Below are 271,911 nucleotides of genomic sequence, written 5' to 3' on the forward strand. Positions count from 1 at the left end.
AGTTTTCTTGGCTTCAGGGTCAGTCTCCAGGGGCGGATCCAGCACTGCGGCGGGGCAGCAGCACAGCAGTGTTTTCGGGTGGACGATCATTATCGCGTTTGTACGATCATCTCAACCTTTGCACGATGTAGGATCGATAATAGTAAAAAGGTTTAAAATGTACAACAATTGTTGAGGCAGTACATGGATGCAGCGCAAGCAAAACCCAAGTCACTCAGCCTCTTAACCGGCCTTTGGGTTCATGGTTAGCACTTCCGTCTGACCGTTTGTCTGGAAATAAAGAAATGCTCCAACTTGGATGACCAAGTGCTCACTCGCTCACTGGCGCTTTAGTGAGCAATATAAAGTAAAGACAACAACTTATTTGCATACTCATTTGTATATTTTTAGCATGCAATAGTTTTTCAGAAAATACAATAATTTTGAACTTCCCATATGATAATTTCATAATTAAGACTAGCAAATTGCCCATCAAGAATGACCCGGGGGGCAGACAGAGCACCACATCCAGCCCCACCTCCTGCTGCTCCGGGTCTCCCCCCCCCACAGCCACTTTCAGTCCAGCCTGGTCCACCCCTCTCAGTGATGCATGCACAGTTGCCCAAGAGCGTTATGGACAGACAGAGATACAGACAGACCAAGCCTTTTATTACATTACAATCTTGGCAATACTGAGCACGAGGGGCTGCACCACAGCACACACCAGCTAGCAAGGGAAGGCATCAAGTTTAAAGCACTTTCAGGGGGAGATAGGGCAAACAAGGAAAAGAGCTAGAGAAAAAAGGCGGTGGCTGTGTTAGCATCCATTATAAAAAAATAAATCTGTAATCTAAATCTGGGCACAACCCAGTCCAAAGGCAACATGAATACAAACAGGTGAAAACAACATTTCATTTCTGCTTCCAGAGCCAAGGCTTTGATCTGAGGAAATAAATTTTGCACCAAGTCAGCATGGCCAAAACATAGGAAATGCCCTGCCATTTCTACAGTGGTGAGGACCTTCTCTGTGGACCTGGAGCACTGTGCAGCTCATAAGTGATGAGAACAAGCAGTTCTTCCATTTTGTCACCCTCTCTGAAGGCCACATGACAGTGGGCTGATGAAAACTGGCTTAATTTTAATAGAGCTGATGGCAGAGGAAGATGGCTATGCTGGTGGGGGAGAAAATCTCAGCCTGGAGACCCAGCTGTCCCAGGGCAGGTGCAAGGGACCCGCAACTACCAATGGGAACTGCAAAGCACAGTCAGGGCAAGCAAGGAAGCCAACCCTGCCTACCTGTGCCAGGGCTTGTCTGACAGCGAGGGGGTCCTTGCCCTGGGTGCACTGATCCGAGCCGCCATGCATTGCAGCCCGACAGCGGCTGTGGAGAGGCTGGGGAGTGCAGTCCAGCCAGGCCCCAGGGACAGGCCCAGGGCTGGATTAACCCTTTAGTGGGCCCTAGGCAAACAAATCCATGGGGCCCCAGCTGAAGATGAAATTTTTATATTATCTTTTTTTCACTCAATAATTATAATATATAAAATAAGCACAACTGGGCCCCTTCTTTACTTAAGGCTCTAAGGCTTTTTAGATGATGCTTTACACCAGGGATGACCTATGGACTTAACCCAGAATGAAAAGGAGCCAAGGTGCATGGCAGTAATAGGGTATTCCACCCTTCCCATGTCCCCCCTGCAGCACGCAGCCCATGGATGTAATCACCATCCATTGCTTCTTCCTCCTGGCGGTGGATGCCCCCGGGAAAGAAAGGGGTGATACTCACCCACCATTCTAGTTTACCTGGAAGATGGGTTGTACAGACTACCCAAATCTACGGTAAAAGGACATGGTTAAGGCAGCAACGCCAAGCATTACAGTGTCAGAAACCTCCATGGGGCAAACTTGAATTCAGCCCAACCTCCCCCCCTCCCTTCTCTCATCTATCATACTGTAGCCTTTAGCACATTGTAGTACATCAAAGGAGTATCTGACTTCCAATACTTCATAGTTTCATAGTTTCTAGGGTCAGAAGGGACCTAAGCTAAGGTACCTAAGATCGAGTCCAACCCCCTGCCATGGCAGGAAAGAGTACTGAGGTCAAACGACCCCAGCAAGGTGTACATCTCACCTCCTCTTAAAGACCCCCAGGGTAGGAGCCAGCACCACTTCTCTTGGAAGTTGGTTCCAGATCCTAACCACCCTTACAGGGAAGTAGCACCTCCTGATATCTAGTCTAAATCTACCCTCTGCCAGGTTGTGACCATTATTCCTGGTCACTCCTGGTAGTGCTCAGTGCACATGTACTTCCCCAATGCCTGCTGGTCCCCCCAACCAGTTTGTAAACAGCCACTAGATTCCCCCCCTCAGCCTTCTCTTGCAGAGGCTGAACAGGTTCAGGTCCCGTAGCCTCTTCTCATAGGGCCTGCCCTGCTGCCCCCGATCATGCGGGTGGCCCTCCTCTGGACCCTCTCCATGTTGTCCACATCCCTCTTGAAATGCAGCACCCAGAACTGGGCGCAGTACTCCAGCTGCAGCCTGACCAGTGCTGCATAGAGGGGGAGGATCACCGGATCACCTCCTTGGACCTGCCTGAGATGAATCTGTGGATGCATGACAAGGTACGGTTGGCCTTCCTGACCGCATGCCCGCACTGCCGGCTCATGTTCATCTTGGCAATGATCCTTTTCTGCCTCTACACTGCCGAGAAGGGAGTTCCCCAGCCTGTAGGTATGGTACCAGTTGTTCCTCCCCAGGTGCATCACCTTGCACTTGTCAGTATTGAATCCCATCCTATTCTCATCTGCCCACCCCTGTAACCTGTCTAGATCTCATGTTATTTCCCTCCACAGGATGGACAGGGCTAGCCTCCCAAGCCCACCATTCCAGTTTCTCCTCATGGTTCAGGGGCTGCCTTGGGCCCATTTAGTGCACCATATTCAAAACGTGCTTCAAAGACAAAGCTATCAGCTGTCCCCAGCAACTCCCGAGTCTCACAGCTCAGAGCTGCTGTCAAGTCCTGCAGCCTGAAGGAGGCAGGGCGCTGGGGAAAAGGTGGGGATGCGATCCTGTCATCCGAGGTGCAAAAGCCTAGGCAGAACATTTGCTTTTGGAAATACTGACATCCTTTTAACGTATCCTTTTAAATTTCTACAGTCCATATCTAGGCAAATGCAAAAGGCTTGACTGATACCAGACAACAGGATAATCAAGATCAGTTAGCTCCAGCTGCCTAGTTTGATTTTTTCCTATTCAAAAAAGACACAGACAGGCCCAGCTTTAAAACTTGCCTAGGTTCCTTTTCCATCATTGAGCCCCTCTCTCAGAGGAATGAGTTTGCTCCTTTGCCACTTCTGGCCAGGGTTCAAACACCAGCAAAAGTAGACCAGGGGGCTGGAAGAGCTCATTGTATGGACAGCACACCTGTAGTAGAGCTAGGAAAGAACACAAGAATTGCCATTTACTTGATCAGACCATAGGTCTCTCTTGCCCAGTCTTCTGTATGACACAGTTGCAGATAGCAGATACTGGCAGGGAGAATAAACTGGGTCTGACCAGAACTTTTTCCACTGTTCCTCTCCTACTCACAGCGTCCAGCATTTAAGGTTGAGGAAGTTCCAATTCAAAAGCTGTGCTCCCCTCCTCCAAGAATGTGTCCAACCCCTTTTTGGATCCGTCTAAACTGTCAGCTTGCAGCACACCAGGTGACAACGAGTTCCACAGTTTAATGGCACACTTTGGGGAACAAAAACCCCACTTCCTTGTTTTTAACTTACTGTCTACTATCTTTACTTTGTGACCTCAAATTCTTGCATGGCAAGATCATGTAGGCAGCACCCATTTAAAGGCCATCCTGGCACCACATGAACATTGACTCAGTCTGAGATCCAAGGGCCAGGGTTATTGCACACAGCCACACCAGGTTAGGAGCTTAGTGCAGTCCTAAGTAGCAGAGCGGCACATCTGCTTACACAGTAGCCCAAAACCCTAAGGCACGCACTTGCTTGCATGCCCAGTGTTCCAGCATAGCTCAAGAACATCTCAGTATGGCATCCCAGTTGTGCATCGCAACAACAGTTGCATAAACATATCAAGAAGCACTATGCATTACAGCTGGCTGATGCGTTTCAGCAACGATAATAATGGATGCGAGCTGTGCAGTTTTCTGCTCTTAGACGCATCTTGGAGCAGAAAAAAGTGTCAGCAACTACTTCGCTCCAACCCTGTGCACCACAGACAAGTTCAGACGTAACTACTACTCCACCAAAAGCACAGCAGTGGTTGTGAGGGGGGTTAAACCTCCACAGGTGGAGCTGCAGCTGCAGCCAGAAGAGATGCTGAGGAGTGGACTTTCCCCATCTGCATGGAGCCCAGCACAGCCCCTCACTGCCATTCCAGCATCCCCACACTTCCATTCTGGCACAGAAACCTGTTCCCTTGCATATGACAGACAAGTTTGGATGGCTAAGTTTCAGGGGGATGGGGAAGGGGTGGGATGCAAGTAACACAGTAATTTCTAGTCATTATTTGGACCTCCGGTTCCCAACTTCTTTTTGCCATGACTCACTGCTTGGGAGCAGAGCATGGCAGCAGAGCCTGGGGGTGGGGGAGCTGCCAGCATGCAGCGCAGTTCATCCTTTGTGCACCGCACCGCTGGCATTGCTCCTGCAACCCTCATTTGGGTTGTGACCTGAGGTTGGGAACCGCCCATTTAGACACTGATCCAGGTTGTTCAGTTTCCACAGGGTATGCCTGCAGAGCACTGCAAGGCACAACAACACTCACCTGGGTATCTGCAGTAGCACAGAGCTCTGTGATGGCCATGTTCACCCTGCTGAACAAAGTCAGCCAACACTCTTATTTCAGTTCACTCCAGTATCTCCATAGAGTATTTTCTGTGGTCAGGGTTCAAATCTTAACAATACATACATTTCAATCATAAAAAGGCTACCTACTAACAAACAAATCATTTTGTCGCACATCTTACTGGAGGATTTCCTTCTATTTGGATCTTACAAGTATAGAAAAACAAACAGGCAGATTTAAGTAAGTTGGAAACTGCTCTGCTGTGCAAAAAAAAAATATATATTTTTTTTTAATGGGACCTTCAGATATACCCCAATTCTCTTCCTAAAGATCTGTGTTCAGGAAAGAATCCTCACATAAAGTTAAACATATTTTAATAATGAAAAGAAATAAATAATCATGTCACATACAACAGATTCTTGAAACAATATATTAAACCCCAGCCATCCAGGCTTCCTCATGGATTTGTTACAAATCAAAAGAGATTAAATGCCTTCTGCCTGGGACCATTACAAATCCAGTTTCAGGAATCAAGTGGATCTTCTATATTCCAAACAGAGAAAACTGCTCCTCAAAAGAGCAGCTAAACACGGAGTTCACACAGAATGTGAAGGTATTTTGTGGAGCTTGATAGTTACCTGTGTAACTAAGACAGTTCTCAAACCATACAAGGGGCATCCCTGCACCAGCCAGTTCTTCCTTCAATTGTGCTACAGGAATACACTACAAGTTGCCAGTCTTCATCAAAATGGACCGATGGCAACAGTTTGTGCAGTAGCTTCTCTCAGCTGCCTCTTCAGCTCTAACAGCAAGGGTCACAGCTCAGCAGCTAGCAATCTTTTGGCTTTCCCATTAGGTGCATTCATGCATTCCAAACAGGCATGTTCTCCCAAGTGGACAGAGAAAAAACAAACAAGCCACTGATTCACAGCCCATGGAGAGGGGAAGCAATTCGTCCAGGTGCCCTTTGCAAGAAGCTGCTGAAACAGAGTTGAACCTGAAGCTGGTCGCTATAAGGCAATCACAGTGTTACTGTGGGAGGTGTACATCTCAGCTCCAGGATCACAGCAACTGTTGGTGAAGGATTTCCCACACCATCTGTCTGCGGAAGTGAGGCATGTGGTGCTAAAAGAGTTCAAATAAAATCATGATTTCTATTAAACATGCAGTCGTACCAGACAGAATCAAACAAATGTGTTTAAGCACTGGAGGCAAGTCTGCAGAGGAGAGAGAATTTTTACAAACAGCCAACATTTGCCACCACAGGGTCTTCTCCACTACTAAAATGCAGAAAAAAGAAACACACACAGGCAAATGCCAACTTTAAAAATGGCAGCACCTGGGTCAATGACTGACAACTAACAAGCCGAAGCCACTTGAAAACTAACCACCATTCACCCAGGAAAGATCCTAACTAAAGCCTCAAACACACCCTTATAAAAAAAAAAAAAAGTTGCATTTGCTCCGAGTCCCTCAGCTCCAACGCCCTGTCTCCGAGGAGCTGCGCAGGTTGTCTTCAGCAAACGGGTATAAGAGGCCAGAAAACTACAGTTCACACCACTGCAGAGGCTTACCTATGAGGCCCATGGCAAGAAAAATCCCCAGAAGGAAGTGGATCCGCATGCAGTCCTGGGGGCTCAGCAGGAGTGAAGGCTCAGGCATATGACAACAAAGCCCACAATCCCAGCACCCACCAAACACGCTGTAATCCAACAAGCAGAAGGAAGAGCCATTTATGAGCTTTGCTCACCTGCGTAAAAGTGATTGGCTTGTCCCTGGAGATATAGTCCGCATATTTACATGTAAACATCCCACAGTCGCTGCCATTCAACTGTTGTGGAATCTCCTGAGATTAAGGGATAGGAAAAAAAGAAGGTTACACACAAGTTCTTCCATCCCACTTCAAACCTGCTTTCTGCCTGGCACAGGCGCAGCACTGCACATCCTAACTACATTCCCAGCATGTTCGTGGGCATATCCCAGCACACTAAATATAAAAACTCACTCCCAAAACACCTATGTTACTACACCAAGCTGATACATCATGTTTCTGTGGCTTGTGCATAATAAACTAGCCTCGCCGAGTGACAAAGGCAAAGAGTGCTAAGGTAAGGAACGGGGGTCCAGACAGTCTCCCTAAACAGGGGGTGGCACACACAGTCTTGCAAGGCCTTAAATGCCTATATACCAATGCTCGCAGTATGGGGAATAAACAGGAGGAACTCGCCCTCAGAATAGCTAGTTCAAACCCAGATGTCAAAGGGCTAACAGAAACGTGATGGGATTCGTCCCATGACTGGGCAGTTAGCATTAGGGGTGATAGGCTTTACAGGCAGGATAGAGAAGAAAGTAAAGGCAGGGGTGTGGCACTCTATGTCAGGGGGCACTACACATCCTCTGCCAGCAGAATGGGGTCAGAGGAAGGCCAGGCTGAAGTGCTCTGGGTCAAGGTTCAAGGGGGCCGTGGGGACAGCGATTTAACGGTGGGGGTCTACCATAGACCCCCCAGCCAAGGGGAGCAGCTGGACCGGGAATTTTCGGGCCAGCTTGCAGAGGCACTTAAGGCAAGGGATGTAGTTGTCATGGGTGATTTTAGTTACCTGGACATCTGCTGGGAGGAACAGTCAGCCAGGATGGACCATTCCAGGAGGTTCCTGGCTGAGATACAGGACCTCCACTTAATTCAGGAGGTGCACAGTCCCACCAGAGGAAAAGCCCTGTTGGATCTGGTTCTGGCCACAGGCGATGACCTGGTAAGGGGCCTCCAGGTTCTTGATCACCTGTGCGATAGCAATCATCGCTTGCTGGAATTCACCATCCAGCGCAGGGTGTCAAGGGCCTGCAGCAAGATGGTAGCCCTAGACTTTAGGAGGGCCAACTTCAACAAGTTGACGAGACTAGTGGGGAAGGCGCTGGGGTCCTTGAGGGCAGGGGAACTCCTCACTGTCCAGGACGAGTGGTTATTCCTTAAGGAAACAATACTCAGGGCCCAAGGGGTGACCATCCCAACAAGAAGCAAGGGGGGCAAGAGTGCCTGAAAGCCCCCCTGGCTCACCAAGAGCGTCCGGGAATGCCTGCTTACCAAAAAGGCAGCGTACACCCAGTGGAAGTGGGGGTGCTATCTCCAAAGAGGAGTATACCTCCTCTGCTCAGGCCGGGGGGGGGGGGGGGGGGGGGGGGTCAGGAAAGCTAAGGCGGACATAGAGCTAGGACTAGCGTCCAAGATCAAGGATAATAAAAAGTCCTTTTTCAAATTTATAGGGAGGATGAAGAAGGTAATGTGGGGCCCCTGCAAAGTATATTGGGCAATCTTGTGGTTGCGCCAGAGGAGAAAGCAGAACTCTTTAACCAATTCTTCCCGGTCCCTGCCCAAGAAAACGGAGGTGGACTGCCCCGCTGTGATGCCAGACGGACTCAAGGGGAATGCCTCCAGACCTCAGGTTGGAGAGGACCAGGTTAGAGAGCTTCTGGAGGGGCTTGGACGTGTTCAAGTCAGCTGGTCCAGATGCTCTCCACCTCAGGGTGTTGAGGGAGCTAGCTGGGGTTATTGCAGGACCCTTGGCATGGCTTTACGAGCGCTCATGGTGCTCAGGCCAGGTGCCAGATGACTGGAAGATAGCTAACATGGTCCCCATCTTCAAAAAAGGGAAGAGAGAGGACCCGGGCAACTATAGGCCCGTCAGTCTTACCTCAACCCTAGGGAAACTCTTTGAGAAGATCCTCAAAGAGCACATCTGTGATGGGGCGGCTTCAAGCTTCAGGGATGATGCTCAAGGGCAACCAGCACGTTTTCATTAGGGGCAGGTCATGTCAGACCAACCTGACTGCCTTTTATGATCAGGTCAAAGGCAATGGATGCAGGTGTTGCCATGGACGCAGTCTTTCTAGACTTCAGCAAGGCCTCTGACACCGTCTCCCACCCCATCCTCATTAAAAAACTAGGCGACTGTAGCATTGATGCCTACACAGTCAGATGGATTGCAGATTGGCTCAAGGGGCATACTCAGAGAGTGGTGGTGGACGGGTCATATTCAGCCTGGGGGGAAGTGGGCAGCGGAGTCCCCCAGGGCTCGGTCCTTGGGCCTGCGCTGTTCAAGTTCTTCATCGGTGATTTGGACAATGGGGTGAAAAGTACCCTGTTTAAATTCACTGATGATACCAAAATTTGGGGTGAGGTGAGCACACTAGTAGGGGGGGAAGATTGCAGCAAAATCTGGATAGGTTAGAGGAGTGGGCTAACAAACAGGATGCGCTTCAACACCGACAAGTGCAGGGTGCTGCACTTAGGCAGTAGAGACCAGCAGCACACTTATAGAATGGGAAACTCCCTCATTATTGACTCCAAGATGAACGTGGGCCGACAATGCGAGGTTACGGTTGACAGGGCTAACCGCACCTTGTCGTGCATCCACAGGTGCATCTCAAGTAGAGCCAAGGAGGTGATCCTCCCCCTCTATGCGACGCTGGTCAGGCTACAGCTAGAGTACTGTGTCCAGTCCTGTGTGCCCCATTTCAGGAGGGATGTGGACAACACTGAGAGGGGTCCAGAGGAGGGCCACCCGCATGATCCGGGGACAACAGGGCAGACCCTACAATGAGAGACTGCGGGACCTAAACCTGTTCAGCCTTCACAAGAGGAGGCTGAGGGGGGACCTGGTGACTGTCTATAAACTCACAAGGAGGGGACCAGAAGGGTTTGAGGGAGACACTGTTTCACCTAGCACCCCCTGGCATGACAAGGAATAATGGACACAAATTATTGGAGTGTAGGTTTAGATTAGACATCCACAAGAACTACTTCACAGTTAGGGTGGCTAGGAGCTGGAACAAACTTCCAAGGGAAGTGGTGCTGGCTCCTACCCTGGAGGTCTTTAAGAAGAGGCTTGATGCCTACCTGGCTGGACTCATTTGAGACCAGTTTTTCTCCCACCCAGGCTGGGGGGGTCAGACTTGAAGATCTACAAGGTCCCTTCCAACCCTACTTCTATGATTCTATGATCTGAAGGAAAGTCCATTCCTGCCCTGGACACTGAGCAGTACAATGGGGCCCTGGTCCCCGGGACCTTTAGACTCCACTAGATGGAACTTAAAATCGATCCCTCCACTTGCCCCTCCCCCATCACTTGCTGGAATCAGCCTCTGTAGAGGTCAAGCTACTAAAAGATCAGCTTTGGCACTGCATTTCAGGGGACTTGCTCATGCAACCCTAAACTTTCAGAATTTCCTCCCCACAAGTTCTCAGCAGTGGCTCAGTACAAGAAAGCCAGATCTGCCAAATCTCTACTTGTTCTCCAACTAATTAGAGAAAGAAAAAACTACATGTGTGGGGGAAAGAAGGGATGGACTAATGAATGGGATCTGTTATTCTGCCCAAATAAGGACAGACAAGCTGTGGACCTAGAACTGGAATTCAGAGCTGCTTCTGTAATGCACACAAGCTGCTGGGAAGCTGTGGGTACTGGGCAGAGAACTCTTGCTTAAAAGTAGGCAATGTTCAGTGTGAGGCTAAAAGTATCTGCAAACTGCACATACCTGGGGTCTTTTCCATCTCTGAAATCAGCAGATTGGGGTAAGATGGGGAGGGAGGATCTATACTGACAAACTACTTGGAGAACTAGGCATTTGAAAGAGAGATTTTTAAAAGCCCCAATCCAAACCACCACACCTGTACATACACAGCAGGAAGTGCAATTCTGGGATCAGGCTCTAATCACACCTTTACTACTTAACAATGCAGAGAAGAGCCTTGAACCATAACTCCAGGCGCCAACTTGCTAGTGCAGGTGGTCTGAAGCTGACAAATCAGCCGATTGTGGACCCCAGCCCTTGACCATAGCAGGGCTTGTTCAAGTCCCCAGCAATCTCATTGTCAGCCCCAGCTGCACAACTCCACATCGATAGTCAGAAGACTGTCAAAACCTTGTTTCAGCAACGATGGCCAAAATGCCACACAAAGGATCCATTCCAGATCCCTATACCGTCTCGGCACCAGCTAACTGTCGGTCCCGGCCACACGTTATGTTTTAAGCCACCATGAAAACCTGATGTCAAAATGTTCTGCATTATGTACAACAGTTCTGACTTGTCTCCCATTTTATGGCACCTTCAACTGAGTGCACGTGTAACACCTAGCCCACGTATGCAGCAATTAATACATTAGAATCATGGTATAGATGCAGTGTATAGAGGGGGACATTGAAAACCACATCCTGTACAGAAACTGACTGTATCAGCAAGTGGCACTCTCTCTGCACACAGCCCATAAAATGTGGCTCTGACCCTTCAAACCAAGACATGTGTGCGCAAACACTGCTGACGTACATGCGATTTCATGCTGTAGAGAGTCCACTCCGAAGAACACATATCTACATTCCTTTTGGTCTTACTTTCTTCCAGCAGATATTGACTATGTAAAAAAAGAGTAAAAGTGTCAGGCATCTTCATGTTTTAAGCCAGTCTGTACAGTTATTGGATTCTCTCTCAAAATTATATGCCAACAGTTACACATACAAGGATGACTGTGGTACTGTGTCAAAGGTAACTCCTTCTGTGCCTAAAACTATATAATATTACATGTGATTTTAGATCCCAAGTTAGTATGACCTTATCTACAAGGCTTGTGCATTGAACTCTCTCTGATCAAAGCCATCAAGAAAGTGAAGCATACAAGAGGAAGTCATCATTCTGAAGCCCTTGTAGATCCTTTCCTCAGAAATCATTTTCTAGTTTAGAAGTGAAGAAGGAATTACAGGTGGCTTTTTTTGTTTTAAAACACAGTTCAAAAGACAATAATTATTACAGGTTCAGTAGAAGAATGAATGGCAGAACAGTTTGCTTTGGAAGCAGTTTGCTGGGAACAAGAGAATGAAGGGGAAGAGGAAACAGGCACCAAATCCTGCTCTGGGAAGGTAGGTGAGCCAGAGTTGCCTGTGTACTTGGTTTGCTGAGGGCTGTTTGGTGGGTTTGTGCGCTTGAGTATGTGCTCTGAGCAGCTGACTGGACTGACTGCTGATCGACTGCCACCTAGGTGTGACAGAGGGCCCTAACAAAGGGGCCTAGCTAGTCCAGGCCCAGGGCGGGTATATAAGGAGGCAATCCAAGCAACCAGGAAGAAGCAGCAGCAAACAAGACAGTTTGCAAGCAGTTTGCCAATCAGTTTACAGCCCCTCTTTTTCAAAGAGCCTGAAAGGGAGGATTTTTTTTTAAATACATAATTAGGACTGACTACTACATAGTTTTATTTTAGCAGCTAAAACTCAGCTGTTAGACCAAGACTTAAGCCCCTTGCTTAGCTAGAGCGAGGAGTTTGCTTTGAAACTCTTTCATTCCTTCACTGGAAGCTTGCTGATAGGAAAGAGGTTGCAGGCAAAACAGAACCCTTCAGATCAAGGAGCAACAAACAGGCCAGCTATAAAGGAATTTGCTAGAGAAGTTCTGTTGGAAAGAGGCATGAAGTTGGAAGCAGCAGATTACAAGATACAGTGAGATGGCTGGAGGAAATCGCAATCCCAGAGCTACTGCCACTTCCAACTCTTCCTCTGCTTCCATCTGAGGCGTCTGTCCAGGCAGGAGCACACACCACTGAGGCTTCCACTCAGGTCCTGGTCTGGACTGTGGAGGAAGGATTGCCAGAGGCGGTACTAGAGAAGGAAGAGGGCACAGAATCCCAGGAAGATGGGAGCTGGTATCTTTTGGCAACAAGAAGTCATCATCCCCATGTGCAGTGGTTTGCCTAGAGAACAGATATGGAGCACTAGCAACAAAGGCAGGGGTGCACATTCCATTGGTGAAAGAGTCCACGTCAGGAATCCCCAAAGTGGGGAGGGCCAAGGCAGCTGCCATGAAGAGGAAGTGATGCGTGTAGGTGGTTGGAGATTCCCTTCTGTGGGGGACAGAAGGATCCGTCTGCCAGCCTGACCTGTTGTCCTGGGAGGTCTGCTGCTTGCCTGGAGCCTGGATCCGAGATGTCACGGAAGAATTACTGAGACTCAGCCACGGGCAGCTCCCAGACTACTACTACCACATGCTGCTCATCCATGTGGTGTTGCCCACATGGATGAGCAGCATGGGGTAGTGATACAGCTAAGGGTGACCCAGAACAAATCAAGAAGCACTGGGCAGCACAGTTTGGGGAGAAGGTGAGCAGCCCTCAGTGTGAAAGACTAGGTTATGGACTATTTAGAAAGACTGGACGTCCACAAGTCTGTGAGGCCAAATAACAGTCTGCACGGATTCACCAGGGCCAAGTCATGCCTGATCAACCCAATTGCCTTCTATGAGGAAATTATTGGCTCTGCAGATGCAAGAAAAGCAATGGGCATGATATACCTTGACTTTAGCAAGGCTTCTGATAAAGTCTTCCACAACATTCTTGCAAACAAGCTGAGGAGTTATGGGTTGGATAAATGGACTGTAAGGTGGATAGAAAGCTGGCTAGATTGTCAGGCTCAAATAGGTAGTAATCAATGGCTTAATGTCCAGCTGGCAGCCAGTATCAAGTGGAGTGCCCCAGCAGTTGGTCCTGGGGCTGGTTTTGTTCAATACCTTCATTAGAATCTGGAAGATGGCATAAAGTGCACCTTCAGCAAGTCTGCAGATGACACCCAGCTGGGGGAGTAGTAGATTTGCTGGGGGGTATGGCTAGGATTCAGAGAGACCTAGACAAATTGGAGGATCGGGCCAAAAGAAATCTCATGAGGTTCAACAAGGACAAGTGCAAAGTCTTGCACTTAGGATGGAACAATCCCATACACTGGTACAGGCCTGGGACCAACTAGCTAAGCAGCAACTCAGAAGAAAAGGATACCTCAGGGTTACAGTGGACAATAAGCTGAATACAAATCAACAGTGTGCCTTTGCTGCCAAGGCAGCTAAGGGCATACTGGGCTCCATTAGTAGGAGCATTGCCAGCAGACCTAGGGAAGTTATTATTCCACTCTATTCTGCACTGGGGAGGCCACACTAGAGTTCTGTGTTCAGTTTTAGGCCCCTGACTATAGACGGGATATGGACTTGTTGGAGAGAGTCCAGGAGAGGGCAACAAAAACAGTTCAAGAGTTGGAGCACATGACTTCTGAGGAGAGGCTGAGGGAGCTGGGCTTATTTAGTCTGTAGAGGAGAAGAGAAGAGAGAAGAGAAGAGAAGAGAAGACTGAGGTGGCATTTGATAGCAGCCTTCAAGCTACCGTAAGGGGGATTCCAAAGAGGATGGAGCTGGACTGTTCTCAGTGGTGGCAATGACAGAAAAAGGAACAACAGTCTCAAGTTGTAGCAAGGGAAGTTTAAGTTGGATATTAGGAAACTCCCTCTCTAGGAGTATAATAAAAAAATTGGAACAAGTTACCTAGAGAGGTGGTGGAATCTCCATCCTTGGAGGTTTTTAAGGCCCAGCTTGACAAAGTCCTAGCTGGAATGATCTAGTTGGGGCTGGTCCTGCTTTGAGCAGGGGGTTGGACTAGACATTACCTCCTGAGGTCTGTTCCAACCCTCATTTTCTAACTACAATGTTCATTCAGCAAACTAAAAAGTGCATAGTAACTTGTCAGTGCATCACATAATCGGGAGTTTGTGTACCATGCTGTTAATTTTTGTTTAATGAGTTTGGCAGGTTACTTTTAAAGAGTGCTAAGAACAAGAGTGGGCGAAGGTAATTGTATAGCTGGTGCAAAAGGGTGCAAGTGAAGTACATTAACTCAAATACTTCTACAGAATTAAAGTTCTTTTAAATGATTTAAACCTTCTCATGGGACCTCACCCGTAACATCAATTTTATCATATGCTGGCAATGAACACACTGGGAATGGAATTTTCTGTTATGCAAGCACAAGTCTTGTGCTAACAAAAAAAAATCCCATTGTAGCTAACAATTCCAGAAAAATCCTTCTCCTAGGAGGGAAGTGTATAAACATGCATTCAAGGAAGCATTTACTCACCGCAAAGTTTCACATATCTTGTAGCCATTTTGACCCATTGAGTCAAAATATTTAATGTTCTTTCTTCTGACATTTATCACCTGTTATGGAAAGACAGGAATTGGGGGAAGGAGGGGAAAACCCAACAGTGAGCCATATCAGACCAAAAACTAAAGCTGGTTTTAGCTTTTCTCTTCCAGTTCAAAGGAAGGGCCAGTTTGACTCACCACTAATCCCCAGTGCACCTGGAGGTGAATTGGCACCAAGATAAGGTCCTTACTGAAGATGTCCACACCTTTCGTCCATCTTCTTACTGCTTGGTAACCTCCAGAAGTTAATTTGGGATAGAAAAAAGTGCTGAAAGCATGAAGCATTGGCAACCCCTGCTTGTTATTTCTCTCCACCAGAAGATTCATGTAGAAATTGATCACCTGTATACGAGGGAAATTTTAGAAGGGAGGGGAAGAAAAAAAAAAAAGTGTCATGTTGGATTTCCCATCTACTCAAATTCACACCTTCCTGCTGGATTAAGGCAAGAATCAGAAAACAGCTCTGTAAACAAGTTAGAATGGAGTTTGTGGCATACTGATTAATTTCTATACAAACAAAACCAGTTCCCATTACATCAGTTTTACCTCGTCGTTGAGCCACTGATGGTTTCTTAGTGTTTGAATGTCCCCACGAGTGACCTTTAATTTAAAGGCACTGCTCAGGATCTCATTCTGCTGGCCACGGCCAAGTGCATTCATGATCTCTCTCTCCATGTCCTGAAACAAGCAATTCCACAAAGTGACTAGTGACACCAAATTGAGCAGACCAGTTAGCATAGCACAGTAAACCAGGAAACACCTGATCATGAGGCAATGCTGCAGACGGGATACTGGCTAGTGCTGTTTTTCAGGGCGGATGGTCACTAGCAGTGGCAATTTTCTGCCAACATGTATTCATCCGGTCCTTAGCCACTAAACAATATTCCGTATTTCACAGTTACTGGGCAGGCCTACATGTGTATTAAAGCAGTTTTCCTAATGCACATTAGCAAAACCACACTTTTTTAGCCTACTGTACTGTGCATTAGCATATTTGCATGATTTTTAATGCAACACTTCAATGCGCAGTAAAACAGGCTACTGCACATTTAAGTGCATGGGTAGATGCCACATTTGGACTATTTTAAAATTGCTTCAGTCCCTTGGATCAGCCAATACTCTCTCTAAGGTAGGAGCCCAGATACGGTCACATGGACTTTTTAGTTTGGAAGTTGGTTCTCAAAGACTGAGGATTATAAGAGTGCAAGAGGTTTCACAGAAACAGTTCCATAAAGTTTAAACCCAGCACTACCTACATTTTGGACTATCCTATTTCCACTCATACACAAGTACCCTGAATGAACAGGAAGAAAAAAGTTATGCAGCACCATACACATCAGCAAATGCACCAGAGCACACTGATACAGAGAACCATTCACCCTGACAGTACTATAGCTGCTATGATCCAAGATCCAGAGCCAACCACAAAAAGTACTCGGTGCCAGCTAGTGGGAAAGTGAATTTGAAAGAAAAAAAAATCTAACTTAGCGATTTCAAAAACTTCCAACTTCTTTCAGGCATTTTCAAGCACAGGAGACAAATAAGGTAAGGATGACAGAAAGAGACAGACAGATATGGTGGTCACAGTAGTGTGGTCTGGAAGAAATCTGGTTTCATTTTATGACCAGGTCACGAAATGCTTAGAAGTGTACTCTGTCCAAGTTTGTGGACGATACTAAATTGTGGGATGAAGTGCACACTCCAAAGGGTAGGGAACAATTACAGATGGACCTGGACAGGTTGGAAAAGTGGGCAGAACACAATAGGATACAGTACAACAAGGACAGATGCAGAGTGCTGCATCGAGGACATAAAAATATCCAGCACACCTACTGGCTGGGGAATGACCCTTTCAGCAGCACAGAAGCAGAAAGGGATCTCGAAGTCACAGTGGACTCTAAGATGAACATGAGTCGTCAGTGTAACAAAATCATCAGCAAAGCTAATCACACTTTATAATGCAGCAGCAGATGCATGACAAATAGATCCAAAGAGGTGATACTTCCCCTCTATGCAACACTGGTTAGACCACAATTGGAGTACTGCGCCATACTTTAAGTAGGATGTGGATAACCTCAGCAAGGTCCAGAGGAGGGCCACTCATATGGTTAAGGGTTTACAGGCCAAGCCCTATGAGGAGAGACTAAGGGACCTGGACCTCTTCAGCCTTCACAAGAGAAGGCTCAGAGGTGATCTTGTAGCCACCTACAAATTCATTAGGGGGACACAGCAAGGAATCAGAGATGCTCTGTTCACCAGGGCGCCTCTTGGGATTGCACAGAACAATGGTCACAAACTGACAGAGAGCAGATTTAGGCTAGACGTCAGGAGAAACTTCTTCACAGTAAGGGTGGCCAAAATTTGGAATGGGCTTCCAAAGGGAGGTGGTGCTCTCCCCCACTTTGGAGGTCTTTAAGAGAAGGCTGGATAGGCACCTGACCCCAGCACTCTTTCCTGCCCAGGAAGGGGGTTGTACTCTCTGATCTGCTGAGGTCCCTTGTGACCCTAGCATCTATGAACCTATAAACTACCACATCCTATGCACCTGAAAGTTTACTCATCCTTGGTAGATGGACAAATACGAGCTCTTAACTGGACAGACTTCAAAAGAAACACAAGACTAACCATAGAAAAGGCTGAATGATTCCATTGCTTTCAGGATTTTCTGGTTCAGAAAGGAAAAGTAAAAGGATCCAGTACCTCTGTGAGCTGTGGAAGGCATTCTACAATCTTTTCCGAGCTTAGACGTTTCTGTTCTTTTACTCCAAGTGTAGAGGGCCTACTGGATGAGGCAGAACCCAGGCATAACCGAACTGACACCTCCTCTGAAAGGTCAGTCTCAGCACGTCTCTGTTGGAAGGAAGGAACCTTAGTAACATGTATTTTGTTAGTGTCATTGCCAAGCCTGTTCATATACAGAACAAAGTTTTCTGCAGTTACTCCCATGAGCAAATTCTACCCTCCTGCAGAGTTGAACATGTCATTGACCTCCCCTGTGGAGCAAAATAAAATATTCTTAGGATTGCATGCACTTCTAATAGATTGAAATTTTTAGCATTGATAATTGGTATTAATATATAGAATATACCTTTGTATCAAAACTTTATTGTGCTTGGGTTTTAGTTAGCATGTTTGCCAAAAGCTACTTGGATCATCTGAAAATTTCTTTCAGATTTTACACACAGGTAGCAATTACAATTTTTTTTTTTTTTTTTTTTACACCAACAACTGTAAATATCATCATCCAGGCTCCTCAAATAGAATGATTTACAAAATTAAAGCAAGTTAGAAATGCTGCAATTTGGAAAGAATCCTAGTAATTAGAAAACAGCTCCTCCAATTTCTGAACTGGATGCTTCACTCAGGACTCAAGCTTGACCAGAGAAAAGTAAGAGTGAGGACTGCCCCCTCCCAGGTGTTTGAAAAATGGCCTGTTGTACCACTGGCCTATTACAGGGTTGTGATGCAAGTTCCACAGAACTGCACATTTTAAAAGTTATAACCAATTAGCTTCTGAGAAGAACAGAACAGAAAGTAGGTCATATGACCCTACTAGGAAGCTTAGATTTGTAAGGGTGTTCCTCTTTCTATAAATGCTATTCAAGCAACCACACTCCTACAAAGGCCACATACCACAGGTACAAGCATGGCTGTTCCAGTCAGGAAGAGCAAGATATAAACTGTTTTCAATCCTAATTACAAGATACAAATTCACCAAAGGGTGGGGGTGGAAATCCAAACTTACCCCTCTGTTTGTTTGTCCAATTGTTGTTCCAGGTTCTTGAGGGTTTCTGGGGGGGGTCCGATATCTGGGACAGAAATGGGTCATGTTTCAAACTCGATAGTTTGCAGCCAGAGGTTTGAGAGGGAGCTGCTATGGTGGGGACCAACACGGCTAGTACCTCAGTAAAACTGCAGGAAATGCAAAAGTTAAGAGTTGTCCATCTTAAAGCCCCGATACTCTGCTGATGTCAATAGGGAAGATGGAAAGAAAAGATAAGTGGTTTCAACTTTCCTTCCATTTACAAAAATGAGGTACTACTGCTGTGTCTACAACACTAGGCATAAGAACATACAGCTTGACCTTATGACTAATCTTAAAAAGTTGAAGGTCACATGATCTGGTAGACTGTACAACTCCCTGTCTCAAGGAGGGATAACAAAACCACCCTCCTTTACCCAGCACTTTGAGATCTACTGAGTTAAGTATTGCAAGAGGCAGTATTAGAACATAACACAGGACTAGTTTTGATTGTCCTATATAAATAAAAAAATTCCCCTATGCAAACCACAAATGTACCTAAAGGTTCCAAATCCCAACAGCTTCACTATGTCAACCCAAGACTGAAAACACAAAAGGGGGGAAATAGTGGGTTGCTAGAAGATTTTTACTTGCCTTCTTTTGGGTAGTTAGGAAAGACTTGCCCTTGATATTCTTAACAGGGCAAGGAGTTACCCACTTGCAGAAGCTGAAGTTGTCAGCATATACAAGCCAAAGAGAAACATATTCAAAAACACACACCTTGTAATCAAAATCAACCTTTCTCCAGTCTGACATGGGATCCCAAACTCATTACAAATAATGCAGATTCAATCTAGCATGGGTATGCATAGATGTCTCAGAAGATTTACCAACTAGCTGCACTTCTAGATGACCCAATTGATTACTTTTTCTTCAAGGAAGGGAAAAATGCATTTCAACTTTCTAAATCGAATTAGGAACAGCTGCACAACTGAAGACTTAACCTAACATTAAAATATTCTGATAACTATAGGGACTTAGTTGTACAAACAGTCCAAAAACTAGTTTGTGTCCCACAGGCTAGCTACTTCACAGTCTGCTGTAGCAAAGGACCAACCAATGGACTGTCAGTGTCATAGTAAATGCTGCAGAGAACATAAATAGCAAGGTTAAACCTTCCTTCCATTCACTAACCCCTGTGCACATAGAAATGTCTCATTCTTCCCTTTCCCAAAGCTAAAAGCCGTGATTTGCCATGTGGTCTAGAAAGCCAGGCTGCCTTCTACAACATCTATAACTACAACTAGCCTGAGATCAGAACATCCAGCTTGGAGAAGCTTTTGAAGGGAGGGGACAAAATACTATTCTACCTTGTAGAATTGTAGAAGCTTAATTCAAGTGTAATACTAGGGTAAGAGCACACAAAGGCAACAACTGTAACTCTTGCTTCATCCAGAATTAAACTTGGGACAGTTTTGCTACATCCGTATCCTCCTTCACACACAAGAAGGCAGCAACTCCTGCCCTTCTGAAACCACTCCAAGAGGTCACATCCACACCCTCAGGTGCATTCTCCACTGCAGGGGTGGCTATCCTCTGGCAAGGATGCCACAAGCATGGTAAGGCCATTTGTGTACGATAAGCATAAGGTCAGAGGGAACGGACAAAAGGCAGGAATCAGAAAGCAAAGCAGTGAACTGTGCAGGGACTACAAAGAATCAAAAGGCAGAACAGCAGATCAGGCAGGGGAAAAGGATCTGAGTGGTACTCTGGAAGGGTGCAGACCTAATTCAAGGCACTTCTGCCAAGAACGTTGGCCCTCAACTGCTCTAACCATTAAAGATTTCTTCTTTCTGGAAGGATTTTAGGAACCATTCACCTACAGTCAACATGCACAAGGTTTTGTACCTGATCACATCATTTCTTCGAGACCAGAGCGGGCTCCAAGTTTCAGTATCTCTGCTACCTGGATGGAAGGACAAGAAAGTGCAAACAGAAAAACAAAAATCAATTTCCAAGTTAGTACCAGTTAGTTCACAAGTTCAATCTGAGCCAAATGCTTACACAGGAATTAGATGCCACTCTGACCAAATGTTGCTGCCAGGGTAACTTTGACAGCTCTTGCTCCAGGGCATGTTTAGATAGTCTCACTGTAAGGTCAAGATATTGAATGATCCTATGCATCCTTGTGTTGCGAGGGTCTTCCATCACATGTTCTTAACCATTTTCAAAAATAAGACATTTTCATGACAGTCTCCACCAGGAGTGAAAGGAAGGGCACCCATCACAACTGACTTTACCACCACCACTAGAAAGCATGACTGGGAAAATCTTGGATTACATGCAGTTGGAGAGCTACAAATGAAAGACTATCCTCATATCAAAATAAGTTTTCATTGGCTCAACCTCCCACAATAAGTGTCTTAAGTTCGACACCAGGGGCATTTAAAAAAAACAAAAAAAACACCACATGCTCGGGGGGGGAGGGGGCACTTTAATTAGCGAGCCATGCTAATTAAAAGCACCCGAGCATCACGCAAATCAGCATCCCCTGCGCTGAAAAATGCCAGTGGGGGCACTCTGAACTAAAGTTCATTGAACAAGTTTTAGTTCAAAGTGCCCTGCCACCATTTTTCAGTGCAGGGGATGCTGATACACATGATGTTAGTGTCTGCTGGAGTGCATTAAATTTCCATGCTCCAGCAGATTTGATCAATACAGTCTGCTCTGACATGCTAGATTTCCAGTGCATCAGAGCTAGCTCCCTGCACATCTACTGGAGCCCCAGGTTTTCAACCTGCCACGGGCAAATAAGTAGGAAAATAGCTTAACAGAAACAAAGGTCAATTTCCCATTATCCAAAAACAGTGCAATTAATTGTTTTGTTAGTGGAATCTTAGTGCTATAATGGTCCAGGAAATGAGGCGAGGACTTTTGCATTTAATTTGAAAATTTGCCAAAGACTATGCCAGCCATATAGCTGGTCCAATTTAAAAAAGATATTGCCCACAAAAATTTGTTTTTGACAATTCTCACATCATGAAGCATCCATAAATAGGATATATAGCAAGACTTTTAAAGTCTACAATATATAAGGCCCATGTTTGGGCATTACTTTGACTTGGTGTATCCAAAGGGTTTAAAGCTGGTATCAAACAGGTTCAGTGGTAGAAATAAACTCCATTACACAAGTATTATTTTCTTGACTTCAGTGTAGAAACTATTTATTTCCTCCACCCCTACTCAAAAGTTAAATTCTCTTTTCTCGGTTCTCACCATCTGATCTTGTGCATATTGTAGCAAGCCACTTCCAGGGTATACCTTCCCAATACAAAATAAATGTTTTCTGCCCTCATCCTCCATTACATTTCCTAATCTGAACATAGTAACAGAACCGTATGGGAAAACTATGTAAGAACACTTTTTTTCATTTTTCCCCCTGTTTGTTTGGGAAATGCGTAATCCAAAATAGTTTGTATGAACAGCAACATATCCTTATTTTCTTATGAGTTCATTCTTTAAAAGAAAACTTTAGTATGTTATAAATGCTCTCATTAGTATGTCATTAATTTTCTAAATGCATTTTAACAGTCAGAGCTCTTCATACTCAGTTGATACAGATCAGAACTTCGAAAATTCCTCCTATGTTTGCATGCCATGTTCTAAAAGCAAGTTGTTTTTTTTTGTTTTTTTTCCGGGGGGGGGGCGGGGAATTTAACAGCTGTGTTTAAAAGTCACCTTCAGGGAAGTATCAGTGTAACTTCCACAGAGGCAAGTATGAGTTTAGTTAATACATGACAGATGCATATAAACTGTTCTTAGAGGTGGGGAAAAAAAGTAAATCTCAAATGTAGTAAAGCTTTACAGGCATAATGCACATCTTAACAAGTTAACAAACTTAAAATCATCATGAAAAAATGCTTATATTTAGTACTTGAGCAGGAGGTTAGACTAGACTGCCTAAGATCCCTGCCAACCCTACTATTCTATGATACAAGCTGAACCTTTGCTTTGTCTGGACCCTCACAAACTTGGCATTCCACTGACTTCAGCCAGATCTAGATTTTACTGTTGCTGGCATGTAAATGTTCATTACGGATAGGATTTAAATGCTTTTACTCCAGCATAAACCCATAGGTAGATAGCTGCTGTAGAAGACTATTTATTTTATTCAGGCACTGACTTACACCACTGTATGCTCTGTAGCTGGTGTAGTTTAAGGTACACGTACAAAAACTGGAAGATTTACCAGTATGGTAAAACCAGCAAACCTCTTCTAGCACAGACTAGGGGTTTGGACAAACGAAGCTGCAGAGAGGCAACAGCATGCAGAAACCTACCACAGAGCAATTGACAGGAAGAAACAGTCCAGCTGCCTCTTACAGTGAAAGCTAAAACAAGGCAGTTTGCCCCAAATGAAACAGCGCTAAGCTGCCTTAGTTTAACTTGTTACTTGCCCACGAGGTGAGAATAGGCAGACAGATGGTTACTGCACATCAAGCTGTTCTGTGGTATGTCACTCACTCACCAATTCCAATGCCTGTCAATATCCTATAAATATCCCATGGCTTTAGGATTAAGTTCAGAGAAAAAAAGCACCCCTTGATTGTCTGTGTATAATAATACAGAACTACTTCCAGAATACATATAGACTTACCAGTCCTTAGCGTCACAAATGGAGGCACTCTTACTCCACGATAGTGTTCTTCCACACGGCCACCAGCCCTTAGTGGTTCCCTGCAGTAGGTTTGAATACTTTTGAACAGCAAGAATCAGAAAAAGGAGAAAAGGCTGTCAAGAACTTCCTCTGAAGGAACCCCTACACATGCTAGGACACGCACATTGTTTAAGCAAGCTGGAATCCCTTCCCACAAAGCCCTGGGGTCCAGAACATTAAGCGTGACCACAGCACCAGCAACAGAAGTTGGTCCACCAGGATTAGGCTACTGATCCATTACTGGGGACTCCCCAGCACCAACAACCGTTTAACCCAGAAAAGAAAAAAGATCATGGAAGCAACAGCTGCAGTTGGAAACGCTCCAAAACACTGCTCATTTCCACCCCAAGCTGGGCTGCAAATCTGGTCAACTGCCTAGTCTGGATGAAACCCACACCTTGGTTTTGATTTTAGATTTTACTGTTTCTGTAGGAGGTTTAGAGGATTGAATCAAAGGGTAATCGTTACCCTAACAGATGCAACAGAGGAGCAGAAAAGAAACTGAGAATAGAAAAACTCCCAAAACTCATACTTTGTACACCTCTGCCAAGTGTCCCTTGCTCAGTTATTTAAGCCTCTGTAATGCCACAGAGCAGTTCCACTAGGATAACTGCATACACTGCAGCAGATTCAGAAGCAGGCTCAGTGTTGAAGTCCTCTGACAATGTCCAGTTAACAGGACTCTGAACAACATTGATACGTTGTTTCACCGAAGCAGCTACAAGGTTCCCTGTAAAGAGATTGCTTTCCCTTTGCCTCTCCCAACAGACGAATCTAATATTTTCCCAGCTATTTTACTGGTAATAATAGTGATCAGTAATTACTTGTAGTAATTTCCAGCTGCAGGAGTAGACTTGTTTCTAGGATATTTTTCCCTCACAGATTCCAACAGGAGCTTGTATTTTTCTTTCTCCTGTCTTTGGACTCCCTAAGGAAATGAAAACAAAGCTAGGTTAAAAACTACAGCCAAGAACAAGTAGCAAATATGTTAAAAGCAAATCAAACATATGAAACATACACATTGCTAAAAATGCAGGTAATGTTAGGTACAGGTCTCCTTAAGCCAGAACAGTGCTCTGGCCGACTCATGTTGACTTGTTGGTCCTGCTGGCCGACAACCTCTAGAACCTTTTCAGAATTGTTCCTTTCCAGGTTAACTATTCCCATTCAGCTGCCAACACCTACAGTCTTCATTCCTAGTTGTAAATCTTTGTACTTGGCAAGGGCTTGTAAGTGCCCGGGTTACCACGCAATCCAAATACCCTGCACAACTGATCTGTCCTCATCATTTACTAGTCCACCATTCTGAGCATCATTAATGATGATTTTATAATTACTTTAGATGTTTTTCATCAGAACAATGGTCTGGGTTGGTACAAACCCAGAAACTCCTCTCTTCAAAGATGCCATTCACTACTGGGGACCTCCTGTTACAGCAGCTGTCTCCACACATACAATTAATGTGAAATAATGAACTACAGAGCAGTTTGAACCAGAGTAAACTACTCCTGGGCACAGCGTCCATACATGTGCCTAGGACAGCAATTTGAGCCCAGGCAGACTAGGCCTGGGCTGGCAGCTGCTAGGTGGCAGACAAGAGTCTGACTCATGGCTGCATGGGCTGACTGGGCACAATTTATACCAACGGTCAGGGTCTGCATGTGTTTAATCACATTAAGTTACCCTGGTATAAGATGGTAGTGTCCCGGACAATACTATCTTATGCCAGCACAAATTAGTTTACTGCAGCCTAATACGGTCTCGCATGTAAATAGTGACATTTACTCTACAACCCATTAGAAAACTCCACAGTAAAAAGTGTGTGTAGATGAGGCCACAGACTCAACCTATATCTAACACTAGATGGTATTAAATGGTAGATTGTTTTCTTGAGGAGTACCAGAACTTCCCTGGAGCATTGCACTGTTCCTACTCTGTTTGCCCTGTGAAGGAAGGGGATGATGGCACTTTGGGGAATTTGACTGGGGAACTCCAACAACATCAAACTGTTACAGGGACTGCAGAGGATTGCAAACACTTAAGTGGGTTAGCCTGCACCTTCACTTCATAAATGGGTGAATTATCAGATGAGGTTAGAGCAGCACCTATGCTTTAACTCAGGGGTATCAAAGATACAGCCTAGGGGCCACGTCTGGCCCTCGGAGCCCCATTATTCAGCCCCTGGAGTTGCCCTCGGGTCCAAGTTGACCCACATACTGCACCTGAACCAGGCAAATGAGAAAGGGCCCAGGAGGTATGCGGCACATGGCACCCATTCCAGCCACTATGGGACCTGTGCAGCAAGCCCCAGTTGATCCAGGACCTACACTGCCCACAGCTGGTCTGGGAAGCAGTATGGACTCTGCAAGAATGAGCACCATGTGCAGTGGATCCAGAACGGGTTGGAAGGAAGGACAAAGAGGTAGGGGGAAAGAGGGAGAGTCCATGGCCCACGCCCCTCCACCTCCAGTAACATACAGGCCAAAATGATTTTGATGCCTCTACTTTTAAAAAAAATAATTATTCTCAAGGACTAGCCCCAGGACAGGCTTGTGCATGGGAATAGCAGGCAGGTTAGGGACACTAAACAAGCAGCTGTGCAGATTAGCTCCAAAGCAACAAGCAAATATAAAACCACAACAGCTCCAGTTGCATTTGCTGGCTGGGATAAACTGTAGGGGAGGGGCCATATGAAGTGGCAGGGGTCCATCCATGAGCAGAGGAAGGGGAAGACTATCACTTTAAAATGAGGCAGTTGTCACATGCTTTACTCCAACTTGTGAGAAGAATCTTCACCCTGGTCAAGGGTCTAACACCACACTCATTTTCAGGATTCTGACTCCACTTCACTAACCCTTTCCATTGTACTCAGTACCACATATTACACCCCCAATATGTAGAGTCTTGCCAGACACACTCAGGGAGATACAATAGAGACGAAGCAATCAGATTTCCAAAGTTGTCTTTTGAGTGCTTGCCTCTTCAACAGCAAAGCAAGGCTGTCTCATCCTGCTCGCTTCTGAAGCGGTGGCTTCCGACATGCTGTACTCCCGGCTTGGCCACTCCTTTCTAACTAGTCCACTACTCCTTGTTGTGTTGCAGATGTCTCTGGCAAGAGGAAAGAGTAAGAACTTAACAACAGAACCTGCATCATCTTGATTCAAGTTGCATCTCAGACTCTTTTAGAAGGCACACATCATTTAGGACAGAGATCTGCACTACAGAATTACGCAAATAATTTTCAGTTAGATGAAAGCCTCTCACACGTACACCAAATCATTTTTGTTCCAAAAACCCTCCAGGCAAGCATGCCAACACTACAGACAGCTCTCTATACTTGTTCCTCCAAAGCCTCTCTGGCCCACAGCCAGGAACTTCTACCTACGATAGCCCCCAAAGTCTTCAAACCTCACTCCTCAAGATCCCTGACATTCCCTCTCAGGACCTCTCAAGGTGCCCCATTCTTCCTCTTTGCTCTGCTTGTTCCTGCTCTTCCTCAGGTTCTGCCCCACCCTCCCTAGGACCTTTCGGCACAAGGAGCATCCCCCTCACTGCAGAAGGGTTAAGGTTTGTTTTTTTTCCATGCCACCAGAATGCAAACTGATTTTACGTTGTTGTCACCCAAGCTTGCTCAGAAAGGCAAGCAATGTAATCCTACTAGGACTGCCTGCAAAAACTGCAGTTTAAAAGACTGAAAGCATCAGGTACTGGCAGGAGAAAAGGAAAAAAGAGAGGAGGCATATCTGTAGCAATTAAGTTCAGTGAAGAGCTCATTGCTAAAAGGTCTCCAAGCACTTCTAGAAAGGACATGAACACAACTTAGAAAATGTGGAAAAAAAAAATACTACACCAAGATGAAGAGAATCCTTGCAAAAGAAAAAGGGATTATATAAGGAAAGATGAAGGATTTTACCTCAAGCAATGCACAGCATGACAAGTAGCAGCTACTCTCTCCTTTCCGTGAGGTATTTTCTTTTCTAGGAAAGAAGGGTGCAGCTATTAGTAATTGTGAAAGGGGGACAGCAGCACTTTAAGAGTTTGCATGAAGCAGAGCTTCCTGAAGAATCCATTTTCAATTTTCTTGGTTAATTAAACCAATATGTAAACCCATTTTACACTGCATCATAGCATAATATCTACAGCATTAATCTTCCCATTTCAAAAGGAAAGATGAGAAAGTCACTGGGCTATGAAGAAACTTCTTTGTTAGATTATTCCTTTCTGTTTCAAAAGTTCACTACCCAAAAGTGAGTGTTTAAGACTACTTACCTGGATTATCTTAAACTAGAGCTGTCAAAATGGCAGCATGCAGCCGAAAATAGTTAAGTCACAGGAGTGGTGGCATTAAACCCTTCACCACATACACCAACACAGCAGCTCATGAGAAGCCGTGGTCTGGATCCATCCCCAGACCCCAGGGCTTCTTGCCATGGCTGTTGGGGTCACCGCTGGCACTAGCAGCAAAGGAGTTAATGCTGCTGCCACCATGATTTAACCATTTGAGGCCTACCAACTTCAATGAGTTGAACACTCCTGTTTTTTGACTAAGTGCAGAGAATCAGAAATAATGCACAGGCTCCATCTCATACTTAATACTGGGACAGCTATGGAGGCAAGCAGGAGGGGAAGCCAAGGGCCAGTTGCTACATACAGCACCCAATATGGATTTCAACACCAAATGCTGTCCTATTTCTCTGCTCAAGCCCTGGGAATCTGCCAATCTCCCTACACATGTAGTGCATCATCATCTTAAGATTAAATTGTAACATGACAGTGAGGAGGGGGACCTCTCCCATGTCTAGCACTGACTGGTTTCAAAGACTGCAGCTAGGCAGAATAGTATCTGGACTGTCCTTCCTGGGTTGTACAGTCACATAGGCTATGTCCATTTGGAAGTTAAAAAGGTCTCAAAGCCTCATAAATAAGCATTACACCGCACCACTGTGGATGAGTTCTGGCAAAGAGGAGTCAAACAGGAAGAGAATAATGGCTTTATGTCAGTCTTACCTAGTTGTAGCATTTCTATTCCAGACGTAGACCTTGTCAGTCTATCTTTTGGAGGATCAGAAGTTTCTGAAAGAGTCTTAACAATAAGAAGGAAAAAACTTGAAAATAAACCTGGATGTGATCAAAGCAAATATGTTTCAGCCTGCCTCACCAAAGGTTGCTGGATGACTATCATAGGTTAACTCTAAATTGACTGGTTAGGATTACAAGCAGGTCTTCCCAGGTGTGCTTTGCAAGCTTGTTTTTGCACAATCCACATACAGTCAATGGCATCCACCAGTGTCGAGACTTCATATGCAGAATACAGGGCTGGTTCTTCACAGGCACCAAAGGGAAAAGCACAAGTCCCACTGACTCCCTCCCCATCTCCAGCTGCTCCTAGTTGTCTTGAATAAGGGTTTCTGGTCCAAGGAAGAGGTTCAAAATTAGTCAGCAAGAAAGGAAAGGCATGGATTCCTTAAGCATAATCTATAGGACAAAAATATTGTCTGGGGGGAGTCTGAAATACTCTACCTCACCAAGGAGCAGCAGAACAAGTATTCAACGTCAATTACAAATACTCCAATGGAGGAACCACACTGGGGCCAGGTTCAGGCCCACAGAACAGGAAAGGAAACACTTGGGATTAGGCTGAACTCCAAGTAGCTGCTGGTCCCCTTATCTGTCTTTACATGTTCTACAAATGACAAAACAAGCAAAAAATGTTGTGCCAAGAATCCCCACTCACCTCATCAATAGACACCACATGGGGAGATCCATTAACAACTGAAGTCTTCCGATACCTACTGGTCAGCTGACACGGAAGCTTGATTAGACCAGCAACTCCTTCAACAGTCTGTGCCAGTTTACAGACAAAGTAATCTAGAAAAGCAGAACAAGCCATCAGAAATAAAAAGGCGTTTTGCAGCTTATGTGTACATGGAAGTCACTGCTAAGTCCCACATAATATCAGAATAGGTAAGAGTTTTCTGTATGTTACACACATTGCTGCCACCACAATTGCTAATAATGATTTTTCAAGTGGAATGCTTCTCTGACACCAGGGCAATCAATTGGAGCTCAGCTCCAGGCCCTTCCTCCCTCCCTCCCAAGGATCAGGGAACATACTTCATTGGGAACCCTGTGAGCATACTTGCTCTGTAAGAAACCAGTGATGCAGTCACACAAAAACATGAACTCTCTTGTAGAACTGAAATGGTTTCCCAACCAGCTCTAGCTGTCAAGAGATTTGGGGGATTTATTATAGATTTTCTTAAAAACAAGCTACCCCCTTAACTGTCCAAAGAATGCAAAATTCATCTTCAAATTAAAGCCAAAAAGCAAAGAGGCATACCCTGCCAGAAAGCATCCCTCACTACCACTAGAAGGCCTTTTGGCCCATAGTTTCAAGCAAAACACCAAGTTCTATAGATATCAGCATTTGGGTACAACACTGAAATAAATGAGTTGATACATACTAAAGAGTGTTGCTAGAAGCCAATTTGCTCTATTTACTGAGACTTGTATACTCTTCCCAATGAGGGGTGGTGGTGCTAGAATGAGGGAAACATACCAAGTTGAGTATTTTCAGTTGCCACATGCCATCAAAGTGCACAAATGATTCTGCTACCACTATTCTCCAGCAGAAAAGTCATGTTCCTTGTAACAGCTTCCTAAGACCAGTTTTATGCTTCCCCTTCATACTCAGGCTGTAGAGTTGCCCTTTATCTAAAAGAACACCAGATTTACCTCTGCCCTTTTTCAGTTAAGAAATGGCTGACCAACTCAGACCCTCACAACTCATGCCAAACATTCCAAGTTAAAACCATCTCTCCGGCTGATGCTTAAAGGTAAAGGATACTGCAGCTACAGCTGTTAGTCTGAGTCCAAGTCTCTGAAAGAGTAATAAATGTGGGAATGCAGTTGGAAGGCACGGGATAAAGAGGTTTGACCATTTCACTATTTCCTCCCAGTCTCAGCTGCTGCCCACTCCTACCTAGTTCTATTCTACCACCTCTTCTCCCTTCCCCCCAGAATATGACATTCTCTCAGAACTCAGACTAGTCTTTCCCACTTCCAGCTCAGAACTTTTCCCATATACACCACTGGTCTGCATTCCCTGCACCTACCCATTCTTTTACCTTTAACAATTCAGAAACATCTTACCATATACTCCAGACTCAGAAAAAGCACCCTAGACTCTATATTCTTTCCCCATGCTGCAATCTACAGGGTGCATTTTGAACAGCAGGAGAGAATATGAACACAGGCAGCATGATGCATGTGATTCAGGGTGAAACACACTCCAGAATAACTTTGGTTCCCTGCTCTGCACCTCACCCCTCTTCCAGCATTTTACATATGGAAGGACACAAGTCCACCAGGAGCAGCCCACATTGTAGGAACAGGTCAGACATCCCTCCCACTGCCAGTAAATGTATTGCAGGACACCACACATCACCCATTTCACAGATGGCTCTGCTCCATCAGCCTCTAACACCACCCACTTTCAGCCATGCAACCAGGTAGTTAGAGGGTTAAAGAGGAGGCAGAGGAACAGAAATGTTTGGAAAATAAATAAATAAATGGAAATTCAATTGCTTTTGAACACCTGACCATCCTCTCACACATACACAAGCAACAAGCATATTGTTTAAGGGCACACTGCACAATGTAACAAAATAATATGCAATACCTAATCTTTGCCTTTTTGATTGTATCTGGTCAGGGTCTTCCACAGCTGAATGAATGCTGAGAGAAAGAGAGAAGAAACAGTTATTTACAGCAACTGATGTTCTTTTTTAAGAGCGAGTCCTTTTCACTTAAAAGCCCAAAACATACTATATAATCCCATACATACAAACCTGTTTATTTTACCTGCCCACAAAGTATTTCCTTATAGGCACCATTAAAAACCAAGTGATTATAGAGGAATATTAGAAGCCTGATAAGGCTGAAGCCATTGTCACCTTGAGCACTGTGTGAACACAGACAATATGGGACCTTAACTTGTGCAGCCCAAAAAATGCACTCTTCACCAACTATCCTCAATGCATTCCAGGGTCTCATGCCACCCATCCCACATGCATTCAGTGACTGACCAAAATAAGCAGAGATTTACATTTAGCCAACATGACTGCACAGAATGCTTACTTGGTACTAGCCATGCAGCTAAGCAAAGTTAACCCCCATCAGAATCAGAAGGGGGTTTAGTCAGCCTTGCTGTACTTATGACTAAACTCAGATGTTTGTCCACAGGGAGCAAGAAGAAATAAGAATATTATTGAGGACATAAGATGAAAGTGTGCACATCTGAGTGCAGTGGCTTTAAGTTAAGCTCATGAACCCATTTGGTTTTTGAAGCTCCTCAACTGGTGGTGCAACAAGCAAAAATCAGATGCATTATTTCCTCACCAAGCAAAGTAAAACCATTTTCTCCTGTACCACTGGAGTAATTTTAAAAGTAGCAATGAAGTGTGGCGAATGGTTACATTGCAAGATGATTCCAATACCTTCCTTCTGGGTTCTAGAGAACCACTGAAGTATTACCAGGATGGGAATAATACAGAAAAGATCATTGGAAGCTTTTGGCAACTAGAACATAGGTTTTTTATTTCCTCTTGTCTAGGATGTGAGCAGATTTTCTTTTAAAATAGATTTAAGCACAACTCAGGTCAGGTCCACACTGCAAGCCCTTGCTAGATTATAACAGTATCAATTGGAGTTGTGAGGGTAAGTGTGGCTGGCACAGCTGTGCAGCAAGAGCTCCTGGTGTGGGCACAGTTCATGGCAAGAGAGTCAAGCATTTTGCCAGTCCACCTTATTTCATGCTGTTGGGGCAGGGGATAGGGGAATGAGAGCACAGGCCTGGAACAAGCCATGACCTCAGACCCATTCTGTGCAAAACACTGCAAGTGCCTTCTGTTCTCGTCTCGTGCAGTACCAGCTGCTTGGCATGCTGGAAGTCAGCCCCTGGCACACAGTAAAATTACAGTCAAACATGCTGTCAAGGGAGAGGCTTCTCCAAGAAGCAGCATCCTCAACAATAGGTACTTGGGTCTCTGGGAACTCCAAGACCTTTTTAAGTTACCAGGAACTCTGGAGCTCCCAGACATCAGCTGGGAAGCGCAAAGTCTTCTGATCTTCATGTAAAGACAAACTGATCTCCTGTTTTTATAAGTTGGACAGGGGCTGCCCTTGGCCTGTTTGACAAGTGAACTTCTGAAGAAGAGGGTCAGAAGAGGTACAGCCAGACATTAAAACTCTTCTTTTGTACGGTAGCATCCTCCTCCTTTCCCCTCTGTGAAGCTCATGACGAGTTAAGTACCCCATTGTACTGCAGGAGCTCTGATGGGCAGTGTGATGTGTCAGAGACTAGTTATGGCATGAACAATCCACAGTGTTTATCACAATCTGGCCTTGGGGTTCAAAAGAGCTGTAAGTCCCATTTTATACTTGGAATCATAGAAAAGCAGGGCTGGAATTGACTTCAAGAGGTCATCTAGGCCAACTCCCTACACAAGGGGAGATGGAGAACTGAGGCACAAAGAAGCTAAGCAACTTGATCAAAGTCATAGGGAACATGAGATGGGGCAAGGACTGCTTCTAGTTCCAGGCTGGTTCCCTAATCACTAAGCCATCCTTGACATGGAAGCCATCAGGAAGTTACCAGCATAGATGCAACACCTATGACTTCATTTTTTATGAGCCACCTGTGTATATTTTTGTCCCATAATTCCTGTTTGTGAGTATATGAGAATGTAGGTTTGGGGGAAGTGGTATGTTGTGCCATAATACAGGTGGGGAGGGAGGGATGGAGGGATGGATGAAGACAAGAAGTCCCCTGAATGTACCCTTCCTTCCTGCACCCTCTATATGGCCTGGAAGCTTAAACAGAACTGCACCTGGACACGGGTCCCAATGCCCTTGAGTCTGAACAGTCCAATTCTGGCAAGCAAACAAGTCAGTCTAGAGTCAGCTCACCTCCCCCAAGAGCTTTCCAGGAACAGTTTCCCACCACAGGTAACTGGCAACAAAGTAACAGATAAGAGCATCCAACAGAAAAGATTAATCATTTACTACTTTCAAATAGCTGACTAATAAGAGCATTGAGATAAGCTCTTCTGTGGAGTCTTGCCTCTCTTGCATTTAGGGTTTCTGCAGTCAATATAAACAACCTGTCTATTCATGAGACTTTAAAAATAATCTTTGATCACCAAGCAAAACTAGCTGCTCCACCCCTTCGGCAGCTTAGGCATGATGGCTAAAGAAAGAAGTCAGAAACTCCCAAGCCCATGTGAAGCAAGACCAAAAACCTGAAAGTAGAAAAGATGAGCAGACACACATACATACACACTTTCATTAGGACAATATAATGCTCAACACCAAGTTGGAAAAGAAAAGAAAAGCAAGACCAGGGAGATGTATCATTTATTAAAATGACTGAAAAGGAGATGTGCACTCCTAACTCAATCATTTGAAAAACACACTTCAGGTGAAGGGAAACATCCCCCTCCATCCCCTCTTCCCAGTTCCAGAGGACAGTGCCCATCTCAGGTCATTTTTTTCACATATTTTAGGCAGAATTAAAATTTCTCTAATTACTGCAAAAGTAGATGCAACATAGCAGCAGAACCACCCTGACATATACGTACGCAAGATCAGGCCCTGTTCTTTTCATACCCTTTTTCCAACCAGTGTAGAGGACAGTTGATTGGGGCATAATTTAAAGCTGTAAAGAAAAAAAAAAGTCAAATTTTCATTTGTTAACTGAGTAGGTGGAATTCTTGACTCCAAGGGGTCTAGTGTAATTACTGGCTAAATGTTTTCATTCCTGCCCCTGCTGGAATGTCTTGCTCTACACCAGGTCTTAATAATTGACCTGGTTTTGGATCCATGGGCAACTGGTGAAGCCTTAATCAGGGAGAGCAAATGTCCCCCCTGCAACCAGTCTCAGCAACCAGAAAGGGGGTGGGGGTCCCCCCCCCACAGGTGATCCTGCACTCCCAGGAGGCTGTGGCTGATTGCTGCATTGGCTGTAGCCACTTCTGGGAGTGGCTGCAACTGCTTCTGGGAGCAAGCGCCAGCTGATCACTCCAGGCACTCCCAGAAGCAGCTGCAGTGAGCGCAGCAATCGGCCAACACTTGCGGGGGGGGGGCGGCATCGACATTCCCGCCTGCCCCCACTGCCCATCGCCTAAGCAGTGAGCACGGCCATCAGGGGGTGCACCAACTGTTTGGATCCCAGTCACTCAGTGTCCAACATTCAAAGCATGCCCCAAATTCTTTTCAGTCTTTCCCTTAGAGTAACTGTGCAGCTGGACTGAAGAAGGCACACACCATGCTAGTACATCTGTCTTTGACCAGAGGCAACCTTGCCAGAGGCAACTAGTGAATGTTTGAAGACTTCTTTGGATAAGAATTTCAGAAAATGAAATGTTTTTCAAGTTCGCCAGCAGAAGAAAAAAAAGGATTACAGACGTACATGCCAGCTGTCAGCATGCCTATCTCCTTGTTATTTTTTCTGTATCACTGCAAGATAGAAGTTATTTTCCCTTGTAAGGGGAATTTGAAGCTCACCCTTGAGGCACTGAGCTAGTCATACAAGAAATTAACCTCAGTTTCATTTAGGCATGGGTCTAAAACTTATTTGGACAGACCAGGGCAAATGTCTGTAGGCAAGCACAGTCTGGACTGAGAAGAATTTACTTCAGTTTCACCCAAAATTAATCCATAATCAATTTTAGAAGAACCAAAAGAAGACTGGGTTTATATGGGAGCATCAATTCAGCCTTCTGCACTGATCTAAAGTTCGCAGATTAAAGCAACTCAGTGCTCAACAAGACAGGGCCTCACTACATGGCCAAATACCTTCCCATTCAAGTTCCACTCATCCCAGTGCAGTCAGGCCATGTCACTACCTGGGAATTTCCTTTGCTGTGCAACAACCTTTCCAGAAACACGATTCCCTGACCAGGTTAGAAGCAGCATAACTTTTACAAGGGATAGAGCCAATCTCTGACCACCTGCTTAGCTGATCTGCTACTACAGTTTGCAACAGTAAGTGAATGCTCAGAGGAAGCTATGAAGCCCTACTAGATGCATGTAATTCAGTGCTAGAGAGCTGAAAAAACAACTGTTCCAACCATTCCCCTTGTACAGGACTAGTGATAGAGAACAGTGTCCATATACCACAAGCCAAGGTCTTTTCGTGTTGGAAGCTTTCTTACACAGAATCTATAATGGTGAGCTCTTACACTGGTTTTGTCTCTCAGTTGGAGCAGGAGATCTCAACTACCAATACTGAAAGATACTTTTCCACTAGGACCAGTCAGAAGTGGAACTCAGGAAAACGTGTAAAGCAGCTTTCTTCCACAGCATCCCTCTGACTGGACACCATCAGCCCTGCTCACCAACTCAATACAAATGGTGTCATCTAGGACAGGGGTTTTCAGCCTTTTTAAATAAGTGTATCCCCGGTAGCCAGATGTGAAGCGGCAGCAGCATGGGGTGGTGGGTGGCAGCAGTGGACCCCTCCGGTTGACAACTCCTGATCTAGGACAAAGACAAAATCTTCAGGCTTTAACTCTTTCCAAAAAAATTTCTTCTGATTACAGCAAGCAGCTCTCTCAAATGTGTTTAGTCAAGAAAGGCAGAAGCATTCAAGTTGAGAAGAAAGTTCCACTTCCTCATAAGTCCAGGTGCAGAATCAGTACTGTCTGACAGCAGAGAATGGTGACTTCTGTTATGCAAGAAGAGGTTCTCTAGCAAAGGCTGTTTTTTTTTACCAAAAGAAGTGGTACAGAACAAGAGTCTCACAAGGACACTTCAGTAGGAGCTGAAGCATAAAAGCCTAGACAAACAGAAGATGCAACCCCTCCCCTTCAGCCCAGACTTCCTCATCAGCTGGAGCTCAGAAGTTGAAATCTGATTGAGCGGCACCCCAGTTACTTTCCCCTACTCTGTGAACCAAGAGCAGCACCGCCCTAAAGCAAGACTGATGCCAGGATCTTTACACTAAAAACAAGGCTCCACTTGGAGAAGAGCAAGCTAACAAGTCTTTGGGAACTAACTACATTAATACAGATGCAGGTAGCATCCAGTGCTAAGCGGCAGTGACACTGACACAAAACTGCATCCACACTGGCAAAGTGATACAAAAGACTTCAGACTTCATACAAAAAGGAATCCTGTCAGACAATCCCCATCTGGTCTCTGGTTGAGGAAAGATTAAAACATATCTAGTGAAAAAATTGACTAGGACCCCGCAGAGGATAGATGTGACCACATCTTTTAGATAACTGAAAAGATTGCACAAACGAAAAAGTGAGCAGTCCAATACACTAAATCAAATTAAATCATGAAATAAAAATGTTTAGGCTGAATGTTTTCTTCTCCTGATAATCAATAATGTTTCAGAAACCTCAGCAATTAGATATTCAGAGCTAAAAAGAATCAGGTCTTGAAAAAGTCTAGAGGAAATGATGTGTTAACATGGGGGTGTAGAGGCCAACTTGGAGCCAACAGAGCAAACTTTACTAAGCCCCCTCGAATCAAGTCCTCAAGGTAACCCTTGGTGCAATTCTCCTTTAGCAGAGGTTACATTTTTCTACTAACAATCATTGGTATTTCATGCTTCCTTCATCCAAAATACAGAAGTGACATGTTAACCTGTGCACAAAAGTGGTTTTCTGGACATAATGGTAAAAGGATTTCCTCCACAGCCCTCGAGAGCAGGAGTGCAGGGAATAGGACAACAGATCTTTTAAGGAAGAAGGTTACTGTATCTAACTCCCAGTCATACTGAGATTAGGGGGAGGCAGAAAGTGTGCAGCTGACATTCAAAGCCCACAGTTAAAAAAGGGGAAACTTAAAAACAAAAACAAAACGTACAAAAAAAAGACAAAAGAAACAAAACCAAACCGACTTAAAACACAGGCAACAAAGAAAGACTAGCAAGGCCCTGCTCGCATCTGCAACCAAACTGCTTCCCTGCATCCAAGCACTGTCGTAGCCGGAGAAGCGAGTGGGGGAAAGAAGCAGGTATCCTGAGCGCAGCAGGGGAACAGCCAGGGAAACGCCGCTGGGTTTGAAACGTTCTTCTGGAAAACATAGCAAGCGACGTACATCGCTCCCCGCACCTGCACCGGCTCCCAAGCGCCCGCCCGGCCGCCATTCCCCCGGCCCGCGCCTCGCACCCACCTGGGGTGCCTCCGCTTCCTGGGGCTGGGCGGCGCGGCGGGACGGCGGGCGAAGAACAAGGCGCGCAGCGCTCGCAGCAGCCATTTGTACATAGGCCTCCTTCGGCCGCCGGAGGCGGAACTGCGTCACTAAACCGCGACCCGCGCGTGACGTCACGAGTACGCTAGGCCCTGGCCCGCTGCTTAGCAACGCTTCGCCCCCACCGTCCCCCGCCCCCTGCGCGAAGCGTAGGGCTGCGATTGGCCGAGAGGCAGAGCGGGGCGGGGCCGAGAGAGGCAGGCTAGATCGGGGGGTGGTGACAGGGAGCGCGGGGCGAGCCAACTCACGGCAGCCCCCCGGGCCCAGGGGCCGTGCCTCTGAGCATCCAGGGGGGCACTTACCTACTTCGGGGGTTTAAGAAGTGTCTGGCTGGGGCTCCTTCCCCCCCGGTCCCACCTCTGCGCACCGCTGTGGACTCCCCTGTCTCTGCCGCGCTGGGTACCTGCGCACGCCTGCGCGAGCCGTGTTACCCGCAGACAGATCCGTGGCTCAAGGATTCAGTGTTACCAACGGCGCCCTGTCAAAAGTCATGAGACAAACTCTTAAAAATCAAGAGATTAGGAGTGTAAATCATGGGATGCTATTTTTGAAGTGTGTGGGTGGGGGGTTGTTATTCATGAAGCGGGGGGAGGGAGGGACTGAGGGGGTTGGAGCTTGGGGAGGGGGGCGGTCCTTACATGCCCTGGTCAGGAGTGAGGGGCAGCAGCAGGGCTGGGGTGGGCTGTGGCTTGGGAGTGAGGGACGCACACAGACAGCCCCCCACACCTCTGTTGTATGACTTGGCATGGCCGCAGTCACATTCACCCCAGCCCCTGTTCCACTCCCCACCTCAGTGTTGCGGCCTCCATCTTTCCGCCCTCCCCCACCCCTTCCCCTTCACAGATTTACCAGCTTGGCAGTCTCTAGCTGAGCCAAAAGAAAAATATCCCAAGCTTTGATCTGTCTATCAGGAGATCACAAGTCAGAGTTAATTTGACTTGGAAATCAGGAGTTTCATGATTTTTTTCATGAGAGTTGACATTATTGAGGATTGGACTCTTTAAGTCACCTCAAGGCCCATCAATGAGTCTTGGCGGAGATTGTCTTTGAATAGAGGGGTTGCTGACAACCAGGATTACCTTTGATAGTACTTGCTAAGTTTTGAGGGCTCCTATACACATGCAGGGAGGCTGCTCTGACGTGCTGTAACTTCATTTCTAATTACAGCACATTGGGGCAGATGCAAATAATCGAGTCTGCTGGACCATGGTAATTACTGCACTTTAGCAGACTCTACTGCCACGTGTATCTGTGACCCTGCACTGAAAAATGGCAATGGGGCGCTTTAAACTTGTTCTACGAGCTTTAGTTCAAAGCACCCCGCTGCCATTTTTCAGCACAGGGATGCTGATACACGTGACACTTTGGGCACTTTTAATTAGCACACCTCTTAGTTGCGCTAATTAAAGAGCCCATCTCCCCCCACCCACTGCACATCTATAAAATTACCTGAGTGCTCAATGCCAGCCACTCAATCAACTTTCTTTTAATGATGGAGGCAGGGAGAGCTGTTTGTTTTCTTCTTCTTTTGTTTTTACATGGAGTGCCCCACATCAATGACTCACCTCAGAATTCAGAGAAGGGCTGTGGAATAACTGCTGAACATCTGTGTTTCAAATAGTATTGCGCCACTTTGCTACTCCATTTTTTTTTTTTTTTTGCTCAAGATTGGTTAGGGCATCTAAGAAGGGATCCAGATAGATACTGGGTAACCATCTGGAAGACTGACTGTGCATTCAGGGAGTGAAATTAAAAAAAGAGCAGATCTCCATTAGTTCAACTCATCTGTCTGAAACAGGAGCTGCACTCCTGGACAAGTAATATTAGCATTGACTAGGGACGTCTGAGAGGTTGCTAATGAGTTCGGAAGCTTCTCACATGTAGGTCACAATGCTGACAGTGAATACAGTAACAGCTTGGCCAGGCCTACACGTAGAATCTTTATGACCAAATTAAAATAACAGTGCATCTTGCACAAAAATGCAAGTGGCAGCTGGGACCGTACTAAGTAGAGCAACCCCAATTGGTTTTATTCTCTTTGCTAGATTATGTCAAATCAAGAAAAGTGTTAACCAACCTGACATGCTTATCCTGTGTGTATCTAAGAAAGCCAAAGAAAAGGCTAAGCCAGTAAAGGCAAGGAAACTACATATCCATTTCAATTGGCCTAGCAGCTAAGGAAAATAAAAAAGTACAGGAAAGATGCCTTGTACATGACAAATGCACCTTGCTCACATTTCTCAAAACAGGCATCCAGTGTCTAAGGTGTTACAAATGTCTCAACTATTCAGTGTATGTCTGGAGTTTTGAAAATACATCATCACCGGTACAAGCTATTGCAAATTTGTGGCATTGATAAATACCCGAAGACAGGTCCTGTAATGCCTCTAAGCATCCTGTTTGACCACTCAAGACCCATCACCTGCAACTGACTTATAATTGCAGGGGCTGCAGAGAAACATAAGTCTTCACACCTAGACAGATCCAAAAACAGGAGCCAGACAATTTAACAATTGTAATATGATGGTCACCCTTCTCCTCCCTGTTTTGTTTGGACTTAAATCAGCCAACTATCAAGGAAAAGTGCTTTGAAGTTATACAATTAAACAGTATAAGAACTAAGCACATTTTCCAGCAAGGTGTACACTCCAGGAGAAACAGAGGAAGATCACTGCAATTTCACCCAGCTTAACCAGCAATGGATCCTGCTTGGTGAAAGCTGCATGACTGAACCAGCTTCCCCTGCCTGCATTGGTGAGAAAACACTGCTCAGCTAAATATGTACTAGGACATTGTGAAGTAGCTCATTTTATTTTGGGAAGGAGTCTTTTCTGTCATTTAGTTGTATAGATTGCTTGTAGTATTGTTATTAAAGCCTGTCTGCTATTGATGAACAGGGTGTTGTGTCAATTCTTGGGGAACTAGGTTTAAAAACCCACTTCCTAAATGCAACAATGGGCGTGAATATACCCCAGCTCAGTAAAGGTAAAAAAAAGAGTAAAAATAGTTCTCATCGGCCTTGGAGATCTCAGACCCGCAAAGACTCCCTATACCTGAAGAAGGGTGCTTGTGCCTGAAAGCTTACAAAGAACTTTTTTCCTACTACTCAGTTAGTCCAATAAAAGATACTGCATCTATTCAAAGAAGCATGCCTGTTTTCATCAACTAGAAGCTTTGAGGGCCCTGGATAGAATAAGCTGAGCTCAATGGCAGCTGCTTCCTCAAAACTCATTCTCCTACCAGGCTGAAACAGGAGGGAGACCAAGAACTTTTTGGGCTTTGGGGACTAAGCGCTACCCTCTTGCTGTAGAGAGGTGGGAGGCTTCTGGTGTCAGAGACTTGTCTTACAGGAAAACACAGGACTTGACTTACAGGGACCATTGGGGCAATATTCTCATCAGTGCTAGCTCAACAGGCTTTGAAAGTGAGAGCACTATAGCTACATCCAAATCAGTAAATTAAATCCTTTGCCTAAAATATCACATAAGGAGCTGCTGAAAGTACAGCTACTGTGCATCACCACAATTGCGTTCTGCTCTGTGCACCCAAAGCACATCCCTCTTCCAGCTACTCAGTGCAGGCTTCCCCCTTCTCCAGAAAGCCTCAGATGAGCCTACTATTACACAGATTTCCACTTCCTCCCCCTAAGGGCAGCTTCCTCTTTTTAACCAGGGGATTCAGTAGCCTGCTAGCATTGATTTGGTTCTTAACTAGCTTCAAAGCCCCTGGTGATGGATAAAAGGGAGGTTAGAGGTGATTCAGCCTAACTGCAAGAGGCCTTTTATCTCTGTTGTTCAAGGAATGTCATGAATTTTTAATCTTGTTGGTCAAGTTTAACCTTGAGTAAATTTGCACTGACATTTGAACCTGAGGCCTGAAAACCCAACAAATAAAACAGGCAACCTCTAAGTCACCCATAAAATAAAACCGTAAAGTCAAAACTCCACAGTGAAGAGGAGTGTGTGTGTGTGTGTGTGTGTGTGTGTGTGTGAGAGAGAGAGAGGGAGAGCGAGAGCAGAACTCAATCATTCTAAACATCATGTATGGCACTACAACCAATGAGCATCCTCCATCCCAGGCTCTCACCCTGGGACTTCAGATACTCCCAAATCCATTCACAGGCATCCTATATCTAGGCCCAAACCTAGAAATCCTGGGATTCAGATAACCCCTCTTGATCTTGGCTCACAAGAGGCCAAGACACTTGATCTGAGCCAAAAGGCCAAGAACTCCACAATGGCTGTGTCTCAAGTGACTCTTCCTCGCTCTTCTTTGTGTTCAGAAGGACACGTTCTGAGTTTTCCCAGTTTGGCTCAGATCCCCAAGAATACCAGCTCAGCAGGCATGAGATATTTATAAAACAAGTTGTATTGTGGCTTTTATTTTTCAGTGTTTTTTGTTTTAAAATTCCTTCCATCCTGCCTGCTCAGCTTCCCTCCAGCATGTGAGAGAAATGCTATCATCAGCTCTCCCCAGGGCGTACTCTGAGCTGGTTCTGGCCACACTGCAGGAGTCTGGGAGCTGCTGAGGGTATGGTACCTCCCAGCTTTTCCCTGCACCTGCCAATCCGATTAATTAATGCTGCACTCCTATCCCCATATCTGACCCTCCTGTAGCACAGCAATGAATATGCACCTTGGCCCTGCTTCCCATAGACTGTGTTAAATAAACCCTCCACTAGGGGGCCTGGAAGAGTTTCCCTCATTCTTCCTTCTCTCCATCAGCCTTCCTATTCTTTCTCAGGCTTGTTCCCCATTTGGTCCTTTTTCAGGCCCTGCTCTAGTCTCATCTTCTCCATTCTGGGCCCTTACTCTTATTCCTGCCTCTCCCTGCCCCTTCAGTGGCAGCCTCCCTTCTCAATCCTTATGTGCTGCTGTCATAACCATTGCCAATGTCTCCCCTTTGCCCTGCCTTGAAGGAGTCATGGTCACTTTTGCTGGATACAGAAACATCCAGCTCAGTTGCAGGAGTACAGTATCTAACAGGCCCATCCCCTTGGAATTGCTGGACACTTGGCGGTAGGAATGGCATAGGTGCCCTCCTGTGTTCATCTCCTGGCTACAGGGTTTTGTGTAGTCCGGGAAGTCAGGTCACTTCTATAACAGAGCTTCTCTCTTGAACAGAGGGGCTGGCCATATTTATCAGAATATGGAGATGCAGGGCTCTATTCACCTTGTGAAACCTATAGTGGGCCCAGCCCCAGTATGAATCAGACTACCAGAGAGAGTCATATTCTTCAGCTTTCTTCACAAAAAGCCAAAAACCAGACTTGCAATACTCTTCCTCATTTCAACCCATTGAGGCAATCTGCTATTTCATCTTGAATTACCAAACCAACTCATGTGTTGGATTAGTCTTTCCCCAAACAGAATAAATTAACCTGTAAGAGCAGCTGCTGCCTCACCTTTCACAGAGTAGCAGCTCTTGCGATGAGAAGTTAAACAACTGGTTGCAATAGTAACTTCCTGCTTGTCACCACGCCTACTGATACTGACAGGGCCCGCAGTTGAAATGCAGCTTGGAAGTGAGAGCGAACTCATGTGAAAGAAATTTTGGGAACAGTAAAATTACAGAAAGGTTCTCTCAGTTTGAATGTAGCCATTCCATATGCTGAGGCTACACATCATCTTCATCTTCATCTTCACGTGCAGGGTGGGAGCAGGTAAGAAATTAAACAGTCTGATTTTTGCAGCAAATTAAGCAGGCTTTTCAGATTTTAATGGAGCATGAATATATGTATCTTTTGTATTTCGTATTATACAGATACTGTAGTATAGTCTAGTATATCATTTATATATACCAATGGTGAATTTTAATTTTTGGCAGTAAATGTGTTGGACGCTTGATGAATGTGAGGAGTTCATAGTGAGTACAAAACCCACAATGTAAAAACACAGTAAATGATTGTGTCTTATCTCTTTCATGCCCAAACTGCATCTGTATGAGTGCTGCACATAAGCAATTACAGTTTAAAGTACAGTGTCCAGAGAGCTATTATACTTTGAGCAAAAATGCTGATAAACAAAAAGGATTTGAAATTTTAGGAATTTTAAAAATGGATGAAATGGTATTTCCTAGTTGAAAATATAATTTTGAAGTCCTCTAATTCTTCTCAACAACACTTTTTATTATAAAAAACCTACTCTACATCAGAGTTACTCTACACCCAGAGTGTTACACTTCTCCACTCGGTGAGGAAAAAATCCTGGATTCTGTGTTTTCAAAAATCAAAACATTTGTATTACTAACAGTAGATATTTCATTGAACTCAAGGCTTTTCAGGAGGAATCAATGCATTTCGTTTGTTGGTTTTGATTTACATATAACAGTAGTAATCATAATAATAATTGTCATAACTACAACAAGGAGGCCTGTACAATCCTAAACAGGTTTACAAGGTCAGGCGGAAGGCTTGAGGGAACATATTTTAGGCAAAGACTCAGTCTTGCCATAGGCAGTTGTTAGGGATGGTCAGGATTTCACACCTTTGCACTAGGAAAACGACTGTCAGAGGTGGAGTGGAAGAGATCTGCTCAAGAAGAAATGGGTATGGCACTATGTGGCTCAACGTGGCAGGTTTGCTTCCATGCTCTTTATGGACCAAGCCAGTTATCAGAATTTGACTAGTTGATTGAGGTGGTTGAGGTTCAGTGAAATGCACAGCTTTGTGTGCAGCAGCTGTCATGATGAATAGTTACAAAAAATCTATCCTGCAAAAAGCCTTGCCTGATGTATGCACCAATGAATGATCCAGTATATCACAGGCATGTGTGAGGTCCTCTCTAATCAAGGAACGTCAAATGGCACAACCCTGTAGCTTAGGTGGTGCTATGCAAATTGGCTTAACAAAGAAGTATTCTATACAAACAGCCTACATATAAATATAGGCTACCACCTATGCCATAAGATGACAAAAAACAACGTTTGTTGGGTTATGACAACTACTCTAGACCAGATTGTGCCACGCAACTCAACAACCATCAGAGGTGTGGGTGAAAAGGTCAGGGCAGTACTACTCATTGCTGCTGTTGTACTAGACAACAGTGGGCACCAGAGTAAAGAAGCAAAAAGAGTACCATAATCTGGTCACAGCAGTAAAGGAGATCTGGTACCACAAGAAGGTGAGTGTGGTCCCAGTAGAGCTGTTCAGGAATTAAGGTACATCAAAATCATCTGTGAAGGCCTTATTAAGAACATTGGAAATGAAGCAAACCACCCCAGGTATCACAGCTGATGGGAGAGCTTACATAAAAGGTTTTTTTCCAGTGAACAAGCAGGAACAAGTTTACCATTTACAGCCTCCCGTGTTCTGGAGATGAACCTGCCCATACCACACACCTGAGACAGAAAGAGGAGGAGACAACCCTTTTATGTAGCATTTTACCCCTTTGGATTTGCAAAGCACGTTAGAAAGAAGATCATTGTCTATATCCCTGTTTTAGAAGATAAGGAAACTTCTGTATGTAGCAACAAGTGACTTGACCTAAACCACCCAGAAGGCTAAGAGTCAGAAATAATCCCAATTTTCCTAGGTCTTAACCCAATTCCTGGTCTACTAGCTTATACTTCCTCCCACCAACAAGAGAAAAGAAGAGAAGAAAACAACAACACCCATGGTGTACTATTTTCTCCGTGAGAGGAAAGGTGATCTCAGTGCCCTGTGGGAAATGCAGAGAGTTCTTTTTACATCAACTATATTCAAGAGTAAATTGGATGCTTATCTTGCTGGGATCCTATGACCCCAGCTGACTTCCTGCCCTTTGGGCAGGGGGCTGGACTCGATGATCTCCCAAGGTCCCTTCCAGCCCTGATGTCTATGAAATCTATGAAATCTATGAAAACAATGTGTTTGTATGAGTATGGGCATGTACAGGGTGTGGATGAAGAGAGTGCCTCATTAGGGGATTTTCTTGTTCTATTGCAAGTTAATCCTGACAAACGACAAACTATACTTGAGAAATGGTGTTGGGGTTTTGGAACCAATTCCAAAGAAACTGTTCACTATGATTCATGCTTACTCTCGGGTTTATATCAACCTCCCCAAAAAAATACTGAGAATTTCACCACATTTTGCATTCATCTCTTTATTAATCAAGTTTGCACAATTGCAGCAGTCCCAGCACAGAGATTATAGGACTTCTCACATGCTTTCTGTGCTGTGTATGAATAAATACCAATCAGATCCTAAAAGGACTTCCCCTACCAGAAACTGAAGGTTTTGGTCAGCTTAACAGGGTGCAGAGCAAAATGGTGACATGGACAGGCCTCAGAACAGGTTACATGTGGGAGGAAACAGAGCTTAGCAGTGGAAACAGTGCTTTCTGCTGAATGGTAATATCTCTCCAGCCCCATTTGCACCTTCTCCTTTACAGCTGCAATGATGACAATCGTTAATAATAAATTTCTAATAAAAATGTGTATTAAAAAGGGTTTTAATTAGGCCTGTGTGAGTCAGCAGCGATCTGATCCAGCTTCCGATCCAGCCACTTCGGATGGCCGCGATCCAATCCAGAGTTCCAGACCGGGTTTCCACCTCGATCCAGCTGAAGTGGCCCCAAAGATTCAGAGCCACCTCACAGATCTGGCCATAGGGTGTAGTGGGAAAATCAATGAAATATTTATAACTTTGTTGTTTTTTTGTCCAATCTGGATGAAACTTGCAGGAACAGTAGACTCTGCTGAGAGCATGAAACTTAACAAGTTTCAAGAAGATCGGTGCAGAGGTTTGGGGGGAACTGTATCCCAAATTCATGAAAGCAAAACTCATGTCATGGTTGTGTGTCACACCACAGGGGGTGAAAACTGCAGGAGAGGTGGCCCCTGGTGAGGCCAAAGAGCCTGCCAAGTTTCAAGAAGATCGGTGTAGGGGTTTGGGGGGAACTGTACCCCAAATTCTTGAAAGCAAAACTCCTGTCACGTCTATGTGTTACACCACAGAGGGGTCAAAACTGCAGGGCTGGTAGCTCTTGCTGAGGCCACAAAGCCTGCCATGTTTCAAGAAGATCGGTGCAGGGGTTTGGGGGGAACTGCCCCTCAAGGTGTGGACAAACAAAACTCGTGACATAGGTGACACTGTAGGTGTTAAGGCACAGCGGGGTGACAGCTGCAGGGATGGTAGCCCCTGCTGAGGTCATGACACCTGCCATCTGTAGAGGAGATTGGTGCAGGGGGAGTCTGGGGCCCTGCACCTCCTCGCTGCTGACAGGCAAAACTTGAGACATGGGTGCTTGTGGGACTGACTGTGTCTGTCTTGGGGCAGTTGATTGTCTGTATTGATTCTTTCCTCTCCTTAGCCTGGTTTTGTAGGTGTTAACTGATGGCAATTAACTGGCTACATTAGCTAGGTCCTGTGTATTGAGCTGGTCCCTGAGTGAATCCTGATTGATTGGTAACTGGTAAAACAGTAGCTTGGCAGCCAGGCCTGCAGTAGTGTCTCCCAGCCCCACAACAGAGACAGTCAGTCCCAAAAGCACCCACGGCATGAGTTTTGTCTGTCAGCAGCTAGGGGTGCAGGGCCCCAGAACCCCCCTGCACCGATCTCCTTCACAGCTAGCAGGCGTCATGGCCTCAGCAGGGGCCACCACCCCTGCAGCTGTCACCCCGCTGCACCTTAACACACAGTGTCACCCATGGCACAAGTTTTGCTTGTCCACAGCTTGAGGGGCAGTTCCCCCCAAGCCCCTGCACCGATCTGCTTAATTGTGGCCTCAGTAAGATCTATCAGCTCTGCAGTTTTGATGCCCCTGTGTTGTAACACATAGACATGACAGGAGTTTTGCTTACAAGAATTTGGGGTGCAGTTCCCCCCAAACCCCTACACCGATCAACTTGAAAATTGTCAGGCTTCATGCTCTCTACAGAGTCTACCACTCCTGAAAATATCATCCAAATTGAACAAAAAACAACAAAGTTATAGATATGTTATTGTTTCCCCATTATATCCTATGGCTGGATCTCCGAGGGGGCTTCAACGCTCTTTGGGAAGCCAAATGAGGCGGCACTTCGACCCAGACATGCTGCTTTGGACCCAAGTGTCCGAAGCTTCTCTAGATCTGAAGCTCTGTCCAAAGCCTCACACAGCCCTAGTTTTAATATTCCCACCCTGGACTGGCAGGTGCTCAGGCACAAGAGTGATGATGAGGACAACAGAAAAGCACAGATGTATAGATACTGTGAAGCGAGATCAGAAATCTGACAGAGGAGTAACACTGACTTAGGGGCAAGGCTTTTGCCATAACACCAGGGCAGAAGGTGAGGTCCCAGGATGCCAGCAGCAGTGCATGTGAGGAGGAGGCAAGAAGGGAAATGTGACCCTTGGAGGTGGATCATCTGTCAGTCTGGCTTTGGCCAATAGGGGTAAAAGCGCAGAAGTTGATCAGATTGATAATGACCTCCTGTAATATGTCTTGTTTTCAGATACAGAGGAAGCATGTCCAGCATTCACAGGTCTCAGTATAAGCAGTGCTTTGACAGGAACAGACCTGAAGGTGAAACTACTGCTGTACACAAGGCAGAACCAGCACTGTGCTGAAACCCTCAGTACAGTGGCCTCCAACTATCTAAATGTGACCAAGAAATCCATCTTCATTATCCATGGATACAGACCCACAGGCTCTCCTCCAGTATGGATCCAGGATACAATAAAGCTTTTACTTTCTATTGAAGATGTCAACATAATTATTGTAGACTGGAATCGGGGAGCCACAACTCTCATATACCATAATGCTTTTAGAAAAACCAGGAAGGTCGCTGAATTCTTGAAGAAGCATATTGACCGAATGTTGGTAAGAGAGATGTTTACAGTAACTGCGTACTAAATAAAACGTATTATGAGAAGGAAAGGTATAAATACATCAGATTCTTTGGGACAGCAAATTCTTTTTAAAGGGGATAGAGTAACTATTGTAAGAGAAAAATGGGATGTACCAAATTCTTTACTTTGGTTACACATAATAATGAATTAGTGCCCAGGGAAATTGGCCAAAGAGTTCCCCTATCAGGTCCATGCTCGAGATGGGGATTAAGTTTGAAGCACCTCTTCAGTGGGATAAATGGAGTGGGTAAAAGGGCAGCTCTTGCAGTGAGCATTGTGTATCCAAGAGTTCTGGCATTTGCTTTGATAAAAAGTAGATGACTGTGGGAGGTGGGGGTAAAAATAGGGAGGTGTGTTAACATTCATTAAACTTAAACCTGGGCAGCAGCTGGTTCCTGCCTCTGATATTTCTTATGTTCTTAGTATTTCTGTAACCAATGATCACAGCATTTTTAAATTGCAGGCAGAAGGAGCATCACTTGACTCTATCTATATGATAGGAATTAGCCTCGGTGCACATATCTCTGGGTTTGTGGGACAGATGTATAATGGTAGACTTGGGAGAATCACAGGTAAGCCCTTTTCCCAGTCATTGTTCTTGTCTTTGGTAAGTCACTTCATCTCTCTGCCTCAGCTGGTGCTCATGTTGAATACAGAGAACATTGTAAATGGTATGATATTACAGGGGTGCCATAAGAACTATTTTGCATTTCAGCACTTGACCCAGCAGGACCCCTGTTCCGTGGGAAACCCCATAGCGAGAGGTTAGATCCTTCAGACGCCCAGTTTGTGGATGTCATCCATTCCGACATTGATGGTAATGATGTTTTCTTTCTTCCTTGTCTGCTTCTCACTAGATGGGAACTTAGAAATGAACCAGGAGTGTAGGAATAAGCAGGTGTGGCAATCCAGAGGCTCTTCTCCCAGCCTCACACCAGTTGGAGCACATCCCATACCTACCTGTGTTCACATCTTCAGCCTAGCCATTGGCCCCCCCGACCTTGCTACCACATTTCTTTCCGTCCATGAGCTCTCGAAGGCTCAGCTTCCCCGACTCCAGCAGCTTCATCTTTTTGAGAGCACTAGGACCTCATCATCTGTGCACACTCCCACTATGCACACTTCCTCACTTCAGCATCCCATTCAGAGTCCACTTCTTTGCAGGGGATTGTGCCCTTCTCCCTCAGCCTCCCTGGTGTGTGCATGGAAGGGACCATCCACTCATGGATCTTTTGTGGCCTAGCGGGGTGGGACCAGTTTTGTTTGTGGCACCTCACCAGATGACACAGGGGATGCTCTGGGAGTCCAGGCTCTGCGTTTGAGTAAGGCATGGGGAGAGGCAAGGCCAAGGACCCAACAGGTAGCTTGTCCATTTGGTGCCTTCAACAGTTATTTGCCCCAGTGATGTATAAACAGAACAAAGAAGCTAAATCTCTCAGACAACCAAGCACCCTAAAGCTAAAGGAAGCTGTGTTAGTTGTTCCAGATTCTTCATTTTAAATTTCCCTTTTTCTGTGATTCATGATTTGGTGGGGGAGAGGAGAAAAAAAAAGTATTTTCTTTTATTAGGACTAGGTTACAGAGAAGCCTTAGGACACATAGACTTCTATCCCAATGGAGGAACTGACCAACCCGGCTGTCCGCAAACAATATTTTCAGGTAATTAAATCTACTTTGCACTGTGGAAGCTATAAAAAAATACATTGAATAATCATCCCAATAAGCCTGGGCCGCTTAGTGTTGTTGTCATAGTTGTTGTATAAACTTATTTTTAAATGATCATTTTAAGTCCCCAGAACACTCTGAGGTCTCTAGTAACCCCTATATTTTGTGGTAAGTAGTAAAGTGTTTGCAGTGTAGATTGTCAGTTGGCCTGGTTACCCATTGAAATCAGAACCATATGTGCTCCATAAAGCATGGAAACATGTAAGGAGTGTTTTCCAAGCTATTGCATTACAGGATGAAGTTTATCAAGTTTCCACTACAACCAAGGGCAGATCTTTGGCCACAGCAAGTTCACGCTCTCTTCCAACCTGGGGTGGGGTATTTTTTCAAAGGAAGTCCACACTATATTTGACTTTGCTCTGATTTCCCCCATCTTCCCTCTTCCCCTGGGCTGCTCTGAGCCTGGTGTCAGTGAAGTCTCCTGTGGTTTGCTTACTTTGATGCACTGATTAGACTGTGGCCCAATCCCTGTACTTTAGCAGGAACACCCATCCCCCAAGCAACAGACCTGACGTTATGTGGTCCACATGCATTGCTTGCCAGCATCTGCTACAAATCACTGGTCAATGTTTGACATGACCCCATTTAAATGCCTTGCATTAAGACTGGGCAGCAATTCTATCCTGGCTGCAATCATACAGCTTTGCTGTAGCACTAACACTGCTGGCAGGCAGCACTGGGATTTCTAACAGAAGTGTAAGTAGGAATCGTGGTGCTTGGGGAGAAGGGTATTTTGTCAGAGAGCTGGGGGCAGTAATGGGATGTGCTATCATACTGCAGCAGCGTGGGCTCCCCTGGCACTCCCCCTCTAAACTGATGCCTAGGGCTAGTGCCCCACATGCCCAGCCTTAGTTACGCAACTCATTTCTAATGATTTTTTCTCCTTGTGCAATCGAGGATCACAATATTTCAAATGTGACCATCAGAGATCTGTTTTCCTGTTCCTGTCATCCTTGAAAAAGAGCTGCAACATCACTGCCTACCCATGCAAGTCGTACAGAGATTACAAGAACGGCAAATGTACCAGTTGCAACATTTTCCAGCCTCTGCCATGCCCAGTACTGGGTAAGAAAGATGCAGCACCCATTGTGGATAGAAGTGTTTTTAGGTGATGATTTTTTTGAGAATCACACCTCTCTCAGTCACCTGTCCTGCTTTCACCTATGTTTTTTTCCTGTGGAAACTCTTACAAACAGAATGGAGACTACTGCTTAAGGACCCAAAGCTTTGCAAACTCACCTACAGAAAACTGTCTTTGCTTCTTTCTTGCTTTTTATAAACACTTGGTGGTGAGATGACACCTTTCCCCTTTCAGCCAGAGCAGTTAAGTTCCTAGCTTACATTGCAAATGAAAATGGATGTGGTGATTTCACTCAGTCTCTGCACACCTGCATCAAGACTTTCATAGGAAGTCTGCATTCATGGTGAGCCTAGGACTGGAAAGGCCAAATCAAAGACTTGCTTGAGGACTTTAAACTCAAATAGGGGAGGAAGCAGCAGTGTAGAAATGGAGTGTATCAGCAGAACAATATGGGGAATTAAGGGCATGACACAGTTTCAGGCTGAGCCTTCAAAACCTGCTCAGCAGCCTGTACTTCCATCTATCTGGTGAGATGCTCTGCATTTCAGAAATTACTTATCAAGGTGTCCAAATACAGATTTAAGAGCATAACTGTAGACTTCCTCAAATGAAATCTAAGCCATTAAAATATTCTCTTGAGCTCTCAGAAGTCAACTTTCAATGTGTGTGCAGGGGGCAGTATATTATTCCAAAGAAAAAAGAAGGGTCTTAAAAATATGGGATAGACCAGAACAGGCACCATTAAATTGCCTTCCTCTGGACACTGCCACCTGTGCCTTGGTTCACTCACGTGAATAAGACTAAAAGTGTGTGGTAACTGTGCAGATTGTTGGGATCAGCTTGATCTGCAGTATATTTGATCAGTAACTAATTTCAATATTCTCCTTGTGTCTGAAAAGTAATATAGTATAAATCAAATGCAACCTGTCTTTTCCATAGCCGCTCTAGTAACCTTTTATTATATTTTTACCCTCTGTTCTCTAGGATACTATGCTTATGAATGGAAAAGCCATTTAACGCAAAAGGATCCTCCAGTGACTAAAGCCTTTTTTGATACAGCTGACAAAGAACCGTTTTGCAGTGAGTGATTCACATTTCTGGACAGACACACTGAGGACTGTCCCTTTCTGCAACAGCACAAACACAAACCGTTCAGGACAGGTGGTTAGCCAGCAGGGACATCCCACAACAAGTTACACACACACAGGCCATCTGGCCACAGAAAATGCATTTGTATTGCTCCAAAATGGCACAATTGAAAGAACAGGAACCTTTTACAGACCAGTTAAGCAGGGGTGTGCTGGAACAGACTTGTCCTTTTAGAAGATTTGGTGGTGATAAATTAAAAAAAGCTTAGGAAAAAGAGCAGTAACTATCCCAGAGTCCAGTTTTGTTCCCATTGTAGCAGTGGCATGACTTCCTTGGGTTAGTTGAGACTTTGACTCTTAAAAGTGACCTGAAAGAAAAAATAGGCTTCTGTCCTGTTTTGGTGCTTAACGAAGGAGAACAGAACTAAGGGAAGTGAGAGATACATGAATGTGCCGAAGGATCACATGAGAATCTAAAGTTACTTTTTTGTTGAATCTGTTGATGGGAATTCATGTATAGCTTTGCTTTATGTTCACTATATATTCTGGGCTTGCCAGCCTGCTAGCATTCTTTCCCTCACTTGTGCCTGGAGTCATGTACTTCTGAATGCCCTTGGACAAGCATAACAGGTGGCGTTCAGGACTTTTTCCCAAAACCTTTGTTTGTTATCGCTCTGCTTTATTTTATTTTTTAATTTTTCCCACTGGGCAGCAGTATACACAGAAAGGAAAGGAAAGCAAAGAGCAGAACAGGCTCCAATCACACTGTTTCAAGCTCTTGGTCTGGTTGAATCCCATCACTAATTAGTGCGCTACCTCTGGAAGGATTTGTCACACCCTGCTCTTTGGTCAGAGTTTATAGCAAGCATCACAAATGCAGGCACCAGCCTGATTTTTCACCTCTCTGTGCAGGTTGCCAGTAAAGTCCCTCTGCACAGCACAGTTCAGGAAAGTAGCATGTGCAGAGGGATTTTACAGTAGCATGTGCAGATGGATCATCTAACCCTCATCTAACCATACTCTTTCTTTGTTTACCTCACAGTTTATCATTACTTTGTGGATGTCACTACCTGGAACCAAAATATGAGGAGAGGTTCCCTCACAATTAAATTGACTGACCAAGCTGGAAACACAACAAAATCCAGAATCAACCAGTAAGTCATATTGGCGTCACAAACAAGTCATTTAGACCAACCAGAACATGATTTTGGGAAGAAGATAGTACAGGGAGTTCTGTGTCAAGGGTCACTATGCTTACACCTTGCAAGACCAAACCCAACTTGTCATAAATTAGCATAACACTATGTGATTTCCATAGACTGCACCAAGTTAACACCAGTCTTCGCTCTAGCCCTTAGGACGTAGCATCAGAAAAACATGCCACTTATTTTCAAGAGTGAAATGGTCATTTGTGCATATGTGGTCATGCAAATCGGTATAATTCATCAAATCAGGCTGCAGCCAAATGTTTTCTGCCAGACAAGTTTTTCAGGTACTCTTCAGTGACAATGGAGTGGTATTTCTAGCTGCATGTTCTTAGTCACTTGCTCTTAGTCACACACTGTCTATGCCAGTTACTTGCTTATCTGCAACCCTTTGATGTTACACAATACATACAGAACAGGCTCCCAAGCCCATAATAACCACCCCCAGTCAACAGGCACACAGACAAATATGCAATCCAGGGCCAGCCAAAGAGTGTGTGTAGGCAAGCCTGATGGCTTACGGGAGCCACTCAAGGGAGCAGGTCAGGATGAGTGTGGCCCCATGTGGGGCAGCAAGTAAGGGGCCCAGTGGGTGGGTTGAGTGCTAGAGGCCCGGTGAGAGTGGGTGATGTGAATGAGGCCTGTTGTGGGGAATAAAAGGATGAATGTGTGCGGCCTGTCAAGGGGCTGAGTATGGCCCAGTCTTGAGCTACAGCGATGTAAGGATGCCATCTATGAGGCATGGGACATGATAAGGGAAGGTCGGAGTCATGTGAAAACCCCTGGGCATTGGGATGGGCAGCCTCCTGCACAGATTATAACCATTCTCTTAACAACAAGGCATGGCAGGAGAGACTGGGCAGACTGCCCTAGACAGGCAGGCAGGCCAGTACCGTAACTGGGCCTGGGAGATTGCCCCCCATCACACGGACTTAAAAACTTCCAAGGATGGAGAGTCCACATCCTCTCTGGGTAACCTGTTCCCATGTTTTATTACACCCCTAGTGAGAAAATTTTCCTAATATCTTACCTAAACTTCTCTTGATGCAACTTGAGACCATTGCTCCTTGTTCTGTCTTTGCTCACCTGTGCAGTATCATAGCATAAGTTTTTTTTGTGTATGTTGATTGTGCACATACCAGGGGAGCTTCCTGCAACATCTCAGTATAAAATGAGCTATGCTGGCAAAAATCACTGGGACAAATCCATCCCTTATGAAATCCCATTGGCTTTAATGTTATGCTGTAATATAACTTTGTCAAATCTGCTGTTCCATAGAGGCCTGTATTGTGGCTAGCTAAAACCACTATGAGAAACTGGTTTAAGACACCTCAGCATCTTAACTCCTAATCTTCCATTTTATAGCTCTAAATCAGAAATCTACTGTATTTTAATATAGGATTTTGTATGTCATCATTTAGTATGAATGGATGATTAAATGTATAGGTCCATGTGGGAAGCAGGGATTAGTCTAGCAGTTTGAGTTTAGGATCAAGACAGAATTGGAGCTAGGAATATCATTTGAGGTCAATGGTGCTAGTATTTTCTGAGCTGCACTAACAAGTTTTCAGTCCACAGCAGTAGAATGGAAGTGATCTCCCAAGATTTGTACCATCTTGAATGACAACAGTCTCACAGACAACCATTCTCATATGATTTTACTCACACCTGAAAGAAATGAGAAATTAATTCCTTATGGCTTCTGGAAGTGCCTAGGTACCCAAATAATCAGGGTGTATTTAGTTCTAGATATCTGAATTCAAACCCAACCCGCTGAAAAACAGAAGCAAATCAAAGGTTTTGGTTCTTTCCCACAATCACTGCTTTTAATGTTACACTGAATCTACTCAGCATGCCATTTTCTTTTTAGTTAGTGTATCGTACATTGTTTGTTTTCTTTTTAGTGAAGCTGCAGTTTTTCAACAACACAGACAAACTATTTTGCTAACTGGATTTGACCGGGATTTGGATGAAGTACAAAGAATGTCCTTGACATTTTCCACAGGGAGTGTAGTAGGCCCAAAGTACAAACTCAGGATTCTCCAAATGAGGTTATGGTCAATTTCAAATCCGGAAAGGTAAGTAGAGAATTATTAACAATCTCCACTTACAAATCAGACACTTGTAAATGTTTAATGTGCATTACTGACCTGCCTGAGGACATTTGTGTGTAATTTCTATATGTATATGTGTATTAGGTCATTCTACCAAGTACAAAAGGCCTTGTATTTGTGTTCGATCAACCCTGGGCTCTCCCAGTGATTCTTATAAAACCAGTCTTGATGTTTCCTGGTAGAGAATCCACCCATTTCTTCATAGGCAACGCGTAGGGGAGGCATGGGGGGGATGTGGCCCCCCCCCTAAAATTGGCCACTGCTGATGTCTGCATTGCCGCCTGTAGGCAGTCAGCACTCGCCACCCCCACCCCGTCGCTGCCGATACCACTGTGGCCACCTGTGGATGGTACCCACTCAGCCTGCCCTCGCCACCAACATCACTGCAGCCGCTTGCAGGAGGTCCCTGCTTGGCCCGCCTTCACGACCAGCACTGCCACAGCCACCTGAGGGCAGTCCCACCCACTGCCAACACACCTCTGCTGCTGACACCGCTGCCTGCAGGCAGTTTCCATGCCCCACCCAGCCTCAGGAGGCATGCATCATTCATGCATCCCTTTGCAGGCGCTGGTGACAGTGGACTTGAGGACCTACAAGCACTGCCAACATTCTCCTATTGTTGTTGATTGGAAATCCCCATTTTTTCATTGAGGAACTGGTGGAAGAGGTCTCACTTGATTGGGTCCTTGAGTACTTTGACATAGATCTTCCATCACCATTGCTTCTGCTGCAACCATTATTTGGGAGCCAATTTGAATGACATAAATGAGCAGATGAGTCAGTGATCGATCCAGCAATCATCAGCTCCTAGTATAGCTCAGGTGATGTGGACATCTTTGCAATCCCACTGACACTGACATACTCAATCAAGTGCCAATGATTGGATTGCGTGTGTTGCCATGATGTCTTGGGCCTGTTTTTCAGGCAGAACAGGGTGTCAGTGATGGCATGAAGGACACATGCTCCCAGTGACTGGGGAGGCACAGCTGCATTGGCAGCAGCAGGACTCTTGTGGTGGTAAGTGTGGAGCTCCCGCAGATGCTGCCAGACTGCCTGCAGACACTGCTGGACTGCCCGCAGATGCTGCCAGCCACCAAGTGTCTGCGGTGTCTTTTTGTAGGGGTGCACTGCGATGCTCAGGGAATCCACATGCACCCCCTAGGCATTGGCCCTGATTGATGGTGAGTCTGTGTTCTGTGCATTTGGTCAAAAGGAGGATACTGCTGGAGTTGGCATTTCCCACTCCTTCCTTGCCAATGGTTCCATTCCAGAGGTTTGAGTCTCTTCTGGCTCTGGTGTTGAAATTGCTAAGAAGTATAAGTCTGTCTTTCTCTGGAATACCAGAAAGGATTTGGTCAAGGTTGGCATAGAATTCCTCCTTGGTTTTGGCAGCGGCGTCAAGAGTTGGGGCAGATGTGCTGATGATAGTGGTGTTTTGGCTCCTTGACTGTTTAAGATGGAGAATCATGAAGTGCCCATTAATTCTGATAGGGAACTCATTGGGTTGGTTTATGAGTTCATTCTTGATGGCAAAAACCAACTCTGTGAAGCCACCATTCTCCTTCCTGTTTAACCTTTCACAAGAAGGTATAGCCACCTCCTTGTTCTTTGAGCTACCCATCTCTCGGTTCCCAAGTCTCGCTCAATGTTGTGTCATCTGAGTTCTCAAGCCACAATTGTAGTACAGTGCTCTGGGTGTTCACTATTAATAGGGACCTACCAAATTCATGGTGGAAGTGAACTGCACGGCAGCTCCTTTAATCTTGCAGGTTCTCCTATACACTTCCTCCTATGGATTGGCAGAGGGGCTGTGCCACTTGCTTCTGATCAGCAGAGAAGCGAAAACTGTGGTTTTAAATATAGTCTCGTTTTTGCCTCCTAGCCAGTCAGCAGCAAACAACAGGGCCACTGGGGCCGCTCAGCTAATCAGCAACATGGTGGGGTGTGCAGGGCAACCTGCATGATTAAAGCAGTTGCTGCACAGCCCACTTCCACCATGAATTCAGTAGGTCCCTAACTGTTAGGATTGTCCATGAGTCTCCTAATGTTCTAGGTCCCAAAACTGATTGTGTGTCTTTGTTGATTTTGACTACAGTAAAGGTAATCTCACTAGATGCAGTTACTCAGTCAAGAAAAAGGTAGGCAGACTAAGTTTAGGGCACCTTTTCTAGCCCCCTCCTCATGTGGGGTGAGCAAAGTGGATCCGGAAGAAGGGTGCTTTGGCCGAATCACACTCTTGGCTCCAAGTACTAGACAACTTTCTTGTAACTGCCGCCTTCATACCAGTTCATGAATAGGAGCTTCCAGACTTCACAATTCTGCTTCTGTCATCATCAGCTGGTCACCAAAGGACTTGAAAAATGTGCTGGAAAAGCCGTTTCCATGGAGAATTTCTTTTACTGTGGAGAACCTGCTCCCACAAGGTTCTTGACAGAACAGGACCTTCGTCCAATGGCAAGGAGACCAAGACAACTGGCGATCTCGTTCTGCTGCAGCCGCCTTCCACCTTCACAACTGCTGAGATTCTGACATCTGCTGCTCTGCTGTTGAGGACTTGTAGACCCATGGCTGCAGGGCTGGGCAGGCTTATTATAATGGTGATCTGAACTTGCTATGTCATGGCACCATCAAAGGACATATGTGGCTTTTCAGGAGGGAAAGAATTGCCATCTACTGTCTCCACCTCATCCTGGTGGTGTTATCAACTCCATCAACTCCAAGCAAAAGAAACTGAATCTCCAACAAGCCAAGGCAGAAGTCTAAAGGAGGACCCATGATATGAAGAACAGATCATGGGAAGACAAGGCAAAGGAGATTCAACATCTTGCTGACATCCACAATATGTGATTTTTTTTTTTCAGTGCCATCAAAGTCCGACTCCAGACTAGTGTGCTACCATAGAGGACAGTTTGATTGTCCTCTATCCTCTTTTGATACAAAACCGGACACCTTTTTGTCCTCTACTTTTTCCAATGAGAAAAAAAGGTGTCCAGTTTCATATCAATAGAGGACAGAGTAGCAGAAAACTGGAATGTCCTCTGTTATGGCGACTCTACTCCAGACTCCCGAAGCAAGTTTTATTCACTCAGCTCAGTCAAGGCATGTGCTCAAGAGGAGGGCAGAGAAAGTGCTTCAAGGATGTCCTCCAGACAAACTTGAAAAAATTTAACATCAGTATCATCTCATGGGAGACTATCACCTGGGATCGCCCCAAGAGGAGGAAGAGTCTGCTGCAAGGATCTCAGTACTTTGGAACCTTTTGATGACAACAGGAGATGGAAAAATGGGAGTGGCAGAAACAGTAAGTCATGGACCGAACTAAAAACCCAGAGCCACCCACCCCAAATGGAAACATGCTCAAGCTGCAACAGAGTCTGACCCTGGATTGGCCTCATAAGCCATTTTTGGAACCACATATAAGATAATCATCCTCATTTGAGGGATTGCCAATGATGATGATGATTTATATAAGGCCAAATTCTGCTTTTAAAGACATTTACTCCCCACTGTTCACTTTGAATTTTTCATCCACATCTGGAGAGAGAATTTGGTTTAATGTCTTTAAGTAATTTGGGGTTTCAGCTTACAATCTTTACTCAGGCAGAACCCTCCAATCATCGGGTCCAGCCCTCCCTGTTCTAAGCAGGAAAGACTGCTGGGGTCAAATAACCCCAGCAAGGTATGCATCCAGTATTCTTTTGAAGATCTCCAGGGTAAGTGCCTGCACCACCCCTGCTGGGAGTCTATTCACTGTGAAGAAGTTTTTCCTTACATCTAGTCTGAAACCTTCTTCTAGGACTTTATGACCATTGCCCCTGGTTTTCCCCTGGGGCGCTTTGGTAAATGGTCGTTTGCCTAGCTCCTGATGCTCTTCCCTGATATATTTGTAAGCTGTCACCAAATCCCACTGAAGTCTTCTCTTTTCTAAGCTGAACAGTCCCATATCTGTCAGCCTTTCCTCATATGGCTTGCTCTTCAAGCCTCTAATCATATGAGTGGCTCTTCTCATTTATTACCAAAGAATCCCGAAGCAAACCAAAAAAGCCCTCTTATTATTTTGCCTCCAGAGGAAGTTCTGCTTTTTATACCAGAGTTGCAAAAACAAATCCAACTCACATAAATACAAGAGTCCAACATATGTACATGAGCAGCCATTAAAAAGCCAAACTTCCCAACAGTGGCCACCTACTTTCTGCAGACATCTTGTCTTCCAAATAAAGGGGTGTGGAGATAGGGAAGGGGCTCCCTCAGACACCAGTGAGTGGTAGGCAGCTGGTAGCTATTGCTGACCGTGGAACAGTAACCCCAGTCCACACAGCATGAATGAATATATCTGCTGCTCCATTCTGTCCCGCTGACTTATGTCTCCTCCTTGGCCAGTCCCTTGTGCCACACGTTCTGGGGTAGTGTTTCTCAACCCATGGGTCGTGACCCAACAGTGTGTCGCAAGAATATATGAAAAGGTCATGATTCATAGACCGATAGATTGTGAGGCCAGAAGGGACCTCAGAAGATCATCAGGTCCAGCACCCTGCACCGAGCAGGAAAGATAACTGGGGGTCAGGTGTCCCCAGCAAGATGACTGTCTAGTCTCCTCTTCAAGATTTCCGGGGTAGGTGATTGCACCACCTCTGGAGGGACAAACATAAAAAATGGATCAAACTTGAAAAATGGATTCTCCTTTAAAAGAGAGAAATGTGGGAAACTCTGGCTTTTCCCTAGCAGGCTGCCAGAGCTCCAGCCTGCAAGGGGCTGCTTGGGGCCACCCATGCCCTACACATACCCCCCAACCCCACACACTGTGTGGGGGGTGGCCTGGGGAAAGGGGCAGTGGGTCAGGAGTGAGGGGCACCAGGTTGGGACTAGCCATCGGTGTTTACAAATGGGTCTTGGTGCAAAATATTTTGAGAACCACTGTTGGGGGACAACACTGCTTGAGTCAATCTTGACTTCTGAGCTGAATGTTCCACATGTTCTTTGACCTCCTCTCTTTAGCGTCTGAAAGGATTTCTTCTCTGTGCAAAATTACTGAGGGAAAAGGCCTTGACTCATCCAGTCTTATTGAAAATAAGGTGAATGTGCAACAGAGAGAAAACAGTAGTAAAATAAAAGGAATAATTCACACCATCCATTTTCCTTGTAATTTCAGTCAAATCTGACACTCTTTTATGAATTACAGAACCATGGAAGGAATCTGAATTTCCAGCAAGCCAGCTCCCTTCTGTCCACCTTTGTTACTTATGACTCCCTAGCCTGTTTGTCTCAGATCTCCACTATCTCTTGATCCATTTTTCCAGCTTCTGGTCAGCCCTTTGATATACCTTGTTTACCATTAGTCCGGAGACCCTTCATCATTATCTCCTGCTACCTGTGAGATAACTCTTTAGAGCTTTCCTTCCCTGAGACTTAACTCAACAAAAGTGTTAGTATGCTGCTATCACTTCCTTGTAAAATCAGGGCAGAGGGGTTTCATTCTCGCAGAACCGCACCCAAAACATCTGGTTTAAATCTTCCCGTTTCCCACAACACTGGAACCCAACCCAGGGCTGTTTTCCTTTTCTTCTAAACTTGCTATAGCAAACTCATGCTACACAAATTCCTAATATGATGTATGATCTTACCACATAGTTGAGGCCTTATATAGAATGCTCATAGGATCTTGTGTTCTCTTTATGTAGACCCCAGCTGTGCAGATACGACCTGGTCTTGATGGAAAATGTTGAAATCATCTTCAAACCTATTCCGTGTGAAAGCAGGCCAACATGAAGTAAAGCAGCTTTGGGGGAAAAGTAATCTTATATTGAAAACTGTGTGCACATCCCAGATGGCAGGAAAATGGCAGGAAAAGATTAGTTGTTTTTTTGGAAGGTGTCTTGGACTCTAACTGTCTCCTATACATGTCTAGCTACAGCACACAGTTCACTTTCTCTCCTGTCCATGTAGCAGTATGCAGATGCATTTCTAGTGGTATCATAGAATTAATAACACCTTATGCCCAAACATCTTCCAGACATAAGTCACGGAAGGAGAAGCCACAGATGTTGCAGGAGACCACTGTATTCAGTTTCCAAACCAGCTATCTTCATTTTGACTGACAATCAATTACTTCTAAAACACTGCTTTTTTAATTATTTATTCTGTGGTTTGATTCTTAATAATGCTTTGCCTCAGGGGCATGCATGGGATGTGTGATTCTTGGAGGCTGATTACAAAAGGTACAGGTTATTTCAGAAGGAAACGACTGATTTTTGTGAGTGTCAGAATAGGATTCTCCTTTCACAAATTTGCCAAGCAGGCCTAGGAAAGCTAAAAAACAAAGCTAAGAATGCCACACCTGGCACAGGTTGTTACTTCATTTATGTCGCATCCCTTTCATCAGAGCTACTGAAGAAGGATTCAGCATTACATGTACCAATCATTGCTTCTGTTCTGCTGGGAACAACTTAAGAAATTAAATGCTCCATTGTGCACAATGCAAGTTTTGAAGTGTGCCGTTTGGGTTGCTGTGTCAGTCATTTACAGGAAAACACAATCTTCAACACAGGGAAATCAAACTAGAGACCACCAGCATCACAAACTGGAAGCCTCATGCATCCAGGAGACCTTCCCACCCACACAAGGCTGAGGAATTATATTCTGTGGCTCACAGCAGGGCTCAGGGGCTGTGGATTGGGAGTGAGGGGCAATGGCATGGGCAGGGCATCAGCATATCAGGGCTGTTCATTGCCACAGAGCAGTAGGAGGCTGGGACAGCTGCAGCTGGACCCACGTCTTGGTTAGTGAAGGGGGCAGGAGGATCTCTGATTTTCCATGATAAAAAAACCCAAAATCAAATGCCAAAATTTGTAAGTATTTAGAATGTATTTTATTATAGCGATTGAGGCCCTGGCAGGCTTCCAAATTGCTTTAAAATTATAAATATTTCAATAAAACATTGTGTTCAACTGATATCTATATCTATAGTGACATTTCATTTTCATTGTGGAAAAACACAGATTTTAAGTTTTTAATCAGAGAATTTGCATTTTATCAGAGAATTTGCAATTTTTAAACAGAGAAAATCAGGATCCCTGCTCATAACTTTTGCCACCATGCTAGGTTTTCAAAGGAAACCAAAAAAAGCACTTTTTTGGATGCAGAATCCTAACAAAACTTAAACCCTCTCTCTCAACCCGTGCAGCTCTTTCAGAAAAAAAAACAGGAACATGGACACAAGGCAGTCTATTTTGAACAGCTGCACCACTTCTGTAGACATTTCCCATAGAAATTCAGCTTCAGGCCAGCCCCAGTATACAACACTTCAGAGTGCCTTTTGTGAGCGAGTGATAGGAGATTCCAAGGAGAGGCTCGCACTAGGCAGCGTTAGACAACATGGATACAGAGGTCATTACCGACGGTCCTTCCAGTACATCTACACACTCGCACACACCTTTGCCTATGAACACGATTGGTGTTTGGGAATGCTACGTGTCTCATGCCAGGTGAACCTTTACACAGTGCCACATCATTCTGTACTTTGTATGTGCCACATCCTACACAACACAGCACCTTTAGAAAAGGTTTAAGATACAAGGAGGAAAAAAACTATGACTTGACAAAATCTGGGGCATTTTCAATAACGTACAAGAGGATTTTTCCACACATGGAAATGGAGGTCTTGATATTCACAGTCCCACATGCTTTCAGGGCTAGCTCCAACTGGTACACCCTGCCCCATGAGCTGAACCAACTGGGGGGCACCTGCGAGCCCAGGCACGCAGACTGCCTGAATCCTAGGGAAGTCAGGCTGGAGGGGCCCTGCAGAGGTCACATCTAGTCTGCCCCGTCCAGGCCAGGCTCAGGCTCTGGCTGGAGGCCGCGGGCTCGGAGAGCGCCTCTGAGGTGCCGCAGAGCAGCAGGAGCAGCCACGGAAAGCCAAAAAGGAGTCGCAGCGCAGGGCCACGAGCGCTCCAGGCCCCAAGAGATGCTGCGGGGGTGGCCGAAACCTCAGCTCCCACGAGCAGCTGCAAATGCATGTGGCAGAGAGCGTGTGTGCAAGCAGCCAGGTGAGAGTATGTGCGTGCAAGCACCTGGGTGAGGGCATGCATGTGCAAGCAGCTGGGTGAGAGTATGTGTGCAAGCAGACAGATGCATAGACACGTGTGCAGCAAGCGTCTGAGAGCATACATGCGCAAGAAGCTGCGTCAAAGCATGTGGGAGCACCCCTCTGTAAGCTGACAGCTTTGTAAGAGCGGACGTGTGCCACCAGCCGCGTACAAGCAGGCAGCCCCACACTGTGGCGGCTACGGGCGGGCGCAGGGACCCGGCGGCGCGCGGGGCGGGGCGGGGCGGGGCCGCGCGGGCTCAGGAGGTTGGGAGGGGCGGGGCTCCTTGACAGTGCCTTGCGCTCCCTCTTCCGCTCCATCTCGTGGAGTGGGCGGGGCGCGGGGGCGACGTCACAACCGCGCGGTCACGTGCACTCTTCTCCCCCAGGCCCAGTGATGCGGTGGCGGCGGCTCGGAGGGTTCGCGCTGGTGCTGGGGGCCGCCAGCGCCGGCCTCTACCTGCTGTCGGCGCCGCTGCGCCCGCCCGGCCCGCCCCGAGGCGCCGCCAGGTGCGTGACGTCACCGCCCCGCCCCCGCGGCGGTTGGGGGCGCCTGCCACGGGGGGGCGGGTTACACCTGGGGGGGCCGTACCGGGGGGGCTCACACCTGGTAGGGTGGTCACCCCCACGGCGGGTCCCCCCTCTCCTTGCAGCTCGTTGAAGTTCCCGGCCGACCTGGAGGAGCTGCGGGAGCTGGCCGCGCACCTGCACTACTACCAGCGGGAGCACCGCGGCTATGTGCTGCTGCTGTTCAGTGCCGCCTACCTCTACAAGCAGAGCTTCGCTATCCCCGGCTCCAGCCTCCTGGTACGTGTGTCCGTGCGGGGTGTGTCTCGTCCAGCACTTGCTTGGAGCAGGGCCAGCCCCAGCCGGGGCTGTGTCCAGCTGGGCTTCAACACCTCCAGGGGTGGAGATCCCACTACCTCTCTGGGTATCCTGTTCCAGTGCTTCACCACCCTGCTGGTGAGAGTGTTTCCTAATATCCAACCTCAACTTCCCTTGCTGCAACTTGAGCCCATTACTCCTTGTTCTGTCATCTGCCACCGCCGAGACAGCCCAACTCCATCCTTTTTTGGAATCACCCTGCAGGGAGTTGAAGGCTGCTATTAACACCCCCCCTCCCCCAGTCCTCTCTTCTCCAGGATAAACCAGCCCAGTTCCCTCAGCCTCTCTTCATAAGTCATGTCCCCCAGCCCCCCAGCCACATTCATTGCTCTTCCCTGGTCTCCAACTTGTCCACATCCTTTCCGTAGAAGGAGTCCCAAAACAACACAGGACTCAGATGTGGCCTCCCCAGTGCCCAGTAGAGGGGGAGAACATGTCCTACTAATGCAGTACTGCTTGACCCATGGTTGTTGAAATGTGGTTGCTGTTTCAAGGAATTACCCCCAGCAAGGAATTAGAACCTGGCTCCAGCTACAAGTGCTGCATGCAGCACAGCCTGAAATGAATTAAGAGCAGGTCTCAGAAGAAGTAGCTTTCTCATGAAGTCATGGGGCCTCTGCACAACCAACCAGTGTGTTTGTCAAGAGAAGCAAACCACGGATCATCTCCTGAGATGCCCTATAGCACCACAACGCACCCACAGGATCTGGCAACGCCAACACCAGGAGCTAGTGGCCTGAGCAGATTGTATAGAAAGGTTGGACTTGGGACACCAAGAAGAAGACAAAGACTCGGCCCATTCTACTAATGCGTCCTGCAGAAGGCTCAACTCCTGCCTCCCCGCCAGATGTCTGGAAGCAGGGGCTTGCTGGAGGCCCTGGCCCTGCAGTTGGGTTTAGCCTTTTTGTTCAGGATCACTGCTCAGCTCCTGCAACCATATGCTGTTCTCAGACCTGCAGTGGAACAGGGCTCGCTCCTGTAGGCTTTGTGCCTTAGCTGTTCAAGTCACCAGGCATAGAGAGACACTCTGGGCACCTGTGAGACACGGGACTGGACCTGCCTTATAGCCAAGGATTAATACAGAAGAGCAGCAGCCAGGTCCAGGTTGCTTCATGCTCTGTGATGAGCAGCTGCTATCATGTGCTTTCCCCGCTGGCTGTTTGTTCACATGTGGCCCTGAGAGAAGGGATTGAACCACAGAGCTCTCTCCTCCCTGCTGATTGGTAGGGTCGCTAGACTGCAGGCACACAGGTTCTCTCTTGGATCAATGGACCTTGAATTCTTTCCTGGAGAGGGGGACGGTGCCATCCTCCCCTTCCCCCTGGAATAGCCTGTTCCTTGGAGGTTGGGGCACTCCCCTGGGAGTACATAGAGGATTCAGATTCCCTCAGATATTTCCACAGGTGCCTGTGGCACCAGCTCCTTTGGATCCCTCTGCCAAAATGTATTTAAATAAGCTAGAAATACTGTCTTACTGTCATTACTGCTCCCCTTAAGCAGGTTCTGTAGTTGCTCCCTGTTTTGCAGTCACAAGAGGGAGGAAAGGGGGTTGGAGCGTGGACTGTTCTGCACTGTTTGTTCCCGTTGGTCATGAAGCTTCCTTGTTTTGTGCTCCCAGAATGTCCTCGGTGGGGCACTGTTTGGCCCATGGATGGGGCTTGTGTTGTGCTCTTTCCTGACGTCTGTGGGAGCCACCTGCTGTTACCTACTCTCCAGCGCCTTTGGGAAGCAGTTTGTGGTCTACTATTTCCCTGACAAAGTGGCTGTGCTGCAAAGAAAGGTAAAGAGACCACGACAACTTCCACATGTGCTCATGGCCCTCGGGATGGGTCTAAACCGTCCATGGTGGGCTGATGGGCACAGCTTGGACTTGGCTTTCCACACATGTTCAGCATGTGTGAGGTTGCACTGCTGAGGTAGAGCAGGGTGGATGGGGCAAGGTTGCTTCTCTCTACTGCCTGCTTTCCAAGGCAAGTGTTGGAGGAGAAGGATTGAAGCCTGGGGGCAGCCCTCCCCCGCTCTTGGGAAGGCGGCGGCCTGTCAGGCACTGAATTAGTGGTACACTGAGCTGGGCAGGGCCGCTCTGAGTCTCTGATCGCCTCTGAGAAGCCTTCTCTTTGAATAAGCAGTGTGCTCAGTCTTGTAGGCAAAGGAGCAGGGATGCTGAGGCTAAGTGGGTTGTCTGAGGTCGGGCAGCAGGTTGACACTGGAGCCAGGATTAACACTTGTCTCTGACCAGTCTGCCACTGCTGATGCCTAATGTCTTGGTTTCATAACTGGAGGTAGAAGGGCCCTGTTTTGTGCCTGAGGGAGCAGCTGGTGCTTGTTGATATGAAAGGGCTACAGCTGGTGACATGCATCTCACTCCAAATTGTGTGGCTCAGCAAAGAGCTGAAAATAGCAACAGGTGAAATATGTGCCACAGATACAGAGGGAACCACCAAGCCCTGCTAGTGCTGCCCTGTGTTCCTCACCCTGTCTCCCCCCTCCAGTGCAGAGGCCTCTCTAGTTTTTGGTCTCTACAATGATTGCAAAGTGGGGGTGTTATGGCTGAAACCCAGGATGAGCATGGGCTTTGCCCAGGGGAGTAAATCCCTGCATTAGCCCTTGCACAACAGAAAGCGCTCTGAGAGCAGGAGTCGGGCAGCACCCTCTGGTGTCACTGCAGCCTGCTCCAGAAAAGCATTGCAGAAAGAGCCCTGGGGACTCCCTTCCCATGTCTGTCATACATTGACTTACCCTGGGCTTTTCCTTCCTGCCTATCAGTACCAGCACCAAAAGTTTTGCTGGACACGGGTGTTGTGCGGCGTGGGGGATAAGGCATTTGAGCCCTGCTAGTTCTGTTGACCTGACCCAGCCTATAGGAGGGGAGTGCAGCAGCAGCTTAGTCTACCTTCCCCCTCCATTGCCATGGGCTGAATTCTTCATGTGGAGACCTGGTGTTGAGATGGCTCCTAGGCTCACGTTTAAAACTCACCAGGTTCTGGGAGGCCTGAAACTCAGGCCATGTGAAGGCTCAAGTCGCCATGCTTCCTCCCAGCCTCTGCCTGAGGGTTCTGAAGGGTGTGAAGGCTGGTTCTACATTTGCAGCTGAAATTAATGCTAATGCCTTTAACTTATCCCCCACACAAGCTTGGCTTGAAGCTGCTTCAGCTGCTTCTGCTGGGCCTTGCATCCATGGAAACAGAGCCTTCCACATCCTGAAGCTTAGGAACCGTAAATTGTTCCCCTCAGTTTTCTGCAGGTAACGCTGCATTTTGGGGGCCAGAGCGTTGAGAGTGAGGAATGCCAGCCTGTGCACCCCAGGGGGCATGGAAACTCGCAGACCAGCCACACTCAGAGGCACAAGCACTTGGAGGCCTGGGCCTGCACAGACTTGGGCAGCAGTGCACTGCCACAAAGGGAGGGGGTTTGCTCTGTTCTTGTAAAACACGAGCCTGAAAAATCTCTGGCCGCCAGGACCCATAGCCATGGACGTCCTTGTGTTGAAGAATCCAGAGTTGGATCCTCTGAGCCCTGCTCTGTTGCTGTCAAACCCTGAAGGCACCAAAAGTACCCAGGTGCCAAAGCTTCCAGCATTCAGGTTCCCCACATGTCTGAAGTTGGGCATCTGGGCTTGCTCAGAAGGGCTTGCTCTGTGCAGGGCTGAGCAGCCTGGTGCTAACTCCCTCCTAAGTCCAGTCAGGGTCCATGTTGTCAGCAGGCCTCCACCATGCTCTCTGGAGGGACCCAGTTTAGTTAGGCATTCCCACAATATTCCTACCTGACCATGCTCTGCAGACTGTAGCAACAGCCACTTTCTTTTCCAGAGGAGGCAGTGGCAGCAGCTCTGCTGCTGCCCATTTTATGTAGTAACTTGGTGGTGAATTTTCTTACTCAGGAAGTGGGAGATCCAGATAAACACCCCCCCACCTCCAACTGCCTGAGGAGTTCAAACCCATATCTCCCCGCTCCCTACCCACCAGGCTCAAGACTGCTCTGGATAAGGGCTCCTGCTCAGGCTCTTCCTCCTTCCATGGAATGCTTCAACATCTGCTGGGCCAGAGGGAAAGCAAGTGTGAGCCTGGCTGTCTTGCTTCATGGCTAGGACTCTTGCATCTCCCAGGTGGGAGCCCTGGGGTCCAGCCCCTGCTGCAAAGACCATTCAATGGAAAATGCTGAGGCCCTTCCCTTTCCCATGTGCTGTACAGGGAGACTTAGTGTTCAGCCTGGGGCTGAGGATTCATCTGTGGGCAGGCACCTGGTTCCACTGTGGATCGTGGTGTAAATCCACTGTCTTTCTTTGGTCTGGAGCACCCCGTTATATCTAACTGCTGCTGTGGCCAGGGCAGGACCAGTTCCCTCTGGCTGTCTGAAGGCCCAAACCTGTGGATGCTTGCTCCCAGGCCAAGTGTTTCTTATTCAACAATTGCTTTAAAGCTGGTGGTTATGTGGATGAGCAAGCCCATGCCACATACTGCCTTCATGTGCTGGAGCCTGGTCATGCTGAGGGGAAGGCTCCTGTGCACTAGGAGGTATGTGCAAGGGGCTGAATTGCTTTAATGCTGCCTGTGGTGGGTGTGTATGACTAGAACAGTATGCTCCATGTGGCCTGGACTCAGTGCCTCGGGCTTGGATGTGATTGTGAGCCAATGTGATGTTACATCTTCCTGAGACCAAGCCCACCCCTAGTCAAGTGTCTCACCTGTGTCAACAGCTGGTCTCTCAGCTGTCTCCATAGACTGGATAGAGTTGTCTGTGGGAACACGCTTAATGGTGATATGGTTTTTCTTCTCTGCTACAGGTGGAAGAGAACAGGAGCTGCCTATTCTTCTTCCTGCTGTTTCTAAGGCTGTTCCCCATGACCCCCAACTGGTTCCTGAACCTCACATCGCCAATCCTCAACATCCCCCTATCTCAGTTCTTCTTGTCTGTTCTCATTGGTAAGCACTGTGGAGGGAGGGGGGAGCAGGCCCAGCCTCCTTATCTTGCTACAGCAGTTTGAATAAACATGTAGTAGCCTCCCCTCCTCTGTTGCCCAGCTGAATGTGGCATGTGGCAGCATTCAGGTTCTCATAGCAAGTGACTCAGTTATGGCCAACCCCAGCCTGCTGCTGTCCAGGCCCTGGCAGGTACTCCCCAGTGGTGAAATGGCTGCCCTGGGGGCTCAATGTTCACGCTGGTCTTTGTTGGCTTTGTTTTAGTTTCTTGGGGGCAGGTAGCCTAGGAGAGCCCACATGTCCACTCTGTTGCCCAGCCTACTTGCTGCTTTAAGCCTAACTCCATGCAATGATGTCTGCAATCCTTAGTGCAGAGGGGCCCTGCTTCAGAGATCTGCCCTTTATAGTGGAATTTGCAGCCTGAGGGAGGCACGGTGCACATGGGAGAGTTGGGTGGCACAGCCATCCCAGAGGCGGGCACACCTCTCAGCTGTCCAGTAAGGTGTGGGAGCAGGGCTGTATCTGAGATCCAGCCCTCTGAGAGGGAGATGTCTGCCTTGGCTTGGAAGAGGGTTTGGTGCAACAGTTCTGATGGGGAAATAACTTTTGCTCTTCCGTGTGAGAACCAAGGTGAGTTGATGATAGCTCTTTCAGCAGAGCTGAAGGAGGAGGAAGAGGGTTGCTGGTTAGAGCATGTGGGGAATCTGGTTCAGCTCCATCTGCCTGATGACACTTGCCTCTTCCCTGCTCCAAGCAGCAGCGCTTGCTCTCTGGTTAACGCCTGGCTGGGGAACAGGTGGTGATAGCTCTTGGTTTCAACCTGTGGAAGCCATTTAGCATTGCATGGGATAAATGGCTCTTGTAGCAGGGGGAGAGATTCAGCATGGCTTCAGCCTAGCAGCTAGAGCACCCAGGTTTTGTGCAGAGCCCAGTATGCCTGCTGGGCTTCCAGGTGCCAGAGATAGGAACCCCTGTGGGAGGTGGGTCCTGAGAGGGCTGAGGCACCATGAGTTCAGCCATGTCAGAACTGAGCTGTTTTTTAGCATGCCTGGACTCAGTTGGGAAACTTCATGGGAACAAGGGGGGTGCTTATGGATTTGGGGCTCTCTGAGGATCCAGTAGGGGTTTGGAGCCTGCATGTCAGGGCTCAGGCCTCATGTGGGGCTTTGGTAAGACTTGGTACTTAAGATATGGATCTGCTGAGGACTTCCCTGGCCCACAATAGGCAATGCCTTCCTCCTGCCTGCAAGTGTTTGCTGGGCCCCACCCCCTTCTGCTTGCACATTAGACCTGCTGCCTGGAGGGGGAGGTGTATCACCCATGGAGTGGGGCCTCCTGGCTGTGCCGGGTGCAGGGAGCAGAGCATTCTCAAGGATACCCAGCCTGGGACAGACATTGGACTGGGCCCTGCCTTAATACAAAGACTTGCCCTTAGGGATGCCTCCTCCCTTGAGGAACAGGGATGAGGAGATGGGAATTACCCCCAGGCAAGAATTTGCTTGGGTAGCTAGCTCAATGCTAGCTCTGAGTCACGAGGGGCCCGGAGCAACATAGGGGTTCTTCTGTGGGGCAGCTCTCGGCTCAGGCAGGGCCTTGGGGTCACTGCGCCCTTGGCCAGTGCATGTGGTGTAAGACACTGGCAGGCGCAGGTCCAGGAGCATTTGAGCTGCCACAGCGTAGGGAGGCATGAAGGGGCTGGGACCAGCTGGCTAATCTCAAGGTTTTTCTCCCCCACAAAATCTCCCAGGTCTCATGCCCTATAACTTCATCTGCGTGCAGACTGGCTCCATCCTCTCCCAGGTCACCTCCCTGGATGCCATCTTCTCGTGGGACATACTGCTGAAGCTGCTGGCTACTGCCATGGTGGCACTGATCCCTGGTACTCTCATTAAGAAGTACAGCCAGGGACACCTCATGTTGGACAGCAAGGGACAGAGCATCCACCTGCTTAATGGCAGAAAGAGCATGTGATGGGCTGCAGCTGGCAGCTCTGGGAGCATCTCATGGCATATCTGCGGGGCAGATGCAATCCTCGGCCCCAGCTGTGGGCATTTTAACCTGCTGTTGGCACAACCTCTCCAGCTGGCAGCACAGGTGGAGGACAATCAGCAGCTTTTAAAGATCTCCTTTTAAATCTCAAAGGAGACAAAATGGTCTTGTTTTTAAATGGTGCTTGTATGTAGGTGAATGTACAGGGAGTGGGGAGCTGCCACGGGGGTTGAGAAGGCTGTGCTGTGCTGCTGAGTGCTGCACTGGCCCCCAAAAGGCTAACTAGCATGCCTGATTCGAGTGCTAGTGGTCACTGCTGGCTGCCTGGCATTCATGTGCAGGTGCCTTTCTGTTGCTAGTGGCTCTGCTGTGCTGGCTGGGGAGCTCAGCATGTGCAGGGCACAGTGGCAGGCACCCTAGTCAGCTCTCCCACTAGGGCTCTTCACAAAGCTGCCTGGTGTTGTGTGCCCTTTCCTTGGTCTCTTTCCAGCACTGAGCTGATGCTATTGGTTTAAGTGCTGAAGGGGCAGTAGCTCTGCTGGTAATGAGGCTTGCAAGAAGGGCTTTGCTTTCCCTTGCAAGGTGTGGGCAGTTAGTCAAGATCTTGGCTTCTGCAGCATTGACCTCAGGAGGGGAACAGTGCCCTCCACAGCTTGCCCAGCCATGTTTCTTCTCTGATTCATGCTGCCCCTGGCCCTACCTCAGCCAGGCACTCTCAAGATTGCTAAGGCCCATGTGGCTCTGCAGCTCTCCGGCTGCATTTCCCACCTCAGAGTGGTGCAGGCAGTTTCAGCACTTCCCAACCAATGGGGACATTGCCCACTCTGGGGTGGCTTCTGGTCCCATCATCACTTAGGATCTGCCTCTAGTGATGGCCAACAACTGGTGTCTCCACGCAAGGTGAAGATGCTGTTATCCCAGGATGATACCGCCTGTATTAGAGAAAGGACATGGAGCTCTAGGACAACTGTACTTTCCTCATTGATAGTTGGGGCTTTGTGTCCTGTTGCCAGGATGCCTGGCCCGCCTCAGTTATAATTCCTGAGAAGAGGCAGGCCCTGGCCACATCACAGCCACAGGTAGCATGTGTTGTGCCTGCTTGTTTGTAAACCCCTTGCATGCAGCAGGAGCAGTGTCTCCAGGGCAGTGTTGTCAGCCTTGTTTGTGCTAAGTCATGTTGCTGTGGAAATGGTAACTCTGTAGCCACGGTGTGTTGTGCCAGGGCAAGGTGTCCACTTCCTTGCCTCCTTGTCTGTGTCCTGGGCCTTGAGCTTGTACAAGATCCGGAGAGAGGAACTTTCTGAAACGGCTGCTACCCCTAAGAGATGAGGCTCAAGGGAACGCAGTGCATGCCTGACTTGACCCAGCAGGGATTGCCTGTCCTCAATGGTCTTGAACCAAGTGCCTTGCCAACCAGTCCTGTGTGTTTACATGGCAGTGGATGGTTTTCCTAATAAATGGTTGTGGAATTTTCTTTAAGTGAACTTGGTGCTTGTGCAACTGGCCTTAAGGCAGATCACATTGCTCCACAACAGGCCTCAGCCACACAGGCCCTATCCACCCCTCTGCCTCGTGAAGGCATGTGTGCTTTGAGAGAGGCCAGGAGCCAGGGTGGTAGGGGTCAGCCTGACTGTAAAGCCCTGGCCTGAGACCAAAGACATGCTGTTTGTTGATGAGGAAGCAGCTGCCAGCCATGTAAGTTTGGTGCCCGTGGGGCAGAGTGCAGAGGTGAGGCACCCAGTGCCCTAAAATGCCTAGTGTCCTTGGGGGAGAAACAGCACAGAGGGAGTGAGCCAGAGCAGGAAGTCCAGGTGATCATGGATGTGCCTAGTGTCCCTGGCGCACTTCAGCCTACCCTGCAAGGAGAGCACAGAGGTGCAGTTTCAGACTGGGCCACAGGCTCCTTTTCCCCAGGTGCTGCTGACCTGCCCAACAAACTGGTGCAAAACGGGTGCCTGCTTGGGTAGCAACAGGATATGCATCTGAGCACAGCACCCCTGCTACGCTGAGGAGCCAAGACTTCATACCCACCAAGCCATGGTGTGCTTGGCTGTCTGCTCTATGGCAGCCCTCTGGCCTGTGTCATAGAAACAGATCAAGCCAGCCTTGCCCTGTCTGCCACATCCTGGCTGTATCCTCCAGTGAGAGGCTGGAGTCTCCTGTCTTTGCCAGCACTTGCGTCCCATGCCTCTGGCTGTTATGTGGCACTTGCAGACTAAGGACTAAGGGGGGAAAGAGTTTTGAAGGACAAAAGAAGATAGTTGGTGAGGGGAAGGGGGGCAGAAAAGAACTTGAGGGAAGGGATGCAGCAAAGTGCATGTGTACCCAGTGACCACTGCTCAGCTGCCCTGCTGCTTTGAAGACTCAGCCCAAGCCCAACACTCAGGGCCTGCATCTACACCAGAAGAATGCCGGTGCAGCCAAGTCACTTTCCATTTTCATCCTGGAGGCTCCAGGGAGTAAATGAACAGCTGGAAGCAGACAGGTAATGTAAAATAGGGTTCAGCATTAGCTGTTTGCTACTCTTTAAAAAGTGATTTCCAGCGTGAACCATCCCACCCCAACACCCTCAGCACCCAGATGACAAGCCAAGGCTGGGACAGTGGAAGTACACTGGCTTTTTATTCCATGCATTGTTTGCTCTGATAGTCAGTCATTCTTGTTCCCATCACTGTACACGGTTCAATACAAAAAAATCAAGTTTGTTTCAGGAAGCCACAGAGCAGGGAGGAGAGAGAGAAATGAGAGCTACTGAGATGAAATGGTCACTTTTAACACTGACGGTGAGGAGAACAACATTCATCCTCTGAGAGTGAAGCCAGGCTGGTGTTGAGGAGCTGTCAGCAGCCATGCGAGTCAGGTCGGATCAGGGCAGCTCGGGACGCAGGCAGGGATTTCTGCCACTTGCCTTTTCCCCAGGGAATGAGGTTTTATGTAGTAGGAGGAGAAAAAAATCGGGTGTGGGACAGTGACTAGCCTGCTGCTGCCTTCCTGAATGCTCTTCAGGGGTCTGTGCCTACCAGATCAGCCCCATTCAGCTCAGAGACTCTGCCAGGTTTTGGCAGTGCCCTCACCCAAACACTGCTCTTGTGACAGGCCATGCTGATATCAGCTTTCAGACACCCCTGCATACCTCAGGGCATGCCCATGAGTTTGCAAACACTTCCCTGCCCCTGGCAGCAGAACTCAGCCCCTATTTGTCATCTATGAAATGGCAAGGATTTCCTCTGGGAGAGCTGCAGCCTCTCAGTTAAGTCTGCTCTTTGCAAGAGGACACTCTTCCCTTGCACTCTGCACAGACCTATTGCCATGAGGTCAACACAGACAAGAGCTTGGTCTGTCCCTCCCTAGCATGGCTTCTGCACCGTTATAGGTGCTGGATTCATTTTGCTTCTGAGGCCAGAGTGCCCAACCACAGGATCTGGCTTTCCCAAGCAACAGGAGTGGCTGCAGCACTATGACCTGTACATACAGCTGCATGCCCTTGTGCTGCTCACCAGGAAAGAATCCCAACAGCATGGAAGCAGCACCATGGCGCTGGACACCAACAGAGGCACCATGCAATCAACAGTGATGAGGGGATATGATCTGTCACGCCAGCATAGCTACACCTGCATGGCAGAGCCAAAGGCAGCCTGGCTCCACTAGTGAGCACACCTCGCCTGCTGCACCCAACCAGCTGTTTCTCAGTCTTCTCTTCCTCTAATGGGCCGGGGCTGTTGTTCAGGCTGACTTACCTACTAGTAAGACCAAGTGCACAGGGCCTGGAGCAAGAGAAAGCTATCAATCATGCAGGATGTAAACCTTTAAAACTAGCTAACAGCTTGCTTGTGCTCACCCGATGTGCTGGGGTACAAGCAAGCACTGTTGGAGAGCCAAGGCAATCCCCATTGCAAGAGGATGGAGCTCCTGAAATCCACCCAGCAATATCGTGAATCTCAGGCCCTTGCTCCATGTTACACGTTACACAATTAACTAGTGAATCACACAATAAATTTAGATCATCCACATATGCCAAGTCATTATCATGCCATAAAAATGGCTGTCCAGCTACAAAGTTAGTACCTGAAAACATGTAACAACTCTATAGCTGGTTTCTATCTAGCCTGAATTTGAATGTATGGCAGGGCCCTTAAACTCATTCCCATCCACAACTGCTCATGGCTTGGCATAAGCCCTGGTGAGAGGAAGACCATTTCTTGGGCTGGGTTTCTGGAGCAGCCTGGAATGTTTGGAAGAGCCCCTGCCAAAAGAGACGGCACGTGGGATGGGGCCAGGGACTCCAGTGCAGTGAAGCCTGCCTCTTGTAGCTCATCATGTGTAGAGAATACTAGATCAGCCTGGCTGGGAGAAAGTGCATGTGCCATAGGTTGAAGGTCTGGTTCCAGCCTTGCTCACACAGAGCCTGTTAGGATGGTAACAGTCCTAGGTGCACAGCAGGGCTGCCCACATCAGCCCTCACCTCACCTGAGCTGCTGCAGTCCTACACATGCTCTGAGCAGGTCAGAGGAGTCTCCTGGGCTGTCACGAGCAGTGCTCTGTACATCCTGCACACAGGAGTCCTGAAGGGATACTAGGCAGGTACTGGGGTAATGCCTCTGGCTATGAAGAGGGAGCAGACTGCTGCAAGAAGGGAGAGGGGAAGACTCGTAAGAATTTGGCTCCAACTCCAGGCCACTGAAGTGAACCATGGGAGCTGAAGGGAAAGACAAGAAGTCTGGCGTGGTGTCCGGGGAAAGCAGGGAGGGCTAGCTCAACTCACATGCTTCTCTGCATATCTTAGTGGGCACTACTGTTGAGTCCAAGAACTCCTATCGTGCCTTGTCATAGACAAATGCTCTCTCTCCCTGGCCCACCAGACTTGCTACCTCTTTTCTTGGGGGTGGGGAGAGGTCACTCCAACTTACTGTCTTCAGACTTCAAGGGATGACTTGTGGCTCTTGCTTCTCTTTTCCCTGGCTGCTTGGCCCTGGGGACCTCAACTGCAAAGCCATGCCTGGCTCTGTCTGCTCTTGGCACTGAGTACCCTGCTCGCTCCTGGCCCTGGGAAGCCACTCCCTTTAGGACTCTGGGCTCCTCCGCCTGTTAACTGGCTTCTTGTTAACTCCCTCCTCCCTGCCCCTTCCACTGGTCACTCATGAGCAAGGAAATTTAGTGTTGACAACAGGAAATGTCTTTTAAGGCCCATGAAGTTGGGCGCTTCCTGACTGGTGCTCAGCCCCCAGAATGACTGTGCTCTGGGAGCCGCTGTTGGAGGTCACGGCATAAGGTGACTACTGACAGCCCCCAGAACCAGCTCTGCTCTCACTCGTGTGGCTCTGTCACACGGAGAGAAAACAGCTGTGCTAGTAGTAAAGCCAATCTTCTGATCTACAGAAACAATAATAAATAACAAAATAAAGTCATAACTTAAGATCTGCGTGTAGTCCAGCTACAAAAATTTAAAAAATAAGGGATCATTTTCACGCATAGAATACTGCTCTCTGTCAACAGACAAACGGTGCCTTCATTTTGCCACTAGGCTATAAATTAATCAAAGCAGAGCTCAAATCAACAGCTCAACAGAAAATGTAAACAGCAACAGAAGAACCTGCCTACAGTCAGCTCTGGCTGGTCACCTCAGGCTCGCGCACTGCACAAGGGGAAACCGTGGGGGTAGGATGATGGCCGCTCTCGCCATCCTAGCCTGGAAGGGGAGGTCCCTTGCCCGGGGGTTCTGAAGGTGAAGTGGAGGTTTTCTAGGAGAGATGTTACTAAGGGCGGGAGAAACAGGCCTTGCATCTTCGTTCTGTTGCAACATTGGTTAAAAAGTGGTCTGTTTGCAAAGGGAAGGCACAAGGAGTTCCTTAGGAACGTATGGGGTTCTGGTCTGCCAATGCCTCAGCCTTCCAGCCACTATGGGACAGTTCCTCCTCCAGACTGGAAGCTGGACAGGTGATTGAGATGCTTTTCCTGCCCCACGCCATAGCACTCCCTCAACACCAGGACAAACCCCCCCATCCTCTGACAATGAACTGATTCCAGGTCTTGCTTTCTGTTTTACACCGCTCCCTCCCTGGCTCAGCCATGCATACACAGCTCCCTCCCTTGGTGTTGGCTGGGCACATGGTGTTGCAGTCAGTAGGAGGTTGCCTTGGAGGGTTCCCTGGTTTCCTCCCTGGACTAACGCAGAATGCGGCTTCCTTGGTTTGCAAGTTCTTGTTTTTTTCAACACTGATCTGATGAATTTCTTAAATTGAAAAAAGTGAGCCAGGAAGCCTGGAGGCAAAGAGAAGTAAACTGAAACATGGGCACTCGGGGTCTGAGAGAGCTTTCTCTAATCCCCTGGAAATCAGTGCTGCCAGAGGAAAGAGGACAACAGGGTTAAGAAGTGCTGTTACACCCAAGTCTCAAGGGAGGCTGAGGTTGGAGTAGGTCTGCAGGATCTCACAACAAAACACTGATTAAAAAACAAACAACAACAAAAAACCCCATAAATTAACCCCCACACTTGCATCCCAGGGGGAATGTACTGACTCAGAAGACCCTGGATGAACATAAGCACCGTGGTACCAAATTTCTCCAGGAACACGTCCACCTTCTGATTAAAAGTGACCCAGCTGGTTATACTGAATGCTGTTTGTTCATAGGTTACCTTGCAGCAAGGTCTCTCTTTGCGTCTCCAGTTGATTAGATTGATTGATTCATTTCTCTTTATCTATCAAATCTGTAGGGCCCTAAGGCCTGGTCCCCTGTGAAAGCAGCAATAGAGTTCTATTGTGCCAAAGCGTGCTGTCTAGGTAAGACTTTCAAGGAGGTTTCTCTCTGATGTGCTTGCTTTCTGAACTTTTTTTTGCAACAACTGTTCTGTCTTTATATAGATACAGTCCACTCTTTACAGTAAAAAGTGTTAAAATGTCAAAAAAATAAATATCAATGTTACAGTAGCTAGATTATTCAATAAAATACATCCCTGCCATTCTTGATTGAAATGCTTGGTGAGAACTAATTTCATTTGGACATTTTCCAGAGATTCAAGTTATTGCAGATCATTTCTGGGGTGGAAAGGAGAAGCATCTTCTCTTCCTGTAAAAGTATGATTAAGGGGGGATGACGTGAAGTCCTGCCAATACCAGGAGGGGCTGGGGAACAATTCATCATTACCAAGTAGCAGAGCTGCAGGGCTTATTGGTCCTGACAGTTGCATCAGAACACTCCCCATCAGAAGAGTCACAATCCGATTCTCCAAACTGTGCTGGGTTCTGCAAAGGAAAAGGAAAGGGGAAACTCTTTTAGTGATTTCCATGCACTTCAAAGTGGCCACATGGGTAAAAGGGGTAGGTAAGAGTGAGAAACAGGGAAATATTAGTGAGCCTATCACGTCTCATCTTCTGTTTGGTTTGTGGATAGGCAGCAGTGGGCACCACGGGACCTCAGGGAGACCAGTTGTTATGACTGAAGAATGTAACTAGTGGAAAGACCCTTCTACCTACACACACACACACACACACACGCACGCACGCACGCACACATGTGGAAAAGGAAGACCGGAGAGCTCATGCATCCCACAAAACAGAAGAACCAAAACAAATTCACTTGCTCTTCCAAGCCCCGACAGTCTTCTGCCATACTATTCCCCCTGGCAAGAGAGTGACAAAGCTGCCAACACCTGGCAGATGTTAGTTGCACTGGTTAAGGCACTAGCGGATGGATGGCTTTCAGCTACAGCAGTGGTAACATGGTACCTCAGAATAGATCAGACCTGGGGCTCACTGGTGGCCAGACTAGCTGCTTCATAAAAAAAAGAGCCAGAATCCCTTCCAGTGGCTACTGATACAGTAACTTGTTGCATGAGGAGGTGTCCTCTCACCCATTTAGAGGTTGCCAGATGACCTTAAGCAGGAGGGTGTACAGCACTTTGATTTCATTCTCTATCTGAACCTTTCTTTTTATCCTGCCTGAAGCAGTTGTGGATGATCTCATACAAATGGCTGATGGGGCTTCACGTCTATGGCCTCAACAGTATCTCATGGCCATAAACTCCTCAGGGCAGCTGTGCCACACGTGGTCATAAGCAGTGCCAGATGTCCATCTCTTGGACAGGCACTCAGGATGGTTATGAGGAGGGTGCAGACAAATCCAACTTGCCTTCTCTGTGGGCCCTACCACATGTTCAAATGAAAGCTGGACAGAAACCAGCTACAAAGTCGTTAAACATTCTCAGGCACTACCTTTGTAGCTGGTTGGCTCTTTTTATAGGTGGATGGACATTTTTATGGCGTAAAAATTACTTTGTATGTGTGGCTGGTCTAAATTTATTGTGCAATGAACCAGTTAATTGCATAATATAACGTAACATGGCAGGGACCTGCGTGGTACCTCCATCATGGATCTGTTCAAACTCCCGTCTTGTCACTCTCTAGTCCTATGGCTTTCTTTCTTGTCTTCCCTGCATCTTCATCACCCAATAAAAGAAGGGGGTCACTGAAAGTACCACATACCTCATAGCCATGTTCCCCTGAACAGAGCTTGCCCAGCGACATCTGTGTCTTCACCCTCTGCACAGCACATTCCTTGTCTGAGAGCCCGTCAGACTGGGTGGAGATGTCAATGGGGATCTCTGGGGTCTGGGATAACATATCCTCCAGCTTCTCAGCTAGTTGATCCTCCAGCCTGGTGGCCAGCTCATCTGGGCTGTTCGAGTGGTCGCTTGTGTTTCCCTCCTCTCCATCAGACACAGAGAAGTTCTCAGAGCTGAAGGTGGAGTAGGACTGGCAGCTACTAATGCAGCGGTGAGGCCTGCAAGCCCAGGAGAGCAGGTTAGCTTTGTTCTTCTCAGTCTCTACCCTGCACATTTCATTGTTATACTTGCCCCACTCCAAACCATCAGTGGGGAAACTCAACTTCATACTCACAGGAGGCTGACCCCAATACAGCCAACCCCTGCAGTCCATTGAATACTCTGAATGAACCCATGTTAAAAAAGTCTCTGACTGCCCCTCAAAGTTTCTAAATTTTCAGAGTAGCTGTACCCCCTTCTACCACCATAATATGCAAGTGGTAAGTTGCTGGCCTGAAGCATCACCAGCACAGAGGACACTGGTAAGCATGCAGGTACGCAGCTATGGTTTGAACATAGCTACTTGCCATGCATGTTGCGGTGTTAAAAGGCCTCACAACATACGGAATGTAATGAATAGTTCTTTGGCCAGTCTCCCAGCTTCTCCCCTTCAGCTGTATACCACTTATAAATGTGCCCTGGTTTTATCATTTTTGCCACCTACACGCCTGTTCTAACAAGCCCATAAACATATCCCCTTCCTGCTTTCCATGATGTGGATTTCATTGTGTAATATAATGAGTCACTAGGCAATACCTCTTTGCAAGTTCCCTCTTAACATTCCCAAAGGGCTAAAGGCAAATGGACCTTTAACAAAAGGAAATGTGGCTAGAACATTTAGGAGAAGCACTCAGCCTTGATGATGTAAACAGTCAACTGCTAATACATTTCACTCCATCTCCTCTCCCAGGTCCTGGGGTCCTCTTGAAGATCCCAAGCCCAACTCTGAGGTAGGATCATGATTCCTGCAACCCAGAGGACGATGTGTCCCTGCCTCATAACACCAGGCTTTGGAAGAAGTGATGTGCCAGACCCTGTCAAGTTCAATGCTGGTGCCACAGATGCACTGAAAATAGGGTGAAGGGCATTATTGTGAAACTCCACTAATTAAGCTTTCCATCCAAATCAAACCACGCCAGAGAGGAGGTGGACTGAAGAAGCCATTATCCTGAAAGAGGCTGGGTACAGCGCATCAGCATGAGGCATCCCAGAGCAGTCTAATTTGATTTAGTAGCCTTTTCCTTCCATAGTTTATGGTGCCAATTCATTTCCTAACCAAGTCACTATGAGTCTAGGTAGGGTTACCATACATCTGGGTTCTCCTGGACAGGTCCTCTTTTTTGGCCCCCTGTCCTCATGTCCAGGCAGGTTTTTAAAATGCAAGCAAACGCCCAGGTTTTTGCTCTGCCTCTGCTTTCCCAGATGAAGGCAGCAGGGCTGGGGAGGAGGGGCAGGGGGCTGCAGGCTGGGAGTGAGGGGCACTGGCAGGGCTGGGGGCACAGAGGCAGGGCACCGACATATCACTGCCCCCCCCCCAACCAACCCCCTCAGAGGTGTCCTTTTTTTTTTTTTTTTTTTATACGGGAAATATGGTAACCCTAACTACTAGGGTAGAGTACGTTCCTGCCAGAGTATATCCCTTAGGGGACTGGGCAGGCCTAAGCTAAAGCTCATCTCTGCAAGGCAGTACATAGTCAGTGATTTCGTAGGGATCCATCATGCTCCTGCCGACAGGTCCAAATTCTCAGCACGCTGCCATGCTGTTCAATGACAAAAGCTGAAATCCTCCAGACACCTAGATTCTGCCCTGCAAACAAAGGATTTACCTCTGCCTTCGAGGGAACTCCACTTCACTGTCCACTTCTCCTTCTTCCTCTTCTGAAGACTCCTCGCCACTCTGGTACAGGGCAAGAAAGAGAACAATGATGTTGGACTTGTGCAAGAGCAAACAGGCAGGTCCATAACTACCACCTGGTTCCTGGTACAGTGTCACCACATCAAGGGACTGCAGCACTCCAAACACAGGCAAGCCAAGTTCTGCAAACCAAGACCTATGAAAATGATCTGGCCAGGACATTCTGAGGTGTGACAAATGTTTCATACTAGACTGATGTGTATCTGCTGCTGAATTTTATTAGTAAAGTCTACCAAACAACTTAGCAGAGTCCAACAAACATGGTACTAAAGTAATTTTATTGGAGTATTATAAAGGTCTTGGTTACATTATTTAGGGTAAACTTTTGAACTACTGGAATCTTCTGAAGGTATTTCTAAGGTAGCATGCTAAGAGTCAGGATTGAGTTCTTGTCTAAGTGGAAATTGACTGACAGTGAAAACGACTTCAGATTGGCATACCTAATCTGTTCTGTGTTTTGAATTTGAGCAATTATCTTCCATTAGTTGCTTTAATCATTTTGGAAGGTCGTGCCCAGCTCAGGGAGTCGCACTAGAATAGCTAAAGCTATATTACACTACTACAGCTCTATCAGGCAGTTTCCCCATGTAAATAAGTTTTAAGGTGAATTTGCAACAAAAGATCACAGAAGAGACTGGTACAGTTTTGCAGTCCTTCACGTGACTGTGCATGTCCTTTCACAGCATCTGATGACATGTACTTATGTTCACAAAAGCTTATGCTATAAATCTCTGATTTAGTCTCTAAGGTATGTATCTACCCTGTCTTCTTGAGGACAGAATCACAGATCATCTAGTCCAATGGCCTGTTCAAAGTAGGACCATGCCCAACTACTTCATCCCAGTAAAGGCTTTATCTAGCCAGGTCTTAAAAACCTCCAAGGATGGAGGTTAACCAGAGACACCACATTCAGCAGGGACCGTTAATACTTAGTTCTGAAATATTGTGTCATGTATAAGTTCATACCTGAAAAAAATATTATTCCAATTCTTTATCTCTAAAATAATATCACAAGGAAGAGATGGCCAGTATATTGAGGTGATATAATGTACAATCTGGTCACTGAGAGATTAGATAGATAAGGCGGCGGAGTACGGTGACCACGCAAAGGCTTGCCATGATAACCAACAAAGTGAAGTGACCACAGCTGGAGTAATAAGGATGTTGCCATATTATTCCCTAACCCTCCAGACAAGCCAGTCCACTCTAGTCAAGTTTAAAAATGCAGAGGAGGCCTGGGAGAAAATTTTAAAAAGTGAGAGGAAGCCAGAGTCTGAAGTAAGCCAGAAGTGATGGAGCTGGGGATGCCTGTCATGTCCACATGAGATGCTTACTGTGCATTAGCCTAATACTGCTGTGCAGTAATGTGGAAACTAAAAACCATGCTAATAGCCTACTGTGCAGTGTTATAGAGCTAATGCACAGTAAGTGTCACCAAATAACTGTGCACCAGTGTAACTGCGTAGTAACTCTAGTTCCTTCTTTAGTTTCTACTTCCTTAAACAAGTACTAAACTAAATACACAGTAATTAAGGCGCATTAACAAAGATGTGTAGACATGTCCACTCTGTAGTAAAATATGAACACTGTATTTGCAAACATCCAGGGATGATTGCCATACAAAAGTTTGACTTCAGTTTAATACTTTGCTACTGGAAAAAACAAAGAGCAAGTGAAAGAACAGCTCAAGACAGACATATTCCCTGCAAATGTGAAAGGTGATCATCAGGCCATGTTATGTCTGGAAACTAAAAAAACCACAGCCATTTGAAAAAGGAATGCTTTTGGAGGGGAGCTGTTCAGAGGAACCCAGTTAAGAACTAAGTGCCTGGTGAAGCATCTGGAGAAGGTAGGTCTGCCAAGGTTATGAGAGAGTAAGACAGACAGGAGTATAGACTGCTGATTTCAACTCCTTTTTCTCTAACTGCCATGTGTTCCAGCTCCTAAGATTAAACCACGTGCTGGTTCAAGAAGGCTGTCTGGTCTCCACATGTGCCACTGGTCACAGTCTCCTAGAGGGAGTCACTGTAGGTACTGCATCCTGTTTGTTGCACCAAGATAAGCACACAAGATGTTGTAGTCCAGCCTCTGGTCTAAGAGCAAGCCAGCTATGATCCTGGGGAAATGAACCCCATACTCACAACAGCAGCAAGAGACTGTCTGCACAAACCAGCTTCAAGAGTATGTTGAGCTGCAGCAAGCAGCTGAGAGACACTTAGCCTTGGCTTCTGCACTCAGGTATGATTACAGCCAAGAGGTGAGCACCTTCCCTAGTACTTCTCTCAGAAGCCAATGTCCTCCTAAAATTCACACAAAATACCATCACTCTTACATAATATGGGGAGGACTACAGCCAATCCTCTCTGCCAGGTGGTTACCTGAGATAGCCTGTGCAACCATAATTTGCCGTCTAGTACATATGTATTATGATATAGGATTTCACTGCATGAGGTCAAACTCCTTTTTCCACAGGGTGCTGACTTTTCATTATTTGGTTTTCTACTTCCCAACCAAAGTGCGAGTGCCTGTGTTCTTTTTTTATGCTTTGGATACAGAATTAATTCTTTTCTGTGCTTTTCTCCAGCAGTTATTGCAGAGTTATCTGAGTGCTTCACAACCACAAATAGACTCTCCATCACTGGAGATATTCAAGAGGAGACTGGACAGGCATCAGTCAGGGATGATCTAGGCTTAGCAATGCCTATGTTCTACTATGGGGATCTGCCAGATTTCTGAGCTTTGTTGGTTGCCAGAAAGGAAAATTTTCCCCTCCTGCAGCTACATGTGTCAGGGTGTTTTTAAGCCTTCCTCATAGGTATTGGGTGTTAGCTGTAGCCAAGGCTGACGATTTGACTGGGCTGTGCCAATACTGCTGCTGGGATCAAAGCTGGAGGTTCCTGGCTACAGGATCTTGCCCCTCCAGTTAGGGTCAGATTGATTGCCACGTTTGGGGTCAAGAAGAAATTTTCTCTTGTGGTCAGACTGGTGCAGTCTGGGTGCATCTACATGAGATGCTTACTGCACATTGGTCTAATAACACTGTGCAATAGCGTGTCATGGCAAAAACCATGCTAATAGCCTGCTGCACAGTGTTATTAGGCTAATGTGCAGAAAGCTTCCCTACCTATGCACCAGCATTACAGCACAGTAACTTTAGGTACTGCACATTTAGTTAGTGGTTTATTAAGGAAGTAAACTAAATGCATAGTATCTAAAGGGCATTAATGAACATGTAGACACATCCACTGTTGGGGTTTTGCCTTCGTTTGTAACAGGAGACATGGATCTCCTTGGATCTCTCAAGTGGTTTTTAACAACTTCTAAAGCATCAGGACATTAGCTACCACAGTCCCCTTGCTGTACCTGTGGCCTGTTAGGGTGTTATGTCTTGTGTTGTCACGGCTGACTGTGTAGTTTTGCTAACAGGTTAGACAATGGATTTGTCTGAGGTGGTTTGGACAGGGCTGATCCTGCCTCAGGTGGGGGGTTGGACTAGATGTGACCTCTGGGTGGTCACACCTAGTCCAACTTCTCTATGACTGAAATCTATGATTGAAATTAATTTTCTTTCACAACACACACAAAGTAAAGTGGTATTATCCCATTTCAGAGACGTTAACACCAAAAGCACATGTTAATTCTGGGTAACCCATATGAGATGCTTGAAGTCTGTCTTGTCGGAGAACTTTGCCTTACAGAACACTTCCATGTTCAATGTGGCTTTCACTGGTGACCGTGACAGCTGCAAGTGCTCAGCACATCTGCAAATCAGACCCCAGAATCTTGTGCTGGCACTTGGAACGCACACTTTGTGACTGCTTGTGAAGTGTATGATTTCATCGACTTGCCCAGTGCCGCGCGAGAGCTCTGTGCCACGGGCAGTGATAGAATCCCATTTTCCAAGGCAGCATTCGACTATCTTAACGGTAGAAATCAACCTTTCTCTTCCTACAGTTTCCTCATTTGTCCAGTTTGGGCAATAAATGAGGCAGGAGGCCTGCAGACCAAACCTCTGTTATTACACAATCCCCAGAGGATCAACCACCCTGCAAACTGAATGAAAAGAGGGAGAGCCTCTGTGGATAAAAACAGTATGCAATGTCAAGCAGGTATCACAGTCCAGCCAGACATGGGGACCACATTAAAATCACACGGGAAACCTTCATTCTGCCACTTCCTAACTGCTGAGTACTTGTCTCAGTCACCAGAACCATTCTTTTAGAGTAGATTTTTCAGTGCCATTTTAAAAGTTTTTTGAAAGCAAACTGCATAAACAGAAATGCAATTAGGTGGATCCACACTGACATCCATATGGCTCAAGAGCAGAATTGGCAATTTTAGTTCTGCCCTTTGAGCTGATGGAGCAGGTGACAATGGTAGTAGGTTGTCATCTTTGTGAACCAGCCAATACAATGGGATGAGACTGACTTTACCAATGGGTTTCACAGGAATGATGAGACTCAGGAAACCTGGCTTCTGTTGCTGGTTCCTCTAGCAGACACATATATTTCTACTCCTACTCCTGCCCTCAAGTCTGAACACTCAGTCTCTGGCCCCTCCAACCTGTACTTGCTCCTCACACCTAACCATTGTAGGTCCATGTCCCAGATTCAGTTTCTACTATTATGTCCCTTCAGTCACATGTCAGCCCCACTTCTCCCTCCATCTTGGACCTTACCCTTGCCTCCAGCTAGACCAGTCCCTGCTCACCATCCTCCGTTGCCAGCAGGACTGCCTCCATCTCCTGAGCCAGGCACACAGAAGAAACCTTTGAAAAATGTAGCTGCCAAACTAGCAGATCCCTCTTGAGAATGTGTGAGGTCTGCCTTTCATTCTTGCAACTTAGCTGAATCTGGGCAGCTTCTCAAAGAGACAGCAAAAGGCCCATCCCTGACCCTGGCAAATCCCAGATCCCTTCTACAAAGCATGAAAGTGCAAGAGTTTCCAAACAAATGCATATTCCCCGTTGTCTAAAAAAAAAAAAACAGCTTAACTTTTGCTGAGTTTTCCCAAGCAACTTCAGTCTGAGACAGACACATGATTAGAAAACTGAAGGAAAACCACAGTGTGACTAAGTTATGCACACCTGAAAACAGGGTCTCCAAATAAGAAGTCTGGACCTTAGTGACAGAGAATGACACCAGCTACTTCAAAAGAATATTGAAGTTGCAAAGTCAAGTACACGAACAGAAAATTATTTTTAAACTAATACCCATGGACAGCCTTAATCCCCATCTTCCACATATGCTATCACATGTGTGGGAGATTTTCAACAGTGGGTCACTATTGTTTACAAGAGTGCAATGTGGTCCTTACCTTTTGAAGGGGTCTTGTTTTGCAAGGCAGCCCAGATGGGGTCACCTGTTGGGGGGTGCCTAGAGAGGATGCAGACTTGCATTTGCTGAATCCTTCCACCTCCGTCTTCTCAAGGAATTGGGCATTTCCGTAAAAGGACCCACAAGTGGTGGATTCAGGCCGGCTCGTCCCTTGCCCCATGGATGGCACCTGTTCCTGACCGCTGTTCCCTTGCCGGCACTGTGGACAGGCGCTGTATGGATCCGTTGTACAGCACTCCCAGTGACCAGCCTTGTTCTCCTCACTCTCCAAGTGCCTCCGGCAGTCTGCTTCCATAGCGGTCGAGATGAGATCGGGGCTGGAGCCTGACATCCGTCTTTGGGCATGGTTGCTGAGGGGGCTCCGCAGGGCTGCTGCTGGGCCAAAGTACCTCAGGTTGTTTGCACAGTTTGCGATGTCTTGTCCATGAGTGTTGAGCCGTGCATGGTGGCCCTGGGGATGGGGGTGGCCATGGTGCTGTTGCTGGTGCTGTAGGCTGTGATGAGGAGGAGGATGGCTTTGATGAGAAGGTGGGTGGGGTACGTCGTCTGGCCCTGGCTGGTTTTTCAAGATCCCTGCAAAATCGTTATAGCTGCCTTTGCTGTTCCCCCGGCGGTGACGTGGCTTGCTGCGATACCGGCCTTTGCCACCGAGGGTTGCCATTTTGGGACTTCCTGAGACAGGCGAGCTGTTGGGTGCTGCCTCCACACTGGGGATGCCCTCTGACTTCAGCAGGTCTGGCCTGGGAGACAGTCAAATGGGATTTAGAGCAAAGACCAACAAACACAGTCAGCCTGGGGCTGGCACAAGATCAAAGACACAGCTGCATATGCCAACATTGTTCTTGGACTCTGCTTTGCACAGCCTACGGACGTAATTTCCCTTCCGCTGACTGGCTACTGACTCCAACACTCTCTGGTCCCCCCCTGCTCAGTCATGAACCCTTACATTCAGTGTCACTCCTTTCTTCCTCCACCCCCCTCTATTCCATCTCCTTCCCTTCCCCAAACTTCCTTCTAGCTAACCTCCCCCAAGACAGCCTCATTTCTTTTTCCAATCCTAAAGCTCACCGACTTCCCATAAGAAGAAATCTTGGCAACCCCATGCCCTTTGTGGCTCACCATTCCTCAGTTGTTACACCTCTGCCTCATCTGCTTAGACTAGAAGCTCTACAGAGGCAGAGACTGTCTCTTACCACATATTTATACAGCACCCTGCACAAGGAGTTCCCACACACCACCACCAAAACCACCCACAAATGGCAGCCTAGCTTATTTCAACTGGAAAGCAAAAGTATCAGCCAGCTGTAGTGACTGTCAATCAGTGAATCCAACCATGCAGATGCCCAGAAATACACAAAACTAGCAAACGCCTTTGAAAGTCTAGCTGCATATAACACACCAAAGGTTACACAGGGAGCATGTGGCTGACACAGGAACAGAAGCTAGCCCTCTCACATCCCAGCCTACTGCCCCAGCAGCATGGCTACCCTTCCTGATAACTTGCATGTGAGGGCTAGGGTTGATCTGTCACCAAATCTGCTCTGAATGGGAATTATGTGGTTCTCTCTGACAGCCCCAAAAACTCCTTGGGGATCTCAGAGTCAGGTTTGTACTGGCTCAAGTAGCATCCCCTCTGCAGTGTCTGTGGACCAAATATTTCAAATAGGTATAAGTGAGGGTAGAATTTTTCCCTACAACTTGAAAGCACTTAACGGTCCACGTTCTGATGAAGCCGTCCCACTCGCTGGGCTTGTTCTGCATTATGAAGAGGCTCAAAGAAAAAGCATCCATTACACACTGAAGGGCATAGGGGCCTATTTCAGGGTACAGCCGCACTGTCATGCTTGTGTGCAGAACACATTTGCTCAGCTAGGGTTCTGCTTTGTGCAGAAGTTTCTTACCTCTTGGTCTGACCCCCTGGCTTATGGGAGACCCCTTTTCTCTTCATCAGCTTTTCCACTGTATTGGGGTGGATTATTGGTCTGACTGGGTGGCGCTTGTAAGTGCCAGGATATTTCTTTTCCACAGCTTGTTCCCGCCTGGAAGACAGAACAAAAAACAGATCCCTACAGTTCTTCTCTAAAAGATGGGAGGGAGTACTGGACATAAGAGCAGCCATTGAGCGAGTCATATCAGAACGCTCTTTCAGAGACTGCTGGCACATGTAACGTGTTCTACATGCAGAACGGGTCATTGTCTAAACTCTCTTTGCAGACATCAGGCATCTTTATGGGCCCTGGCACATGGTTCAAGGCAAACCGTCTCCTTCCCCTTTATAGAGGGGCTGGCAGCAAGGCCATTTTGGCACTGGTAGTATCTAACCACAAAAGCACTTCTTTTGTTCAAACTGCAAAGGCAGAAGGTTATTAACAGAGAGAGAGAAGCTGTTGGTCACCGTCCTTAAGGCAATTCCCCTCAACTCTAGGCAATGATCTTGAGGGATCAGGGAGAGGCCTGACCTGGACTCCAGGTCTGGATGCACCCTGCTGCAAACCCGACCTAGAGTGCTATCAAGCAGAAAAGAGACAGTTTATTTATTCCCTGTTCAGAAACACTCCCCAGCTGTGAGGGGGGGTGTGCACCCCCCCCAACATACGTACTTGATGAGCTCCTTCTCACGGACCTCCAGTTGTAGCATGATGGCACTGAGTTCCATGTACAAATTATTGGCTCGCTCTAGCTTTCTTTCATAGTGTTCACGGATATCTAATGCATGTCTGTTAAAGAGAAAAAAAACCAACCTCAGCTTCACAACCTGAGGACCTGGTGCCTTGGACAGATGAACAAACACTTCTCATCTGGGGAGGAGGAAGTGCAGAGTTGGAGAGAGATGGTCACCTTTCCCTTCATTAGGTTTTACCACAACCTGCTAACGCATATGAAAACTGAACCATTTTATCCACAGTAGAATTCCCCAAAAGTCAGTCACATTACCTACCATCTGATAAAGAGACTTACTTATTATGGATGCACCTAAATATGCATACTAAGGAGCCTACAAATGAAGTATGGTATTTGTAGCTCATGAAACAACTGTGTTTTTTTTAATTAGGATCATAAGTACACCACATGGGAAAATCTCTCTTGGATAATTATGTCCAGTCTCCTGCTATCACACCTATCCCTGTTGTGTAATTCTGTTCCTAAACCGATCAAACTCCATCTCAAGACTTAAGTATATTGCCCCTACAACTCTCAGTGCTCCAAAACTTCACTGCTGTGTCATCACCAGAAATCATCCAGTTTGCAGCCTAAATTTATCCAAGGTTAGGTTTTACCCATTTGTTCTTTTGCTAACGTTGCACTTTACCTTAAGTAGCCTTTCTCCCACCTGATGTTTATTCCCATGACATGATAAACAGCAATTGTAGTTCCCCTGTCAATTTTCATTTGGTTCAACTGAACACGACACTCTTCTACTCTCATCACAAAATATGCTGTCCCTTCTCCTGATCATCCAGTACCACTTTTTCTCCACCTCTTTTTCAATTCATCTTCAGTGCTAGAGAAAAGAGCTGGATTGGAACTCAAGCAGCCAACTCAAGTTAAGACCCAGCTCATTTTCACTGCAAGTTTAACCTGTGGTAGCCAACCCAAGTTGAGAATTTGCTGACTACATACCAGTGCTGGCCTCCCTTTAGGGTGACAAGGTTCAGAACAAAGGGAAATGGTTAGCTGAGAGCAAGGCAATGATTTCTGTATGTATCATTCTGATCAACAGCCAGACTGGGCTGGGAAAAGAGGTGGAGTGGCAGATGAGAGACTGTAAACAGACCTAAGCTCTTCTCTTCGGCGCCGAATCAACTCTTCATCTAGCCGGTGAATGCAAGTTCCTTCACTTTTAATTTTCTCAAAGTGTTTCTTTACTTCTTCTCTCCATTCAGCCTAGGAGAAGGCAATTTACACTCATGATTACATGACAGCATGATTCAGTGCTACTGCTAAGCAAAATGTCTTGGATAGAACCATTTTCACTGAAAAAATGAAGATTTGTGTTAAGAATGTGCATTGCATTCACTGTTTTGGCCAGAAGAAAACAAAAAACATATTGAAACGCCTAAACAAAAATTTTCAACAGTTTTAAAAGAAACATTTTCAACTTTTTGTTTGGAATAGTTTATTTAAAAATGTGCTCAATTTTTATATGAACAAGAAACCTCTGTCAAGCTCAAGGACAAATCATTGCATTCAGTATGAAACCATTTTCATGACTTTTCAGTATCACAAGTGAACTGAACAAGCAGGTATATGAGCAGCTATAGTCACAGCATGGCCACAGATGGAAGAGCAGTTCATTCTCCTCTCACTGGGGCCTTTCCCCACAGTACCAGATTCAGGCAAACACTTGGAAGTTTCTCATCACTTTTCTACCACAGAGCTTCTCCCCTGATCTGTCACATCACTGCTTGGCAAGGTCACCCTACAGGTCGTCCAACCCACCTGTTACCTGCTCTTTTGTAATTTGGACTGCCTTCAACAATGATTAGCAGCACTGGCTGGACAGACACAGTGCAAGTAGGAATCATATAGCTCTGCAAAGCACCACATACCTGACTTGGAAAAAAACCCATGTGATCCCTGTTTGATCTATCAAGGCTCTTAAACTTCACCCATTACTGTAGTAGCAGAGTACCTCTCACATTCCTGTTCCTCCGCGGAGGCTCCAAAAAATGCCAGCAGCTGGAACCAGATGGGACTAGGCTTCTCAAATTTATTTCATGTATACCCCATGTACATGAACTGTACTGTGGTGCCACTAGGAATCTCAACATTCACTTGGAAGCGAACACCAGACATCCAGGAGGCAAAATAAGACAGCATCATGTGCCCATGGATGGGGTGGCCAGGAATGCATGTACAAGATGCCTGGGTATAAAAGCTCTAACTGGGTTTTGTAGCCTATTGTAGCTCCATGTCAGTAAGTGTTTGCTCACCATCCATGTTTATGAGACCTTCAAAGACCATTTGCACTTGTAGCTTTGTTAGGGTAGTGTTGACCCTGGCCCTCATGTAGTCTTGGCTCTTGTGGCTTCACTTCAGGGGTGTAAATCTTTAGAAACACCCCTAGTGTGCTCACTCACCATATAGGACCTGGGCTTCATCTTACCCTGACATGATGGAAGCAACCAACAATGTCAGGGACCTGGAGATACTGTCTTTTCTTGGTTCTGCCCAGCATCCTTTTGATGTCCTGTGGCAGCTCTTCCCTTCATTCAGACCTGTCCCTAATACTAAACTCCCACCCTGTTCTTTAACACGCTATGCACACACCTGGCTAGTGTCTAAAAGAACGACCCCTTGGATGGGGGTGTTCCTACATGTGCACGCTCTGTGTCCAAAACACAACACAGCAGCAGCAAGCAAACCTCAGCATGATTTTCCAAACCCACTATTCCGTTTCCCCTTGCTAGGCCTTCCTCCTGTCTTTGCCCCTCATTCCCTCCTACCCCAGAGGACCATGCAATCCCTTTCCATGCTGGGATGGAGCCCTGCAGGATCTGGCACCCAATGGGCCATTCTCTTGCTACCTGGGATTTGAAGTAGGTCTCCTGAGGGGTGCCCAGCACATCGGCAGAGGCAATGTCCAGGTGCATCAGTGTCTGTCGGAAGGAAGGGCGGTTCCGGGGCTTGCTTTGCCTGAAAAGAACAACAAAGCCGCATGACAGAACATGCCACTGAATTAAACACACTGTTCCTGCCTTTCTGTACATCATAATTCTGTTACTATACAGACACAGTGCCTGAAAGGGATCAAAAGCAAAAGAATTCTCCCCTGCCTGCCCCACGGCTTTTCAAAGTGGCAACAGAATGACAACCCTTGGTGGACAAGCCTGGCACCTCCCTGGCTGGCAGTGTCCCTGTCACTGCTCTCATATCACAGCCTCTCCTTCTTTCATATTCCTAGAACCAACTCCCCAAAGAAGAGGAACTGAGTTTTATCTTGGCCTGACCCTGCTGCTACCACCCACTTCTGAACAGCATTTCCCCTGACTCCAGAAGCCTCCTGGCTTCCTGTCACTTTCTCACTGCAACCTCCCCACACACATCCTTGGCAAACATGACATTGTAAAATGCCTACTTCACTCTCCCCATCCCATTAGATCGCTGGACTTAGAATCATAGAAAATGGGGGTCAGAAGGGACCTCAGGAGGTCACATCTAGCCCAACCCCCTACTCAAAGTAGGACCATCCCCAACTAGATCATCCCACCCAAGGTTTTGTCTTGCTGGATCTTAAAAGCCTTTAAAGATGAAAATTCCATAATCTCTCTGGATAACCTGTGCCAGTGTTTTACTATTCACCTGCTGAGAGTTTATCCTAATAACCAACGTAAACTTCCCTTGCTGCAACTTGAGCCCATTGCTCCTTGTTCTGTCATCTGCCACCACTGAGAACAGTCCAGCTCCATCCACTTTGGAACAGCCCTTCAGGGAGTTGAAGCTGCTATCAAATCCCCACCTTCAGTCTTCTCTTCTCCAGACTAAATAAGCCCAGTTCCTTCAGCCTCTCCTCACAAGTCATGTCCCCCTGCCCCTGAACCATTTTTGTTGCCCTCTGCTGGATTCTCTCCAACTTGTCCACATCCTTTCTGTAGTGGGGGGGACCAAAACTGGACACAGTAACACAATAACACAGCTCTTGGGCAATTCAATCCTGATGTCTCCTGGTCTTGCTCAAGCCCTGCTGCCTCTGCTCCTTCCCTTGCAGAGTTTCCTCTCTCTCAACACTCAGCCCACAAACATCAATGGCAACTGCATGCTTCCTGCAAACATCTGACATGCCTAGTTGGAGACCAACCAATCTGCTTAAAGAAAATGTGACAGAGCTGCATGACTGAGTGGGATGAGGCTCTTACCATGTCTGCTTCATGAGGATTTTGAACCCATCTGGACAGGTGGAAGGGACAGGAAGGTGCAGGCTGTTACTGCCCACACCCCAGATGATGGCTGAGGAGTCCACATCCTTGTAGGGAATCTCTCCTGTAAGCAGTTCCCACAAAACCACGCCAAACGACCTGTCGCAGAAACAAACGGACAAACCAGAAGAGACAAAACACTTGAACCATATGTTTCATAAAAAATGTTCCAACAGATTCAGCTATTTTCTGCTCATTTAACACACTGGTAACAGGTGCCTGACTGTAAAAGGCAAATGGATTCAAAACTAGCAACATTAAAAGCTTGTAACCAGGTAGAAGGATAGTCTCAAAAGGGTATTTCATACCTTGTGCAATCTCTCTTCCTACCCTGTGCCCCGGCATTTTATGCATAGCCACATCAGTTTTAACTCTCACCCCCTGTTGAAAACCTAAATCCAAACCCTCTTCCTTTCAGGGCTTTTATCTCAAAATGAAATAGGAGCTAGAGGCTCTTTGGTGTGAATCAAGTGCAAGGGAAGTCCATTGTTTTTCCAGCTCCAGTAAACTAAAAGATAAAGTTTGTTTTCCTAGGGAAAATTTGGATTACTCCTAGTGTAGCTGCTCTGCTCAAAGTCTGAATTCACAGGTATGCCTGCCAAGGTGCCTGGACCAAGCAGGGTTTGACTTTAGTATTTGTTTTGAATTTTTAATAGCCGACACTCCCTCTTCTGGCAATGTGCTGAACAACCGTTCTATCCACAGCCATTCCGAAGCTAAGGAGACACAAAACTACTACAACACAACATAAAGAAATGAAGGAACAAAATGCATCAATTGCGAGAGTGTCAATATCTGAACATTTCAGACGCCATCTGACATTCACCCTTGGCGTAACTTGAAAGAAAGATGATGACCGATAATCCTACACACAGCATAAAGACAGTCTATGCAGGGCAGAGAATCTACAACAGAGGAAATGAAAATTACAGGAAAGAAAATTTTGTCTCTCTCCTGAAGTGAATCCACTCGTCTAGACACAGGTCATGACTCAGGAGAAGCAACAAGCAATTACTGCTGTCTACCTACCAAGTGCAGAGGCTCATGGAAAGGCAAACTGATGCCAAAATAGTCAGTACAAACAAAAACCAAAGGAAGATATTTGACTGCTGAAGAAAAGCAATCACCATGTGAACCTTCCAGAAGTCGGAATGAACCTAACATGAAGAAATGTTACACAGACCAGACAAGTAGTTTAAAACCCACAAATTATCCTCTCCCACAAGCTATAGCACCCACAAATTATCCCCTCTTCCCCCCTTCTCCATACATTTTTGCACACCTGTGATGGACATCATCTCTATGGGGTCATCTGGAGCCGTGGGACAAAAGACACCATTATGAGTTCCCATAAGAGTGTTTTACTTCCCTGGCCCAAACTCACCTGCAGGCATTGTGACATGATGCAGTTTCTGCATGGGAAGGAGACTACTCTGAGGTCCTAGAAGTAGTTCCCACCCTGCTGCCAGCACAGTAGATGCCTAGTTTGCACAACTGGCACACAGGAGACCCTGACAAAGGGAACAGCAGTGGGCAGGCATTACTCACTGGAATGTCTCAAGTCCACTAGGGAGCAAGAAGGAAGCAGCTAGACCTCAGGGGCAAGTCAGGAGCCACTGAAGGCAAGTAACACAAGGAGACTGGTGATTTCATAGATTTCACAGACATTAGGGCTGGAAGGGACCTCGGGAGATCATCAAGTCCAGCCCCCTGCCCAAAGGGCAGGAAGTCAGCTGGGGTCATAGGATCCCAGCAAGATAAGCATCCAATTTACTCTTGAAGGTGTTCAATGTAGGTGCTTGAACCACCTCCGCTGGCAGACTGTTCCAGACCTTGGGGGCTCGCACAGTAAAGAAATTCTTCCTTATGTCCAGCCTGAAACGGTCTTGCAGGAGTTTGTGACCGTTCGACCTCGTCATCCCATGGGGCGCTCTGGTGAACAGACGTTCCCCCAGATCCTGGTGGTCACCCCTGATAAACTTGTAGGTGGCCATCAGATCACCCCTGAGCCTGCGCTTTTCCAGGCTAAAGAGTCCCATGGCTCTCAGCCCGTCATCGTAAGATCTGTTTTCCTGACCTCTGATCATGTGCATGGCTCTCCTCTGGACTCTCTCAAGCTTCTCCACATCCTTTTTGAATTGTGGAGCCCAAAACTGGACGCAGTACTCCAGCTGCGGCCTCACCAAGGCCGAGTACAAGGGGAGAATGACGTCCCGGGATTTGCTCAAGAAGCATCTATGGATGCACGCCAGCATTTTGGTCGCTTTACTAGCCGCAGCATCGCATTGCAGGCTCATGTTCATCTTGTGGTCAATGATGACCCCCAAGTCTTTTTCTTCTGTAGTGCTAACCAACGTAGCACTGCCGAGCCTATAAGGGTGCTGCAGGTTTTTCCTCCCAAGGTGGAGAACCTTGCATTTTTCAGTGTTAAACACCATGAGGTTCTCGTCTGCCCATTTGCTGAGCTTGTCCAGGTCAGCCTGGATCACCCGCCTATTTTCTGGCGTGGATGCTTTGCCCCAAAGTTTGGTGTCATCGGCGAACTTGGCCAGTCCACTCCTGACTCCAATGTCCACATCGTTAATGAATATGTTGAACAGTATGGGTCCCAGGACAGAGCCTTGAGGGACCCCGCTGGTCACAGGGCACCACGATGAGTGACTGCCATCAATCACAACCCTCTGGGTCCGACCACGAAGCCAATTTCCCAGCCAGCGGATCGTGGTGGAGCCAAAGCCACAACTGGGCAGTTTGGCCAAGAGGTGATCATGGGATACCAGATCAAAAGCTTTTTTGAAGTCAAGATATATGACATCAATCTCTTCTCCCTTGTCCAGGTGATAGGTCACCTGGTCATAGAAGGAAATGAGATTGGTCAAACAAGACCTACCTGCAACAAACCCGTGCTGGCTGTCCCTTAGAATGTTAGCCTGGGCCAGTCCCTCAAGGATGGCCTCCTTAATAAACTTTTCTAAGATCTTCCCCAGGATAGAAGTCAGGCTAATGGGCCTGTAGTTAGCCGGATCCACTCCTCCCTTTCTTGAAGATCGGCACCACATTGGCCTTCTTCCAGTCTTCGGGCACTACACCAGAGCGCCAGGAGTTTTCAATGACCCGTGCCAGGGGCTGGGCTATGATGCTCACCAGCTCCTTGAGTACCCTGGGGTGCAGGTTGTCAGGGCCAGCTGACTTGAAGGTATCCAGCTTCTCAAGGTGTTCCTTCACGAGGTCAGCATTGATGGAGGGTAGGGGATCCCCCTCACCCAGATTTCCCTGTCCCATAGCAGGCATGGGCATCCCGTGTGACTGATGAAAGACTGACGCAAAGTACCTATTTAATAGGTTGGCTTTTTCCTGGGCGTCAGTTGTCAGTTGCCCCATCTGGTTTAGCAGGGGTCCAACATTGCCCTTGCTTTTCCTCCGGCTCCCCACATATCTGAAAAAGGACTTTTTGTTGTCCTTGATGCCTGAAGCTAGTTGGAGTTCAGTTGCAGCCTTGGCTTTCCTGGTTTGCTCCCTGCAGGACCGGACCAGCACGGAGTAATCCTCCTTGGAGGTGAATCCCGTCCTCCATCCTTTGTAGGCTTTCCTTTTTAGCCACAGCAGGTCCACTAGGTCTCTGGAGAGCCAGGGGGGCTGCTGTGCCTTCTTGTTGCCTTTCCTCCGTGTTGGAATAGATTTAGCTTGTGCACTGAGGATCGCTTCCTTGAGAAGCAACCACTCTTCTTGAACTCCCATCTCCCTGGGGTCATGGTCCCTGAGGGCCTGACTGACTAGCCTCTTGAGCTTGTCAAAGTCGGCTTTTCTGAAGTCAAGGACTTCTGTGTTGCTGACTGACTTGCCAGCTTTACGGCGGATGGGTCGCTGTCACCCAACTTACCATCAATCACTACTATGGTAATCCTTCTCAAACACTGCAATAAAAAGTCCTGTTGAGGAAAGGGTGAGGGTACCAGCCCCAACCCCCTGCTATTAAAGGACCAAGCAGCTGTTTCTTTGCTCTGTTTCCATATCAGTGGAAAGAAGAAACAGAAACTACTGTTGAGAGTAGTGGCGCTCAATCTTTTGGCTCCATGGGCCAAATGAATGGCACAGGGCCAGTCCATGGGCCAGATCCACGGGCTCACCACCTGTGACCAGCCTCACAGTGCCCAAATTAGGCCCCACACTGCCCATATCCACCTTGTGCCACTCAGACCACACTTTATTGTGTCCAGGCAAGTGGGCAGGGCACATTATCCAGCTGCAGGTCCAGAAAACTGGGAGCAGGGGAGCATCAATTAACACTGACACCGCTACCCCACCGCCAAGTTTTCAGACCCATGAGGAGTCTGGCAGGCTGGATGGCATGACACTGTGGGGTGAATCTGGCCCATGGGCTGGGGGTTGAGCACCCATTGTCTAGAACAGCCCCAGATAGAGCAAACACTCTTCCAGAGTGCCTACTCTATTCCTCCAGAGGGACACTGAGTAGGATGGGAGACGCCATCATGCACAGGATGGGAAATACATGGGTTTCTGCCCAAGTCACTGGAAGCCATACAAGATCATAAAGACACAGGCTCTAGCTGCGGTTTGGAGTCCATCCTTGATGTTGAGGTTCTAAACATATGAATAAATATATTTCATTTTTGCTGCTTTCGTAACTCCACTCTTCACTGCCAGCACTTCTACCGCTGAGCAGGTCTCAGGAGAAAGAAACAGTTCCATACAGAGCAATGAGACAACCTAATGGTGAGGAAGAATTTTGGATACAGGAACATGAGGAAGACTGCACCAGCTGAAAGAAAGGTGAAGATCAGCAATTAAAGTAACAGGGCAACTCACCAGATATCCACTTTTTCAGAGACAGGCTCATTGCGTATCACTTCTGGGGCCATCCAAGCCACGGTTCCCGCAAAGGACATTTTTGTACTTTTATCACAGAGTTCTTTAGATGTGCCAAAATCTGAAATTTTTACTGCATCTGTGTGAGTGACTAATACACTAGAGAGAGAGAAAACCACACAGAGTCAGCAAAGAGAAAAATGCTTTGCCTTTCTACAGCAGCTTTCAGTAGAGGAGCTCAAATCTCTCTACATATATTGCTTAAGCCACCTAACCCCACTGCCAGATACTAGCTATATATATATATATTTAACAGATGTGCAAACTGAGGCACCCATGAAGTTAGTGCCTGACCTGGCCCTCAATCGCTGAACCTAAAGCATGCAGATTTTAAAAATCTAATCAGCAAATAGCGTCAACTGGCCAGTTCTTGCCTATTCTCCTCTGCTTAGAGCAACCTTTTCCTAACCACTGCTACAGTTCCAGTCTTTATGGCAACATGGGAAGGAGTGACATTGGAATAAACCTGTTCAGCAATCGGACCTGATATCTTCACTAGGGATAGATTTGTCTCCCAACCTACCAATCCTAGTTTCTTTCATCATTTATACATGGCTCTCAGAGGCACTCTAATTAAAGTGCCTGGATAGTCTCATGTATCACTGTCCCTGTGCTGAAAAATGGTGGCAGGGGCGCTTTAACTAAAGCTCATCAAACAAGCTTTAAAGTACCCTTGCCATCATTTTTCACCGCGGGGATGCTGATACAGGAGATGCTGGCATTTGCTGGAACATAGTAATTACCATGCTGCAGCAACTACAATGTGCTGTAATTACAGCGCATCAGAGCATGTATAGGCGCCCCTTCTTTCTACGGTACCAGAACCCAACTCCTCACAAACCACACAGCTGCACGGCACATAACTCTTTCCTCTGAGATCACATCTCTAACATTTCCTAATTTAAGCTTCCATTTTAATCAAAGTCCCTGCAGGGTAGAGTGCTACAGCCATTCTTAGCAAATGTCCCGTTTTAAATCAGGGAGAAGAGCTGATAAGGCTGCTTTGCCGTGGGCCAGAGTACAGGGTGAATAATGCTGCAGTTCCACTGATGAGCTCTGACACTCTCTCTTTATGGTACTTTTTTCTGAACTCTTGATTCTGACTTCCAGGGGCCAAAATCAATTCTGCTGTAAACATACTGCAATGGAGTCACAGGCGGGTACCTCACGGTGGGCTATATTTGGAGGAGATTCCAAACTGTTCTTCCTGTAAACCTGTGCTTTTAACAGAAATGGCTACAGCAACAAAGGATGTAATAACCATCCACAGAAATTCACTGTACACAGTATAATTAGAGGACTAACAAAGGAAAACTGAGACCTATTTGTAGGAATTTTTTTATATTCAAGTTTTCTATAACAAAGCAATCACGTGTCTAAAGGCATTCTCATGCCAGGACTCTTGGATTGCTGCCCCAACTACTTAAGAAACACCCTCTAAAAGATTTACAATCAAAATACTACCAGATACAATAATAGCACTACTGTCCCCTAGCATGAGGCTGGACAGGCAGAAAGAGAAGCATCCAGGGAAGAAGAAAATGAGATAGCTGGGCAGTATCAACAGGAGTGTGGATTCAGGGAAGGAAAAGGATACACAATTAAGAAAGCAGGAGGATGACAGAGAAAAACAAGGAGAGATACAGTGAAGAGCTCTCTGTCAAACTGGGTAAAAATACCATCTTGTTACAGAAAAATTTCCTTTACTTTTCACATAAGCAACTGGTATAGATGCCACAGGGATGTCATGCTAACATGACTTGGAGTGAGCAGGATCTGTGCAGTGATGGACCAGAACAGAGAGGAGATACAAGACAAGTCTGTCAAGTTCTGAGCCACACCGTGAGAAACTTTAAGGGCCTTTAATCTAACTCAGCATCCACTGCCAGGAGAATTCTCTCTCAAGTCTCTTCCTGAAAGCACGTTTGAGTTTTAAGCTCTAAGCACCCAAGGACTCACTTTGGTGACTTGAGGTCTCGGTGGATGATTTTATGAAGGTGTAAATAATTCATTCCACTGGCAATCCCTGTGGACCAGTCCACCAGCAACCGAGGTGTGACTTTCCGACCCGCTCGCAGCACTTCGTATAGTTGCCCATGTGCGCAGTACTCCATGATGATGCAGTAACATGGGGCTTGAGTGCAAACTCCCCTAGCAGAGGAAACACACACATACATTGTATAAGTTAATAAAAAGGAAGTCCGATGCTGAGGATCAAAGGGAGCTGCGGAACTCAAAAAATACACCATTATGACCTCGTTGTCAGAGATGTCAAGTGCTCACCTCTTGCTTACGGTCATGGAAGCCAGCAACACTCAGCAGCTTTTGAAGTGAGACACTGAAGCCTAAATGGAGCACTGAGTTCCTCTGAGGCCAGAGGCCCTCTCCCAAGATGAGCTCCACCTCAGTCTCATGGCTTTTGTTTGAGACGTGCTACATCTGTTAACAATTTGCTTTAGATGCAAAGTCTGTAAGCCCTGGAGAATCCATCACAGTCCTAGGTTAAGTGGTTCCTGTGGTTAATTACCTTCAGAATAACAATTTGCACCTTCATCTCTAGTCTTAACTCCACTTCATCTTCCAACCCTTGAAACTTACTCACATTCTTCTGCTAGATTGGGGGTCTCAAACTGTGGTATGCATACCCCTGGGGGTATGCAAGACATCTCTGTGGGAGTATGCGGGAAAAACTGTAATGGCCGATTTAATTTGCATTATAATAGCAATTGGCATTTAAGGGGTTAAAACATATGCTACTAGGGGTATGCAGGCAGCTGGTAAATTTGGAAGAGGGTACACAATAGGAAAAATTTGGGAATGTCTATGCTAGGTTAAAGACAGAAAGCCTCTTCCCCTATGTAGATACTGGGAGACAATGATTAAGCTGTGAAGGAATCGTTTCTGCCCATCTCATGGTTTAACATTAACACTGTGTAAAGATCTTTCTCAAATAAAGTTCCATTAGCTTGGAAGATCCTCAAGCACCACTTAGATTATTGAGGGAGTGAATTCAAACTTATAATGATTTTATATTATTCAGATCTTTGACTGCAGTGCGTGGTTTCCTTAGGGCAGTGGCTCTCAACCTTTCCAAGTCAGGGAACCCCTCCATTATTTTTCTGAATTGACCCTCGTTAAGAACCACTGCTGGCGCTGCCTCAGGTTACCTCAATGATTCTCAACCAGGTGCAGCTGCCTCCAGATAAAACTACCCTGCTCCTGCTGCACAGCCAGACCAGGGAAGGGTGGTGGTACACGCCCTTCTGCACTGGGGCTCTGATCATCCCAAAGAAGGCAGGAGCTAGCTCAGCTGTAGCCCTTCCTGGTCTTCCCCATGGTATCCTCCTTCTGGAACAAGAGGCACATGGGTGGAACTGTCCTGTTCTGGGATGGAGAGGGTGACAGATTGGGAAAAGCTACAGCCAAGCCAGCTTTGACTGCTTTAGGCTGGTCAGAGCCCTAATGCAGAAGGACTGCAAACGGTGCAATTTTATCTGGCTGCCGCCATCGTGGCAGTACTCACGTTGCAGCAGACCCTTGACACCTTAGGACACAGATTAAGTGCATGTTCTGTACAGCACTCCAGATTGCAGCAATCTTCACCAGGAAATTACTGGCCTGCATCACAGAACGGTAAAGCCAGTTATACACAGCTTAGTGCTGTGTCTGCTCTGAGGAGCAAGCTTATGCCAATTCTGTTCAGCCCTTTAAAGAGAAAGGGGCTTGGCAAAGGCTGACATCACTGGTCCTCTTGCCTTTACATTTTACAATAAATGGATTTAGATCCTGCCAACAGCAACATGTTAACTTTGGATAGGAGCAATGTGCAGACTGCCTCACCTCTGTCCCCTAAAGCAGAATTTCCTACTCCCAACATGTGCTTTGGACAGCAGCAGCCATGTAGGTGGATTGGCTACATGCCCAAACCAACTCAGCACACCACCTGCTCCATTGCTGCATTAGCCAGGCCCCTCCTAGCTTTCATGATAACTTCACACAGAAAGCCTGCACTTCTGGGTAGCAGCAGTGATGGAGAAAAGAAGAGGCCCCCTTTGGAGTGTTTCCCATTAAATCATACCTGTGCAACAAAGGGACAGTTGCTTAGATTCAGGCATGGGCTTAAGTACCTTGATGAAACAGGTTCTAAGTGATGGTGGACTTGAAAAAACAATTGTCCTTTCTAAGAGAGTCCTTAGAAAGAGATTCCTTCCATTTCAGAAGGTCCTTGAACTGCTGAGGACAAAGTATCCTGGAGCCAGCTAACAAATTTTCCAGACCTGTCTTAGCCAGGATGAGACCCAGAACCTATCCTAAGACAGAAAAGCTACAGTCCAGGAAGATTCCTGAGGTGCCCCTGGGAACTTTAAAACCCAAATAAGGGTTCAAGGTAATTCTTTTTGAATTCTTTTTTACCCCAATTGGAAGACTGGATCCTTCCAAGTCAGTAAAGCAATGCTAGTGCATTGCTTGCATGCACTAGCAATGTGGTTAAAAAGCACATGGCTTGTATCTAGTGGGGACTCTCCGCAATGTTAAGAAAAGAATAAATCCTCAGTTAGAACTATTGGAGAAGACAGGATCAGGCAGATTCCTGAACTTGGGAACTCAAAACCTGGCCTGCTCTTGACACAGAGAGAAGTTATTTTGTGTCTAGAAAACACCTAGGTCACAAAAGTCAAGACTTACTTGAAGGCGATGATGTTAGGGTGCTTCAGCTTCCGCAAGTGCTTGATGTCAGTCTCATTCTGGTCTCTAACCTTCTTGATAGCCACCTCCTCTGCCCGGAATTTGCCCAAAAAGACAGCTCCCTGTGCTCCGCTGCCCAACCACTGCAACTCCGAGATCTCCTCAAACGGGACTTCCCACGTATCTGGCAATGCACAGGAATGGGACATAGCTAAAGAGATCTCCCAGGTCATGAAGGACTCTGCTGCAAGGTCACATTAGAGCCAGCAACTGCCTGCTCCCTTGTTCTCTCTTGTGAGACCAGCATCTTTTTGACAAGGCGCTGAACATCCTTGTGGACTGATGCTGCCTGATTTAAGGTCCCCTCTACCACATAATTCAGCAAGTGTCTCTACAACATTAGTAATCATACAATTATATCTAATTCAAACCCACATAGAAAGAAACATGCTTAATTTCAACAATGGGAAACATACATAAGAGTTTTGCTCCCAAAAAATGGGGATAAAGAAGGGGACTGAAAGGAAAATAATAAATATGGGGCCAGCAATAGGCAGCTTATAAAATCACCAGCCAAACAAATGTTCTGATCACAGCTGGAGCTGGTAAGTGACACAACCAAGCTAATCCAACCCATCATTTGATATCACCAACAAAGTGTTTTGAAGTACTTGGATCATTCATATTTAGATGGCTCATGACCCGCTTAGGTTGCATCAGGCTGCTGAGTCCAAAAGGAGGCACACAGCTGTTGAAATGCTGCTTCTGCTTCAAAGAGTGCCAAAGGGTGCCATTTTCCTACCTCGTGGAGGCACCTCAGCTGTCTCGCACAGTTGTCTGCTAAATCTTTGTCTCTACCGGGAAAGAGAATCTAACCATGTGAATTATCTGGGTTCCACTGTACCATCAGTGTAACACTGCCTGCATAATAAAACACCCGCATCTTCTCCTTCCCAAACATAAAGAAATGTGTATTTTACCATGACATAGCTGTCCAAAGACCCTAACGCATAAACTGTGCTTTGTTATGTCCTAATCTTATCAGCCTGATTTCAGTATGTAATTTTTCTACGGGCGTATCATTAAATGGGAAATATCACTTAATATAGCACTCAACCAACAGTGAAAAGGACCATTATTAATTTACAGAAACATTATTCATATATTTGAAAGTGATCAATATACACCATTCATTTGTGTGTAAATCTATCCTAAAAAGGAATTATAGGTTGTGTGGACATTAAGTTTACTGATGAAAGTATAGTGTTTACTTTCATTCAACTCTAATGCTATTATGCCATAATACATTACGCATTTCTTTACACTTGAGAAGAAAGTGTTTGCTATATAAAGAACAAAAGAGTTATTCTGTCCTTGCCTTTTTTATTTCCTTGTACGGAAGGACCTGATTTTGTAACCAATATAGTAGGTAACTAGGCTATGATCATTTAATAACCATTGCTGTTTTTCAAAACTTCCTTTTATATCTTCTTTTGTTCCTTCTGTGATGGTAGAAAAACTTAAATAAACAGGATGTATAGGTAACAATTGAGAGTCATTCAATACTTACTTGATGAGACAGACCCAGTCACGATGAGAACATCCTGCTTTCGCTCTAAAGGTACACGGAGGCCAAAGGCTTGGGTTGCTGTACATTTCCTGGCCCTGCAGCTGTCAAATTCAGTGTTTGGGGTCCTTGGCTACCATGTAAAACTGCAGGGCCTGGGAAGGAATAACCAGGCTCCTGGTGGTGATGCTTCTTTTGCAGCAGCATCCTACCCTCACTCTGCTCCATGCAGCTGGAAGTCTGAGCCCGTCCCCCTGCCTCCATTCCAGCAGCCCAGGACATGAACTCTTATCAGCTGCACCTTGAGGGTAGGCATGAGTGGCACCTGAGAAGATGCTTGGGCTTAACTTGTGGCATGCCTGCCAAAAAGGTTTACCATCCAGAGCACAGGTGGCCAAAAGAGTTCTGTCCTGTCCCAACTTCGATACCTAGAGACTGGGATCAGAGAGATTCTCCCAGAAAACTATGCCCAGCTAAAAACAGGAGGCCAGCTGGAAAATGACATTTCCAACCATGGCATCTGTTACCTGCACATACTAGACACTCGCACAGAATAGCTTTAGCTAGCAGCCATGATAGAATCCACTGTGTGGAGATTAAAGCGACTCCTTTGGTGTCCAGGAAAAACTACTAAAGGAACAAAGCAGCAAACAAACCTTAGATCAACATGGAGTCCGATCCAGACTGAGTGACGCTACAGCGATAAAATAAAGAACGCAATAATAAGGAAGGAAAGTCACTGCAGGGCTCAGGGGTGGGATAAGACTTCTAAAGATGGTTTGCATCTGGTATGATTTTGGCCTACAAGATCTAAGAACTATCAGGAATAGTCTGATTGAGTAAGCTTCAGTCTAACCATTAACCTTCATGCTTACCATGGAGCAACATGGAAAAACACACTCATGTAAGTTTCACTGATGCAGCGAGACTTCCTCTGAAACCAAGGGGTTCTCAATGCCCCTCAGTGCTGCCATCATGCAGTGCTACCAGACAGCACCAGGCTCAGCATGTAGAAGATGCTTCAAGCTTCACTTTTGACTGCACTGAATTTTCCTGATGTTGGCCCAAAATATCCCAGAGCAAAGAATGTGAGATAAAGACTCTGATGTAGACTGTGTCCTCCAAAGCACTTCTGGCAGGTACAGGCGAGGGTGATTTGAGCACTCCAGCATCTCAGTACCCTGCAATCCCTGCCAGGATTGCATTCCCCATTCTCAAACAACCCCATATCCACCAAGAAGCATGAGCAGATCCAGCATTAGCCCACATTCACCTCCCTGCACAGGCAGTGCATGGCCAAAGTGCACTGTGACTGCTGGATCCACCCCTGCACAGAAGACTGACAAGAACCACCACATGCAGACAGGTCACCATACTGACCGCATGCTGTGAAATCTAAAGTCAATATTTTGGGAGGGTGATGCCAGCACCTAGGATGTATGCCTGCACACAAGAGTGAAAGGCAAAGCCTTGTTCCAAGATACAACACCAAGATGTGACAGGATGAGCACTGCTTCAGCCCCTACATCAGGGCTGGGCAAAGGATCTGGCCGACAGTGGACTCCGTTTCCCAGCAGCCCCTGCCTGCATAGCTGGGCCCAGTCTCCATGGAGACCCCAGCCACAACTGCACCATGGCAGCACAAGGCTGGGGTTGCCATGGAAACCAACCCCAGACATGCTGGCAGGGTGCACAGCAGGGCAGGGGGTGCTCCAGACCTGCTGGGATCTTGCAGCAGGTACAGCTTGGTTTGGGAGCCACAATCTGTATCCGGCACGCTCTGGGCAGGTATGCATGGGCAGCAGATTGTGGCTCTGCCCCAGCTCAGAAGCAGGCTGTCACCACTGCAAGGGGCAAGGGCAGAGCCATGGTCTGCTTCCTGTGCACCCCTGCCCAGAGCATCCAGGCTGAAGATCGCAGCTTTGCCCTGGCCCCAGACCAAGCTGCCCCCACTGCAAGATCCCAGCCGCTCCAGAGCAGGCCCCCACCCTGCCCTGCCACACACCCTGCCAGCATGGCTAGGGGCGGTCTCCATGGCAACCCCACTCTTGCGCTATCAGATCAGCTGCAGCTAGGGTCTTCATGGAGCCTGGCCCCAGCCATGCAGGCAGGGGCTGCTGGGAAACGGCATCCGACTGCTGGCCAGATCCACCATTTTGCCCACCCCTGTCCTACATCCAGAGGTTGCTATTATTCTCCTGGCACTTAACAAGCAGGATTTAATTTAAACTCCTTCACCCAGGAGCACAGGTAGGGTTGGTGGCACTCTCTGCCAGGATGTAGCAGACTTCCTGATACTTCTGGGTGTAAGCACACACAGGGAAGAAATTTTCTCCATACAACTGGAGGATTGTGGAAGTAGGGTTGAAATATATTGAGAACTTGTGTGTGTGAGTGATTAAGGACCATCTGGGCAGAAAGACAGTAATCTCTCCCCCACAGAAAGGTAATACTGGAGCAGACAACTAGATTGGTTCAGTGGCTTAGCTTTCCAGAAACAAATTGTTGCTGTGAGATGATGTTGGCCTTAAGACCAAGATTACCTATCGTTCACAGAAAAACAAAACGGAATTATCAAATGCAGCGCTCTCAGGGGTCAGGCAGAAGAGAAAGCACAGCAGTGGTAGTGCATGATTTATAAATAGGAAGTTAAAAAGAACTTTTGGAAAAAGGATTTGAAGTCCAACGTGAACTGCTCCTTGATCCAACTAGCCTACAGTGACCCTAAAAATGTCACGCAAGCCTTGCCTCATCCACTAAGGTTTCAATTGAGCTCTAAGCTCTGGCAGACAAAAAATATATAACAATAACAACAATAATAATAGCAAGGAGGAAATTCTGGAAGACAATTTTTGGGTAAATGTGATATCTTTTATTAGACCAATTAAATAGCTGGAAAAATTGTTATTTAGTTGGTCTAATAAAAGATATCACATTTACCCAAAGAACATTGTTTGCCTATGTCCTTAGACCAACACGGCTACAACCAGCACCCCAGGAAGAAATTCTAGAGCTGACGACACCTACCTGGAAATACCCTGCATTCACAGCCTATTTTTCTTTAATCCTCTCCTTCTTAGGTAGCTCAAGCCTTTAAACTGCAGCTGGCAGTCTCATGCACAAGCAGATGCAGTGCTGAGGATCCAACCTACTTAGGGCTTTGTGGGTCAAAACCGGCATTTTAAACTTGGTCAAGAAAAATCAACTGACAGCAAATGCAGAGCAGGAAGCACATGTCATGTTCCTTGCAGGAAGCAGGATGTAATAAAAGCGTAAGCCATGTTGTGCATCAACTTAGTTTTCCAAATAGGCTGTAGCTCCATGTAGAGCACCCTGCAGTAATCCAACCTCCCGCTGATCACGACATGGGCCACTGAAGAGAGAAAAGGATGCAACTTCCTTGCCCAGAGAGGTGCTAACAGCAATCCTGGCAGCTGCTGTTATTTAATAAATATGGAGGGACCACCTAGGACATTTGAGTGTCTGCTTATTAATTTATGCAATTTATATGCTGCCCTTTCCAATACAGGCTTTGGCGGCTTACAGCAAGAAAAACAGAACAACTTAAGAGGACAGCTAGAATAAATAAAATAAAGCAGAACCCCACTAAACAGTATTTTGGCCTAGTTCTGCTTGCTAAATGCCTGCCCGAGCAGAAAGGGCTTGCAGTGCTTCTGAAAGATGTCAAGACTCGAGCTCTGTGGACGTGGCGTACCGATGATACTCGCAGGAGGTTGCTTCCAGCTGGCCTGAGGGATTGTGATGGGGCACAAGAGAGAAGGCAGGAGAAGATGGGGAGAGAAGGGAGAAGTTATGCTACTTAGCAATACATGGTGAGCCTAAGGGGGATAGCATCCTAATACAGGTGCTGTAAAGGAAGCTCTGAACTCCAGCCAATTTGGGTCAACCAGTCTGAAAATGAAGTCTTTGCCTTTTCTGGATGCAAACACAAAGGAGGAGGTTCTTGGGCATGAGTACAGAAATGCTGTTTCCATATTGGGTAGATGAGCCTCCGTTTGCCCCCCAGGAGAAACTGTTACAGTACTAAAGCATGTCAAGCATTGTATAAAATGCAAAGGATGCAGCTGCGTGAGCCAATAGCAATTCCAGCGTGAAGCAGCATTCTGACTTGTTGTCACCCTAATTCCCGCAGGGTCTAATGCAGGGGTGTCAAACTCATCCTGGCACCTCCCCACCCCCCCAGAAGCTGGATCTGAACCATGGGGTCCCTCATGGGCTGGATCCAGACATGAGTGGGGTAAGTGGATGGGGTTCATGGAGTCATCCCTCACCCCCTGGCACCGATACGCATGCCCCATGAGGCTCTGCGCCCCGGATTTAGGCAGCAAGCTCTACCTCCTAATTCCTGGCCCCTTTGCCAGCCCTGCAGGCCACATGATATGACTCCATAGGCTGGATCCAGCCCATGGCCTGCAATTTTGATACTCTTGGTCTGATGTCCAAACAGCCACAAACTCAAAAAGCTCTTAAATAATGTACTGCTGCTGGGGCAGAAAAGCCACTGAACTAGATTCCCAGTTCCTTTCACATTTCAAAGCATACCATGCCCATAAAGATGCAGCAAATAGGAGAGTGGATAGGCCAACATGGTAGATGGTCTAAGCTTTCAGGTAGTCCTACTGAAATGGCAAGACTCAAGCTCCATAGCTTCCAAAACCAGACATTGTAAATCAAGCTGCAGCACTTCAAACATCAGAGATTCATGGAAAGGATGGAAGAGAACAGCTCTTGGTGACAGCTGCTAGTGCCTAATCTTTCCCCAGGCTGTTTTCTGGAAGGTAAGTGGCTTGGGGAGATCCCAAAAGATCAATTCTGTCTAGCAGCAGGCAGTAAAAAAGCTGCTGACACGACAAAAGGCCCAAATACTAGCTGCATGCAGATGACACACAACCCATCTCCCACGCACTACTTATGGCCATGCCACTACTACTAAGATACCTCAGATGAGACAAGCTTGTGAATGAAAAACAGCTGGCAAGCAATTCAATCTCGAATTAAATGGGGCCTGGGGCCACTGACAGGTATTCACTTAAAGGGGCAATGGGATCTGACCCTGGCCCCAACAACCACACCTCCTGCCAGGTCACATATGTATGGCAGGACATGTGATTCTGGGATCAGGGATCGGATCCCAGTCGCATCACACTTGGCAGTGCAGGGGAAGCCTGGGATTGTGATCCTGGACTCCCCCTGCACCAGCAAGTTGAAAGCCAGGTGTCCAACAATCAAGTGATGAGAACCTCAGCTGGGGAACTGCACTGGGGTGTCAAACCAGCCTCAGTGCGGGCCCCAGACCTAGCCAGGCACAGTTGCCTAGCACAGGGTTAAGAGTCCCCCATGAAGAGAAGGCTCTACTCCCCCTCCACGCTGGGCTGCTCAGCCAGAGTGTCCCAGCACAGGGTTTAAAGTCCCTGGAGGAAAGAAACCTCTTCTCCCCCCACCATCAGGAGCTTTTGCTCTCCTACGCCAGGCTGCCCAGCTAATGGTGCCCAGAGCAGGGTTTAAAGTCCCCAGCAGGGGAAGCCTTTGGCTTCCCCCCCTCTGCCAGCTTGCAGTGGGGCCAACAATCAGCAGAAAGCTGTAGCCTAAAGCAGGCACATCAAACCAGACTTTCACCCGACTCTGCCTTACAGGGTCGCTTACACTTTCTGCAGGCTTGGCCCCTGTCTTACATCCTTTCTGTTACTCTGGTTTCTCACAGGGCACTGTATCGAGCTCCTGGTCTCCAGTCCTTATCTCCAAGGCACCCTATGGTCTTGAGTATCTAAAAGAATAAAGACCAGGATCAACAGCTTCACTCCTCTAGCAGAATAGAGCTCTCTGCAATGAGGGCAAAGCTTGTTGATGCCTGAGACCAATCTTCTTGGGGCTGTGGTGAAACCATGAAACAAACTCACCAGGATCTAAAAAAATCCCTTCCCAGCTTTTACATTTCTTTTAACTTCCCTTCTCTAACAAATACAGAGCCCCATGTCTACTTAAACAAACAATAACACCTAACAACCCCACAAGATCCCAAAACCAAACAAAAACCCTACTAAAACACCCCACTGAGCAACCCCACCCTAGTCCAATCCAGGAAAGGATGAGAGAGAGACGAACACATTAGGTGTCAGTCACCACTATCATGAGCATGGTATAAAAACCTATTTTAAAAAAATCAGGATAGAATGGGGATGTTCCTACATATCCTTCAAACTCCAGTACAGAATCAGGTTGACCAGTTTTACCACCAGATAGAGAGAGAGAGGAATCTGCATCTCTTGGAAGTCCATATCTGAGACCTCAAAGACCTGGGATAATTCCAGCAAAATAGCTAGAAAGCTTGGGCTCTCTGTGGATAAGGTAAGCTTTCTCCTTGTAAAAGGATTAGACACTGGATGCAAGCACACCTGATAAAAAGCATAGTTTGAATACAAACAGCACATGGCCAGGAAAGTGCCCACCAATAAACAGGTATAAACACCAAGAAAGCAGAGAATTGTATACTATGAGGGTTGGGAAGATTTAAGGAATGGCATAAAATTTGAAAAGGCAAGTGTTCCCAACTGCACAAGGTGTATGATAAGGCTGTTCAAGAGTCTCATGGAGAAGTGATGGAAACCCTGAGGCTTCACATGTTTAGCACTGGACTAGATATAACACTGGCATACACACTCAGCAGGGGAAAATCATGCATTCGGATTGCCTGGTATATGGTGTACTAGTAATTCAAAACTACTCTGAACCTTAAAGGAGTTCCCAAAAGGTTTCTCTAGGCTTTAGTAATTTAAATAACTGTCTCGGCCTCAGATTTTGCCCCAAGGATTCAATAGAGGCCAAGGGATATAAGTGGTCTTCTCTGTCTCTAGCTCATAGGATTCTATGCTGGCCATTCACTACACGGTGACTACCTGCTTCCTATGTAAAGCCTGCATGTTAGGTAACGTCAAAAGGAAAGCCTGGAATAGGCTTTTAGTTGCTCTTAGTTTCCTCACTGGTGCAAACATCACTTAAAAAAATAACACGGAAGAAAGGATGCAAAATGCATTTTTAAGCCAGGCTCACCTTGCTGCTGTAGTTTGTAGTCGGTGGAGTACGCTTTCCCTATGATGTTCCACACAGGTCTCAAACACCCAAAAAGTCCCTCAAGAAACCCACCACTCCCACTGCCTGATCTGTTGAACTGGACTTTGATGTCATCCATCCCACCGTTGCTTTCTCCATCCATATTATTACTGTTGCCCTGAGGAACAGTGGTTTCAGATTCATCCTGTTCTCTCAGCTGTAGCACGCTGTTCTCAAATTGGTCCCTGGAGTCTTCACTGATGCTGGTCAACACTGCTGCTGTGACAGGACTGCTCATATTTTCTATTATATCCGCTGGAAGCAAGCCCTTCTCTCGCACATCATCTATGATCTCAGGTGAAGAATGGTTTCCAGCAGGCACATGTTCACCATGTGTCCCACCAAAGTCTTTGTCTTCACTGAAAGGTTTGTTGATCATGCTTGGAGAGGAAGACCAGCTCAGGTGCTCCTGAGGATTGGCCATGGTGCCATGAGTGTGCATGAAGCAGATAGTCCAAGTAGGTGCTTAGAGAAATAACAGCATGCAATTCAGATGCAACAAGTGGCCCCAACACCTGAAATGAGAGAAGAAGGGACAAGACATGACATTTTACCTTTGCTTTCTATTTTGATTTTCTATTTTATTTTTATTATATAGAATACCTTTTGTGTGCTCTTTTGTAATGATGACCTGATAAACAGATAACACTGGAGGCCCAATGACTGTTAGAAAATTACTGCAACTAATTAAAAAAAAAAAATCAACATTTACACCCACTGAAGCTCAGCTCAGCACAGTGTCTATATAGTTGGTAGGGTTGGAAGGGACCTGAGCGATCATCAAGTCCAACCCCTTGCCATGGCAGGAAGGAGTACTGGAGTCAAACGACCCCGACAAGGTGTTCATCCAGCCTCCTTTTAAAGACCCCCAAGGTAGGAGCCAGCACCACTTCTCTTGGATCATCGGCATAGTCTCCTCTGAGTCACCTACCATGAGACTTCCCCAGGTAACTGAGCGAAAGCTGAACTCTGATGCCTAGCTCTGTGACTACATGATTACAACCCTGGCTTAACACCCCCTCTGTACAGACACGTCCATGATAAAAGAATTTGACTGTTGGAGTCCCATACATGTCCATGCCTGCTGGCCCTGGGCAGAGTCTAGTCACTGGTCTGGTTTTCATAGATGTCATAGATTTCATAGACATTAGAGCTGGAAGGGACCCCGGATGATCATCGAGTCCAACTCCCCACCAAAAGGGCAGGAAGTCAGCTGAGGTCATAGGATCGCAGCAAGATAGGCCCCAATTTGTTCTTGAAGGTGTTCAATGTAGGTGCCTGAACCACCTCCGATGGCAGGCTGTTCCAGACCTTGGGGGCTCAGACAGTAAAGAAATTCTTCCTTATGTCCAGCCTGAAACGGTCTCGCAGTAGTTTATGACTGTTCAACCTCGTCATCCCTTGGGGCGCTCTGGTGAACAAACGTTCCCCCAGATACTGGTGGTCACCCCTGATAAACTTATACATGGCCAACAGATCACCCCTGAGCCTGCGCTTTTCCAGGCTAAAGAGCCCCATGGCTCTCAGCCTGTCACTGTAAGGTCTGTTTTCCTGACCTCTGATCATGCGCGTGGCTCTTCTCTAGACTCTCTCAAGCTTCTCCACATCATTTTTGAATTGTGGAGCCCAAAACTGGACGCAGTACTCCAGCTGCAGCCTCACCAAGGCCGAGTACAAGGCGAGAATGATGTCCTGGGATTTGCTTGAGAAGCATCTATGGATGCAAGCCAGCATTTTGGTCGCTTTAGTAGCCGCAGCATCGCATTGCAGGCTCATGTTCATCTTGTGGTCAATGACGATCCCCAAGTCTCTTTCTTCCATAGTGCTAGCCAGCATAGCACTGCTGAGCCTATAAGGATGCTGCAGGTTTTTCTTCCCAAGGTGGAGAAACTTGCATTTGTCAGTGTTAAACACCATCAGGTTCTCATCCGCCCATTTGCTGAGCCTGTCCAAGTCAGCCTGGATCACCCGCCTGTCTTCTGGTGTGAATGCTTTGCCCCAAAGTTTGGTGTCATCGGTGAACTTGGCCAGTCCGCTCCTGACTCCAATGTCCACATCATTAATGAAGATGTTGAACAGTATGGGTCCCAGGACAGAGCCTTGGGGGACCCCACTGGTCACAGGACACCATGATGAGTGACTGCCATCAATTACTACCCTCTGGGTCCGACCACGGAGCCAATGTCCCAGCCAGCGGATCGTGGTGGACCCAAGGCCACAATTGGCCAGTTTCACCAAAAGGTGATCATGGGATACCAGATCGAAGGCTTTTTTGAAGTCAAGATATATGACATCAATCTCTTCTCCCTTGTTCAGGTGATAGGTCACCTGGTCGTAGAACGAAATGAGATTGGTCAAGAAGACCTACCCACAACAAACCCGTGCTGGCTATCCATTAGGATGTCGGCGTCAGCCAGTCCATTAAGGATGGCCTCTTTAATAAACTTTTCTAAGACCTTCCACGGGATAGAAGTTAGGCTGATGGGCCTGTAGTTAGCCGGATCCACTTTCCTCCCTTTCTTGAAGATAGGCACCACATTGGCCTTCTTCCTGTCTTCGGGCACTACACCAGACCGCCAGGAGTTTTCAAAGATCCCTGCCAGAGGCTGGACTATGATGCTAGCCAGCTCCTTGAGTACCCTGGGTTGTAGATTATCAGGGCCGGCTGACTTGAAGGTATTCAGCTTCTCAAGATGTTCCTTCACGAGGTCAAGATTTTGCCTATAATTCCATCATTTTTTTGAAGGAAAAAGGTAAAAACAAACTGCATTTATTCTGACTGTTATCATGCAGCATTAACTGGGTTTGAACCCTGAATCTGCAGAATTGCAGTACAGCCTGAGCTACAAAACCAACTGCATAGACTGGGAGCAGGACAATGCTGTCCTTTCAGCAGAAGGAATACTTCTATCTAGGGACCTAGTCAGGGAGAGCCTGGTTTCTCTTTCTCTCTCTCCCCTAGGGAAACTGTTCACTTCTGAGGTTCCCAGTGCAATTAGCTGTGTGGTAACAGCAGTAGCATTATTATGGCCTGAATTCAATACGTTCATATTGGTTTGTAGTTTACAGGCTACGAAAACCAATGTCAGCAAGAAAAAGGAAATAAAACACTGCAAAATTTGAATTCAAATTCACGAGAAAAACAAAGAAAAGGAACTTCTGAGGCTCTAGAACATTGTTCCTTCCGGTCTTCAAAGGACCGCTGCAAACAATGGACATGTTTGAGCTTCTCAAAAAAGAAGTCACAAGATTTTTGGGTTTTTTGCAATGGAAGCTGTGTTAAGGAACCTAAACACAGGGAGCATGCCCAGCTCTACCTACAACAAAGCCTGTACCAGAGACCAAGGGATTGAGGAAAAGCAGTCTCCTAAAAATAGTGGCTCAGAAATCAGGAGAATCTGCAGCTAAAGGAAACTGCAGACTTAGAGGATGCCAAAATTAGCTTAGTGCTACATAATTTTCAAAACGCACTGCTTCATGGAAACTGTGCATTAAGAATGAGTTGTGTTACCCAGATTCCAGGCTTTAAATCAGACAAATGGAGGAGGATAAAAGGCTGAGGAATAAGTGGCTTATGAGACTTGCAGGTTTGGTAGGGGGAAGGGGTCCTGTAGCTCTAGGCTGTTTTCCTCAACCATATGCAACATGCATGGAATTGGCAGCTGTCCACCTTGTCGCTTGTGGGATCATACATAGTGGGTAGAGAGTCCTGCCGCCACCAGTACTATGGTTAGTTAGCCTGTGGGTAGTTGACTTAGTGAGGTAGCCTGACAAAGGCTAGCCTGCGGTGAAAAACAATGAGCATCACTTTTGGGTGGTTAATCTAGTATTTCTCTCCTACTGCAGTCATCCCTTTGCCCTTAACTGGAGTTGAATCTGGCCTCAAATGAGAATCTGAGTTCACTTATGTCACTATAATTGGCCACATCTGTCTGCTAGTTTCAGGAAGTGTTTCATGGTGCTGCATGTGGGAGAGTTTAAAGTAACCACCACCAAATGCGTGCACAGAACAAAACTATCACTCTAAGAACAATAAAATGACCCTATTATCATTTCACACAATGCTGGAGTGTGTCTGTAAGACAAATAACCACCATGTTCTGCATGTCGACAGAAAGTGCATAAGCAGTATCAACTCCGTGATTTTAAAGTAAACAGTATATCTGCATGGATACAATCCTAAAAAAACTAGTGTGTGCCATACAGGCTTGAAAATGTGCATGAATTTATCTGATACCTCTTAATCTATTTATTAGGAAAACAGGGCCCAGCTAGTGCAGGTGCAGGGAGCCAGAAGGACATGAGACATGGAAAGTTTGCAAGACACAACATTTCTTCTCTCCAACACAGGCTGCTTCCTACATATTTCAAATGCAGCCCTTTATTTGTACAGCAGCCTCCTTTCCCTGTGGTTTCTTGGTTTGAGCTGCTATCAGGCACAAAATGAGCCACTGCTCTGTTCTGAGATGGCAGTTACTACCTTCTGCTGAAGTACATTCAAACCATTAGTGTTAAGGTTTTCATACAAAGAGACTGGCACACACCAAGTACCATGCAGTATTAAAAAAGATGTGCATAATCACAGCTCTGTCTGGACAGTCTACCACTTTACTTGCATAGCAGTACTGGTATGTACAAAGAGTGTAACACAGCACACAGCCCAGAAGGATATGAAGTACAAGTTGCACACTTTGGGAAAACCATGGGTGTACTAAGGTTCACAGTAAAACTCTCCTTAACTGCAACTGAGCCATCAGGGCCAACCATGAACTAATAGCTTTCCATATCAAGATGTGGATATCATATTTTCATCACTTTCTAAGCTCTGATTGCCTGAAACAGCATCACATGTACCCCAAATGAATGTCCACTCACTGCTTGTAAAATGAAGCCATTATTGTTTTCTGTCCTTAGGCCTAGCAGCAGTATGATGTGGTATACCACTGGATGATGGATAGCCTCAACATTAGATACTGCCTCAGCACTGGAAGGTCAACTTGGTACTTTACAATTGTTTGATGTTAAAGCCAAATCTTTTGGTTCACAAGTCAGTAGTAAAGCTACTCGCCCGCACTGCCTCCTAAGCAGTTCATTTAACCACTGATGTTATTTATATTAGGTTAGCATGCAGCATCTCCAACCAAGATCAGCGCCTCATTGTGTAGCTCCTGCCTTACAGTGCTTACAATCTAAACAGAAGTATACATAGAGCGGGGAAGTGATTTCCCCAAGTCACACAGCATAACAGAAGCAGAGAGCCAAGAACAAAACCCAGGTCTCCTGACTTCCAATCCATTTGTCTCTTCTGTCTTGGCTGTTCTGAGGGAAAAAAAGTTGCCTAATAATGTTTGTACGTACAGGGCACAGACATCTTAAAAGTCGAGCACTATGCTATATAACTGTCAGCCTCATACTGAGGGACTGCTGCTGCTGCTGACACTATGTAAAGGAGGGGAGGTGTATAAGTAGACCCATTTTACAGATGTAATAAAGTGGGCAGAAAAATGGCTACAGATATTTTCAAAAGTAGATGACACAAACCAGGCATCAAAATCCATATTTGGGTACTAATAGAATTGGCCTGATTTTCAGAGGTCGATTGCACCCATTGTTCTAATACATTAAAAAAAAAGGAAGAAATATAGGCACTGCCTATTCTAAAATTGGACGGATTTCTCAAATTCATACTTCTACCAGAAAGGTATGAAGAAGCCAGTCATGTCTTGCCAGGAAACTGAAATTTTTTAAATCTGTTTTATGTTAACAGTAAAACCTACTGTTGACATGGACGGCAATCAATATAACTTCTTTTTTAATTATGCAAACCTGACTATTCTCTCTAGACTTACTAAACAACCTCATAAGTTTCTGTTAATAAAGCTGCTGACAGACATGAACCCCGCACCCCCCCAAAAACAAAAACAAACAAACAAAAACCAACGCTTAACTGGAAGAAGACCATTATTTTTGCCCAACAATCATATAGATCACGTGCTTCAGTAGGGCCTTTGTGGCAGTTTTATCCAACAGATGATTCAATCAGCTACTAGATAAAAGTGCCAAAAAGCTCCACAGAAGCAAGCAATCTATACTGATGTCGGGCTAGCCAGGTAAACTGATGCGATACCTCTTTTGGGGCTGCTTAGTGCGGGGGTGTACCAAGCCAAAAGTAAAGCGCTGTTTGTTTTAGGGGTTTTTTCACATCTGTAAGTGGCCAATAGCACTTATGGAGGAACATGTAGTCCACGTTATCTATAACAGTTGGGGCATTTTTTTCCCTAATTCATCAGCACTGGCACAGCGATGGCAGCTACCCTAAGATTTTAACTTTTTGAATAATAGGTCAACCAAACTGATCAAGAGAATGCCTCTCCTGTTGCCCAGTGCACCAGGCTCAGTTTTCTGGGGAAAAGAGTTATAGTTTTGTCCTTTCCTTTGTAAAGTCTCTCTCTACAGGAATATATGATTTTCTTCTAGCTTGTCATTCGCTTTAAATTGGGAGGAAGAGAAATTTACAGGCTCTTTCTTGGCCTTCTTTGCAACAAGGTCACACCGCTGGCTCAGATTCAGGTTATTGTCCACTGTAACTCTGAGGTCCTTTTCTGCAGTATGTATGTTTTGTGGAGAAACAGAGGATTTGCCCAAATTAACTGAGAGAAAGCATTCTGCACAGGGACTTCTTTAGCAAGGAGCCCTATTAACATCTTTACAGTCACTGATATTAAGCAAGTGGTCCTGGTTCTTAACTGGGGTGCTGTGCCACCCCAAGATGCCACAAGTTCCTTTCAGAAGCACCACTACACAAGGGACCATCACCACCCTTGGTAGAACTGAGCTGTGTACATCCTGCAGAATCAAATTGGGAAAAACTGTGGCAGGAGAGTATGCTCTTGCCACAGAGCTAGCTTCCCAGTCTGACTCCAAATAATGGGGTGCATAGACACATGTACTTTAATGAGCATTAACTTATTTTAATGTGCATTAAAGCATCACAAAAAAAACCCATGCACTTTCGCTAATGTGCATTAAAATAGGCTAATGTGCCTTTTTCTAATACCTCACAATGGAGGTTCTCAATTTAATGCGCATTAGCAAAAGAGCATTAATGAATGTGTAGACGCGCCCAGTGTCTCCCAGAAACAGGTGCTCAGAACAGGTAAAACTGTCCCATGCACCTCTGTTTCCAGGAGGAATATGTGGTGGGGCAGAATGTGGGGAAACAGGTTTTCCTGTCATAACCTGTCTGCAATAGCCGCAGCACCCCACTAGAGAAAGGTGCCCTAAAAACAGAAGTATGCACTGATCTGCTGATAGAGCACCTGGTATTTGTATCCTTATGTGATAGATCGATCGATCAATCAATTGATCAAGAGCTCTCATTAATGTTTAGTATAGCAAAACTTGTTCCCACACAAACACAGTCAACCTTTCTAAAGAGGTCACACAAACTCTTTCTTTCTGTAAATCCAAGAGCTGAAACATGTATTCCACAATCTAGGACAAATCAGGGCATTTTAAATTAATTTAATTCAGTATTTTACCCTTATTTCACTCACAACAATCCCCTCATAGGTGACTTGTAGGGGGTGCACGTACCAGCCCTGATGGCCAACACTGATGCTGCGGGTAGGGCTGGTCCCCCCCATGACAGGTCCGCCGCCGTTGGTGGCTTCTGTGGGTGCCCCCACCAAGATTCGGGAGGCACCAGTCACTCATGAATCCCATTCATATCCACGGAAATCTCTCACAAAGAGAAAAAGTAGAATAGCTTCATTTTATTTTGCTGTCTAGGATTCATTCTTGTCTCAGCTAGTGCAGTATACATCAGGAGTAATTTCACTGCAACTAACTAAGAATTTCTTGTGTAGATGATAGAAAAATCAAACCTGTCAAGGGAGGGGCGCTGTTTTGGGGGTTTTTTTTAAATGAATGGGGACAGGAGTCAACAACTGCACTGCTGCTGTGGGAAAAGGAAAATGCTGACAGTCTGGTAAACTTCTTGTTGAATATGGAGGTACCTGGTAAGCAGAGGCAGGGCAACAGTGGTTCTCAACCAGTGTGCTACCCAATTCAGAAGAATTAGGAAGGGGTGCCCTGATTCTAAAAAAGTTGACAACCACTATGTTGATCTATCGAGGTTATCACTAGTTTGCCTCGGCCTAGCCTCAGTCTGAAGACTTGTTCATCTGCATAGGTGAGAAAGGCAAAAGAAATGCATATCTTTGCTAGCCCATGCTGCTAAGTGGTCTGCAAATAATGTGAACCTGATTTTTGTGCCAATCATACTGCAGCAGGGTAGGGTACTCTGAACCATTACACAAGGCAGCCTAATCAGGGGGTGTTCTGGTGTTTAGCTCTGAACAATGCTTCTGCAGTAACAGTCTTCAAGACAGCCGCTCTGAGCTGTGGGCAAGTGTGAGGGAGGACTCTGCGTCTGTTCAGGCTCTTCTGATTTCACCGCCTGCTACAGCAGCAGCAGATTGCAAGACAGAACCTCTGATCTCAACTAGGCTATTTTAATCCAACTGTACTTATTCTCTGCAGCTAAGCAGGAAGGTATTTTAAGTCTACAAGGCAGTTTCTGAAACACTGCATGATCCTGTAGGAGCACAAGCTACTGGAAATTCTCCCCATTCCCCCAAACACACCTTCCTCCATCCCAACCACAGGAACTCAGCATGAACACAACAGGCACCTCTGTTTATGGAAAAGTCGGACTGGATCTCTCTGAGCACATTAGGTGGCCTTATCTGCAGTTAAAAGCATTAGACAAGGCAGCTCAGCTACAAAGAAATCAAAGAGTTAATCTTCCAATTCATATTTGGGAAAAACCCAAGAGCCAGATCCCACCCCTGCTCTGGGAAGCTTCCATCTCATAAATGTGCTTCTCACACACATGCACAGGGGTGCACATTTTACAGTAGCCACATACCCCAACTGCCTTCAGAAGCCAAACATACCAGGCTTTGGGATGACAAGAGCAGTAATCTGGTACGAGTGCACAGCACAACCAGGCAAATGCCATCCACAGACCATAAGGAATCCTCTCCCTTTTAGAAGCTGTGCTAAAAAAAGACAGCAATAAAACACAAACCCCATCGTGTCCTACAAACATAATATGGGTATATTGTAGAGGCTCCTTTGAGTGCAAACCCACCCATTCAACTTCTTGAAACCAAGAAAATATTCTGTGTATCTTGAAGTAATGTCCTTTAAAAACCACACCTGACATTAGACGATCACAAGTACCCTTATCCTGGCACTTCTAAACGTATAAAGGAACTGAGGGCACTCCTCAAAATTCCTCCAGCTCACATTAATGACACTGGAGAACACAAGTGGCTGGTAGACAGACACTAGGGGCATTTTTACACATAAAAGCACCCAGTGCTGTTATGCTTACAGTTGTGTGAGTGGCGAAATGCATATCAGCACTGAGAAAATGGCGGCGGAGTGCTTTTGAACTAAAACACATTGGAGGTTGCCACTGCCATTTTCTGCACACTGACACGCATTTCGCCACTTATACAATTGCACGTGGCAACGCACAGTTCGCCTCAGCTTGCATGCAGAGCAGACTTGATTAACAGATTTCATAGACACGAGGCCTGGAAGGGACCTCGCAAGATCATCGGGTCCAGCCTCGGGCAGGAAGTCAGCTAGGGTCAAAGGATCCCAGGAAGATAAGTGTCCAAATATTTCTTTAAAATGTCCAGAGTAGGTGCTTGCACCACATCTGTGGGGAGTCTGTTCCAGGCATGGGCATCTGGTGCCTCCTAAGTCAGGCAGGGCACTTTCACCCCCCAGCGGACAGTTAGTGACTGGGGAAGGGAGGTCTCCCTGCAGCTGATCCCGCAGGCACTTCTGGGTCAGCGGGATCAGCCGCGAAGGGGCCGCTACTCCTGCTGCACTCCCTGGCCGGCACTCTCGGGGAGGCACCAGCTCTCTCACCTGCCCCATTTGCCTGGGAACACTGTAGTCAGGGGGTGCACATGCACCTCTGTGCACCCCCTACACATTGCCACTGGTTCCAGGCCTTGGGGGCTCAGACAGTAAAGACGTTTTTCCTTATGTTCCAGCCTAAAACGGTCTTGCAGGAGTTTGTGATCATTGGACCTTGTCATCCCACATTAATTGAGTCTGCTCCGAAGCGGAGGATCACTGGTGTGTTGCAGGACAGAAAAGTATGTGTATAAATGCTGTAGTAGTCAGAGTTGTAGCAAATACTACATCTGCTCCATCTGAGTGAGGACATGTGCCCAGTACAATCATCACTTGTGCCTGAACCTGTTATTTCCTGACCTCCCCCATTAGCCCAAATGTGCTCCGTTACACCCCAGCTGTGTTACGTTTAGTCAGGCAGCTGTATCTTTCTGCCATGTAACTTGCTACTGCGATTCATGTGCGTATTCCCTCAAGATGAGTTGCCCGCCATGCTGTTGACTTAGGGTTGTACTTCCAGTCCATCCGGAAGCTGAAGCTAAATGCAGTGACCTCCTGGTCGAGTGTAGTAACCTCCCCCTTCAGTATATCGTCCTAGAGTTCAATCACCTGCTCCAGCTGCCTGTTGACTCCAGGCAGTTTCAGATATTGGCCTGTAAAAAGCTCAATGTGGCAGGAGACGAGGCCTTCTATACCTGTCTCATACTGCTAAAATTCAGATTGGGAGCTCCTTCGGTGTCCAAGAGAGAGGCCTGCTGCCAGGGCACCCCCTCTGAATGCCTCAGAGCATTGGCACTCACTCCCACCCTTTGGTTTGAAATAGCATGGCTGTGCTGACCTCTGGGAATGCTGCAAGGCCCCTCCTTCACAGGGGTTTTTGGATTTGGAGATGCTGCCTGAAGAGTACAGTGTAGGGAAGGGCTGGGTGCTCCTCCTGCTCTCTGTGGTTTCAGCCAGGGCTTGGGAGTTTATTTCGGTTTGTTTGTAGATTAAATGTCTATTTTGAGCACACATGATGGGACAGGTGCCTTGCTGTGCTCCTTATCCATCCAAATAAGCAACAACGAATTGAGAAGGGGGAAAAAATACATAGCATAGCAGGGAACGAATAAACAGCAGTAGGTCTGTACCTGGTAAAGCATATGCCCAACTACGGGCTGGTAGTGGTGAAAAAAAGGTGCATCTTCTCCCCTAGCAGAACATGGGGAGCAGGGATATAAGTGCTCACTGGAAGTAGTGGTGGTGCTTTGTTCCCTCTAAAGCAGCAAGCCACTGTTCGTGACTCATCTGCCACCATGGGCCACTAATGCCTCCTGTTGCCACAGGCCACATCCCCAACAAGTGCAGGGAGGGGCAAATTTGGTAGAGATGGTAAGCAGCACGTGCCGCAGGGAATGAGCAAGAACAAGAATGGGGACAGCACAGGGGAAGGAGCCATGGAGGGGATCAATGGCTTGGTGCAGAGCAGAGAAGGACATACCAAGACAAGCTGTGTATTGATCTCCTGTGCTGCCACAAGGCAGATCCAGGCTGCAGGTTGCTGACCCCTGTCTTACTCTACTTCCTGGTACAAGTGTTCAGGAAGAGAGCCGATCAGGCTCTATATTCATTTACCACTTACACAATACCAAAACACTGGTACAGACCCATAAAACATAAAACCTTTTGAATCTCACAGAACCATAGAAAATGAGGGTTGGAAGGGACCTTAGGAGGTTGCATCTAGTCCGACCCCCTGCTCAAAGCAGGACCATCCCCAACAAGATCATCCCAGCCAAAGCTGTCTAGCCGCATTTTAAAAATCTCCAAGGAACTAAGGAAACTTTGTCTGAAGGTCCCAAGGGAGATTTCACCTCAGGCTTTTCTCTTTAGTATACCAAAAGTCTGATATGAATATGGTTGAACTCTTTACACACACACTCTTCCCGCTTCATCTTGCATAAAACCAATAGATTTATTTTGGAAAAAAATGATCTAATGTAATATTGACTGTTGGTACCCATCAAACCTGGTCTCCACGCTTGCTAAACTACAACAAGATTATTTCTATTGAGCCACAATAGTGTATGACTTGACTATATTTTATTTAATGCTTTGTAAAATGAATACAAGAATAATATTTACAAGCTGATGAATTGCTGCTGGCAGCACAACCATTTTTGAGCTATAGGACAGTGGTTGTTCTGGCTCTACGCATTCAAAGGGTAGTGCAGGGACTTAAACAGCCTCAATCATTAAACACGCAAGAGCCTGCATGCAGTTACATGCTGGAAATGTTTGTTCATCTATTTATACAATCATTATTGTCCCAGCTAACAGGGATGCCCAGGTTTCACCCTGGGCCCCGGGGAGGATCTGAACTGCATGGGTTCCTCCCAGGTAGTAGTGGGGTTTGGGAATGGGCAGTGGCACAGGGCTAGATTTGGGTGGCAGCATGGGTCCAAGGCGAGGCTACATTTGGGTGGAGGCACGAGTCTGGGAGGCTGCTGTTGATGGCCATACCCATCGGGGTCCAGGGACCCCAAATTCTGTGGTATGCCATGCCCCCCAAACTTCCAGCAGCCCATCAGACTACTAGCAGGCCAGACAAAATGATTCTTTGGGCCATGGATTGTATGTTTGACACCCCTGACCTACATCATTCATTTGGAACCTCCGCATTGGAGATACTGTGCTACAGAATTTATTGGCAACAGCCAAAGATGCATTGCAATGGTGCTGGTGGCCAAAACACTGCTCACTTTGTGCTTCTTGGCTGAACTTGTTCTATGAATATTAATACAAATTAGACAAGCAAATGAGAAACTGGCTGAAATCCATGCCTGTGCAGAGGGCCACCGCAAGGTTTATTATGCACCCCTTGTAATCCAAACAAGGTCCAACATGGGAAATGAAAATGGTTCAGGGGCTGGGGCACATGACTTCTGAAGAAAGGCTGAGGGAACTAGGCTTACTGAGTCTGCAAAAGAGAAGACTGAGGGGGGATTTGATAGTAGCCTTCAACTCCTTGAAGGTGGGTTGCAAAGAAGATGGAGCTGGACTGTTTTCAATGATGGCAGATGAGAGAACAAGGAACAATGGAATCAAGTTGCGGCAAGGGAGGTTTAGGTTGAATATTAGGAAAAACTCTCTCACTAGAAGGGTGAAGTACTGAAACAGGTTACCCAGAGAGGTGGTGGAAACTCCATCCTTGGAGATTTTTAAAATGCAGCTAGACAGCTTTGGCTGGGATGATCTTGTTGGGGATGGTCCTGCTTTGAGCAGGGGGTTGGACTAGATGCAACCTCCTAAGGTCCCTTCCAACCCTCATTTTCTATGATTCTATGAGATTCAGAAGGTGCCTAGGCTGTATGTTTGCTCTCTCCAGAGAGCTGAATTTCATCACATCCATAATGATAAAGCCAATGCTCTAAAGTAAACCCCATGCTGCTGGCCTCAGATTACAGGAGAATGTGAATAGCTAAGCTGGATAGAAAAGCAAGTATCAGCCTTCTCTCTGATACTGAGGAGAATACAAACCAAAATCATCCTTATGAATAACTTGGATCAAGGCTGATCCGGCTCCCATTGTAGCCAATGGGAACTAGATTGAGCTGTCTGACACCTGCTAGTCTGATCATCCTTACACGCAGCAGTTTGGGGAACAAGAAGTAGAAAACAAGCTATTATGTAAGCACTATGCATATAAATGTTTCTGCTGCCAGTGTATAAGGTATTTTTGGATCTGCTGAAACGCTGCTCTTTTCTTCCAGGGTTTTGCATTCCTGTTCCCCTACAATTGCATAACCCATTGCCACAGAAAACAAATGATGCTGCATAATATCTACTAAAACACCTCCTGAGGGGAAAAGATGGGACCACCTTCTTGGGGATATAAATCTTTGTTCATTTTTCACATGGCTTATTCTTTGCTTGAAGCTGGGCTGAACTCGGGTTTGCCCTTTGTGTCTCTCCTCGCCTTTTCCCCAGCTGCCTCCATTATATGAAAAATCCTCTAACACTCAATTCTGCATTTCAGAGCTGTCTAACCAGTGGCCTGTGGATTGCACTCAGTGTCCACACTCCCATCCAGTCACTGTTGCTCTGTTGCTCCAGGTGCAACAGCAGCAGTAGCCAGGGTCTCAGGGCTCCCCCTTCCTGCCCAGCTTCTGCCGCATGTCTTCATCTCATGGGAAAACCTGTAGAGAGCAGAAGGGGAGGCAGGGTATATCGGAGAGCACTCAGGATGCAGCATAGTGAGGAAGTGCCCACCCAGCCACTTGGAAGTTGGACCGCCCTGTTGTACTTCACAATGTTATCATGCTGGTCTATGGCAACTCCCTTCCCAAGCCTCAAAATGTCACCCTTTCCTTTCCACAGTTAAGACCAAGAGTGTTTCATGTGAAACAGGTTACTGCACAGAAAAAATTCTTCAAGAAGATGTACATCAACCCTGGTGCCCCCTTGATGCAATGACATTAAAACATGAGAACAAGGAATGAGACTAACTCTACCCCATACAATATATTTTGTCATTTTCTCTACCCAGTAATATATGAGATAAACATTACACCTTCCTCCTGGGTTATTTTAAGAATGAATGAACATCTGCAAGATATTACCGCTTCCACGAGTTTTGATTCCTTGAACATCTGCAAAGCATTTTAAGATGGCAATCACTACAAAAGTCCAGAAATTCAATGAAAAAAAAATATCAAAGAATCTGAGTTCAGCATGACCTCTTTTAACCCATTCAATAAGAAGAATCATAGAGAAGCAGGAATGAAAGGGACCTCCGGAGGTCATCTACTCCAACCCCCTGCCCAAGGCAAGATCATCCCTATCCAAACCATCCCATAGAAATCCATCATCTAACCCAGTGGTTTTCAACGTTTTTTCATTTGAGGACCCTCAAAAATTTTCAGATGGAGGTGCAGACCCTAAGTGTGGGTATTCACATACATTTGATTGCTCATAGTCATCTTTCACAGACCCCTTAGACATAGTCTGTGGACCCACAGGGGTCTGAAGGCAACAGGTTGGAAAACCCTGGTCTAACCAATTAGGAAAATCTCACACTGAACCCTGACACAACACAAGACATAACATCTTAACCTGCCACAGGTAAAGCAGGAGGACCACAATACACAATCTCCTTCTTCTGTAAAGTCTATTAATATATGCTCAAGAGACACCAGGAAGAGGGCCACCACCACTCCCACCCCTGGCTAGAGAAGACAACACAGAGAAATCTGTGCATTCACAAATCTGCTAAAAAAGCCTGTATATACCCAAAGATATCTTCTACATGCTTTCAAAAGACAGAATTAGGTTTCCTTTCCCTACAGTGTGCATATGCTTCCATTCCTTTCACGCTTTTATTCATAAAAGAGCTACCTTGGAGATAATGTTTTCTTTCCAGTTCCAGCAGAACAAGTTGGAAGAGATATGTAACAGATGTGTGTGTTATATTTGACCTGATTTATCAAAGAAGTCTCCAAATATTAATATTGGAGAAGAATTCCCAATGTATAGGGACCTAGCTTTCCATGTGTGAATTACCAGGAAGATCAGTTCTGATATACATGGCAGTACATGGACACCTCCTATTTACATGCATATAAACATGGATTTCTGTAGATACAAAAACACACTCTGAACTATATGGCCCAATTTACCCTCCAAATTATCTATGGGTCTTACCGAGCTTGCCAAAAACACACTGATTCATTAAGCTGCATACATTAATGATAGCAGAGACTGAAAGCAAAGCATATTTTCATGCTCTTGTCAGGTTTCTGGCATTGGATGTCAGGAGGTCTGGGCTCTCCTTCTCTTTCTGCCATTGAACTTCGGTATGACTTTGAGCTCAAGTCACTTCACCTCTATTTCCGAATCTTTAAAGTGAAGACCAAGATGTCTGCATTCTCTGTAACACTCTTTGAGATCCTACATGCTGAGCATTGTAACAGGTACACTGTCTTATATCTAGACTGTCCAACCGGAGGCCCATAGGCTATATGAGGCCTGTGAGTGGTTACACTGAGACCCTCGAGGCTCGCCCCAACAAATTTGCAGTTTTTAGTCGGATTTGGCCACTAAAATTGGTCACAGAGAAAAAAGGGCGGAGAGTTCAGTAGGCGCAGGGCTCCCCCCTGGGTTCTGGAATTGTGCTCGTATGCCATCACCATCAGAGGACAGTCATCTGGCCTACAAGAAGCCCTGTCATCCAGAGCAGGCCTATGGGACCAAACAAGCTGAACACCCTTGCATTATATAATAAATATCCCAAGAAGCAATGAGGAACAAAGACAACTATATTTTCTGGTCATTTAGTCACCAAGTATGGTTCCTCCCAAAGAGATTTCAGTCAGTTTTTACAGATTTAATTCATGCAATTTCCTTCCTTCTATCCCTCTTGATATGAACTCAGGTAGTTCCAGTGGGGGGAATTTTTTTCTTTTTTTTTTGATGTGCAACCACTGTAAAATTATAAACAGGGAAAAGAACAAGGCCTCCTGAAGCAAAAGCGATACATTTGATACTTACTAAATGTCTTTCCCTCTTACAACCAGCTTCAAAAAACCATCTACTGGTCTGCCACAGAACCTGGAGGTGACCAACAGAGATGACCAACAGTATTATCTCATTGCCATGTATAAGAGAATACTGGCACTAATGCAGAAGGAAAGCGATATGTGGAGCAATCGCTCAGTACCAGAGGTGTAACGTGACTCCTGGACACCCTGGGCAGTGGCAAGGCACAGGACAGTGTCACTGGCGGCGCCCCCGGTCTAACATTACAGTCACTGACCCCTGGGGTCGTTGCTCCCCTTCATCTCCCTTCATTACACTACTGCTCAGTATCAATTCTAAACTTTATGCTGAACCTAATTAATCTGCTATCCAGCAGACCTCACTGGTATCATGTGCTGCACAACTGGCATTAGCATTGTGCAGGTGACATAATGAAGGGCTTCATCAGAAGGTGGAACAAGTGGAAAGGCAGCCTTCACAATGGGTTTGGTTAGGCATTCAACTGTTCCTTGTTGCAGATGAATCCACTTGTGTCCACCCTCATTTCTAAAAGAGACTCCACTAAGGTCATATTTGCAGAGTGCACTAAACTCAAAGTCATAAGTTTTAAGTGTTATACAAGGGTAGACTTTCGTTGCTGGAGGGCGTTCCAGTCCCACTGGGGGCTGCTTACATTAACAGTAGGTTTATAGGGACACAGAGAAGACAGCAGCGCTGAACAAAAGGAGTGTGGGAACACTCGAGAACTCCATCTGGATGTTCTTTGCTGTAATTCTACTCAGCATTTATTAGCATTTTTCATTTTAATCACCACAACACTTCTACGAGGAAGGAAAGAATTATTCCCTGACGTGAAAAAGACACAGTGACACACTTAGCAGCCTATCTACTAAGCAGCAGATGGTATCAGTGGTGGAATTAAAATCTGTGAGGCCTAAACACTTTGCTTAGCCCACTAGGCCATGCTACCACTGTTTAGGATTCAGATGAATCCCACACGTACAGAAAAACTCCTCTGCCCAGACTACTACCAGTTCTTACTCTCTCTTCTCTAAGAGCCAGATCATTTGGCCCACAGACTTTTGCCCCGACTCTGGCAGGGATGGGGGCCAGATGAATGTGGCACCCCTGGTTTAGATAATGCAAATACAACTTTATTGAAGGTGGTGATCAAAAAAATGGTTTTTTAAAATCAGATGACCTGAGGAAGGGCACTTGATGCCCAAAAGCTTGCCCAATCACTCTCCCACCTATACAGTTGGGCCAATAAAATATAATAGAAACAAGGCTTGCCTTGTGATAAAAATCCACTCCTTCTAACAGAAAATCCATTTCTCACCTGCCTACCCCACCTTCTTCCCAACTGCTGCAGGGACTGCTAATGCAACTCATGAAGCCACTCCTAACTCTGCCCTTTTGGTGGATGTTATAAATAAAGATAGAAGTAGGTGACAAAGGAGCACCCTGACCAGAGTCAGTTGTAGAACTGAAAGCTCCTATGATATTTTGACTTAGTACTAAAATATAGAAACACTGCTGTTAATCAATTTTTACTGAGCTAGATACGACTCTCCCTCAAGTATCTGTTATCACACTTTGCTATCCACACAGGCTGGTTAAAGATTAATGATAAAAAAGTGAAAAACAAAGAATGTACCTAAACCTGCTTACAGGGGTGTAGGTTGAAGCCATGTTGGCCTAAGGACATAGGCAGACAAGGTTCTTTGGGTGAATCTGATATCTTTTATTAGACCAACTTAAATGAATAAAAATATTTTGTGACAGAAGATGAGATCTACTGGTTCTAAAATCCAGGGTAACATTGCTGCCCATTGAGTTCACTTTCTTCAGATTTTACTATCAAAATATAGTATAGAAATATCTTGAAATTTAGAACTGAAAAACTCAACATTTTCAAGCCACTGTACCTTTACAAACAGTGACTCCCAAATTCAATATTTTGGTTTAAAATACAGTTCTATTTCAAGGAGTATGTGAAAGCAGCATCTTTTTATTCAAAAGACCTAGTCCCTGAATCATATCTGTCTATTTTAAAAAACCCCAAAAAATTCCTGCTACCCTTCTGCTCTGGCTTTACTTTTCAGACCCATTCCAGAGACTTCACGACAAAGTGCCAATGAGTTACTACCCTGCTAAAGCACTGACAGCAATGGAGACTTACAAGCATCGTTAAGAGTCTTGTGTGTCCTATAAGACCTTTATTAGTGGAGAGGATACACCAATTTGGAAAAAAAACAGTTTAAGACCGCAGGCCATGTTAGAATAGTTGCCATTAAATACCATTCAGTGCAACCACTATGCCAGAAAGCAAAATTTCATCCATATTGAAGGATTCCACCATTTGAAAGCCATTCCATACACCTAAAACAACATGCCTGGAACTTGTAGTCTCTTGACAACATGAGCAATCCTCTTAGGTCCAATTACAGCAAACTTCACACATTTCCGATAGAAATCATTGAGATAAATACCAGGAATGTCATAATACCATTTTTACACTGGCAGTATCTACAACAGAAGGAATCAGAACTCATGGTAGAGGTGATATCTTTTATTTAGTTGGTCTAATAAAAGATATCACCAGTACCACGAGTTCTGATTCCTTTTGCCTTTAGACCAATACGGCTACAACCTGGATACCTACAACAGAAGTACATTTTAACAAATATAGTTTATTTTTAACAATGAAATATACCATGACTATTATAACATTTTAAAAATAAGGCACTCCAAATGTTCGACTACACTGGAAACAAACACAGGACTATCATTTGTTAACATATTTCAATAGAGAGAAATTTAGGCATGAAATTTGAGGCCAAAAAAAATTATTCTGAAAACTTTTTGAAATGTAAGCAAGGTTACCTAAGCACTAAGAGTGCCTAATACAGGTTTCCCTTGCTTTATGTGTGTGTAAATTCATTTTTATGCAATGACACTTTTTATACCAAAAATTCGTTATATGCGAGGTAAATTCGCTCTTATGCGATCAGTGTGGTCGAAGCCCACAGTCAGCTGCTTTGTGCAGTGCACTGTGGGAGTGATTCACACCAAAATATAGTCTCCTGTATGGATTTGTGCTCCTTGCTCGTTGTCTGCAACACGTGTTTCTGTAGTTGCCATCCCCATTATGATAGTGCCCTGTCCTCGTGTGTACTTTTGCTGTTGGTGAGTACCAGAATTGTCTTGTAGAAGTGGTAGAAATGGGTCTGGGGGTCAGTACAGTCGAGCTCTTGGAATGTATCCCTATTTGTTACATTGCAAAGTGGGTTCCCTTTATGCAAATTTGAGTTATACACCGTTTTCCAGGAACGCATGTACAGCATAAAGCAAGGGGAACTTGTATACAATTTAAGGCTAAAAATAATTTAATCATTCTGGTCACAAAGTTGAAAATGAATCAAGATAATAAAGAGTGGAATATGCTAGACCAGGATGGAACAGAAGGAAATCTGAAACAAAGGAGCATCCCAGATCATAAAAATAATCAGACAAGAGGCCTGAAGTTGAACATGGACTATAAAATGAGTCCAAGCCACCAAATTAAATCCAAAGAGACAAGAACTAGAAGTCCCCTTTTGACTTTCAAAACTGAGATCTATTGTCTGCTGATGTTTTGAAAAGCCAACAATATAGATTCAAACAGATCACTCTTTCTTGGAACAAAATTTCACAACCGAGAAATAAAAAAAAAATGTTTTATCCATAAAAGCACTACAAAAACAGAGGCAGGGTATTGAAGCTAACTTTCAAAACAACTGAAACTTGACCGTCAATGCTAGATGACATCCAGGATAGCTCAGGCTCTGCAGGAGACAGGAGGAGTATCTGTGGTTGCCAGGCATAGCAGAGAAAGTCATTTCCTATATTACTTGCATTTTTGAGTTTTTACCACACATGCCAAATATTCTCATTTTGATCAGTCATTTCAGGAAAATAATGAACACTCGTCCATCTAGCTTTCCCCAGGGATATTAAGGACTGATTACAGCAAAACTTGGTATCTCTAAAGGTTAGGCTCTTGCAACCTTCCTTCAGATTTAAACTTCAGGTATTCCATTTTCCAGCAACTTGAAAAGGAAGAGCCATCTGTGATTTTCTTATTCAGCATCACCAGATCCCCCAAAGCATCACCTTTGATTTCAGTGAAACAATTCATTCTGTGAAGCACCATTCAGTGTGAACAAGAGTATCACAACCTGGCATGAACAAAGGTGTTACTCGATGGCTGTCAGAAGGATGGAGTGCAGTCAGTATGAGAAACCAAAACAACCCAGAATTGCAATTTTCAGTAATAAAAATAAAAATCAGGGCCAGAGTACTAAAACATGTTATTGCAAATTACTTCAGTCTGTCAAAAAATAAATCTGAAATTGTCCATTACTTGAATAACATTACAGCAAAAATGCTTGTATATCCAATAGAGAAGAAAGCAACTACAATTGCTCAGAGGTAAAAAGCCAGGTCTGCTTCTCCTGTTCTGTTCCTGGCTGTAAAGAAAGCGGTTTTCCCCCCACTTCTATTCTGCCTCCAGTGATCTTTGTGTTGTTCCCTGTATACCCTACTATCTGCCTTTTCCTACAGCTGCTCCTTGCTGAAATTAATTCCCTCCCTCTTTAAAAGAAAGGCATTAAGGGATATAACGTGCAAGACTGTAAATGAAAAATGTCCACGCAGGCAAGTAATATGAAAAAGAGCTGTCAGCTCAAGACATACTCTTGGATTAAACATGGTTTCATGTTTCTCTTTCCTCCTCTCCTTCAGCATCATTTTTGGTCCCTTCCTACCACAAATGCACCATCCATCTGCCCTTCTGAAATCAATGGCGAGAAGGTAACATTAAGCCATTCTACACACAAACAGATACACACACACACACACCCCCACGCACACCAAGCAGAGATAAAAACATGCAGCAAAATACTCACAAGGATGGAGAATGCCTACACATGATGCTCCATTTTCTGGGTTTAAAAAGATGGAAGGCAAAAAATAAAAATAAAGGTTTGGAAGATGAAAAGGAAATTCCACCCACGCCACCCCGCAGCCCCGCTGCAAAGGAGCACAGCAGCTTGCTGACGTCACGGATTCATGAATGGATGTAAATTGGGCTGGTTTAGGATTCAGCATGGAGCCTGCTGTGGTGTGTGCTCTGAAAGGGAGCCGGGGGAGTCGAGGGGGATGGCCAATCGGCATCAGGCAGCTATGGCCTGCCTTCTTTTAGAAAAATCTGGTCACAGAATTAACAGAGCCCACCAATCATCGACCTGTAATGGAACCTCTCAGGGTTATGACACAGACCCTACCAGCTGGGAGGGGTGTGTGTGTGTCTGTGTGTGTGTGGGTGCTTACTGGGGGGAGGTATTCAGGGAAGGGGGAGAGGAAAGAACTGATAATGAAAACAATGTATTAATAACTCGACCATAGATTACAGCAATGCGAGCAAAAGGCATCATCGCTGCCTTTCTGCTGAAAGGGACAGAAGCTTAATTCTCTAATTCCATTTAGTCACTTCTCTTCCAAGTGTCTGTCTAGCTGCATGCCCTGTGTGACAAAAGCATATCAAATCACAACCATCTGTTATATGAATCAAATGTACTTAGTAACCAGGAAAAAGGGGTTTATATCTAGCCATTTTCTTTCAGTATTAAAAATCCTGGCTGTTGTAATTTAACTGTGCATGTATGCATGTGTCCAGGGCTCTCTGTGCAAGTATGCAAGTATGGAGAGTTTAGATTATAGATTGTATAGGATGGTTTGGATAGGGATGATCCTGCCTCAGGCAGGGGGTTGGACTAGGTGACCTCTGGAGGTCCCTTCCAGACCCACTTCCCTATGATTCTATGGATAACAATCACAAAGTAAGTATATACTGCAAGGAGAATGAGCAGGGATTTATGTTTGATTAATGCTACAAAGGGACTCTCAAACAAAAAAGAAAAATCAAGCCACTCTGACCTAGGGGAAATTTCATAGTTTCATAGCAGTTTAATAGTTTCATAGTTGGTACGGTCAAAAAGGACCTGAGCAGATCATCAAGTCCAACCCCCTGCCATGGACAGGAAAGAGTACTGGGCTCAAACGACCCCAGCTAGGTGATTATCTAGCCTCCTTCTGAAGACCCTCAGGGTAGGAGCGACCACCACTTCCCTTGGAAGTTGGTTCCAGCTCCTAGCCACCCTGACTGTGAAGTAGTGCTTCCTGATGTCTAGCCTGAACCTACTCTCAGTCAACTTGTGGCCGTTATTCCTAGTTACTCCTGGTAGTGCTCAGGGGAACAGGGACTCTCCTGTTCCCCGCTGGTCCCCCCCATAAGTTTATAGACGGCCATCAAATCTCCTCTCAGCCTTGGCTTGTGTAGGCTGAACAGGTTCAGGTCCCATAGCTTCTCTTTGTAGGGCCTGCCCTGCTGCCCCCAATCATGTGACTGGCCCTCCTTTAGACTCTCTCAATGCTGTCCACATCCCTCCTGAAGCACGGTACCCAGAACTGGACACAGTACTCCAACTGCGGCCTAACCAGTGTCGCATACAGGGAGAGGATCACATCCTTGGACCTTCTTGTGCTGTATCTGTGGATGCATGACAAGGTGCGATTAGCCTTACTGACTGTGTCCTCAGACTGGCAGCCCACGTTCATCCTGGAATCAACAGTGACTTCAAGATCCTTTTCTGCTTCTGCACTGATGAGAAGGGAGTTCCCCAGCTTGTAGGTATGCTGCTGGTTCTTTCTCCCTAGGTGTAGTACCCTGCACTTGTCAGTATTGTATCCCATCCTATTACCATCAGCCCACCCCTGTAACCTGTCCAGATCTAGTTCTTTCCCAACCTCAAATCTATTTGATCCACAGCATGTAAGCAAGATGCACTAGACAGATTTCTGCTTGGTGACTATGTACCATCTCAGAGCACCTTCCCAGATTCCTCCTGCCTTGGAATATATAAATATTCAACTCCTCCCATATCTGTATTTCCATAACACAAAAGGATTGACTGGAGCCCACAACACTAAAATAACCATGACAACACCACTACCAATCACAACAATGACAACAGAGACTGAAAATTTCTGTGCAAACAATTCTGAACATCCTGAAGTCTGGGTGTAATGGAGTCTCCACTGCCACATCACAGTACACCAGTCACTCTCATGGGAACATTACCCCATGCCAAAAAGGGACACCCATTTCTATACAACAGGGTAAAAAGTACTCATCTCTGAAATCCCTTTTAGATAGGGATTTCCTGCTGAATAAACATCACGGACATATCAATTCAGTATACAAGCAATCATTTCACCTTGCATTTACCCTGTGGGGGAGAACATGATCCAGAGCATAGATGCAAAGAGACAAGACACCCAATGTAGCACAGAGTTTGTACCATATCTAGGTTCTGCTGCAACACACATGACTTTGGATGCACCAGATCTACCATTCTCTTCTCTAGAACTGCTCCTGAATTTATAGCTCTCAGAAAGTTTTTTTTTTTTTTTTAAAGTGTGTAGGGTCATAACTCCACTTCCTAGGTAATAGAATTTCCTGTAGCCAAATCTGGCTACTGATAGTGACCAGATACACAGCCAAAGTCAATAACTAGACCAGGACCTGTGGAACACACCTTCAGAGGCCACAGTCTCATCTTCCCATACCTCTCCTACTTGCAATCACATAACATCCTTGTGCCAAATATAGCAAGTGCTCATAGGAAAAAGTAATATTAGAACAGACCATAATGTGATGTAGATCTAGAACCCTAGATCTGAGGGAACACTCAGTCTGGCATGGCCAAACAACTCTCCAGTGTCTGAAGGCCCACAACTTGGGAACTAGTGGGCTAACTGGTCTCTTTACAGAGCAGTTCAACTGTTTTCCCCCTACCATTACCTGTACCATAGCCAATGATACATGGTCATTCTCAAATTACAACAGTCACAGCACATGAATGCATTTAGCCAAGCATTGAACTCCCCAAGATCTGAAACAGTATGACTTCCAGGTGTGCATTCGAGCAGCTTGTGCCCAGAACAGGAAAACTGCAAATACAACATAAGGAGCCAACCACCAACACGAAGAGTCACCGCATTTGTACTTTGTTATTCAGCAGCCAAATGTATGTACCCAGTGCGGGAAGAACTAGCTCATGCAAAAAAGCTGGAACAGGGGGTGAATGACAGCTGCGATGGCACTGCAGGAAGTCAAAAGCCAACAAACATGAACAGCCTGCGTGTACTTGTTGGAGTCGTTCCACAGGAGAGCAGTCATGAGCATTCATGATCATGACAGGTCAAAGACACCAGACATCTGATCTAGGGCCATACTGCAGCTGTTGGCTGCCTGAAATCACAGAAAAGCTTCCTAGCAGCAAATGTACCACTTACAAAAAAATATCACTGGTAGCTACCCAATTGGAAAGGTGTGCACTCACAGCTCAACACACTCACTGAAGATGCCAACCACACACTGACATCAAACACTTCTCCACAGGTGTAGAGGATTGATTGATCTAGATAAGTTTAAATTGCCTTCAAACAAGATTCTGACTTGCAGTGAAATACAAGAACTTCTGTTGGTCTGCTGGGTCCTGGAGTAACTGCACCATGAAGGATCTGGCAAGGATTACAGATCAGGTGATATTGCATATCAGACACTGGAAAAAATCTACACTTGTGGTAGTGGAACGTAAGAAGTAGTCACGCTCTGTGCCAGTCAGATTAGTCCCTTGTTCCAATTTAAACAGAATCCAGAAACGCTGAGTAATCAACTCCAGTAGCACTGCTGGGAATTCCTGCTTTCCCCACCTCCCCATCTGCAAACGCACCAAATTTTCAACTGATATACAGGTGTCAAAGCTGTTCAGTGATGAAAACAACAGTGGCTTCCAGCTCCCAGTGGATCTACATGCTATCATGGAAAGGAAGATTTTAGAACCTTTCTTGACTTCAAAAGAAACTTAACAGGACTAATAACTGGGGGAGGAAGGCATGATAAAGGGAGGAGGGTAGACAACAGCACATGAACTACCAGGAGGGGCAAGGGGAGCTAGTAAAAGGCAAGAACGTAGGAAGAGAAGAAAGGAAAAGAGTAGATGAAGAACTGCAAGAAACCCAGGGAACATGAAAAAGAAAGGAACATTTCAAAAGAGATTAAGGTATAATGACAGGCTGCAACTGAAGGAAGGAGAAAGGCAGATGAGGGAGTGAGAAAAAGAAATGAGAATAAAACCCAGGAAAATCTCCAAAAGAGGGACAGCCTGTTCACTGTGGAAATTATTCTCATCAGATTATTTCTCTCCCCTACTAAACCAGCTACCATGCCAACAGTAGACTTTCCTCTGGTCTCAGCTGCTCAATCCAGAGATGACAATTTTCTAACAAAAAGATACTACACCTAATACAAGGACACTATTTTGGAGCTTCTTGTGATGGATGAAGATGAATTAATCACTGGATTGGAGATTCATGGTTGCCTAGGGACCAGTGATGATGACTGGATCACTTTTAATGTGGGCAAACAAAACAGCCTGAACTGTAATTTATAGACATACTTGGTGCTTCAAAAGGGCTGACTTCTCCAAGCTGAGGAATATGAAAATAGAAATTGATTGGGATAAAATATTTAGACAAAAAACTGTGAACCATTTAAAAAAAAAAAGAATAATGACTTACAAAGCCAAAAAACCTTGACTCCACAACTCAGAAAGAAGATAACCCTGGATTAAGACCCACACTGTTTCAGTGACAAAGTGAATGTATCAGTCTGAAAAAGGGGAAAGGAGATTGCAATCAGCATAAAATGTAAGGTGTATAAATATAGAAAGTTAATAAGGGAAAAAAATCCATAGTTGGCACAGGCAAGTTCAATTAGGAGCGGAGTTAAACCATATTAGGAAAAAAAGAAATCCTAACAAGACTAGAGACCTCCTTTACTAGACAGATGGCAAAAATGATAAATACTACTATTCTGTATTTGGGAAGAACAGGATAAGGAAGTATGTTTGAGTTCATTACTAACTAATAGGCAGACAAGGTACAACCAGCACCGTAGTAACTAATGTGGATGCTAAACAATGTTTGCTAGGTATAACAGTTTTTAAATCAGCAGAGGCAAATAACTGGCATCCAAATGTCCTAAAACAACTTGCTAAGCTCTCTAGGCCTGTGATGTTCATTCTTCATAAACCTTGGAATACCAGGAAAATTTCAAAAGACTAGGAGTGCCAATATTCTGCCAGTGTTACACAAGGGATGGCCTGCACGATGACAGACCATTAGCTTGAAATCCATTTTAGCCAAAATAATGGAAAAGTTGGCACAAGTTTTAACTAATAAAGAATTAAAGGATAAAATATAATTAATACTAATCAACATAATGTTATGGATGACAGATTATGTCAAACAAATTTGATTTCATGTTTTGATGAGAGTACCAGTTTGCTTGATAAAGGTAACTGTGTAAAAGGACTACAGTCTTGCAAGCCATATGGCTTAGCACCACACACTGCTCTGAATGAAAAAATTACCACATTATAATATCCATATAGCTCACATTAAATGGATTAAGCACTAGCTAGCTAACAGACCTCAAAAAACAATCAGGTTGTTGCTAATGGAGTTTCACAGAGATACGTTCTAGGCTTGACGCTATTCAAATTTCCTCAATGATCTGCATATAAATATAAAAGATGTAATAAAAGTAAAGGACACGTAAATAGTGAGAACCAGGCACTCTCTAATACAGAATGATTTGGTTTGTTTGGTAGGCTAACCCCGCTCAAACAAAATGAGCTTTAATACAGGAAAATGAGAAGTTTTACACCTGTGAGTAGAGTCCAGACTGCATCTACAGAATGGAGTATCTTGAAAAGCAGTGACTGAAAAAGGTTTAGGGATCATAATGGTAAAAGGTGAGCGTCTTACAGATCCTTGGATGAATCAACAGGCAAAAAGTGAGTAGAAATACAGCGGTAAAGCCCACACTTGAATACTGTATCCAATTCTCTCATCCACAAAGAGAATCATAGACAATGAGGGTTGGAAGGGACCTTAGGAGGTCACATCTAGTCCAACCCCCTGCTCTGAAGTCCAAAGCAGAACCAGCCCCAACTGGATCATCTCACCCAAGCCTCTGTCAAGCTAGGTCTTAAAACCCCCCGAGGATGGAGATTCCACAAGCGCTCTGCGTAACCTGTCCCAGTGTTTCATCACGCTCCTAGTGATAAAGTGATTTCCTTGTATCTAACCTAAACTTCCCTTGCTGCATGTTAAACAGGATTTTGAAAAATAGGAAAAGAAGCAGAAGAGAGCCACAGAAATGGTCCAAGAGCTAGAAAAATGTCTTCTATTAAGAGATTTAAATAGCTCATTATATGTTTAATTTATCAACGAGAACAATGAGGTGACATGACTGTAATCTGTAAGTACCTTTATGGGGAGAACATACAGAGTACTAAAAACCTATTTAGTGATAACAGGCATAGCAAGAGCCAAAATCTGGAAACTAAAAACTAATTAAAATAAGAATGAAGACACACTTAAAAAAACCCAGTGAGGGTGATTAACTACTGCAAAAAATCTACTAACAAGCTGTAGATTCTCCTGGTGTCTTCAAATCAAGACTACCTTTCTGGAAGATATTATTTAAACACAGATTACTGGGCTCAATCCAGGGGTAACTGGTTGAAATGCAATGGCCTGCGTCATACAGGAGGTCAGACTACGTGATGCAATGATCCTTTCTGCCCTATATCATATGAATCAATGACAGACCTGTCAATTATGGAAAACAACGGGAAGTCCTTTATGCAGTGGTTTTCAAATTATTTTGATATTGCAACTTCCCTTCCATCTACCCAGGATCCAGTTGAAAAATCCTAAAGGTATCCTGACAACTAAAAACCAATGCTGGTATAATAACTCTGAAGAACTACCCGCAAAACTTTTACAGATCAGGAGGAAAATCTGCAGGGCACGGGGGATTAAACTCCTGCTTCCCCACTTACCCTCAAGCCTAGGTTAGGGCGAAATGGAAAACCTGATTTATGAAAAGAAAAAAAATCAGTTGAAGGCAAATTTCATTCTCATCTCCATAGCTTAGTTAACTATTACAAAGGTGGGACTTTCAACAGTGCTAAAACCCAAGAGAGGGCATCAGAGTAATCACTCACAACGTCATGCAATAAAGACTTTTGTAGGAAACTACTGTCAGAAACACTTCTGTCAAACACTGTCTTTCTCCATTGAGTGTATAAAGCCAGCAAAAAGTATTGCCTTTGATTTTTAACTCATTCTGACATTATTGCACAGCTTTGACGTGTTTGTATATTAAAGCAGGCACAAATTCTTCTTTTAAAAATCTTGGTTTCTGGATAAAAAAAGGAAGTAATTTTTGGAAGAGTGATAACCAATTTAATTTCTCTTTTGCAATAAAGGCTAGGTCTAGCTGTCCTACACCTTTAATTATGGGAAAGTTTCAGTCTCCAAAATATCATGTGCAGATGTGGCAACTACCCAGAAGATTTTTTTTTAACATAAAAAAGATAAGACATGGAAGTAATTTGAAGGGCAGTTTCATAAGAGCATCTGTAACAGGATTATTTCCCTGAGGTTGCTCTATATATTTTTCAGGATTTAAAATGCTCCAAGAGCCCTCTTAATATGAGGATGAGTAGTTAGCCTATGGCAAAAGAAATCCTAGATCAATGTTTGCATAGGTAGGATGTTCACTGTGATGCATATAAAGAAGCCATTCCGGTGAAGTTCCAGAATCTGAAATTCTGAATTCACTCTCAGACTTGCAGTGGCTATAAAAACACATCGCAAATCCCCAAAATATATTTTTCTTCCATGGTGAATTGTTTCCTTTAAACAAGAAGATGTGTACCTAAACAGTTTACCAGAAGGCTCTTTAAATTCTCCAGATTATTAAAGGGTGTTAATGACTTGAGGGTGCCAATGGCCCCTGCTTGCAAGGGTAGCTAAATAAAAAGTGAATGTGACACATCCACAAGTTAGGACCACTAGAAATCAGAGGCACAGTCTTTCGATTACTGCTCTAGTTATACATAGCACTATCAGGTCTTTTGGTCATAGCTGAGAGAAAGCTTCTAGAATTTTTATTCTTTGATTCTTGTTTCTCTGAAAAAAAACTTGCTGCCCCTGCTGTTTCTATAAGAGGTAAAGGTACCATCAAAGAAGGTCTGAACTTTCACAGAACTAAAGTAATGAGTGACTGATACAGACTCGTCAGTAAAATCCAGTATCTTCCCTCTCAGCCATCTAGTTTGAAGCCTGGGGTACCCTGAGTGAACAGAGGTCCTTCACAGCCCACCTGAAAGGTGCTGACACTCCCTAGCGTGGGACTGAAAATTTTCTACCCTCCATGTTCACACAGGACATCACTACTACCCGTCTGTAAGCCTCTCTCACTTCCCTTTGTGGGATGCCAGCAGGCTCAAACAAACAGCTCACACTTCTAGACACTGTACTCTTTTCAAAATCCAGTTGGGACAAACATCCATAGATAGACCATTAAGTTACCCAACAGGCTTCCCAAAGTGTCTGGTATCAATGGCGATCAATGCTGTCCCTGCTCTACAATGAGTTGGCTCTACAGGGAAGATGCAATGCTTTCCAACAACAACAACAAAAAAAAACCTTTTTGCCCAAAGAGCAGGCTCCCAGAGAGCCTACTTTGGAGTATGGCCAAGAGAGTTACGGGAGACCAGAAACTTCTAAAATGCGACTGGAGAGATAAAGAGAGGAAGAGACCTATAAAAGGAAGCAGTCCAAAGAAACTAATAGCTGGCTTGAGTTCCAGATGCCAGGGAGGGAAGAATTCAGAATAACCTTGATAAACTGGAGAAATGGTTCAAAATTAATCAATAGCCTAAAATTCATTAAAGACATGTGCAAACCCCTGCTCTTTGGATGGAACAATCACATGATAAAATACAGATTGGAAACGACTGGCTAGGCAGAAAAGGCCGAGCCGGGCCGGGCCGGGGAGGGGAGGGAGGGAGGGAGGGGGTTATAATGGATGATAAACTGAATAAACCAAAAGTGTGTTCTGTTGAGAGAGAGAGAGAGAGCGAGCAAGCGAGAGAAAGCAAGCAAGTAACATCACATTAGCAGGAGTATAATTTGCGAGTCAAGGAAAATGACCTTCCTACTCTATTCAGCACTGGTGATGCCTTACCTGGAGTCTGTTGCCAGTTTTGGACACCACACTTCAAAGAAGAGATGGACAACACAGAGTCCAGCACAGAGCAGCAAGAAGATCAGAAGTTTGGGAAACATGATTTAAAATGGAGATCTGGAAGAACTGGGATTATTTAATCTGGAAGAAAAGACTTGGAGCATTTGATAAAAGCCTTCAAATACCCAAAGGGTGGTTATACTGAGGATAGTGACAGATTATCACTGTGGCCTCAAAGAATAGGACAAGGAACAATACAGTCTTAAGTCTGAGCAAGGAAAATTTAGGTTGGACACAGGGAAGAACTTACTCCCTGCGAGAGCTGTTTAAGCAGTGAACAGGCCACCCAGAGAGGTGAAATCTTTACTCCTGGAAGTTTTTTAAGAGCAGTGGTGCTCAACTTCCAGCCCACAAGCCACATGCAGCCTGTGAAGCTGGTGTGAATGGCCCATCACTAGCATGTCAGTGCACTTGAATATTCTTGCCACTTGTCCCTTCCATTCCCCTCCCACCAAATTCAGTGACAGGGGAAAGGAGGGTATGAATAGCACTGGCATTCACATGTGCTGACATGCCAGTAAGCTCAATCCACTGCTGCTTGTCCTGTCTATTCCCTGCTACTGAATTCAGTGGGGGAGGCAAATGGCAGTGATGCTCAGTCCTGGGCTCTGGAGCACCGCAACAACTTTGGCAGCTGCAGAGAACCCAAGAAAAAAAAAGTTAGTTCAAAGAAAGCCCCACTGCTCTGGGGCAGATCACAGCCCCATTTCTGCTGTGCTGCCAAAACATATCACTCTCCCTTCAGGAGGCAATGGCACTGGGAAGTACAGGGAGCCAAGGTAAGGTACAGAGCTGCCAGCTGGGCAATCTCCATCTGTCACCTGAAAGAATTCTTTAATTATTTGGTGTGATATTAAGGCTGGTCTTATCATCTCTGTAACGATTCTAAAGTTTAACCAGCTTTATAAAATTTTAAATAATGCTAAAGAATATTGAACATTATTAATAATCCTAAAATTACTGAAAGTGTGCATTTTTCTTTCTAATATTACTTAAAATACTTGAGATTGTACTGTACCGAAGTACAGAAATATAATGCCTTTCTATGTGGCCCTCAGCCTATTTCCAATTTAAATGTTTGGTCTACTTGTAAAAAAAGATTGAACACCACTGGGTTAGACAAACACTTGTCTAGGATGGTTTAGGCAGGGATGATTCTGCCTTAAATAAGGGGCTGGACTAGATGATCTCATGAAGTTCCCTCCATCCCTACTTTTCTATGAGTTGATGGAGAATAGCTGGAGGCCATACTCCATGGACATAGGTAAGAAATGAATGGAAAGGTGAGAGACTTTACATCTCCCTTTGGAAATAAAGATTCTGTGATGTCTGGCATGGATTTTAGAAATTTCAGAACTTCAACAGAATATGACTACTTAATGCTGAAGGATGGGGAAAATGTTACAGGTATAAAAAAGCACTGTATTGATGGAACTGAGGAAAACATTCAACCCTGGAGGAAGAATGAAGGGTTACCTAACTATTTTGTATGACCTTAAAAGAAAAGGCCGGACTCTCTGACCATAAGGAACAGTACCAAAACTATACAAAGGCAAACTCTACCTCCAAAAGAGAAACTGGGAAGTGATAATAAAGAGGTCAGAGAACACACTACACTACTGATCTAAAAGACTTGCTGTTCTGAAAAGGTCTGCTTGCATGTGGCCTGAACCTGGCTGGCGGACCAGTCTTTGCTGTCCCTGATGAAGACTAGAATACAGTTTTTTTCCAAGGGGAAACCCTAAAGTTCATGCTGAGAGAAGCAGTTCTTTGCAAGCTTGTGATTTTGTCCTCCCACAGCTGAAGACGGTGCCAACTACAATGTAAGTGGGAATAAGGGTATGTTACTACACCACTTGCAGTTCCTATTCTTGGTTAAACTGTGGCCTAGGAAGAAAGGGAGGTTCTTCCTGTTGACAGGAAATGCAGAGGTGCCCTTCCAAATCAGTTTCTGCAAGCGCTAAACGGAAGTGCTTCCTGAATTTCATAGCCTTCCTAGCCAGCTCAGATGCCAGAGTGATGAAAACTTTTGAGAAGACATGAAGTGGAGAGCAGCTGTAGAGAACATACCTTTCAGGATGTTTGGAAAGAAAGACAAAAGGTCAAGATCAAGGAAAATGGTTCCTCTCTAGATATACAGGCTGTTCCTGTATTCTGTACAGTAGGTAAAAAAAAGGCATTTGAAAGCTTGCTTGAGAAGCTAAGTGAATAGGAAGTTTTCTTCAAATGGCTAGAACCAACTGAGAGATCTCTCCTGCCTCTTTCATGATTGAAGTAGAGGAGCAGCCCCACTGCTGGAATAGAGTCACTTTATATGTGAAAAAGGATAAAAAAATGCATGAAATCAGAGTAATAACTGAAATAAGTTTGGGAAATAAAGGCCTAAGAGGCAATATAGTGATACAGTGAAAAAAAACCCACTACGGCTATAAAATAGACTGCATTTGTTCCAAGAGAAAACATTTTGTCCTACAACCCTATAGACATACAAAATCATTGTCACACTTCAAGATCTGGCCTGACCCCATAGGATAAAATGTGCTATCATTTTTTCCCAGGATATTGCAGTGTGTCCCAGTAAGATTATCACAGGTCATTCCCTAACAAGCTGGCCAGGGTGGTGGGCCAAAGCACACATCTACTGGCAGGGGAACAGCAATGCAACTTAGAAGGGCCATGTGTGTAAAGGACTGTAGCTTACCTGTTTTGATCTGGGTTAAAACTTAGGAAAATCAGGACCATGTCAAATGTGACATCTATTTACAGCATAGGAGGATGGGTAGCGCAGAGGAGAGTGCCCACCTTTGTTCTGAAGACAAAGAAGAGGAGGAAGAACCTAACAGCATGATGACAAACACTGAGGAGCAACATAAGAGGGAAAGAAGAGAAATCCCTCCGGCCAAAGCAAAAAAGAAAAAATCTGTAACTAATTTGGGGAGTGGAAAGGAAAAGAAAAGAAGAGACATTTCTCATTCTTGTATCTCTTCACAAAACCCCCCAGCAGCAATCTTCCACAGAGGGTTTGCTCTGCCCATAGCAGTGGAGGCAGGAGCAGAGCTATTTGTCAGGAGAAACACTCAGCCATAAATCTGGGCCCGCAGGGAGCACTCCAGAAAAGTCTTTCCCAGCTGTAATTAACATTAGTAGTAACAGTTAATGGAGGAAGGGTGGAACAAGGAGAAAAGGCTTTAATATTAAAGAACCAGCAGACACAGAAGAGAAACAGTCCTCTGATATTTTTTACACCTAAGGGGATGTTTGAATTGCTGGGTGAGCTTCCCAGAGGGTAAAATTTACAGATCCTTCCTTTCTCAAGTGAAAAGCCTGCTTATCATCTATTGCTAGAAGGGAACAAGGAATCCCAATAAGCAATATCAAGGGAGGCCAAAAGTTAAAATACAAAGTCCAAAGCAATTATTGGAATAAGTTATTGATTCCATGGGACCTTCCTCTCCACCAGCATACATGGGACTTGCCTGTTCATGCTGTGTCAAAAGAAAGAATTATCCCAGTTTCATAATACCCGGTAAAGTGTGACTTTTCAACCATGTAGTAATGCCACCTCTCTTTTGTGGTCAGCTGCGCCCTTTCAGTGTAAAATGCAGTGACATATCCTGCATGTTTAATGCCCTTGGGAAGGGAAAGGCCTTTGGCTTTGTGTGTTGCACAGAGACAGGCCGTGATGTGCTAATGCATAAATGTGATGTCTTTGAAACTGTAGAATTTACATTTACATTAAGGCTGGAAAGCAACTACCCTGAGGTCCTGCTAGATTCAATCTATTTGTAGCTCAGGTCTAGCTTCCTCATCACAATCTCTTCTGTGTGGTTGCATTCAGCCAAAAATCATTCCAAGAAGTGTTAAAGGAACATTTAGGTTGCAACACCAAACACTAAAAAAAAAGCCAGGAAATATTAGAATTCATGTTTTCTGCGCACCATTAATTCAGCCCCATTCTGTGCCTGCATGATGGAATTACGTAATTAAAAATGATTGTGCCATTGCTTTCACAGAATGTGCATCTCACCCATTATTCAGGATGATTTTCTTTGGGGGAACATGCAAATGTTTTTTTTTCCATGTATACTGGGTTATCTGGTTCATTTTAACATAAATATATATAAACAAAACTAAACCTTTCTCTGTCTTATCTGGGACGCTTTGAAGTCTAGGGTTTCTAACAGAAGCTTTCCAAAATACAGCTAATTTTGTAGTCTAGGCAATTAGGCCACATTCCAATCATTTTTAGGGTAGCATGATTTGTAACACTGGTATCTTTCTTTTTTTCTTTTTTTTTTAAACCTTTACAGCTCAGTTCTTACACTAGCTTTTTCCCTGTTCAGGAAGTTCATGTTAAATTACTTAAATTAATCATGCTGCTGGGTTTTTGGCTGTAGCCATGTTGGCCTAAGGACATAGGCAGGCAAGGTTTTTTAAGTAGATGTGATATATTTTATTAGACCAACTGAGTAGTTGGAAAAAAGTTCTTAGCAAGCATCCTGCCACACTTTTAGCTTCTCTCATTCCTTGGAGTCTCAGAACAGCAGAGACTTCCTATACCTGAGGAAGGGTGATTGCACCCAGAAACTTGCTAAGAACTTTTTTCCAACTACTCAGTTCATCTAATAAAAGATATCACATCTACCCAAAGAACCTTGCCTTAATTAAATCATTTTATTCAAGCTTTCAGATAGATTTCAAAGCACTTCGCAAATGAGGGCAAATTAAATTATCCTCCTTTTATCAACAGGGAAAAAGAGCCAAAGATGTAAGAAAACCTAAGATGCAACCCAGGTCATAGCAGAGCTGGCAACAGGGTACACCACTTCTGTCTCTAAATCTAATACCCTAGCTCATCATCAAGCACACCATTTAAACACTATACAGAGATACTGGCTGCATTGAGTGCTGTCCAAATTAACATTTACTGTTTACAGTATGATGACTTGTGTTAAAGGTTTTGGGGATTTTTTTTGGTGGGGGGCAGGGGATAGAGAGGGTTGTCTCAGCATATCTAAATTAAAAGCAAACTCGGCTCCACTGGTGATCTTACTCTTCCCTGAAGAGCTGCATCAGACCACCACAACCCAGTGGAGTTCTCTGTGGCATTCGGTAAAAGGCATATCCAGGGCACATGCCTCCAATAACCTGCAGCATGGACCCCCAAACTCCTGCTTTTTCAAAGAAACCATACAGGCTCTCCCTCAAGCCCATTGCCAGGCTCTCACAGGCCTTCCATGCTGTGACAGAGAACAGCTGGCCTCTCTCAGGGCAGAACAGGCATGCATCCATCCATGGCAGTGGCACACAAACTTTTTACACTCAAGGTACCCTTTAATAGACTCAAGATTTCCCTTGGAAAATGCCAGTTCTTGGTTTTCACTTCCTTTTCTGACTACAGAAAAAAACAGAGCCAATTTTTCTGTTGCAAAGAACTCAGAAAGACTGACCACACCAGGTCAGAATGGTTTTAAAGCTATGGATTCCTATTTAAAATCCCTTGTTTTTAATCTTGTAAATCATGTTTGAACACTTCACAGTGATAATGCTTCATGGCACCCTTCAGCACCCTTGAAAGCATCTCAAGGCACCCCAGGGTGCCACAACACCCTGGTTGAGAATCACTGTACTATGAAATGCTAGTTTTGTATTGCACCAGCAGTTTCATCTGTCCTGTGACAATAAGTAAAACGCTATTAAACTCAACTTGGCACCTGACAGACAGAATGGCTGGTGTGTTTAAAACATGTGAGCTGACTCTATTCATCCTAAAGCTTTCTGAAACAACTCTTTTTCACAGGGTAGATTAAGTTTAGAGTCCTATATAAGGTGACAGAGAAGGCAAAGCAGCTCCAAAGGGCAGAGCACCCACACACATGCCACATACCCTCTACCAATCTCAAATTTAATTCATAGTATGCAAGAGAGAGTCACTGAGGATTTATGAAACAAGAAATTCTAGTCCCCTAAGTTAAAAACTCCAGCCCTAACCACAACCCTGATTAACCACAGTGCTGGGGCTGGGGCAAGAATAGTATTCTTTGCGTGAAGGGTCTTTCCCTTGAGAATTTCAGACTGAAATATAGATTGGAACAGAGGTGTAACAAGCAATTTTTGCATTCTGGGTAGCAGCAATGGCCAGGCAATTAGCAACCAACACCACCAATCTTGTACTGCCTCTAAATCCATGTGGGCTGGTGCCCTGGTTGCCTATCCCTAGTTACACTACTGGACTGGAATATTTCTTAGTATAGTCACTCCAAAGGCTCCTCACAAAAACAACTGACATTTTCTACATTATGCACATGCCCATGTACTAATTTCACACAGTGTTTGCGTCGCAATGAAAAAGCAAAGGAACAAGATTTTTCAGCAAACATATGCACAGATAATAAGGATACTTGGGTCTTATGGAAATATTCCATTGTTCTTATATCCCTATAGATTACACAGCTATTAACCAATTTATCTCCTTTTCATAATGCCTAAAATTAATCTGTTCCTGCAATTCAGATGGGGAGCTGCTATTTAACAAAAACAAGAGATTAATCATGGAACTTCTCATGGAGAAACTGCATAATTAATCACACAGTACTCTCAAAATTTTTTTAAAGTTCTAGGAACTTTAAAGCCTTAATTTATTTTAAGTCAACCTGTTCTCCAAGCCTAACTGGATGAACAGCCACCTCAAGAGGATATTATAAATCAGTGGAGAGTCCACAAGAAATGGGAAGAAGGACAGATCAGGAAAGCAACTTGTGTGCTGGAGGTTCAGAACAAAAGAAGAAAGTGAGAATTGCCAGAAGTCAAGCTGATTCAGACCTAACAAAAGGTGTTTAAAAAAAACACAGAAAAAGGTTCTTCAGGCACATAAAGAAAACAAGGAAAGACGAAGTGATACCACTATGCAGTGAGGATGGGATAGAGATTAAAAATAATCCAAGCATGGCCAAAAAACTAAATGAATACTTCACCTCAGTTTTCAGTGAGAAGGATAATGTTGAATATGGGGCAAAGGCAAGATAAGAATTGTGAATGATAGTAAAGAAATGGAAACAACCACAAGCAAAGCTCCAGAAAAGGTCAAAAAGCTTAATGTGCTTCAGTCTGCACTGATAATCTCCATCCTAGATTAAATGAAAGAACTGGCACAGGAAATGGTAGGTTTAGCTACAAGTATTCTAAATAAATCTACCAAGATGGGAATGGTACCATAGTATTAGGAAATAAACATGTAAGACTTTGATTTAAGAAGAGGAGGAATGAAGGTGATCCTGACAGTTACTGTTCTGTTAGTGACCTCGGTAACATGCAAGGCTTTAAAACAAATTTTGAAGGAAAGTAACTAGACTCACAGTAATGAAAAAGTGGGATAAAACACAATGTGGATTTTGAATTCATCAGAACTCAGCTATTGTTACGTTCACTGCAAACTACATTGTTAAGCTACTACAAAAGGGCACAAAATCCATTTTAAACATTACTAACATACAAGAAGACTGGGAAGTGACCCACTGCTTTCCCATCTTTTCATATACCTGGAAAGACTATTTTGCAGAAAACTGACCTACTTGACCTTGGGCCTGTTAAATGTTATTTGCATTGTTGCCATAGTCAAAATACAAACCACTTCTCGTACCTGGTCATTTTTCCAGGTGCACTGAAAGCCCATATCCTCTTGGTTTGTTGCACATATGCTTCCTCTTCAGGTCAGATAAACCAAACTGCTCTTTGAAGCTGCACTGAGTATGATCTCCAAGGCAGTCCAAACTTGAAGTCTTCTCTCTAGAAACAACACCGGAAAGAAAACTCAGTATCTGGTTTAACAAAAATGGACCTGAATGGACTTTTTCTCAAAGGCAAAAACACTTAGTTTTTGAGAGTACACAGCAGCCAAGCCAGTGTGCAATTGTTTCATCTCTCTGCTCCATGCATGCGGTAAGTAAATGAAAAAGAGGGAAAATTACTGTGGTGTAGCTTCACTTACTATGGGTTAGGAATGAATAGGTGAAACAATTACACCAGCTTCAGCTGCTTTGTATTAAATCCTTTCACACATTTTAGATCAATACAAGTACCATATTTATCTGAATCCAAGATGAGGTTTTACCCTGCATTTAACTTAGGGGAAGCACCCTTTGTCTTGGACTTGAGTACAAGGTAGTAGTGGGGCACGTGGCTGATGAAGCTCCATCCCCAACCCCAGCCCAAACCCCAGGTTGGGGTCTGACCCACAGCTGCTTTCTGCCCCCTCTGCTTCCCTGTCTACCTTCCCCGCTATCTCTCCCCCCTCCTGCAGTCTCTACCCTCCAACCTGCCTGCTAGCCACTACTGCCACTGTTACCAAGCCAGTCTGGGGCTAGAGCAACAACACGCTCCTTTCCCCAGGCTGGAGCAGGGCTGCAGCCATGCTGGATCTAGAGCCAGAGGGTAAGTAGCGTCAGGTGTCGGGTGGCAGGGGAAGAACTGGCAGGCAGGCAGAGCGGAAGGCAGGGAAGGGAGCAGGGTCCTCTCCCCATTGCTTTCCCCACTACTGCAGTAGGGCGGACAACTTTTAAGATAAATAAATTAGATTCTACACATGAAAAATTATTATCATTTATACATTTTCCACATATAAAATCTAATTATTGGAGATAAATTCCGAGTTGTCTTGGTTTGGGAAAACACGATATTTTGTCTGACTATGCCCCAAGATCCATACAGAAGATAGCAGTGCATACATAATGCCAAGAGTATGACCATCAGAGCAGTCTGTTGGCAAGGCCTCTGCAATTATGAAACAAGCCTATGCAGAGGAGAATATTCAATGTAGCTATTTTGCTTACACTTTTAAACCAAAGCACAGAAATTGAGGTAGAAAAGACCTACCGTATTAGATCATCTAGTGTAGAATCGTCCAAACTTTTTTTTATTGCATACCCCCTTCCAGATTTACCAGCTGCCTGCATACCCCTACCAGCATATTTTAAATATTAACCCCTTAAATGCCAATGATTATTATAATGAAAATTAAATCTGCTATTACACAATTTCTTCTGTGTACCCCCTCCCCCCAAGATGTCTTGCATACCCCCAGGATCTAGTGCAGACCTCCTGATCTGGTGTAAATGTGAATAGTGCAGGGGTATGCTATACAATACATGTCCTTGGACTTTTTCAATTCCAATTTAAATAAGTGTCTCAGCTAATGGAGCTAATAGCACTTTTCTTGGAAGCCTATACCACAGTGGAATGGATGTAGAAATCATCTCTCTTCAGATATTCTTTACCAAATTCTCCATTTCTTAATTTTATGTCATTGCTCCTGGTTATATGCCACTGCTGAATCCAAAGCAACGGGAAAAGCCATATTCCCCAAAATATTGTACAGTACTAGTCACTCCACTAGAGGATGCAATCACCTTAAAATGAATTATTTTCCCCACTACCACAAATATACCCTTTAGACAGCAGGTGGAGTAGTCATCATTAAGACCCTCCACTTCCTAGCTCACCTCCCTCTTTCCCCTAGCCAAAAAACCCACTTATTAGAAAATATTCCTTTCAGAACATCTTTGATTAACAAAATGTCTAACATAAAAATGGCAGATAGGACTCAATAACATTGAAACACTTTTCTTGCCATTGTCAGAGATTTTCTTTTAAAAAAGTAAGTAGTTTATGGCCTGGATCCTAATTAAACTGTATACACTGTACATAGTCCTAGTAAAGTCAATGAGGCTAATTACAAAGCCTGTAACCTCAAAACTGGTTTTCCAAATCAGGCCATATGTACATATTTATAAATATTTCAGAAAAGAAAAAATTATGTTCTATTTAATCTACTTCAGGATTTACACCAAGATTAACTTTACTGGATTTAAAATCCTTAATCTGTTTATGTAAAGCAAATATATGTTCAGGTATGCGATGTACAGGTATATAACATATAGTATGTAGGGGGGGCATGTATTTTACACACACACAGAGCAAATAATATGGCATTAACATGCTTGTAACAAAATCATTCTTTAAAAAGAAACAAATTAAACTGAGAACAGCCACGTTTCTTTCTGATTTGGGAGAGGCTGAGTCTATTCAGTCAGACTCAAATTTTTGTTTGCAGAGCAATTTCTGCCACTACCTACACATACAACACACCCTTTTATGTTCATTTTCCTTTAATGTTTTAGCAAATATATTTCCTCATAGGAATAGTTCCTAAGGCAAGACAGTTTAGTAATAATATTGCAAAATAGTCTCAGAAACAGAATTGTAAATTTGTAGCCTTGAGCCTTCATACTGGAACCTGAGTTTTAAGCTACACTTGACAAGAAGCAAACATACCATTACGACCTGCATATTTGAAAACAAAACGGTTCAAATTACGAAAACCTCTAATTAAATGCTCCCAAAGAAGTTGAGGATCAAAAACTGTTTGCAGAAGTTATATAGTATATCATTTTCAATTCTTAATGCATCTCAGAAAAATGACCATCCAGTTGTGAAAAATTTACAGACAATGATAAAAGTTAACATTCACTACAATTTTCATTTCATTATTCATTGCAATTACTTGTCTCTTGCTAACTAGGAGAATGGCACACTAGAAACCAATTCAACAGGAAAAATAATCCTTAATTCTGAAATAATAAATTTGTCAAGTTCATGCATCCCCTTTGGATATAAGATACAGAAAATAATATAGAAGCAAACAATTCATATGTTGTGGCAATATTCCTACACAATACGGCACTTGTCAGCAAGCATTACAACACTGTGCCAGCAAGGGAGTACTAGATATTAATACTTTAACAAAACTGTTATTTTCAGTTCAACAAGATTATTCACACTCCTTTCCAAGAAGTGAAAGTCAGCATATCAAAATGCCATGCTACATCTATGTGTTCCTATTCCAGTATCACTTTTCTTAGGTGAATAGCAGGATTGCTTACAGAGGACTAGCCCACTACGCTAGCCACAGTACAAAAACATACGAGGCAGAATTTATGATTTAAGAACTAGTCCACACACCAGCTCTCACCAAAAGAACCAAAGGCATGAATTAAAGTGGATGCTACATTGTTAGAAGGTCTATTTTGGCACCTATTTTGGAATAAAAATAGTTGAAATTAAGTTAGCTAAAGTCAGCAACAAGCCAACCAAGGTCGGATTAACCCTGATTTATTTATTTCAGAGCAAGTTTGTATGTGGCCATTCTACCCAAGTATGAGAGAGGCACAGTAAATACAAAAAGAGATGGGAAAACAAGGTAATAGTGATTGATACACTAGAATACGAGCTCCTTTAAAGTGTGGACAATTTACCACTCAAAGGAGATTATCAACCACAAATTGCATTTTGGCTTTTTCCCACCATACCAAAAGATGAAAATGACCACCAAAAATCAGCATGAACAGTACCAGAATAAAACCAATTTAATTTCCTGGATGATATAGTACCTATTCTTGTTGGAGTGAACAGTACTTATTAAAAGTCATGAGACAGTAAAGTATGGCCACTGCAGTCTTTGCAATGAGGAGTTTGCAAATGGAGCTTCTGGAAAATGAAAATTAGAAAGTCAGAGAAAAATATGCAAATTACTGCTTTGATAGGTCAAACTGTAGGGAGATTTACAACAAGAGTAGTTTAAATTTAAATGTAGATATAGATGTTTACCTACATTTACAAAATATGCACTGCCCCAAAAAGGCAGTTGAAAAGGAAAAACAACCCACAAGGAAGGTAATAATACTGTTACACTTTCAAATGCCTTATGAAGGAAAATGGAGAACACAGCTCCAACTTTTAATTTTCCTGCCCTCCAAAAACTGGAAAATGTAATATTTTATGGGAACACATACAGATTAAACAAAAATAGGAAAAAAATAGAATAGATAGAAGCTTTTCTAAAAAAAACCGTACCAAGGAATGGATGATTATGATACTGCTCTAAATACAGACAGCCCAGGTATACATAATATAGAAAAGCTGTAGATGGGAAAGTGATTCTTGAAAGCTATGTATAGAAACCTGAAAATGGAAATATGCTGGTGAAAGAAACTGTTCCTTTTTTGTCTCCATTTCAATCTTGTTCAAGGAAAGACTTTAAATAATCATTTGATAACTGGCAAAAATCAGGGTAAAGAACCAGAGGGACCCCACAGGAAAGATGACTTCATGGTCTTCAACAGTTTTATTGCTATGCCACTTCAGTCTCCTCCTGTACTTCTTTTTTATAGTTTCTCATGGCCTCCAGCGTGGCTCTTTACAGCTTCAATCCTGCAAGAAGCTAAGTATCCCCAGGACTTTTAAACCGAAGCATGGAAATTGAGGTAGAAAAAGTCCTACCGGTATTAGATCATTTAGTGCAGAGGCTCCCAAACTTTTTCTTATTGTATACCCCCTTCCAGATTTACCAGCTGCCCACACACCCTACCAGCATACATTTTATATTTTAACCCATTAAATGCTAATTATTATGAAAATGAAAACTACAGCTGCTATTACACAATTTCTCCCATGTATCCCCCAGAGATGTCTCAAACCATTAGGAGTTGAGAGAACTCAGTACCTCACAGCATTGAGCTCCTAATCACAAATACAAGCATTTTAACCACTTAAAGCTGACAATGTGCAATCTTAAGGACATAATGTCAAGACGCAGCAACACAGGGCTTAATTCAAAGTTGTGCAGGACCACTTCATAAAGAGCCAGACCATACATCTGATAACCGGAACCATTTTTTGACTCCACCATGCACTAAGATGAATTCCTTCACTCTACTAATTTCTCCTCCTGCTGAATTTAGATTACTGTCACCTGTGAACAAGGTTTAAAGAACAGACTTAGAGATCAGAGATGCCAATTTTTTTGATATGACAGAACGTCTAGGTGGGGGGACCTGGCCCTGCTGAAATTCACTGACTTCAGACACAGCTAGGGTTACATCGCTTTGCGGACCACTCAAGAACCTGTAACAGCGCTACCTTCTTCACAAGAATACGAGCATAATTTCCTATTCACATGAGTACAGCCAAAATAATGTTCTAGGTAAAAAGAAATACTTACAACATAGGAGCAGGGTGCATAGGCAGTGTGAAAGCAACAGCTGCAATTGATTTCTTCACAGAATAAACTTTGTCCCCAGACAAACTGCTGGGCTTGGATTGGTACGTTTGCACACACTACGGTGGCCTCAGAAGCCTTTGGGAGTTTGTATCCAGCTCAGCAAGATGGGAGGGTTTATTTTAACTGCTGGCTGATAACAGCTTATCAGCACGTTCTTCCAGGTCCAGTTCAACACATGGGCAGAGGGAGAACATGAAAAAAAAACAGAAGATGGTGAACCTCAGTGTTCTTCTTTCCTCACAAGGTGGGTCTGAAAGGAGCTCCTGGTTTCATTCTACTCTAAAGACCTTATAATACAAACCACTCTTCCCCTAACAAAGGGCAAGATGCAGCTCCCTTGAATGGAAATTAGCCCCACCCCTAAACTTGGCTTCCTATGACAGCACAAAATGCTCCTACCAAGGGAAAAACCTGCTGGGAATGGGGCTGACAAGTTCTGCCACCAGGAAAAAGAGAGTAAGCTGAAATCCTGAATTCTGATCCCAGAAAAACAGTGACTGCCACCACCACCCTGCAGTCTGACCACCACAGCGCCATGCCAACCTAAAAACATTCACTGTTTAAGATCTCAGACCATTCCCACTGAAATCAGTGGGTGCCTTTCCATTGACTGCAGTGAGCATTCATTATTCAGTACTTTCTAGCCTTGGTCATATAAATTAAAAGAAAGTTTTTGTTGAAAACACCAGGATGGAGTTGCTTTGGAGTTGAAGAGAAGTGTTTGCAATGGAGGATCTTTGTCTGGAGAACGTAATGCCTGGGCAATTCACCCAGTGTTGACATTGTTAATCTTCAGGGTGCAGCTCTCTTGAGTATTTTACTGTTGTAGAAATGAAATCTGGTTGTATTTCATTTTCATGACATGCCCAGATGCCATGGCAACAGGTACATAAACTATTAAACAAGCCAATAAATGGCAGGTGCCTGTCCTCGTCACCACTGCTATCAGTTCTGGGGATCCGAGTCCATCCCAGTGTGACTAATGAACTAAGTCTTGGCTGACTTCAGTACATCACCAAATGTGTGCCATGATGCAACGCCCACCCAGCAAGCAGACTAAACTCATGATAATTCATCTCCCGCTGAGTGAATCCCCTTTTGGGAGACAAACATGAAATTAGCACAATATATCAGAGCCAATTATTTTGTGGTGTAGGTAATTTTTTAGCTGCACTGTTAACACCCCACCCAGGTTTTCCCCATCCAAAAAAATAAGATGAAAAAGGTTGGTTCATGGACATCAAAAGTTTGCACCATACCTACTTAAAAATAATGATGTATACCTAATATTCTCTCTCACAGGGTATTTGTAGGGTGCTCCTATTTGAACTAGGCCTTCATTAATTAGGTTTGCAAGGTCTATTTATGCCACTCTTGAAAGAACATAAAAATTATTTAAATTATTTTCATTGCCCTAAAGGAATATTGTCTTAGGAAAATATCACTGCAACAAACTTGGTTTAAATTGACTTCTACCTTTGAAATTATTCCACTCTTTTAGATCTATTTTATACTCAAGGTTCTGAATAGTCTTTCTACTTCTATAAGAAAACATGGGTTAAACTATAACAGTGAAATGCTTATTACTAAAATACATTTATAATTTAAATAAATGCATATGTCTTCTGTTCAGGAATTATAACATATCCAACAAGACAACCTTAATCAAGCAATTGTGTTTTTTTTCTACTGACCAATTAACAGTCTTCACTCTCAGGTAACTGCAAAGCTGCAGAAGGCTGATGCAACTTTAAATGACAAAGACCGTTACAGGCTTATTACTAATTCATCCAGGCTGTGGCTACAAATCAGCAGCTTCCTCAATTAACAAAAAAATATTAGAAACTATTGTCACTTAATGGTGTTTACTGCCTACAGCCCTGTCCCCGGCCACATTGCCAAAATACTCTGGCACTGTTTAGCTATCAGCTTGAATTAAAGTTCAGCTTAATCCCCAAGCTGTCAGAGGAGTCTGAAGGACAGAATGCGCTTTGCTAGCCTAACACAGAAAAAAATTATGTGCTGAGAGCATGCTGAAGCTTCAGGAGAGTATGCTGGCAAATGGTTGCAATTTGCTGGCCCACAATGCAGAAGTTTAATCTAGAATTTGAGCAGAATTAGAAAGAATGCTGTAGGTATGTGTAACAAACCCCTTCTCACAGCAAGATTGAGAGAATTCATCACATACAAATCCTAAAAAAAAGTAGAACAGAAGAAAATAATGACTTATCTTTAGATACTGGGGACAAAAATTGCATGTTCTGCTTTTGCTGATTATTTCCATCTTGGTTGTGGTCTCTCCATCCTTGGAGGTTTTTAGGACCTGGCTAGACAAAGCCCTGGCTGGGATGATCTAGTTGGGGCTGGTTCTGCTTTGAGCAGGGGTTGGACTAGATATGACCTCCTGAGGTCCCTTCCAAGCCTCATTTTCTATGATTCTGTATCATTTTCCTGAGACAGAAGTGGCTTATGCTGTAATCATCTCTGAAGCATAAGGTTTTCAGCAATGCCCCCACAACCCTCTTCCCCAGTGCCCTCACCTACATGAAAGAAATGTAATGTGCTAAGATTTACCCTCTTCCCTACCACACCTGCAACATGTCCCAGTGCACACACAACCAAACAACCTCTTGGATTACACTTGTGTTAAGGCTAACCCTTGGAGTCCCAGTGAGGGGCAAAGCTCTTTTTCTTCTGAGCCCATGACCAAAGTAGTAAGAACTAAATCGATATAAACTAACAATAAATTGGAAGGGGCAGAAGGGAGAGAAAGGCCATCAGTGCAGTGTCAGGAAATTCTGTGGTATGTTACAGGGGAAAATATCTGATACCTGCACAATTGTTTTATTAACTCCCTCAAAACCATCTACAACTCCAGAAGCCACCATGTTTCCCCAGCTCAGAGCACACACGGCCATCACGGACCAAGAGGCAGGGATGGGGCTCATTTGGAGTTGTTCTCCCCATTGTAATCCTTCCCTCTTGGTCCTCTGAAGAGGAGACAACACAGCTTGTCAAATCCCAGGCTCCTCCTCCTTCCCTAGTCAACCACCAAATCAAAAAGAAAAGCCACATCTTGTCTTGTTTTAAATAAAATTCAAATAGCTTTACCCCACACCCACAATGCACACAGAAGTAATGCAGCATGACTAGTATTTGCTACTGAGCAAGCCACCATCACTGCTGTTTCTCCTCCTTTCCCAATTCCCTCTGCTAGTTATTTCTTCGGTACTCATTTCTCTCTCCACTGCCTTCATTTCTCCATTTTCCTTCCTCATTTATGTCCCTCAGTTTTCAGACTTTTAATACTTTGATTTCCTATCCTGATTCTACCCTTGCTTCCTAATCTCTTACTTCTCTCACCTTCTCTCCACATACTACTGGTCTTGTTTCTGTACAATAAAGACTAAAAGCTAGTTATCCCCATTACAAGTAATCAAACTAGACATTTTCAATCTCGGGTTTATCTTTTTACAGGGGGAAGTTAAAGAGTAACTGTTAAAAGGCATGTGTTATGTCCCAAAATTGACACGATAACAGCTATGGTTCTGATCCTCCCCTGTCCACGCAAATGTCTGGAGTAAGATCCTGATTCCACAGAAATTTCCAATGACTCCAATGGTTTCTTGCTTTCACACCCTGGCTATAGTCTGAGGATAGCAGGTGCTAGGTCTGGCTGCACCATAACCATTGAAGAGCCAGGCTAGTAAAAACGAACCAGGAAAGCAAAGGTTAGTTCTCAATGCAAGGGCCTAATAAAAAAGAACGTCTTAGTAATCAGCAAAGTGACAGGCTTCGTGTGCTACCAAGCTCTTTGAAACCCATCCAGTCTACTGGAAATCCCTCCCATAACAGGTTTAGCTTATTAACAGATTTAGCTTTCCACTCACACACAGCACAACCTGGAAAGACTTTGAAGTCCAGATAATTACATTCTTGCATGTGCTTTCCAAGAGGCAGGTTATGAACTTAATAGAGGCCATCAAGTTTAAGTAGTAACTGTGACCAACAATGTTCAGCTCCCCTCGCAAGGTTAAAAGGGGTTTGTGAAAAAGGAACAAACAGAGCCCCTTGCTCAGGACATCGACAGTCAATCTTCAACAAGGCAATTAAATGCTTAATTGGACAATTAAATATGCCTCCATAGAAACCTTGGGTTCAACTTGGGTTCAGTTTCCTCTTTCATACCAGCTAGCTGCTGCTGAGAAGCACTAACAGAGACTATGTGGGTTACCTTGGCCATTGCCATAGAGAAGTCACACAAGCTTCTGCGGGGTCCTACTCTGGGTTGCAGCTTTAGCTTTCCCAACAATGTAAAAAAAAATCATATTATAATTTTCTACCACTCTTGGTGCCACATGGCATTTTCTCTCCCTTTCATGACTACCCCACATATGAAGTAAGCTAATGCCCAGAGAGGAACAAGTGACACCCAAGTTCTGGTATGCCACGCCTCTTAAACTACAGCAAATGCCAAACAGTCACAAAACGTCATAACTCTGCACTGTCTACATATGTATAGCAAGCGTCTCCTATTACATTTTCACATATTATCTTCCCTCTTAAGGAACCCTGCCTTATCCTATATGATAATACTCAGTGAATGGGCAGTTCAGCTTTTTTTTTTTAATCAATACTGCTCAATAAGTGATCATACTTGTTTGCCATATACCAGTCAACTCTCTGCTAAATTAAGAAAGAATATATTCAGCATACAACAACCCAGCCTTATTCAATAAGCTCAGTGCGACAACAGTCTTCTAGAAATAATATTACGCAATCACGGAGCCTGTACAATAATTGATAATGGGACAGAGTTAAGCTGATCTAGACAATCTTAACATTGACACTTCCAGAACAGTATGTACTTTACTTGACCTTGCATATTCTTCTAGAAAGGTATATTTATGGGAATATCTCTACATAAATTGACATTAATGTATAGCCAGAGCCAGTAACCAACATTAACTAAAACTGTTTCATTCTAATGCAAAGTTACTTACTTTACAGTAACTGGAGGTCTTCTTATATTTGTACTGCCCACATGCATTCTCCACTGTGGGTGTATATACTCTTGAGCTTGGAGCCAGTAGTGCTCATACAGCACAGAAAAAGAGAGATCTCAAGGATTTGTATAAAAGGCAAAGTGTACCTGCTATGCTTCAGTTTTCTCTCAGCGAAGGAATTCCAGGTGCACAGGACTTTGAGGAAGAGGAGGTAGAGAGTGGATTATGGAAAGCATACATGGATTATATATCTAGAAGAACTCTAGTTACCATATAGTAAAGATGTTACAACTATCCATATGTCTGCTCTACTCCACGCAACTAAAAAGCTGTAATTATTTGAAGGTGGGATTATAGAGTCTAAGGAGAACAAGGAAGACCCACCCGCTGGACAAATCCATTGGACTTAGATTAGTGCTTGTGGCAAGTCCCTGCACACACCTCCCAGGAAGCTAATAGCATGAATCTAGACTTACAGATACTATAGATCTCAGCCCTATCAAAAATGGATAGGACAACACCTGCCATCAACTTAAAGAGCGGAAGGATTTGTAGAAGCAGATCTCCCATGGACAGTTTCTCTAAGAAGAGATGGGTCCTCTCCAACCCTGCAGTTTAAGACTCAACTGGCCAAAAAGTGTTCAAGCTCAAGCACACAAGATACATGCACACCCACAGAGGAATGTGCATGTGGACCATTGATTAAAGGAGAGCCTGTAGGGTTTTTTTCCAGTGCTGTCTGTCAGAGCACCATCACAACTCATTCCATGCACCCTGCAAACTAAAAGAAAAATTTCTCAAACCTAGACTCAAGGAAGCCAAATGCCAATAAGAGCACTAGCACTGCTGGCAAAACACATGTTCTGAACAGAGAGTGTGCAAGTGCACAAAGGATGTTTTTTAACCCTCATAAAACTCCAGGCAAATCAAAACAGACGGTCAACCAAGCATCAAAAGGCACAGGCTGAGAATAAGCAAACACAAATTATGAAGACCCTTTTAGAACACAAATACTGATGTACCCTTTGGGTTCAGCCATTGCTATACTATCAGTCTGGAGTAATAGGTTTTATATTGTTTTCCCCTACTGCTGTTAGAATCAAAAATCCCCTTGTTCTGACTCATGCTTTATGAGTCTTGGTGAAAACACAATGCTGGAGTGAATGCGAACATTTATTTTTCCAGAGAAATGAAACAGCCATATATAGCCAGTTATTAATAGGTATGTTTTAATTTTCAATTTTTCATCATGAATTCCTTACAAAGATAAATCCACATAAAAGATTTCTGTAAACATGATTCAATTTCCATTCTTAAATACTTATTTCTTCCGACTGTGAAATATCCCTTTTGTGCTTCCCCCATGACCACAAGCCAAAAGGTCAAGGTACACAGATATACCTTGGCTGATGTGTCTCAATGACTGTCACGTGGAACTTCTACCGAAACTCCACACATAAAAGTTTGAGAGCCAGCCAGGAAATTCCAGAGGAGTCAAAGTTCAAGAATAGTGCACTTAAGGCAAAAAGCCCATTTATAACGCTATACTTTTTTCCCCTCTGTTATTCTCTGGTAATACACAAATGAGAAGAAAGAAGAGCTGCATACCTCATAGTAACTAGTTTCCAGAGACACTGTACTCTGGGTCAGCCCTACTGTAGGTGCGCAAATACCTTATGCACACAAAAGCTCTGGTTTTCCTGGTATTACACAGCCCAAGCATCCTTATACTCTAGGACAAAGGTATAAAGGGCAGAGAAGCCATGACATCTCCCAGTTTCCTTGCACTTCAAAACCTGTGTTACGTGAGGATACCACCATAAAGCTGGCAAGATAGCTTGGCAGCCACAGAATCCATATTAACCACAAAATCCCACAGAAGAATGGCTACTTAAGTTAAAAGTCCATTTTTTCCTCTTTGAGTACGTATTCACATGGACCCCATCACAGAATGGCACTAGCAAATACCGTTCCTTCGGGATGGTGAGAATGAAGACTACCATCTGAATCAATCAGCGACTGAAAAATGTTCTCCCAAACCTGTCATCCATCCTAAACTAAGTCCAGACTGAACACAAAATTGCAGAATAAATTATCCACAGACTGGATTGCGTTAAGCAAGATAACAAAGACTATAGAGTCTTATCCTGTTACCTGAACTAGTGATTATCTCCAATAGTTAACCCCTGTATTCCTCAATGGGTTAACTGTCTTGTTTATGCCTGTTGGGTCTACTCAATACAATTTTTTGCCTCTCTCAGCAGTGCCTCCTCTCCCTGTCCTTTTTTTCTGCATTTAAATTCCTTCCTATGTTAAACCCTTTCTTTCTTTAAGTCCATGCATAGCATCTGACAAAGTACACTGTTACCCAGGAAAGCTCTCTGAACCAGTCAGTCTCCTGGGTGCTACCCTGCCCTGCCCTACCTTCTGCCTGACTTCAGGCTTACAAAGCTAGCAACCTCTCTGCCTATGGGAAGAAAGAGTTTAAACATGAGTGCAGGAAGCACATTTGCTCTTTTGATTGAAGCCCAATTCAGAGTTCTCCGACTGGAGGATAGCATGTAGTAACACCATGATAAGAAAAGACTGAGAATGAGTATACAGGTAGGTGGCAAGCTGAAACTCAGGGCAGATCTAGGATTTTGGAAAGAGAGGTGCAGATGGTGTGGCACATCATCACATATAACACAAAATAAGACAAGTTTTTTTCTAGCTGAAGGGGACCTAAAAGTTTTACTAATATGCTAGGGGCCTATGTCTACATTATTCAGTTCAAAATCAAAGCAAAAACAAATACAGCTTTACTGGAATGTGCACTGATTTGCAATAGCGTACAAAAAACAAACCTTCTTGAGCATCTTGACAGGGCAACCAAAGTTTCACTGAAAAGTATTTCTTCACCTGAGTTGACATTTCCACACCTGAGTTAATGTTTTTAGCTGGAAGGAAAAACAGTTTGAAGAGCTGTGTAACAGGAGCTACAATACCAGGATCAGTTAACAGACAATAGAACTGTAGAAGAAAGGACCATTAAAGTCCATTAAAAAGGAGAGAGAGTTGTTAACACCTGTGGAGTGAAGCGTTTAGAAGGAATCAGGTTCATTATAATGAACCATGAAGTCAATTGACTCCTTCACTGCTGCCTGACTAGAAATGCTGTTGCCAGCACCCAGCAGTTGGTTTTAAACTTTGAGGGAGGAGGAATCAAAGGAGGGGAGGGTACAACTGCACCACTGCACCCCTCCCCCATCTCTTTTTGTGATTTCCAGACAAAGTGATAAGCTAGTTCTTCTCTGTAATAACAAAAAGTCTCCAAGAACAAACAAGGAAAGGGCTAAGGGGGTGTAGAAGTTAACAGGACAGTCGCAGGCTATTATGCCCAACACCAGTTTGTCCAAGGTGAAGGTGGATTAAACCTGATGACATGGGAGAAGGAGACTCCCAAGGATGGCTGTAGCCTTCTTCTCAGTTTTGATGGATTTTATGACTTCCTCACCCAATCTGTCAACCTCTTGAGATGCTGTTGTATTATTCCTGTGCTCCCATTGGTATTTGGAGCTCTTCCCAGTTTATTTCTCCAATGTTACCTTTTGCCTTACTGGTACACTCACATAAGATTTCTCTTTCCCTCTCACCAGCAGGAGTGGTAGACTGACACTTCCCTTACCACTTTCGTCTATCTTGTTCGAATCCTACTGTCCTTGCTGTAATACTTATTGACTTAACTGGGGCAAGGAAAATTATTCTGACATACTCTGTCCCAGCAGCTAGGCTTCTCTTTATTAACCAATCACTATGCTGAGAAATCACACAGAACCCTAGGCAAATATTTTAATACTCCTTTTAAATTCATGTTTTAGCACCTGTCCACATTTACATTTTACTGCACAAGTTTGTAATCACTGTGTTTTTACTGCTATAGCTATCTCCTTTCTTATTTGGGTCAAATCGACTTTGAAGAAAAAACTAACAAATTTTAGTTTGTGTTTCTGGGTGCTGTCTGTAACTATACATACAATAAATAATGCCACATTTATTGTTTAACTGCACTCATTCTGAAAGAGCCTACTAAGTTTTTAAATATTTAAGCATCACAAAAATGCAGTTGTTCCTTAGGCAAGATGATAAGAGTTGTTTAAACAGGATACACAGTTAGATGGATTGCAGATCCAGTCAGATGGATTGCACTCAGAGGGTGGTTGTGGATGGGTCATATTCAACCTGTGGAGAAATAGGCAGCGGAGTCCCCCAGGGATCGGTCCTTGGGCCCGCATTGTTCAATCTCTTTATCAGCAATTTGGACAATGGGGTCAAAAGCACCCTGTTTAAATTTGCTGATGATACCAAAATTTGGGGTGAGGTGAGCACACTAGTAAGGAGGGAAAGGCTGCAGCAAGACCTGGATAGGTTACAGGGGTGGGCTAGCAAAAACAGGATACGCTTCAACACTGACAAGTGCAGGGTGCTGCACTTGGGCAGTAGTAACCAGCAGCACACTTATAAGATGGGAAACTCCCTTCTTGAGAGCACAGAGGCAGAAAGGGATCTTGGAGTCATTACTGACTCCAAGATGAACATGGGCCGACAATGCGAGGTCATGGTTGGCAGGGCTAACTGCACCTTGTCGTGCATCCACAGGTGCATCTCTAGCAGGGACAAGGAGGTGATCCTCCCCCTCTATGCAACACTGGTCAGACCGTAGCTGGAGTACTGTGTCCAGTTCTGCGCGCCCCATTTCAGGAGGGATGTGGACAACATTGAGAGGGTCCGGAGGGAGGGCCACCCGCTTGATCAGGGGACTACAGGGCAGACCCTACAATGAGAGACTGCAGGACCTGAACCTGTACAGCCTTCACAAGAGAAGGCTGAGGGGGGACCTGGTGACCATCTATAAACTCACTAGGGGGGACCAGAAGGGTTTGGCAGAGACCTTGTTTCCCCTAGCGCCCCCTGGCATAATAAGGAATAACGGCCACAAATTGTTGGAGAGTAAGTTTAGATTAGACATCCATAAGAACTACTTCACAGTCAGGGTGGCTAGGATCTGGAACCAACTTCCAAGGAAAGTGGTGCTGGCTTCTACCCTGGGGGCCTTTAAGAGGAGGCTTGATGCCTACCTAGCTGGGATCATTTGAGCCCAGTTTTTTTTCTCCTGCTTTGACAGGGGGTCGGACTTGAAGATCTATAAGGTCCCTTCCGACCCTACTTCTATGATTCTGAACTATTTATAATAGTTTAGAACAGGATGGGTAAAATACAGGGTAAGATGATCATAATATGGGATCCTAAATCCAAGTTTAGGCAACTATACAAGTGATCTGACTCTCAAGAGTGCTGAGTACCCTGCAGCTACTATTTAAAGATTTTTTTGTTTTGAAATCTTGTCCGGCATGTCCAACAGAAAGCAAAAGGAGTTTCGGTAGGCAGAGTACAGTTACCGAAGTGGAATTTGACCGAGACGCTGCTGATAAGCCTTGCTACACTTTACAAAAGAACCATGAAAAAAGTACTTGTGATCTTCATTTTGTGTGATCCAACACATGGCATCTCTCTGTACCCAAGAGCACTATGGCTGTGCCTATATATGGATTTTTTAAAACTTCTGCATTACTATTGTGCAGGCTACTTGGAGGCCAAAAGCTAGGTATGATTCATTTACAGAGTTAACAAGCATGCTCAGTTACATTAGAAAGGGAATAAAAAGATAGAGGGGTTATAACCCTTCCTGTCACCAGGTATAGGCCAATTAGTGACTGACTGGGGTTTAGAAGAAATTTCCTTAGTGGCTAGATGTTGAGCCCTGGTTGGATGGACACATGCCAAGCTGCTGGACTGGGCATAACCATTGGATCCCAGGCTTTTCCATGCCGGCTGGACCTAAACAAAATCTCTGAGTTTAGCTTCTTAGGGCACAGGTGTCAAATGCATCCAGCCCCATGGGCCAGGTGAGGGTTGCAGGGCCAGTGTGCAGGACTGACCCCCTGTGCAGCAGCCTGCACACCACACATAGCACGTGCTGGTCCTGGGGGCTGCTGTACAATGTGGCACAGGGGGCCAGCACAAGACATGCACTGCTCATGGCATGTGGACTGGACCATGTAGAGTCCAGCAACCCACAGGCCAACTCATACGGTTCCATGAGCTGGATCCAGCCCACAGGCCATATGTTTAACATCCATCTTAACGTTGCCAAGGAAAGCAGAGCAGTTCTGCCAGGATGTGTCTTGATATAGGAAGTGGCCTGTGGGATAATAAGCAACATGTTCCCCCTTGCAGAGATGTACCCCAGGGAATCTCTAGGGCACATCCCCATAAGAGGAGAAAGTCAGGCAGACACTTCCTGGGCTTAAGAAAATTCCTGCCTGAGACTTCATCAGACACACAGGATTGGGCCCCTAAAGCCCTGGCAGCACCTCTCTGGGGGTGGCTGAAGAACGTGTGTGGCTTTAAGCTGTCCACACTCTCATTCTGCAAGGCAAACATATGTCCACCATAGTGAAGCAACAGAAACTACTACCACCTTTACTACAGCCATATTTGGGCACTTGTGACACAAAAAATGCTACAGAGCTGTTTGCTTAGACTTTAGCTTACACACACACACACAACAAGTTACTGACCTACGGAAAAAGAAAAGCAAACAAATTTAACAAGAAAAAACCTGCACACATAAACACAGGTCCATCCCTCCCATGTCCTCAGGGCTCCCAAAAACTTTCTAGGTTTTGGTCAGTACTATTCTGTGGGTTCCCTCCTTGCCCCATTTCTGCTGCTTGGAGGTTTTGTGCAAGTAGTGGTGGGCTCTTTGGTAGAGAATCTCTCTTTTTAAAACCAGTGTCAGATCCTGCACTCCTCCTGGTAGGATCTTCTTGTTCTTCCACTCTCTTGAGAGCTTACTGCCAGAGGGTAATTAACAGTTAATCCTCTGGCATTGGCAACATATGACCCATAGGCCACACCCAGCCTGCAGAGCCACTGAATCTAGCCCACAGAGCTGGAGGGCTTTGCTTGCACCCCTGCTGCCAGTGCTTCTCCCACCTCCAGCCTCATCCCCTGACAGCAAGTAGGCAGCGCTTCCAGCCGGTAGGGGCAGCATCAGGGCTGGGAAAGTGAAAACTGTGTCTATGTTACTGCTGCTTCTCTGCTCCCCTCTTTGCTCACCACCTCCCATCTGCAGTGCAGGCACAGCTAGCAGCTGGCCAGCCCTGATGCAGGTCCTGATGGGTGGGAAAGTGCATCTACCCTGCAGCCAAAGGGGGTGGGGAGAAGTGGCAGCAACACAGGCACAGCTGGAAGCTGCACGGCCCCAAAACAACTGCTCTGCTTGTGCCCATGCTGCAACCAGGCAATGAAATGTCCAAGCCATACAGCTTCCAGCTGTGCCCATGCTGCAACTTGGACGTGGATGGGATGGGGTAAGTGGAAAGAAGCAACAGTAGCATAGATGCAGTTTGCAGCTCCCCAGGCCTGGTGCAGCTCCCACTGGCTGGCAGAGCTGGGGTGGTTTGGGAGGAATAGGCACAACCACCTGGCCTTGGCACTAGTGTAGGGAAAGCCTTTCCCCCTCTCCCCCAAAATGCTGGTATACCACCAAAGCCAGCCAGCCCACCTCTGACCAGAGCCAGATTGTTACCATCTGTGGCTTCTTAAAGGTTTTGGACCATAGCCTTAGTCAGTAGTTTCTGTTCTGCCAAGAGAACGCTATCCAAATGTTGATGACCTACACAGACCATTACAATCAGAAAGAATTCACTAATCAATAAAGAGAGTCCTGGGACCGTTATAGTAGGTTATTCCCAAGCCATCTACTGCAGAGTGTCTTCTACACTCTTCTGAAACATCAGGATTAGATGGACCTCTAATGTGCTGCTCTACGGTAATTCCAAATGGTCCAATATCTTGCTGAGGCACTCAGTCACAACTGGCACAGACACCACAGTGCCACCTACAAAAACCCTCCCTGCAAAACCAATGGTGAATTCCTATCTCCTGGGTAAGTCAGGATAAGTTTTGTCTTTGACTTCAAAGGAATCAAAATCATGCTCTCATGTTCCCACTGAGGTCTCCCAGTCAAATACCAGCCAGGTTTTCAAGTATGCTTTCATGTAAGGAAGAGAACTGTTTCAACTCCTCTACCAGCAGGAGGTAGGTGGCAAGTTCTGGCAACTTCTTGACTACACTTATGTTCATTCTTCTTTACTCTCTAAGACTTAAGTACACCATTCCTCTAGAACTCTCAAAACTCAAGAAAAGCATAGGTGGCAAATAAAAATGTAAACGAAAATGCAGAAGCAGCCAAGACAATTCAAGAGCTGTACTGTCATTGTTGGGACCAAAGAAAGTCCAAGGCACCCATCCCAAGGAGTGAGTATAAGGAAATTCTAATAAGTTAACAAATACAGTACAAGTAATGCATAACAGGTAGGCAGATAGATATCTGTGCATACCAAACCACTCATTAACATAACAGAACTAAAGGACTCCTAAACTCCAAAAAGTAAAAAATCCTAAAATCTGAAGAATCACTAACAGGCAGCTATCCTGTGAGAGACAACCTCACCCAAGTATCAAACTGTTGGACACAAAGTTCCCAAGCTTCTTTAGAACTTACTAAGCTCTGAAGAAGCAAAGTTATCGTCCTACCACAGAGGGGAACCTCAGCGATAACACCAATCCAGTGCCAGAGGAACTATCTTAAGGCAGAGCTCTTCTTTTATCACCTCATCGCCAAAGATCCTAGTTTTCCCTCAATTAAAAAAATCCCCAATTTGGGGGTTAAAAAAGTAACCCAAAATCCACATTTTTAAACGTTCAAAATTAAACACCACTAATACATAGGGATATATATTAGTGGTGTTTAATTTTGATCATGAATAAATGTGGATTTGGGGTTACTTTTTTAAACCCCAAAATTGGGGATTTTTTTTTTAATCAGAAAAAAAACAGGATCCCTGCTTATCACCAATATAGAGCTGCATTCATATGGCAAGTGAACATCCCAAATTTTCTCATCCTGTGGTCAAAATAGATCTAACTAGCTTGGAGGTGAAAAGTTTATCACCTTGCGGTACAGAAGTGAAAATTCTCCTACTTCTAACATTTCCTTGCCTATGATGATTTTCCTCTTATTACTCCTATAAAGTGTCTGAAGGCCTATTAAAGGTCTACACCATCCACAAGCCAAAGAACTGTTGCTAAAAGGGAGCAAATACATAAGAACAGGCTTATTCCAGAGGAAACTGAGCATTTAACTTCCAGTATGCAAGGAACAGTTTCATGGCCATTGAGATTCACGGCAGAAAGTCTACATGTTTCAGACACATATCCCAACTTCTGAAGGCTTATTCTAACTCAACCTACTGAGGTTACTCCATTAGTCAAGTCATACATCATTCAACTCATACTGCAAAGACATCTTAAAAACTGAACACCTTCAGAATACAAGTTAAGTGTCCACATCCAGCAAGCTACAGTGGCATTCAATACCAACTTCAATTTTGCATGTCTTTCATACCTAGTACCTCAAAACTTGTTACAGACCACCATGTTCTAGGCAATATCATAACAAGTATAGTTCTAACAACATCACATCAGTTGATGTTCTTCCACTTGCAGGAGCCACTTGGTCAAGATAGGGGATTTTTTAAAATTGTAACTCATGTTTTCTGCAAAACGCTGTAGATTTACAAAGAAATACAGTTTAAGGAAGCAAAATGTATTTTCCATTAGAAAGTATATATATTTTTTGCTCAAGAAGAAACAGGAGGTGGGTACTGAGAGCCCATCAAAATAAGGAATGTAAAACAACTCTACCGAAGTTTAGGTCAGATCTGGATGCCCCAGCAATAGAAGTGTTGCATAAATGAACAGACTGAAGTCTATGCAGCGGCATACAAATGTTTTGTATTGAACACTTCTCTTAGAAGCAACAGGGGTTACTTTTACATTTGTTAAGGGAGTCATGATCTTTAATAGGAGTGCTCATAGCAACCCACTGACAGCAAAGTTTGAAGCACGCTGATATCTAATTTGACTGTGTTGATACACCTTATCTTTTACCTGCCTACAAAGGTAGTGACTAGTCTGAGAATGAACAGACTATAAGAAGGACTTATCATACACCAGTTGCTCTGTTGTAACTCCTGTTCAACAGCCCAAATTTTATTAATCTCCCAAGCTTTTCTTTAGAATCCTGGCACTAAAGCCAAATGCATCAAATCAAAATGCAGGTACGTAATATTATAATGGTATAGCCCTTTTCACTGTCCTTCACAGGTTTCTTTTCTTCTGGACAAGGGAGCAGGGAACATATGGCTGTATTGTGCTCACATAATGAAGACCTAATCCTGACTGGAACTTGTGAACACTACAACAATATATCATATTTACTTGATTCTAAGACGACTTTGAATTTAAAACAATGCCTGAATAATTAGATTCTAGACATTGAAAAACAATCAATTTAATAAATGATAAATGTGTTATAAATTCCTGTGTCTAGAATCTAATTACTGGGGGAGCATCTTAAATGCGTCTCCCAAATGGTGCAACAGGAAAACAGCCACAGGGGGGAGGTGGGGAGGGCAGGCAAGGGGAAAAGCAGAAGCGAGGGGACAGGTGGAAGGGGAGCAGAGGAAAAGCAGGGGGAAGGAGTAGAAGGCAAAGAAAGCAGGGGCAGGGGAGCAGGTATCCCGCCCTTCATCCCTTGCCCCCTTAGTGAATACCAACCCACCGTTTACCTCCTCCTTTTGCTGCTCTCCCCTCTGATCCAGACACAGGTAGAGCCTCAGAGCTGCTCCTGCCCCACACTGCAGGAAGCAGCTGTGCTGGGAGTATGGCTGGGCACCCAGCAGATTTCTCCTTCCCTGCCCTACTCCCTTCGCCCCTCCTCCTTCCATGCGAAGACAGGAGAAGGGGGGTGGAGAAAGGGAGCAGGGCAGGGAAGGATAAATCTGCAGGGTGCCAAGCCAGGCTCTCAGCACAGATGCTTCCTGTAGCATGGGGCAGAGTGGAGACCAAAGCAGCAGCAGGCAGACTCCTCCTTCCCGACCTGGCTCCCTGACAGCACAGGAGGGGAAGGGAGGGGAGGGGAGGGGAAGGGAAGGGAGGGAGGAGAGAATCTAAGCAGGGAACAGAGCTGCTGCTGCTGGCTATTGCTGTCCCTGCCCCAGCTGGGCTCCCTGCACCGCCATGTCTCACGGCTTCCAGCTGTGATAGAGGATTCTAAGACAAAGCTTTGTTTTCCCATAATGAATGGGGAGGGTGGGGGCACCCTCTTAGAATAAAGTAAATATGGTAAATTGATATATGTCAACCCATGACTCTGTTTTGGGGGGTTTCATTCACTTCTGAAGCCCTAATCTAAGCTGTGGCTCAATTTCAGTTTTCATACCAGGTTCTCTTCACACATCAAAAAAAAAAACAAGAAAAGACCTACCTTAGGCACTATCAGCTCAAGAGAGGTCAGAGACCTAAACAGTAGAGGTTTGGAAAGGACTTCTCACTAAGAATAAATCTTGTAAAATAACTATTTTGTGCACTTCGTACAAGTCCTACTAAGGCTCTGACTTTCATAAGTATTCGTTTTTTTAAAAAGGTAATTGAAAATTACACTAAAATGTACAAATGTAACTGAAAAAAATGTAATTATCGACTGAGTAATAGAATAGGAAGGCATTTAAGAGCCAATGCTTTCTAGGAGCCTACAACAAGGGAGGAGTAAAGGTTACTAATTAAAATCAGGATTAACATTGAGAGGGAATTTTGGTTTACAGTCACATGCCTCTTCTTACAGATTACTTTTGAAAAAGTTAAGAAGGAAAATAAAAACCTTACTTTAGCTTTATCTGATTAACTTTTTCCTGAGTTGTACTGTTACAATAATCCTCCATTTTTATTTCATAGAGGTCTTGTTCTGGCATTTTGCATTTTAATTTCTGTTATTCCCCAAGTTAAAGGATTTAAAATGGGAGCTACATGGTTGCCTTTGTGACTGTCACCCACAGACCAAAAGTACACCCTAGAAGAAACCACAAACCCTACAAAACTGTTTTTACCTCATTATTTTAATTAAATTGCAATTACTCAAACATTACATTCTGTATTTGGGGAAAAAGGATTTAAAGCTTTTGACATGAACCTCTCTCCTTCATCTAGCATTACTAGCCATGTTACTGTTCTCAAAGATAATTACCACCCATACAGGGCTCGAGAAATGTCAATTATAATTAGAGACATTTTCAAATACATTTCACGATTATTGCTAGCTAAAAAGGGCTTCTCACCTTTTGAACTGCCAAGACAATGACTGCAGCTCTGTTGGAAAGATGTCAGCATTTCATGCTTGATAGCCAAACACACAATTACACTGAAGGCCTTTTTAATGAATGCCAAACAAAGAAAAACTTTTTTGAATGTCACAAAATGAAAAAATAAAAATCTGTTTGTGCCATATCATTAAACAAGAGACATTTAATTAACCATGAAGGCAGCATTCATTAAAGAGGAAACTGTATGTCACTTACCAAATATTTTCTGTTTCCAAATGGTAAGACCTGCAGATCCATGGGTACATGCTATCAGGTTGTACTGTTTCAAGAGCATTTGGTATTGGAGCATGCCAGCACCTATCCTGATCGTTTTGTAGAATCCAGGCTTTAATATACTGACTAGTTCACTTGCTCCTGAGAGCAACCAGAAGAATCACTTACCTTCCTTGCAATGCTGCAGATTCCAGTAGTAAGGTGTGAACTGCTTCATTTTTAGAAGATTTAATGGTCCATATGTTTCTACTGGCTAGATCCCTTTTGGTACTCCTCCCAGGAATCAGTATTGTGGACATCTAAAAAGAAAACAATTTAATGTACAGATCTCAAATAAAATATACGCTATTATATGTATGTCATACTTTTCCTTTCTGACGTGCTCTGTAACAGTTCATTTCAAATCAAATTGATGCATAGTTACCACTGCTTCACAGTTCTCTGAAGAAGAGCTTCCTTATTAACACCGCGATTGTCATAGCTGCATTTTCTATTATTGTTATTAGTTAAATTACAGTAGTATGTAGGCCTCATTTTGGTACAAGCATAAGAGAATCCCTTCACTACCAAACTGGCAATCTAAACTGCCTTGCTACAAAAAGGCAAAGGCAGGGAGAAGAAGCATAGAAGCAAAGTGACTTGCCCAATGTCACCCAGCACTTTGCTTACAAAGCTAGGAGTATAACCACACTATACTCAGGACTCTCAATCCATGTTGCCTCGAACATTTTACATATTTATATTCGTGTGGCTTCAAGTTACTTTCGTTACTGAATATTGCAAATGAGCTAAAGTGGACTGTTGTATTTGGTTTTCCTAAAGGCTCCTAGATTTTGCCAGCATAAAAACCTGGATTTTTGCTAATTCCAGTCAGGCACCAGCATCATAGAATAGTTGGCATTTATTCACTGTGTTATTTGAGGCTTTTAGGAAGTGCTGGGGGCAGACAAGGAGAAGTGGTGTATGTTTAGGACACTGACAAAGCTAGAAAGAAGAAAGCAGCTTCCACACATACCACAGGTCCATCTGCACAGCACAATGTTATATCCATGCTAGTTCAGGTACCTGAAGCAGCACCCTTGCACAGTACCACACTCAGGCTAATAAGCCCTGCTGAGAGGCAGAGTACATGAGCCTGGGCAAAGCACTGTATTAATGTGCCTATATCTGGGGTGGGCAATTATTTTGGCTGAAAGGCCACTTCAGGAATTTTGGGGAGCTGTTGTGAGCTGGGAGGGGCACTGATCTAACCTGGTGCAGAGCAGGGGAGTGGATTGCAGTTCTGCCCTGAGATGCCAGCTTTGCCCTGCCCATGCCACAGTCCCATCCCATCTGCCCAGCTGAGTGCACCCTGGCCATGGGGGTCTTGGGCTGGTTTCCATAGAGACCCAACTCACTCACTCCATCCAGTGCCCTCAGTGGTGGGTGCAGGGTGGAGAGGCTGGGGTTCCTGGGCAGCAGGGTCAGGTCCAGTGGTGGCACTAGCAGTAGCAGCTGGAAGGTGTTGCTGCTGTAGGGGCTGCCAGGAAACGGAGCCCAGCTACTGTGCTGCCCCCACCCCACCATGCACCCAGGGGTGGTGGGACCAGCTGCTCCCCACACCTGGGCTGGGCAGGGCTGAGGGAACTGCCACAAGCCGGACAGAATCCCTTGATAGGCCAGATCCAGCCTGCAGGCCATATTTCATGCACCCCTGGGTTCAACCATTTCCGGTACTCATGCTGAAGCAGAAATGCATTATCATGGCTATTCTGCTTCTTGTGCCAAAGCTAACTCAAAGCAAGCTCCCAATGCATTGGCCTATGCAGATGCACCCTACAGGTGCAGACAGAAGTAACAACTGAAACATTTCAAATGCCTTTGAAATATTTCACAGGGTCAGCTGCTGAAACATGGGGCATGAACAAACATAACACTTTGCCTGTGCTAAGTATGGCTTAAATCTGAAGCAGACAGACATTCCACGCTGTTAATTTGTGCCTGGCATGGTTCCAAACTCCACCTGAAAAACCAGGTACTCTGCTGACCTGGTTCACATTGCAACCAGTTTAATGTTACATGTGGCCACTGAGTGCCCTGTGACATGGGTCTGGTTACTCCTCCAAGCACACCATGCGGCACAGCTTCTCTTCCCCCCACCCTGCATGGTCATAGCTGGCAGTACATGGCCTAAACTCTCCTGTCCCTCCCCCCCACAACCTTTTGTTAGAGTTTATTGATTTTAAAAAGTGCCATCAAGCTACTTGTACAATAAAACCAATCCTTCTAGTAACCAACCATGTTCTTACTCATCATTCAACTGTGACCCCTTAATCGCATTCTCCCAGGCCTTGGGAACCCAAACATATGGGTCCAAGCCCTCCCCCTGCATCTGTTACCCCTAGCTGGGGAAGCACATGGGGCTGGAGTGGCATGGGAGCTCAGGTGCACAGCTGACAGCCCAGAGCCATAGCTGAAGGCCATAGCAGAAGCGTTCACAGCCTGTCAGATCTCAGTGAATCTCTGAATTCTATTCAATACCTTGTCAAAAGGACATGGAAAAAGAAACAGTAAGCACACGGCAGACTTGGGTCAAATGCAGGCAACTGAAGTTTACTGAACTCATGTTTAAGATAGCAGGGAAAGCAGAAAAAGTGAACACATCCCCAGCCATATGTCATCCACCCCTTGAGACCACAAGCACTCCCCTACACTCACCCACCAGGAGGCAGGCTATGGCAGTGTACATGTGGACACCTCTGACCCATGACAATGGTGAGCTCATTCCCAGTCAGTGACATTTGGGAACAGGTTTGACTTGTTACATGTGTCTGCAGCCACACTTGTCCTTTGAAGTATTCCAAAACCAGAGATGTGGGTTTTCTGGAAAATTTGAATTGGAAAATTGTCTGGAAATTTTTCCAATGCCCTAAATAAAGCATGATTTGAGTAAACAAAACTAAAAAATACCCCCATGTTAATTTTATGTCCCAATAGCCACAAGTATTTGAACTGAAATATTTAAGTAGCAAAAAAAATTAAATACAGCACACTTATTGTGGTTTAACTATTATATTCAAAAAACTTCAAAGCTTTATGTGGAAAGGAAATATTTTTACTGGAATACTTGTAAAAATGTAAAGACAATACACAATCGCATGTACTTCCCTTACACTGTTTGTTTAAATTTAAGGGGAAAAAAAGTCACTGAAAACTGTTGACACACTAACTCTAGCACACCCAAAAAACTGCGCATGATATTCTGTGGTTGTCCACTTACCTCCTTCAACAGAGTTCAACTCTCTTCCACTGAGGTCATTGCAGCACCTCCAGTTTCACTGTCACTAGCTATAGACTCACTAGCACTATTGTTAGTTCTATTTTAGAACCAGATTGAGGAAAATCTGATTCAAAACTACTTGACCCACATTCTCTTTCGCTAAAGGATGGTTTTACCAACGAGTCTGTGGGCAAGGGCAACTTATCATCACACTGCATCTTCTTCATTAATTGTGCTTCTGACTGATTCTCCAGAAGCAAGAGATTTTGAGAAATACAAACAAGCTTAGCAGTGCATTCATTTATTAGTCTAATCCTCTTTTTTGTCCTGATTGACCTGAAAGCCTACCAGTTCCGTTCACAAGAAGCTGCTGTTGGTGGACTGCTTGGGATCCTTAGAGCAATCCTGGACAACAGTCGGGTGTTACAGTATTGCTTCCACCATGTGAGAGGAGACATATTCTCTGCTGCCCGGGAAATGATGTCTTTGCTCCAAAGTTTTTCTTTTGCATGGTACTTGGTAATGTCTGTTGTCACAGCTATTGGCATCCATTCATTGTTATTAATGAATTTTATGAAACAATGAATTTTTAGAAATGGAAAATTTTCCACAGAAAAAAAAAGCAATGGAAAATTTTCTGCCCCACATCTCTGTCCACAAGTGGCTGAAGAGCTGCAAGACCATCCCTCCTGAAATCAGGCCCTATTTTGAAGTGTTTCCCTTTAGTTACATGCACTCAGGGAAAGGGGATTCATGGGTCTGCCAGAATCCCACAGTGCTCTCTTCCCCCCTCATGGGGGTTGAAGCGAGAATGGGGTGGACAGCTTGACATGCACTGCTGGGTCCCAATGCCTCCGACTCCCAGGAAGCCCACCACTACCACAGCCAGTCCTGATACTTCTACCTCTCCCCTGTGCTGAACAGGGGAGAGAAGAGGTTTGGGGGACTTGGAGGCACAGTGTCAGAATCCCAACTATGGAGAGCACCTCTGCCAGCCCACTGCTTTCTTCTCCATCCAGTACAGGCTGTTCTCCCTTCCGCCTCCTCTCCCTGAAGCTAAAATGCTAGCCTTCTGACATGTTTCCAAGCCCATTACACTTGGAAAGGTTTTAAAAGTGACTTCTGTCCACACCCTGCAAATACTGAAAGTCCTGGCATAAAATCCAATTCACTGAACAGTCATGTTCTGCAGGGCAAATAATCTAACTTGATAGTCATTTAAAGCCACTGTGGTCAAACCAAGTTATAGTGAGGTTTGGCTTGTCACTGGTGTGCTTCTGGCCAACATGCCTTGCAATCTGTTCTTTTAAAAAGCTACACCATGCTTTGGCCTGGGGCCTCACCTGGGCTAACACAGGTTTCGATAATGCAACATCATGGTTTGTACCTGTTTGTAGCAGGCCACTGAGGTGTGCCAGCTCCTTTAAAGGAGCAAGCAGCGGAAGAGGCAGCTTGAGGTGGTAAAGGGTTACTTAGCAGCCCATCTGACGAGCAGCAGGCCAGCCTGGTAGCATATAAGCCCCCAGGCCTGAGCCCATCAGGCAGTCCAACCTTGAAAACCATGAAGAAAGGAACTCCTGGCAGGCAGCAGAGCTCCTGAATTGTCTAGAAGGAAGCCACTCTGCAAACCTGGGGACAAGGGCAGGTACCTGGGGCAGAGAGGAGCTCACTTGTATAGGTAGGTGGCCTTGGTTTTATGCTAGGCTCAGAAAAGTTTTGAGTTCCTGCCAGGGGGCACAGGTGCTTTTAGTTAAGTTGTGCTGGGGTTTAGCCATAAGCCCTGCTGAGGGCAACCTCCAGACCTACTTAGAGTACTGGTAACCCAAAAGCAGCTGAGAGTGGGGCTCCGTAGCCCAGAGCATAAGATAAGAAGATCCATCATCTGACCCTAGCAGTCTTTCCTGTAGGATCCGATGTCCCTTCCAAGCCCTAACATCTATGAATCTATGAGTCCAAGGGCCAGAGAGGGGCTGGAAGCGTGATCTGAGGATGCAGAAGCACGAAGAGAGAGTGTGAGACCAAAGGGGTCTGACAGCTGGCCTGAGAGCAGGGCCAGGGCCCAGTTGAAGCCTAAGGCCCAGGAGGCACCACAACTAGATCAGCTGGTCTGAAAGTGGGGCCAGGGCCCAGGAGATGCCAAAGGTCCAGGAAGGACCACAGTTAGATCAGTTGGCCTGAGAGCAGGGCCAGGGTCTCAGAGGGAGCCAAAGGTACAGGAGGGACCACAGCTAGCTTAACTGCTCTGAGGCTGGGGCCAAGGTCCAGAAGGGGCCAAAGGTTCAAGAAGGACCACAGCTGGATCAATCAGCCTGAAGCACAGCCAGGGCCCAAGAGGGGCCAAGAATCCAGGAAGGACAAGAGCCACAAATATCAATGAGAGAGAATACTTGCAAGGCATGTAGGGGTGGATGGAGCCACACAATGAGTCCTTAAGGCTACAGGTGCCCTTGCAGAGGCACATACAGGCCACGAGTGCCCACTGAGCCTAAGGGCTGAACAGAGACTAAAGGGGTCCAGGAAGAACCTGGTATTGATTGGCACAGACATAGGCTCACTCCTAAAACCCGTGGGCAACCTCCTTTATCTAATCCTCTATACAAACAAGGTGCAGCTGGGAAGGTCTGTTTTGCAGACTGAGCCAGGTCAGGGCCACATGGCCACCAAGGAGTACCACGACCGCCCCTGTGACTTGGACCTGCTACCCTGTTATACAAGCTAACAAACCTGTATTCCAGCCTAACCACCAAAACTGCTCAGGAGAAGGCCCCATGGCCTTCAAAACATGACAGATTGTATCCCTATGCTAGGAGACTGCTGCTGAGCACTGAGATAACTCCCAATTCATTAAAATCATCATTAAGAAGTTGCTAAGTAGAAAAACAGTGAATGTAGTCCAATTGTTAGCCACTGTGTTACTTAGCTGTCTGTTAAACCTGTTTTATACTGAGACCCCAACTTCAGTTCTCAACATGCAGACTATCCTTTTTGTGGCTTCAGAGTTAACTTTCTGTAAAGATATCTAGGGAAGTTTTCACCTCTACTCTTTCAGGTTACATGAGCAGTCAGGAAGACTTTATGGTCACTCAGTCCACATTTTTAATGCACTCTTGAAACCAGAAAGACAAAAACATTTAAACAAATTAAAATAGATATCCTGAAGCACAATGCAGCAACTAGTTCTGTGACTGTAGAATCATAAATATAGAGGGTCTCCATGGGAAAGACATGCGTCTTATAAAGGGAATCTGGAGGTTTCTTCTGAACTGCTACCCAACATGTCCTCCACTATAATTTTTTCTCCTTTTTTTTGTTTGCATCTTTATGTTAATAATTCAGATCTCTTCTGCCCTGGCTTTCCTGACAGGACTACAGGCACCTAGAAAACGCAACAAGATTATCACATCACAAGCATCGTGAGTGCTGAAACTAACTGAATGGACAAATGTAATTTTTAGACACTTTAGACTGCTCTCAGCAGTGACAGACAACAGAACAAGGACCAACGGTCCAAGCTGCAGGAAGGAAGCTGAGGTTCGATATTAGGACAAACGTTTTCACTAAGGGGATAGTAAAGCACTGAACAGGTTACCCAGAGAGGTTGTGGACTCTCCAACCTTAGAGGTGTTTAAGACCTAGTTAGACAAAGCCTTGGCTGGGATGATCTAGTTGGGGATGGTCCTGTTGGACTAAATGCGACCTCCTGAGGTCCCTTCCAACCCTCATTGTCTATGATTTATAAAGAGCAAGAGATCTGAGGCAGCTGTTTTGAGCTGCTACTATGTAACTGTTAGGTCCCCCATCAGGTAGCAATACATACAAGCTAAAAACCTGTAACATTAACCATAAATGAAACAAGTTGCAACAGTTCTGCTACAGAATATGGCTACTGAAACAGCAGATGTACCGGTTAAGTAGTAACAGCTTGTATCAATCATTTCATATGGCTTTAATTGGTTGTCCAACTATGCCTTGAGAGGGAAAGGAAGTATTACTGAAATTTAGTCAGGTAAAACTCTATTGTAAAATTCCATATCTAAGCAGGAGGATGAACTAGTCCAATGGCAGCCAAACTGCGGCACAAGTAGCCTCTGTGGGACACAGGACAGATAGCAGGGAGCAGAGCTGCAGATACAGCATGGAGGAGAAAGTGGAGCAACAATCAGGGAAGGGAGCACCAGGCAGAAAGCAGAGCAGCAAACTCCAATCCCCTGGCCAGAGAAAGGGGACTGGAGTGACACACTGGGAGGGTGCAGGGGTTGCTTCATGGCACGCCTGCCAAAAAGGTTGGCCCGCAGTGTACTAGATAGCCTTAAAAATAGGTGTTTTGTACTTTTCATTCAAATGCCTGAAAAGAGTTACAGAAAAATCTTCACGCAATATTCAGCCCTTTACTTAGTTGATTAACCATACCGTACAAGTGAATTCACAAAACAGACTGGCAACAAAGAGGGGGTAGAGAAGAAATGCTGCCAACCATCAAAAACCTAACCCATCATCACTCACTACTTGCAGCTGAGCCTCTCAAACCATCTTCCAAAAAATTAATAAATGAAGCATCTTCAGAAAGGTAGTTTCTCTACATTTTAAAATGGGGAAACTGAAGTGCACAGAATAAATCATTTCAAGACAACAGGAAACTTATCACAAAGAGAATGAAACCCTTTACACACCTTCCTGTGCACAAAACAAAACCTTGATTTTTTTAATGGTTGATGCAGACTCACTGTATCAGACCTCATATGCCAACACCCAGAAGAACCAAAACCAAAGAAAAACTCAGCTGAAGTTATCTTCCAGAGACTCTAGTACCATAATTCTCAACCAAGGTGCCTCAACATATGGGTGTTTCTGCACTTTAGCCCCCTGCCAGGCTTTGGGTGCCCAACTCAGATGCTTGAAGCTACTCAGGCTCCAGATCCCCTAATTCTTCAAGGGTTGGTAGTTAATTAACTGGGATGCGGAGCAGGCTGTGCCCATCTTTTACACAACATCCTAGTGGTTAGAGTACTTGCCCAAACCATGGGAAACCCTCCTTAGCCAGAGGAAATTCAAACCTGTAGCTCCAATTTCCCAGAAAAGCTAGGCTGGGGTGGGGAAGTCACAATCACTTTTGTTGAAGAAGCTGGGCCATCGTGCAGCCAAAAAAATCATGTCAAAGGGCCAGAGAGAGAGCAAGTAAGAGGAAGCCTGACTCTACAACCTGCCCATTAGGTTTCCCTGAGGGCAACCTATTCCTTAGGCCTGGTTCTAGAGCTATTGTGTTGTTTTTTTTAATCTAATAACTAAAAGGCATAAGAGCTCTGGGAGCAGGGACCAGAACCCAGAACACCCTCTCCCTAAGGAGTGTCTAAATCACCTGGCTATATGACACTCCATTTGACTCCTTGTCTAACTCCTGTCAGAAAAGTGCTAACCATGTAATGGTCAGAGGTGTCATTTTTACTGTGGTGCCCGCAGGATAAAATCTATACATAACACTGGATGAATAAGTAGAATTTAAAGAAGGTTCAAAAGCAGTTCAATCTTCACAAGCAAAGAAACATTCACGCCGTCTTTCTGCCCCTTCCACTATCGCACATAGGCACATTATGATACAACTTTTCATTGAAGAAGCACATCCAAAAAACGTTGATTTCTTTTTAACCAGCCTCAGTCAATAGCTTTCTCGAGATGTTTGCTACTGATCTCTTTGTCCTGTGAGCAGATGTGAGACAGACAAAGAGATCAGCTCTTTAAATGCCCTATTTAAGCAGCTGCCAGCATTACTGAGACAAGTCTCACTTGCTGTGGTTAATTCTTTCTAATATTTCAGCCCATGGCTGATATAATCACCATGATCTTTGTCACACTGCCTTCTTCTCAGGGGCAGACCCTACAGTATTTTAGCAGATATAACACTAGAACAGAATCCTGCAGAACAGGACTATATGCTTTACTTTATTTCTGCACTGTTGGGGTTGCCTAAAATAATTCGATATTTTATGTATGGATGGATATGAGTTCACACTGTGACAATGGGAATTTGCAACTGTATGAATTGACATGCATCTTAAAATCATATTATTCAAAATGCTGAAAACAAATCTGCAGAAATTAAACAATCCATCTTCAATCCTACTCTTCTGTAGACCAAAGTTCTTCACCTCTCCTTGAGCTAAATTAATAGTTGCATCACCTGCCCAAAAAATAAATAAAAAACAAAAGCCTTCTTTCTTTGTGATGTTGTAACCCTTTCTTTTCAAATTAGAGTTCAGATGGAAGGTAGGCAAACAAGCATGCATATTTCCAAGCAATGTATTTGTTTTCATCTATTTATTGTGGTTGTTAGATGTCTGGTTGTTTTACTTAATTTGTTATATGCAAACTCAAAATATTTTTCTGCTAGCATGCATGTCTTTTAATTTGGCAGAAATGACATTTGTTCACCTGCCAACAACACAGTTATGTTCAACTTTAATTAACAACAATCTCTTAGGGATGGATGGGATGAGATGGTTTGGATATGGGCAATCCTGCCTGGAGCAGGGGGCTGAACTAGATGACCTACGAAGGTTCTTTCTAGCCCTGTTTTTCTACTTTTTCTAAAGTAAATATGTATAAGTACATGACTGTGAAGTTTAAGACAAGCTGGGCCAACTCACAAAAGTTAAAAGACAAAATATTGATGACAACTGCATAGTACAAGAGGATGCAGCTTAGTAGCTGGACCTTCTGAAAAGAAATAATAAGGCATCACTTACAACTTATCTTACTGTACCTATCATGGTTTTAAGCAGGCTCCTCCTGTGCATCTGGTATGTCACTGTGTGAAATGCCTGTCCTTGACTAATTATTATAGTAAATATTGATTTACAATTAACTCTGTGGAGGAAGAGACATTCTCCATATGGGATTTGATAGGCGTCTCCTGATTTACTATTGTTTTGCCTCATTGGTTCTCTTGATCTTCCAAGGACATCTCCTCAAAAACTTTGTTTCTCCTGATTGTTAATCAGTTTCTTGATATGTTCCAACTCAGTAGAAATTTATAACTTCCTGTTACTGAGGAAGGTTATTCAATCCAAATTGGGAGTTTCTGATAACTGATAATGAACAGTTTGATTAAGAGGATTTTCCTGTTACTGTATTTCAGTGTATAAATCAGGTTTTGAAGCCCAATTTTGGGGGCTTAAAAATCCAACTCAACTTATACACTGTGCCACATCAAAAAAAAAAAAATCAAGCATGGGGCTGGGCCAAGCTCAGTCCCATCCCTTGCAAGCGGCGCTCCCCGGACCACACCAGAGTTGTTTGCAGGGGAAGGGGCTGCAACAGCTGAGTCCCAAGCATGGCCCCATCCCCTGCTCAGCAGCGCCACTCAGTAGACAGGGCCAGGCTTGGGACGCGGCTTGCATGGCCTCATCTCCTACAAACCCGGCACCACTTGCAGGGGATGGTGCTGCATCAACTGAGCACCAAGCCCAGTCCTGTCCCCTGTGAGCGACACTACACTTGGGAGTTCAGCAGCACCACTCGCAGCAGACAGGGACAGGCTCAGTGCTCGGCTGGTGCAGCCCCACCCCCTGTGAGCCCAGGGCCATTCGCAGGGCACGGGGTGGCCCCATCCAAGCACCGAGCCCAGGCCCAACTTATACACCATGCCTATAAAATGCTTACCTTTCAAATCGGAAAGCTGGGGACTGACCTATGTCAACCTATACACTGTGAAATAAGGTAGTTACTGCTTAGGTTTCTTTCTTGATTTACACAACTACAAGAATGCTTTGAAGCTGGTGAGCTGAAGGGTATAAAAGAGGAATTAAGCAGCTAACAGGGTGCACTTCAAGAGTGAAAAAAAATATCACTCAACACAAGAACTGCTACTGTGCCCAGCTGATCTTCTGGGTTAAGTACAAACGGTCACAAAGCCTGAGGCTAATCAATTCAATCTTCACCGGTTAGTCTAAGCTGTATAGACTGAACCAACCATCAAGTTAACAGACATTCACTTTTGATTCCAGAAATGCAGCCACATACCTTCAGTGGGGCAGGCCAGAAGCCAGGGGGTGCTACAGTATGCCTTCCTGTTCAGCTGGAGCAGAAAGCTTGAGCCAAGTCTAACCCATCCACCTGGCGAGGGCGAGGTACAAAGCATCCTGGGATGCTAGGGGACTGTGACTTAACTTGAATCCGGAGGGGATCTGAGACAGAAATTCAATAAACTTATTTAACCTAAATCAGCTAAGTCTGATACTACATCCATCCAGGTTTACCTTAAACCGGTTTCAGCCATTTTGAAAGCGGTTTATGTGTACCGAACTTTTGTTGCATTACAGCGTTGAACCAGTTCCTGATCACTTATACCAGTTTATGTGTAATTTCTGTCCCTAGCCCTCATGAATGGTTCCACACCTTGACAGGCTGACAAGACTGCAAAGACACCTCTTTGCATGTACTTGTGAGATACTATTGCTTTTACAGCTAAATATACTGGACTTTGATTACTTTAAGTTCTTTTAACAGTGAATAGTTGTTGTAAAATAAAGTCTTTCTGTCATTTATCAAATGAGTTGTCATGTCAATCATCCTTTATAGACTAGTCCTGAATCCCACTTCATAACAAGATATCAGAACTAACTGCAACAGCTACATTTTCAAAATCTCTCTCGTTTCACATCTTCCTGACTTTCTGAAACAATTTACATTCTGAAATAAAAACACCCATGATAGGTCACTGACCAAAAGAGAGGTTTGGATGTCCAGAAAGTTTTAGTAAAACCTCTTCATACTGCAAAACAAATGAGTGGACAGAGAGCTACTGTGCACAGGGGTAAGGCTTAGCTTTTCCAGAAAGACGTGCCATCCTACTCAGCAGTTACAGTTCCTGAAAAAGTCAAGTCTAAGCTTCTCAAACTTTTATTTTCAATACACATATTAGTCAATCCACCCTGTGCTCAGTCTGAGGCAGAAGTAAATATTTACCCCAATGAAAAGCACTTTGTTTTGTGAACAAATGAAGGTGCTAAGGGGAAGACTACCACCTTCTGTAGCAGCCTAAGTGCAGCTGGGGAAGGTAAACACAGTGACTTTAATGGAGCAATTGAATTCACCGGGCACATCTACACATGCGCATTTACTGCACATTTACTGCATTATGCAGGTATCAAATTTATGCCCAATTAGTTATTGCACAGTAATGCACATGTAGACACCTTACTGCACAGTAGGATTATGTGAAGCTTCAGGTGGTGATTTGATTCAGAGAAGATTCAGCCTGATTCAGTGGCCGAATCTCCGAATCGAATCAGGGAACCAATTTAAAGGTCCGAAGCGATTCAAAGCTCTCTGAATCTTTGGAAAAGATTTGGACAGCTTTGATGATTCAGGCAGTCCCTGGTAGCTGCAGTGGGGAGCTGCAGCCGACTCTGAGCTGGTAAGTACTATGGGTGCGGGAGTGGGGCTGGGGGAGGGGACCATGGGGGGACCCCTGTTAGCCCTCCCAACTCCCCCACTCCCCCATGGCTGCCCCTGCCTGCCCCAGTTTGGTACTTTAAAAAAAAACCCTGGTGTTCACCACGTGCTGCCGGGAAGGGGGACAGCCCCCTGCCCCCCCCATGGGGCCCCACTAAGGCCAGCTCTGGCCCTTTAAGAAAAAAAAGCCAAATAAGCCTAAGGACTCACTGCTCCTGCAGCGGCCTCAGGGCTTTGGAGGCTTGTGCAGAGCCCCCCACATGGTACAGGGCAGTGGGGAGCAGCAGGGATCGCCCCTCCCCCCCAGGCAGGAGCGGTGAGTCTGGGGTTTTCTTCTTTTTTTTTTTCTTAAAGGGCTGGAGCTGGCCCAGGTGGGGCACCCATGGTGGGGCTGGAAGAGTGGGGGGGCAGGTTGGGGGGTCATGCAGAGCCAAATCTCCAAATCAGATTCGGCTGAATTGAATCGGGACACTGATTCAAATCACTGAATTGAATCATTGTCCCATGAATCAGCTGAATCCAAAGCAAATACTAGCCGCTTCGCACAGGCCTACTGCACAGTAACACTAACTTTAGTCCTGAGTCACTCCACAAAGTGTTAATGCGCTTTAATGCCTGCACGTGTAGACACCGACCTATTTCCACTTACTGCACAGTAAAATTTAAGCCAACATAAATGCACATGTAGACATACCCACTCGGGGCTTCTGACATCCAGCAGGACCCACAAATGCCAAGCTGCCAGAGTGCATGAGCAGCCATGAGCTGGCACTCTGGATGGTTCCCCTCCAGAGCAAGAGGTGCACTCTGGAAAGACATCAGCTGCTGAAGGGACCATTGCAGCCTGCAGAAGGAACTAGAGTGTCAACACAAGCTTTCTGCCAGTAGCAGAAGCCTTATAACCCCTTAGCAAGAAAGAGGGTTCTGACACCATATGGGAGCTTTGGATATAGACTGGAGTCCTGCAAGGGAAAAAAGGAAGCTTCTCCTATAGAAGAGAAGTTGGGTCCCTCACCAAGAGCCAGGGATTAAGATTTACTGGCTGCCACAGTTAATGCAAAGTATGGGCATCCATGACAGGCAATAAGAATCATAACCAAAAGGTGCAGCATTTTAGATGTATTTATATTGTTTGGCAAATAATGTGATGTTACACAGTTTACAGTTTGCTATGTCACAACTGTATGCTCATACTAAGACCTGCCCAAGTTTCCAGGAAGATCTTGAGACATGCTAAGCACTATGAAACTTTTAAACCACACTAGCCAGAGATGTGCTAAGCATTTTAGATAAGGGGAGACATTCACTGATGAACCTGTGAGCACCACTGAAGCTAGAAAAACCAATTCATAGTAAGCCAGAGGGAGAAACTCCCACTTAGGAACTACATTTTTCTCAGTATTAATTCATTCTTATCAAACTGACAATCTTTCAAGGACCACTAAAGAACTTGCTTAGACTGGTTCTCAAGGGTCCCCAGAAAAAAGGAATTCCTCCAGTTTTCCATCCTTTCTCTGAAACTGTAAGAGTTAAAACAATCATGTTGAGAACAAACCTCCTGCTAATCTTGTGGGGTATGAGCCTAGAGAGAAGAGTTATTGAAAGATGACATGATAATAAACTGTGTGTGTCATACCCTTCTGTTGGCAAGGTTCTTTGAGTAGATGTGATATCTTTTATTAGACCAACTGATTAGTTGGAAAAAAATTCTTTGCAAACTTTCAGGCACAAGCACCCTTCTTCAGGCACTGCGAGACACTGCTGTTGTTCTCAGATCTCCAAGATAGGAAAGAAGCTAAAAGTGTGACAAGAGGTCAGTGAAAATACTCTTTATGTTTTATTAGTATAAAAAGCATTAACAGAATAATCATCTGCTACTGGATCCCTTAAAGAGCCTTTTTGTCGTTCAAGCAGCTGAGTGCTAATGGGGTAAATTTGGCATTGTTCAAATAACTGGACATTGATAAATCAATTGCTTCTTCTGGGCCATAAGGCCAAACCCTTTTAGCGGACATGCCACAAATCAGCCCTGCATCATTCTCAAGTGCCAATGCAATCCCCTTCTCCTCTCAATTTGCTGCTTTGCTTTATGTTCCCTGCCCTGCACGTCCTGCCCCATTTCCTTTTCTGCTTTCTGATTTTTGCCCTGTGCTCCCTGCCTGATGTTCTGCTCTGCCTTTGCCTCCTGCCCATCCCCTCCCTGGTCTATCACACGCCACACACAGAGGCTATCTGTGCCACTTATGGCACTCATGCTGCAGGTTGGCCACCCCTGTTCTGGGCACAGTCACTTTATCCCACTCTTCTATGCAATGCTGGAACAGGTTGCAGTAAACCAACTTTAGTATCAACCAGAGTCCATCCAGCAGCTTCCAAATGAATTTTCCACTGGAATGGCTTGACCTTGTATAACTTTCCAAACTTTTTGTTGAATTAGTCTTTATTGTAATATATTGCCAGCCTTGCCCATGTTCAAGGAGCCTAGGCCAAGCTGCAGAAGTGTGACTAAGCAGAAGGGGTCTGCAGACTCGGTCTAAGCGGTCCACAAAAGATGACTATGGTCAATCAAAAGTACGTGAATACCTACATTCGCAAAAAGGGGTCTGCACCTCCATTCAAAAATGTTTAGGGCCTACAAACGTAAAAAGGTTGAAAACCACTGCCATAGCATGAACCTTTGCAGATGCAACAACTAGCTTGGTCAGCAAAGTAAAGAAAGCCATCCACATGTCTAATTAAACTAGTGATGAGATGCAATCAAACAAAACACAAGGCCAGAAAGAAGACATTACAAAGGAAGACCATACATTAAATAATCCAAATATACTATATCATAGCTTAATTTTAAAACATTAGTAGTAGTGATTGATGTAATCAAATGTATTAAATGCTATTTTTCTGTAATAGGTATATCTGTGTTAAGAGACTTAGATAATTTAGAAAAACAAAACAGCCTTGTCAGGGAAGACCGTAAAATAAGGTAAAGAAGAAACAGGACAGTGTGAACTAGCATTCCACAATGGGGAAGGAAAGGAGATGAGAAACCCTCCCTTTTATTTTCCCAGGGATGTAAATCCCAACTGACACCTTGCAAATCTGCAAGAGATCTGGTTCAATCCAGTTCTAAAAGTTTTAGTAAAACAAATATATTTACATAAAACCATTCAGACATCACTTATTAGAACATTAGAATCAGCCATCCATAAACATGGAATATAGGTTGGGGTGAGATTTGGAGAACTCAGCAAATTCAAGATCTACTGCCAATCTGTGCCACCCTCCACCCATCTCTCGAGTCTTCCCAGCCAGTCTAAGTGAGACCCTATGTTGTGCTATCATCAGTAATGAGATAGAATAATGTTTGCTTTTGTGTTTTGAAGTGCAAACAAATAAAAAATTGGGCTGTAGACCTGTTTCCACCTCTTTTATCAGTGGCCAGCCCACAAGGTTACCTGTAATCTGGGTAACAAATGGACACATGAAATGTGTCTTACAGGTGCTTTTCGATCTGTCAGCACCCACTGATACAGTTTTGGTTCAAATATTGCAGCAGTATGAATCCTTAATTAACAAAGATGATCAAGTGCAGTGCAACAACAGACCAGCTACAGATCCTACTTGGAGAAGGCTAGAGAACACCAGTGCTGCTTTCTTTCTGAAGGAAAAGGGGTAATCCAGCAATTGTTCATCTGACCCAAAGGGTTTCTTATGGGAGTATTGTCACCATCTCCCTTGTTCAACAGACATGTGAGGCCACTAGTGACATGCAGCTACAATCTCCCTTTCACACACAGCTGTGACTTGACTTTCCTAGTGCCAGGCAAGCAGTGGGGCTTGAAAGAAGGCAAAATTATCTAGACCCAGCTTAAAGCAGAAGGAAGCAATAATGGCAAGCAACAGGATGCAATCAGAAATTGTGGTTAGGAACTGAAGGCACATCTTGCAAAATCTGCATTCACAACTTTACAATCAGACAGTGGCATTCTTAAACCAGTCAACAAGGCACATTTCTGAGAGTACACAGAACAGGGCAGGAACATCCAAGGCCATGTTTACAGTTGGCATATTTTGTAAATGTACCTATCAGTACAAACACTGGTTCAACGGAAATGAGGTTAAAAGCCATGAGAACCACACGCCTGACTACATACCAGCAGCTTACAATAAGTTTTATCGTCCCTTAAAATTTCAGCAAGTTAGTTAACACTAGAAAAAGTGTGTTCAAGCTACCAAAATCCTACCAACACATAAGCTATCACTCTTTCACCTTAACCAAGGTTTCTATAAATCAGGGTATTTGTTTTGAGGTGTCGCCAATACATACACAGTGCCTATACACGAGTAAGTCTGCTCCGCTGCTCTATAATACCAGGTTCAATTAATCATGTCTGCCAACGCATACTAATTAATGTACTCCAACATTTTGTGCATCAAAACAACAGTGAGGAGCTTTAACTAAAGCTCATCAAATGAACTTTAGTTAAAGTAACCCTGCCACCATATTTCAGAGCGGGGAAGCTGATCCACAAGATGCTCTGGGCACTTAGAGCCACTCTAATTAAAGAGCTCTCCCCAGCCCAGGAACATGTGTATAAAGGCCCACAGTTCTTAAGAGCTCCATCTAAAATGACAAGGTTTTATTAATCCTGTGCCACATTTAGCTCTAGAACAATTTTCCTGCATGCAGGAAACTGCTGGGCAACCAAGTGTCAGGCTAAAACAAAAGCAAACTCACAAGGAAAATACAGATAGTGACAAGCTTTGCTGATCAAGCTGTTTCCCCCCAAGAATGTGGCCATTATATGTAGGTGTATTTGTTCAAAAGTCCCAGAGGAAGAGAACGATCCATTTAGCACATGCTGATCGTTGCAACCCACTATGTAAGACCAAGTTCCATTTTATATTCAAACTAAGCGTTCAATCTGCTTTTTGTCTTTTTATGAAAAGCTGAACAGGGGGGCATCCACATTGTTTTTTGCTCGTTTCAGAACAAAGAATGACTTTCCCTCCCCAAAACCTTACAAGTAAATCTGTTAGGGTAGGATTAACTAAAAATGGGTACTTAGTATAAGCACTAAGCATAACATAGGTTAGTATGATTATACAACACGCTATAGGTCAGGCTTTTACCTTAAACACCATAAAAAAGGGACCATTGACAGTTTCCATATAATGGAAACGCATGGAAGTCTTGCACAGGTGATCTGAGCTCATTTGTACCCTATTTAAAAAACAAAACACTTTGAAGTAAATATGGTTACTCACTCATTCCTTCCAATATAGGCTGTGTGGAGTCATTATGACAGAAGCAGCTGAGTTTTAAATTATCATCATTATCATTATTATTTTAATGTTGACACCGCACACCCCCAACTCACAGGTGTACTGGATGGCTGAATGCCACGGTAGGTTTTTGTTCTGTTCAGTGGTACACAGGACACGTCTGTTTGTCACTAATGAAAGTCCTAGACTCAAAAGCACACTGAGATGCAACTCATTTGTGAGCAGGGATCAGCAGCCCCTACAAGGTGACAAGGATGCTGCTGCCAGCGAGGCAGATTGGGGTTGGCAGCACTGTCATCTAGACTATGCAGCAGGCGTTCACCCCCCACAGCCACACAAGAAACATGAAACACGCTCATGCAACAAAAGCAGTTCACGGGACCCCAACGTGGCCTGGGGGTGATGCCGTTTTTGAAAACAGGAACGTTTTCAAAAGGACAAAACCCCAAAATAAATCAGGTGTCATGGCAGAGAAGAACAGAGCAAGAGGAGGAGGGTCGGGGGGAGAGATGGACAGAGGTGGCTGCAAGGGGCAGACAGAAGGACGGTGGGCTGTAGGAGAGGCGGTGACAGACGGCAGGACGGGCGGTGTCATTCCTGCCCCCCACAGTCCCGCGGCGCTCCCCAGCTGCCGCCCCCGCGCCTGCGCACTCGCCCCCCGCGCAGCTGGCCCCAACCCCGCCTCCTCCCGCGTTACCTGAGAGCGCCCGCCTCGAGACCCCCGCGGCAGCCTCGTCCTCCAACCCCGCCCCCACCCTGTAACGTATGCAAACCGTCACTTCCGGCACACAATCGAGGCCCCGCCCCGCCGCGGCGCCCCGCCCCCTCAGGGATTTGCGCCTGCGTATTAGCATGCTACTCCCCGCCCTCCTTCCCGCCAGCGCCTCCTAAGGTCCTTTGTGGTGCCTTAGTGTCACTGGCACTCGGCCTCACTGAAGCGTGGCGGGACTGCAGCTCCTGCAAGCACCGCTGAATCGAGGGGTCAAGAGGCAGCGAGAGAGCGAAGGATGGATGGCTTGAGAGAAGGGATTAAGGGCGAGCCCTTTCAACCACCTCATGCCCAGACCGGTGATCGAGCCCACTGTGGTGCCAGGTACAAGAGGAAGATGACCCACAGGGGACTGGGCGTCCCCCTCCGATCCCAGGATACAAGCACGTACATGGAAAAGTGGGCAACTGGAAGCTCCAAAGCCAAGACACCGGGAGAGGTGCAAATCGTGCTTCTCTCTTACTTCGAGCAATGTCTTTCTTTTCCCTGGCCTCAGTAATCTCAGTCCCAGGAGCAACAGCTTTGAGCACACTTGATGTTTTCAGATGGCTTGGGTGAACAGGCAGAGCAAACAAGCAAGCTGCATTACAGAAGACTTAAGTGCTGCCTACCACATAAGGAAGAAACATAAGAAATATTTGTAGCCTGTGGATACAAAGGGAATGATTCATTTAAGGTGGGGGAGCCACACACTCAGTTCTCAAGGGCTGAGTTTCTTAAAGCAGGAGACAAGGTTTGCATTGCCCCACATTCCACAATGAACTTCAGAGGCGCTGTTAAGCCAGACAGAACTCCTGGAGATGGCAGGTAGAAGTCACTGAATGACAACAGTCAGCAGGTCAAGAATGAACCTTCTGGGGTTTGCAGAGACCTCAGATGTGTCAGGTAATGCCACATGCCATAAGAAGATACCCCTGGGGCAGGCAGGAACATGGAGCTCAGAATCAAGCAGAAATATCAACAGGGCTACAGATGCCGCAACAAGTGGGACAGTGCCAAGCATACAGTAAAGACTCAAGAAGTAGTGGTCTACATCAAGGATGCCATACATGTGGCCTATGGGCCAAATCTGGCCTGTGGAACCATATAATGTGGCCTGTGGATTGCTGAACTGACCCGTGTGCTGGCCCCCACCCAGCACCATGCATGTTGCACATAACGCAGGGGAGCCACAGGGCATGTGCTGCCCACAGTGTATGGGATGGACCTGGCACTGCACAGGGTGCGGGAGGTCCAGGGTGCTGGCTGTGTGGCACCTGGACCAACCCTCTGTACTGCCTGCAGTGCCAGGTCCAGCTGCAGGCTGTGTGTGCCCCATGCTGGCCCCAGGGGCCAGTGCATGCATGTGGTGCATAGGCTAAACCCAATGTGGTGCATGCTACGCAGGGGGCCTATCTGGTCTAGCCCACAGACCAGCTCAGCAATGCTCATCCAATGCACAGGGCTAGATGGGTTTGACACCCCTAATTTACATTATTTTTGTCCAGAGTCTTATACAGACAATGGCACCACTAGACCAGCTGAATTTCTTAGGAGCAAAAGTGACTGTTGTAACAGCAGATGACCAGACTGCCAACCTGAAAGTAAATAGGTTAAGTTGGACAAACAAGCTGATGTGTTGTCAGAAAGTATTATTAGCATTAAAAGAAAAGGTTCAGGTAGTGAAAGGTGATATGGTAAAACTGCTTGTTCCACTAGAGGGATATAAATTAGATGTGTAATTAAAATCAATGGGAGGAAATAATGTTTGTAATAGTAGGTTGAGAATGAACCTTCTGGGGTCAGTTCAGCAACCCACAGGCCACATTATATGGCTCCACAGGCCAGATTTGGCCCATGGGCCATGTGTATGGCACTCTTGATGTAGACCACTACTTCTTGAGTCTTTAATGTATGCTTGGCATTGTCCCACTTGTGGCATCTGTAGCCCTGTGGGTATTTCTGCTTGATTCTGAGCTCTGTGTTCCTGCCTGCCCCAGGGGTATCTTCTTATGGCATGTGGTATTACCTGACACATCTGAGGTCTCTGCAAACCACAGAAGGTTCTGGGAAAGAAAACCCTTCTTGGTCACTGCAGAATCAAAGTCACTTTTCTTCAGTGTAGGTCCAACAAAATAAAATAGATCATAGGATCATAGAGAAGTAGGGCTGGAAGGTGCCTCCAGGGAGCCTGTGTAAAGCCTCTGCACTTCAGCCAGACAACTAGGCCAGCAACGCTCAACCCCCTAAGCAGGGTCAGTGAAGGCTCGGCCTGCTGTTTGGTTCAAGGACAGCTTTTCAGGAGGTCTTGCAGTATCTGGTCCCTGCTGTGCAACAACCTGGCTTCAGTCTGTGGGCAGCCCTCTTCCATGTGACTTCCCTGGTGCCGGCTCCTGCATTCCTGCCTGTGTGCCTAGTCCCTGAACTTCAGAATCTGATTTTAACCTTAGCTTCCTTCCTGACATCCGCTTCTTGTAACCCCTGACTCAGTGCATGAACCCTGGTTTGACCTTGACTTGCTCCCTGACATCGACTTCTGGTAATGCCCTGGCTTAGCACATTAAGCCTGGTTTGGCCTCAACTTGCCCCCCAACTATGGATACTGGTAACACCCCCTGGCTCTAACCACTAGGGATAACGCCTCTGCGGGCCCTGACAGCCAGGACCATCCCTATCCAAACCATCCTATATAAATCCATAATCCAAATTCTTTGTAAAACTAACATCAATCCTGACACAAAACAAGACATAACACCCTAACTTGCCATAGGTAAAGCAGGAGAATCATGACAGCCAATGTCCTGTTTCTATGAAAAGTTGTTAATATACACTCAGGAAATCCTAGGTAGAGGACTATGTCCCCTGCACAGAGGAAGGCAAAAACCCTCACAGAGTCTACCAATATGATCATGGGGTAAAATTCTTCTTGATCCCAAATATGGCCTTGATCCAACTCTGAGCAAAGGGGCAAGACCTTCTAGCCAGGAACCTCTGGCATTTTCCACCAACTATACAGAGGTTTTGGAGCTTGTTATAGCCAAATATATCTTTATGCTTGATGCGACCAATGAGTTCTGCCAGGTTCCCATCATAAAACAGAACACAAAGCCAGACTGTGGTTGTGGTTATGTTCAGTAAATGTTGATGTTAGACCAGTGGTTTTCACCCTTTTTTCATTTGCGGACCCCTAAAGAAGGTTGAATCAAGGTGCAGACCCCTTGGAAATTTTGAATGGGGGTGCAGACCCCTTTGAACTGTAAGTGTGGGTAAGTATTCACATACTTTTCATTGATTATAGTTATCTTTTGTAGACCCCCTAGACATAGTTCATGGACCCCAGGGGTCCACAGACCACAGGTTGAAAACCACTGTGCTAGAAGATGCTGATGTTTTGGTCTGGAGACAGACAGTAAGAGATAATGGCCAGAGGCTCTAGGCACTTCGGAAAGAACAGGAGCCTCTGAGCTGAAGCTAAACAAAAATGTAGATTCTGTGTAAAGGTGAAAATATATCTGGGAGATAAGCTAATAAAACAAGTTGTGCAAATAGACCACAAGTAAAGCTGAGGTTCTGTATCTGTTGATAAAGAAAGAGTGCAAAGTTTCCTTTGAATAGTGAAATTTTAATCCAGTCTAGTGAGCTTAAAAGACATCAACCTCCCGCACCAAAAATAGATGTTTTTTCCCAAATACAATTTGGGAAAAAGTCATTGGTAGTAGACAGACTCTAAGTAAAACTGTAATAGAGAACAGCCCATAGGAAAGATATTTTTCAGCTCCACTTGGTAAGCCCATCTCCAAGACATAGACTGTGATTGTCTGAGCAGCAATTCAGAACAAAATCTTCAAGATGTAATTAGCTTTGGGAGACCAAGAAAGATTGTTCCCAGCCTCTATCACCAGTTCAGCCATGAGGACTCAGTCCTAGGTGGGATTTTATTTAAAGACACCTGGATGGTGAACCTGCAGTGTTAGGGAAAATGGTAACAATTATACATGAAGGCAACCAGGGATTTAAAAAAAATAAATTTAAGAGCTAGTCATTTTATACTGGCTTTCAGTGAACAGCAACAATAAGAAATCCATCCACATCTGTCACGTATCAAAAGGTCAGGTCAAGTAACAGAGCTAATGTTGGTAGCAAAGAAGTTGCCCCCCACCGCAGTTCAGTTGCCCAAACCCTGATTCAGATTCAGGCAGTTTTCCCACCAATATAAACACATTTACATACCTGTCCAAGACTGTTATTCTCACTTCTATACAATAGCTTCACTAGAAGCTGCTGCTTCTGAACAAATAGTTTTACATGCCAAATAGCCTTTTTCCTGACATAAGGCAGGGCAGATAAGCACCTTTTATAGATGAACTAACTATGCTATAGAAAGAGAAAGCATAAACTTTCATGAATCAAAGTTTACTTCATCAAACATGACATACCTGAGCCTGTGGATCCTGATGATGGACCAGAGTTGAATGGAAAGGAGCATAGGGATTCTGGAGTTTTTCCCTTTGTGCCAAAAATAGAAATCAGCCTGAGAAACCTTACCACCTATCACTTTTGTAGCTGTTTTCATTTTCCACCGCTTCTGTTCAGGGCACAGTCACCTGCCTAACTCTTCTACTAGGGATGGGGCTATTGGCCAAACCCAGGAACAACCCAGGAAGCCTCTCAGATTTTTCCCTTAGAGAATACAAGGTAGAGATGGGTGTAACAACTGTACTGATATCAAATGATACCAATATGAGCTGTTCTGCACAGCAAACCTGCTACTAGTTTAACCTGTTTCTCTGCAGAGTCAAGTTACAGAGGTCTTGCTCACTTGTATCACTACAAGACTGTACAGAGGTAACAACTGATGCACACTTCCAAGCAGCAGCAGCTCCCATTTCCCTTTTAAAATGGCTCAAAGCAAGGATGTCAAACTCATCTGGGGCTCCAGGCTAGATCCAGACCCAGGGCTCCTTAAAGGCTGGATCCAGCCTGGAACAATGGGGTAGCTGCCATGGCCACAGCAGCAAGTCCAGAATTGGTGAAGGGTCTGGGGACAGGGGTCTGGTGGTGGCAGGGGTTCAGGTCCCACATTGTGTGGCAGGCCATGCCCCCAATTTCAGATATGCTAGCAGGCCAGCTAGAAAGGATCTATAGGCTGGGTTTATGTTTGACACCCCTGGATTCAAGTTACATTTGCCCATAGTCAAAGATTCACAAAGTAACCTAACAGAAAGCTATTTTCCTGGCCAACAGAGACTGGAAAAACTTTTACTCTATACTTCTCTCTACTCCAGGACCAATGATAGAAACCAGCCCAATCCTCCCTCCAGTGAAGCTCCTCAGACTATATAGGCATTACGCCTCAGCTGAGTCTTATAACTTAGCAGGGTTGGCTGGCTCCAGGCACACAGGCTCTGAAAAGGGGCAGACGTCCCCATTTCAGCAAATTCAGGTAGTTTACAGTGATGTTTGGGCTTAAACAGTTAACTCCTAGTCCCCATTTTCATCAATCCAATTGGTTGGTTGAAACTGCTATTATAATAATACAGAGGCAAATGAACAGGATTTCAGAGTCAGGCTTTGATCTGTATTGATCACTGTTAAATTCTAAGAAAGCATCAGTGAAATGTAATTTGTCACCATCAGCTGTTTTGTTTAAGAGAAACAAGAATGAGAATATCTGCAATAGTACAAACTGAGGTCACAATAACTGAAGGCTTTCAGAAAATACATAAATAATTACAATATGCAAGTAAATATGCATATGATGGGAATCAGTGGTTGTAAACTTCACTGTTGTCACAAGCAGTTATATCATCCCAGGTAGAATTACACTGGGGAGGAATAGGCAATGCCTCTTCTAGCTTCCAGGAGAATGATAAAGGGCACAGATTCATCCATTTTGCCTGAGAACTGAACCCAGCGGGTTAAGATAAGCAGTTCCCAGGACAAAGCAGTGCTATTACTAGTGAACTTTTCATTTCCTGAAAACAATGGTGCATATATGTCAAGGAAAACCTGCATATTCCTGCCATATTGCAAGGCATCCAGAGATTAACTGAACATTTTTAGTAAGGCTAGTTCCTAAGCTGGTTATGAGCCTGTGAAATTTCATGTTGTAGAAAGGTTGTCTGCTAAGTGTAGGCGGCATCCTTATCCGGAGCAGGGAGCTGGACCACTGAGTTGAATTTTTTCCTGTAACTAGTAAACTGAGGAGGGTAATAAAGCACTGGAGGAAGGAGGGGGATAGGGTTAGGGTTTGTAGGTGTCTGCTTTCTTGTCTGCATCTCTTTGTGCTGCCTAAAGAGTAAATGTGTTAGTATTAGTATCCCTTTCATAGAACCTCTGTTATGTGTATAACCCAGGTGGCAGCCCAAAAGTTGCCACTCCTGCCCAATATCAGGGATGGTGTGGTGAGAATGGGGCAGCGCTTTTAGCCAGTACAAATTTACTTTCCAGACGGCCTCTGCTCCCCACAGAGCAGCCCGTGGTCCTAAGAAGGTCTAACACTTAACTGATTGAACTATTTACACTTTATTTACAAAATAAGAATAATAGGAAAGGTTATTTACAAGTGAACTTAAATGGCATAACCAGAATCACAAAACAAACCAGAATGCATTAGTCAGCCCTTGACTCAAGAACCACAGGTCGGGTAACTGGCAGCTTTCAGCCACTGCTGAGATGCTACCACAAGGAAGCAAGGTGGTCACTCCCAGCAGCTCCAACAGGCATCCCAATAAGCAACAGACTGCAACAAGTTAAGCTCTTCTGGTCTGCAGCAATCAAATTGTATCAAACCCCAACCCCCCAAAGGGGCTGAAGGGCAACCCTCTGTGACAACCAAAAAGGCAAGCAACAAAGTAGGCTCCTGCAGCAATCAGCATGACCCAAGCACAAAGCTCAGGGACTCCATCTAGCTGCAGAATAAGGGACAAGACTGAGTCACCTCTGGGGCAGTCAGTGGCAGATGGGTAGCAGCACAGGCGGCTCCCAGAGGTCGTTGCTCCAAACCCCGGCTCCAGATGAATGGCCAGGCACCCCACATGCCTCATGGCTTGCCAATCCCACTCCAAGCGCCGGCCTGTGCCTCAAGCTCCCAGGAATCCTTGTGCTGGCACTCTGCTTCTCCTCAGGATCCCAATGCCTTGCCTGCTGCTGTTCTGCTTCCCCAGGAAAGGTAAGGGGTTTCCTCAACTCACTGGCCCAGCTCCCTGCTCCGGATAAGGATGCCGCCTACACTCCTGGCCACTCCTTTTTCTCCACAGTGGAGTGGGGGGCCGACTGCCACCCCTAGCCTCCAGGACACCTGGCACATCCAGCACACTGCGATGGGGCTTTGGGGCACCAGCTGTCTGCCCCAAGCCTTGGCTGCTGCTCCCTCTCTGCTGCAGGGCTGGAGGCACTGCTGCTGCCTTCTTCTCTCAAGGCCTTTGAGGCTCTTCAGAGGGGTCTCTCTGCTCCCTCTGCTGAGTCAGCTTATCCCAGCTCTCAGCCCTCCTGCATTGTTCCCCAGAGTCACCGTCAGCAGCCCCTACCCACCAGTTCAGCTGCTGCTTTTATCCCCGCTAGCAGCCCCCCTCTGGCTTCCAAACCGGCCAGCCAGGACTCAGGGTGGCTGGCCCCGAACCCCGGCCATTCCCCTTCCATGTGAATGAGGGGATTGAAAACCCCTTCTTTCAATTGACTTCTCCTTTTCCACAGAGCAGGGCTCCCCTGCTCCACCCTTGGGGTCGCTCAGAGTTCAACGGCACTGTTTCTAGCCCAGGGTAAGTATCTCAAGCCAATCTGGTGAGCCCACATAGGCAGTCTGTAACACGTGCTTCACTTATCATGCATCCCTTCAGAGGTAACATATAAACCACAAGTCTGAAGCTGTGCTTGAGCCTCTGAGAAATCAGTGCTGGTTCTGGAAGGCTAGGGCTCCTGGACCACAAAGTCCCATTTCTGTGCAGGGGTAGTAGACAGAAAGCATGTGCCCAGGAAATATGCCAGAGAAGCCAAGGAGAAAGACAGTGGCACAACCTGTGCAGACCAAAGAAAGAGCTCCAGCATGTGAGATAAAAACAGAATGAGATACAAGCAACAGCTTGCTGAGTTTCCAGCAGACGGAGCTCTGTCATCCCGAAGACTGGAGCAATGTTACCCTATAGGAGATTCTTCCAGACCAGGCTGTCTCACGCTAGCAGCATAATGTGTGGGGATGGCTTGCACTGCTGTTGCCCTGTGGATAAACAGAGATTACCTGAAAACTAAACACATTCACTGAAACAAGAACAGAGCTGTATGAAAAATAGCTGTAACAATTAACTAATAATTAATTAATTAAAATAATTAAAAACTGATGATGTTTAACACCAAGACATGTAATGTGCTCCATCTGGGGAGAAATAATCCACAACACACTTACAGACTCGGTGGTACTATGCTCGCCAGCAACACAACTAAAATAGACTGAGGGGTCATGATCAACCACAAAATGAACATGAACCACCAATGCAATACAATAGCCTGGCAAAGTAAACAACACTCTGGGGTGCATCAACCAATGCATCACAAATAAGACTAAGGCTGTCATCTTCCCACTCTACACAGCATTGGTGAGGCCACAGCTTGAGTACTGCATCCAGTTCTTGGTGCTGTACTTCAAGAGGGACGTGGAGAAGTTGAAAAGAGTCCAAAGGAGGGTCATACAAATAATCAGAGGTCTGGACAACAGACCACATGAGGAGAGGCTGAAAGACATGGGGCTGTTCAGCCTAGAGGAGAGAAGATTCAGGGGGGATTTGGTGACAATCTATAGGGGGTGAACATCAGGGGCTAGGAGAACATCTGTTCACCAAGGCACTCCAGGGGAAGACTAGGAATAATGGTCATAAACTGATAGACGATTGCTTCAGGTTAGACATAAGGAAAAACTTCTTTATTGTTTGTGTGTGCAGAGTGTGGAATAGATTCCCCCCAGAGGTGGTACAGTCACCTTCCCTGGAGATCTTCAAAAGATGACTGGACGCCCACCTCGCTGGGGTCATCTGACCTAGGCAGTCTTTCCTGCCTTATAGCAAGGAGACTGGACCTGATGATCTCATAAGGTCTCTTCCAGCCCCTAACTTCTATGAATCTATGAACGCAAACCAATGCACTGCTCTGTTTCCATGGGAAGCTGTGCATAGAGCTACACCAAATTTGGCAGCTAGGCTTAAAGCCAGCAAAGCCAGATACCAGGAGATGGGGGGTCCTGCATGGGTAACTCTTTGGCTTATCTCAGTGCGGCCTTGAAGGTGGTTTGGGGCTGTAGGTGCTATGGAAGTACAAATAATACACAGCTGTAGGACCCTGGGTGACAAGAGCCCCAAGAAGGAAACAACACAGAGACCTGTACTCCCAGACATTCCTCCTGTGTCACAGAGTAACCTTCTCCCAAACACAAAACTTCCGTTTAAGTATAGCACTGAATGCTCTGTGCTGTGAACCTCTGGATGGTAGGCCAGGCCAGGCAGTCCTGGACCCCTGGGATGCTGACTCTGTAGAGGAGATAGCAGTGATGCTGTGTTATAGCTAATACCATATTGTGGTGTAATGCCCAACACCTGACGGAAGTGGTGCCTATACCCCAGAAACAGACAACAGAACAGCCCCTCCCAACATACCTCAGGGTTATTATCTATTTAGCCCTTAAAATTTGGCCCAATATCAACCTTTTTTCCAGTCCTCTGGCATTTCTCCAATTTTCTAAAACTTCCTAAAATTTTGCAACAAGAGTCCAGACAGCATTTCAGTCAACTGTTTCAGTGAAAACAAGTGCAAGAACAGTGCACATTGATTTTTAAATACAGTCCAGTTGATTTTTAAATACTGACTTGGGAAATGTTATTTTAGAGTTGTGGAAACTGAGGGTTGGCAGCACCTCAGGATGTTGCATCTAGTCCAACCCCCTGCTCAAAGCACAACCACTCCCAACTAGATCATCCCAGCCAAGGCTTTGTCCAACCAGGTCTTAAAAACCTTCAAGGATGGAGATTCCACAACCTCTCTGGGTAGCCTGTTCCAGTGCTTTACCACTCTTCTAGTGAGAATGTTTTTCCTAATATCTAACCTAAACTTCCCTTGCAACTTGAATCCATTGCTCCTTGTTCTGTCATCTGCCACAACTGAGAACAGTCCAGCTCCATCCATCCTCTTTGGAATCACCCTGCAGCTTGTTGAAGGCTCCTATAAAATCCCCTCTCAGTCTTCTCTTCTCCTAACTAAATAAGATCCATTCGCTCAGCTGCTCCTCACAAGTCATGTGCCCCTAGATCCCTAACCATTTTTGTGGCCCTCCTATAGACTCTTTCCTATTTGTCCATATCTTTTATTCCTTCCTGGGTTTGTCTACATTGCAGAGACAGGTCATGGCACCACGGGGCCTTGAGTACACCCTGCGTACATGATTCCACAGGCCTGCTCCAAATGGAAAATGTATACGTAAAGATGCTCTTGATCCTTTGGTGTCAGAGAGCAGCCAGTGGGGACAGGTGTAGAGCAGTTTTGCTAGCAAACTTCTGGATCTGGTGTGTACCTGCAGGTTTGGGTGGACAGGGCATGGGCAGGGTCCAGTTTCTTCAAATCCCCAGACCTCCCACAGCTGTGGTATAGACAAGCCATTAATTACCATTAGACAATAAAGTATTTAATTTTATGCTAATACATGGTCCAGTTAGTTCCATATCTCCTTATTTGTCGTAAGGGCCTGGTCATAGTAGTGTTACTCACAATGCGTGTATCTTATACCATGCCTAGCTTCATTGAAGGTAAAGGGATTATTATTAGAATGAGGTAGTCTTTATTCATTGTCAGGAAAGTTATTACAATCTGATACCTTTACCCATAATGATTTTCCATTCAACTCTGCTTTCATGCCCCCTTAATAATGTTATTAACTAAATAGGCAAGGTTCTTTGAGTAGATATGATATCTTTTATTAGACCAACTGAGTAGTTGGAAAAAATTTCTTATCTTATTTAACTGAAGTAGCACCTCTTTTGTTCCTATGGAATTGTGGTGTTTTGGGGCAGTAAGCAACATATGCTTAAAAAGTAACCATTGTTCATTCACAATTCTCTCTGAAATTTTTCTCTCCAGTCAGTTTGCTCTGAGACTGGGCCAGGTATGGGATAACAGAGAGGGGAGGAAAGCTGCAAAGACAGACTACAAAAATCATGTCCATGATATAGAGTTGACATCAGTCATAACCTGTCCACCAGGCTTTTGATCAGGTTCCTGTATGTTTTGTTGGACATCATTAATTTGAGTATAAAACAAAGCAAGCAAACAAAAGCCATTGAAAGGCCAAACACAAAGAAAGGGAGAAGGGGTTTCAATTTGCTCTTATAGAAACAAAGTTTCTGAAAGGTTTTCTCTATCTTACACCTCTATTTTAATCTCTCACCTGATTAGTGATTGGAACAGACATATCAAAATTACAGACACAGAATCACTGTTTATAAAGGCCAGTGTATGCCTCCAGCATGCATTAATGGATCCTCCTTCTCCTCACTAGAAAACCATCCCATCTCAGCATGGACAGCAATACCAATACTTTCCAGAAGGTGCCACACTCAACCAACTGAAATATTCCAAGCATCCAAATCACTTTAAAAAAAAGGCATATACTGTAAAAAGAGCAACATCCAGTCTATAATGCTGGCAGCTATGAAGATGCTAAATATGAACCAATCACTTCTGTTATAAAACTATTTAACATGAAAAATAATTGCAACACATGGAGTTGGAGAGAAGAAAGGGAATGCCACATGTCAGCTGCCACTCCATCTGGGTCTCACATCCCTGTGTTTAGGGTCTGGAATTTATATTTCTTGCTTCTCTGCTAAGAGAAGGAGGCTCCGTATCACAGGACTGGGGGGAAGGGAGGAGGGGGGTGTATATCTCCTTGTGCTATGCTTGGCTATAGGGCAAGGTATGTATAGCATTGCTTTGGCAAAGCAAGGATCTGTACTTCACTGCTTTAAGACAGCAGCATATGTTTGCACATTTCATTGCACAGCCTAAGATATGTCTGTTTCACTGGGAGTGAAAATGAATTCATTATCTTATTGTTTTGTGCTGGAGGGGAAGGCATTAGCCTATTGTTTTGCACTCTGGTTTTCAGAGTTCATTGCATTGTGCTGGGGGAGGTCTGTATCTCATTGGACTCTTCCTAGGGGCCAAGTTTTTTATCATGCCATTTTACAAAGGATCTGTATATAATGACAGAGAGTCTGTTTTTTGCCAAGTGGTGCTGAGGATAGAAACCATATCCTACGAGTGCACTTGGGCACAGCCTTTTTCTCATTGCTTTGGACCTCAGGGGATTTTGTGGCTTATTGTTCTATGCCTACAAGGGCAAATATCTATATCTCATTGTTCTGTATCTGGAGGAAGGGTCGCATCTCATTCCCCTTTACAGCACATGAGGTTTGTATCTCATTACTGTGTGCTGGAGGAGAGAGCCCATGACTCATTGTTATGGACCTGTATTTCCTTGCTGTGTGCCCAGGTGAGAAGGAGACTGCACAGTGAAGCTGATGTGACAGAATGATGAATTTGATGTTAGACTAGCCATGAAAGTTGGTAAGGTGATTGACCTACATGTCTTAGCCAGTTGGAGGTCTAAAGCAACTTCAAAATTACATGGTATGATATAACCACTGCATCAAACTAATGTCATTTTTATCCCTGTAAAATGAATTCCTGGACTACAGTGTATTATTTTAAATTAATTTTATTCCAATAACCATCAAATGTATTCACATATTAATGGATAAATGAGTAATAACTACACTGTTTTATGGCCATCACACAATTTTTCCCACAACTATCTTTCCATGTATATACAATTACCTTGTCAGCTCATGTTATTTTTCTTTTGTATCCTGCAACATAAAAAATGTATATTCACTCAATCCTTCAACCAATATGCACATTTTAAGAATTATAAGTATTCAAAAAAATAATCCATGGCACTAACCAAATACAAGCCTTATAGAACACAGCAGAAGGTCTTAATGTAATGATGTATTCAAAATAATAATATTAAATTTAACATATACCCAGTCCTTAGCATATAGCTGTAAGCATTCAAAATACAGTTTCTCTATGCTATCCCCAAATAGAAGCCTAACAAGACAGCAGAAACTCCAACCAAACTGATGTATTTAGAAGAATCTATATTTAAAAGACTTCCCATTCCTTATTCTGCATCTATAAGCATTAAAATATAATACCTAAGCCCTACCCTACTCTCAGTGAAATGATATATTTTAAAGAATACCAAGTCCTTGATCCATGTTTGTAAGCATACATTATATCTAAGCCCAGTCCAAGTACAAGCCTAATAGAAGATACCAGAAGCACCTACAGAAACAATATACTGTAAACTTATTCAGCCCTTGGTCTGTAGCTGCATGCATTCATGTTCCAAAAGCCCAGAGTCCAGTTACTGGTTAAAAGATGACTGTGCCCCAGTGTGGAGATGCAGCCAGTCTCCCAAGATACAGAGGGGCAGTGTTGACTTCTGCTTGCCACCACACTGGGATTGAGCCCCTTCCTTCCCCTCCCCACTTAAATCAGTGCTTGGGGTGGTTGCCTTATTTGCCCCACCCTAGTTATGCTGCTACTGTGCTATATTGCATTGGGGATGAACACAGTATCTTCAATTAATCCATTTACTCAGCTTGCTGACCACCTGTTCCTTGGCATCCTCCATTCTCTGCTGCTGGCTTCTGTCTGCACTGCATGTGGCCTGCTCCAGACCTCTGTGGGCCAGCCAGCACAGGAGGTAGAGAGGGGAAGCAGAGCCATAGACTATACTCTGTACACTGCTCTGTGCACATCCTTTCATAGCATCTGATAAAGTGAGTTCCAGCTCCCAAAAGTTTATGATATATATAGATTTTTTCAAAATTTGCACCCTATAGACTAACTAAATTATATATATAATATATATATAATTTAGTATATATATATATAATTTAGTTAGTCTATACGGTGCAAATCTTGAAAAATCTTGGCTCTGGAAGATGTGGGACAATAGCTTGTTTATTTCATAGATTTCATAGACATTAGGGCTGGAAGGGACCTCGGGAGATCATTGAGTCCAGCCCCCTGCCCAAAGGGCAGGAAGTCAGCTGGAGTCATAGGATCCCAGCAAGATAAGCATCCAGTTTACTCTTGAAGGTGTTCAATGTAGGTGCTTGAACCACCTCCGCTGGCAGACTGTTCCAGACCTTGGGGGCTCGGACAGTAAAGAAATTCTTCCTTATGTCCAGCCTGAAACGGTCTTGCAGGAGTTTGTGACCGTTCGACCTCGTCATCCCTTGGGGTGCTCTGGTGAACAGACGTTCCCCCAGATGCTGGTGGTCACCCCTGATAAACTTATAGGTGGCCATCAGATCACCCCTGAGCCTGCGCTTTTCCAGGCTAAAGAGTCCCATGGCTCTCAGCCTGTCATCGTAAGATCTGTTTTCCTGACCTCTGATCATGCGTGTGGCTCTCCTCTGGACTCTCTCAAGCTTCTCCACATCCTTTTTGAATTGTGGAGCCCAAAACTGGACGCAGTACTCCAGCTGCGGCCTCACCAAGGCCGAGTACAAGGGGAGAATGATGTCCCGGGATTTGCTCAAGAAGCATCTATGGATGCACGCCAGCATTTTGGTCGCTTTACTAGCCGCAGCATCGCATTGGAGGCTCATGTTCATCTTGTGGTCAATGATGACCCCCAAGTCTTTTTCTTCTGTAGTGCTAACCAACGTAGCACTGCCGAGCCTATACGGGTGCTGCAGGTTTTTCCTCCCAAGGTGGAGAACCTTGCATTTTTCGGTGTTAAACACCATGAGGTTCTCGTCTGCCCATTTGCTGAGCTTGTCCAGGTCAGCCTGGATCACCCGCCTATCTTCTGGCGTGGATGCTTTGCCCCAAAGTTTGGTGTCATCGGCGAACTTGGCCAGTCCACTCCTGACTCCAATGTCCACATCATTAATGAAGATGTTGAACAGTATGGGTCCCAGGACAGAGCCTTGAGGGACCCCACTGGTCACAGGGCACCATGATGAGTGACTGCCATCAATCACAACCCTCTGGGTCCGACCACGAAGCCAATTTCCCAGCCAGCGGATCGTGGTGGAGCCAAGGCCACAACTGGGCAGTTTGGCCAAGAGGTGATCATGGGATACCAGATCAAAAGCTTTTTTGAAGTCAAGATATACGACATCAATCTCTTCTCCCTTGTCCAGGTGATAGGTCACCTGGTCATAGAAGGAAATAAGATTGGTCAAACAAGACCTACCCGCAACAAACCCGTGCTGGCTATCCCTTAGAATGTTAGCCTGGGCCAGTCCCTCAAGGATGGCCTCCTTAATAAACTTTTCTAAGATCTTCCCCAGGATAGAAGTCAGGCTAATGGGCCTGTAGTTAGCCGGATCCACTCTCCTCCCTTTCTTGAAGATCGGCACCACATTGGCTTTATCTGACCTTCTTCTCACTTCTCTGAGTAGTGACAGAGCTCAGAATTGAGATGGGTTTCCTCTCCTCCCTTCCCTTGCATGTACACTGTGCTACACTTGAGTTAATAAGCCCTAGTTCTCAGCAGAGCTAATTAGCCTAGGCACTATGCTGCAGTAAGTTATTCTCCTCTTGGTCCCAGGACTAGCCAGTGCAGCTATCTTTGCACAGCACTGCTACTCCCTGTATAAGCAAGTCCACTGTATCAGTAACTACCGTAAAGGAATTTAGTACCTGGGTAGCTGCCACATGTACCAAAGCAGGTAACTTCACATGCCCCTGTTTCTCTTCCATGTGTGTGGCGTCCAGGGGAAGGGTGTAGGAGGTGGCTTTGTGGCCAGCATGGGAAGCCCTTCCCAGTGCAAAGGGCAGGGGATACGGGGATGCTTCTTTGGACAAGTGACAAAGAGCTAACTCACATAAGCTGAGAGCTGGGGCCAAGTGGTGTTGCTTCCAAGCTCTGGCTTATCATGTCCATCTCTGGGCCACACGCACATGCCCACAGGTGGATCTAGGATTTTGAAAGGGGAGTGCAGGAGCTGTCACCATCCCTGCAGGGGTGGCTGTGAACCCCATGGCTAGCAGTGAACCCTTCCCCAACCCAGATAGGCAGACCACGCTGTGACAGCATCATAGAAAATGAAGGATGGAAGGGACCTCAGGAGGTCACATCTAGTCCAACCCCCTGCTCAAAGCAGGACCATCCTCAACTAGAACATCCCAGCCAGGGCTTTGTCTACCTGGGTCTTAAAAACCTCCAAGGATGGAGAATCCACCACCTCTCTGGGTAACCCCTTACCAATGCATCACCACCCTCCTAGTGAGAAAGCCTCTACCCTCTTGACAGAGCCCTCTAGGCAGCAAGCAGAGGAGCACTTAATGATAAAACACAAGTTAATCAACAAAACAATGACAAGAAAATCTGGCAGTCATGGGACAATAATTGTACATACACAATCAGGTTACATCAAATGAGTCACAGATATACTCAGATAACCCGTACAATGAGGTCAGGTACAAAACAGTTTACAATCCTCTTCTAATACAATAATAAGGACGAAGGGTTGCAACAAGAATCCCAGCAGTGTAAGGAAATCAGACCACAACAATGGCACAGCAGCTGTGCCCCATAAAAAATGGCACCTGGGGAAGGATCTTGTTACCTAGAAGAACAACATTACCCCCTCCTAGATCCCTCAGCTAGGAGGGGGCCCGTAACCATGAAACCCTCTTAATGAACAGAGGCCTAGACTCCTCTGTAGGCCCAAGGGCAAATCATCTCCCCTCCTCAGGGGCTTCCCACTGTTCACTGGCAGTGGGAAAGGCCCCTCCTTCCCTGTGGGTATCCCCTTCCCAGGTAACTCATAACTCCCAGCAGGTTTTGGAGGGTTGGGTTCCTCTCTATCAGTGTAGGCATCCTCCCTATTGGTGTAGGCATCCTCCCTCACTGGGGGAGGGGGGTTGTCCCTTCCGTCACTGCTCAGGATAAGAAAGGCCCAAGCTGCCTCATGTAGCCACCGGGGCCTGTCAGCCCTCTCTCACCCCGTGCACTGCCCTGGGACAGGAATGGGGACCCACATTGCCTTGTAGAACTGTGGCATCCTGTCAGCTCCATGGCCCTTTGCACTGACCTGTGCATCGATGGCCCATCTCCTGACTCGTGCAGGGTTGGGGACCCGTGCTGCCTTGGGCAGCTGCTGCAGCCCCTTTCAGCTCTCCACTAGCCCTGTGCACCACCCTACGCACTGGAGGGGCTGCGTTCCTGTCTCATGCAGGGTTAGGGACCTGCAGTACTTCGTGCGGCCACTGAGGTCCCGTCCACTCCCGGATCCTCTCCAGCCCTGTACTCTGCCCTGTGCATTGAGGGTTCCTGCCTTGTGCAGGGTTGGGTAGCCACCCTGCCTCGTGCAGCCACAGGATCCCTTTAGCCCTCCACCAGCCCTGTGCACTGCTCTGTGAACCAAAGGGGCTGAGCTCCTGCCTTGTACAGGGTTGGGGACCTTGCTGCCTCGTGCAACTGCCAAGGTCCCATCTGCTCCCAGACTCTCTCCAGCCCTGTGCACTAACCTGTGCACCAAGGGCTCCTGTCTTATGCAAGGTTGGGGACCTGTGCTGCCTCATGCAGCTACGGAGATCCTGTCTGTTTCCAGACCCTCCATGCACTGATCTGTGCACCAATGCTGCAGCCCCCTCTGCAGCAGGGCTGGGAATGAAGCCGCTTGCTGCTCCCCACTTGGTGGCAGCATCTTTTAGGCACTTCTGGAGCAACTGCCCCACTCCCACTGGTCATCTTTACCAGCTCTTCACAAACCCTCATCTTCCTTGTTCCTCACCAAAAGCTGCCCAAATGCTTGGCATGTGAGCATTTATCCCTTCTGGAGGCTCACCCCCAGATTGAAAATGCTCCAATAGAAAAGTCTGAGGGGTTAGTTCCCCCTCAGGTCCTCTTCTTCATACTACCCCTGGATCAGGGCAGGTCAAACTTGCCTCCTGCCTCGTCCTGACTGATGGAAATGCCCCACCAATCAGCCTGAACCATTTGGGGCTCAAGTTAACAATCCAGGCTGCTGGTGAACTCACCGGCTAACCTGCCACCCTGGTATCTAGCCTAAACTTCCCTTGCTGGAACCTGAGCCCATTGCTTCATGTTCTGTCAGCAGCTGGGGTCAGAAAGGGAGAGCAAATGAGAAACACCCAGCAGCCTCTTGGAATGAATGTATTGCCACCAATGCCAGGAAAACCAAACCAGCCAAGCATGCTCAGGTTGGTGAGCAGTGGTACTGCCTTAGCTTGATATTTGTCAAAGTTGATTTTGGTTTGTGGAAAGACAAAGGAGTTTGTAGCATGACTGGATTGTACCAGAGGTGATTCAGGGACTGGCTAAGCCACCTCTCTCTTGATAATTCTGTTATTTGTAAGCCTTTTAGCTTGATTTTCCCCCAGCTAGTAGTGGGGAGGGCCTCCCCTCTCCAACTAGAGAGCAGCAGTTAACCCAGGAATGGCTATACGAGTTCATCCTGTATTTTGGTCCAGACAATACATCCCCCACTACATATTACAGGTATCATGCAATTAACTGGTTAATTGTGCAATTACCTTGAGACCAGCTACATGAGCAAAGTACCTATCATCCCATAAAAAGCTCCAACCAGATATAATGTTAGATCTCGAAAATGTGTACTATCTTTGTAGCTGGTTACTACCAAACATTTATGTGCACATGTAGCAGGTCTCCCCTGTGGCTGAGAGTCCCCTCAGCTGCCCAGGCTGCCAGCCACTGGGGTGCACCATGCCAAGCTGGGTCTGGGAGTCCCACAACTGCAGGGACTCTCAGCCCCAGCAGTGGTAGGCTCTGGGTCTCCACAGTGTGCCTCCCAGTGCTGGGACCCAGTTGGGCATCATTCTCTTGGCTGATCAATCAGATATGTCTGGGAATTGATGCCTAGTGTCCCTCCTTCTGAGAGTTGGCTTTGCTGCATCTGTGGGTGATCCGTCCACCTGGCACTCAGGTTCACCCTTCCTGAGGAATAACTTGAGGCTAGGTAGGGAGAGTTATGTCCATGGTGACTTATGTTTCCAACTGTTGTTGTTTCAGCTACAGGCTCCCTTTCCCTCTTGGGCCCTCAGACCTGTGAGCAGGAATGTGCAGCCCTGAGTATGACAGCCTTGCATAGACCAGAGCACCATAAAGTGATTTTGGAGGGCAGCACTCCAAGCCATGAAGTGACCATGCAGGTGCCTGGCTGGAGCTCTCAAGAATTAATTCAGAACTGGGGGTTTGCCTCAATTCACTGTTTCACTGGGTTTCTTTGTGCTTTCCCTAGCAATGGTGTTGTGAGAATAATGACAGACGTGGTGGCAAATGATGCTGCTGTACATTCAAGCATCCATCTGTCTGCCCAAGCTATGCACCTGCAGGTGCTTATGGGGCACTGTCCAAGTCAGCCCCAATGATTTGCCCATTGCTCTTGTATTCTTCATTGATGCCATCTCCTAGACAAGAGTGTTTGAGCCCAGACCATGGTAGCATCATGCTGTACTCTTCTGGGGGCAGAAGGAGCAGAGAAGTGTGGGGTGATCCTTTTTCCAGAACTGGCCAGCTCTGCCCTGGAATCAGTCTCAGGGGAGAGGCACATGCACAGCAAATAATCAGCTCCAGCTCTCCCTTGCAAAGCGTTGTAGGAGCCTAAGCTTGCTCTGTAGCTTTCCCACCTATTTCACTTAATTTAGCATGTTCTAAATAATGCCTCTTTGTGCTGGAGGGTGTCAATCCACCCTCAAGCTCTGAATGAATTTGTTGGCTGATCCTTTCCCTTAGGAAATGGCAGCACATAAATGAATTGCATAGTCCTTCTGGGACATAGCAAAGGACTAGTGTGTCCAGCATTCCCAGACAGTGCCTTATATGATGGTAGCAGGTGTTGAATCAGGATGTTGGTATGGGATGCTTGGGTACCATGCTGGGCTGGCATCTGTGGGCTGTCTGAACAGGAGTTAACCCTTTGGACAAACCCATAGGACTTTTGCTCGTCTTGCACCTGCTCTTACTGAAATGTAAGTTTTTGGGGCTACCTAGGAAAGCAGTCAGATAGTCCCAGGCAGCTGGCTAGCCTTTCCTCCCATTGAAGGTTTGAGCCTCAGTACAAAACAACTGCTGCTCTTGCATCCCGGGCTTCCACCCTACTGGGGCCAGAGCTCTTGTTGTCCAAAGCATTTGGGGTCCTCAGTTTTGGAAGAGGGCACTACACTAAGCCCTGTAGACCATGCATAGATCTGTGAAGCATGAGCTATAGGTGACAAACAGCACTATAACTCAATCAAACATATGCTATCTAAAGCATAACTACATTGCAGGGAAAGTATGGATGTCAGGCTTGGCCATTTTCAGGGAACCTGTGCTGGAGCTGCAGAAATATGACTGAACAGCAAGCCAAGGGCCTGTATCCTAACTGCTCTCTATTACAGTTGCATCCTAAAACATTAATAACTAAGGTGACCAAATGTATTAATAGTTATTTTGCTATAATAAATGTATTTTTGCTAACATTCAAATGATTATAGACACAAAGGCAGCCTTGAGGGTGGAAAGAGCAAAAGCAGTCTTGTCAGGTCAAAGGCTACAGTTAGTAAGTAACTGACCAAGGCCAAAGGGCAGGCCATAATGGGAGATAAGAAATCTTTCCTTCTGCTATCTCAAAAATATAAATTTCAACCGATTAACAAGATCTTGATTAAAGATTACCAGGTGATTAACAGATTGGGGTCAGATGGCTTAAAAATCAAGAGCCTTAGCTAATGTGATCCCTTAACCCCTTTTCCAGGGCAACTAAAGCCTGATTCCATCCAGTTTCCAAAGTTCCAATGAAAGAAATTTAAATAAAACAAATCAGAGGGATGAGTGACAAATTGGACCTTTCCCGAAACCCAGTTGAACAAATCGATTCAGCAAGAGACCCCAGGAAAGCAGAGGCCTGGCCAACAGACCTCTTCTCCCTGAATCCAAGGCTGCCTAAATGTTGTCTATATTAGAACCAATAAGTCTTTGCTATTGCATATCCTAATAAAGATTCCAAGTTGTGACTGGAATGGTTTCACTGGTTAATTAATCTCACTCCTAACCACAAGCCAGACCAAAGGGGAATAGCTCAATCATCTCAGTGTACCCTCTTATGCCCCAGAGCAGGAGTGACCAACCCACAGCTCCGGAGCTACATGCAGCTCTTCAGAGGTTAATATGTGTCTCCTTGAATCTTTGCACAAGCACATGGTGCCCAGCTTCCATAGCCAGTACATCACATCACGTCACATCATGTGATTGCTCACAGCCAGCACATTACTCAGTTTGGACTCAGAAGTTTGGACTCCAGAGCCGTGGGTTGGCCATCCCTGCCCTAGAGCAACCTGGCACTCCCCCCTGTGCCCCTCAGAGAGATGAGTAACAGCCTCAAGCTGCAGCAGGTGGAATTGAGGCTGGAGATGTAGAGGCATGGTCTTACTTTGAAGGCGGTCAAGCATTGGAGCAGGCTCTCTAGAGAGGCTGTGGAGTCTCCATGCTTGGAAACTTTCAGAAGCAAGTTAGACAGACACTTGGATAGGATGGTTGAGTCAGGGATGATACTGTCTTGAGCAGAAAGGCTGGACTAGAAGACTGACGATCTCTCCGTTTTGCCTCTTTTTCATCAGAAACAGGCTTTTATGGTGATCCGCCACTTGGTTTCCTGGAGTTGTTACTTCCCTTAGCCAGGACACAGAAAATCTGATTGCAGCACACTGGGACTGTGATGACATGGCCAAGACTGCCGTGGGGGACCATGATTGCCAAATGGAGTTTCAGAAGCTGTGTATGAGCTAAAAGGTAAGCCTGGATCACTAAGCTGCTGCATTGAAAAGTGCTGGAGCTTCTATGTATGCAGAGCCCAATGGAAAAAAAATGACTTCAAATAAACTGCACTTAAAACTGGACGCAGGCCACTGAAGAGATCTGGATTATGAGGCTGTGATGAGTTTGCACAGGAGATGCCTTTGTCTAGGGGCCCTTGAGCTACTGATAAACTCAGTGTGTTCCTCTGTTCTCTCTGCCTGGATGCCTGGGGAAAGACCAACTTTCCCTTGTTGCTGCCTATCTTACTCATTTCCAGGCTGGGGCTGTTCCCTTGTGTCTCTCATCTGTGCTACATGCCCCTGGACAGATTTCTTCCTGCAGCAACATGCCACAGTAAGCAGCCTTGCTCTGCTCACTACTCTGTGCTGCATACATTTAGAAATCCCAAATACTATTTGGAAGGATGGCTTTAACCAAGTGAATGTGTCCTGCCCTGTTCTGCCCTACTCCTGTGCTATGTGGTGTTCCAATGTGTTGGCTGCATCTATTTTCATCCAGTGATAACATTTCAAACTAGTGTAATACATCAGCTGGAAATGGCTTGGACCAGAGTCTTACTTCTGTCACTTCTCACTGTTTGCGTCTAGAAATAAATGCATTATGATACTGTCCTGGAAGTGGGTAATCGAATGGTTGATATACAAGGGAAATCTTGGGGGCCCAGGGGAAAAGAACAGACAGAGTTTTGTGCAGTGTCAACTGGATCATCTATTTGGCTCTTGTCCTGACTAAGAGGAAAGAACTGGTGGAGGATGCAAAGGTGATGAATGACTTGGGAGGAAGTGATCATGTCTGGACAGGGATAACCTGCCTCAGGCAGGGGGTTGGACTAGATGACCTCTGGAGGTCCCTTGCAGCCCTACTTCTCTGACTCCTTGCTCTTAATTCTGGACAGTGCTTTCACAAAGCCAAGTCCTGTCTCCCAGTCATCTGTTCTGATCTTCAGGCTTCACTTTTCCTGGGACATGGAAGGGGAGGAGGGAAACTACCTTAAAAGATGTGAAACCTCAAAGCAGACTACAGGGATTGAAGATGTCGGCAGTCCATCCCATGTAGGCTTTAACATTACTCCTACACTAGACAGCTCCCTCCCAACTTGACGAAGAGGAACTTCCCAGCCCTTTTTCCTGTGCGCCTTTTTGTTGAAAGCTGTGAATATCTGCTTTTATGTGGAGTCCCAGTTTAATAAACTCTGTCATAGGAAAGACACTTACTGTGCTTGATGAAGGGACTGATTCAATTATGACTTGGACATTGTATATTTGAATGGGAATCCAGGAGCATCCCTGGAGGTAACATCTCTTTGCTGTGGGCCTGCCCTTTCAGAACTACCTCAGCAGTGGAGCTGGGAGTCAAAGCAGCAAGTGAGTACTAGAACCTGGACAAACAGAAGCCTAGAGGGAAGGGGATGGAGATGGACTCCCCTGCCTTAAAAAAAAGTGTATCATCCCAATTTTCTGCAGAAAAAAACTTTCACTTTTTGTGAAAGAGTTTACCCAGGCATAAGCAGTCAATTTAAGTGGTTCAACACCGTCAGGTGTTTACTGGAGTGGAAGCCAAGATCAAAGCCCTATTTTTGTTCAAGTTGCAGATTGTCAAGCCAAGGCTGGGGTCAGGGTAAGCAACTGATCAAGGCCAGGGGGTCTGCAATCAGGAGCAAGCAGGCAGACATGAGGCAGGGACACTCATCAATGCTACTTGGATGAGGCCTTGCTCCTACTTGGGAGGGTTTTATAGTCCTTGCATCAGGGACTTGTGACTTCCATGGGTCCACCCAGGTCACCTGATCTCCCATTAGGAACCCCATGGGAGGGTCCAGGTTGAGCTTGGAGCTGGCATTTGGCAAGCTGCCTGTCAGTGCTGCAGTCTATGCTTCTACCCATGGCCAGAGAAGACTTGGGTCAGGTGTCCTGACATTTTGCTCCATTCTGGGCCAGAGTTGCAAGGTCCAACCCATCTGAAGGAGCACAAGCCTGTATCTGAATAGGTGACACACACCACTAGAGCAAGCAGTGATAGAAGTTAGAATTTAGGGATACTCCCTTACTGAGACTCTGGGGGTTGGGAGATGGTCCCTCAGGGAGCAGCTAGCCTGTCAGAGAGACAGAAAAAGGATCTGCAGATGTTGTGTACTGCTTCACAAATTAAACCATGTTGTTCTCATTCACGTGTATCTGTGTTTATTGAACCTGCTGATCACTACAGGGTGAGCATATAAGACATAAAGCCTGGCTTTTTCTTATGGGGTTCAATGGCCTTTGCAGTGCACAAGATCCCCATCTACAGTGACTTTTCAGAGATGATACCCAAATCTCAGAGAAATATGACCACAGGTGGATATAACTCTTACAGAACTAGTATGTTTGCTTAAAAGAATAATAATATAGTTAAGAAATAAAAGAATGTTTTTTTTCTGAGCTTTGTTTGCTGTCAGCAACAAGATACCATGCACAACTACAGTTTCCTGCAAGGATTTTTTGGCATTTCTACTTTGCTGCTAGCTGCTTGAATGACCCAGCCTGGTTTCTCTACCTTCCTGGGAAACAGAGGAATTAGTGGTGGAGTGAACTTGTCCTGCAACATGTCCAACAGCAGGCTCTGGCAACTTTGTCTATTGCATAGTAAGCAATCATCAATCCTTCTGGATCATGGCATAGGCATGAGAGATCACCAGAACCATCAACATCTATGCCTAGGTAGGAGTGTAGAGGAGTGGAGGCTTCCCAGGCCTTCCATCCCCCTTTAGACTATTGAGACAGAATCCAAAGGCCAGACCAAGTCTGGATGTTCAGTACCTCAATGGGTATACAAGGTTCTTTGGGTAAATGTGATATCTTTTATTAGATCAACTACATAGTTGGAAAAATTGTTCTTTGCAAGCTTTCAGGCACAAACATGCTTCTTTGGGCACAGGGAGAGTTGATGGGTGTTGTTATATGTGTGTCTGGAAATCAAACCTAGGTCTCCCATGTGGCCAACAAGGATTCTACCACTGAACCACAACAGCAGGTTGCTTATTGCAGCACTATAGCAAAATATTGTAGGGAGCGCATAGTTATCTTTCCCCTTGTGCTGCTGCTGGAAGTCTAACCTGCTTCCTGTTTGTTTTTATTCATTTTTTCAATCAATATCAAGGCCATGGTTGCTTTAATAGGCTCACGCTGCTGAGCTTGCAAAAGATATATTTGTAGAACTACTGAATATATCATTGTGGCCAAGAAGCAGTGAAATGAGATGCACCCTGGGAACAGGAAAGAAAAGCAAATATATTAAGAGTAGCAGAAGGGAAGGTCGCCAAAGATGGCAACATGGCAGAAATTAATTGACTATCAGACCCAGTGAACCATACATACTCCTAACGATAGAGAATGCACTCTGTGAGGAGCACTACACCCTTCCATACTATGAACACAGGTATCAGCACTACACTCTTCCATACTATGAACACAATTACCACCTTCAGGCACACCATTTGCTTAGTCACATATACTAACCAGCGCACTAATTAACATCTTGTATTTTTTCTCTTTCTTCAGGACTTGATCCCAATGTTAACTCTTTTGAGGTTGGTTATCAAACATGTCTGTTATACCTGGTTGTTCGCCTGCAAGTTTCTTCATCCTGTTCCCTAAATGTTAAGCACTTTCCTGCAGATGTTTGTTACCTCAGCTATAATCTTTATTACTCCACACTAAATCCCCTGTTGCTTACATTCTAGGTTGGCGGACCTCCTCCGGCGGGCTTTAAACTACTCTAGTTGGGGGAAGGGGAAGATGAGGGTGGAGGAATCATCGGATTGCCAGACCAAGCAACGTCTGCAAGTACAGCCCAGCCTAGACCAATGAGCGAAATGTATACACAGGTAAATGACAAGGGCCAGGGCAATGTTGTGATTAGGGGGCCAGTACACACATCCACAGGAGGCCTCAAATGCCTCTACACAAATGCCCGTAGTATGGGAAACAAGCAGGAGGAACTCACCCTCCTGCTGACTGACACCAACCCAGACATAGTGGGGATCACTGAAACGTGGTGGGACTCAACACACGACTGGGCAGTTAATGTCAAGGGCTATAGGCTGTACAGGAGGGACAGGACAGGGAGGAAAGGTGGAATACACATCCTCATCAATTAATACACATCCTACATTAAGGAGGAATACACATCCTCATCAATTAATAAAGAATCAGAGGAAGGGAACTCTGAAGTGCTTTGGGTTAGATTACAGGGCAGTTGAGGGGAAAGAGACTAACAGTGGGGGTCTACTACAGACCTCCCAACCAAGGGGAAGAGCTCGACCAAGAATTCTTAGGTCAGCTCATGGAGGTAGTGAAGTCTAAGGATGTGGTAGTCATGGGGGACCTGAACTTCCCGGACATCTGCCGGGAAGAGCAGTCAGCAAGGTCTGACTGCTCACATAGGTTCTTAGCCAGAATGCAGGACCTCCATCTAACCCAGGAGGTGCACAGCCCCACCAGGGGAGACGCCTTGTTGTACCTGGTCCTGGCCACGGGAGATGACCTGGTGAGGGGGCTGCGGGTGCTCGACCACCTGGGCAACAGGGATCATCGCCTGCTGGAATTCACCATCCAGTACAAGGTGCCAAAGGCCTGCAGCAAGGCAGCAGCCCTAGATTTCAGGAGGGCAGACTTCACCAAGCTAAAGAGAATAGTCAGGGAAGCACTGAGGTCCCAGAGGGGAGGGAAGCCAGGTGTCCAAGGAGAGTGGTCGCTCCTCAAGGAGATGATCCTCCAAGTCCAAAGAGAGGTAATCCCAAAAAGGATCAAAGGGAGCAGGAGGGCAAACAAGCCCCCATGGCTCACCAAAAGCATCTGGGAATGTCTCCTAGCTAAAAGGGAGGCGTACACCCAGTGGAAAAGAGGGGACATCACCAGGGATGACTATACTGAAGTTGCTCGGGGATGTAGGGGGGCAGTCAGGAAGGCCAAGGCAGAGATGGAACTGGGACTAGCTTCCCAGATTAAGGACAATAAGAAGTCCTTCTTTAAATACATAGGGGGTAAAAAGAAGGTTCTGGGTAATGTGGGGCCCCTGCAGGACATGTTAGGAAATTTGGTTGTCATACCAGATGATAAAGCCAACATATTTAACGATTTCTTTGCCTCCATCTTCCTAAGCAGGGACCGGAACAGCCACCCCACTGCTGGGCTCCCCTCAGGCCCCAGGGGTGGCACACCTAGGCCAAGGGTTAGTGAGGAACTAGTTAGGGAGCTTCTGGAGGGATTGGACGTATTCAAGTCAGCTGGTCCGGACGATCTTCACCCTAGAGTACTAAAGGAATTGGCTGAGGTCATGGCAGGACACCTGGCGCGGCTTTACGAGCACTCGTGGTGCTCTGGTGTGGTGCCAGAAGACTGGAAGAGGGCCAACATGGTTCCCATCTTCAAAAAGGGGAAGGAGGAGGACCCGGGAAACTATAGGCCAGTTAGTCTTACTTCGATCCTAGGCAAGCTGTTCGAGAAAATTATGCTGGCACACATCCATGAGGGGCCAGCAGGGGATTTCATGCTTAGGGGCAACCAACACGGGTTCATCAGTGGCAGGTCCTGTCAGACCAACCTGGTGGCCTTCTATGATCAGATAACCAAATCATTAGATGCAGGGGTAGCAGTGGACATAGTCTTCCTGGACTTTCGGAAGGTCTTCGACACTGTCTCTCACCCTGTTCTCATTAAGAAACTGGGGGACTGTGGTGTTGACACCCACACAGTCAATAGGGTCGCCAACTGGCTGGAGGGCTGGACCCAGAGAGCGGTAGTGGATGGGTCATTTTCATCCTGGAAGGACGTGGGCAGTGGGGTTCCGCAGGGCTCCGTCCTCGGGCCTGCACTGTTCAACATCTTCATCAGTGACTTGGACAAGGGGGTAAAAAGCACCCTGTTCAAATTTGCTGATGACACTAAGATGCGGGGGGACGTGGGCACACTGGAAGGGAACAATAGGCTACAATCAGACCTAGACAGGTTACAAGGGTGGGTGGGTAAGAATAGGATGGGATTCAACACTGACAGTGCAAAGTGATGCACCTGGGGAGGAACAACCAGCACCACACCTACAGGTTGGGGAACTCCCGTCTTGTCAGTACAGAGGCAGAAAAGGATCTTGGAGTCATCATTGACTCCAAGATGAACATGGGTCGGCAATGTGGGGAAGCAGTCAGGAAGGCCACCCGCACCTTGTCATGCATCCGCAGATGCATCTTGAGCAGGTCCAAGGAGGTGATCCTCCCCCTCTGTGCGGCACTGGTCAGGCCGCAGCTGGAGTACTGCATCCAGTTCTTGGCGCCACACTTCAAGAGGGATGTGGACAACATGGAGAGTGTCCAGAGGCGGACCACTCGCATGATCAGGGGGCAGCAGGGCAGGCCCTATGAGGAGAGTCTGAGGGACCTGAACCTGTTCAGCCTTGGCAAGAGGAGGCTGAGGGGGACCTGGTGGCTGCGTACAAACTCATCAGGGGAGATCAATAGCAAATAGGTAGAGCCCTTTTCTCCCCAGCACCACCTGGGGTGACAAGGAACAATGGTAATAAGCTGATGGAGAATAGGTTTAGGTTAGAGATCAGAAGGCAATGTTTTACAGTTCAGGTGACCAAAACCTGGAACCAACTTCCCAGGGAAGCGGTCCTCACCCCTACCTTGGGCAAATTCAAGAGGAGGTTGGATGATCACCTGTCTGGGGTCTTGTGAACCCAGCTTTCATTCCTGCCTGTGGCAGGGGGTCAGGCTAGATGATCTGTTCAGGTCCTTCCTGACCCTAGCTACTATGAAACTCCCAGTCCCAAAGTGTCACCTCCAAACTCTGAAACTTGCTGCTCATCCCAGACCCGGGTCACTAAACGATGCCTCCGAACAGCAGCGTTCAGGCAGCTGGTGAATCAGCCTGCAGTGGCTGCCCCTTCCCCGCAGCACCCTTCATCCTCCTCACCCCCTGCACCCCCGGGTCTGCACGGGCGCTGCTGCTGGCACAGCCCCGCCCCGCCAGCTGCCGGCCGGCTCTTCTTGCCACAAGAGCAGGCTCCTGACTCGGACCCCCACAGTCCTGCAGCCCGGCCAGTCCTTGCCCAGGCTCCGCCTGCACTTGTCCCGTGTGAAACCCCGTGTATGGGCTGTGCCTCCAGGTCACTGTGGGCGTCAGGCCGGGTGACGAGATACCAAGGGCCCGGCTCCCTCGCGGGAGGCGGGGACGCAGGCGAGGGACCAGGCGGGGGCGGGTCCAGAGCCGGCATGGCGCAGTACAGGCGGGCGGGCGCCGCCGTGGCTGTCATCCGGTTGCACAACGCGCCCGTGAACGCGCTCAGGTACCGCGGGCAGCCCCGGGCCGGAGCCCTGAGGGCCTCCCCGGCTGGCCCCGGGGCAGGCAGCGCACAGGGTCGGGGGCTCCTTGTCTCTCTTGCCGCTCCTCGCCTATGCGTGCCTCGGGGAGTCAGTGGTAGGGGCCCCGGTGGCCTCCTCGTCGAGGGCGGCGCTCGTGTCCCTTGGCGGGGTGTTTACACACTCATTGCCGCGCCTCACAGACTGCGCAGTTACTTCAGCGGTCGCTTTATAAAGGACTCAGTGTGCAGTAACTAGACCGTTGGGCTCACAGTGTTCGTGTGGGGGGTTTTGTGCTTACTGCGCATTAGCCTAATGACGCTGCGCCAAAGGCTGTTAGCACGGTTTTTGACCCTGGTGTTATTAGGCTACTGCGCAGAAAGCATGTGGCGCAACATGTCGGCCTGCTGAGCTCTGCAGTGCCCCGTGTGACCTGCCACCTCTTTCTAATGGTCTTCAGCCCTCCTTCCTTCTGCAGGTTGGCTGCTTCTATCTCGCAGCCCTGCCAACCTGGTTTCAATGCTAGCAAAAAACACTAAGTCAGGGGTTGAAATATTAACTCAGATAAACTTGAGCTCAAGGGTGGAAATCACTTCCCATGAATCATTGGAGGCTCTTTCTGGCTGCTCAGCCTAGCTTTGGGCCCCTACTTATTTTTTAAGGTTCTCATTTCTTTTTAATTGGAGAACAATGCATTTGTATTGTTACATGTGATGTTCACTGCTCCTAGCCACTCACTCCCAGCTCGGAGCCCTGCTGTCCTGTTTTTAACACTAGCAGTTTGCTCCTAGTCATGTCATTCCCATCTTGCAGCTCTGTCAACCTGTTTTTAATGCTAGGAAAAAATACCAAGTCAGGGGTTGAAATATTAACTTGGGTGAACTGGAGCTCAGGGGTGAAAATCACTTCCCATGAAGGATTGGAGGTGCTGTCCAGACGCTCAAGAAGGCTTGGTTTTGTTTTGTGCACCTGAAAAAGAGACATGTGTTTAACTGTAATGACTCCTGGGTAAATGAAACAACAGCTTTGGGTTATTTTGCCTAGTTTGTTGTGTTTTGATATATAATATAGGATATAGCAAATGAAGGTACCTTGCACCAAAGGTTTTGGGGTTTCTTACCCCATTTTAAATGGAATAATCCAGCTCTAGGCCCTCCTTATTAGTGAAGCTTCTAGTTTTTTTTTAACTGGAGAAAAATGTGTGTTGTGTTATACACTACACTATACCATCTGCACCCCCCATTTTCAAAATCTTAGATCTGCCTACAAGCTAAAGTTATATAGTCTGGTGAAGAAAAAAAGAGCAGTTGTAAAGATGATGGAGATGGGCTAGTTTTGGTGGCTGTAGGGGACAGGACTAGGAGCAGTGGCCTCAAACTGCAGCAGAGAAAATTTGGGTGGGGGATCAGAAAGAATTTTAGTTCATAAGACCTCATGCATCTGATTCAGTCTACGAAGTGTGCCTTTACCTGGCCCACTACTGAGCGTGATTGAGCATTGGGACAGGTTCCCTAAAGAGGTAGTGAAATCTCCATGCCTGGAAATTTTCAAGAGTGGGTTAACAGACACTTGATTGGAATGGTTTAGTCGGGGATGATCCTGTGTTAAGCAAAGGTTTGGACTAGACCTCATGAAGTCCCTTCCAGCCCTGGTTTGCTATGATCTCTTTCTCTGCTGGTACATCTTAAAGCTGAACCCTCATCCTTACTCTGGCTATTCTGGAGGTTGAAATAGGCATTTCTTAGAAAGTTTTTGACACTGGATTTCTGTTTGAAAACTGGGTTTATGCTGTGCACAAAAAAGTCAGTAGATTCCTTCAGTGAAAGAAAAGCACTGAGGGGTATGGGGCAGTTGCATCCCACTTTGGCTGTGCAGTGTACGCACAGTGAGTTCTCTGGCCCCAGTGGGGCTGCTAGAGCTGCTGCTTTAACAAGGCTTTGGACCCAATGAGTGTGAGTACCGGTGCCTTTGTCCCCTTTCCCCCCTGTCTGCCCCCAGGTTCAGGGAACAGTGCTTGAAGCAGGCCACATGCAGGAGTGGAGAATGGTGGTGGGATGTGCTGGGACTGCACAGGACACTGGTGGGCCCAGGCGCAGTATGGAGCAGAGTTCGAATGGGGATGAGGTACGAAGGGAGTCAGTAGTGTATGGGGCTTCCTGACAGCTGAGTTGGCACCTCCTGGTACAGGGAGCCATGCAGCCTTGGCCTCACCAGGTGCCATGGGACAGACCACCCAGTCCTGCCTCTGCACTCCTGGACAGGCTAGTTTATGCCATGCAAGGGAAGCAACATGACTGCTGACAACTCAGGCTGGGGTATGCATTCTGCCTGGGGGATGAAAGAGCACTAGGAGGGCAGGAGAGAGTCCATGTTGTGGCTCTGCAGGCAACTTGGTGCCCCATATGCTGACAGTAGGCAGCAGTGGCTTTCACTCCCTAGGTTCTGTAGCCAGTGAGAGCTTGCCCACTTGCACTGCACAGCCAAAGGAGGTGGCGACTGCATCCGCTGGATTCACCCATGGTGCCAGCCGAGATAGAGCTAGTACCCTGTGCATGCATAATTTAAAACCAAATTATTACTTGGTCATAATGATAAGTAGCAGGACACTCTCCTTGGATACCCTTTGGCTTCAGAGCTTGTTTACCTGCCCTGAATGTTGAGTATTGATTTGTTTGTCAGGGAATTACTTAGGATGAAGTTGGGGCTTTTTGTTATTTGTACTTAATTTATGTCAGCACCACCTGGAACTTATAGAAGCTCTTTTTGCTCTTTATAAATAGAGCAAAATCATGCAAGTGAAGCATTCTGTTCTCTCTCAAGTGAAAATACACAGTTTTGGCTGTCAATTTTGGAACTGGCTGTGAGAAAGGTAAGTGCTTAGAGAGAGTGCACAGATGATCACAACAGTCACACACATTGTTTTTTGTGTGCTGATGATTACACTGGGATCAGAAATAGACAGATATGCAGTTATCCCAGGGTAGGGCACATAGTAGGCGGCTATTGCAGGTGGCCCCAGGACTGCTACCTGGTTAATTTGAACAGACAGCACCTAAACCAATGTACCTTACATTGGAGTTTCATGCTGATCCCTTCAGGGCTTACTATATGCAGACTTGACCAGAATTACCTTGATTTAAGGGTTTATGCCTTCTTTCAGCCACTTCTTAAAAACTAATGTAATGCTGATTACATCAGTATAAACTTGACATTTGTCCGTGCTCCAAGTCTTGTGGAGGAGTGAATTTAACAGAAGTTGGTGGGGGGGGTGTCTAATTCCATCGCTGCTGCAACCCAGCATTTCTTCTTGACATTAATGTGAGTTGCTCTACACAGATGCTACAGACCCAGCCCAGAGACTGGTGATTTCCCACCTCTTTCTTCTGGGTTAGGGGAAAAGTGTTCTGACTCCTCTCCAAGTTCAAGAGCATTAGGGGAAGAGGATAGCTTAAAAAAATGTGTGCTTCAGGTTTACTAAATGAGAATAAGGCTTACCTGCTTTTCTGTAGAATATCAGAAGCTCTTCTTTTTTGCAGAGCTCAAAAACCATAGGAGACTATCTGAAGTGCCTCTCTCCTTAGTCTCTCCTCTCCTGTGCTGCTTAGGAGCATTGTGGCAAAGTAACTCTTTGAATGTTCAGACACCTGCATGAAAGGACTCCCATCCACCTGTGCACTTTCTCACACATGTGGGAGTAGTACAGTTTTGCTGCTGGTCTTTTGTCCCTCAGTAGGTTCACAAGACAGCTCAACTTTTGTTCATGTTCTTCTGGACTTCCCTTCCAGAATGTGCACTAGAGGAACTCTTTTGCTGTCAGCCTCCAAAGTTTTGAGAAGGGCAACCTGTAAGTCTTCAAGACTTGAATCCATAAAAAACAAAACCAGAAAGCCCCTTTGTTCTTAATGCATTTTTAACACCATTTTGGTTATCTTTCACGACTCCTCATATTTCTTTGAAAAACTAGTAAGAAGTTCTGTCATCTGTCAAAACAAATTTTAACCTACCTTTGAAACAGCTACAGCTAAAACCTTTTTTTTTTTTTTTTTAAACAAATGTAGGAAAAGAACATTGCAGTTAATAAACCTTATACACAACAGAAATAAGTAGAGCCTGTTATGGTCCTTTATTGTGCATTTGACAAAGCATACACTGAGCTAACAGCGCTCATGTATAAAAATGCACTGCCTACATTCCAGTACGTCTTCTATGACATCAGACCATATTGACACCCTTATGAACCTTTTATACAGTCGCAACTTATTAAGCTTATTATAGTTTAATATAGTGAAATGGGTGGAGTTGTAATTGAAATAGGTATAGAGAATTTTCTTGTTGTTAATAACATGAATATTCCATTAAGGTAATGAAATAATCATGCAAATAACTGAAACTAGTAATTTCTGTTCCTTTTAAGCTTAAGTTGTTTTCAGTTGTGATGATCTTGTGTGATTTTATAATTATGATAGGATCCCTCATTGTAACGTTTGTATATTTATGAACAAAAAATGAGTGAGAGAGAAATGGGACTGAGAACTTTGTGTGTGGGGCCTGGGAACAGCATGCTGTCCAGGCCTGATAAAAGCAAGAAGTTATAGAGAGACCGACATTACTTCCATCCCTTTGCCTGCTTTGGGACCTTACAAGTACTTTTAAAGAATTATTTCATGAAAAATAAACTGTTTAAGGGAAAGGAAACAGTTATGCAATAGGAGAGAATCAGTTATTCCCTGGAGAAAATAGTTTAGTTGGAGATAAGATAGGGAATCAGGATAGAACTGCCCATAAGAAGAGCAGTCTCAAGTGACTGATCACCAGGGATCCTGTTTTTTTCTGATTAAAAAAAGACACACACACATACAGTGTGTTTCATTATGATCATGGAAAAAAGTAGATTTTGGGTTACTTTTTTTAATGTAAAAATTGGAGATTTTGTTATCAGAGAAAACCAGAATCCCTGCTGATCACCCTTGCTTTGGTAGAGGGAGTAGAGTGTGGTCATTGTGAAATGTTTTCTTGTGTAAGATCCTGAACCTGTTTCCCAAATCAATCCCTTATTTACTCTGCTTCTGAGCAGTATGTTGTAACTGCTGAGAGTGCCTTTCTCTCTGCTTATGTGTATTTGGTCTAACCAGTGTTTTCAGAAGAAATAATTGAATGTTTGTAGAATATCATATTATGTACTTGTGCCTTTTCTCATGCTTACAAATTATAGTGATGTTTCATTATGGTCCTCTACTTAACCTTCCCAGTAGTCGATGGGTTTGTTGCACCTGTCATGGTGCTCTCCTGGTAGAGAGGATAAGCAGCTGACAGCAGACTTTATAAGACAGATCACCCCACTGGGATTAGAGAGGGGATGGGCCACAGGGCACAGCCTGAGGTCTTGTTTTCCAGAGGCAGAGTCGTCTATAGAAGCCACAGCACCTGATGTTACAAAGAGGCTAATACAAACACAGCTTGTTACTGTGCATTCATCCCACAGAATATGAAATAGCTTATTAAAATTAGAAAGGCTTTCATATTCTGCTACACATAATTATATGCTTTCAAAGGACCTCTTGTGAGTCATCAAGTCCATTCTCTTGCATCATGGCAAAATTGTTTTCATTATGTTACCTTTCAGCTTTGAGAGCTATTAGCAATGTCACCTCTGACTTTATTATTAATTACTCATTGTCATGTATATAGTACCATAGATGTGCACAGCACTTCCCAGTCAGTTCCAAACTGAAAACTGTTCCCTCCTCCAAAACACTTTCACATAAAAAAAAAAAGCCAGGGGAAGACATACAGTATGACAGGGCAGGAGAGACAGGAGGGACTATTAGAGCTTGAATGCTCCATAGGGGAAGGTTAGTATTTTCTTAAAGCAAATGGACAAAGTAAGGCAATGAGGAGAGAACTGCTAAGAGCAGGTGGACTTCAAAGCTGTAGAAAGAAGTGAGGGCAAAGATGTCTGATTTTTTTCCCAGCACTCAGATTTACAGGAGTAGATTTCTGTTTTTATGCCAAAATTATGGAACACACATTTTTTTCTTTTGAAGTTTATACTTTAGATTTATATTTTTGACTAATCAAGCTGAATATTTTGTTTTAAAACCCAGTTTTTAATATTAGCTAGCAGAGTATAGGGCCCTTCTAAATCAAGTTAACAAAGCACTTCTGGGATTTGTTAATCTGGGAAGGCAAAATCTGGCCATTTCACTGGGTTTCAAGGTCTTTGGAAGATGAAGTTGGTCTGGTGGTGTCTTTAGGAGCAGCTGTCTCTGATTCTTCTGTTTTGTGTGGATATGTCCTTTGTTTAAGTGTTCAGCATTGATGGCAACTCCCCATAGGGCAAGTGAAAGGAGGGGAGCAGTGCAAGCTACCCTGCACTACCCTCAAAAGGACCATCTCTAAGGCAGTGGGGGGCAAAATGTCGCCCGCGGGCTGGATGCGGCACACCAGACCATTCTATTTGGCCTGCGGGGCCCCTAAAAAATTAATATTTTTAAAATTAAATTAATATCTATCTGCCCCTGCTGCCTGTCATGCCAGCCTTTGTGGCAGACAGATTAAGCCCTACGCCTTCCCGGAGTGCCACTCTGACCCTCTTCATCTACTGGTCTGCTTTCTGCTCCCTGCCCAGTGCCCCCAGCCCGACCTGTTGCTCTACCACATGCCACACGCCAAACGGCCTAGGTCACTTGTGGCATGCATACCACAGACCAGTCTCCCCTGCTCTAGGCCTTCCTGTCAGCTTTTCCAGCCGAGCCACAGCATCTCTTGCCTCATGAGCCCCTTCTCATTAATTTTATGATTTTTTCTTCCCTTTCTTCCTTTGCTTTCTGGAGGACTTCAGTCTCTCTGACTGGCATTCCTGGCATGAGGACTCTTGCCCTTGGTTTCATGCTCTCTCCCAGTTCACAAAGACTTGGGTACTCAGGACAGTTTCCTAAACCCTGCTTCTTTCCCAGGATTTCCAGGGCCATCTGCTCCTTGCTTACTTTATTTCCTCATGTGTCTCACCCTCTCTGTGTCCGTTCATTCAATGCAACTTTACATTTTCATTGAATGTGAATGAAAATGTGGGGGTGTCTTTCCCCCTTGATTTTTTTCCTCCCTTCTTTTCTGAACATCTACATTTACCCCAATACAAGATGACCCTGAATTTAAGATGACCCCTCCCAACAATTACATGCTATACTTGAAAAATGTATAAATTTGTTATTATTTTCCATGTATAGAACCTAATTATTGCAGGGTCATTCTAAATTAGTCCTCCCACCCCATCTCCCTACCGCTGCAGGGTGGCAGGCAGTGAGGGGGAGCATGTAGTGTGGGGAGGTCAAGCATTTTGCCCCCTACTGCTTACTTCCCTTCCCCCTCCCTCCCACAGCCTCTGCTCTCCCCCCTGTGCCTCCCTTGCCTTTGCTCTGATTCCAGCAGGCTCCATCCCAGCTTCAGCTTGGGGCACAGAGCATGCCCCAGCTCAGCCCTGTAGGAGCTTTGCCAGCTCAGTACTGCTGCTACAGGAGCGGGCAGGGATCTTGCTCTATGCTCCAGGCTGGAGTGGGGACAGAGCCTCCTGGTGCTGGGGCAAAGATAAAGTGTGTGTGGGAGGGGGGAGAGGCAGGGAGAGAGACTGCAGAGAGGGTGTGGGGGAAAGAGGCTGCAGTGGGGAGATGATGGGGTGCAGAAGCAGCAGGGGACAGGCGGCAGCTGCCTACCCCTCCCAATCCCTCATACTTGATTCCAAGATGAAGGGCTCCCCCCAGTTAAATGTGGGGAAAAAAACTTGTCTTGTAGTTGAGTAAATATGGTACTTCTCATTTCCCCTGGATGCGGAAACTCTTCTTTCTCCATGCCCTTCCTTGCCTGCATTCCTCTTCTGACAGTTTGAGTCATCAGTTTTTCTTCTGCTGCCCAAGTTCGCTGCTGCTGTTTGAAGCTGGTCAGCTAAGGATGGCACGGGTGGGTAGCCAGGGTATAAGAGCACACTGCTTACCCCACTTTTACTCCAACTCTACTTCAGCTTCCCCATGCATCTCTCCCTCTGCACCAGCTCCCTGGTACTAGCCTTCTCTTCTGGCCTGATTAAAGCTCACTTCATGTGACAGGGCCCCATATATTGCAAAATGCTGCTGTTATTTGAGGTGGTTTTCTTTCCTTATCTGCTATATCCACCTTTCCTCTTCCTGCCACTTTCTCTACCCAGTCTCCAGATCCCTAATGAGGTGTCTTATTGCCCTGGCATGATAGTTAATTTGTTCTCTCAACTGCACATTCTCAGTTCATTTCCTCTCTCCCATCAGCTGTTTCTCCATTGTCATAACATTCAGTCTGCATTTCTCTTCCCTAGAGTCATGGCCCTTTCTCCTGTAAGAAGTCTGTTCTTTCCCTTATTTCTTAAACATCAAATAAATGTGACAGCATCTCTCCCATTTTGGGCCAGAGACTTCCCTGTTTCTTCCAATTCTTAACTTGGAATACACGACAAACTCATTGTAATAAATCTTGATTGTTAATAAGCCACTGTTTTTTAATAATACCAATTCTTTTTTCTTTTCTTTTTTCCCCCATTTTTATGGTGTAGCCAACTAACTAACCCTGCTGTAGCAAGCATCATCTTTTAATGATTTTTTTCTCCTGGCCCTGTGGTGGTTCATTATAAAGAGGTTGTACTGTATGCTGTTCCTCCCTTCCTTCATTTCATATACCTTTCATTGTGGCCTTTGATCAAGAAAGCTAGCCCCAACAACCCATATTCAGGTCCACTTTGATGCTATGAGGTAGCATTTGGACAGCTCACTTAGCTTTTTGAGCTACTTCCATGGATTTTAGGTGTGTCACTTGTAGAAAGGAGAAGGGAACATCCCACCTTTAGTCTATTGTTAGATCACTTGCCCAGGAAGCACTTGCCCCTTGCTCCAAGGGGGTTTGAACCTGCAGCTCCCACTTCCCAGCTGAGTGCTCCAACCCCCTATGCATTGCCAAACACACTCTCCAGCCTCACTTCTGAAGCTGGCCCACTGGGTAGCCAGAAGGACAGCAAATGGAGGGAATGTGGCTCAGTAAGAAGGGCAGTATCCTAGAAAGGAGAAGGTGGTGGAGTCTGGTTTGTGCTCCTGGTCTTCCTTCGCTAATGGTGACTCAGGTACACTTTTTATTTGATAGTCATTAAATGGACAGTAGTGGGATTGCTGTCTCTTGCCCCACTGGAGGCAGATCCTTGTCCATCTAGGGTGGGATCCATTTCAGTGAGCTCTATTCACACACCCCTGGCCCCACATATCTTACTTTTTGGCTGCTGTGACAGGGGGCCACCACAGGGCCGGGTCTCATGTAGGTCCACCTACCTGTGCCCTGTCTTACCAGCCACGACTTGATGTTCTCTGATTTAACAAGCGGGAGGCTGCCCATTCACTGCCCTGATGCCAGAGGTGCTATCCATGGCTCCATACCTTCTGTGTACTGTGGCCCATGCCTTGCAGATGGCATCTAGTTTGCTGTTACAGCTCTGGTCTGAGGTAGGGCCAGACTCAGTCCACTGTTGGGCCTCTTGCAGACTACCCTATTTGGGGTCACACTCATACCTCCCACTTCTCACTGGGGCCTCTTCCACTGTGCCCTTTCTCACTGGGCCTCTTGCACACTGTCCCTCACTGGGCCACACTCGCTCTGCCCTGCTCCTTTGAGCAGCCATCAGACTTGCCTACTCTTACCTTGGCTGGCTGGCATACAGCCTCTTGGGTCTTCTGCGACCTTCATCCAGACAGTGACCAGCCAATTAACTGAACACTGGGCTGACTCTGCCCCCAGCCCCTCACTGGGCAATGTTCACAATATATTCACATGCTTATGGGGGTTGGCCCATGTGCTGCCCTTCTGGCCGTCCTTCAGCCCTACTCAACACACCTCCTGGTGCAGCCCTTCAGACGGGCCTTCAGTCCTACTCTACACCTTTCTTACGCACAGTCCTTCAGGTCGTAAAGGTGCCCCTACTCTGTGTGGGCCACATCTGCTCTATTGCCACCTCTCTGGGACTACTCTCTTGCCCACACTTTCTGGGCCAACTTCCGCCCCCTCCCTGGGGCCTCTAGTGCCCGAAGGCATGTCTGGCCCCTGTGCCTAGCCCTAAATCAGGGTATGCCACCAGGATATGAGGGCTGGGGTTTTAAGGAGCCCCTCTCTGCCTTTCACTGGGGGGGCAACTGGCCTGGCATTTCTGGGGAGCTTCCCTACCATGAGAAGCCCCACGAAGCCATCCTTTCCCAGCAGGGTACAGTTTCAAGTCATACCCAGGACCAGGATCCTCCTGCCATCCCCTTAGCTCCTGCCCTTGCCTCCAGGATGTTCTGAGCAGTTACTCAGCCAGGTGTTGTCTTCTCGGCTGCTGGCAGCAAACTGCTGCCTCTGCTCTGAGAGCCAGGTTCTCAAATGGCCACCCTCAACAAGCATCTGCTGGCTACCTGCTCCCAGCCTCAAAGTGGCAGGTACCTGGAAGTGCCCTGCCACAGCTGCCTAATGGGGCAGCTTCAACAGAGATGCTTTTGGCAATGCCTTGCCCATGACCTGGTGGTCCAGAGACTGTACTGAGCAGTATGAGAGGCAGTTCTTTTCTAGCCTCTGTTAAGCTCTCCACATCTGTATCTTCTGCACCTTCTAGTTTCTAACACCGGAAGAACCAAGGGGCAGGTCACCTTAAAAAATTAAAATAGGCATTTTGCAAAAAGATATTTGTATTGTTGTACCTTAGTGTTTCTTGGCTGCCATCACTCCCCATGCCTATGGGAAGCTTTGGTGAGGAGACACAGAGCACAATCAACTTATTATTTTAGGCCCCATTTCACTTAAGCAGAACCTCCCAGATGCCTGAACATGAACATCAAATTTATACGTGTGGTGGCAGCTCAAAGCCTGATAATTATCTAGATCATACCATGAGCATGAGCTGTTGGCAAGATTTTGAAATATTTTCCTTATCTTGTCCAGGGTTTGGTATTCCGTTTTATAAACTACTTGGGACTATTTCTGTTTTTGAGTGCAAGCATTTAAGTTGGAAAGTAATATAATTGTCTTGGAGAAAAATGGTCTTTCCCATATTGCATGTTGGGCTGGCTTGCTTACTTGCTTTCTGTAGAAATAAATGTGTTACAAGGCATTTCAGCAAATGGGTGATGGTCTAACAGTGCCCCCACCTGGTCCCTATGTGCCAGGATTGGGCCCCATGCCACCCTGCATATCCAGTCTAGCATCCAGGGTCTCAGCCCATGGGACTCCCCACAAGATCTGTAGGGAGCTGTGTGGACTGGATTACACAATGCTGAGGGCTGGATCTGGCCCTCAGGCTGAGAGTTGAGCACTCCTGACCTAACAGGGACTGTTGGCACTGTAGCCTTGGGTGTGACCTAAACAACAATACATGCCCTTGAGCTCAGTGTGACTCTCTACGGATGCATGGATTCACTTGGGGAGATTTCTGTGGAAGATGTGGCTGGAGTGGGTTGAATATCACATAAGATATCCAGCGTAGATTTGCTAGTCTACGGAAACTTACTGGGACTCGGTGCTCCTTTCCACCATGCTGCTGTGCCTGGCCTGCTATTAATATTTATGAGAAATGTGAACCTCTCTGATTCATAGAGTGGCTAAGTATCAGTCAGTGAGTCTCTGATTTATTTTAGCTCTGCAGTCATCCAGGCTTTAGCACAAGGAGTGAAGAAAGCAGACTTGGACCCTTCTGTGAAAGCTGTTGTGATTTGTGGGGCAAATGGGAAATTCTCTGCAGGTAAGGCATTTTTCTTCAGGTAGGTATGGATGGAGAGCTTCTGCTTATTATTTGCCCCTTTGAAGACTCTGGAAGCTTTGCCCTTTAACTGATAGGATCAAGATTTGACCCACAGAGAAACAGTTTGTGGGTCATGTGACTTTACTGGTAAATGGTAGAAGCTGCAACACACACCTGCATGCACACACTGAGTCACTGCTTTAATGTCCCATGGAAATCCTGTTATAGTCACTACAGGTATCCTGGTGACAAATTCTGCAGTTTTTCAGAATAGCAGCAGGGTCTGGGGTATTTCAATGCCTGTATTAGTCTAGTCTTTACCATCTACAGGAACCTGATGTATCTTTAATGTGGTGTTTCTCAGAGATTGACCATATAGGATCCTTTTTCACCTCTTTACCCATGGTTCACACTCCCAGTAGGTGATGCTAAATATAAGACTTATTTTCCTTTGTATTTGTAAACAGGGGCAAGGGACGGAAATAGAATCCAGCACCTGCTCAGTCCATAGCACTGCAATACAGAATTCAACCTCCCTCTAGCCTTGATAGATGTCTTAACCTGGACCTTTGAGTTGCTAAAAGTCTGCACTGCATCCCACCATGTCCCATGACAGAAGCCCTTGAGTATCCTGTCCCTATTCACACATATCAAACCTGGAAGTGCGACAGGGCTGCAGCTCCAGGGGTATCCTCCCATGGCTGGTCTTAGATCTCTTGAGAGCACCTATGCGGGATGTTCCCAGGGCAGCTTTGCCATGCTTCTGGTTGTGGTCTGGGTGAACAGGAGTGAGGGAGGTGTTTGGGTGCAGGGATGCTGTGTAAACCTACCCTTTAATCATTTAGTTCTCAGGTTACCTTCCAGCAGCCCCTGTGGCTCTAAATACTAGGGAATACACAGATCTCTGAATCACTTTTAAATATTACTTTCCAACATCTACTCCCCCCCCAGGTAGGTTTCCAGTTACATTAGCTGTATTCTTCCAGGATTTCAGGTACCTGAAATCCCAGCATGACACTTCCATGCTGTGTTGGGAAGTTTCTTGCTGAAGAAATCCCAGTTGGATTCTGCTCCCTGTGGAGTGGGACTGGATGGCCAAGAGGAATTAGGGATGACTGTTGCATGGCAACTGATTTTAATTAGTGAGGAGGTGCCTTGCAGAGTTTGCCTGAGGGTTGATCCTGAGCCATGACTGAGGATGGCAGCTGTATACAAAAATGGTGGGCAGGCGAGCAGCCCCTCTCTGTTCCCTAGCCCACTTCTGTGTTGTTGCTCCCTGTAGCTTTATGACCACATACAGTATCTGTCACCACCTAGCAGGAGAGACCTGGGACCCAACACCCAGGGAGTCATCTGCCCTGGATCCTCCAGGTGTCACAGGAGTGTTTTGTGGTCTCCTCAGACCAGATGGAAGGGAAGTGACACTGGGAGAAGTGAGAACCCAGCTGTGGCACCGTGCTGCTGGAGACAGTAGTAGCAGCACTTGCAGCTGGAATAGCCTGGGACTAGGAAGGAGCAGGGTCAGAGACCCTGTCTCTGGGCGCTGTAGCAAATCAGCCCATAGGAGACAACACCCACATCACAGAGCAGACCCTTCCTCTTCTCATGACATGGCTGTTTTTTAAATGAGCCCATTGCTTGGGAATTGCAGTAGTGTCATGACATTGATTTGTGATTACTGCATACACTTGTAGTTATTTAGCCTATACCCCAAAAGAGGGAAAAGGCTAATATTAGGTTTTGTGACAAAGGGTCCTGGACACTGAGCAGGGGTTTGATTAGTTTTACCTTTCTTCATCATCTTTGACCTGCTTGACAAGCCTGGGAATCAGGATCGCTGTCTTGCAGGTTCAGGTCTGACTTGGACTCCATGGTCTCTCAGCTGGGTTGAGTTTCCTAGAAGGAAGGGGCATGATAGGCAAATCTTCCTCTGCTGGTTTTGTGTGTGTGTGTGTTTTGGGGGTTTTATTGTGGGTTTTTTTACAGTCTAAGTTCCTCTGTGTTTCATTAGGTGCTGATATTCGAACGTTCTCCTCCCTCCAGCCCAGAGACAGACCTGCTTTGGCAGAAACAGTCTCTCTGATAGAGAGAAGTCAGAAGCCAGTGGTGGCTGCCATTGAAGGCGTGGCTTTGGGAGGAGGCTTGGAAGTAGCTCTGGGCTGTCATTACAGGATTGCACATGCACAGGTAGGATGTGATGGTAACAACAGAGTCCAGCAATGGGCCACAGGTACGCAAGGTCAGGTTCTGTACAGGGGTATGCAGAGTATAACAGGGTGATCTGGCACCTTGAGGTTTTCCCAGGAGCCACTGTAGGGCCAGAGGAGAGGCTTTCGTCTTACTGCCTCATCTGCGTGCCTAGGACTTCACAGTATCTGTTCAGACACCTCCATTCTTCACCTGCTTTTCCACCACTTCCCTGTACGGCTCACTTGCAGCTCACTCTAGGTTAGTGCTGAGAGCTGCCTGAGTGCTCATCCCATGATTTTTCCTGTCCTGAGGCACAGCCGACATGGGCTCCCCGCTGCACTCTATTTCTGGGCGTTCCGGATCAAGGCTGATGCATGCTAAGCAGTGTTGGTGCTGTTGTAGTACTACGCTGTTATTTTTAGATCTGCACGGTTGGAGACAGCCTGTTCCTGGAGGGGCATTCACTAGCTTCTGCTGAGTTACCAGGATGCAGCCCTGGAGCAATACTTCCATGTGAAAATGCTTGTCTGTTAATGTGCTGACTTTAAACCAATCATTAAACACTTCAGCCTTCCCTTAAGAATGGCATTAATGGTTTTTGGGCATTTTGTCATTTTATTGAGGTCACTGGGTCACCAATTAATTAACCCCCTCCCTCTAGCTTTGCTCTATCTCAGCAGAACACTGTCTTTTCCATCACACTATCAGGATTAGTGGGGAAATAGCAAAGTTTCTAACTGATAATCCAGGCAGATTTTGGTACACTACTGGTGATATGGACAATGACATCAATAGCTTAGGCAACCTTGAAATTTCAGTTCAAAAGGACCTTTTCTAGATGCTGTTAGCTCTTGCGTATTTCTGTCTTGTAAGTCTGACATGTTCATGGTTGTCTTCAGCTAAGGAGCACATTTTTAATTTCTTTTTCTGCTTTGCTTTCTTTTTTTATTTTAGGCCAAACATTTTTGAGTAAAAACTGTGAAAAAAATACCCTGCTGCCATTATAAACACAAGTTGCTTACGGAAACAGTGTTAAAAAGAAATTGTGGTAATACATTCCAGCCTTCAAAGATTAAGAGTTGCCAGAATTAATGATAAGAGCTGTTGTTTGTATGGTATTTGCAAGGTCCCATTACAACTAGCAGATACTACTTCTGTGCCTGCTTCCTCTCTGGGGTTTTAGTCCTGTGCCTATCCTGGGAGCCCATTCAGTTTAGCTGGCCTGCAGAAAGCTCTGTGGAGCTCAACTGTCCTCAGTATAGATAAAACACTGAAGCGTTTTAAGGGCAAGTCTCCAAAAAGCTGTATGGAACATATGCAAAGTTTTTTTTTTTCCAGAGACTTATTAGTCAGCCTTAGAAAGAGATTTTAATAGGAAAAGCCAAAGGCACTGCCTTCATCTGGCTGCTCTTCCATTCCTATATTTCAGTACAGGGAGGTGTTAGAGCTTGTTCAAAGTTATTGCAAAATTTAAGATGGCAGAACCACTGATCTTTCCCTAACCTAAGTTTTTGGAAATGGCTGGACCCTTTTCTCAGAAACAAAAAAGAAAAATTAGCCTGGGGCACAGACTTGACACAGGCTGAATCAGGCCAGGAAGTTAAAATCTTGTGAATTTATAATCAGTTAAATTGAGGGGATTATTAAAGCCACTTTAACCTAGAGGCCTGGCTGCCAGCTCTACCCATAATATATTTATAACAGAGTAGCCCTAGGGCCACAACAAAGCAGTAAGAACTGAAAATTTGGTAGGGAAATAAGCCCTGGGTCACAAATCTGTCTCCAAGACTCAGTGAAAACTTCATTGGCTTGCTTGAGTTATGTTGGTATAAAGGCATTGCCCATACATAGTCACCAGTAGTTGGATACTGTTGGCCATGCAATGTTTCTCTGGCACTATGCAGGGTTGCATATATCAGCTGAATGAAAATTCACCCTCCTGATAGTCCACTGGTCTTTTTTACAAATCCCCTAAGAACCTCGGTTTCTCCTCACTGTTCTGCTACTTGTCTGAAGGAACAAGCTAGGGTTAGTCCCTGGAACAACTCCTTGTTCGTGCAAGTCTTAGTTCTACCTGCCCTCGCACAAGACTTCACAGCTGCAACAGGGGAAATGTCTAACTTCCAGGGATCTCACCCTTGGTTTGTAAAAAATTATTATAGGTTCCCCTACTTCTTCCAGAGAAGAGGCCAGCCTGATGTATCAGTTGCTCTAAAATCACACTTGACCATAGGTGCCCTGGCAGCTGAGGACCAGGATTCGCAGCAAGGTATGGGAGATTTCAAAGACCACTCCTTCCTGGCAGATGCATCCTAAATACCTATCAAGATAATTGTCCTGTCTGGAATGTATTTGTGGTCATGTGAGGCTAATACGTGGGTACCCATCCCAACATCTCGCTGTTTCCATGCTAGTGCCTGGAAATCTGGGTTTCTCTGTGGCTCTTCCCTTTGGAATGCAATTGGCTATTGACACCTGAAAGCAGGGATTGGCAATATATAGCCCATGGGTTAGGTCCAGCCCGCAGAGCTGGAGGGCTTTGGCTTCACCTCCACTGCTTGGTGGACCCAGCCTGCTCCCTGGCTGTGCTTCCAGCTGGTGGCCAGCTGCATCAGGCTGGAGAGCTGCAAACTGCATCTGTGCTGCTTCTCTCCGCTCCTCCCTACCCCCTGCATCTCTCAGCTGCAGTGTAGGCACGACTGGAAGCTGTTGGCCCTGACAGCTCCTGGGGCCCAGCACCGCAGCCAAGGGAAGGAAGGGTGGGGAGAAGCAGCAGTTGGACAGTCGTTGCAGCCCACAGCTTCTTAAAGGTGGCCAAACACTGCTTAAGGGCATTGGCACAGATTACCTTAAAGCCAATAAAGGCACTTAAAATAAGAGCAGTCATTAGTAAAGAGATGTTAAACTGCCATAAGTACCCTCCAGATGTTTCAGTGTTAGGCCATTCTAGCTGAGGTTTCTCTTTGATTTGTTTTGCCGGAGTCATTCCAGGGTGTTGTATGAATGCACTCCCTTTCATACCTCCAGAATCCCAGGATGCTCCATTTCCATCCCTTCACATTCCTCTGCTCCATGGGCAAACTTGCAACCCTTCTAAACTCTACTGCTCAGCTGGTGATGCTGGCTGCAAGTCAGCACCCCCTCCCACCTCCAGCGGTGTGATCTTGATGGCTCTGAGCACCCAGGTTCAGCATTTTCAGTTTGTGGCTGAGCTCTGAGCACCAGCTGTAGCCCATTGCTTTGCCTCTTGCTCAAAGATTTGCTATCCTCTCACTCCTACCGTTAGGTATGTATGTACACACCATAGCTCTTTGACATGCAAATAGCTGTTAGCTAGAGAGAAACACTTTTGTGATCTGTTCAGGCTATAACCTCATTGGCAAGTTTTTTAATAAGCTCCCTCACCAAACTGCAAACCTGCAGGCCTACAGAATAACATGATCAGCAGTAACATGAGCAAAATGAACACAGAAAGCACTTGTACCTGGGAGCAGCTTAATCAAACTCTGGACAAATGCCTAAGCATGATAGCCTCCAAATCCCCAAATCCTTCCTACTTTTGGGCCAGACTTGCTTTAAATGCTCATGTGCATGTAGAATATAGTGTGAGAGGTTGCGTGTAGGCCTGTTAAAGATTTGCTGCTTCTCCTACAGCAGCCTGGAGTAGAATGGCATGCAAGTGTATGTCTGTTTTGCTTGCATCTTCTGGATGCAGTTTATAATCACTGCTCTCTAATCACAGCCTTTGCATTTTTTTTGTTGTAGGCCCGGGTAGGTTTTCCAGAGGTTCTCCTTGGGATACTTCCTGCTGCTGAAGGAACACAGCGACTCCCCCGACTGATTGGGATACCAGCTGCACTTGACCTAATCACCACAGGTAAAGTCCTAGGACCTATCTTCTGTGAGTCTATGACAAGGAGACCATGATAGCCAGCTCCACCTAATGAAAGTCACACTCTAGTCAGGATAAGGCAAATTGTACTGCCACACAAGCTAAACCACTTGAATCAAAGAACAACTTGCCTAGCCTGTCTAGATGTTCAGAAGGCATTGTACTGAGCTTGCTACAGTTAGGGGTTATTAAGAAGGGAATTGTAAACACAACTGAAAGTATCATGATGCTCCTTGATAAATCCATGCTGCATCCACATCTTGAATACTGTGCCCAGTCCTCACACTTCAAAAAGGATATAGAACTAGAGAAAGTCCAAGGATGACTGGGGGTATGAAGGGGCTTCCAGATGAGGACAGACTAAAGAAGCCAGAGTTGCTCAGTTTAGAAAAGAGGTGTTTGAAGGGGAACATGATAGGAGTTTACAAATAATAAATGGCAAAGAGGAAGGATATAGGGATTTATTAATTATTATCTCTCACAATGCAAGAATTAGGGGGTCACAAAGTGAAACTAGTACGTAGTAAGCTGAAAACTAACAAAAGGAAGTTCTTTTTCATCCAGCATGTCACTGAAGTGTGGAACTCATTGCCACCAGATGTGGTGGAATCTGGTAGTTTAGCCAGATCCAAAACGGGGTTGGTCACATTCTTGGAGGCATCTGTAGCTATTGAGCATTGGAGTGAGGAGCACAGTCTCTGAATCAGAACTTCCTCAATTTTAAATATTGGAGGCTGCAAGTGGGAGAGCAACAGGGGGGAAAAACTCTGGTCAGACCCAATTCACTCTCCCTTTCAGCATCCTCTGTCTGCCCCTATGTGGACACAGGATACTGGATAAGAGGGACCTATTTCTGACCCAGTAAATGACAGTTTTTAGTACTGTAGCCTTAATTACAGTTTTACCTCTTTGGCTAGACAAAGACAAAATGTGTGAATAGATGGTATATTGCATATTTGACTCTACCTCTGTGCACACTGTATGGCCTACCTACATGAGACACTGTTGTGTGTATGTGGGCACAGACATGCTGGCAGATAGCGACATATCACTGTCAGGATAGAAGTAGCTGGAGCCTAATGGGCTCACTGAGAGGGGAAGAAATACCTTTGTATTCTCATGCTTTCTTATCAGAGGGAATTACTTTCTGGCTGTATGAACCAGACTACTGAAATATTTGGGGCATAGTGGGGCTGTTTAAACAAAAAGTCCCTGCTGTACCCTGTACCCTGCTAAGCTGAGTGGAAACACCTGGGGAAAAATAAGTTGTATAACCACGCTCTAAATTAAGTGTAACCTGAGAAAATTGGTACTAGGTAGTCTTTACAGCTATATTTTCTGCATTTTTCTCATTCTGTGTCACCTACAGTACAGCTGCTGTAGCCACTCCAGGACAAAGCCAATGAATGGGTTAGCTGAGAGCACATGACTCTGTCCAGTACAACTATTGTGTCCCGGCCAAGAACATACTTCAGGCCTGACCAAATCAGAAGCTGTATCAGGTGGAATGGAGCAATATCTTTTAGAGCAGGACACTGAGCCCCTTTATTTCTCTGTTACAGGAAGACATGTGCTGGCAGCCGAAGCACTAAAGTTGGGCATAATTGATGAAATCGTAAAGGAAAACACAGTTGAGAGAGCCATCGAGTTGGCAAGTAAAGTCTCTGGTAAGGAGGGAAAGGCATTGGTAACAATGTTATGGCAAGGGACAGCTCATCCTACCAGGTTACAGGTTCAGAAAGAGACTGGCTGGCATGGAACAGAACAAAGCCTGCTGTGAAAACGTGACCCTTTTCCAAACACCGTCTTTATTCCCTTCCTCTTTGCTGAATTTTGAATCCATGATAAAGGAAAGGGTTAATTGCAGCACTTGTTTTTTGAAGAACTTGGAAACACTGATGAGCTTCAGTGCACCCAAATTCAAATGAGGGCTTGGAGAGCTGCAGCTAAAAGCAACAAGGATTCTGTACACACTGTGCTTGGTAAATATGTCATCTTCCATGTCCAGTGCTGCTTCCACTCAAGGCTGAGATTTGTTCACTAAGAGGATAGAGTGCACTTCCTGTCTAAAGGGTTGTAAGACCCAGCTTGGTGGTGTTATATGCTGCTCAGCTACACGATCAATACCGACTGCTTTAAAATAATTTCCTTCTTCTAATGGAGGGACTGGCAGATCCCCAGCCAAATGTAATGGCCCCATGAATCTGTCCATTACTGCCCATTTATCTGTTCCTTTAGCCATCAGCTGTTGTTCCATTGCCATTCTGATGGGAAGCTGGATTGCAGAGAGGGGAGATGTGTGAAGAGATCGTTTATGAGCTCAAAGTCACTAAAGGTGGTGCAGGGATGTGTATGCACAAGAGGAATCACCTTGCAGGAGGGCAGGAAGAATGTATACCACTTTTCCACTTGGTGCCTCCTCTGGGATGGTATGTTTATCTCCTGTTAGGAACTCTGTTGGAGCTCTGCACATGAAAGTCATGTGCTGGCAACCATTGCCTCCTGCCTTTTATAGGCAGCAGGTGCTTTTCTACGTACATCTGTTCTGAGTGCAAAGAAGGTTGCAGCTGCTTTTTCTGCTGCACTCCCCTTGCTAGGGGAATTTCCACTGGGCGGGGGGGGGCTCATGCCAAGAGATCTATCAATGGGACCATCTTCCAGAGGGTGACTAGACAACCACATGCACCATATTTTTAATGCTATTTAGTTTGTTGGCTCTTCCTCAAGATCAGTGTCTTGCAGCAATTTTCACTTTGGATTGGATTTTGGCCAAGAGTTTTCTGGCAGGGGTGATCTCCTGCAATAGGTGCTTTCCCCTCTTTCTGTACTTCTGCCTTTTTCTAAGTTTGTTTTTGGTGTTCATAGTTCACAGAGAGGAATGAGTGACATGGGGAGTCCTTCTTTTACTCTTTTTCTTTTTCAAACAACTAAGCACTATCTAAATATAACACTCTACTGATATATGGGTTAATGCATTTCACTGTTTCTAAAATAAATGAAAAAACCAACGAAACTTCTGTTCGTTTATTCCATCTGCCTGTTTTGGATGCGAATTCCATATTTATCCCTCCTCCATATATTGGGGGAGAAGAGATGTGTTACTCCTTTTCTTAGCAAACTCTTTCCAGCAAGTTCCAGGATCCCCCGAAAGTGTCCTCCAGACCCATGAACACCTTGGGTAGGGTCTGTACCAGTATTTACAAATGGCAACAAGGATAATGTAACCATAAAATGCACTCTAGTCACTTTGCTGGAGTTGTCAAGAACTCTGATTTTCTGCCTATGCCATTTGAAATCATGTGAAGCTCCCAGGCATTTCTATGTTGATTTTTCTCTTCTGTGTGAAGGTAGTCACATCTTCTGCAGTAGGTCAGAATGATGAAGACCAGGCTGACGTTAAAAATAGTGTTTGGAGAGGCTGGGTAGCTGACACAGATGTCATCAAATCTATGGACAAAGATCAGAAATTTTGCAAATCCAATGAAAATTAGCACGGAGAGCTGATGAGACACTTCCAACCAGAAGAAAAGTTCACTTGAAGCTGGAAATAATTGAAAATAACAGCAATGGCTGTGCTGTTGGAACCAATTCTGCAATGTATGAACATGAGCAGAGTTGTTGGTTGTAGTTGCATTGGTCTAAGGCCATAGGCAGACAAAGTTCTTTGGGTAGATGTGATACCTTTTGCTAGACCAACTAAATAGTTGGCTGCAAAGTACCTGATTACGCTGAAAGAATAGGATGGACATGGGCCATGCATCTATCTGGAGAGCTTAGGGCTGTGATACTTACCTTCAGTTTAGCACTCTCTTCTGTCATAATGCGACTAAATCCATAAGAAGAAATGCAACAGTGTCAGGAAACTGGCTTGCTCTTTATGTGCAACCTCCAGGCCCCTGGCACACATTACATATATTGCACAATTAACTGGTAAACTGCAAAATAAGTGGCCACATGTGCAAAGTAAAACCAGCCCATGTGTGAAAAGTAATTATCACACAATTAACTGGTTAATCGCACAATAAATTTAGTCTGGCCACATGTGCAAAGTAATTATCATGCCATAAAAAATGGCTATCCAGCTATAAAAAGAGCCAAACAGCTACAAAGTTAGTGCTTGAAAATGTGTAACAACTTTATAGTTGGTTTCTATCCAGCTTCCATTTGAATGTGTAGGGCCCCACTTTCAGCACATGCTTCCCAACTGACTCACTCATCTTCAGAGAGCTAGTGACACAGTTGGATGGGAAACACCAGGGCTAGAATCTGCTGTTCTTTACATAGCACTTCATTTCAGCAGTGTTTTGTGAAGCACTTATTTTTCATGTAAGGCAGACAGTTTCTTACAGTGCTGCATGACAGCTGTCTGCTGTTGTCCCTTCTAGAATTTCCATCTTCAGTCAGATTTTGGCCAAGGATGGACAAAGGTAGAATATCAGTTATAAAAATCAAGCTGAAAACCATTTTCCTCCCAACCTTTACTCTGTGCTAGTGCTGTTAATGGCTAAAAATCAGTCTTTCTGATTTCATACTGACATACCATGCAAGCTTCCCTTCACTGTTGGTTTACAGAGTCCTTCTTCAAACATTCTTACAGAATGCTCCTAGCAAAACACATTTACTCAAATACAGCTCAGGGCATGTAAAGATAAATGTATATGTAACTATACAGTGCCTGCAGGAACAGTACCTTAAATTACATATTCAGGAATAAAGCAAGAATGTTCTGATGCAGATCAGGTAAGTTAAGATAAGTTCTTCAAACCGTCTCCAGTGTGAGCCTCAGACAAATTGCCCTTTGCAGCCAAAATAAACATCTTTATTTTTCAAAGCGTCCTTATAAAAAAGGAGGGAAGAGAACAACATTGAAAAATACAGTCAGGGGTTAATTCTTTGGAAACCTGCACTTACCAGTGGAATGTTCTTTCATTAGCTGCTCTTTATAAAAGATCATTGCAGTACTAAGTCAAAGCTGCATGGTGCAGTTTTGTCCACCTGATGGCAACACAGAATTGGAAAATTGCCATCAGCACTTGTAGCAAACAGTACCAGTGGGCAGACCTGGGATTTGATTGCTCTTCATGACTGATGTTCTGCATGCTTCTCTGACCTGTATGAGAAGATGGTTGCTGATCATTTGCTCAGCACATTTCTCTCTCTGTTCTTTTTTTCACTGCTGTCTTTGTGGGAACAGTCTATCCTTGAGCTGATGTTCTCTTGCTCTCTATGAGCACATATGTCACTCAGATGTGGTCTTGCCTGCAGTGCAGGAAAGCATACACTTCAGAGGCTGGTCATATTCAGAGTTAAGCAGAACCTGAGACAGATTTGGGTCTTGGCAGCTTCAGCTGGCATTAGGCTGTAGGTGAGAGAAATGACTAGGAATGCCTGAGTCACCGTTTGCCAATGGTGTTAATTTTGCCAAAACACATGTGTCTATTCTCAGCATCAGAGAGCCTGTGGGAATCTTGCATACAAACACTGATAACTGTAGGCAGATGTTGAGTGCTTAACAGTAACAACCATAGGTAGGCACTAAGCAACAGTTACAAGCATTCTGTAATCTCCCCAGCATCTTTGGGGAGGCTTCCAATATCTCAGCATCCTCTTAATCTCCCTTTGTGGCTCACCATTGGGACTGCCTTTCTCTCTAGGCAAAGTAGGATGCACCAAGTGCGCTCTTGAGCCAGCCTGCCTTCTGGACTGCTCAGAGGTAAACAGGAGGAAGCAGAGCACTTACCTCACTGATGGACAACATGCATTGCCTTCTTTGTGTTTCTGTTCCTGGCCAGCCTGAAAAGGAGGGGCTTGATTTTAGGAGCTGATCATGAACCCCTGCATAGCAGTTCCATGTTTGGGCATCAGACCATAGAGCTAGTCCTGCTTCTTGTTCAAGATTTTTCCTGTTTGTGAGAGGCTGTAGCTGTTTCGTCTTCTGCCTCAGTACCCCTAATTACCAGGGTAGTCACTGTCCAAGGCCCTTGTTAAATGTTTCCCAGCAGGTACAATATTGTCTCTTTTTCCATAGGTCCTTCCCAAACCAACAGCAGAGTCGCACACAATTTCTTAGTATGTCTTATCCTTATTGCAGTTCTATTTAGTCATGAGATTCACAAGTAAGGCCAACTCCCAAAGTCCTGTTTCGTGATATAGATGAAAACTCACAAGGTATAGCTAGAGCTAAAGGACTGCAGAGAGATTCCTTTTGATAATGAAAATATTTGGGAAAGGAGAAGGTTTAAAAATGAGACAATGAACCTTAGGCTCAGTGAAATCCTCTTGTGCTAGCAGATTTAACCAAAATGTCTAGTTTCTGTAAGAAATCCTTCTTCAGATAAAATCGGATCTGAAGTGTGGCAATTTGCACCATAGATGTTTTACCTTCTCTTTTTATGTTGTTTAAAAGTTTTCAGTTGAAACATTTAGACTTAAATACTTTTGGTTCCTGGATGTTAGTGACTTATCCTATACCTGGGAAATCATCCTACCACATTCATGACATTTCTGTCAGAGGCTCTGCTGTCTCTGGGGAAGGCCACTGCTACTTGGGGAGCTACTTTATGGATCCACCCTGCACTGTTCCTTTCCCTTCTTCTGAACCTTCAGAGTGTTGGGCCAACTCTTTCATATCTAACAGTGCCAGGAGAATAGAAAGGATGGGTGGGTACTTGCCACCACTGAAGCAAATGTGCATCCATAGTTGGGGTGATGTTGTGGGAGACAAGGCAACAAGGTGGAAGACCACAGAGAGCCTCTGTCAATGCCAGACCACTGAGTGAGGAATCACGACCAGGATAGGCCCATAAGCTCTTCAGCTGTTGAGCTGATGTACTGAGAGCAACCTAGTGAGGAGCTCACCATGAATTTCTCTGTTGTGTTCCATGCAATGAGCACTGGGAGACTTAATTAGCTGATGGTTTGCATGATGCTGTGGTGATGTCACGCTCCCTGTGAAAGCTTTGTAGCATTAACAGGATGCTTGTTCTGTTTGTGCCTCTTTCCTTACACAAGCAAACTGCCATTGAGAACACGGGGATTGCCCGGATGCTGATTTCGGCAGTAGTATAACTAGGGCAAGGGTGAGCAGGACACTAGCACCAGGCACCTGTTTAGAGGGGATGCCTTTCACTCTCTGGTGCTTAGCTCCTCCTCTTCTCTTGCTCTCTGAGGCACTGAGATGGCTAGTTATGCCTCTGGGTGAAATAAAGGCCTCAAGACTGGCTCCCTGATTATATTTTTGAAAGGGATGAAGGGAATGTTGGTGTCTAAAATGCAACAGACTTTGCTCCATTCAAATTCCTTTTAGCCATCACCATGGCAACTACTATATCTTGTCATGAGTTCCATGAATTGGGGTGGCTTCTTGATTTGCCAGTTGCTGGCAGAGAACAACAGACTCCTCTCAGCTGTTCTTTTATGACCCTGGCACAAGCTCTTATGGGGGTGCAATGGGATCTGATCCCCGATTCCCTCCCCCCAGCCATCACGGCTCCTGCCCTGTCTTGTGCATGGCAGGAGAGGCTACTTTAGGATTAGAGATTGGATCCCAGTCGTTCCCATTCAGTTTGCTGGAATCATGATCAAAAGCTTCCCCTTGCACTGAGGTGGGTTCAAGTATTTCCCCCACCAGCGTTTAAACCCCTCCCAACCCAAACTCCTCCATGATGAGCAGCTCCAGAAAGGCTGTTGAGCATGGGGGATGAGAGGCTCCCAGTGTGGGGAGCCAAAGGGCTTTAAAGATTGTTGGCACCACCAGCTGGAGACCTGGGCCTGTTCAGGGCTGATTTTGACCATCAGTTGATTGTTGGGCCTCCACCCTGGACAGCCCCAGTGTGTGGGTATGCCATGGATTCAAGATAAGGTGCCATACAAACCAGCCATAAAAATGTTCTTCATTGTATGTGGAACATTTTTATGACTGGTTTGCCATTTTATGGCATTTTAAATTGAGTGCATATGTAGCATTCTTGTAATTTATGGCACAATTAACACAACTGTGGCATAACTGTAACACGCACTAGGAGCATTACTCCGCTACCTTGCTTCCCCATGCATTGACAAGCAATCCTGTTGGACCCAAAGGAGCATTGGGAAATTAATGCTGCTAGACAAAAATCAATACAGAAACAAGCTACACTTCCAAATTTTCCACATATACACCTGAGGACCCAGGACCCTGTCTGGGCAGCAAAATGCAATGTACCCTAATTACTAAAGCAATATTAGGAATGGATGTTGGGGTTGTGTAGAGTGGATTGATGGAAAGGACGTGTTAAATGGCTGGTGGCTTAGATTGCAGAATAAGTGACCAGTAGGTGACAAGAGTCTGTCTGCAGCTGAGAGAGGTGTTGGCTTAGGACGTTGCTTTGTTGAACATTTGAGCGCTGGTCACTAATAGCTCTCCTGTGCCATGTGGAATCCTCATCCACCAGACTAGGTGTCAGGAGAACAGGAGACTACACTGCCTTTCCATAGCAGAAGGGGAAACATCTGTCTTGAGGCAGGAACCTAGCAGTTTTTTACCAGGTCTGTAACTGTTTCTCAATCTGCAGGTCAGCCACTAGGACCACGGAAAATCAGCTTGAAACCCGTTCCAGATCTGCCGGATATGGAAGCCATTCTCAGTGAGGCTCTTGTGAAAGTAAAAAGAAAAGCTCGTGGGCGTCTTTCTCCAGAGATGTGCATCCAGGCAATCAAGGCTGCTGTGCAACTGCCTTTTGCAGAGGGGGTTGAGAAAGAGAGAGAGCTGTTTAGGTTCCTGTTGGGATCAGGCCAAGCCAAAGCACAGCAGTATGCTTTCTTTGCAGAGAGAGCAGTAGAGAAATGGACAATGCCATCTGGAACTTCCTGGAAAACTGCTTCAGCTCAACCCATCCGGAAAGCAGCTGTGATAGGTAAGGAGGTGTGAGAGCCACTCTGCTTGCCAGCTTCCTGTGCCCGAGTTAACTTCCAGTATTAAAGAGAACAGAAAAACTGTAGCTGCCTGAGGTGAAAAGGAAGTGATATAATTGCAGGGACCCTGGGTCTATTGCAGCTCCCTAAAACCAGAGTTTGAACAATTTCCTTTGAGCTTCTTTGGAGTCACTTAACTGCCTGACTTCCCCCTTACTTTATTCATGACTCTTTTCAGAGGATTCCTTCCACTAAGACTTTAGCCTTGATGGAAAAAGGTCAGACTTAAAGTCCTCACAGGCATCAATGTCTCTTAAAATCTTAAGATAAAAGGAAAGTACAGCTGGAAGGGACCTCATGAGGTAATCTGGTACAGCCCCCTGGTAGGATTATCTTTGGCTAAACCATCCCAGCCAAGGGTCTGTCAAACCTGCTCTTGAAAATTTCCAGGGATGGAGATTCCATGACTTCTTTAGGTAGCCTGTTCCAACGCTTGTTCCAACTCCTAGTTAAAAAGTTTTTCCTAATCTCCAGCCTAAATTTCCTCTTCATGGATCCGCTATGCATACCTGTGCTCCTGTAGGTAAAGTTCTTCTAGCACCCAAGACAAAGCACCCCACATCTATATTTTATGAAGAAAAGGTTATCCACATAGTTTATACTAGCTGCTGTTACCTCTCTTGGCAAATAAGTGAGGCTAGAACTCATTGCATACTGCTGGGTTATTTTTGTCATAGTCCTACTCAGAAAGTGTATAAACTCCTATCAGTTCCATTATGGCTTCACCTCTGTTTTGTAAGTGGGTTATTTCTTTCTAAAATAGCATTATTTCTTTCTAAAATAGCATTGTACTGAGTTAATTCCATATTTTGAATAGATTTGTATAAAATTCTCCTCCCTCTAGTTTAGTTTTTATGTCAGTGCATGCATATAAACAGTCACTCAGAGATATAGTAATATAAAACATGTTTTGACAGTTGCATTTTAAGATTTAATCTCATTGCAATTCACACTTGCCACTTTGCACCCCTGGAAGCTAGTGTCTTCTTTCAGTTGTTATAAGACCAATTAAAATAAAACCTTTTGGATGCACTGCTAGGATTTCTAAAAAATATCTACCTGTATTGCCCCTTGATTTGCTGCACTCCACACACTGGTTAGATGTGTAATAAGCTATTGGTCACCACTGGTTTTATGCTGTCTGCTTATGGTATACAGTAGCTTCTTTCTCTACCATGCAATCTGGCCCCTGGACTTAAGTAATTATTTTTTAACTTGACTCTACCAACAAGCTTGTGTTTAATTGGCACAAGGCCTCCAAGGGTATTATGTCATTTATGGAAAACAGCAGAATATACAATTTATCATGTGAGTGACTGCTGAGCAAGGATTGGCTGCCTATAAATATTGCTTTTCTTATTGCACACAATTTGTCAGAAAGGTTTAATTTTATGATTTTGAAGGAAGGAATGGGTGACAGGAAGCACTACCTAGACCTAGAGTTCCCTGCTGGTTGAGAGAGAAATCCCACAAAGATAAACGAGACCCAGTCTCCTATGGAAATTCCTAGATCTGATAGGCAGAGGGGGCTATTTTGATCATATAATGGGGCTACTCTAAGTTCAGTTGCTGTGTTTAAACTAGACCATATCTTTTTAAAAAAAAATCCAATCTAAGTGTAAAAGCTTTCACTGAAGAAGGAGCTGCCACAAGTCTTGGCAGTAAGTTGTCTCTGTGGTTAGTTACCATCACTACTAAACTTTTGCACCTGATTTCTCATCTGAATTGGTCCACCTTGCCCTTCCAGTCCCCAGATTTTGGTAGGCCTATGTCTGCTAGGCTAAAGAGGCCTCTATTAACAAACTTACATTCTTCACCTCTTTAGTCTGTGCTAAAATCACCCCAAAACCATTTCTGTGATAAGCTACATAGGTTAAATGGTTGAGTTGCACTCCAGGGCAAGATCTCCAATCCTTTCATCTTTCTCATGGCTCTTCTCTTTACCTGCTCCAATTTTTCAGTGTATTTCTTAAACAGCTTTCCAGTAGCAGTTGCATCAGTACCTGAGATGGCTACGCCTAACCTTCTCACTCCTACTCTGTGATGACCTGTTTAAACAGCTGCTTACCCGCCATGACTTCCAGGTCCTATTCATTCGTTGCTTCCCAGGAGAGTATCTCAGCATGAGATCTACATTCTGTGTTCCTAGAAAAATGAGCTTACATTTCACTCATTTAGGTGACCTCTCCATTTTGGAGGTTCTTGAGCAACATCTTCCGCCTCTTTTGGTCCCATACCATGTTCACAGCTTCTGTTTTTCTCTGCATTCTGTCCATTGTGTCATCTTGTTCTTCTCCTTCCTCTGCGTGGTCTTCTGTCTATCTATCTCTGTAAGATTCATGGCAGCATGGAGCCTCTCTGACACTGGTATGATGTGTCTATACAACTGCATTTTTGCCTGGATTTTGATATAGTTAAGCTGTTCCCAAGCCACCATCATAGAATCATAGAAAATTATGGATGGAACAAGGCTTTTGTCCTTTTTAATGTCTCACCCTTTTGCATTCTCGCAGTGTTGCTGCTTTTCAATACACAGGTTTTCCTCGCTTTATGCGGGGTTTGTGTGTGTATATTCGGTCTTAGGCAATGACCCTTTTTATACCAAAAATTTATTATATACGAGGTAAATTCACTCTTATGTGATCAGTGTGGTGGAAGCCTGCAGTCAGCTGCTTTGTGCAGTGCAGTGTGGATGTGACACACCAAACTATAGTCTCCTGTGTGGATCTGTGCTCCCTGGTGGTTGTCTGTGACATGTGTTTCTGTACTTGCCATCCCCATTATGATAGTGTCCTGTGCTTGTGTGTACTGTCTGCTGTTGGAGAGTACCAAAATTGTCTCGTAAAAGTGGTAGAAATGGGTCTGGGGTCAGTACAGTGTCCCTATTTGTTACATTGTAAAGTAGGTTCCCTTTATGTAAATTCAAGTTATGCACCGTTTTCCAGGAAGGCATGTACAGCATAAAGCGAGGGAAACCTGTACTGGTATTCCTCTAACAGCAGAATATAAGAGCCCTGAAAAGACTTTCAGTGTCCATCTTGAGAGTCCAGCACTTACACCTTTGAATGAGTATTGACCATACATACATAGCACTTCAGTTGTATTAAAAAATCTTAATCTTAACTTTAATGGCAGCATAGCACTTTCTGAAATTAGATGTAGATTTTGCCTGCTGAATTCAGGCTTTGATTTAAGTATTGCGTAGACCAGGATTACCCAGTTGGTGGCACTCAGGCTGCATCTAGCCCATGAGGAGATAACATGTGGCCCCTCAGCTCTCCCCTGGCCACCACATTCCACCATCATTCCTGTTGTGGGAACCAAGGTCTCTGGCCTCCCTTTCCCTCTTCCAGCTTCCACTTCCTGCCCTTGTTTCTGTCAGCTTGCTCTACTGACAACCATCAACATTTATTGGATGTGTTGGATCATTTATCTTGCTTGCCTGGTGTGCATTTATTTTGGGCATTTATTTATTTTTATTCAGGATTACGTGCTGGGCTCTTTGACCACATTGAGAGGATGTGACAGCTCTATTTTAGAGGATGCTCTCTCTCTGTACACCAAGTTGTCAGCATATCTGATGTTATTTGTATTTGTCGTGTTCACCTGCATGCCTGGTTATCTTTCAAGCTGTCCTTGATGGTGCTCCAAGAGTAGATGTGTAACAGCCTTGATGAAAGAACATGTCTCTGTCAGGCATTTTTATTGACGCTGCATGTTTCTGAAGTCTTGCTTCCAGTACAAATGGATGCTTTTTGGTCTCAGTGAAGATTCTGTATCAACTGCAGATCTTGTTTGTCTTTACTGAATTCATTTAAGCATTGTATCACCTGTTCATGCTGGACTTTGTCGGAAACATTTTCACAGTCCATAAAGCACAGATAGAACCTCTGCATTTCCAGAAGTCTTTCACATAGTATTCTTAAGATACATATTGTTTCTCCAGTACTTGAATTTAGTGTAGATTCAAATGGACTCCTGCTAATCTGGGAATCAAAGAACTCTTGAACTTAGCTTTGAATTTGACTTATAATTCTGTGCCTATTCATCCCAATTCACATTTCTATGATATATAGGTAGCTTGCTCTCTCTCTCTCTCATATATATAAATAATGTCACTACATCTATGCTTTGAGCTCACAATGTCATAAATTAGGTATTAAAATGAATCATTATTTTTCACAATCTAAATATCTTGTGGGACTGATCATCAAGCACTGATAATCACTATTTGCTTAGCTCTCCAGCAAGTGGATTTGTCACATTGATATTTACTCCACAATGAAATGGAGAGAAGAAAGGTTTTTATTTGTATGACAAATCTTTATTTGCTGACAAAGAGTTGAAAGGGGAACAATCTGATACACTGTTTGTACTTCTGAAGCATGCTTCCGTCTGCTGCTGATGGTGCTGCCTTGGGTGTGAAAGATGCCAGGACAGCTCTGAAAATAGCCCCCAGTCTGGAAGATGAAACCTTGATTTATTGTAAATCAAAATGACTCAGAGGAAATAAGAAAACAGACCTGAATTCTTTAGCACATCACTGCTGGGGAAGTGCAAATGTACTTCTAGTTAAAGGAGGCAATAGACTGCAGACTATTTCCTTGTTGGCCCCTATGGCTCTGACACTTTCTTGCTCTGAGGCCCCTATGGCCTCTGTCATCTGAGCTGAGTTTGCTGTCATTTACCTCCTCCAAGTAAAGTTATTTTTCCCTGTGCTCCTTGATGCCCTTCACATCTTGAGGAATCCCTGTCTTTTTTCCACTCTGGTACACTCTTCCCCAGGATCACCAGCCAAAGCAGATCTAATCAGGGTGTCATTGGAAGTTCTCTTTTTCCTCAGTCTGCCCTTTGCTGTATGGATCAGTTCTAGAAAAAAGAGAATCCTGGAGCTCTAGGACAGCAAGGACTCAGTGGCTCCTACTGGTCTTTACCATCTTGCTTAGTAAATCTAATTTCATACCTTTAGTGAAGGATAAGACAGTGACTTGGAAACCCACAATCCTGAGTCAAAATTGAATTGGGCAAACTTGGGTCTTGTCCGTAGGCTTGTGTCCTAGAGGACAAAGTGCCACAACTATGATAGTCTGTGACAGGGCATGTAAATTCTGACAGGGGAGTAAATGGGAACTGGAGAGCTGAATTATTCCTCATGGATGCACCTTGAGACAAGTAATTCCTTTTGGCAATACACCTCCCAAGGACTTAGCTTGCCTTTAGAAAGAGGCTGGGGAAGCTCAGTCACTGGGAAGTCTTGACTTAAAAGGAAGCATGTGCTCTGCCATCACTCTAGCCTGGACCTAGCCTGGACCCAGGGTGGAAGCAGTTACAAAGGGGTTGTGTGTTTTGTCTTTGGTGCAGCTGTGGGGGCTCTGAAGAGAAACCCTGAGTCTTGCTGCTTCCAAATTAAAGCCCAGTGTTACCCCAAAAGGCATGGGATTAAGCTGAGGAGCAGAATAACAGAAGACAGTGACCACACAGGCCCAGAATGACAGTTGGCAGTGGGGGCCAGAGGATGCCATGTCTTGACAGGGTGCTTTGAGTGGTGCATGACATTCCTACCATCTCCAAATGCCAGTGGTCTTTATGGTTCACCACTGGAAGGGAAAAGAGAATCTCTGAAATCCCAGTGCCAAACGCACCTCCAAGCCTCCAGTTGCTGGCTACAGAGCTGATCGAGCTGGGAGAGGGGCAGGAGGCGGCATGGCAGCTCTGCTTTGCTTGCATTCAGGAGATGTGAATGGGCAGAAGGAAACTTGGAGCCATTTAAAATCATTTTAGGGTTGTTTTTGTTTTTAATTCTAGGAGCACTTGCTAATTATGCTGTTGCAGATCTTATATGCTGAGGGGCTTATGTAAGAAAAGTTTGGTGTCAGACACCAATCAGAGGTCCACAGTCAAACAGCTGCCTTTGAGTAAACAGCTGGGAGACTGAAGCATTTGCAAAAACGTTCTTGTTGTTAAAACAGCAAGTGTTCTGTACAGCACGTGAGCATGCAGGCAACACACAATGAGAGCTAAGTCACCGATTTTCTGCTTGTGGGGAAAACGCACCACCTTGTCTGACCTGTGTTATTGGGACTTGAGCTTGTTTGACTGATGACATAATTTCAGTTATTCTCGATGAAGCTGCTTTAGATTAATTTTTTAATCCCCGTGGTTTGCGTGTCTTTGTTTGGCTGACTGACTTTCATTCGTAAACCTGATCAGCTGGACTTTGGATTTGAAAAAAAAATCATTTTATAGAATTACTGCAGACCTGTTCTTATCTAGTTATGGCTTTATTCAGGTATTAATTGTGTTCGGATTCAGAGTCAACCTATGCCTCCCAGGACTGCTTTTTTCATAGATTTCATAGACAGCTTAAAGCTTTTTAAACTGTGCCAGCTTTTATACTGTGTGATTTTGTTGGTATTGTTGTTGTTTTTGTTGTTGCTATTGTCATGGCCATTATGCATAGCAGCCCCTGGCCATAGGCCAGGACTTGACTGTGCAAGGCACCATATGAACCAAGGAAAAAAGATAGTCCCCTCTACAATGAGCTTGCAATTTAAGTACAAGGAAAAGACACTGAGTGGATACAGACAGACGGGGGGGGGGTACATGGAAACAGTGAGATGGCACTGATCAGCGCGATTCAGCACTGATAGGCATCACCACAATGGACAGTGTAAAGGAGAGCTTTGAAAGTGGATAATGAGCTTTGAGCTGTTTGGGGGACCTTTCCTTAAGTGTGACGGAACACATAAAAAGTGACTGTTTAAAAATGTAACAAGTGGGTGAGAGATGCTGGCATCATTGGCCAGCTGGAGGTAGGAGGTGACATTTTGGTACTGAGCAGGAGATGATAGTAGGAGGGAATATCATGTGAATGGCTTGGATGATGGAGTTGAGCCATTTATATTTGCTGTGACAGTGAATGAGGAGCTAGTGGAGGGATGCAGAGAGGGGTGATGTGGTCAGAATCACAGCTAAAGGAATCTTTGAGTAGATGCGATATCTTTTATTAGACCAACTGAGTAGTTGGAAAAAAGTTCTTGGCAAGGTTTCAGGTGCAGTCACCCTTCTTTAGGCATAGGGAGTCTCTGCTGGTCTACAGAAGGGTGACTGAGCCCAAAAGCTTGCCAAGAACTTTTTTCTAACTACTCAGATGGTGTAATAAAAGATATTGCATCTACTCAAAGAACCTTGCCTACCTATGTCCTTAGATCAACATGGCTACAACCAAAAACCCAGCTAGAGGAATGATCTTCAGTGGCAGCCTCCTGGGTGCATGAAAGTGGAGCACAACTGGATCTGTGAAGCCGAGGGAATAAGATGTTGCAATAACAGATGGGGGAGTTTGAGAACCTGGACAGATGTTTTAGCTATGTTGGTGAATAACACCATCTGTTAGAGATATGACACAGAAAGGACCTGCAAGAGTTAGAAACAGCCTGTTTGTGAGGATGTAGAGGTAAAGCTGAAGATAGTGCCCAGCTGATGGGCATGAGTGACTGGCAAGGTGATAGTGTTCCTAGTGATTAAGAAGGGGGAAATGGGGAAGCTTAAGAGCTTGGGTTTAGCACTACTGAGCTTGAGCTGATGGTTGGGCATCCATTAAGAGATGTTAAAGGGAACAGGCTGAGATTTTGATGTAGACAGGAGATGGGTCTGGATTAGAGAGGTAGATCTGTGAGTCTTCTGTCAGAGATGATAGCTGACCTTCGTAGTTGAGAATGAGAAGCATTTTTGCTCTGAGTGAAGGGATAGGGGAAGGGAGCCACAGTCTGAGCCTGGTAGAACACATTCAAGTGTAGGTGAGGAGGATCCTCTGAAGGATATACTGAAGCAGTAGTTAGAAAAGTAGGAGAACCAGGAGAGGAGAGAGGCATGGAAGCCAAGGGAGGACAAGCTTTCAGGAAGAGGATCCACCATAGAGAACGGAAGAGGATCCACCATAGAGAGCACTGAAGACCGCTGAGAGGGCAAGGAGGATGAGGGTTCATTAGGAAGGGGTCATTAGAGACTATAGTGAGGGATTATTTAGTGGAGTGCAAGAGGTGGAAGGTGTAGTGTGGAATGGGAGCTGAGGAACTCAACATAGCATGCATATGAAAAAAGAGGTGAAAGGAAAAGGGAGATGGACATTAGGTAGAGAGGCAGATAGCCTGATTAAATTAATCTAGCTTCCCCTGTGTGTGTTCCCCTCTCACATATGTCTGTGCATACAATGTGTTTGAAGATACCACAGAGGGGGGAGTGGAGGTAGTTGGTGAATTCGCACTCTCAAATACAATTTGACTCTACTTAACTCTACTGCAAATGGCTGACTATTAGGGCATCCCCACATGCAGCCCTATCAATGGAGAAGTGCTTTGTCCATGGTGAACCCACTTACAGACAGGTTTTGGGGAATTTGTATGACATCACAGTAAAAGAAAGCACTTGAGATGGATCTTACCTGGCAGCCACTTGAACACATCCATCCCCTTCATTGTGTTGTCCTTTTATTTTTAAAGTGACTCCTGAAAAGTGTTGGACTGAGGTCAGACTGGGTCCGGCACTGTATAGTTCATCAGGCTGGGAGAAGATACCACAGAGGTAATGGAGCAATTAAGAGAAGGTGATCTTCAGCTCCCTGGCATTTCTGCATAGGTCCTGAGCACAGGAGTCCACAGGTGCTAGCCCTACCTCCTTGGAAGAAGTCAGCCAGAATTCCTTTCAGGGTCTTCCCTTTGCATCCCCTGAATCTTGCCCCACATGCTCTGTTCATCTCTGAAGAAGGGAGCATAAGCACAAGCTGCCAGGCCATTGTCTTAACCCTGCTGAGGGAGCAGTGGCTCTACAATGTGGGGAGAAGGGGAAGATGGTAGATCTGTCTCCAAGTTCAGTCCACTCTTGGCTTCTCCATTGAGACTGGCAGCAGGAGCACCACCTCAAGTCCAGTGGGTTGCAGTTCTGTGAATTGGCTAAGTATTTACCTGAAACTGGACTGGTACAAACAAGTCCTTTCTGAAAAAACAATCAGGTAGCCCTTAAAATTAATTATTCCAATCAATAATGCCAAACTGCAGCACTTACCTGGTGAGCAGACCAAGACCTACAGCCCAAGAAGCTGTCTCTCCCATGACCAGCTTCAAGCTGCCCAGTCCCTTCCTGGGTATTGCCTGGCTCTGAGTAGGGGGATGGAAGGGCACTGCTAAACGAAACAGCCAAGGAGTTTGAAGCTCTGTCTAATGCAGGACCAGGAAGATCATGTTCTAGGTTTCACTGGGCCCCTGGTGTTTCTCTGGCTTGCACATAATACTTCCCATCAAGGATCTCATGCATGTTACAAAGATAAGGCTTAATACCCCAGTATGCAGATGGAAACTGAGCCAGCCTCAGGCCTCTTGCCCAGGGTCAGACAGGAAACCAGTGGCAGAGCTGAGACTAGAATCCCATGTTCCTTGACTTCTACTTCCATGCTCCAGCTACTAAACTGTGGTACCCCCCACATGTATAATGTGTGACTGGGAGAGGACATGAATGATGCTGAGGAACATGTGCTTTGGGTGCTTTAGGATAGATTCCACTGTTGTTCTCCACTCTTGGACAGACAGCTGCTCACTTTTACATCTTTCTCTCTCAAACAGAATCTGCATTGCTTGTCCCTTGTGTTCCATTAATATTTTTCATCTATGCCTCTCTCATTAAATATTCACAGATAATTGCTTTCCAAAGCAGAAGTACCAAAGGAGCCACTGTTTGCAGCTGTTTAATAACTCCTAACACTTACAGACTCCACTTCTCTGTTGTGTTTTTCACTAGGGCTGGGAACAATGGGCCGAGGCATCGTGACTTCTCTGGTAAAGGCCAAGATGTTGGTAGTAGCCCTAGAGCAGGACCAGAAACAACTGGACATTGGAAGAGAAGCCGTGACGTCTCTTTTGCAATGGGAGGCTTCAAAAATGCAGCAGAGTGGCCAAAGCCAGGACATTTGTGACCCTGCTCGTCTCCAGTTCACTCTTGACTTTGGTGCATTGCGGGATGTAGACTTAGTTATTGAGGCAGTGTTTGAGGACATGGCACTGAAGAAGGAGATCTTCCGGAAGCTGTCAACAATCTGTAAGCCAGAGGCCTTCCTGTGCACTAATACCTCAGCACTGGATATTGATGAAATTGCTGCAGTCACTAGCCATCCTCACCAAGTCATTGGCACTCACTTCTTCTCACCTGCTCATGTCATGAAGCTATTGGAAGTAATCCGCGGTCATCACACATCCCCCACCACCATTGCCACAGCCATGAGTCTGGCTAAGACCTTAAACAAAGTTGGGGTCTTAGTAGGGAACTGCTTTGGGTTTGTTGGGAACAGAATGATGGCTCCTTATGTAGAACAGGCAATTTTCCTTCTAGAGGAAGGTTGTAAGCCAGAAGAAGTAGACCAGGCTGTAGAGAGATTTGGCTTTCATATGGGCCCTTTTCGAATGTTAGATCTTGCTGGTCTTGATGTTGGCTGGAGATCTCGAAAGGGGCAAGGCCTGACTGGACCAAAACTGGCTCTAGGAACTCCTGCTCGCCAGCGTGAGAGCAGGAGATATAGCCCCCTGCCTGATTTCTTGTGTGAGCAGGGAAGGTACGGCCAGAAGGCAGGAAAGGGCTGGTACCTGTATGAGAAACCTGGGGGTAGGACAGCTAATCCAGATCCCTGGCTGTACAACTTCTTGTCTGAGTATAGAGAAACCCATGGTATTAAAGCCCGCTTTGTAGACCAGGAGGAGATCCTGGAACGCTGTCTGTATGCCCTCATCAATGAAGGCTTTCAGATCTTAGCGGATAGGATAGCATCTGCCCCAGAGGACATTGATGTAATCTATATCTATGGTTATGGGTGGCCAACGCACAGGGGTGGACCTATGTTCCATGCCTCTACTGTTGGGCTTCCCCATGTCCTGTCAAGGCTGCAGAAATATTCCGAGGCCCATCCTGACATTCCCAAACTGCAGCCCAGCCCCTTTCTGAAGAAGCTGGTGGCCCTGGGAAGCCCTCCCCTGAGAGAGTGGGTGTCCCATGTGAGACAGCCCAGCAGTAAGCTGTGACCACATAATAGCCTACTCGACTTACAGTTGCCTCTCTACAGGCAACAAGCACTTCTCAGCACTGTAACTGGCACTATCTCTTTCCAATCAAAAGCAAGACACAGCGGGATCACCAATAATGTCACTGCCCCTTCTGTAGCTTAGGCCAATGAAATAATTTCAGCCCCTAGGATTGTTTAAGATTGAAGAGAGTAGATGCACCAATCAATGGTAATGATGCACTGTCCTTGATCATGCTGCTAGGAGTTCCCATAGCCCACTTGTGCTGCCACTCTGGGCCTGTCTCACTTCACCTGACTGACTCCATGCATATGGCCACAGGCACATCTTTCACTGCCAGCCCCCTGGCCTCTCCCTCTTGCCAAGGGAGGGAGCAGCCCTTGATAGCCAGCAAGGCAGTTCCAAGCAGGTTAGGGGAGATGGAGCCAGTCAGCATTCCCTGTAGGCATCCAACCCAGCTCTGCCTTGCATCCATGGCAGGTCCTCTCTCCTTGCCAGAGTTTGGAAGTGGCTCCAGGTGAGAGCCACCTGGGAAGGGGATGGACCTCCCCCTCCTACAGGGAACAGGCAAGGGACAGTAAATTCTAATGAAGGAAAAGGGCAGGAGGAGATATAAACCAAGTGTGAGAGTGAGGGCCAGCACCTGGCACCTACCCCACCCCAAAAATAACAGGAATAAACACTTGCAGTTGCAAAGAAGAAAAGTACCTGATTGTAACTCACTTGTGAATGCCTGCCATTTGGCTTCTGGCTTTCTGCTCCCAGAGCCTGTCCCCTGCCCTCCTGTCCTTTCCCCCAGACTGAAGTGCCTTCTGTCCTTTACACATCTGATTCTTTTATCTGCCCTTCCTCAGCAATATTTTACCTGCCTCCAAAAGACCTAGCCAGAGGGTTCTGTGTGCTCTGATATATGGGATAAAATGCCTTATATGACCCATAGCAGTGGTTCAGGCAGGCAAAGGACTCACTGGAAAATAAATAGGCTCCAGAGCTCTGTGGGCAGGAGCAGTGCTATGGGCAGGGAAGGTGGCAGGTCACACGTAGCCAAAAGAGCACAAAGAGAAATATTCCCATTTGCTTCTTTTTGAGCTTAGTGCTGCACAGGGTCAGGACTTCCTGTTGATCCAAGGGGGTCTGGGATGCACAGCTGCTTGTTTCAGGGAAATCCGTCTTGTAAATCGAACCTTCTGTTTCATTGATATTGTAATAAAATGATTCTTGCTTTCTGTCCTCACAGTTATTGTATTACTGCAGCTGTCAGCATTTTTGCCTCCACATGTTCCAGTCACTTCTTTGTCCTGTGGTAGCAGCTCTATTTCCTGTTGGAAGAGCAATTAGTGATACAGAACCTGTGTTGTGTTTTCATAATGTAACACGTTCATTTACACTTTATACCCACATGTCTTGAACAGAGGTGGCCACAAACAGCATGCAAACAATCCCCTCAACTGAAATACATGTTGAGGTCTTCTTAGAATGAGTTCTACCCTAAAAATTGACTCTCAGTAGGAAGATAGGAAACTCTGTTTACAACAGCTTTTCAAAAGAATTTGTGTCTCAAAACTAAGAGCAGTATTCCAAAATGAAGCACTGTTTTCAAAAAAAAAAATTAACACTGCAATAGTGGTATAACACGCATGAAAACAAGTGTTAAGGGTTGGAGTATATGTTAGATCTCTGCACCATTGTAGAAACCAAGACTGATCCTTTGTTCACTGAGCTGGAAGTCTTAGGGTATTAATTTTAGTCCAGATTTTTCATATAATGTCATAGCTGTCATAGGATTGGTTCAAAACTAAATGGAGATTCTGCAAGAAAAAAATTCCTTCTGTTTGGGTATAGCAGAACACTGTGATCTAATCCGTGCTGAAATTCAGCAAAGACTACATTCTCAGAACTCTAAAGTAGCAGGGAATTAATTGTTAGCTAAGAATGGGGTGGGTTTTCTTCTTATGCTTAGCTAGACAGCATGTCTTTGTAACAGCCTTGGAAGAAAGGAATTAAGGACAGCAAGGAAAAGGGGTTCTAGGATAGCACTGAGAAAGCTCCCTGACACAAGGGAAAAGAATGGGGAACTCTGACTTGGCAGATGCCCAGAGCCTTTGGCATGGGCAGAGAAGTCGTCCTGAACAGGCAGTTTGCCCTGTAGCCTGGGCTGTGCCCTGAGAATGGCTTTAGGGTTGGATCTGAGAAGCATGTAACCCCCTGCCTCAGCCATGTGCAGCCTATCTTGTCTGCATGGGCAGACAAGGATACGTGGTGCAGAGTGCACTGCCTGGCACTGTTCTGCTGGGAGATGTTGCCTTTGACCTGTAGGCAGTTACAGAACTTGTAGCTGATGGCTGTGCTAGCCACTGTCCACTGAGGCTCAGTGGAAACGTTTCATAGTTTCTAGGGTCAGAAGGGACCTGAACAGATCAAGTCTGACCCCCTGCCCTGGGCAGGAATGAGTGCTGGGATCATAATACCGCAGCCAGATATCTATCCAACCTCCTCTTGAAGACCCCCAAGGTAGGGGAGAGCACCACCTCCCTTGGGAGCCCATTCCAGAGCTTGGCAGCCCTAACCATATAGTAATGCCTCCTGATATCAAGCCTGAACCCGCTCTTAATCAATTTGTGGCTGTTATTCCTTGTTATCCCAGGTGGTGCCCAGGGGAACAGAGCCTCACCTATTTTCCGCTGGTGCCCCTGGTGAATTTATAGATGGCCATCAGATTTCTTCTCAGTCTTCTCTTGTAGAGGCTGAATAGATTCAGGCCCTTTAGTCTATCTTCATGGGGCCTGGCCTGCTGCCCCCTGACCATGTGAGTGGCCCTTTTCTGGACCCTCTCAAGGTTAGCCATATCCCTCCTGAAGTGCGGCGCCCAGAACTGGACACAGTACTCCAACTGCAGCCTGACCAGTGCTGCACAGAGGGGAAGGATCACCTCCCTGGACCTGCTTGTGATGCATCTGTAGATGCACAACAAGGTGCGGTTAGCCTTATTGACCGCTTCCTTGCATTGGTGGTTTATGTCCATCCTGGAGTCAACAATGACTCCAAGATCCCTTTCAGCCACCGTGTTGACAAGAAGAGTGTTCCCCAGCCTATAGGTGTGTTGGTTTTTCCTTCTCCCTAGATGCAGCATCTTGCACCTGTCTGTGTTGAATTCCATCCTATTCTCATCCGCCCACCTCTGTAACTTGTCTAGATCTAGCTGGATGCCGTCCCTCCCCTCCAGTGTGCCCACTTCTCCCCCCATCTTCATGTCATCAGTGAATTTGGACAGTGTGCTTTCCATGCCCGCCTCCAAGTCACTGATAAATATGTTGAATAACACAAGACTGAACCCTGGGGAACTCCACTGCCCACATCCTTCCAGGTCGAAAACAACCTGTCCACCACCACTTAATGGGTGCGGCCATAGAGCCAATTTGCCACCCATCTGACTGTGTAACCATCAATGCTGCAGTCGCCTAGGTTTTTATGAGAATAAAACCTAGGTGATTGCGGGAGAAACGTGAGAAACGGTGTCAAAGGCCTTCTTGAAGTCCAGGTAGACAACATCCACCTCAACACCCGCATCCAAGGACTTTGTGTCCTGGTCGTAAAAGGAAACAAGGTTAGTCAGGCAGGATCTGCCCGCAATGAACATGTGTTCATTGGTTACAACCCATGTTGTAATTAATCGCCAGTGAGGGGAGAAAGGGATAGACAGTGGTATGGAAGGTAGGGGCATGAGGGGCACACAGCCACTGGCATGGGTGAGGGGGAATGGGTGAACCTGGAAGGTGGAATCACACATAGTGCCCAGATTGTGGTAGTGGTGGGGTTGTGGTTAGACCCTGAAATAGGGGGTTGGGAGGAATGGAAGGGAGAAAGAGGCCTTGTGTGCCTCATGCATTTAGCCTGTAGAATAAATGCAGTAGGTGTCCCTCCCGTGTCAGACAGCCAAGTGCCGTGGAAGGAGGAAACACGCCTTCCTGAAGGGTCCAAGTGTTGGCCGTGTTCAAGAGATGAAAGTTAAGAGTTTCACCAACCAAAGAGTTTATGACAGACCATATTTAACAGCTCAGGGAGAACAGGCTAGATCTCCCCCCTCTCAGAGCAATCTTGGTATTGGGGAGACTCCTCTGTGGGATGGTGACCACAGGGAAGGCCATCATGACTCCTGTAGCCCACGTGGGAGACATCCTTGCTGCAAAGCTGAAGGCTGAGGATTCAAACCTCTGCTAATAACCTGTTTAGCCCTGAGATTGACAAGCAGAGAAATAAGCACCCAGGCCCACTGGGCATCCCTGACAGGTTTTTCAAAAATAGACGGTATTAAACAGGCTTGTCAAGCCCAGTTTGATTGGTTGAAATGACAGGTGATATTGTCAGTGTAACTGAAACGAATCCCCCCCACACACATTCTTGCTGGCTTAGTCCTACCCACTGCTCCTCTCTTCATGAGCCAGGGAAAAGAGCTGGCTTTGAGTTGCAGTAGCATGGTTTCACAGAATAGGATTTTTTTTACCGAATTTCTTTTTTAAACCTGATCTATTTAGCACTCATAGCAAAAGGGTATCTGCTAAATAAAGGCTTTGCAGCGAGAGGCCATGCCCACCTGTCAGCAACTGCACAACAAAATACATGTTCTGAATTCTGGTCACTTGTCAGAAGCCAGCAGGTTCAGAGGCAGGTTTGGATGAGCGGAAGCAGTGCCATTCATTAGAACGCAAGAAGCTCCCAAGATGTGCAAAACAAACTGTTCCTATCCCACGGGGAAGCTTACACCCTGATTTTCCATCATTGCTCTTTGGTTAGTGGGCCGTTGTGCTCAGAGGCAGGGATCTTGTGTTTAGCAGTGGTGAATTTCTAAGGTGCCATCCAGCAAAAGCACTCTTCCGGTGAAGCAGATGCTGCCATTAACTGCTTGGCCTCCAGGCTTCTCTCAAATCAGCAACAGAAGCAGCACGCCACAGGAAAGAAAGTCCTTTGCTTTCACAAGTCCCCCCAGGCAGTGCAGGACCTTGGGATGCCTCTAAAACAGCTGCCCCTGATGGTGCCCTAAGAAACACTCTCTCTTGCACACGACTGATTAGGACAGGCCATTCAAGATACGTCAAAAAAATCAGAGTGCATTTCTCTAGATGGTTTCCCCCCAGCATTATTCCCATTTTAAACTTAAAACAGTCTGTCCTGCAGTCTGAGCTGTGCCTGAGAATGCTTTCAGGAGTGGATCCAAGAAGCACAAGCCGTGCAACTCCCTGCCTTCTCAACCATGTGCAACATATTGGACCTGCAGAGGCAGACAAGGATACATGGTGTAGAGGGTGCTGCCTGCCTCTTTTCTGCTGGGTGATGTTCCCCTGGATCTGTAGGCAACCACAGAGCCTTGCTAAATCTGGTGGCTGCACTAGCCACTCTCCATTCTGGCTAAATGGAAATACAGTTAAGTGCCAGTATGGAGTAAAATGGCTAAAACAATAGAAGCGGCAACCCAAGGCACTGTGCTGCATAGGACCATCTGAGAAAGAGCTAACAGAGAAACAAAAAGTGGGTTTTCCCTAGTACAAGAGTGGAAGTGAGGGGGCGGGAATTACAGCAACATGTTCAAGAAGCAGAAGATAGTGTTAGGAAGTGAGAGCAGCAGTGCTGGACAAGGGCAGCTCTGGCAGGAAGGAGAGAGAGAGGCTGCTTGGGGCACAGAGCTGGCTGGAGAGGCTGCCTTGAGCTACGTGACAGCTTGCAGCTCTTTTTTCGGACAGTCTTTGTAAATCAAAAGGATGTGCAAAAGAAAAGGCCGACTCAAACCCCCTTCCCCCATTCTCCAACATGCTCTGAATACTACGGAGACACTTAGGCTAAGAAGCAATGGTATTTCCTACAGCTTTGAAATGGCAGATGGAAGCCAGGCCTGCTAGCAACACTTACGAGCCTGGAACACAGAGGTGGAAGTCATTGTATTTGACATCTTTCCCATGGCTGGATCACGCTCCCTCAGACTCATTAATAACTAATTGTTTTTCATGGCATCTGTCTTTAACTCATCTTGTGACACCCATGGTACAATGCTCGCTGTTTGACTGCATTCATGGCAGGCCTTGTGATGGGCCTGACCCTACAGGCTGCCAAATAGCTTTGCCTCCACCTGCCTTATCTGTAGCCTTGTCTTTCTTCTAGTTCCCCCTGGCCAACTGCTGCCATGCTCTAGTGGCCTACCTGCGGCGCCAGCTAGGCCCCCATAGTGTTAATCACTGTGCTCTCCAAAGATTGTATAGGCAGGTTGCTGAAATTTGAGAGTAAGAGCTTGGGACCTGTACTTACACTGGGTGATAGCTGCTCGATGAGCACTCACACTGAAGAATGCAGGGCTATTTCTGGGTAAAGGCAGCTCAGTTCAACCCTAACTACAGGGAACAAGATAGTAGCTGCACAAAGCTACAGTGCTCACAAAAGGATGTGCTGAGGCATGTGGGCCCTGCCCCTTGCTCCCCTGCACAGGTTACTTGCATTTCTGACTTGTGCTTCAGAGGAGATAACATCTGCAGTGATGCCACCCTCTCTGGCATGCCCAGCACTGGCGAGAAGAGGATGGATCCACAGAGAAGATATCACCAGTGCTCCCTTGCTTTTTTCCCCATGTGAGACAACAGATTGCCTGAGTGCACCGCTATCCCCTTCAGGAGAGGTAGCCAACCTGTAGCATAGGCTGCCTCTATGTGGCAGGCAGCAGATCACGGCAGGAAGGACAGCATAGTGACAGATAGGGCAGAGAGCAGACTAGGCAGAGAGCCCAGGGTAGGAAGCTGAATGCAGAGCACCAGATTAGACAGAGGAGGGGGATTGGAGTGGCACTCAGGAGGGATGCGGAGAGAATTTGTGGCATGCCTGCTAAAAAGGTTGGTCCCCAGTAGCCTACATCATCCATGCCTTCCTGGACCCTCCAGTGTCTCATCCTCTCTCTCCTTCCTATCATTCATGCTGACCCTCAGCCGTTTGACATCCCACACATGTGGGTTTCCCCTCTCTATAACGTTGGTCAGGGAATCTCTCCCAGGGATCCCTGCACCAAGCCATCTACCAAATGAAACCCTAGACCTGTTGAGGATGTCTTGGGAAAGACCCCCAATATTGAAAGCTCTCCTGCTCACCATGGGGAATCCACCACAGTCCACAGTAATCTGTCAGCTATCTACAGGAATGCCTAAAGTTTTTCAGTCACAGCTTTCTAAGATGTGGTTCCCCATTTCATAACTACAGCCTCCATTCTCCATTCCTTGATCAACTATCTTGGTTTAGCTGTATTAAAATATGCTGATTAATTGTTCCTATGATGTCAAGCATCCATACTGCTCTGTTCTTTGCCATTTCCCCCAATCTGCATGTTGCCTATACACTTATCAGCAGCAATCTTGTATTATCTTCCTGATCGATGACAGAAGTGAGCTCAGCCAGAGTGAGTTAGCAGATATGCCAATTAAAAATGTTCTGGTCAGAGACACCAGATGGGGCTGTTATATGATATTACAAGATTTATTTTTCCCTTAGAATACAAGCAATCTTTAGTCTTTGAAGAAATGCCATGTCATCTTACTGAGGTCATTTCTTTTAGAGGAAGCTGTTGCAAACAATGGGGTAGTTTGCTGTTTGCCTTAAACTTGCAACACATCAGATACTCAGTGATAACTGCCTGAGTCCATGTTCCTATGCCCCAGTAAATGCAAGGTAACTCACTCTTCAATCAAAGGAGGATACATGCATGCATGCAGGCAGTTACTGCCAAGTAGCTGACTTCCTAGCTTACCTCACAATAACTCATCGTACACCCAAACCTTAGTCCACTGGTAGCCAGCCCTTTTGCCAGGCATGCCACAAATTAACAGCCCTCCCCATCCCCATGCTGCTCTGATCCCTGGACCGCAGCAGTGTACCTGGAAGTGTCTGCACCTTGGGGTGCTAGAATGGAGGTGGGGGCAGAGCAATGGCAAGATCCTGCTGCAAGAGGAGGTGTCACCACCCAAAGCTAGGTTAACCCTTCCCTGGCACTGCAACTGCTGGAGTTTTATATGACAAGCAAGGGTCCAAAGCCCTGAGTTCAGCAGTGACTGCAGGGCCAGGAAAGGGTTTACCTGACTTCTCTAGCAGAGTCCTGCTCCCACTCTACTCCTCTTCCTGCCTCCATTCAGAAGTCTCCTTTTACTGAGCATCCAGAATACGCAGGCCATGCACCGCAGCTCCCTGTTTCATGTGCAGCATGTGTGCTGTGGGTTGGCCACCCCTAACTTAGCTTGTCTAACCAGAGTAAATTCTTAGAGCACCATTCCTCCCATGGAGCTAGGCATCTTTGATGTCTCACACAGAACAACCAAGGGCTTTCCTGAATGCAGTTTGACCACTGTGTAAATAACTTGAATATAAAGAAGTCACACTAACAAAAATCTCAGACTCTGTAGCACTGATTTCTCCAGTAATGGGGAGAAGCTTTGCTTTTATTGCTTGGCAGAAGAACAGTAAAAACAATCCTGATGTGTAAATTTGGGAAGTTTGAAAGGCACCCCCATCTAACAACACAAATATGGAACTACAAAAAGCTGTTTGTACCAGCACTTTGAGGTAAAACCAAACTTTAATGTCATCTTAAAAGCAACGTGTTGACTGGAATAATAATACATCTTCAGGCTGCTAAAAACCAAGTAAAATTCGATATCCCATTTCTTTTTACAAAATGAAAGACAAAGTTTTAAAACTGCACTCAATACTCAAGGAAGTAATATTTCAGTATGATTAGACAGGCTGAGGATTGGTCTCATGAAAAACACAAATTAGAAGATAAGAGAAAAGAAAAACAGCGCATAAAAATATACAGTTAACACAATTCTGTCCCATATTTTGCTGAGAAACTGCTTACAAGATAGCAGTAGTTTATCAATGTTTCAAGGTTGGCTTGTGTCCAAAGGGGAAAATATCCTATTAAATAGAAGTATACAGGAGTGCGGGCAGAAATATTAAAATATATCCTAGAGCAGTGATTCTCAGCTAGGGTGCCGTGACATCCTGAGGTGCCTTGAGATCCTTTCAAGGGTGCTGCGGGGTGCCACATAATGTTAATCTTGTTAGGCTGACAAACACAATTCATGAGATAAACCCAGAGATTTCAAAGAGCAGCCCAGAGCTGTAGTTTTTCTGAGTTCTTTGCAGAAGAAAAAATGGTTCTTTCATTTTTCTGTAGACAAAAATAGAATGAAAACAAAGAGCTGACATTTTCCAAGGGGTGCCTTGAGTCTATCCAGGGGTGCCTGAGGTCTAAAGAGGCTGAGAAGCACTGTCCTAGACAGAAGAGAACTTACATCAAATGCCTAGATGCCATTATCTACCCATCCAGATATATGGGTAGATCATGAGGATGGACAGGGCAGTCATATAGAACAGACGAGATGGCTTGTAGACTAGGTTTATGCAAATATAATATGGCAAATGCAAAGTTATACACCTCCGGACTCATCTTATTGTCTGCTTTCCTCACTTTTCCATCTCCTAGAGGAAGAGCAGCCAACCAGACCCCCCAGGGGAAGAAGGCATTAGGAGCCCAAGCCAGCGAGATTTTCGAGTAAGGGAGGCAGGAGAAGGAAGAGTAACAGCATCCTCACAGGTGGGAAGGGGGTGGGAGAAAGAACCAAGCAAGATGGCTCTACTCCCTCCTCCTCTCTTGTCTGCAATGTTTCAGTCCCCTTCTCTTGCATTCCTACAGCACCTGGTTCTTAAGTTCAGCCATCAGGTCACTGGAGTTGTCTTGCAACCAACTGAACCCTGCATAGGATGGATGCTAAGGATCAAGCTGGTACAGAAATGGCCTGTGGGGAAGAGTGCATGGGCTGTTATTCTGACAAAAAATGTGTCTTCACAGAAATTTTTTGTAATCTACAGCCACAAACACTATATCTTATTAATCAGAATGGCCTCTTAAGGGATCATTGCTGGGCAAAATCAAATTTTCTTGTGTGCCTTGACTGCACAGTTTCCATACCTTAACATATTTGCGTTTCTTTTAAGTTTAGCCTTAACTCCAAACTTCCTGAATTTACTGTTTCATTTTGACACTGTTACTACAGCCATATAATATTTTTTACCCTTCAGTTTCCCATGCTTACTTTCAGTCTCTCAGGCTAGAATTTCTGTCTGGGAAATTCATAATCAAATGCATATTTGTTATAAACACTTGGCACAATCTATAGAAAGGATATATTTTGGGGGGGGAAAAACCCCAGTCATCAAATCATTCTGAATATCATATAGCTTCATAAAAAGGAGTTTTTGCAGACAATGAATTAGTAGAATCAAAGGGATAAATTAATTAAAATAAACTGTTTGACCAGATCTATCGATGATCCACTTCAGTAGACCCATGGCTTTGAAATATGACAATGACCTGATTATATTTCTGGCAGTATAAGATTGTCTCCAAAGAAATTTTACTACCACCAGGAACATGCTGGAGGCCACAGGCTCTGGCGGTCATCTTGGAATAGAAAGAAACCTCATTTTTCAAAAAAGCCCAGAGCGGATTATATTTTAGTTAGGAAGCAGAGCTATTAAATACACACTAAAATACCTACCCCTGATAATAAATCCCTCAGATAATTTCAAGCCAGCTAAGGAAACATCAAAGAAAAGGCAAGTAGGGTTTTTTAAACTATTAAAGAAATAAAAACTGGATAAATTAAATCCAATTAATCTACTATTACAATTATTGAATAATATAATTCTACTACTCAAGTGCAACATCTGGGGTTATATTTTAAGAGCTAGCTGTGCTTTTCAGAGGAAAACTGTGAGCGACTCTAAAGCACAGAATTCATTTGGCAACAGAACTAGGATTGTTCCCACCCCACATTTAATTCCCAGTATCAGATTAATGAAGGCAGCATACTCTCTCCCCATAATAAAGCACAGCCAGAAATGACCACTGAATAAAATGTAAACTGCTCCTACACCACTCCCAGGCATCAGTGTCATTAAAGCACTGAGGAATGAAGCAAACTGAACAATACTCCAACCATCAGACAAAAAAACCCCATACAGATCTGGGGGAAATCACAGAGGAGGAGCCAGGCAGACTGTTCAACTCTCAAGCTGGCAGACTGCCTCACCGCAGCACGAGAAGGGAAGTTAGGTACACTGTCACTACATACTGTCATTGTTGTAGCCAGTGTTGTTAACTAAGTACAACAAATCACAGTGCAAACCCAGAGATGCCTAACTGAGCAACCATGTGAAAGAGGAAAGTGTACCGGAGGGACGCATGCCCTTTTGTGCCCACCCCACCGTCTGAAAAAACAGTGTTTTCCCAAAGGGACACATGCCCTTGTGGTGCCCACTGTCTGAAAAAACAGTGTTTTCCCAGAGGGACACATGCCCTTGTAGTGCCCACTATGTGAAAAAACAGTGTTTTCCCAGAATATCAAAAATTAATGCAAACGAAAGCCCCAGCCTTTAAAAAGAAAAGGCAGATCTGCTCATTTCACCAGGAAGAAGGAGGCCGGAGCAGAATAGCACCCTACTAATTATCGCCATCTCAATGTTACCCAGCCACAAAAACTGGACACCGCAAAGGTGGCTGCAGGGTTCTACCCTGGGGCAGACACCGTATCTACGTCTTGCAGAGACAGGCCTCTCATTTCTGCTTTCTTGACGTGTTACCAACACCTGATATAATTAGTTATTCTGTTAGATCATTCTGCCTATAAATCTGTTGAAAGGAAAGATGTATTTATATATCTATATGGAGGGGGAAGGGTGCTGTGGGAAGAGAGGTGCTGCGACCACTTGTAATTTTTTAAGCAGATCCAGGATGTGGGTGCACTGGATGCTGTTTGGTTGTTCAAGGAGCAATGTGTGTGGGAACTGCTGTTCAGTTGATCAAGAAGCTGTGTGTGTATCTGCGTATCACCCTGCTATTCTGCTGTTTCCAAGTGCCTGTGTGCACACATAGTGGGTGTTATTGGGCTGTTCAAGGAGTGGTTTGCATGTGCATGCACGGGGCACTCTTGTGGTTCAAGGAGTGTGTGGGGGGGTGAAGCTGTATCTACTGGGGGCTCTTCAGTTGTTCAAGGAATGGGGTGTGTGCAGTTGTGTGTACTGGCAGCTCTTTGGTTGTTCAAGGAACTGTGTATGTGTGTGTGTGTAGCTGTGTGTACTGGGTGCTATCCAGCTCTGCCCCAAAGGAGTGCATGTGTGTGTACTGGGTGGTCTTC

At 45.4% G+C, this 271,911-nt stretch overlaps 5 protein-coding genes across 13 annotated transcripts; 3 read left to right on the forward strand and 2 right to left on the reverse strand.

Annotated features, from left to right (window-relative positions):
- Nucleotides 1–5,139: 5,139 nt before the first annotated feature.
- On the reverse strand, nt 5,140–37,582 carry SENP2 (SUMO specific peptidase 2). 6 transcript variants are annotated; one of them, XM_090051820.1, is made up of 20 exons: nt 37,428–37,532; nt 35,483–35,780; nt 33,881–33,957; nt 30,922–30,977; nt 29,705–29,779; nt 28,975–29,108; nt 28,248–28,323; nt 27,154–27,217; nt 26,219–26,348; nt 24,065–24,168; nt 23,181–23,278; nt 20,432–20,489; nt 18,527–18,590; nt 17,482–17,631; nt 15,328–15,459; nt 14,920–15,123; nt 14,714–14,793; nt 11,104–11,188; nt 6,533–6,628; nt 5,140–5,907 (listed from the first exon to the last, which is right to left on the reverse strand). In XM_090051820.1, exons 3-20 carry the CDS (start codon nt 33,946–33,948, stop codon nt 5,845–5,847), a joined length of 1,737 nt encoding a protein of 578 aa, XP_089907946.1. In that variant the 5' UTR covers nt 33,949–33,957; nt 35,483–35,780; nt 37,428–37,532; the 3' UTR covers nt 5,140–5,844. The 6 variants fall into 6 exon arrangements, with proteins under 6 accessions (XP_089907946.1, XP_089907945.1, XP_089907944.1 ...); XM_090051819.1 differs by lacking the exon at nt 35,483–35,780 and having other exon boundaries at nt 37,428–37,550; XM_090051818.1 differs by lacking the exons at nt 33,881–33,957; nt 35,483–35,780 and having other exon boundaries at nt 23,181–23,260; nt 37,428–37,582.
- A 5,447-nt stretch (nt 37,583–43,029) lies between these two features.
- Nucleotides 43,030–62,470, forward strand: LIPH (lipase H). The gene is made up of 10 exons (XM_090054430.1): nt 43,030–43,167; nt 47,922–48,289; nt 48,782–48,890; nt 49,034–49,135; nt 49,888–49,977; nt 50,941–51,108; nt 52,109–52,204; nt 53,255–53,366; nt 55,322–55,495; nt 61,210–62,470. The coding sequence occupies exons 1-10, from the start codon at nt 43,113–43,115 to the stop codon at nt 61,295–61,297; spliced, it is 1,362 nt and encodes a 453-aa protein (XP_089910556.1). The 5' UTR covers nt 43,030–43,112; the 3' UTR covers nt 61,298–62,470.
- Nucleotides 62,471–63,961: 1,491 nt separating this feature from the next.
- TMEM41A (transmembrane protein 41A) lies at nt 63,962–72,886 on the forward strand. Its single transcript, XM_090051510.1, has 5 exons — nt 63,962–64,124; nt 64,268–64,421; nt 66,118–66,279; nt 69,283–69,421; nt 71,166–72,886. Exons 1-5 carry the CDS (start codon nt 64,012–64,014, stop codon nt 71,387–71,389), a joined length of 792 nt encoding a protein of 263 aa, XP_089907636.1. The 5' UTR covers nt 63,962–64,011; the 3' UTR covers nt 71,390–72,886.
- Nucleotides 72,887–74,007: 1,121 nt separating this feature from the next.
- On the reverse strand, nt 74,008–192,570 carry MAP3K13 (mitogen-activated protein kinase kinase kinase 13). Of its 4 annotated transcripts, XM_090051505.1 has the most exons (16): nt 192,527–192,570; nt 174,006–174,136; nt 150,815–150,960; nt 112,383–112,957; nt 103,748–103,931; nt 101,021–101,212; nt 99,002–99,160; nt 94,115–94,273; nt 92,786–92,894; nt 91,033–91,142; nt 89,858–89,974; nt 89,159–89,296; nt 87,238–87,997; nt 81,833–81,903; nt 79,888–80,185; nt 74,008–78,648 (listed from the first exon to the last, which is right to left on the reverse strand). In XM_090051505.1, exons 4-16 carry the CDS (start codon nt 112,882–112,884, stop codon nt 78,547–78,549), a joined length of 2,901 nt encoding a protein of 966 aa, XP_089907631.1. In that variant the 5' UTR covers nt 112,885–112,957; nt 150,815–150,960; nt 174,006–174,136; nt 192,527–192,570; the 3' UTR covers nt 74,008–78,546. The 4 variants fall into 4 exon arrangements, with proteins under 4 accessions (XP_089907631.1, XP_089907632.1, XP_089907633.1 ...); XM_090051506.1 differs by lacking the exons at nt 174,006–174,136; nt 192,527–192,570 and adding an exon at nt 156,230–156,376; XM_090051507.1 differs by lacking the exons at nt 150,815–150,960; nt 174,006–174,136; nt 192,527–192,570 and adding an exon at nt 133,850–133,968.
- A 29,108-nt stretch (nt 192,571–221,678) lies between these two features.
- On the forward strand, nt 221,679–260,924 carry EHHADH (enoyl-CoA hydratase and 3-hydroxyacyl CoA dehydrogenase). Its single transcript, XM_090051800.1, has 7 exons — nt 221,679–221,810; nt 233,490–233,593; nt 235,605–235,780; nt 239,549–239,660; nt 241,238–241,342; nt 248,228–248,569; nt 258,420–260,924. The coding sequence occupies exons 1-7, from the start codon at nt 221,737–221,739 to the stop codon at nt 259,688–259,690; spliced, it is 2,184 nt and encodes a 727-aa protein (XP_089907926.1). The 5' UTR covers nt 221,679–221,736; the 3' UTR covers nt 259,691–260,924.
- The last annotated feature ends 10,987 nt before the right edge of the window (nt 260,925–271,911 follow it).

This window comes from Crocodylus siamensis, chromosome 6 (genome assembly GCF_052110815.1).
Source record: "Crocodylus siamensis isolate JL-2025a chromosome 6, ASM5211081v1, whole genome shotgun sequence".
In the NCBI taxonomy this organism is placed as follows: domain Eukaryota; kingdom Metazoa; phylum Chordata; order Crocodylia; family Crocodylidae; genus Crocodylus; species Crocodylus siamensis.

Bases quoted from the DNA above. Each gene is read 5' to 3' on its own strand.
- MAP3K13 (XM_090051505.1), bottom strand. From the start codon at position 112,884: ATGCACACTCATGGCACCATGGCCAATCCTCAGGAGCACCTGAGCTGG. The intron at 101,213-103,747 runs GTAAGTCTTGAC...TTCCTCTGCTAG, and splicing joins CCTAACATCATCGCCTTCAA to GGGAGTTTGCACTCAAGCCC. The intron at 94,274-99,001 runs GTGAGTTGCCCT...TTTCTGCGACAG, and splicing joins TCTGAAAAAGTGGATATCTG to GTCGTTTGGCGTGGTTTTGT.
- EHHADH (XM_090051800.1), top strand. From the start codon at position 221,737: ATGGCGCAGTACAGGCGGGCGGGCGCCGCCGTGGCTGTCATCCGGTTG. The intron at 239,661-241,237 runs GTAAAGTCCTAG...TCTCTGTTACAG, and splicing joins ACTTGACCTAATCACCACAG to GAAGACATGTGCTGGCAGCC. The intron at 248,570-258,419 runs GTAAGGAGGTGT...GTTTTTCACTAG, and splicing joins CCGGAAAGCAGCTGTGATAG to GGCTGGGAACAATGGGCCGA.
- TMEM41A (XM_090051510.1), top strand. From the start codon at position 64,012: ATGCGGTGGCGGCGGCTCGGAGGGTTCGCGCTGGTGCTGGGGGCCGCC. The intron at 64,125-64,267 runs GTGCGTGACGTC...CTCTCCTTGCAG, and splicing joins CCGCCCCGAGGCGCCGCCAG to CTCGTTGAAGTTCCCGGCCG. The intron at 64,422-66,117 runs GTACGTGTGTCC...TTGTGCTCCCAG, and splicing joins TCCCCGGCTCCAGCCTCCTG to AATGTCCTCGGTGGGGCACT.
- LIPH (XM_090054430.1), top strand. From the start codon at position 43,113: ATGCTGAGGCTACACATCATCTTCATCTTCATCTTCACGTGCAGGGTG. The intron at 52,205-53,254 runs GTGAGTGATTCA...TTTACCTCACAG, and splicing joins TGACAAAGAACCGTTTTGCA to TTTATCATTACTTTGTGGAT. The intron at 55,496-61,209 runs GTAAGTAGAGAA...CTCTTTATGTAG, and splicing joins TCAATTTCAAATCCGGAAAG to ACCCCAGCTGTGCAGATACG.
- SENP2 (XM_090051817.1), bottom strand. From the start codon at position 37,519: ATGTACAAATGGCTGCTGCGAGCGCTGCGCGCCTTGTTCTTCGCCCGC. The intron at 29,780-30,921 runs GTATTGCATATT...CCCTCATTCTAG, and splicing joins ATCAAAAAGGCAAAGATTAG to CACCACCACCCCTCATTGGG. The intron at 6,629-11,103 runs GTACGTCAGCAG...CCTTAATCTCAG, and splicing joins TCTACAGCATGAAATCGCAT to GAGATTCCACAACAGTTGAA.